The sequence below is a fragment of the Panthera leo genome, chromosome E2 (genome assembly GCF_018350215.1).
Source record: "Panthera leo isolate Ple1 chromosome E2, P.leo_Ple1_pat1.1, whole genome shotgun sequence".
Taxonomy (NCBI): domain Eukaryota; kingdom Metazoa; phylum Chordata; class Mammalia; order Carnivora; family Felidae; genus Panthera; species Panthera leo.
This window is the reverse complement of record NC_056693.1, coordinates 31,474-285,300: the sequence shown is the minus strand read 5'-3', so window position 1 is coordinate 285,300 and position 253,827 is coordinate 31,474. Positions and strand designations below refer to the sequence as shown.

The 253,827-nt window shown below is 50.7% G+C and overlaps 14 protein-coding genes and 2 long non-coding RNA genes across 62 annotated transcripts in view; 8 read left to right on the top strand and 8 right to left on the bottom strand.

The window, feature by feature from the left end:
• Positions 1-1,715: 1,715 nt before the first annotated feature.
• A1BG (alpha-1-B glycoprotein) lies at positions 1,716-29,908 on the bottom strand. Of its 7 annotated transcripts, XM_042918060.1 has the most exons (15): positions 28,041-29,524; positions 26,821-27,199; positions 17,020-17,175; positions 15,428-15,549; positions 14,018-14,117; positions 12,533-13,561; positions 7,058-7,324; positions 5,737-5,891; positions 5,613-5,651; positions 5,243-5,521; positions 4,547-4,819; positions 3,963-4,259; positions 3,015-3,311; positions 2,260-2,547; positions 1,716-1,885 (listed from the first exon to the last, which is right to left on the bottom strand). In XM_042918060.1, exons 7-15 carry the CDS (start codon positions 7,135-7,137, stop codon positions 1,878-1,880), a joined length of 1,716 nt encoding a protein of 571 aa, XP_042773994.1. In that variant the 5' UTR covers positions 7,138-7,324; positions 12,533-13,561; positions 14,018-14,117; positions 15,428-15,549; positions 17,020-17,175; positions 26,821-27,199; positions 28,041-29,524; the 3' UTR covers positions 1,716-1,877. The 7 variants fall into 7 exon arrangements, with proteins under 7 accessions (XP_042773994.1, XP_042773993.1, XP_042773995.1 ...); XM_042918059.1 differs by lacking the exons at positions 26,821-27,199; positions 28,041-29,524 and adding an exon at positions 29,798-29,897; XM_042918061.1 differs by lacking the exons at positions 17,020-17,175; positions 26,821-27,199; positions 28,041-29,524 and adding an exon at positions 29,798-29,866.
• Positions 29,909-33,754: 3,846 nt separating this feature from the next.
• RPS5 (ribosomal protein S5) lies at positions 33,755-39,150 on the top strand. Its single transcript, XM_042918089.1, has 6 exons — positions 33,755-33,857; positions 34,633-34,741; positions 36,962-37,171; positions 37,332-37,460; positions 38,851-38,949; positions 39,031-39,150. The coding sequence occupies exons 2-6, from the start codon at positions 34,634-34,636 to the stop codon at positions 39,097-39,099; spliced, it is 615 nt and encodes a 204-aa protein (XP_042774023.1). The 5' UTR covers positions 33,755-33,857; position 34,633; the 3' UTR covers positions 39,100-39,150.
• Positions 39,151-40,692: 1,542 nt separating this feature from the next.
• On the top strand, positions 40,693-41,691 carry RNF225 (ring finger protein 225). The gene has a single exon (XM_042918080.1). The coding sequence runs from the start codon at positions 40,693-40,695 to the stop codon at positions 41,689-41,691; it is 999 nt and encodes a 332-aa protein (XP_042774014.1).
• A 20,916-nt stretch (positions 41,692-62,607) lies between these two features.
• Positions 62,608-87,713, top strand: ZNF584 (zinc finger protein 584). Of its 5 annotated transcripts, XR_006197027.1 has the most exons (8): positions 62,608-63,026; positions 63,922-64,048; positions 68,858-68,980; positions 69,591-71,151; positions 74,022-74,138; positions 76,635-76,775; positions 83,934-83,969; positions 87,093-87,713. XR_006197027.1 is itself a non-coding variant. In XM_042918077.1 (4 exons), exons 1-4 carry the CDS (start codon positions 63,009-63,011, stop codon positions 70,595-70,597), a joined length of 1,275 nt encoding a protein of 424 aa, XP_042774011.1. In that variant the 5' UTR covers positions 62,608-63,008; the 3' UTR covers positions 70,598-71,623. The 5 variants fall into 5 exon arrangements, 1 of the variants encoding a protein (XP_042774011.1); XR_006197025.1 differs by lacking the exon at positions 74,022-74,138; XR_006197028.1 differs by lacking the exons at positions 63,922-64,048; positions 74,022-74,138.
• A 1,298-nt stretch (positions 87,714-89,011) lies between these two features.
• On the bottom strand, positions 89,012-117,963 carry ZNF132 (zinc finger protein 132). 3 transcript variants are annotated; one of them, XM_042918043.1, is made up of 5 exons: positions 117,866-117,963; positions 115,885-116,004; positions 115,157-115,334; positions 92,952-93,120; positions 89,012-91,593 (listed from the first exon to the last, which is right to left on the bottom strand). In XM_042918043.1, the coding sequence occupies exons 3-5, from the start codon at positions 115,229-115,231 to the stop codon at positions 89,663-89,665; spliced, it is 2,175 nt and encodes a 724-aa protein (XP_042773977.1). In that variant the 5' UTR covers positions 115,232-115,334; positions 115,885-116,004; positions 117,866-117,963; the 3' UTR covers positions 89,012-89,662. The 3 variants fall into 3 exon arrangements, with proteins under 3 accessions (XP_042773977.1, XP_042773975.1, XP_042773976.1); XM_042918041.1 differs by lacking the exons at positions 115,157-115,334; positions 115,885-116,004; positions 117,866-117,963 and adding exons at positions 94,997-95,133; positions 95,675-96,213; XM_042918042.1 differs by lacking the exons at positions 115,157-115,334; positions 115,885-116,004; positions 117,866-117,963 and adding an exon at positions 95,675-96,213.
• Positions 117,964-118,067: 104 nt separating this feature from the next.
• Positions 118,068-129,331, top strand: LOC122207847. Its single transcript, XR_006197042.1, has 3 exons — positions 118,068-118,821; positions 123,862-124,048; positions 128,786-129,331. It is a non-coding gene; the product is annotated as an uncharacterized LOC122207847 (long non-coding RNA).
• An 850-nt stretch (positions 129,332-130,181) lies between these two features.
• On the top strand, positions 130,182-134,296 carry LOC122207831 (zinc finger protein 324A-like). 2 transcript variants are annotated; one of them, XM_042918067.1, is made up of 5 exons: positions 130,182-130,385; positions 130,503-130,663; positions 131,879-132,005; positions 132,334-132,450; positions 132,858-134,296. In XM_042918067.1, the coding sequence occupies exons 3-5, from the start codon at positions 131,885-131,887 to the stop codon at positions 134,294-134,296; spliced, it is 1,677 nt and encodes a 558-aa protein (XP_042774001.1). In that variant the 5' UTR covers positions 130,182-130,385; positions 130,503-130,663; positions 131,879-131,884. The 2 variants fall into 2 exon arrangements, with proteins under 2 accessions (XP_042774001.1, XP_042774000.1); XM_042918066.1 differs by lacking the exon at positions 130,503-130,663.
• A 4,017-nt stretch (positions 134,297-138,313) lies between these two features.
• LOC122208784 (zinc finger protein 27-like) lies at positions 138,314-162,486 on the top strand. The gene is made up of 10 exons (XM_042920222.1): positions 138,314-138,387; positions 139,714-140,094; positions 140,171-140,372; positions 140,686-140,780; positions 142,366-142,450; positions 142,677-143,425; positions 156,193-156,282; positions 157,777-157,906; positions 158,235-158,351; positions 158,759-162,486. The coding sequence occupies exons 1-10, from the start codon at positions 138,349-138,351 to the stop codon at positions 160,195-160,197; spliced, it is 3,327 nt and encodes a 1,108-aa protein (XP_042776156.1). The 5' UTR covers positions 138,314-138,348; the 3' UTR covers positions 160,198-162,486.
• A 2,375-nt stretch (positions 162,487-164,861) lies between these two features.
• SLC27A5 (solute carrier family 27 member 5) lies at positions 164,862-171,789 on the bottom strand. Its single transcript, XM_042918090.1, has 10 exons — positions 171,111-171,789; positions 170,607-170,816; positions 170,085-170,243; positions 168,105-168,229; positions 167,097-167,291; positions 166,927-167,017; positions 165,992-166,190; positions 165,646-165,743; positions 165,318-165,448; positions 164,862-165,229 (listed from the first exon to the last, which is right to left on the bottom strand). Exons 1-10 carry the CDS (start codon positions 171,787-171,789, stop codon positions 165,053-165,055), a joined length of 2,064 nt encoding a protein of 687 aa, XP_042774024.1. The 3' UTR covers positions 164,862-165,052.
• A 1,060-nt stretch (positions 171,790-172,849) lies between these two features.
• On the bottom strand, positions 172,850-179,552 carry ZBTB45 (zinc finger and BTB domain containing 45). 2 transcript variants are annotated; one of them, XM_042920195.1, is made up of 3 exons: positions 179,159-179,552; positions 175,730-177,011; positions 172,850-173,887 (listed from the first exon to the last, which is right to left on the bottom strand). In XM_042920195.1, exons 2-3 carry the CDS (start codon positions 177,009-177,011, stop codon positions 173,631-173,633), a joined length of 1,539 nt encoding a protein of 512 aa, XP_042776129.1. In that variant the 5' UTR covers positions 179,159-179,552; the 3' UTR covers positions 172,850-173,630. The 2 variants fall into 2 exon arrangements, with proteins under 2 accessions (XP_042776129.1, XP_042776128.1); XM_042920194.1 differs by lacking the exon at positions 179,159-179,552 and adding an exon at positions 178,996-179,100.
• A 6,883-nt stretch (positions 179,553-186,435) lies between these two features.
• LOC122208306 lies at positions 186,436-194,374 on the bottom strand. The gene is made up of 5 exons (XR_006197192.1): positions 193,956-194,374; positions 188,678-188,830; positions 188,361-188,555; positions 187,432-187,574; positions 186,436-186,704 (listed from the first exon to the last, which is right to left on the bottom strand). It is a non-coding gene; the product is annotated as an uncharacterized LOC122208306 (long non-coding RNA).
• A 513-nt stretch (positions 194,375-194,887) lies between these two features.
• On the top strand, positions 194,888-200,981 carry TRIM28 (tripartite motif containing 28). The gene is made up of 17 exons (XM_042920629.1): positions 194,888-195,239; positions 195,577-195,689; positions 195,886-196,018; positions 197,737-197,872; positions 197,950-198,066; positions 198,150-198,264; positions 198,418-198,564; positions 198,669-198,783; positions 198,864-198,970; positions 199,066-199,102; positions 199,179-199,224; positions 199,299-199,551; positions 199,631-199,950; positions 200,035-200,158; positions 200,242-200,328; positions 200,406-200,543; positions 200,634-200,981. Exons 1-17 carry the CDS (start codon positions 194,903-194,905, stop codon positions 200,808-200,810), a joined length of 2,502 nt encoding a protein of 833 aa, XP_042776563.1. The 5' UTR covers positions 194,888-194,902; the 3' UTR covers positions 200,811-200,981.
• Positions 200,982-201,651: 670 nt separating this feature from the next.
• CHMP2A (charged multivesicular body protein 2A) lies at positions 201,652-204,783 on the bottom strand. Of its 5 annotated transcripts, none has more exons than XM_042920631.1 (6): positions 204,640-204,783; positions 203,635-203,844; positions 202,386-202,565; positions 202,168-202,298; positions 202,015-202,076; positions 201,652-201,926 (listed from the first exon to the last, which is right to left on the bottom strand). In XM_042920631.1, exons 2-6 carry the CDS (start codon positions 203,800-203,802, stop codon positions 201,667-201,669), a joined length of 801 nt encoding a protein of 266 aa, XP_042776565.1. In that variant the 5' UTR covers positions 203,803-203,844; positions 204,640-204,783; the 3' UTR covers positions 201,652-201,666. The 5 variants fall into 5 exon arrangements, with proteins under 5 accessions (XP_042776565.1, XP_042776564.1, XP_042776566.1 ...); XM_042920630.1 differs by having other exon boundaries at positions 203,635-203,848; positions 204,640-204,782; XM_042920632.1 differs by lacking the exon at positions 204,640-204,783 and adding an exon at positions 204,505-204,630 and having other exon boundaries at positions 203,635-203,848.
• A 645-nt stretch (positions 204,784-205,428) lies between these two features.
• On the bottom strand, positions 205,429-208,030 carry UBE2M (ubiquitin conjugating enzyme E2 M). The gene is made up of 6 exons (XM_042920636.1): positions 207,845-208,030; positions 206,688-206,782; positions 206,515-206,553; positions 206,300-206,403; positions 206,042-206,105; positions 205,429-205,945 (listed from the first exon to the last, which is right to left on the bottom strand). Exons 1-6 carry the CDS (start codon positions 207,951-207,953, stop codon positions 205,805-205,807), a joined length of 552 nt encoding a protein of 183 aa, XP_042776570.1. The 5' UTR covers positions 207,954-208,030; the 3' UTR covers positions 205,429-205,804.
• Positions 208,031-212,718: 4,688 nt separating this feature from the next.
• Positions 212,719-222,382, bottom strand: MZF1 (myeloid zinc finger 1). Of its 7 annotated transcripts, XM_042920599.1 has the most exons (7): positions 221,895-222,363; positions 221,363-221,545; positions 220,142-220,578; positions 219,514-219,697; positions 218,735-218,805; positions 218,494-218,614; positions 212,719-214,365 (listed from the first exon to the last, which is right to left on the bottom strand). In XM_042920599.1, the coding sequence occupies exons 1-7, from the start codon at positions 221,980-221,982 to the stop codon at positions 212,933-212,935; spliced, it is 2,517 nt and encodes an 838-aa protein (XP_042776533.1). In that variant the 5' UTR covers positions 221,983-222,363; the 3' UTR covers positions 212,719-212,932. The 7 variants fall into 7 exon arrangements, with proteins under 7 accessions (XP_042776533.1, XP_042776539.1, XP_042776538.1 ...); XM_042920605.1 differs by lacking the exon at positions 221,363-221,545 and having other exon boundaries at positions 219,499-219,697; positions 222,292-222,382; XM_042920604.1 differs by lacking the exon at positions 221,363-221,545 and having other exon boundaries at positions 219,499-219,697; positions 222,226-222,362.
• A 71-nt stretch (positions 222,383-222,453) lies between these two features.
• Positions 222,454-253,827, top strand: part of LOC122209048 (tigger transposable element-derived protein 1-like) — a 35,662-nt gene continuing 4,288 nt past the window's right edge. For 5 of the 23 annotated variants that reach the window (XM_042920614.1, XM_042920612.1, XM_042920611.1 and 2 more), the window contains exons 1-9: positions 222,454-222,729; positions 223,633-223,645; positions 223,741-223,791; positions 226,377-228,282; positions 229,122-229,527; positions 233,134-233,408; positions 236,486-236,565; positions 239,698-239,812; positions 246,685-246,830. In XM_042920614.1, coding sequence (XP_042776548.1) covers positions 223,641-223,645; positions 223,741-223,791; positions 226,377-228,282; positions 229,122-229,253 — 2,094 coding nt within the window. In that variant the 5' untranslated portion in view covers positions 222,454-222,729; positions 223,633-223,640 and the 3' untranslated portion in view covers positions 229,254-229,527; positions 233,134-233,408; positions 236,486-236,565; positions 239,698-239,812; positions 246,685-246,830. Of the gene's footprint in view, positions 222,730-223,545; positions 223,646-223,740; positions 224,163-224,182; positions 224,422-225,852; positions 225,933-226,376; positions 228,386-229,121; positions 229,528-233,133; positions 233,409-236,485; positions 236,566-238,098; positions 238,139-239,697; positions 239,813-243,103; positions 243,736-245,271; positions 245,467-246,684; positions 246,831-253,827 lie in introns of those variants that run through there. The other 18 variants (XM_042920620.1, XM_042920622.1, XM_042920624.1 and 15 more) reach the window with 18 other exon arrangements.

Sequence of the window (253,827 nt, the reverse complement as noted above, 5' to 3'; positions counted from 1 at the left end):
GAACAAATAGACAGAAAATCAGGAATTGAAAAGAGGAATTGAACACCACCAACCAACTGGATGTAACTGATGAAGTTGCCAATATTTAAATATTGCCAATTTTTTTTTTTAGATATATGTTTATTTTTGAGAGAGAATTAGCACAGGGGAGGAGCAGAGAGAGAGGGGGAGAGATGATCCAAAGCGGGCTCTGTGCTGATAGCAGAGAGCCTGGTGTGGGACTCGAGCTCCCAAACTGTGAAATCATGACCTGAGCCGAAGTCAGCCACTTAACTGACTGAGCCATCCAGGTGCCCCTATTGCCAATTATTTTATGCACAAAGTAGTTTCCTATTATTTAAACTGTTTTTAAGCCCAATAATAAGCTGTTACTGTTTACCCCCAAGAAATCAATGATCTATGTTTCCATTTGAAGGAAGTAAAAAAGAACAAATTTAATTCAGAAGTAGGTAGAAGGAGGGACGCCTGGGTCGCTCAGTAAGTTGAGCATCCGACAACTTTGGATCCTCTGTCCCCACCCCACCCCACCCCCGCCCCTCCCCCTCATGCTCTCACTCCCTTTCAAAAATAAACATTAAGGGGCGCCTGGGTGGCTCAGTCGGTTGGGCGGCCGACTTCAGCTCAGGTCACGATCTCACGGTCCGTGAGTTCGAGCCCCGCGTCGGGCTCTGGGCTGATGGCTCGGAGCCTGGAGCCTGCTTCCGATTCTGTGTCTCCCTCTCTCTCTGCTCCTCCCCCGTTCATGCTCTGTCTCTCTCGGTCTCAAAAATAAATAAAAAAAAACAAAAAAACAAAAAAACAAAACATTAAAAAAAAGAAGAAGTAAATAGAAATAAGGGAATAATAATGATACAAGTAGAGATCCCCAAAGCATAAAAGAAGCCATAGAAAAAAATGAACAAGTCCAAAAACTAATTAGTTCTTTGAAAAGATTAATACACTCGATAACCCCCTAGCTAGAGTGACAGGGAGAAAAGGCGGGGTGCGGGGGGACAATATCAGGCATGAAAGAGGTCACATCACTACAGACCCTGCAGGCATTAAAAGAATTCATGAATATTGTGAACAACGCTGGACCAGTAAATCAGACCACTTAGATGAGATAGGCAAATTCCTTTAACACAATTTATCAAGTATTAGTTGATAATGTTAATACACACCTACTGGTATGCCAGGACCTTGAGGCCAAGCTCTAGAGAGGGGCTGGGCAATAAAATGGTCCAGGGGTGTATTGCGTCCAGCAAAGGGCCTTAGATCCGAGGGGATGTTGGGAGAGCACGGAGAGGAGTCCCACCCCTCCAACAGTTTCAAGCTCTAATGCGAGAGACCTAGCCTGTGGCTGGGGACAGAGTCCGGCACCACCACCTGGTGGCCACTCAGCGCAGAAGACAAAACTACTAAACGCAATCTCTAGCAGCTTTCCAGTGTGGGGACCGATTCTGTCAAGGTGGGGTTGAGTATATCTGGAGCCTCAAGCTACCTACCCAGACCTGCTGGGGACAGGCAGAGGTGCCTGGGAAGTAGGAAGCACCTTGATGGAAGAAAGCAAAAAGTGATCTTGAAAAATATGGACCCAGTGGCCAATCTTTGGCTCCTTTATCCTCAGGATCCAACCCAGAGCCCTTCCACCTTTAGGACACAAGATCCCAGCCCATTTCCCTCAGCCCTGGAAGTCCAGCCCCCTGTACCAGGACTACATCAGCCAAGGACACCTGTTAAAGTCTCTCTTCACATTTATTGATTCCCAGGAGGAATGAGGGACAGTCCTCCAGCACCCCCGGGGTGAGTCCAGCCTCCAGCTGCAGCATGAGGGATCAGTGCCAGAAGGGAGAAAATACTTGCCAAGGATACCATTAACAGCCTGAGTCTGCAGTGGATCAACTTCCTAGACAGATTTGACAAAAGAGAAATGGTAGGGGAGGGAAGCGTCATGTGTCCTCCTCCCCAGTGAAATCAGGGCCGACTTCACCGAGGCCTCGCAGGAAGGAAGTAGCTAGGTCAACCGCCAGCCAAGACCTCTCCCACACCTAGGCCTCCCTCCAGGTGCTCAAGCTGACCAAACCACTCTGCTTCGGGCCTTAGCTTGTGTTGTTTCCCTGCCTGGAACTTCCCTCACAACCAGAGCAGAGGAGGGACACTAACTAATGTCCTCGGAGGAGGTGAAGGGAAGGGGCAGTCCTGACGCAGGGCACATTCTGGGCAAAGGCCAGCAGGAGGAAGCCAGCTCACAGAACCCACAGAACCAGAGGAAAACTTCACCTGCCACCTGGAGCTCCACCGGCTCGCTGAACTCCGACACCAAGACTTCGGGCCACAACCTGCGGTACCGGCAGCTGTAGTTGCCCACGTGCTGCGGCCCCACGTAGGTCAGCACAAGGTCGGCCGAGCGGTGGGCGGTCCGGGTCTGGGTCGAAGCCTCCTTCTCACCGGCCCGCAGCAGCTCGAATGTGACGTCCGGCACCCGGCCTTCGCAGCGCAGGACGGCGTCGCGGCCCGGAGTCACCGCCCCGCGCCACAGGGGCCGGAGCTGGGGCCTGGGAGGGGGCCCTGGAGCAGCAGCCGGGCCAGTCGGGTGAGGCCCGCCCCTCAGGCAGCACCCCACCCCTCCCAGCATTCCCGCCCCCGCTACACCCGGGCCTCCAGGCTGCCGCCCTGCTCTCACACACCTGTCTCCCCTCTCCCAGCCCCGGGCACACGCGGCTCCTCCTACTGTCTGCCGCGTCCCCCCTTCCCCAGCACTTCGCAAGTCTCCTGGACTCGGGCCTGATCTGGGGCTTCCCGGGGTACCCCAGCATTTGGCACTCGGGACCTCAGGACAGGGGAGGAGGAGGAAGAACGGGCCCCGGAAGAAGAGGGCCGCGAGCACCGGGAGTGAGGCAGAGGCGAGGCGGCCGGGGCCCCTCCGCCGCCGGAGTTCCGGCAGGACGGGGCAGGACGGGGCCGTGCGGGCAGGACGCGGCCCCGGAGCGCTTCCCCGCCGAGCCCAGCTCTGCCCCCGGGCCCGGGCCGCTCACCCTCCACGCGCAGCTCCAAGGGCGCGCTGGGCGCCGAGCCCGCGAAGGGCGGCTCGGTGTCCACGTAGACGCAGCTGTAGTTGGCCGAGTCCACGGCCGAGACGTCGCGCAGCTCGAAGTGGGCCTCGGTGCCCGCGGGGCTCAGGACTCGGTGCACCCGGCGCTGGCCGGCGTCCTCGCGCACCAGGGCGAAGCGCAGGCCGGGCCGGGGCGCGCGGCACCGCAGCTGCAGGGACGCGCCGGGCGCCGGCCGCGGAGTCGCGGGTTCGGCCGAGAGCTCCGGCGCGGGGAGCGTCTCTGAGGGGAGGACACGGGCTGACCCGGGCGCCGAGGGGACGTGTCGGGCCTCTCGCCTGCAGGAGGCGGCCCGGCCCCTCCGCTCGCTCCCGGGAGGCCCGCAGGCGCCACCCTCCGCTTACACCGCATCGCCCTCCAGACCTCCCCGGGACTCTCGCGCGCACTCCTACACTGTTCCTCACTCATTTACTGTCCATAAAGATAGACGTGGGCAAGGGGAGCCCAGGGCGCTGGGTCGGAGGAGCACGCGTGCTCCCCCGCAGGCCTGAACCCTCTCTCGGGGTCGACGCTCTGGGTCCGGGTCCTCCGCAGGCCCTGCGGCCCCCGCCTGGCCGCCTTCAACAAACAGGCCCCCGGCGTCCCGTCCCCCTCCCCCCCGGAGCTGGGAGGCGGGAGGGGACCCCGGGCAGGCGGCGCCTGCGTGACCTGTGCCGGACTTGCGTGTTGACCCAGCTATTCTTCGTGGGGCCCTGGGGTAGACGAGCTCATTGTCCCATTCTCAGTTGGCGAAACTGAGGCTGGGCGGATTGGGCTCTCCAGTACCGGGGGACCCTTCCCCGGGTCTCTCCTCCCGCTCTCCGTCCCCGGAGAGGGGCGCTGTCGCCCTCCCAGCCTCAGGTGCACGGTTCAGCCCACGGCCGCCAGGCTTACCGTCGCTCAGCAGCAGCTCGGCGGGCGCACTGTCCAAGGACCAGGTTTGCTGGCCACGCAGCTGATAGCGGCAGGTGTAGAGACCGCCGTCGCCCAGAGCCACCGCGTTCAGGTGAAAGAAGACGCGGTCTGGGCTGGTGGAGCTCATGGGTACTTGCAGCACCTCCTCGCCCCGCCTCAGCTGGAAGTGCACGCCGCTTAGGGGCGCCACGCAGACCAAGGTCTTGCGGGCACCCGGGTGCAGGACGGCGGCCGCAGACTCTCCCTGGAGACTCAGCGTGGGCGGCAACGGTGCGCCTGCAAGGTCGCGAGGTCGCTGGGACAGCGTCGGCTGGGACCTCGGACCTCTGCCCTCCCGGTGGCCGCCCCGACACCACTCTTCCTTGGGGCCCGTCCCCAGGCCCTGCACCGCCCGGCAGTGTCAGTGTTCGGCCCCGGGGATGATCCACCCAACCTTGGGCCCACTGTTTCCCAGACCCAGTCCTGGGCAAGGGTATTCAGGGTTAGGGGTCAAGAAAAACAAAGCTCTGTCCTCCAGGAGCCTCCTACCCCAGGAAGTCCTCTGGGATGGTCCACACACTCACCCAGCTCTTCGACTGTCACAGTAGCACTGGGCTCAGAGGGTGCACCTGCTGCATGGGTGCGGTAGCTGCAGCTGTAGTTGCCAGGCCGACGGACTGGGAAGGTGGCCTCCACGCCTGTAGGGGCCTCAAACACCTCCAAAAACTGGTCATCGCCTTCCAGCCTCAGCAGGAAGGTGACACCCCGAAATCCCCCACGGCACAGCAGTTTTGTCTCCAGGCCAGGTGTGATCCAGGACACAGGCTCCGTTGAGAGCACAGGCGGGGGCAGGGTCTCTGCAGGTGGAGCAGGGTCAACCGGTGGTTCTGCATGACTTGGGAGACATGGGTGGCCCAGCCAGACCCAGCCCTCCACACTCACGTGAGTGGAGCCGGGGAAATGGAAGGCATTGATGGAGGAAAGAGAGGCAGCGGCAGGAGGAGACAGGGGTATGAAACAAGAAATAGGTTACAGGAAATGTGCCAGGCTTGTCCCAAGTGCTTTCTGAGGACTCATTTATTCCTCACAACCTTCTGGGGTCAGTATGAACATCATCCTCATTTTACAGATGAGGAAACAGGGTCAGAGGTGTCAGATGACTTGCCAACCCTCCCCCCCTGCCAGAAAAGCGGGACCAGGAGAGTGAGGAGTGGAGGGATGAGGCCTCTCTAGCAGCCTTCTCCCCATTGCCTCATGGCCCCATAAAAGCCTCCGCTCACCTGCCCCAGTCACCTCCAGGAGATTGCTCAGCTGGGTCCATCCGCTGCTCAAGCCAGAGCGGCAGCGGTACAGGCCCTGGGTGTCACTTGTCACTGGTCCGAGGGGGAACTGGTGCTCCATAGCAGGTACACCAAGGTGCACAAGTTCCTGGGTTACCCCATCCTTGAACAGCTCAAAAGCCATGGTCTCCAGACAGGCATGGCAAGTCAGTGTCACATTGGCCCAGGGTTCCAGCAGCGATTCAACCTCTGCCCACAGGTCTGGCTGGGTCTGGAATGCTGCACAGTGGATTGGGGTGAGTGCTGGGTCCCAGGACAGAGGCTCACCTCTGCCTGTGCCCGCCATCCCCAGGACCCGACCCAGACTCACCTACTGCGGCCTCCGTCGTCGCTGGGCTCAGCAAGAGACCTGCAGAGACCGAAACTGTGAGGCCCCTATTCCTATCGCTCCTGCTCCCTCCCGCCCCAAGGGACCCTGTCCCCAGCAACCTCACCCCAGAGCATGAGGAAGGCCCAGAGAGTGGACATGATGGCCAGCCTTGCTCCAGCCGGTGAATGCCTGGGGTGATAAAGCCCAAGCAAGGGGGCGGTGGCAGCAAGGGACACTGACCCTATTGTTTGTCCTTCCCAGAGGAGTGGGGTGGGGGGCCTGCATGGGGTGGAGACAAAGGGCAAAAGTCCAGAGCCTTGGGAGCCTCATCAATAAGGATAATCAATAATTATACATAATTAATAAACTAATAAATAATAAAAGTGGTAACTAAATATATATAATAAAAAACATATAATTAAAAAAAAACCCTCCCTGGGTTCCATAAGATTAAAGTCATATGGCCTGGGCCTCGCACATATGAAAAACATTAGATAAAGTCTGTAATTTTCTGGAATGTCCTCCATCATGACGATTTGTAGCTGTTTACGTAAAAGACATAAAAATGCGCACCAATGTTCCTTCCTGGAGCACGCTCTTCTTTGTGAAGACTATGTACCCTGGGCACCAACTTGGGCTGCATAAAATTCTTTTCCTTTCTCTTGAAAAAAAATTTTAGGGGGTGCCTGGGTGGCTCGGTCAGTTAAGCATCCAACTTCTGCTTGGGTCATGATCTCTGGGCAGAGGGCTCAGAGCCTGGAGCCTGCTTTGGATTCTGTGTCTCCCTCTGTCTCTGCACCTCCGCTGCTCACACTCTGTGTGTCTCTCTCTCAGAAATAAAATAAACATTAAAAAAAGTTTTAATTTGTTCATTTTGCATCAACCTAACAAAAAAATGTAAATGAATAAATAAATAAAATGAAAAATAAAATAAATAATAGAATGGAATAATAAAATTACTAATAATTAAAATGATTAAGGTGAAAATAATGAAATGATTTATAATAAAACAATAAGTGATAAAATAAAACTAAATAATAAAAACGGAGGTACCTATTGTTGTTCTCAGTGTTTTGCGTGCTCAGACTTAGGCAGTATTGGGATAACTATCACTCCTGTGTTCGATGTGAAGGAAAGGAGGCCAGGCAGGGTCCTGTCCTCCTGCTGACTTCCTGTCTGCACAGTCTCTCATCTCTGAACAGCTGAGGAGTGCAGGGTTCCTTCTCTCTGCAGGGATGCTGAGCTCTGCCCTTCAGGGCCCAGCCTAGCCCCCTCCCCATCATATTCCACCCCAGGTGTGAGGGTGAGGGTCCACATGGGGTTTGCCTGTCTCTGGGTTGTTGTTGTGTTTTTTTTGGAGAGAGAGAGATGGCACAAGTGAGGGGCAGAGAGAGAGAGACAGAGACAGAGACAGAGAGAGAGAGAGAGAGAGAAGCTGGGCTCACCTGAAGCGGGGCCTGTGTTTACTCGAAGCGGGCTCAAGCTCACCAGAGGCTGGGTTCGAACTCAAGAACTGTGAGATCATGACCTGAGGCGAAGTCAGATGCTTAGCCAACTGAGTCACCAAGGCGCCCCTGTGTCTGGATATTCTACAATGGAGGTTATGTGGTCTTCCTGGAGGTGCGTCCTGGCTCTTTCCAGGAGCTGTTAGTTGGTTCTCCTTTGTTGATTAATTCTGTGCTGTGTGATCCATCATGGATTTGGAGTCCGATCTGCAACAAGGACCTTGGGTTCAGATCGGTGCTTCTGCCCACCTCCCGACTCCAAACCTGTGCTCGGGTTGTGGACGGTTGTCTGAGCTGCCTGTGGTCACTTGTGTGGCTGTAGCCCACTGTCCAGAGGCCAGGCCTCCCCCTCTTTCCGTGGCCTCCCCTTCTCCCTGGGCAAAGCCTGATGGGATAGAGTGGGAGGAGTAAGAACATGGTGTTCTCACACTGGACCTCTGAGGAAGTCCTGCCATCCCTGGAGACCTAGTCTGCACCCTGGGTGTCCAGCCCCAGCTCTCTCCCTAGGTTGAGGGCCCACGGAAGCCTCCTAGGTCTCACATCACACCTGACCTGGCTTCCTCTGCCCTTGTTCATTCCATAAGCATTTGTTGAGCATCTCCTGTGTGCCAGACACAAAAAAGACAGTGGGAAAACATCGACCCACGCCCTGCCTGCGTGGAGCCCAGCCGGTCAGGGAGATGGAGAATGCAGAGGGTGGGTGCTGGGAAAAACATAAACCCTGAGGATGTGGTGGAATGTGGGGTGCAGAGGAGCCATGTGACATTGGAAGGTCAGGGAAGGCTTCCTGGGGAGCAGAGATCTGAACAAGGCCAGCAGGTTGAGTCCTGCGGGTAACTCCTGGGGGAGGAGTATTCTGGGCAGGGGGAAGAGCCAGTGTAAAGGCTGTGAGGCAGGATGAGCCATGAGGAGGCTGGGTGGTAGGGGTGGATAGGCAAAGGGCAGAGGGCTGGTGGGAGAGCTCAGAGCCCTTATGGAGACCAGCCATGCTGGGCTGTGGGAAAGAAGTTTAAAAATTCTCTATGCCTATACCAAGGGGTTAACAAAGCATAGGGCTTCCTCAGGGCGAAAGCACCCAAGGCTAGTCACTAAGTAGAACAAAGCATAGAGCTGAAAGCCCCCCCCCCCCCCCCCCCCCCCCCCCCCCCCCGCAACAGGACAAAAGTGTCCCAAGTGTCTGAGAACGGCTAATGATAATACAGGTCTTAAGGGAGTCTTGAGGAACTTATTATTCTCAGGATAGCATGCTCCATTTATCTTAGTCCTTAGAAAAGTTAGATAAACAGATGCGGTGCCTGCAGGAAACGGCCATCTGCTTGGTGCTGGGATGTTGACTCGTCTTTACCCTAACCTCTAATGCCTCATACCTTCGAAACCCTTTTCCTCTCATATGAGTTAATGATTACTGTTTTGTTTCTTTCTGCACATCTGCCACATATGTAAGCCCTCTGATCCTAATAAATATGGAGAAGGGACCTTTACTTAGGGCTCTTGTCTCCTCATAGACATTAGTCTCTCTCGTATTCATTTCTGCCTCCCCTCTCTTGCTGGACAAGGGAGAACTCCAGACTCATAGTCCGCGACACTGGGCCTGATGGGCAATGCAGGGTCTTTGGCTTCTGCTGAGTAGGAAGGGGAGCAGGGAGACTCTCCATGTCTGGTTTCCCTTCCACGTTTGCTGAGCATCCCCTGAACGCTCGCTGCCCCGGCTCCAAGCCCAGGCTTAGAAGGCTGCATGTTCCAGCTGGAGCAGGTGGGGGAGGCATTCCATGCAGAGGGGCCAAGGGTCATTCCACTGAGAGCCAAGGCCAATAGGTGTTACCAGGCCTCTGGCACCCAGACGAGGGCCTGTGGCCAGGTAGAGCAGCAGAGCAGAAACCACCAAACACTGCCTTTAGTCCATTTGCCACAGGGCTGCACAAAGGCAGGCAGGAGCATGATCAGGTCAAGGATCTGTAGAAATGAAGCTGGCAGCCTGCGACAGGGGATACTGCGAATTTCTTCTGTCAGTCCTAATACCACTTTGCTACACCTGCCTAGGAGGTCTCCATTCTGTGCAACCACCCCTTACTGTCCCCCTAGACCTCCAACTCAAGTCTAGCATGCTCTAGGTGGACAAGTGTAAAATCTGATGCCGCTTATACTTTAAAAGAATTGCAAGGCTTTGCTCATGTAATTGGCATAAACCTGGGTAATGAACACGGGAACAGCATCTAAGAGTATCTGACCAAGGAGGATGGGATACATCACTGGACCAGATCAAATTTACCTATACGGGCCAATTTGCAAAGACTGGATTTGAGGTGTTAGACTGAGTAGCTTGAGGGAGATTTTATTTGGTAGGTTGACTGAGACCTGGACTCACAGTGGCCTAAATTCAGCGAGGTTCAATAGCCAGAACTCCCCTGGTATAATGTAGAGGAAGGAATCCAAAGGCTTGGGGGTATAGGAATGTGGAAAGAGGTTTATCGTGTGCAATATGGTATATGCACGCACACACACACGCACACACACACACACACTCAGAGTAAAGAGGAGGACACCCTTGTTTTAAGACATTGAGAAACAGATTACTTAGGAGGCTACCTGCATCCCTGAAAAGTGGCAGTGCCCTCTAGGCTACTACGGCATTGGGAGATGCTGCCGTCAGGTCTGATTTCAATGGGGATGAAAGACCAGCTTAACAGAGCTCAAGTGACAGGGCCCACCAGAGATGTGCACAGTACCCATCACTGGCAGCAGTGATGAGGCGGTAATCAGGATGTTTTAACCCCCAGAGGGGTTGCTTCTGCAGGGAAAGGTTTAGGATGACTTCAGGGGCTTAAAGAGTCTCACCTTCATGAATATTGACCTTGCAAGTGCTTTTTCTCTACCAGGACGCAAGGACCACGAGACTTACCGCATTTTCGCGGGACAACAGCACACCTTCACGGCTTGCCTCAGGAATGTTCACTCAACTTTCTTATTGTCTGTCACAATCTCTGTCGAGATCTTGATCATCCCAACTTCCCACAGAACATCACACCCGTACGCCATTGCCACTATATGGATGACAGTGGCTGACTGGACCTAATAAACATGAAGCAGCAGATCAATTAGACCAATAAGTGAGTTAAATGCACGCCAGGGTCTCACCTCCTCTGGCAAGTGCCTAGGGATCTGGAGCGTGTTAGGATAGATCCTTCTAAGAGACGGGCAACTGACGTCAGTTGCTGCAACATACACCGACCACCTCTAAAAATGAGGAATAAGGGAGGCCTCTGAATTTGGACACAACGTATACACCTCACTGTGCTGCCCCAATCTGTTTACAACTGCAGTTTTGTGTGGAGCCCCCGCGGCAGGTCCCGGATACGAAGCAGGCTGCTCTGCCACTTGGGCCCTATTACCCAGAAGATCCAATGGTGCCAATGGACAGTTTCGACGTGTCAGGCAAATAAGGATGCTATGTCGAGCCTCTGGCAGCCCAAACAGAATACAATGCTGGTTTCAAAGAGGTCTCTCCTGCACACCGTCAAAGTTCCAGCAATAACTATGCTCCAGCCTTCTCAGAGACGCGCCCCCCCCCCCGCCCAGCCCCAGGCCGCCAGGAGCCCATCCCTTCTCTTTTGCACCACCAGCCCTAGAGGTGGTAGCTGCTCTACAGTTATGAATCTCTGGGTTCTTTCAGCCTCACAGAGCTAGATAAACAATTCCCTCAAGATACCTAGGGAGGGTGCTTTCTTTGCCTGCCTCCTCCCCGAGACAGCCCTCTCTGCCCCACATCTCACCCATCACACGGGCCAGATGCACATCCCCACCCCGTCGCAGCGAGATATTAGTGGGCAGGCTGGAGTTCCCTGCGCCAGCTCTCTCCCATCACCCGGGGCTGGCATGAAGCCTCCCAACTCGGCAATCAGGTTGCAGGTGGAGGAGTCCCTGCAAAGTGCCGGGTATGGCACCGTGGTGCTCAGCAACCCTTGTGACTAGATGCTGCTACTCTGGCAGACGGCCGAGTAGGATCCTCGTCAGCTGGGAGTCCTCGGGCCAGTCTGGGTCCTCCCTGGGGCTCCACTCTGGAGACATGAGAAGGAATTTTCCAAACTAGGAAGGTAGCCCCACACACTCCCTCTCCCTGCTTCTCTCATGAGCCTATGTTGGAGTCTGCTATTCCAGCCAAGGAGACCCAGGAGCAGGAGGAAGTACAGCGCATCCAGGGGCAGCCAAGGTCAGAAAGAGGCGTCCAAAATGGTGGTGGAGGTGGCAAGACTGACAAGCACTGACTCCAGGGGAGACCCCAGTGCACACAGCCGTTCAGATCAGGGTGATTCTGGCATGGGGAGACGAGGCGGTGGTAGCTAGGCCAGAGAAGGGTGTTCGTCGTGGCTGGAAACAGTGAACGCTCCCCGTGCTTTGTGGGTGGTCTGCTCTGACCCCCCCCCCCTCCACCCCACCCCACCAGTCTCCCACTGAGCCCTGCTCTGCCCTAGCACCCCACAGTGACCAGGCTGGCTTCTTCTCCCATTTCCTTTCCCTTCCCTTCCCAGCGGCCTTCCTGCTCACCACCACTCCACCCCTCCCCCAGCTGGTTTTCCCTCGCTCTAGCTTCCAGAATCTGGTCAGTTGTGCCAGGAAATGGGTCTGAGACCTGCTCACTCAATGAAGGCAGGGCGTGGGGGCTGTGCCACCACCCCCGGGTGTGTGGGCCTGATACTGGGTCCATAACCAGCCAGAAGTGTTTCAAGCTGCTCAGGTTTATCTTTTTTTTTTTTTTTTTTTTTTTTTTTTAATTTTTTTTTTTTTTCAACGTTTTTTATTTATTTTTGGGACAGAGAGAGACAGAGCATGAACGGGGGAGGGGCAGAGAGAGAGGGAGACACAGAATCAGAAACAGGCTCCAGGCTCCGAGCCATCAGCCCAGAGCCTGACGCGGGGCTCGAACTCACGGACCGCGAGATCGTGACCTGGCTGAAGTCGGACGCTTAACCGACTGCGCCACCCAGGTGCCCCCAGGTTTATCTTTTTAAACTGGACTCCTAGCTTTAACCATGGAGAGAACAGGAGCAAGGGGTAGGGGTGGGAGGGAAGCAGCTGAGAGCGGACGGCGGCAGGACCACCCCCACTCTTCCCCTTAGGTCTCCTGATGCTCACCAGGGGCCCCAGAGCAAGGCCTCTGACCTTCTGGCCCCGGCCCGTGGGCCCTCGGCTTAAGAGAAAAAATTCTGTGCAACCTCGGATCCAGCTGAGGGGAGGGGAGGCAGGGAAGGGGGCGCGTCTAACCCTTGCTCCTGGGCAGCCAACTGGGCCCTGGGTCTCAGTCCCACAGGGTTCTGAGACAAGACCACCACGCCTGTGGGAGCCTCCGATTCTCACCGGCCTCTACACAGATACACCCCTCCCGGCATCAAAATCCACCGCCTGCACCTGGTGAATTACCTCCCTGCCACCCGTGTGCAGCCAGGGGGGTCACCAGTGAAACTGCCATTGTCATCGTAGGGGCTGTTTCCACGGCCTGGCGCTCTGCCTGCATCGTCGCCATCCCTGTGCTGCAGCACACCGAGCCCACGACGGTGGGGCACGCGGATGGCGATTTTACACACACTGTCCACGGATGGCAGCATCGGGTGCCTCGCGCCCGGCCGAGTTGACTCAGACTCACAGTCCGGCAGGGGCATCCCAGAGTCAGGGTGTGGAGCCACCCGCGTGCCGCTCCCGGTGCTCGTTGAGGTTGGAGCGGTGGCCGAAGGACCTGCTGCACACACGGCACGTGTAAGGCCACTCACCTGTCTGCCTGCACCTGTGCTCGGCCAGGCTGCACCGGGTGCACTCAAAGGGCCTCTTGCCAATGTGTGCGCTGGTGCTGCCACAGGCCGGCCACGTGCAGGAAGGCCTTGACCCAGTCGGGACAGGCGTGCAGCTGCGCGCAGCTGCGCGACCCCACGTATCTTCAGGTGCTCGGCCAGGTTGAAGTTCCGGCTGAAGGCCTTGCCCCAGGCCGGGCAGGTGTGGGGCCGCGCGCCTGTGTGCGTGCTGGTGCTCCAGGAAGTTGGAGTTCCAGTTGAAGGCTCTGTGGCAGACCGGGTATTCACAGGGCCTCCCGCCCGTGTGCACTCGCTGGTGCTGCAGCAGGTAGGAACTCTAGCTGAATGTCTTGTCGCACTTACTGCACCGCAGGCAGGCTCCCTGTGGAGAGGCAAGGGGCCGGGCACCAGGCCCTCTTGGATGCTTCTGGGCCTGCCCCCGTCCCTCCTACAGTCTGCAGGCTCCAGCTTCCCTCTGGGGGCCCCCTGGTCCTTTGCCTCCACCGGAGCTTGTCTGGGGTCTTCCCAGGCCCTCAGGCCTCCAGATGCAGCCCCCTCAGAGTGGCCTGGAGTGTCAGTCTTCAGCACAATCCAGGGAATGTCACCTTTTCCTGGAGCCACCTGCTGGGCCACTGTGCTGGCGACTCCACCTTGCCTCGGTAGTCTGAAACAGGAGGAAGAGAAAGCAAATGCCTAAGAGCCCAAAGCACCCTGGGGAATGGGGCAGAGGGGCGTAGCAGATCTCAGGAACGATGTGATTGTGACAGATCTAGAGTGGGGGCAAAGCTTGGGGCTGGCTGGATCCAGCATGGCCATCACCCCCACCTTTCTTGAGCTGGTGCCCCTGGCCCCTCTTCAGTCTGGAACAGGAAAACAGGGGCCGCAGATGCTGCAACTCTCCCCATAGAGGCAGCATCCAAGGCCAACTCTTGGAGTCAAGCTGTTGCCCTGTTGAGTTCTGGCAGCCCTGGCTATGATGGGAGCATGCCAGGAGACCACTGTGCCTGCCTAGATGGTGTCACATCCCACATGTCCCCACACCTACCCGGGCAGCAGGATGCCGGGAGGGGAGGCTGTGGGAGCCAGAATGGTGGAAAGGTTCAAAATCCACCTGTCTCACCTGTACTTGGTCTCCAACTCTGCACAAGGTAGCTCCAGGGCCTGGCTCCCATCCCCTTGTTCCACACTGGGGTCACTAAGCACCAGAGAAGTGAGGACACCTGTTTTTGAGGATAAAGATGGACCTGGTCACCTGTAGAAACACTAGAAGTGAACTACCCTCATTCCAGGAGGCTTAAGGTGACTACCTGACCCAAACCCTGGCTGTGTCTGTCTTCCTTGCCCACCTCATCTCTGCCCCGACACCTCAGCAGTCCCCTCCACCCGATAGGCAGCCTGGCCAGGCATGGAGGAACCCCAGTGGCTGCCAGGCACTGTTAGACCACATCAGGCTCCTGTCTCAGCCCAACCAGACTGGTCCAGCTACCTAAACCTAGGACTTGGGGTGGCTGTGCAGCCAGATCCCTGGGGGAGAAATGCCAAGGGCAGGAGGCTTCATTGGCCCTGAGGCCACACTTGCATCTTTGGCTGCTCCTTCCTGCAGTGATGCATCCACAGCAAACAAAGCCCATCCACACCCGCCCCTGACCACCCTTACTGTCCTTTACAGAGTCCATAGCCCAGCTGGTGCCCTCATTCTGCATGCACTGGAATTGTCAATGATCCCAGGGGCTCCAATTCACCCACTCCAGAGTGAGGCAAACCCCAGGGGCACCTGTCATCCCCAGGCCACTAGCAAGGTGGCCCCAGGGTCAGCTGTCAGGATGAGGTAGGAGCGAGTGCATGGATAGGTGCTGTACCGGGAACTAGGGCTTGGAGAGGGGAACCTCCTGCTCATATTGCTCCTCTGGCTTGGGGACCAGCACCTCTTGGGGACTGGGGGCCGGGACCTGGGGACAGGAAAGCAGGCAGGCCAGGCAGATCCAGAGAAAACAAGGGGCACGTATTGGTACGCTCCATCTTTCTTGGCGTCCCCCGTGTCCCCACATTCTGAGGACACAGTGCTGAGAACAATCACATGTGTGATCTTGAGGGCATCCATCTTACTCTGGGGTCTGAGCAAAGACCAAGCTCTCACCATCATTCTCCCACAGTGCCCCAACCCTACCAGCCCCAACGGGGGACCATAAGCCAGGTTCAGAAGGAAGCAGACCCAGCCCCCACCCAGCCTGCCCTCACCTGGAGTCTTGTCCTGGCCAGCTCCTGCTGCAGCCCCTCCACCAGGGCAAAAGCCTCCCCGGGGCTGCATGGCTGCTGCCCCCCGAACGTGGGCCTGGATCTCAGGCGGCAGCACGCCCAGAAACTGCTCCAGTACCAAGAGCTCCAGCATCTGCTCCTCGGAGCATGCCTCTGGCTAAAACCACTGACAGCACAGCTCTGAGCTGGGCCAGTGCCTCATGAAGCCCCTCTTCCTCCTTGTAGCAGAACCCCAGAAGCACCTGCCATAGATTTCAGAGCTGGGCTCACCCACCATTGGGGCTGGTGTGCTCTGAAGGACCCCGGGGGCCAGGGCTGATGCCTTGTTCTTCTGGGCAGCCATCATACCCTTTCCCAGACAGGGTAGCCACAGGGCCCAGGGCGCTTCCTCTGGACCTGGAGACACAAAGGTGAGCCTGTGAGCACAGCCAGGCCGTGAAGGCCCCTCCCCAGGACCCTCTGACAGTAACTCTGGGTGCTTGTGCCTGTCAGTAAGACAGGAAGTGAGTGTCCCTGCCTCTGTGTCCAAGTGTTTGAAGGATATACCGAGGTGCCCAGTCTGTGGTCTTCTGTACCATCCCCTCCTCTCCCTGCTTTTCTCAGGGCCCTCTGCCCTGGCTTCCTCAACTCCTTGGCTCCATTGATCCCCCACACAGCATGCCAAAGGCTGCAAACTGGATAGCCAGTCTTGCTTGACTGCTCCCTTGCAAAATGTTTTGTAAAAATTTAAATTGGTTACCAATGAATGTTAAAAAGTAATCAGATACTGATGGGAATGTCAACTGGTGTGGCCTGGCCGGGGGGGGGGGGGGGGGGGGGGGGGGGGGGGGGGGGGGGGGGGACGGACACTCTGGCAGTTCCTCAAATGGTTAAACCCAGAGTTCCACGTGACTCAGCAATTCTACTAGTAGGGTATCAATGCAAGAGAAATGAAAGTGTGGGGCGCCTGGGTGGCTCAGTCAGTTGAGCGTCTGACTTCGGTTCAAGTCATGATCTCGCGGTCTGTGAGTTTGAGCCCCACGTCGGGCTCTGTGCTGACAGCTCAGAGCCTGGAGCCTTCTTCAGATTCTGTGTCTCCCTCTCTTTCTGACCCTCCCCTGTTCATGCTCTGTCTCTCTCTCTGTCAACAATAAATAAACATTAAAAAGAAAAAAAAAATTTTTTTTAAAGAGAAATGAAAGTGTGTCCAGGCAGCTTTTTTATTTTTTGTATTTTTTTTCAACGTTTTTTATTTATTTTTTTTGGGACAGAGAGAGACAGAGCATGAACGGGGGAGGGTCAGAGAGAGAGGGAGACACAGAATCAGAAACAGGCTCCAGGCTCCGAGCCATCAGCCCGGAGCCTGACGCGGGGCTCGAACTCACGGACCGCGAGATCGTGACCTGGCTGAAGTCGGACGCTTAACCGACTGTGCCACCCAGGCGCCCCCAGGCAGCTTTTTTAAACACACACACACAAAGAGCTACATGACCCACCTTGGGGCATCCTTTTTCCATTTTTTTCCTCCTTAATCTTGTGTGTGTTTTCAATTTTTTTAAAAAACAGAGATCTGTAGCAGTGCTGTGCGTGAGGAAACTGTTGCTAAGGAGAATTTGAGCTTTCCCCCATTTCTTTTCCTGTCTCTTTTCCTCTTTCTTTCTCCTGGTCAAGGTTTTAAATGTAACCAAGAAGCAGAGAAGCAAAAAAAAAAAAAAAAAAAAAAGTATCCATGCAAAAGCTTGCACATGAATGTCATAGCTGTAGTACAGATAATACAGTAATACAGATAATATATAATATATATAATTACTATAGCAGCCAAAAAATGATAACAGGCCAATGTCCATCAACTGATGAAGGGATAAACAAAACGTGGCAGATACTTACAATCAAACATCATTCTGCCGTAAAAAGGAATGAAATATGGTTACATCCTATAGGATACATGAACCTTGAAAACACTATGCTAGGTGAGAGAATCCAGACACAAAAGACTTCACACTGAATGGTTCTATTTATCTGAAATGTCCAGGATAGGCAAATCTGTAAGAAACAGAAAGTAGATTAGTGACTGCCAGGAACTGGGAAGGAAGGAATGGATAATTTGATTAATTGGGTATGAAATTTCTTTTAGGGTGATAAAAATGTCCTGGAATTAGATCATGGTGACGATTGCACAAAAATGTGAATATACTAAAAAACAACAACTGTACGTATTAAAAGTGTTAATTTTTTTAGAAAGTCATCAGCCAAAGGGCACCTGTGTGGCTCATTTGGTTGAGCATCCAACTCTTGATTTTGGCTCAGGTCATGATCTCACAGTTTGTGGGATCAAGGCCTGTGTCAGGCTCTGTGCTGGCAGCATGGAGCTTGTTTGGGATTCTCTCTCTCCCTCTCTCTCTGTCCCTCCCCCCCTGCTCATGCTCTCTCTCTCTCTCTCTCTCTCAAAAATAAGTAAACTTTCAAAAAAAAGACTTTCCAAAAAAAAAGTCATCAGCCAATTTCAAAAGGTTGTTACATGATTTCATGTATATAACATTCTTGAAATGACATAATTGTAGAAATAGAAAACAGAAAGCCAAGCCTTAAGGAGGGGATGGAGGCAGGAGAGAAGTAGGTGTGGCTATAAGGGCAACTTAAAGAATCAGGTGATGGAAATATTCCTTATCCTTACTATCTATTTGATATGGTTATCATACTGTACTGTAGTTTTGCAAAAAGGTACCATTGGACAAAACTGGGTAAAAGCTACATAAGATCTCTGTATTATTTCTTACAGATGGGAATTTATAATTATGTCAAAAAACTTTTTTTTAATCATCAGAATTTAAAAAAAAAAAAAAAAAAAAAAGTCCGTTTTTGTTTCTTGAAGGACCAGAAGACCTGGCCTCAGGAGTCCCATGTTTCTGAGGATAGAGTCTGGCAGGGATATCCCTCCAGGCAGGACTTATGCTTCAGAGCCGCCCAGCCCTCCGTCCCCTCTAACCGGGCCTAACCGCCTGGGAGTCTGCCCATCTTGGGATAGTATCCAAATCCCTGAAGGTCGTCCCGATTGCCTTCACTGCTCCAGCCTCCCACCATCCTCATACTCACCTTGCGTGCTCTTTCTCCGCCTGAAAGCCTTTTCCTCCACTTTTCCCCCAGAATGCCTAATCACCATGGTCTGTGGCCACCTCCCCAGTAAGGTCCCGTCTCCCACGCCAATGGGCTCTCATCCGACGGGTCACAAGTGACTATTTGTGTCTACTCCCAACCCCCAATGCCGGGCTCTCACCTACTGGGGACTGGGTGAAAAAATACAAAGTGGGAGAAGGGGAGGGACACTGAGCAGGAGACGTCCAAAGGGGGTTTTGGTCTCAGGAAGCGCTGGGCTTGGATCACACCGGGCAAGTGAGAGTGGAGGTTGGATGCCGGCGTGCAGAAGGCACATGCAAAGGCTCGGAAGCGGGAACCAGGAGCGCCGGGAGGAGGTCTGAACGAATGAATGAATGAATGAATGAACGGAGTTAGGAATGTTGGCGGGCCTAGGGAACGAGAGCAGGAGTAACGAATGAAAGGGTGAATAGACGGACAAATGCATCAGGAGATGCCGGACCCCGCAGTTTAGCGCACGAGAGGCGAGAGGCGGAACCAGAAAGCGGGGGCGGGGGATGAAAAACAAGTGAGTGAACGAACGGGCAGGGGGAAGGGATGCTACACAAATAAATGACCTACGTGGCTCACGGAAGAGCGAGCAGAGCCCACCGACTCTCGGGCGACCGCACTTCCGTCCCGACCCCACTTGGCCGAGCCACTTCCGGGCTGCTCTGGGCGGCGTGGAGACCTTACTCTCAGTGGTCCCAGAGCGCGCCTGCGAGGCCAGGCGGTGGGAGCCGGGGGCGCGGGTCCGATAACACGTCCGAGCTGGGATCGTTCTTTTCTGTGTAAAAGTCTCTCAGTTGCCCCCACTCTCAATTTGGGTTTGGGCAAGTGTGAATGCATGACTCAGGCAGACAGCATCCAATTCCCCTCGGCCCTCGGGATTGACTCAGGATCCGCAGACGACCTACTTGGACCTGTGGGTTTCACGGGGCAGGGATTCTTTCTGAACTATTAGGGCTTGTATTTCCTGTGGAACTTTAAACCCTGAATACCTGTCAGCAGGTACAGGTGCAGCCTTCGTGTCTCCATGAAGGGAGAACCTGTCAAGAGAATGGAGCCCACACAGAGAAGCAGAAATGAAGGACAGTGTATTAGTTTCCTGTGGCTGCTATAACATATTACCACAAACCTGATGGCTTAAAATACCGGAAATGTATTCTTTCATAGTTCTGGGTGCCTGAAGTCTGAAATCAGTATCATTGAGCTGAAATTGGAGTGGCAGGAAGGCTACCCTCTTTCTGGAGGTTCTAGGGGAGAATTCATATCCTTGCCTTTTCAACATTTAAACTGCATTCCTAGTATTCCTTGCTTATGGTCCCTTCTTCCACCCTCAAAAAACTGGTTGTAACACCTTATTAAGAAACAAAATCTCTGACACATGTTCATTTTATACTTGCATGAGAGTCACAATTTTAGTTCTTTTTTTCTTAAGTAGGCTCCATGCCCAACTTAGGGCTTAAATTCATGACCCCAAGATCAAGAGTCACGCGCTCTACTGACTGAGCCAGCCAGGAGCTCTATGATTTTAGTTTTTTCAAAAGATGTATTCACTAACAGCACATAACAGTGACTACACTAACAAACAATCCCGGGATCTCAGTGGCTCAACACAATACAGACTTCCTTTTTGCTCGTGTCACAGTCTCAAGTGGGTCAAGTGACCTTCCTAGAAGATTGTCCTTGATTTAGGTACCCAAGCTCCTTCTATCCTGGGTCTCTGCTGTTCTTTGTGTCCTTCTCAGGATTTTCTGCTGAATCTCCTCTGTCCAGCTGACTGATGAAACAAGTGAAAAAGATGATGTAGGCCATTTTAAGTTATCCATCACTCCTGTCCACATTCCATTAGCCAGAACTCATTCACGTGGCTCTGGGTAACTTCAGGGAGCCTGAAAAACATAGGTTTGTGGATGCAGGAAGAGAAAAGGGGATTGTTGGGTATTTTAGTCCATCTGTACCATAGGACACACAATGTCTCCCAGGAAGTCCCTGGTTTTGACTGGACTCAAAGGCTACCGTACTCCTAGCCATCCCAGCAGCCATTCAACTCCTTGCTCATATGGACTTTCTGATGCTTGATGAAGTTGGACTACCAGCAAAAGCTTTTCCTTATGCTTCTCACTTAGATGGTATAGTAACCAGCATTCAAGAGGACTGCCAACAATCCTCACCTCCTGATAGTCACACCTTTGTTGGTATGGTTTTCTCCTACATCGAATCAGGGATGGTCTGTGTCACCGGTAGAATATGGCATAAGTGACAGTGTGTGGCTTGGACTCTTGAATCGCTTGCTCTGGGGGGCGAGGGGAGTCAACTCCCATGTCATGAGGACACTCAAGCAGCTCTACGGAGAAGCCCTTTAGACAGGAACCACTTGCCAACCATATAAGTGAGCCATCTTGGTAGTGGACCCTTGAAGCCATCATGCTTCAGAGGACTACAGCCTCATGAGAGACCCTGTCATGTGATTCATTCTGGCCAATGAGCGGTGAGAAGAAGTACCCTGCAGCTGTTGGGCTACACTTTCAATTAAGAGGTGTGAGGCCCCGAGAATTCCTTTTCTATCTTTCATATTAGTGTCCAGCTATGTTGGAGATAGTGGCTGTTCCGTTGTCAGGGACCCTGATGAGTGACAGTGAATGTAATGAGTAGTGCCCTAGCCAACCTGTGAAGCATGGTTTGGGCAGGAGTTAGTTTTAGTGTTTTCAGTCAGTAAGGCAGTAAGCTGTGTCACGGAAGTGGAACTGAGCCCACCTGGTCACATTCCTAGGTTCTCCCCAAAAAGAATTCTCTTGTGTTGAGGCTCGATGGGAAATTTTATTGCATATATCATACCAATGGGTTTTTCTTTGGTTTGAATGTTTTCAGATCAAAACCTGTTGATGGTTACAGGTCATTCATGGCATTGTGACCAGTGGTAGAGTTTACCTCCTTCATAAATCCTCTTATGTCTACCAAGGATTGATTTTTCAATAATAGAATGTCTCTCCAGAATACATGTTCTAGGTTTCTGTAAAAGATTGAGTTGTCTTTGGGTATACCCACAAAACGGGTATGGTAAATGTAAATGCAAACAGCTGAATGGAGGGGCCCTGTTCACTCCAGCAACAACCAACACCAGGAAGGCCTGATGTCCGCTATGACTATTTCCAAATGCCACTGTGGCTGTTAGTTTCCCATTGCTGCTATAACAAATCACCACAAATTTAGTGGCTAAAACAATGCAAATTTATTATCTCACATAAAGCAAGGTTTCAGCAGCGTTGCTTCCTTCTGGAAGCTCAAAGGCAGGATCTGTTTGCTTGCCTTTTCTAGATTCTAGATCCCACCTACTTTCCTTGTCTTGTGGCCCTGTCTTCCATCTTCAGAGCCAGCAGTGAAACATCAGACTCTGCCCCTCCTGCCTCTTCTTATACAAAGATGTTGTGATTACATTGGGCCCATCATAAATAAGCCAGGATAATCTCCCGCATCAAGATCCATTATCACACCTTATAGTCCCTTTTGTTGTGTGAAATAACATATTCATAGGTTCTAGGGACTAGGACACATACATCTTTTGAGGAAGGTGGGGTGCATTATTCTCCCTACAACAGTGGCTTTTTCTGAGCTCTTCATATGGTTTACTGGGAAAACACAGTATGTGCATCAAGATGCCATTCAGATTAAACAAAACTATGAAAGTTTAGCCTGGAATCTAATACACATGCAGCTCAGAACAGTCCCATCTGGGTAGGGGCTCACTTGGCGGGCCATAACTAAAATATGCAGAGCAGGGGGAGTGAATCTGATGTGCAGCAAACATACATGGAAGGGTCAGAGAAGGCCCACCTGATGGGTGGGAATATGGAAAGGAGGAAGAAGAGGACTTGCATGTTGATTAGGTTACTGATCAATGACAGTCACTAAGAGAGGATTGACCTGTTAAAGAGTTCATGGTAGGGGTACCTTGGTGGCTCAGTTGGTTAAACCTCCGACTTTATCTCAGGTCATGATTTCCTGGTTCACAAGTCTGAGACCTGCATCAGGCTCTGTGCCGACAGCTCGGGGCCTGGAGCCTGCTTCAGATTCTGTGTCTCCTTCTCTCTCTGCCCCTCTCCCACTTACGTTCTGTCTCTCTCTCACAAAAATAAACTTGAAAAAACTTTTTATTAAAAAAAAAAGAGTCCATGGTAAGAATGAGAATTCTTCCTAAGTTCTTGCTACCTCCAGAACAAATATGGACTTGCCCAGCACAGCCTCTGGAGTTTGAGTATGTAAGTGCACTAAATCAACACTTCACTGAGCACAAAAGCTCGGGCTCTTGTTCTTTCATTCTGTTCCCTTTTCTGTGGAAGGCAGATAGATATTCCTTTATCAAAAGTTCCAGAAATCTGAGTCTATTTGATGAAACTGTTTTCACCAACTCTTCCTTGACCGACTGTTGCTTTTCTGTCGTTTTTGCAAATTTCTAAAAAGCAGGTGCCCAGGGGCACCAGTGACCTGAAATAAGTTGGCTTGGAACTAAAAAGAATCTAGCTAACTAAAAAGAACTAAAAGGAAGCATTTAACCAAATCTCTCTACACATTTTCAGCCAAGGACACTTCAGAGTAACCAGATGTGGTTCTTTTCAGGATGCTGCTCCCGACAGTCTCTGGTGGATTATTTTGCCCTTGGACATCACAACCACAAAGGGAAAGATTTGTTGACAGTCAGTGATCTGGAGGAAAATGTTTTGGAGTGAAAATTATGTACATAAAAGGTGAAAATACAGAGTTTGACACGTTCCACAGATCTTGAGGGGTCATAGAAGCAGCTGGGCCATCAATGGAGCATGGGAAGTGGAAGGGCCCACATTAAGGGTGGTTTGTACGGTCACATGTTCAGCAAGTCAATGGTCTGGGGCATTCTCCAAAGAAACAAAGATGGCAATAAGGACAGTCCTCACTCGGGTCACATGTGGTAACTGCCAAACCTCCTGTAGCCTCCAGGCCTGTGTGACACCGGCCTTAGACCCAGGACAGATGAGGCTACCTTTCTCCATCTGAATCTCAAAGCCACTTAGCATCTGGGTTGACTAAGGTTTCATGGGGCCACATTCAGGCCCATAAGGATATTGATCCTTGCTGGTTCCCTCTCCCATGGGTGGCACTGATCAGGGCTAATACCTTGGAAATCCAACACCTTCCCCATTGTGGCAACTACCACTTTGTGCCTTGGTTTCTCCAACTGGCAATTTAACCACCTGGAGATTGAGACCCAACCAGAGGTGCTCAGAGCCCCAAAATGAGGGACTTCAAGCAAGTTTGAGGACATCTGGGTGCCACTGGGCAAGCATGTTGTCCCCCAGTGCCAGACTGTCCATGGGGCCCTAACAGAGTGATCTGTCACCATGGGAGCCAGTGGGAGGCTGAGAGAGAAACATCTCTTTCCCAAGCACCTATGGATTTGAGTCCACAGATATTCTTTCCAGGTGGGAAGTGGCTGCTATCCCACCCTGTTACTGGGTTTCTGCCTGTCTGCAGCTCTCCAAGAACAGCAGTTGTGGGTTCCTTCTGCCCTCCAGTGCTGACCATCCCAACAACAGATGGATATGAATCTAACCTGCAACAGACACCATGCCCAGGGCTGATGGAGCCAGGCTCAGTGGCCATGACTCCTGCAGGGTCCTGATGGCCTGCCTGGGGAAGGTCAAGGGAGGAGCTTTCTCTAGAATGAGCGGCTTGCTGTGCAAATAAAATAGACACATTGGGGGTCCAGGTTTCAAAAAGTATCACTTGTACACTGGGATTGACAAAACTGTTGGGTTGTGTGGACCCAGTGTGGGTGGACTGATCAGCCTCTTCCAGCTAACTCACCACACTCAGACTTTGTCCTAATGAGGACAGATAGGCAGAAAGAGCTGGAAGAAAAAAAGGCAATTGCACAATGTACTCCCACACAGCTGGTGGGAATGGAAAACGATGGAGCTAGCTACTGTAGAAAACAGCCTGGCAATTCCCCAAAAGGTTAAACATGGAGTTAGCACATGACACAGCAATCCCACTCCTAAATATTTATCCAAGAGAAGTGAAAACCACTATCCAAGCAAAAATTTGTACACAAATGTTCACTACAGCATTTTTTATATAATAGCCCAAAGCTAGTAATAACTCAAATGTCCATCACCTGAAGAATGGATAAACAAGATGTGGTCTGTTCATACAAGGAAGTATTACTCAGCAATAAAATGGAATGAAATACTAATACGTGATTGGACCTCAGAAAACAGTAAGCTCAGTGAAAGAAGCCAGACACAAAAAGACCACACTGCACAATTCCATTTATGTGAAAAATCCAGAATAGGCAAATCCAGAGACAAAGACTGTATTGGTAATTGCCAGGGGCTGAGGGAAGGAAGTATGGGGGGTAACTGCTTAATGAGTATGCAATTTCATTTTGGGGTGCTGGAAATGTTCAGGAATTAGACAATGGTGATTGTTGCACAACATAGCAAATATATTAAAAACTAAAAATTATACTAAAAACCAAAGTGAATTGTACACTTCAAAATGGTTCATTTATATTATATGAACTGTACTTCAAAAACAAAACAAAACAACAGAATATACCCGAGCATAAATATTCCTGCAGTTGGTGTGCCCAGGTGTCTGCCTGGGTGAGTCCATTCTGCAGCATCCAGGATGTCGTCTGAGCTCGGGCCACAGGCACAGTAATGCATGGGACAGAGGTACGTGTTTGTGTGTTTTAAACAATGCTTTTGTAATGAGAAAAGCAAGGTCTTCAAAAGTGTTAGGTAAAAATGAAATATACGGACTTCAAGCTGTATTACAAAGCTGTAGTCATCAAGACAGTATGGTACTGGCACAAAAACAGACACTCAGATCAATGGAACAGAATAGAGAACCCAGAAATGGACCCACAAACGGATGGCCAACTAATCTTTGACAAAGCAGGAAAGAATATCCAATGGAGTAAGACAGTCTCTTCAGCAAATGGTGCTGGGAAAACCGGACAGCGACATGCAGAAGAATGAACATGGACCACTTTCTTACACCATACAGACAAATAAACTCAAAATGGGTGAAAGACCTAAACATAAGACAGGAAGCCATCAAAATCCTAGAGAAGAAAACAGACAACAACCTTTGTGACCTTGGCCACAGGAACTTCTTACTCAACACGTCTCCAGGGGCAAGGGAAACAAAAGCAAAAATGAATTATTGGGACCTCATCAAAATAAAAAGCTTCTGCACAATGAACGAAAAACAGCAAAACGAAAAGGCAACCAACAGAATGGGAGAAGATATTTGCAAATGACATATCAGATAAAGGGTTAGTATCCAAAATCTATAAAGAACTTATCAAACTCAACACCCAAAAAACAAATAAACTAGTGAAGAAATGGGCAAAAGACATGAATGGACACTTCTCCAAAGAAGACCCCCAGATGGCCAACCGACACATGAAAAAATGCTCAACATCACTCATCATCAGGGAAACACAAATCAAAACCACAAAGAGATACCATCTTACACCTGTCAGAATGGCTAGCATTAACAACTTAGGCAACAACAGATGTTGGCGAGGATGCGGAGAAAGAGGATCTCTTTGCATTGTTGGTGGCAATGCAAGCTGGTGCAGCCACTCTGGAAAACAGTATGGAGGTCCCTCAGGAAATTGAAAATAGAACTCCCCTACGACCCAGCAATTGCACTACTATGTATTTATCCAATATATAGATGTGCTGTTTCAAAGGGGCACGTGCACCCCAATGTTTATAGCAGCAATATCAACAATAGCCAAAGTATGGAAAGAGACCAAATGTCCATCGACTGATGAATGGATAAAGATGTGGTATACATATGCAATGGAGTATTATTTGGCAATCAAAAAGCATGAAATTTTGCCATTTGCAACTACGTGGATTAGTCAGTCAGAGAAAGACAAATATCATATGACTTCACTCATATGAGGACTTTAAGACACAAGACAGATGAACATAAGGGAAGGAAAGCAAAAATAATACAAGAACAGGGAGGGAGACATAACATAAGAGACTCTTAAATATGGAGAACAGAGGGTTACTGGAGAGGTTGTGGGAGGGGAGGTGGGCTAAATGGGTAAGGGGCATTAAGAAATCTACTCCTGGGGCGCCTGGGTGGCGCAGTCGGTTAAGCGTCCGACTTCAGCCAGGTCACGATCTTGCGGTCCGTGAGTTCGAGCCCCGCGTCGGGCTCTGGGCTGACGGCTCGGAGCCTGGAGCCTGTTTCCGATTCTGTGTCTCCCTCTCTCTCTGCCCCTCCCCCATTCATGCTCTGTCTCTCTCTGTCCCAAAAATAAATAAAAAACTTTGAAAAAAAAAAAAATTAAAAAAAAAAAAAAAAAAAAAAAAAAAGAAATCTACTCCTGAAATCATTGCTGCACTATATGCTAAGTAACTTGAATGTAAATTTTAAAATTAAATGGTAAAAAACATATATACAGGATGCATGGTTAAATTTGAAGATAGATAGATAGACAGATAGATAGATAGATAGATAGATAGATAAAATAAAAACTTCTCCCACCTGGCCACGCTGACTGCACACCAAGCAGTTTTCACATCAGAAGCTGAACCTCTGCATTCTCCCCAGGCCCATACTTTTCTTCAGCCAAGGGTCTCTTAATCCACTCATTTCAAGAAAACTCTTGATGGGAAGCTAGACACATCTGCTGTACATGATGGGCCACAAGCTGGAGCACGGGGTGATGCTTTATGGTGTCTCAAGCCCCCGGGCACTGCCAGTACTGATTTACAGGTGGGAAGCTGTGACTTGGCAAGGGCACAGGGTGTGCCCCGCTCTGTCTGACCATGGAGCCGTGTCCTCCACACTCAGTTTAGCCACTGGCTCCCACTGCCATGCACAGCATTCAGCTTCTGCCTCTCACAGGCATGGGCTTCGCCCTCTGGTGGGTGAATGCCAGTCACAGAGAGCTGTGAAAAGCAGGCCCATCCCACCCACCTCCCCAGCGTCCTCTGCACCCCCTCAGCCTCTGCCTCTAGGCACCAAAACTTCTGCAGAGTTCCCTGGTCAGACTCCCAAAGATCAGGCTGACCTTGCAGGGGGCCAACTACAGAATTGTGGGGGAAGCCATAAGCACGGATGTGGGGACTATCACTCTTCTCTTCCTCATACAGCTGTCACTCCAGAGCGAACTCTGGCCCCTCACAGAGAGGAGAGGGGCCCCACAGTGAGCGCCATGCAGCAGGAGGGAAGGCACTCAGGTTTCTGTGTATCATCCCTGGGGAGGAACCAGGGCTTCCACAAATGTACATCCTGGAAGCCTCTTAGCCAGGATCCAGGTCTCTCTGACAGGACACCAGGTCACTGCATTCCAGGTATGAAGGACAGTGAGTGGGACCTGGGTGCCTGCCATGCCTCCGCCCCAGGGCTTCCAGTAAATGCTTCCCTACAGGGTCATGGCTGCTGGCCTCATACCCTGGTTTGCACAATAGCTGGCGGCCAGAGCAGGTCCCCAGGCCAGCATTCTACATGACCTCCTGGAACCTTAGGGACCCAGAGGCCAAGGACCCACCAGGGTTGAAGAACACATCTGGGACAGCCTGGCCAACTGGAGACAGCCAATCACCAAGGAATCAGTGGACAGGCCACGGGATGGGTGGTCTGGAGTGTCAGGTCACTCAGGACTGGACAGATGCCACCGAAGAAAGCTGTACTGGACTGAATGGTCCCCCCACCCCCAAAAGATACATCCATACCCTAACCCCCAGAACCTGTGAAAGTACCTTAGCTGGGAAAGGAGTTTTGCACATGTAGTTAAGGATCTTGAGATGAGATCATCCTGAACTCCCTGGGTGGGTCCTAAATCCAAAAATAAGAATCCTTATAAGAGAGAGACAGAGAGAAGAGAAGGCCAAGATTGAGTGTTGGCGCCATGACCCAAGTTACAAATGGACCCACCAGGTGCCAGGACAGTTGCATGGGATGGTTTCCACCTCAGAGCCTTAAGAGTGGAGCCCTGCTGACATCTTTATTTCAGACTTCTGGCCTCCAAAACTGAGAATAAATTTCTCTTGTTTTAAGCCACCTAATTGGTAATAATTTATTATAACAGCCACAGAATATTAATATGGAGACTGGTCCAGCACCCTTCATAGGATGAGTGGGTTATGTGGGGGAGCTCTCCTGATCCGTGCTGATGGAGAGGATCAGGTAAGACTGGGTGGTCCCAGGAAAAAGGAGCAGCTCCCACCTAGCAGGAAGGCACCCCAAACTTACAGGATGTGGGGACCAAGGGCCAACCATTAGCCATGTACCCAGGGCATCTCCAGAACTGTCCCCAGACACCCTGCTCCCATAGGTATCTTCCTCTGTTCATCTACGGTGACAGAAACCTGCCTCCCAGCACTAGACAGCAGATGGAAGCTGCAGACCAGGGAAGAGTCTCCCTGCCTCTCTTGCCCTGCTCCCAGTCTACACCTTTAAACTGCCCTACTTGTCCCTGGATGACCTTCCTTCCAGTCACGGACCTGAGGGCTCCTGGGAGCCTGTCCCCAACCCTGCACTGCAGCTGTCCCAGTGACCTCTCATCTGCCCTGGATGAGCATGCCCGGCACCCTGAGTGCTCACCCAGTCTTTCTACGGGTTTCCGGGGCTGCTGGTGGATGGGACCAGGGCACAAAGCAGCCACCTTGGGGCAAACAGGGGGCTGAGAGATGAACGTGTCCCAGGCTGAGCCCTGAAGAACATGACAACAGCACACCGGAAAAAGGTTAGTGGGGCTGACCTTACTCAGAGCTTGGGCACAGCCCACTGAGGCTGATAACCATCTGCCCTATTCTACACTGTACACGCAGTGCATGACCCCATAGGGCAGGAGTGCCCCGAGTGCGGGCAAAACTCCGTTCTGTGCCTGTCCTCCCCACGGTGCCTCCATCTTCCTGGCCCTGGCCCTGGAGGACACGGAAGTTTCAGCACTCTCAGGCCATCTACCGTGTCTGGGTCGGTGGGTGCGGCGGAGCCAACCGGGGGATCCTTACAGGGCTTGAATGAACAGGAGGAAAATCAAATTAGTGAGGTGAAGAATAACAAACGCGGGGTAGCGCCACACTTAACTGGGACTGAAGGAGGAAGAGGAGCCGCTGTGTCTGGGGACAAGTAAAGGGAAACGGCAAGCGCAAAGGACGGGAGGCGGGACTGGAGGCAGTCGGGAGGCCGCGTCGGCCAAGCGGAGGATATGGGCTTGATTTTGAGAGTCGCGACGACGGGTCCTGGGCCGGGTGCCTCTCACGTGGGCCTCAGTCTCCACACTCAAGATTGGGCACGCGGGAGCCAGAACTAGGGCCGCCCCGCCGCCGGAACTGAAGGCCGCACCTGCAGTGGCCAGCCCGGACCCTGGGCTAGCGGACCGGAAACGCGCGGCCTCTGCCGGGAGCCCTACGCGCCAGGGTGTGGAGGGAACAGGGGGCGGCGGCCGCGCTGAGCGCCCGGAGGAGCCCGCCTCGCAAGCTGGGGTCGCGGGTACGCGCCGAACGCCACATACCAGCTGGGGGGCGGCCCGCACGGGTGCCCTGGTCCCCGCCTCGCACGCAGCACGAAGCCTTCTTCCCTCTTCCTATGGGCCGTCGCGGCACTGAGGGCCCGGTGCCTCCGCCGGAGAGCCGGAGCCCTCGCGAGGGCTGTAGGGAAACGTAGTCCCGCCGCCCCGGCTGTCCAACCCCAGGACTCCCGGCTGTCATGGCAACCGCGGCCATCCACACCCAGTAGGCGAGGCGTGAACTTGCGTGGTCGCCCGGGAAACGGCGGCCCAGACAAACGAGCAGTGCCGCCTGTCCGAGCCAAGCGGGTGTTTGATAGCCCTTGCTTCGAGTCAGACTTCTGGGAGTTCGGGCCCCAGAAACGATCTGCCATTTGCAGCCTCGCTAGGGGAACAAGAGTTGGAGGTGGGAGACACGTGGGTAGCTCTGAAAAGCCTGGGTGAGCGGGCTATTCTCTAGACCAATGAAATCGCTGGAACCTCTGGGTTGGGGCTCGAGCATGTGTGTCAAAACTCCACAGTTGATTCTAATATGTGCCCCATTTGAGAACCCCCCCAGCTCCAAAGGTGACGCTAACCCTGCTTGCTCAGGATGGGCTGGTGAGGCCTCCCCAGCCATTTATGTCACCCTCATCTTCTGCTCATTATCTCGTGGCTCCTGCCTCACATAAACACATCTAATTTTGTTGAGCTGATTCACCTCATGTATGGCATCCAGCAACCCATCCTGACTGCCCCAAGTTTCTGCTCATGCTGTGTGTGTGTGTGTGTGTGTCTCAGGAGGCACTGGGCTTATCCCACTCCCTTTCTTGATGCTCTGGGTATCTGGACATTGAATGCTCTGACTCAGGGTCTTCTGTCTCCCTGTCCGGGGACAAAGTCAGGGCTCGGTATGGAGTCCTGTGTGGAACCTACCATGCTGAAGGATGATGGATGGAGCAGTCGCTGAGGAGCACTTGGAGGGCCGCTGCCCATGTGCCTACCCAGGTACACACGAAGGACTTGCCCACAGTTGCCGCACACGAAGGAGTGCAACTGCTGGCTATGTGGGTGCCCCAGTGAGTGAGCCGTTTCCACCAATGGCCGAAGGCCCCGTGCACTCCCTGGGGCCTCTCACTGCCGGGTCCTCTGGTGCTCGATGAGGATTACCAAAATTGGGACTTCTCGTGCCCATGGGTGCACTGTTGTTGAAGGAGCTTCAAGCTCTTGCAAAAAAGTTCTGCTCTGGCTCCACAGAAAGGGCCTCTCCTCAGAATGAATTATCCGGTTTCTGCCCACCACACAAAGGCCTTATTGCTGTTGAGGCAGGCATGAGTCTGCCTGCACTCAGGGGGTTGCAGCTCCAATTGAAGGTGGGTACTGGCATTGGGGGTGTGTCTAGATGGGGGCTAGCTACAGGGTCTGTGGAAGATCTGCATGCCCTCCCCGTTTTTATAGAACCCTGCTGCCTAAGTGCACTGCCCCACACCCCAGGGCTAATGCTGGGAGCAGCACCAGGAAAGCACCTCACGACATTCACTGGTCACATACACAGAGCTTCAGAAGTGAGAACCCTGGTCATGCAGGTTACTAGAGAGGAAGTGGGAGTCCCACATGAGGAACCCAACTCCCTCAAATTGTCAGTCACTGGACTGGGGCTTGTGCCAAAGTCACAGACCTGGGAGCCTGCATCCTAGGAAGGTTGTCTGGCCACCTACCACGCCCTTTACACAGGCCCCTTACCTGAGAGGGGATAGCACATCTCTGTCCTCTGCCAGGAGTCTTGGCTCCTCCACCTTGGGTCTCTCCTAAAGGCCCAAAGCAGCTCACTGGAGTCAGTCTCAGGGACTCTTGTGAATTTTAGCTATGCAAGGTGACCATCCCCCCCGCTATTTCCCACCCCATGGGGTTTTATGGCAAGACCTCCCTCCTGCTCTCCAATGCACAGCAGGCCACTCTTTCAAGTTCTATACAGACGTCCATTATCAAGTAACCACCAGCAGCCCAGGGCATAGGATCCAAACTGGCCTTGTCTGATTCTGTTCTCATTTCTATGCTGAAGGGGGAAACTGATGGGGTGCCTGGGTGGCGCAGTCGGTTAAGCATCCGACTTTAGCTCAGGTCACGATCTCGCGGTCCGTGAGTTCGAGCCCCACGTCGGGCCCTGGGCTGATGGCTCAGAGCCTGGAGCCTGCTTCCGATTCTGTGTCTCCCTCTCTCTCTGCCCCTCCCCCGTTCATGCTCTCTCTCTCAAAAATAAATAAACGTTAAAAAAAAAAAAATGAAGGGGGAAACTGAGGTTTAGGGGGTGGTGCCTTCTCACCTTCTGAGGAGAAAGGGGCAGGGTTGGGAGCCTCCCTCTGGATCCTGCTGAGTGCAAGGGTAACTGGTGCCTCTGCCTCTCAGCTTCCCTGCTTTCCCCAGCTAGCACCTCCCCAGAAACCCTAACCGCAGGACGAGGTAGGGCCCCTAAGGATCACAAAGTATTCTGCCAGGACCAGGTAGGAGTTCACTTATCCCCTCCTCATCCCCCACAGACCCCAGTGGTAGGCCCAAGGCTGCTGTTTGCACGCACCAGGACAGGGAAACGATAAGGGCCAGAGGCTGCAGGGGCTGGGGATACTGGTGCCCCCTTGCAGCCTGGGATCTAACCCCCTGCTTAGGCCACCTTCAGGGTATGTCCTTCTGAACAATGGCATGAACTGTGACTGACAACAGTCCAAGGAGGCCCAGAGTCTCTTGTCTAAAACACTCCCGAAATTGGGGTAGGGGCAGGGGCAGAGCCCTTACAATCGGTAAACAAACAGCTACTGAGCCCATACTATAAGCATGCTCACAGGGTGGTGGGCAAGTGGGTCACTGGAGATCTATCTATGCAGGACCCCTTCGGTCAAGTGGCTGGGCCCTTTGGGGTCTGGCTAGAAGGAACAACCCCTTGGAGGCAGAGACCTCATCAGGAGGTAAGGAGCTCCATGCTGCCCCATTATCCTCCCACCAGCCGGCTTGGGTGAGCAACCACAGTGTTCGCTGCCTCTGGCAAGCCAACCAAAACAAGTCCACGTCCCAGCTAGACTCCAGGGTCTAGGTTTAGGAGGCGACAAACAGGAGGGGGATGTGTAGGGCGGGCACAAGATCTTCGAGTTGGCCACATGGTCAAGGGTGGGGCACCCACTACCCGTGCCGACCCCCCTGCACCCGTCCATTGATCTCGCATCAACGCATGGCCGAGATGCATCAAACAGTGGGGTTTGACCCCCAGGCCACCTGCTGGACACAGCACCTGGTCCCACGTCCGGAGCTCCTCCCCTACCCTCAAGCTATGAAGAGGCGGCTGGAGCTTCAGGGGTCGAAGAGAGATGATGGGGGTACCCTGGCATGGGGTGAAGAGAGGTCAAACCGGAAAGGGTCCCCTCTGGGAGGCTCAGGCCCGCAGCAACCCCGGGCGTGCAAGCGTGGGGGAGGCCGACCTGGGAGAGGGGCTCGCGCATGCACGTGGGGGGGGGGGGCAGGACCAGCGGAGGGCAATCGTGACCACCAGGCTCACTCTTCCTTCCCGAGCCTACAGCGAGCGCGTGCCTGTGAAGCGACTGTAACCTGGACGAGGAGCGAGAGGGGTACCGAACCGGATGCCCTACTCAAAACCGGTGGCAGGTGGGGCGTGGAGCCCGCGGCGGAACACGGTGGAGAGCGCGAGCCTGACTTCCGCCGTCACTAGACATGGCGGCTTGGCCTCAGAGAATTCTCTGAGCTTGTGCAAGCCCCACCTCCCCCCCCCCATCCTCCCCCCTCCCCCGCCCCAAGAAGGAAAGTACTGAAGGTTAGAACAGCCGCCAGGCACGCTTATGGGGCCGCTTCTGCAAGTGCGCGTGCGCAAAGGATTTACGGCTTTCCTTTGCGCCTTCACATTCTTGTTCCGGATTGGCCCTTGAACAAACCGTGTCATTTTGCGCACGCATTGTCCCCGCTGACCCGGAAGTTTTCACCTTAGTTAAAAGCGTCGGCCCGCGACTCGCGGTCTCTTCCTGTCTGTGCCAGGGCAGCGCGTGGTGCACGCCGAGCGATTGAGACTCCCCGGCTGCGCCCCCAGGTGAGGCGGCCGCGGGGTTGGGGGTCCGAGGGACGATTCAGGATCTTTTGGGGAGTCTTCATCGATCCTCGAGGCCCGGGGCTTCCCTGGGGGGTGGGCTCTTTCCTTTCTCTGGAAAATGTGCTGAGAAAACGCGGAGGCGAAGGAAAGTTATTCTTTCTTTGGCGTTCCGCTACCTCCGTAGCTTTACCCTGCAGCAGGGCTCGGATATAGTGGTTTGGCCCCTGCAGGCATACTTTGAAATAGGACGTTGCTGTTATTTTTATATGCGTGATGCACTTTGTGGCATATACACGGTTTTCTCTTTAGTAGCAGCCCCTTGGTGCTTGCCAAATGCCCCGTTGGTGTCGGACACGAGCGGTAGCAGCCTTTGCTTTGATTTTGCACGGAATTCGTGTAGTGATCTTGATGACAGATAAACGGTTCTGTTTTATGGAAGAGGGAGCAGAGTCTAAATTAGTTTGACACTCCTAGCGTGGCAGAGCTCGTTAATGACGTGGCTGGGATTTGAACTTGAGCGGGTGCAATGTTACGGTATTTGGCATCTACTGTCTCGATACGGCCCGCGCAGCAGCTGTTGACCCAGGCCTGCCACCAGCTCTCCTTGGTGAGAGACAGCTGTTTCTTGCTGACAGCTAACTGGTTCTTCTAAGACTCAGAAAGATGGACCCGGATGTTTACAACCTTTCTTGGTTCCACATAACTTCCCAACTTACAGGTTGTGGGTTAGTCTCACAGTGGTGGGTGTGCTTGGGCTCTGACAGTCTGTTCCTAGGATGACGGAGTGGGAGACAGCTGCACCTGCAGTGGCGGAGACCCCTGACATCAAGCTCTTTGGGAAATGGAGCACCGATGATGTGCAGATCAATGACATTTCCTTGCAGGTGAGGGGGCCGTGTGGTGGTTGTGCTACCCAGTTGGGTTTTGGGGCACACACGGATTCTTTCAGGAGGGGTCCCTGGAAACTTGTAGCTGTAAAGTTGAAAACCTGACAGGTAAAGGAGGGCTCCCTGGACCATCACACCTACATGTCCATTTTTTCCTTGTGTTCTTTTCATCTGTACACAAGATGGTTCCTTTCTCAGAGGTCACATCACATCCCACCCCACAGGGGTTTTGTGTGGGTGTTTTGGGGTTTTTTTGTTGTTTGTTTTTGGATCATTATTTTGCATGTGAAAATCCAGTTGTCCCAACACTATTTGGTTTTTGTTTTTAGAGTTTTGTGCATTTTACTTAGCAAATTTAGGCTATAAGTTGTCTTAAGTTAAATCTTTCATACATAATAATAAGTTTGTCTGAATGCCACCATATGTTGAAAAGAATATTTCCCCTATTGAATGGTTTTAGTATCGTTGAAAATGAGTTGAGCCTAGCTATATGATATGGGTTTATTTTTGGACTCCGTTCTTTTCTGTTCTGTAAATCTATCCTTAAGCCAGTACCACACTGTCTTGATCACTGTAGTTTTGTAGTAGGTTTTGAAATCAGGAAATCGGTGGGAGTCCTCCCAGTTTGTCTTAACCCCTATATTGTTTTACGCTGGGCCTCATTAGGACTTTTGTGGGCCTTTCGTTAAAAAGAAATTATATTTTGTAATTTCATTGGTATAAAGGCAAATACGGTTTGAATTGTTTCTATTCCTTTTTCATTTTAAAAGAAACGAAAACATTTTTTGTTGTTCTATACATATCATGGGATCTAGGCACTGTGCCTCATGGAGGATTCGGTCCTGTTTTTCACCCCGGATAGTTTGTAGTTCTGTTTTCCTTCATTTCTTTGTTCTGCGAGGGCTAGATAGCAAATATTTTAGTCTTTGTGGGTCATATGTGGTAGATATGTGTTGCGAGTGTAAGTGATGGAATGATCTTTGGGTGTATTTCATAGCGGAACAATTGACAATAGTCGTCTTCACGTACATGTAATTCCTCTGATTCCAACACCCCTGAACATTTTGGTGTTTTCTAGACATTTTCGTTAGAAATGATAGATATGTATATAGGAGAGATTGACGAATAATTGTGTGTGTGTTTAGAGAGAGTGGGGAAGGTGGTAGAGAGGGGGAGACACAGAATCCAAAGCAGACTCCAGGCTCTGAGCTGTCAGCACAGAGCCCGACACGGGCTCCAACTGGTGAACCATGAGTTCGTGACCTGAGCTGACGTCGGACGCTTAACTGACTGAGCCACCCAGGTGCCCCAAATAATTGTTTTAAAACAGTAGTTCTCTGGAGTGATTTCCCCCCACCTCCTTTAGGGGACAGATGGCAATGTTGGCTTACATTTTTGGGTGTTGAAACTGAGAAGGGTGTTACTAGCATACTGGATGCTGCTAAACATCCTGCAGTGTGTGGGGCAGCCCTTACACAAAGAATGTTCTGATTTAAAATGCCTATGCTGCAAAGTTTGCGGAGCACTCTATTTAATGTTTACTTTTATATTTGGGAGAGACAGAGTGCAAGTGGGGCAGGGGCTGAGAGAGAGGGAGACACAGAATTCGAAGTGGTCTCCAGGCTCCAAGCTGTCAGCACAGAGCCCAGCATGGGGCTCAAACTCACGAACCATGAGATCATGACCTGAGCTGAAATCAGAAGCTTAACCGACCGAGTCACCCAGGCACCCCAAGGAGCACCTTAAAATGAGATCATGAGGGGCACCTGGATAGCTCAGTCGGTTAAGTGTCTGACTTTGGCTCAGGTCATGATCTCACAGTTTGTGAGTTCAAGCCCCGCGTTGGGCTCTATGCTGTCAGCTCAGAGCCTGGAGCCTGCTTCAGATTCTGTGTCTCCTTCTCTCTCTGCCCCTCCCCCACTTGTGCTCTGTCTCAAAAATTAATAAATGTAAAAAAAAATTTTTTTTTTTTTTAATGAGATCATGAGCTGTAATCTTGGTTTTCCATCTTCCTTCCTCCTATTATAAGGGAAACACTCTTTTTAGTGACTTGGTAAAGTTACTTTTTGGGGATTTATTGTTTTGTGGCACACGGGCCTCACAGTCAAGCCCCCACAGGTGGACGGGGGCTATCCAGAGGTGGTGCTCAGTCCTTCTGGTTCCTGGCCATCCTGCTCCTGACCATGATCCCTCCATCCTCTCTCCCTGCTGCCCTAGGATTACATTGCTGTGAAGGAGAAGTATGCCAAGTACCTGCCCCACAGTGCAGGACGCTACGCGGCCAAGCGCTTCCGCAAGGCACAGTGCCCCATTGTGGAGCGCCTCACCAACTCAATGATGATGCATGGCCGTAACAATGGCAAGAAGCTCATGACCGTGCGCATTGTTAAGCATGCCTTCGAGATCATCCATCTGCTCACTGGTGAGGTAGGGCTCTGAGGCCTGATGAGGCAGAGAGTGCCCTTAGTACACCATAAAGCCAACAGCTACCCCGTGGCAAGCATGCCGGGGTCTGCCAAGTTTTAGGAGTGAGGACACCGGGGAGGGACGTAGGTTGGGTGTCGGGTTCATGGCTGCCTTCTCTTAGAACCCCCTGCAGGTCTTGGTGAATGCGATTATTAACAGCGGTCCCCGGGAGGACTCAACCCGCATTGGACGAGCTGGAACAGTGAGGCGTCAGGCTGTCGACGTGTCCCCCCTGCGCCGTGTGAATCAGGTGGGCCTGGGGCTTTAGGCACATATGGATTGACGGGAACACCACTGGGCTCCGGTGTGGTTCTGCCTGGGGCAGATTGGCAAGTGGGAAGGTTTGTCCTGCCTGTGTGTTTTACTCAAAGTGGCCTTTCCTCCAGGAAGCCTTCCTGCATTTCCATCCCTCTGATGGCAGATTCTAGCTCTGGCCCCTTCCCTGAGCAACAGTTGCCTGAGGCACAGTTTCATTTGAGTATATTTTTACATACCATGTGTGGGTATATATTTTTTCACAGACCATTTGAGAATCAGTTGCAGGCATTGTAAACATTTTCCCCTTAACACTTCAGTGGATGTCTCCTAGGAACAAGGATATTCTGTCCCCACCATCAGCCTCAAGGAGTTTAACAGTGGTAGAATTATCTGATCATCCCATCACTGCAGCTGTCCCTAGCATACCTTACAGTTGTCTGTTTACTTTATTTTTTTAAATGTTTATTTTTTAATGTTCGTGTATTTAAATTTTTTTTAATGTTTATTTTAGAGCATGCACGAGTCAGCGGCGGGGGAGGGGTGGGGGGAGCAGGGGGCAGTACAGACAGAGGAGACAGAATCTGAAGCAGGCTCCAGGCTCTGAGCTGTCAGTACAGAGCCCTTTGTGGAGCTTTAACTCACAAGCTGAGGTAATGACCTGAGCCAAAGTCGGATGCCTGAGCCACCCAGGTGACCCTAATGTTTATTTTAGAGCTGGGGGGGGGGGGGGGGGGGAAGGGGCAGAGAGGGGTACAGAGCATTGAAAACTGGCTCTGTGCTGACATCAGAGAGCCTGATGCAGGGCTCTAATTCACAAACTGTGACAACGTAGCCTGAGCTGAAGTTGGACGCTTACCCAACTGAGCCACCCAGGTGCCTGTCTTAATGTTTCTTTGTTTTTATGAGAGTACATGCACGAGTGGGGGAGGAGCAGAGAAGGGGAGACAGGATCCCAAGCTGGGCTCTGCGCTGATAGCAGAAAGCCCATTGTGGGGTTTGTATTCATGAACTGTGAGCCGAAGTCAGATGCTTATCCAGCTGAGCCACCCAGGTGCCCCTATAGTAGCTGTCCATTTTTAATCGGAGGTCCAGGTCAAGAGCACACACTGCATGGCATTTCGCTGGGGTGGTGGGTTTCAAATCTCCTGTAATCAGGAGCTTTTGTGTCTACGCTTGTTTTTGTGGCCCTTGGTCTGATCCCAGATAGGCAGCATGCCACCTGGGCAGCCTGTGGGCTCCCGCTGTGTCTTGACTCAGTGGGCCAGTGGATGGCAACATGGTAACTGACATTTGTTGGGATCACAGAGTACTGGAGGACAGTGGTCCTATCTGCTTTGGGGGCACCCCTGCCCCCAGGCTTAACTGACCCCTGTGCTCCCTAGGCCATCTGGCTGCTGTGCACAGGTGCCCGTGAGGCCGCCTTCCGGAACATCAAGACCATTGCTGAGTGCCTAGCAGATGAGCTCATCAATGCAGCCAAGGTGAGTGAGGACACTGGGGTGGGGGTCAGTTCAAGAAAAGGCTCTTCCAACATTCCAAACTAACCATCTACTTCCTTGCAGGGCTCTTCCAATTCCTATGCTATCAAGAAGAAGGATGAGCTGGAACGTGTGGCCAAGTCCAACCGTTGATCTCCTGGCTATGGCTCCAATAAATCTGTCTGCTCTTGGGGCAGCCTCACCCACCTGTGCCAGTGTCTGTCCTTGTGTGGCTCCAGGAACTAGAGTGGGGATGGCAGTGTCCTGAGGAGCTTCTGGAATGTGTTTTGGTTCTTGGGGACCTGGGATCACCAGGGAAATATTCTGTCCAGGAAGCAGCACTGACTCAGGACCATGGCACCCCGGGGTGCAAGCCTGGCCACCTGGAGTGTTCCGTGGATGTTGGAAATGAGACGGGTGGGGTTGTCCTGGCAGAGATGTCACTGTAGTCTGGGGAGGGGCTTGGTGGTTGTCCATGATATCTGGGTGGCTGCCCACCATCCTGAGAGGCATGTTCCCTGGAAGGAGCTCCAGGGAGAGGAATCCAAGGCCACAACCGTTTCCAGCCCCCTGTCTGCTTGTTTGGGGCCAGCTCTGTCCAGTCCACTGTGGTGTCTGCCCACCTTCCACCCCAGGACTCCAGAGGTTCCTTGGTTCTGGCCAGGTTCCCCCAGGGGTTCCAGGCTGCCTCCCCAGTCATTTTGGGTGGTCAACACTGCAACCCAATCCTGGGCATCCTGTAGAGCCACTGCCACACTAGGCTTCTGATTGTACTGGGTGGCTGGGAAGTGGGTTCCTGAGGTGTTGAAGGCTTGGTTGCAGGGGTGTGGGGTGTTGCGGGGGGGGGATTATTGCCCACCCACGAGGCCAGACTCTCCCTGCCCTGTCAGTCTGCCATCCCTCACCTGCCGCCCCCAACATCCGGCCAAGGTCAGGCTTGGTGTTCATGCTGGAGGGACCTGTCTGGGGGGGCAGGGCAGGCGGTCAAACAGGTCTGGTGGGTACCTTGGGAACCTGGGATCTGGAGGGAGTGGTACCAAGGCAGCACCCTCCTGCAGGGAGGGGCACCTAGCATGCAGTTGCTGGTAGGCAGAGGACTGGGGTCAGAATTGGAAGGGACGTGCCAGCCAAAGGGAGGAGGCATCAACAGGTAGGAAGAGCCCAAAGGTCAGCTGGGGTCTGTCATTGTCTAGTTGAGACCCTCTGTCACCTGTTGGGCTTTCAACATTGCTCTGTCCTGCTGGGCTCCAATCCTGAAGTTTGGGTGTCCTCTTCCCTCATCTTCCTCTCCTGGAGTCTGGACTCCCCAGAGTCAGCTCTTTTGGTGGGTGGGGGCATCCCCTTCTTTGCTCCTCTTGGTGTTGGATCCTCCTCATTGCCTAGGGTCCTGCCTGGTGACTCAGGTCCTCTCTGCTATCCTCTCTGGGACCTTTTGAGTCTGTAACTCAGGATCTGGGCCCCCTGAGTCCATCCCAGTGTCTGTCCCTGTCCCCAATCCTCTGTCGTCTCATCTGTCCTGCCCCCCCCCCCCCCTTCCCTAGTCCTGATCTACTTCCTACTTCGGACACCCTTTTCCTCTGCTCCAACCCAGAGAGTCGCTAACTTTTCCCGTCCTCTCTGCTCCTTGGCTCTCGCAATCCCCCTTTCTCTGAATGCCCCCTGCTCTAGGTTGGGCCAGCCCCTGACCTTCGTTCTTACACGGCCTCCTTCCCTGGCTGACCGCCTCTCCCCTCAGGCCTCGTCCGGATGCCCTGCCCTCGGCCACCCTGGCTCCGCCGCCCCCGGGCCGCTCAAGGCTCAGGCCCCTGCTCCCCGGGCTCACTCTCTGTGCCACGCTCCCCGGGCAGGGGGGAGGGTGAAGACGACGAGGAGGAGGAAGAAGGGGACGGCAGCCCGGGCTCGGGCCCCATCCTGCCCCCCGCGTCTCCCGTGGAGTGCCTCATTTGCGTGTCCCCCTTCAACGGCGAGTTCAAGCTGCCCAAGCGCCTGGACTGTGGCCACGTCTTCTGCCTCGAGTGCCTGGCCCGCTTGTCCCTGGCCACGGCGGGCGGCGGGGACGCGGTGGCGTGCCCCGTGTGCCGAGCGCCCACGCGCCTGGCCCCGCGCCGCGGGCTGCCCGCTCTGCCCACGCAGCCTGGCCTGCTGCCCCGCGAGGCGCGCGCGCCGACCCCGCGCCGGGGCTCCGTGCGCTTCGACCGCCGCCGCGGCCTGCTCTACCTGCGGCCGCCGCCGCCCCCGCCCGGGCCGCGCAAGTCCCGCGCCGCCCGCCCGCCGCCGCCGCCGCCGCCGCTGCGCCTCGGCCGCCCCCTGTCCCGCCGCCTCTCTCTGAGCAGCCCGGCCTGGGCCTTCAACGCGGCCGTGGCGCTGGCCGTGCTGGTGGCCGCGGGCCTGGTGGTGTCGGGCGTCTACATCTTCTTCCTCATCCCGCACGCCGCCTCCTCCGGCCCCGCGCGGCCCCAGCTCGTGGCGCTCGCCCCCGCGCCTGGCTTCTCGTGGTTCCCGCCGCGGCCCGCGCCCGGGGCGCCCTGGACCCCCGCCTGGACGCCGCGCCCCACGGGCCGTGACCTGGACACTGCCCTGCCGGGGGCTGCGGAGGACGCGCCGCAGCCCGAAGGGGGCTCCGAGGACACGGCGGAGGGCGAGGGGACGCCGGCCAGGGCCCCGAGCCGCACGTGGAGGGCAGGGGCTGGGCCCGGCTGGGCCCCGCGGGGACGGGGCGCGAGGAGGGTGTGGGGGCCGCAGTAAACGCATCTGTGCTCCGGGTCCTATCTTCAGGCCTGGGGACCTCCGTGTCACTCTAGTGGGGCCCTGCCAGCACCCCTTGCCATGATTCTCCTGGAGGCCTTAGTAAGGTGCATCCCTTACCGATCGCCCACTTCTCCAGAAGGAGGCCTGGTGGGATCATTCCAGGCATCATCACCACAAAGCAGGGGCCCTCTCAAGGACTACCCCCTGCCTTCATTCCCCCAAGGGGCCCTCAGAGAGCACCCATGACCCCAATCCCTGTGGACATCCGGCAGCTGAGGCTTATAAAGATCCCCATCTTTATAAAGGTCCTGCTGGGAGCCACTCCTAAGCCTGGTCTCCATTAGGATCCAGTGGGAAGTACCCTTGATCCTCATCCCTCGTGGCAGTCCACCTGGAGAGCCCCTCTGACCAGTATGGTGCAGGTACCCTGCTAGGGACACCATCAGCCCTGATCACAGGGCTCGACTAAGTGTACCCCCAGTCATCAGACCGCTGGGGGAGCACCCTCAGCAAGCAGCTGGGGCTGAAGGCTCTGATTTACCCACCCTTCGGACTCACTGGAGGTTGCTGGGGCCCCCCATCTTTGGAGGCAAAGCTGCTGCTGCTGTTAGTCTCTGGCCATGGTCTGGCCCAGCCCATTGTAGTCCTCCCCCTCCCCCCTCCTCCCTCCCCCACCAATCCCTACTGAGGCTGTGGAGTTTTCCACTCTGCTGCATACAGGCTGGGTCTGGGTGGCATCCAGCTGTTTCCATGCTGGTCCTGTGTTGCCTCTCTGTAGACATAGCTGGGACTTGAGCTTGGAGGGGCAGCAGTGGCCTGGCCAGGATTTAGGAGGGACAGATAGACCCTGAGCCTCAAAGACTAGCTCCCACTTGGTCCTGAGTACCAATTTGCAATGGGAGCCTCCACAACTCCAATGGGTCATGGCTTCTGGGACCCTCCTGAAACGCTGTAGGGGCAGCTCTGGTCACCTAGCTTAAAGAGGCTAAGGTTGCCCTCTAGGTCAATGTCACATGATTTTGGGGGTGGGTGTTCCTGGATCTCCCTGGCCTGCTGGCAGGTATCCTGGCCCCCTTAGGTTCTAGAACCTCCATCACCCCCATCTGCACTCAGTTATTGCACCTCTTCCTCCAGGGCTCTATCAACCTTTTTTGGCATCCTTGCCATTCCCCTAGGTGAAGCTTCAGCTCTCCCTGTGGACGGCAGCCTGCAGGGTTCCTGTCCTCCTCCTCTCAGAAGCCTTCCCTGCTAATGTCACTGCAGGGTAGATGGCAGCCACCTGCTACACAAACTGAACACGGGCCTTCTGTTCCCCCCAGGTCCTGGAGCCCACATCCTGTCTCACTTTGCCCAGGGTTGGGGTTCTGTGTTTTGTGGGTGGGAATCCAGCATTTTCCAGAGAGCAAAATGACTGCTATGGGGCTGGAGGCTCCTGTTTGACTTGTTTACATCTGTGTCCTCAGTGCCTGGCATACAGAGGGGGGCCAAATTGTATTCTGGGGAGTGACAGCATTGCAGGTGACAAAGAGGCAGCCCAGAAATGCCTATGGGCACTCCAGGCCCAACTGTCTCCCAGTCACCCCGATCTAGGCATGTCGGCAGAGCTCCTTTTGATACAAGCTGCTCCTTCCAGGTGGAAAGCCAGAGGGGGAACATCAGGACATTGAAGGGAGTGTCTTCCCAGACCAGTTCTCGTTGCACACCCAGGTGTCAACGTCACCCACAGGGGCTGGGGGCAGTGTGCTGGGTCACTGGGCGATCATAGCCCAGCCCACTCAGGGAGGGAGGGGACTTGGTCAGGCAGGAACAGGTTGGTGGTCTGTATTAGTTTTCTCTGGCTGCTGCAACAAATTACCACCAACGGAGTTCCTTAGAACAACACACATTAAGTATCTTATAGTTCTGCAGGCCTGGAGTCTTGAAATCAATTTTGCCTCGATAAAATCAAGTGTCCTCAGGGCTAACTTCTCTGGAGGCTCCAAGAGAGAATGTCCTTAGCTTTTCCATCTTCTTGAGCTGCATTCCTTGGCTTCTTCCTCTATCTTCATATTTTATTTTATTTTATTTTATTTTTTAAGTAACTACATCTCACGTGGGGCTTAAAATCACAAACCCGAAATCAAGAGTCCTGCGCTCTACTGACTGAAACAGCATGCTCTATCTTCAAAGGCAACAGCCTAGCAGCTTCAGATCTCTCTCTGATCTGCCTCCCTCTTTCACTTATAAGGACACTGTGATTGCATTGAGCCCCCCCAGATAATCCCAATTTCCTCAGCTCAACATCCGCATCTGCAAAGTCCATTTTGCCATGTAAGGTAACAGATTCACAGACTCTGGGGATTAGGATGTGGCTATCTTTGGGGGACATTATTCAGCTTAGCATAGGGTCTCAGATATCCCTCTTCTCATTCCTTCCCTCCTCCACCCCAGGCTGGGAAAGTGGAGAGGGTCAGGAGTTGGATCCAGCTGGGGGTGTCAGAAAGGGGCCCTTAGCTGGTGGTGCACAGAAGAGGGAGAGACAATGCTGTCTGCTTGGAAGGAGACCTTAGAAATGTATCTTCAAAACAGCTGCCATCGAGGTAAAGGGACCTGGAACGGGAAGGTGGTGACTGAGGGCAGTGGGCAGGGCTGGCCCCTCCCCGCTGTCCTAACTAGCTTCCTCTTAGGGGCTAGGGAGAGTAAGAGAGTGCTTCTCCACTCTCACAAATGGAAACCTGAAGCCTCAGTCTTTCTTCCCTTTAAATGAGGCTGATGACAGATCCCAGGGGTCCTGACATTCCTGTCCACTAATTACCACCTTGATGCCTGCCCACCTGCTGCCCACAAACAAAAGGAGCTGCCCCAAACCACCCTGGGTGACTCCTCCCCATCCTTGCCTACCAGCCTATGTGGCCACCCAGAGCTGTGCTCTCCCAGCCCTCTCTCTGCCCACTGCATCCCTGCTGCATAACCACCCCTCGCCAGCCCCAGGCTTGCTCCTTCTTCTAGGTCCTGGTGCCTCTGACTACCCAGAGATGGGGCATCAACCTCAATGCCTTGCATGGTGCCAGAGATGCCAGACGTTTGTTCTTTTCTCTCTAAAATGGACAATAAACATTTTACTTGCAGGAAAATTTTGTTAATCGACAAGTATTTATTGAGCACCTGCTGTGTACCAAGGGGGGCGCCTGGGGACACCTCAGGAACAAAGAGGGCTCTCACATGCCAGATGACATCCATAAAGCTGAGCAGAGGGGCCATCATCTTGGCCACACTCCCTTCCTCGTCAAGCTCCTGGAGCCCCCAACTCCCCAAACCTTTCCCAGGTCGTCCCCCAGCTCTCCCTCCCATGCTCTCTGAAGGGCCCCCAGGTACTCCATTCTACAGGGATCCCGCCAGCCTCTTCTGATTGGAGTCAAGGAGGCTCCTGCTTACTCCAAACCCGACCCTGACCATCAGGCATCCTTTCGTGTTGAGACCAAGGGAACAAAGGCCTCAGAGGGCCCTCACTGGACCCTGAGAGCAGCAGCGTCCAGATGACATATGGGGAAACTGAGGCTGATGGGCTGGGCAGGACGTGGATTTGAACAAAGACTAGAGCTTTCTGCAAAACACTTTCTCCCCTCAACTCCACGCCCTGGCGGGGCAGCCTTGGTTTTTTCCCTTCCCTGGAGGTGCAGTGGAAGTTCTCTCTCAGTGCTTGGAGTCTTCTCTCCTTGCTAAGACGAGCAGCAGGCCAGGGGAGCTTGGGAGAGCTTCTAGCATTCCCGTCTGGGGGGCCACAGGAAGAGGGAGAGGTGAACAATAAACAAAAGACCCAGATACCTCAAACGCCTTAACGTAAGAAAAGGGGCAGATTTTGCGATCGCCTTTGTGGCGCTTCTGCTGTGTACCAGGCCCAGCGCTCTGGACACACAGGCCCATGCCCTCGCAGGGCTCACGCCAGACACAAGGTGGTGGACAGGGACTAAACTCGATTTGAACAGAGGTAATACAATTATGGAGAAATTTTAACACAGACAAATGTGAACGCGGGCAGATTAGATCACGAGGTTTCCAGTGGAGGTAAGTGCCAGAGGAAGACCCCAAATGTGCGCCGGGCAGGTGGACCTGCCTGACTCTGAGGCACTCTCACTAAAGCTAACCACGCATTCAGATCAGAGCTGGCAAGTGCTAAGATCCTCCCATCCCAGAAGGGAGACTGAGGCTGGGTCAGGGAGCATCTCCACTAGGAGCCCAACTTGGCGGCGCAATCCTGGACGTCTCCTCCAAGCTGCCACCCCCTCTGCGCTGGCAGTCTCTGCAGAGGCTTGGGGCCACAGTGGCCTGAGCGACCTGTGACCTGAGTTCTCCCTCCTTGGGGCATGGGGCATGGATGCTTCACTTTAATAGCCCGGGAAAACTTTGGGTATAGGGTATAGGACTTTTTCAAAGAAACTTCTAGAAATCTACTCTTTCCTTTTTAATTTTTTTAGAGAGAGGGAGAGAGAGTACATGTGAGCAGGGGAGAGGGTCAGAGAGAGAGAAAATGGGGATCTTAAGCAGGCTCCATGCTCAGTGTAGAGCCTGATGCGGGGCTTGATCCCGCGACCCTGGGATCATGACCCCGCGACCCTGGGATCATGACCTGGGCCGAAATCAAGACTGCCACTCAATAAACTGAGCCAGCCAGTCGCCCCAGCTCTGTAACTTCTTAATTAGGATCCAGCAAACTTTTTGTGCGAAGGGCCAGATCATAAATATTTTCGCCTTTGTGGGCTGTGCAGTTTCTAGCCACTCCTCTGTCACTGTAGCGTGAAAGGAGCCATAGACAATATGTAAATGCATGGCTACGACTGTGTTCTAATAAAACTCCATTACCACCTTATAGCACCCAGAGCGGCTAGTATCAGAAGACAAGAAATAACAAGTATTGGCAAGGATGTGAAGACAAAGGAGCCCTCGTGCACTGTTGATAGGAAGGTAAATTGGTGCATCCACTGTGGAAAACAGTATGGAGGTTCCTCCAAAAATTAAAAATAGAAGGGACACCTGGCTGGCTCAGTCGGTGGAGCATGCAACTCTTGATTTCAGGGTTGTGAGTTCAAGCCCTGTGCTGGCTGTAGAGATTACTTAAAAAATAAAAGTCTTTGGGGTGCCTGGGTGGCTCAGTCAGTTAAGCCTGTGACTCTTGATCTCAACTCAAGTTTTGATCTCAAGGTCATGAGTTCAAGACCCATGTTGGCCTCTGGACTAGGCCTGGAGCCTACTTAAAAATAATAATAATAAATAAATTTTTTAAATCTTAAAAAAATTAAAAATAGAGATACTGCACAATCCAGTAATTTACTGAGGAAAATGAAAACAATTTGAAAATATATGCATCCCTATGTTTTTTTGCAGCATTACTTACCAAAGCCAAGATATGAAAGCAACCCTAATGTCCATCAATAGATGCATGGATAAAAAAGATGTGGGGTAAATACGATGAAATATTACTCAGCCATAAAAAAAGAATGAGATCTTGCCATTTGCAAAAATATGGACGGACCTAGATGGTATTATGCTAAGTGAAATAAGTCAGAGAAAGACAAATACCATATGATTTCACTTGTATGTGGACTCTAAAAACAAAACAAATGAACAAACAAAAAAAGCAGAAATAAACCCGTAAATACAGAGAACAAACTAGTGGTTGCCATAGAGGAGAGGGGACACGGGATGAGCAAAATGGGTGAAGGGGAAGGGAGGTAGAGGCTTCCAGTTATGGAATTAATAAGTCATGGCAATAAAAGGTACAACATAGGAAATATGGTCAAGGGTACAGTAATAGCGTTGTATGGTGACAGACGGTGGCTACACTTGTGGTGAGCATAACGTAATATATAGACTTGCTGAATGGCTACGTTGTACATCTGAAACTAATGTAACATTGTGTGTCAACTATACTCAATAAAAACTCTTTATGGATGCTAAAATCTGAATTTAGTATAATTTTCATACGTTACAAAATGGTGTTCTTTTGATTTTTTTCAACCATAAAAAATGTAAAAACCATTCTTATCTTGGGGGTAGTACAAAAACAGGCAATGAGCTGCATTTGGACCACAAGCTATAGTCTGCTCTTGCCTGTCTTAAATTACTCATGACTCTCGATTTTGATATTCAGTGAACCACAGAAGACAGTGCCCTTCTTTGAGTGGCCGTGTGCACACGGTCTGAGGAGCATTCTTTCTCTCTGAACCAGGCTGGAGTATGGTTCTTCTGACCCAGCTGGCTCTTGTTGGTCCCTACTCCATGGGCTGCAGACTTGGTTTATCGTCACAGCTGGCCCCTCCCTTGCCAAGAGGCCAGCTCAGAGCTCATTGCTTCCATCAGTTCTGGACTCCATCCCAGGCTAAGTGAAGAGCTCTGTAGTGGGTGGCATAATGCCCCCCAAAGATATTCACGTTCTCATTCCTAGAATCTGTGAGTGTTAGATGGCAGAAGAAACTTTACAGATGTGATTAAGGATCTTAAAATGTGGAGATTACCCTAGATTATTTGTGTCGGGCTTCAATGCAATCACAAGTACCCTTCAAGAGGGAGACAGAGGAGTCAGAGAAAGAGATGTGACAACAAAGACAGAGGTCAGAGTAATGGGGCCACAAGCCAAGGAATGCAAGCAACCACCAGGAAGTGGAAGAGGCAAGGAACGGATTCTCCCCTAGAGGCTCTGGAGGGTGTATGGCCCTGGTGACACCTTGATTTTGCACTTCTAGCCTCCACGACTGTCAGACAATAAATTTCTGTTGTGTTAAGCCACCCAGCTTATGGAATTTTGTTATAGCAGGCCTAGAAAATGAATACATCCATATTTCCACTTTCAACCTCTTGCCACTTCTGCTCTGTCCCTTCCTGCCCCTGCCTCTGCCCTATCTCTCCCTCCTCCACCTCTCATTCCTCTCACCACTCCCTCTAGTGTTTTCCAGTTTTGGTCTTCACTTAGTATATTATGAGATATGTTCATATCCTTAAACTGTTCTCAAATACTGGATACTCAGTTTCAACTGGATTTTCCTGTGCTTGAACACACCCTTCTGCACAACATTTACAAATTTCTAACAGGGCTGTGCTGCAAACCATTTATAGAGGTGTATATTGGAGAATCTGCCTTTTCTCCATGTTCTGTACTTCATTCTTGTGTCCTTGTCCCTCGTGAGGCCTCCTACATTCTCTGATCTTGCGCATCAGCCTCTTAACCTGATTTGAACCTCCTCAGTGGAGTTATTCTTAGTGTTAGACACACATTTATGATGGAACTGCCCCATTCAACCAAAGTCACCATGGACTTTGTCAGCATTTCTTCACTGTCGGCTTGTTGGCATTGAGTGGAGGACGAGGAGGCAACTTTCAAGCAGGGTGTTTTTATAAAAGAAGAGTCACAAATCTTCAAGGTTGGTCCTGCTACCCAGAAGATCCACCTCTGTGACATATGTAATCCAGTATTGAAGATAATTTTACACCTAGCTGAGCACCAAGGGGCAATCCTTGGATAGGAACCATATGTATGTAGGGATGTGGGAGAAGGTTCTAGTTCAGTGCAAAACTTTCCCAGCTCCCATCCTTCAATAATAATAATAATAGGAATGTCTGAGTTGCTCAGTCAGTTAAGTGTCCAACTCTTGATTTCAGCTCAGGTCATGATATCATGATTTGTGCCCTCCATCAGGCTCTGTGCTGACAGTGGGAAACCTGCTTGGGATTCTCTCTCTGCCCCTCCACTGCTCACCCACACTCTCTCTCAAAATAAATAAACTTAAAAAAATAACAATATTAATAACTATGACAGTAATGTAGTAACACTCATTGAGAGTTTACTAAATTCCAAGCACCACGGTTTGCCTGTCATGTTTTTTTTTTTTTTTTTTTTTTTTAAAGCTCAAATAGCCCCACAGGTAAGTCCTAGAGATGGTGAAGAGGCTAATGATAAAAGACTCCAGAGCTGGACACTCTGTGCCCTTAGACAAATAATGTGATCTTTTTGTGTCTCAGTTTCCTTCATGCCAAAACAGGGGTGAAAATAGCACAAGCTTCCCTGGTGTTTGAAAGGCTCAAAGTTATATAAAGACTAGATACATAAATAAAAGACAGTGCCCAGCAGAACTCAGCATGTGTAGTGATTACTATTGTATCTGTGTTACAGATGAGGACACCAGGGCTCACAGAGGTTCATCTACTTGACCAAGGTGACCCCTGCCCCAGTATAATTATGCTTGGAGTAGGGATGTGAACTTGGGGTTACAGGACTGCCTTGTATGCAGAGGAAGACTTTACTATTCTTATTTCATGGCCAATTTAGTAACTAATAGATTTATCAAACAATTAGCATGTTTAAACATTAAACAATCAACATTCCTAAATAACTACCAGTGGGACGAGTGAAAAATAAAAACTTAGGGATTTAAAAACAGTCGTATCCATGTTTAAATATTGTGTCCCACTCATAGGTACTCAAGTGAAACGAAAACTATATTCACAGACCAGTATACAAATATTCATAGCAATTTTATACTTTTTTTTAAATGGAAGCAACTCCAATATCCATTACTAGGATGAGTAAATACAATGTGGTACATCCATAAAATGGAATCCCATTAACCAATCAGAAGCAAAAACTTAGGGGCGCCTGGGTGGCTCAGCTGGTTAAACTGGACTTTTTTTTTTTTTTTTTTTTTTTTTTGAGAGACAGAGACAGCGTGAGCGGAGGAGGGGCAGAGAGAGAAGGAAAGAGAGAATCCCAAGCAGGCTCCGAGCTGCCAGTGCCGAGCCCGACACAGGGCTCGAACTGAGGAATCGTGAAATCATGACCTGAGCGGAAACCGAGTGGGACGCTTAACCAACCGAGCCACCAAGGTGCCCCTAAACTGGACTCTTGATATCAGCTCAGGTCTTGATCTCATGGTCCTGAGTTCAAGCCCCATGTTAGGCTCTGCACTGGGCATGGAGCCTACTCAAAGGGGAAAAAAAAAAAAAAAAAGAAGCAAAAAATTAATGACATATATGCAACACCATGGAGGAAAAAGTCTTAAAAGTATGAAGATAAGTGAAAGCTAGGAAAGAATGATCTTTAAGATTCCATGTATTATTTTTTTTCAAGATTTTATTTTTAAGTGATCTCTATACCCAAGATCCAGTGGGACTGGAAGTCACAACCCGTATATCGAGTTACGTGCTCTACCTACTAAGCCAGCCAGGCACCCCTGTAAGATTCCATTTATACAAATTCTAGAAAATACAGAATTATATTTTTCCACATTGGCTCTACTCATAAGGTGAGAGTTTTCTGAGCCCAAAGAAGAAAACATATGTGGGGCATTTTTTACTTAAGTCTTTCCCCAGTGGTTGCGCATGTAAAATTCTCTGATATGAACTTGCTCCAGTAGACTTCAGAGGTGGGAGATATGACCAAGGCCCTGCGAAACTCCTTATGCACACAAGATTTTGCTCCGTGATCTCTCCAGTAGTAAAAGAGAGTTGCTTCTTCTCCAAGGACTTGCCATAAGCCACGCACTGAGAGGGCGAGTTTTCCGCGTCCACTCTCGGGATGTTCTGCACAGGGATTGTTGAGGCCTTAGCTGCCCGATAAGGGCACATACTGAGCAGTAGGAAGGCCCAGGCGGTGCACCACCTGCATCTCTGCCTACATCCAACTGTCAGCCTTCCTCCCCACACCTCCTTTTCCTCTTGCAGAGGTTCCCCAGGCATTAGTCCTTAGCTGCTCCACGCCACGGGGAACGACTCGGGGGCGGCCGCGGGCACGTGCCGGCTTCTGCTGTGGCCGCGGAGGACGCCCCCTCTCTGAGCGGCTGCACAGCCCCCGGGCGGTCCCACTATGGCTGGGGACGCCGGGGATCGAGGAGGCGGGACATTCGTCGCAGTGAAGGCGCGTTCATGGCGTGGTGGGACACCCCTCACCCCCACCCCTACACTCTCGTGCTGTCCCTGTTCCTGATTCCGCCCTTTCAGGGAGCCTTACAGACGCCGTCCCGTTGCTGCTACCCGATGCCTAAGCCAGAGGCTGTCGGAAGTGGAACTCTAGACAAACAACCGTCGGAGGCGGGTGGCGGAAGTCCCGCCCCAGAAGCCCTCCCCGAAACGCCCTCTCCCGGGTCTTCATTGGTCAGGGCCGAGAAGTCGTCGCAGTGTCTTCTGGGTAGCATAGTTCGCGCGGCGGGGCTCTGCGCTCCCGGCTGGCTGAGTCCTGTGGGTGCTCTACAGGCTGGGTGAGGGCAGCGTCCGTTGTCGTATCTTTGCCGAGCCGTGAGCCTCCAGTATTGGCTCCGTCTCCCTGAGACTCGTTGTCCCGACTATGGGATGGGCTGCCTGTCACGGAGATATCCGCCCAGGCCGCGCGCTCTCCCGAGCCTCCTCACCCTGTCCTCGTCCCCGCTGCCCCGGCTAGCGGCACCCAGGGCCCTGTAGGCATTTTACGCAGGAAGGGGTGAGGATTGAGGCCCAGACTGCCACGGTCAGCCTGAGGTCATCCATCCTTTGGCAGGGCTGGGGTCGGGTCTGCCGACCCGCGGGACCCACCGGGGTATCCGCCTTTCGGTGTGCAGCTCCGCCCCCAGGGTCCCGAGGCGTTGGCGGTGATGACAGGCCGGCTCAGATGAGTTGAGGGTGCTCCCTTGGCCCTCGCTAACTCAGACCCCGATATCTGGGATGTTGGTATCCTGAGACTTTTCCTCCTCGCCGCATTTGCCTCTCTGCCCTTAATTACTTGGGCTTTGGGAGTCCCATCTGGCCCATAATTCAGCGGTTATGCAGGAGAGTTCCCATTTCTGTCAGTCAGTAGGATGTGATATAGAAAGTGTTAAAGACACAGAGACCAGCAAATCCTTGGCAGTGAGGATGAGCTGGGAATGTTAAGAGAACCACAGGCCCCACTTAGGTCTTTTGAGAACAGTGAGCAGGGGCAGGAGTCAGGCGGAGAATGGACCTAGACCTCTGTTCTGAGGATGCTGGGCGCCATGGGAGATTTAGAACAGAGGAGGAAGATGATCTGACTCAGGTGTGGGAGGCTCTCTCTGGCTAGAGGGGAGAACAGACTGTACTTGAAGAAGGCCCATGAAGAGGCTGCTGGTGACAGGTGGCTGCACCAGGGTGGTGGCAGTGGAGATGGCAGATATGCTTGTACTCTGGATCTGTTATTTGAGTAGGACCAGCCCAACTGCCTGATGTGAGGCAGTGAAAGACACTGAGCTATCAAGGGTTAGCCTAGGTGTTTGGACTCAGTGGTTTGATGGGTGGAAGATAAATCAACAGATGTGGAAGTTGATGTCTAGAGCAGTTTCCAGGGACAAGACCTGGAGTGTGGTTTTGGAGATTTTAAGCATGATATATCCAAGTACTCTTGAATGGGGGTGTTGTGTAGGCTCCCGGATACACAACTCTGGAATTCTGCAGGATCAGGGCTGGGAACATCCAAAGGGTGGGGCTAGAGAGTGGAACTAGGAACAATGTGGGATTGGTGAAGGAATGTAAAGAATACCCCTACAGGTTGGAGAAGGGGAGGCTGAGAACCAAGGACCAGATGTCCTGACTATGCAGTTGGAAGGTGATGGTAGGTGTCATGAAGACACTGTGAAGGCTGGGCCAATGTTAGCAGGGGAATAAAGAGGGGGAGTGTCAGGGGGCCAAGGCACCTGAGAGGCAAGTGGACCCGGGGTGGAGCCTGTGGCATGGCGGTGATGGATGTAGGTGGTAAGTGGGCCCAGGATTGGGCTGATTCTGTGGGATCTCTAGGCTTTTATGTCTGCCCCCTTTGGGGCCCGAGGCTTTTCATTCAGGGTTGCAGAGGCACTCAGTGGCAGATGGGGGTCACCTGGGAGACAGGTAGGGTCCCAGGCCCGGTGGGCTGGACTCTGAATGTGCCTTAGGAGGGGAGAGGAGGGTCACGGCAAGTGAAAGGACAGCTTGTGCAAAGGCAGAGTTGAAGGAATTCCGGGATCTCAGAGATCCAGTTGTACTTCTGAGTGGCTGAATATTGAAGCTAGGAGCAGGGCCTGGTGGGGAGTCTTTAATGCAGGGGTGGGGGATTCCTGTGGCACTGGGCCATTGGAGGTGCAGGCGCAGACAGGCCTGAGCCAGGATAGGATTGTGGTTTCTATGCCACAGACTCTCAGGACGCCACATGGAGAGTGGCCTGTGGGGAGGCCAGGGAGTTGCCAATGGGGTGAGCTGGTGAGGTTGTGCTAGGGGTGTGGAATTATGAGCATGCCAAGTATGTTATGTGCCTGATAGGGGGGAGGGCAGACTGAAGGGCCTTGGGAGCGAGTATCTCGACCTAAGGGAGAATGGCGCGTGTGGGTTTGGTTGCATCTGAGAGGTGTGATCTGAAGGACACAGAGGGAATGGGCTGGGAGGAGAAAGGGTGAGGCCTGTGTGGCTGGACCAGAACATAGATGGCATCCGTCCTGTTGTTGCTGTGGGCTGGATACAGAGTCCAATAGTAACATGAGGAGAACAGCATCAATGGTGTTGCGACCTTGGTATTCTCTCTGAGGTAGAGTTCTGGGGAAAGGGGGAGCGTCAGGATGTGTTTGGGGGTGGTGGTTTGGGCCTCTGGGGAAATAGGATGTCAGTGAGAGATGTATTACCCTTCCATGTCAAAGGCCTGGCTGGGTGTGTCCCTTTGTCCATATTTTGGTTGTTTTTTCTGCCTAGTCATCAACGCCTAGGATCAGTTGAACCCACCACTGCAGGGTATGGTGACATGTGAGGATGTGGCCCTGTATTTCTCCCAGAAGAAGTGAAGGCTCCTTAATGTAACCCCATGTAATCACCATGACGTGATGTTGAACTTTGAACTCGTCGGCTCACCGGGTAAGTCCCTTACGCCCTCCTGAAGTACATGATCACCCTCTGCCTTTTCCCATGGGAAGTTCTGTCTATCCCAAAGCTGGACCAGAGGGCTGCTTCTTTCCCAGGTTCCCTATGGTGGGTGCTGTGGGTGCTGTGACTGGGCCAGGTGTACTTTCCCTGCATTTCTTTGAGCAGCCCTATGAGTAGCCCCAACAGGTATTACCTGAAGGCTTCATAGGGTAGAGTTTGGGGGGGGCCAGCTCTTTCACAGGTATCCAACTGATCCCACCAATCTCAGCCTGTCTCCAGCTTGTTGATGTGTGTGCAGCACATGCGTGAGAGCTTAGTTGCACCTCTAAACTTAATAGCAGAAATTACAGGAAAGCCTTCAGATATAGCTCCAACCTCATTCAGTACTGAGAAATTCATCACCCCAAAATGACTTGTAAATGCAGTGAATGTAGAAAACCTTTACCCCAAAGCCCCAAATTTGTTCTACATGTAAGTTTTCCTACCACAGAATATCCTCTTTAGCCCAACCAGTGTGGGAAAGCCTTTAGCTACAGCTCCAACCTTACTCCACACCAGAAAGTTCACGCTGAGGGCCTTAGAAGTACAATGAAAGTGGGAAAGCCTTTAGCCATGGCTATCACCTTGTTCGGCCTCACACCAAAGAGAAGTCTTTGCGAGGGAGCCACCGCCAAAGGTTCAACCTTGTGTAATAGTTTTCTATTGCTGTGTAAGAAATCACAATTACCAAAACATCCATGTATTAGTTCACAGTTCTGAGGTCAGAGTTCTAGCACGACATGGCTAAGTTTTCTGCTCCTACTAGGGTGAAGGTGCTGGCTAGGCTGAGTTCTTCTCTGGAGGTTCTGGAGAAAAAAATCCATTCGGTCTCATGAATTACAACAGAAAAATCTTGGGGCCTTAGAATTCTGCCCACCATGCTTTTTAAAAAGGGCAAAAGATTGGGACACCTCCACAGACAGCCAATAAACACAAGAAAATATGCTTGGGCACCTGGGTCGCTCAGTCATTACGCATCTGACTTCAGCTGAGGTCATGATCTCACGATTTCTGAGTTCAGTTCCCACATCAGTTGAGCTTGTATGCCTCTAATGGTGAGCTTTGCTTCCCTCTGTCTCTGTCTCTGTCTCTCTGTCTGCCCCTCCTAGGATTCTTTCTCTCTCTGCCCCCTCACTCACTTGTGCTCTCAAATTAAAAAAAGAAAATAAAAAAAGAAAAGATGCTAAACATCGTATGCCATTAGGGAATTGCAAATTAAAACAAGAGCATTACATATGTATTAGAATGGCTAAAATCCAAAATACTGACAGCAGGAGGAACCAGAACTCTCATTCAATGGTACAGTCACTTTGGTAGAGTTTGACAGTTTATTGCAAAGTTAAATATAGTCCTAGCATATGATCCAAGCAATCACCCTCCTAGGTATATACCCAAATGTGCTGAAAACTTAAGTCCACACAAAAACAAGCACATGGTTTATAGCAAGTTTATTTGTAATTTCTCAGAACTGAAATCAACTCAGATGTCTTTCAATAGGTAAATGGATAAAGAAACTATGGTGCACCCATACAATGGGATATTATTCAGCAATAAAAAAAAAACTGAGCTATCAAGTTTTATCAAGCTTAAGACATGGAGGAATCTTAAATGCATATTGCTAAGCGAAACAGTCTGAAAAAGGCATACTGCATAATTCCAACTTTATGGCATTCTGGGAAAGGCAAAACATAGAGACAGTAAAGTAGTGGTTGACAGGGACTTGGAGGAGGGAGGGAGGGAGGGAGGGAGGAACAGATGGATCACAGGGGATTTTTCATGCAGCACAACTATTCTGTATGGTACCGGAATGACTGACACATGCGACATTATGTACTCGTCAAGAGTCAAGACCCATATTATGTACAACACAAAGGATAAACTCTAATGTAAACTGTAGACTTTAGTTAATAACGTGTCAACATGGGTTCATCAATTATAACAAACATGCCACACTAAAGATGTTAACAGTCGGGGAAACTGTGCAGGGATACCAGGAATATGGGAAGTCTGTACTATCATCTCAATTTTCCATAAATGTAAAACTGCTCTAAAAATAATGCATATTAATAAAAACTAGAGTAATATTGGAAAACATCAGAAATTTTAAAAATGAGCCAGGGACGCCTGGGTGGCTCAGTCACTTGAGTGTCCGACTGCAGCTCAGGTCATGATCTCACGGTTCGTGAGTTCAAGCCCTGCATGAGGCTCACTGCTGTCAGCACAGAGCCCTCTTTGGATTATCTGTACCCCTCCCCTGCTCACGCTCTCTCAAAAAAGAATAAACATTACAAAGGAAAAATGAGCCAGACTAGAGACAAAGGGAAAATCATATGATTTTCACTTGTAGTTCATAGTAGCCTACTTGGAACACAGCTGACCAGTGTGAAGCATTGTCTACTCAAATTTAAAACAGTTCTCCCAATGACAGGCCCAAGGAGACTCATACAATGAACTTAAGAGCTGCACTGTTTTGAGGGGAAACTGCCTAACAACAGGCACTACTGGAAATGATTAGGGTATCTCCATTAAAAAATGTTGGCACCAAACATGACTGTATTTATAATCAGCAAGTATACTTCTAAACATTCTTGGACAATCAGAACACATCATGCGCTTGTTAAAGAGTAGACAGAGTCCCAGCTGGTGCCTTGGATGTTTTCACTCTCTCTTCCCTGCTCCTGATGAGCAGGGTCTTGGGGTTATCTCCTTGTCCATGTCAACCAACCCAGTAAGTACTAAAGCTGAAAGTATGTGACCCCAGACAATGATCTGAATCCACATGAAAAAACAAAAAAGCACCAGTAATTATGTAAGTATAAGTAGAAATGCATATTTCTTAACTTATTGTAAAAGTAACTATACAAAACCATATATATACACACACACACACACACACACAACTATATATCTATCTATATCTATATCTATATTAGTTGTACTGTTTGGCCTATAACAAATAGAAATATACTTTCCATTAGCAACACAATGGAGGTGAGTGGGACACTATTGGCTTAAGGAAATGGCTCCAGTGAGTATCTCAAATTCAACACATGGGCGTATTTATTTGTCCAACCTCATCAAATTTTGCACTTGAAAGGAGTGCATTTTGTTGTACATAAGCTACACATTAATCAGGTTGACTTAAAAAAAATTCCAGTTAGAAAATGGGCAAAAACTTAAGATATTTCACTAAAGCAGATATATTATCCATATATCCATATATTACCCATATCCATATATCCATATATATCCATATGTGCAAATACATGCATGGAAAGATGTTCAATAGTAATTACTAGTGGGAACGTAAAATAGTACAGCTACTCTGGAAACAATTTGGCAGTTTAGTATACACTTACTGTACAACTCTACAATTGAATTCTTGGGTTTATCACCTCCCTGACACAAACAATGACAACTCATGTCCACACAAAAATGAAAACATGTTCAGAGAGAACCGAATACAAATGTTAGTGGCAGTGTTATTTGTAGTAATAATAATAATAATAATAATAATAATAATAGTAATAATGCAGACAGCCCAGATGTCCCTCAATAGGTCAATAGCTAAACAAACTGTGGTATAGCCACACTATTCAGCAATTAAAAAGGAACAAGCTACTGACACACACAACTTGGATGGATCTCAAGTGCATTATGATGAATGGTGAAAGCCCAAAGTATATCCCATCCATACTATAGGATTCCATTTACGTGACATTCGTGATGTGGCACAAATATAGTGATGGGGGACAGATCAATGGTCGTCAGGATTGGGAGAAGGTGTGACCTAAGGGTTAGTTAGAAGAGCTTCCTTGTGAAATGGAACAGCTCTGTAGTGGATGGTGGTGGTGGTAGTAATATGAATTTAAACATATGATGATATTTCATAGAACTACATAAAGAGTATATGTGAAAATTGCTGTCATCTGAATAAGGTCTGTGGTTGAGTTAAAAGTACTGTATTAATACTATTTTCCTGGCTTTGACAATGTACTATGGTTACGTACATTGAGGGAAGCTGGACGAAGGGTACATGGGATCGGTTTTGAAACATCTTTCAAAGTACTTCAAAATAAAAAGTATTTAAAAAATTCCTTGAATGTATATGTCCAATTGAGTGTGGAAACACACAAAAAAAGCACTATGAAATAAGAGTACATATCTATTAGAATGGCTAGTGTAAGGTAAACATACATACTACTGTGCTTACAAAAGGGTCAGGCAAACAGTCCTTGTGGCGTACATGAGGAAGCTCACTGGGATTAATATTGCTGTAAGGCCCTCACAGACACTGCTGGGCTTTATATGGGAGGTTGAATAGGGGGTCAGAGCCACTTCTCCACAGGGTCACTGGTCTCATCTGTCAATCCATAAAGTACACTGACCCCTCAACCTAGCAGGAAGACTTATATGGAATGTTTGTACTTTGATAAGGGAGCACATCACAAAATACAGGCAGGACTCTTGCCCAAGAGATGTGTTCTTACATGCTACATCATTCCCAACTGGAGACATGCAAGAATAATTCCCCCTAGACTATGCAGAGAGAAGGGTCTACACTGTTTCAAATTCAATGTATAAAATGTGATTCTGTATCTCATACTTTCAAATCCACACACTTCAAACTTGCATCATATGTAACCACCATGTCCTGCTAGATGCAAAATGGTACACATAGGCAAGGGGGTCAGAACTTAGGGAGTCAGGCTGAGCTGATTTGTACCTGGGCTCCCATGTGACTGTGGGTACAATGCCTCACCACTGTGTCCATTTCCTTATGTATAGAATGGGGAAATTAGGGGCGCCTGGGTGGCTCAGTCGGTTGAGCTTCTGGCTTCGGCTCAGGTCATGATCTCACGGTCTGTGAGTTCGAGCCCTGCGTCGGGCTCTGTGCTGACAGCTCGGAGCCTGGAGCCTGCTTCGGATTCTGTGTGTCCCTCTCTCTCTGACCCTCCCCCATTCATGCTCTGTCTCTCTCTGTCTCAAAAATAAATAAACATTAAAAAATAAATAAATAAAATAAAATGGGGAAATTACAATCAGCCCATGGTGGGTGAGAATACCGACATTGAATGCCAGCAATGGAAGCTCAGAATCACTGCTCAGTCTCTGTATGGCTGTGTGGACACTCCCACCTTCAGTCACACTCCACAACCTTTCACAACTGGTTGGCAGGAAGTATCTCCCAACTGCTAACAGCCTCCCATGCTACACTGTGATCTGGATATTTCCAGGTGTCCACCTGCTGCGGCAACCCAAATTGCACCCTCCTCTTGCCATCCTTCAGGAAGCCAGTCCTAAGTAGATGCCCTACATTTAGGGGTGCCTGGGTGGCTCAGTCAGTTAAGCGTCCGACTCTTGATTTTGGCTCAGGTCATGAACTTGTGGTTTCAAGATTGAGTCCCATGTCGGGCTCCACACTGATTCTCTCTCTCTCTCCCTCTCTCCCTTTGTCCCTCTCCCCTGCTTGTGCTGTCTCCCCCCCCCCCCCCAAAAAAAAAAAAAGATGTCCTACATTTAGGGTCACCCTGCCACCTTCCCAGTAAGACTCCATTATCTCATTACCTGTCCTTGTGGTCCCTAAAGAAGCACTAAACCTTTAATCTGAAAAGTAAAACTACTGAGGTCCAAGAAGTCAACCTCAGGAAGTAACACAAATAAAAACCATAATGAGCTGTGAATGCAAGCCCAAGAAAGATGAGTAAAGAGAGGAAACTTCAGTCCGAGAACACTTGGGTTCAAATTGTAGTGCTGTCGCCTACCAGTTGTGACCAAGCAAGCATGAGCCTCTGCCCACACCCAAGACAGGGAAGCCTGGCTCACTGAGGAATGGACTTTCTAGAACTACTGAAGAATGTGTATCTGCCCAAGACATGTTGAAGATGGCCAATGTTTTCAGCAGAAAGAAGGGAGAGGGGAGGTGAGACATGGAAGACAGAGAGGTGAGGGACAGCCAGGATAGAGGAGTCAGGGAAGTAGATGAGAGGGTAGACTGTCCATTAAGTCAGGAAGATAGAAAAGTCACAAGGGTAGTGGCCATGGCACTTGGACACCAGAGGTACAGCTCAGGCTCCAGGCACAAGAATAGTCTAACCCCAGAGACACTCCCACTCCCCAGCTTGCAATCTCGATGGATGAGCCTCTTCAGGACCTCTCATGCATCCTTGGTTTCAAGTCTACCTGGTCCATCAGTGCTCTTGACAGTACTCTAATCAGGTGACCTCATGGAGTGGAAAGGTGATAATCATGCAGGGAATACATACTGCTAGGCTCAGAGTCCAGCCTAGGCTAGAACAATCCACCCAATGACAGTAGTCTGTGGCCACTAACCACAGGCATGTACCATGTGGTGAGGGCAGTCCCACCTGTGCCTGCGCTCTTGGAGAGAATACAAAGGTGTAACTGAGGAACAGGGTTGCGAGGACTATCTGAAGATATCTGATCAACTCAGGACCTGTTAATAAGAGGTAAACATTGCACAGCCAGGGGGCTGGAGTCAGGATTGTAAAGAGGATGAAAAAACACTAGGGGGTCAGGGAGGCACCAAGACCTGAGATGGCATGGACCAGACGCCAGGTGTGAGAATAGCCCACCTCGGGCAGTCACCAGGGCAGGTCTCCTCATCAATTCCATTGGGATAACCACAGGGAATGTAGAAACCACCAGAGCTATGTGAGCTGATGAGGTTTGTGAGAATCCACCCCAAGAGGACCAAACCACCCCTCAACAGACCATAACCCGTGAGGATCGTCTGTATATGAACAATACTGAAAATCCACAAACTGAATGTTCAGGGAAGGTCTCCAAGGCAGAGCCCAGTGGCCCCACAGGCAATCACCATGTCAGTGCATGAAATGTTGGGCATCTTAGAGAAAGTGACTGAGCTGGACATGACCTGCTGCAAAGAGTTAGACTTCTGACCCGATTTCAGCCACTCATGGCCCCTTGATAGAATGTGTGTGTGTGTGTGTGGGGGGGGGGGGTTGTTCACAGCAGTCAGGGAGAGAAGGAAACATAGCCTGGGGGCCGCAGCTACAGGACCACCAGAAACTTGCAAGGCGAACACGGCAAGAGCAAAGAAAACAGAGTTCTAGGTGTGGGAGTAAGGAAGCCAGTGGCCCCACCCAGAGGTCACCAGTGCAAAGTTCTCAAGCATCACCCTGGGGTAGGTTGCTCTGGGACTCGTCTAAGTGTTCCATTCTTCCTAGGAGACTCGGCACCACATCCTCTAGGATGAGTGCATCTGAATCCACTGCACGACATCCAGGAGCCGGGTCCATCTCCTGCTGGCCTCGCATCTTGATGTGCCCAGGACCTTTCTCCCTGACATCCTCAACAACGCGCTCACCCTCCTCCACAAGGCCCCCTACCTGACTATGGCCTTACACGGGGCAGGCTACCAGCCTACTGTCCCCTGAGCATGTTCCAGACCCATCCCCGGTACCCCAGACCTGCCTGAGTCCAGTGGCCCAGGCACCACCAGACTCAACACTTGTACAGTCCAACTGCGGATCTTCTCCAACACTTCCTCCTCCTGCCAAGGCTCCCTGGCCGCTGGTCCCCAGCTCCTCACTGAACTCAGGCTGGAGAGGCTTTTCTGAGCTCCGTCTCCTGCTCCGTGAAGCAGACACCGCGTCCGGGGCGATGACTCCTGGGCGGCGGCGGGCGCGGATGGGCTTTGACGGAGGTGAGACCCGAAGGTGACGCCTCTTTACCGCCAAAAACACTTGCCGAGCTTAAGCCGCGTACAGAGCGCGCAGCCTCCTCTCAGGCCCTCTATATTCCAGTTTCCACCGTTCGGAGGAGCCTCCCAAATTCCCGCCTCCGCGCAGTTACGCAGTCCGTCTGCCGGACGTGGTTCCGAAGGAGGGCGACGCCGGAAGTCCCACCTCCACGGAACGCGGAAAAGCTCCTCTCTGGGGCCGTCATTGGCTACGTCGGTACGAACGGACAGCAGCGCCCTCCCCTGTCGCCTTGGCAACGAGCAAGCGGCACCGCGAGGGGAGCTGGGAAATGAGGCCCTAAAGTGACGCTGGAGCTAAGTTAATGAAGGCGTCTGGAGGCGGTCGGACTTCCGGCGTTGCTCTAGCTGTGCTCTTCTTGCAGCTGTGGGTGGAGACCAGCACTTGGAGAGCCGCGTTGCCGAGAAGAGGGTCGGGGACCCTCGTCGCGCCTGTGCGCGCGCCGTGACCCTCGGAAATAACCCCATTTTTCTAAGACTCGGTGTCGCCCACTGCGGAACGGGTGCCGGAGGGTCAGGGCCTCCCGCGGGCGGTTCCCTGGTCTTTGAGCACATTTTACACGGAGGAGACCTAGCTTCGAAGGTTCCGCGGTCGGCCGGAGGTTCCTGCGCCCAAGGCGGGGTGGTAGGTACGGATTTGAGCTGAGTAGACCGGAATTCGGCGCCTATCGCAGCCAAGCTCCGTCCACAGCTTCCGATGGCCGAGGAGGCGCTGGTAAGTGGAAGGTGCCAGAGGCTCTGACAGCCCTGATCCCCACCCAGTGGGTCGGGTTCTGAATGAGCTCAGGAGAAGCGGGGAAGGCTGTGCAGGTGAAGGGGCAGCCTGGTCAAAGGCAGAGGTGGTCTTGGAGATCCATGTGTGGTCTGGTCGGCTGAGAGTTGAAGCGAGGGACAGGCCTGGGTAGGGAGGTCTTCAGTGCAGAGTGCGGAGGCGGAGATGCCCTTAACACTGAGCCATGGAGGAGTGGGGCTGGACTGAGTGAGGATGGTATTGTGATTGCTGTCAGTGGTGTTACCGGAGACACTGTGTGCAGGATGGGCATGTAAGGGAAGTCCAGCGAGTTGCCAATGGGCTGAACGGGTGAGATTGTGTTGGGGTGTGGAGCTCTATCAAGTTGTGGTACAAAGAGTTCTGTGCATGTCAGACACCGGGGGCAAACTGAAGGGTCTGGGACCTAAGACAGAAGGGTGAGCCTAGGTTTGCTTGTCTCTGGGAGGCGATCTCTGGGACTTAGAGGGAATTGGCTAGCAGGAGATAGGGTGAGACCTGTGTGTCTGGCTGGGGACATAGATAGCATCTATCTGGTCACCAGCCTGTTGTTGCTGTGGGCAGGATGCAGAGTCCAATAGTAACATGAGGAGAGAGGCACCAATGGAATTGGGGGCCCTGGCAATCCTCTGAGGTAAGAGTCTTAGGAGGAGGGAGGTAGAGGGTATGTGTCGAGTGGGAGTAGGGGTTTGGGGCTCAAAGGGAAAGTTGATGTCAGTGAGAGATGAGGCAGGACCTTGGGACACTGATCAAGGGCCTAGATGTGTTCCTCTGTCTGTGTTTTGGTTGGCTTGTCTGCCCACTATTGACCCCTAAGGCTCAGTTCAATCCATCATTACAGGGGCTGGTGACCTTTGAGGATGTGGCTGTGTATTTCTCCCGGGAGGAGTGGGGGCTCCTTAATCTGACTCAGAGGAGCCTTTACCGTGATGTGATGCTAGAGAACTTTGCACTTATTGGCTCGCTGGGTAAGTCTCTCACACTCTTTCCTAACAGACCGCCTCTGCCTTTTACCCTTAGGAAGCTGTGTTCATCCTAAAACCCCACCACAGAGGCTGCTTCCTTCCCAGGTTCCCTGTGGTTGGTGCTGTGAGTACTGGCAATGGGCTGTGTGTTCTTCCCCTGCCTCTCTCTGAGCAGCCTTGTTAGCAGCCTCAATAGCTGTTGCCCCACGGCCTCCTGTAGTAGGGCTTGGGGTTCAGAAGTTTACAGTTTGCCCAACAAATCCCACTCGGCCCTGACTGTCTCTGTGACTCTGCTGAAGTCATGGCCTCTCTGTGCTCTGGGTTTTGCCTTCTTTCTCCAAAAGAAAATTTATAGGGTCCTCCTTGGTCCAAGCTTGAGCCATGAATTCGAATCAGTAGCTCAGTTGGGGGAGTGTTGCCACTTAATATCTTTCAATTCAGAACATGAAATGTCCTTCCATTTATTTAGTCGTCTTTAACTTTTTTCAACAGTGTTTTGTAGCTTTCAGCATATAAGACTAAAGTTATTCCTAGGTATTTTATTCCTTCTGATGATATTTTAAGTGGAATTGTTTTCTTAACTTCATCCTAGGTTGTTCAGTGCTAGTGTATAGAAATATAGATTTTTGTATAGTGATTTTGTGTCTTGTGGCCTTACTAAACCCATTTATTAGTTCTAATAGTTTTGTTTGTTTTTTTTTTTTTTTAGTGAACTCCTTGATATTTTCCATATATGTGGTGTGATGTCATCTGCAAATAGAGATATCTTTACTTCTTCCTTTGCTTAACTGACCTGGCTAGAACCTCAAGTACTTTATTGAATAGAATTAGTGAGAGTAGATATCCTTGTCTCATTCTCAATTTTATGGGAAAAGCATTTAGTCTTTCACTAATAATCACTGTGGGTTTTTTGCAGCTCACCTTTTCAGGCGAGGAATTTCTCTTCTTTTCTCAGTTTGCCGAGTGCATTTATCATGAAAGGTCATTAGATTTTGTCTAGTACTTTCCCATGAGTATGGAAATGATCATGTGCAGGGGCCTGGGAGGCTCAGTCGGTTAAGTGTCGGAGTCTTGGTTTTGGTTCAGGTCATGGTCTCACAGTTCATGAGATCAAGACCCGAGTTGGGCTCTGTGCTGTGTGTGGAGCCTGCTTGGGATTCTCTGTCTCTCTCTCTCTTTCTGTCTGTCTGTCTGTCTGTCTGTCTCTGCCCCTCCCCTGCTTGCATGTGTTTTTTTTCTCTCTCTCAAAATAAAAAAATAAATAAACATTAAAAAGAAAAGAGATGATTGTGTGATTTTTATTGTCTATTCTGTTAACACAGAGTATTGCAGTAATTGATTTTCATAGTTCAACCTTGTGTTACTAGGACGTTTTTCACTCTGTCGTAGTTTATAATCCTTTTATGTATTTCTGGATTGGCTTTGCTAGTATTTTGTTGAAGAGTTTTGCATCTTTATTTGTAAGAGATACCAGTGTGTAGTTTTCTCATAATGTCTTTTGTTTTTTTTTTTAATTGAGTATGAGGGTAACTTTGGCCTCAATGGATGAGTTGGGAAATGTTCCCTTTTCTACTGTTTTCTGGAAGAGTGTGTCAAGTATTGGTGGAAATTTTTATTTCAGTGTTAATATTCATCAGTGAAGCCCTCTGGGCTGACTTTTTTTCTTACCCCCATGGGGGAAGTTTTGTTGTTGTTTAAATATAATCAGACTTTCTGTTTCTTCTTGAGTCAGTTTTGGTAGTTTGTGTCTTTTTTAGGAATTTGTCTGTTTTATCTAAGTTATCTAATTTGTCGGCATACAGTACAGTTGTTCATAGTATTTTCTTAAAACCCTTTCTAGGGGTGGGGCACCTGGGTGGCTCAGTTGGTTAAGTGTCTGACTTTGGCTCAGGTCATGATCTCACGGTTTGTGGTTTCGAGCCCCGCGTGGGGCTCTGTGCTGACAGCTCGGAGCTTGAAGCCTGCTTCAGATTCTGTGTCTCCTTCTCTCTCTGCTCCTCCCCCACTTGTACTCCATCTCTATCAAAAATAAATAAATGTAAAAAAAAAAACAAAAAAAACAAAACCTTTCTAGGGATGCCTGGGTGGCTCAGTCAGTTAAGTGTCTGACTTCGGCTCAGGTCATGATCTCATGGTTCGTGAATTCAAGTCCCATATCAGGCTCTATGCTGAGAGCTCAGAGCCTGGAGCCTGCTTCAGGTTCTGTGTCTCCTCTCTCTGCCCTTCCCCATTCACACTCTGTCTCTCTTTCAAAAATAAGTAAACGTTAAAAAAATTTTTTTTTTAACTTTCTATTTTGTAATTTTGTTAGTGATGTCCCCCTTTTCATTTTTCTTTTTAATAATTTGATTCTTTTATTTTTTTCTTGTCAGTCTAGGTAGCAGTTTTTCAATTTTGCTAATCTTTTCAAAGATCCCAATTTTGGTTTCACTGATTCTCTCTTTCTAATCTCTATTTCATTTATCTCTGTTCTTTACCATTTCCTTTCTTATGTTAGCTTTGAGTTTAGTTGTTTTTCTTTTTCCTGTTCTTTGAGGACTAAAGTTAGGCTATTGGTTTGAGATCTTTTAATTTTTTTAAATTATTTTAAAAATGTTTATTTAGGGGCGCCTGGGTGGCTCAGTCGGTTACGTGTCCGACTTCAGCTCAGGTCATGATCTCGCAGTCCGTGAGTTCGAGCCCCTCATTTGGCTCTGTGCTGACAGCTCAGAGCCTGGAGCCTGTTTCGGATTCTGTGTCTCCCTCTCTCTCTGACCCTCCCCCATTCGTGCTGTGTCTCTCTCTGTCTCAAAAAATAAATAAATAAACATTAAAAATTTTTTTAAAAAAATGTTTATTTATTTATTTTTGAGAGAGAGAGGCAGAGGGAGAGAGGGAGCCCAAGCAGGCTCCACACTGTGAGCCAGGATCCCGACAAGGGGTCAGACTCACGAACCATGAGATCATGACTTGAGCTGAAATCGAGAGTCATATGCTTAACTGACTGAGCCACCCAGGTGCCCCTGAGCTCTTTTTAAATATGGGTGCTGTGACATAAAAAGAAATATATATTTTGTCTTTGTTCCCACTTCCTAGCACTGCTCCTAAAACTGTTGGAATCTCTGAAATGATGAGTATCTTTTGTGTGCTAATGGGATGGCTGGTGGCTGGGAGCCCCTAGATAGCTTCAGGATAGGGGGTAGCCACCAGAAAGACTAGGGCACCATTGGAAGGTTAAAAATTGAGCTGCCCCACCCCCTATCCTCCCAGTCCCCTAACCCTACCCTCCAGGGAGATTAGAGGGGCTGGAGACTGAACCAATCACCAGTGGCCCATGCTTTAATTAATTATACATCATAATGAAATTTCCATAGAAACTCCTAAACAATAGGCTTCAGAGAGCTTCTGGGTTATTGGGAAAAGTGGCACCACCAGAGGGCGTGAATGCCTCTAACCCTCTACTTCGTCAACCTCCACCCCCATCTCTACCCTGGCATACTTTGCCCTTTGCATCTCATCCATTGGGCTGTTTCTGAGTTCTATATTTTATAATAAACTGGTATAGTAAGTAAACTCTTTTCCTGAGTTCTGTGAGCCATTATAGCAAACTATTGAACCTGAGAAGGGATCAATAATTGTGGGAATCCCTGATTTATAGCCACTTGGTCAGAAGTGTGGGAGGTCTGGGACTTTCAACTGATGTCTGAAGTAGCAGAAGTCCTGTGGGACTGAGCCCTTAATCTGTGGGATCTGACGCTGACTCTGGGTAGTTAATATGAGAATTGAATGGAATCCTTGGACACCAGCTTGATGTCTGAGATTTGGAGAAGTGGTGTGGAACACCTGCCCTGTACCTACCCACTTTTGGTGTCAGATTGTTAGAAGTGAAACAGCACAGAGGTGTGTATAGCTCTAATTTCCTATTTTCTAAGGACTGCTATGTCCCATTACTTTGGGCATGTTGTATTCTCATTTTCATTCATTTCAGAGTGCTCTGTAGTTGTCTTTTGGTCATTTAGGAGTGTTGTATTTAAATTCCATAAATTTGTGAGTTTCCCAAATTTCTTTCTGTTGTTGATTTCTATTTTAATTCCTTTGTGGTCAGAGATCATACTTTGTGTGATTTCAGTCCTCAAAAGTCTATTTCCCATCAAGTGGTCTGTTCTGGAGAATGTTCCATGTGCATGTGAACATGTGAGAATATGCATTCTGCTGCTGTATTGTGGCATGCTCTATAGATGTCTGTTAGGTCTAGTTGATTTTTAGTGTTGTTCAAGTGCTGTATACTTATTTGTTTTCTTCCTAGTGATTCTGTCCATTATTGAAAGTTCTCCAACTATTATCGTTTGTCTATTTTTTACTTAAGTTATGTCAGTTTTACTTCATGGGAGGCTCTATTAAAAGATTATGGTAAAACACAACATGGGGTCTACTGCTTAACACATGTTTAATTGTGCAGAAGATGTTTTTTTCTTTTCTTTTTTTTAAAAATGTTTTTGATCCTTATTTATTTTTGAGAGAGGGAGAGAGAGACAGAGCATGAGAAGGGAAGGGGCAGAGAGAGAGGGAGACACAGAATCCAAAGCAGGCTCCAGGCTCTGAGCTGTCAGCACAGAGCCTGACGTGGGGCTAGAACTCAGGAACCGTGAGATCATGACCTGAGCTGAAGTCAGATGCTTAACCAACTGAGCCACCCAGGTGCCCCGAGGATGTTGTTTTTCTAATACTCTGTTTCCTTCATGGTTGCCATGGTGACATGAGCTTCCTTTGGTGGGGGATGGAGTGGGTAAGCCTTGGCTTGGGTTGGCCTCTTACTGCCGTTCTCCCTCCCAGGATTTGCATCTTCAAGGTGCCATGTGGTTGCCCAGCTGGAGAGTGAAGAAGAGTTCTGGGTTCCCAGCATGGTGGACCTGACTCTGGTCAGCAGAGTTGAGGCCAGGAGGGGTCCTGGTCTTGGTGAGTAGGGCTGAGACATGTCTTGGTTTCAGTGATGGGCTCACAGCATGCTGCTCATCTGTGTGCTTTGGCTTTTTGGTACTGAGGCCAGTGACCACACACTATTCCCACCTTTCCTCTCCCTTGTGGACACAGTATGTGATTTCTGTCCCTACCATGACTCTCAGGACCTAGATGACCCCCCTCCCTGTTCTCCACGCCAGTGTAGAGCTACTAGTGACTTGAGATGTGTACACATCCTTAAATAATACTTCAAGACCAGCTACTCTGTTACAGCTGCCTTTTCACCTGTGCAGACACATCCTCTTCACAGTGCCCACTGTCACCAGCAGTGGAGGCCCTACTTGAAACACATTGCAAGGAGTGACCTGGTGGCCTCACCTCTTCCCCTGGCACTGCTCCCATCTTTGTGTTCTCATCCCTGCTGAGGTCTTTCCTACTCTGTGATCTGGCAGAGCCCTGTTCTACTGGGCCAGCCGTTCCTCACCCAGACTTCTAGCAACCTCCTGGCAATTCTGTGGACTGCTTTCTGGTATGTCTGATGTGTGTTTGTGATGTAGGTACCTCCTGTCTCTAATCCAGCTCTCGGTAACTGGCTTTTATGTTTCAGGTTGTCCATGTAGCCTGAAGGATGGGGAAACCCCTACAGAGCAGATGAAGAGTTACAGAGTCTACCTGTCAGAGAAGCCCTCTCTGCTTGGGGAGTCTGGGAAGGACGTGCCTACCACCTTAGGTCTTCTCCGGCACCAGGCCACCCACGGCAAGGGGAAGCCACACAGGAGCACCGAGCATGGAGAAGCCTTCCAACCCAGCTGCAGTAGCCAACAGCAGCAGGCAGTCCACGCCACACAGAAGGCCTTCAAGTGCAGTGACTGCGGGAAAGCCTTCCCAAAGGCCTTTGCGCTCCTTGACCACCTGGTAACCCACCCCAAAGAGAGACCCTTTAGATGTCCAAAAGGTGGAAATGCCCCCAAGGAGAAATCCACCCATGTTAATTACCAAAAAATTCACACTGGAGAAACATCCCATGTGTGTACTGAGTGCGGAAAGGCCTTTAGTTATCCCTCTAAACTGAGGAAGCACCAGAAGGTTCACACGGGCATAAAACCTTTCAAGTGTGATGAATGTGGCAAAACCTTCAACCGCAAAGATGCACTCGTTCTGCACCAGAGAATTCACACTGGAGAAAGGCCTTATGAGTGCAGCGAATGTGGGAAAGCCTTCAGCGTTCTGTCTACTCTCATTCGGCACCGGAAAGTTCACATTGGAGAAAGGCCCTATGAGTGCAGGGAATGTGGGAAGTTCTTTAAATACAACCATAGCTTCCTTCTTCATCAGAGAGTTCACACTGGAGAAAGGCCTTATGAGTGCAAGCAATGTGGGAAAACTTACGTGACCCGCTCTGGCCTGTATCAGCACTGGAAAGTTCACACTGGAGAACGGCCCTATGAGTGCAGCCTGTGTGGGAAGACCTTCACCACCAGGTCCTACCGCAATCGGCACCAGCAGTTCCACACTGAAGAGAGGTCCTATGAGTGTACAGAATGTGGGAAAGCCTTCAAACATAGTTCTACCCTTCTTCAGCACAAGAAAGTCCACACTGGAGAAAGGCCATAAGAAGACAGGGGATGTTGGAAAGCCTGTAGCTAGGGCTGGCACCTTGTTCAACATGAAAAACCTCACTCAGAAAGGAGAGGAGAGTAGCCATTTGAAAGCTAAACCTGGCACACCCCAACACGTGCGCTGGGGTGGCAGGTGTGTGGGAAGTTTTCAGGAGCTAGGTTGCACTTGGACCTGCCTAGGCTGTTGGCAGTGTTAAGTTGCTGCCAGTTTCCATGATACAAACCATCTCAGCTCCACCACCTGGCAGGTGCCCAGGGTGTGCATCAGGCACCGCAACGTGCTCTGGAACAGCAAGACCTCCATGGTCGCCACTCTTTAAAGGAGAGAATCATGAGTGGTGGAGTCCGTGATGGGCCTCATTTGCTCCCTCCAACTGGTTCAGGTGTGCCTGCGACCAAGCTCTGGTCAAGAGTAGCTGAGCTGTGTCTACTGGGGGCTTCCAGAGAAGGTCAATCCTTTCCATGGACATCGTTTACACTACGCATGGTACCCGTCATGGATTTATCCGACCCTGGAACTGACTGTCTCACACTTCCCTGGAATGTATGGTAATAAAAGCTTTATTGTTTAAGCCATCTTTAATATTGGGGGTTCTGATCACTGTGTGTGAAGAGATTGAGAACAAAACTGGGCTCACGAATAGAAGGACTGGCTTCTGTGGTAAGGGGTCTTTGACTTTTGTTGCCTTACTGGGGATAGCAGGATGTTCAATCATGGCCATCACTCTGGTCCTGAGAGAAGGAAGATCCTGTTGTCCTGGGATGTGGCCAATGTTCCTAGTGTCTCTGCATACTGTGGCCTTCATTGTCTTTGCTGCCAGTGTGCCAGGGCACAGAGGAAAGAAGTGGTCGAACCAACATATGGACCCGTATCCTCTGGTTTGTGGGGTCTTTTGATTTAAAAAATTTTGGAAACTAATTTCCCAAAGGTCAATAAAATGTCAGTTCAGCAAAACTTGTATGTTGGTTGTAGCTGTGTCCCTGTTCCAAAAGTTATGCTTCCTGTCAAGAAGAGAATGTTAGTTTGAAGCACGTTGGAGAGAGAATGGTGACCCTAGGCTTAAGGGGCTTTGAGCCACAGTGCTCAGCCTACCATGTGTTGGGGTTGGAAATGACTGCTGCCTCCTATAACTGGAGTGATGCTTCTCCCCCACCCCTGATGGCAGGAGGGCTGGGGGTAGAAACAGGGTAGAAGCCCAGGCAGGCTTATAGTCAGGGGACTTTTTGGCCAGTCTGCTCAGTTTCTTCCCAACACTGTGAAGTATATGCCCACCTCCAGGCCTACTCAGGCCCTACTCCCTGCGTATAGTAATTGTTTGCCTGCAGCATGGTGGGGGTGGGGGTGGGGGTTGGTCTGTGTTGTAGGAGAGTTAAAGTCCAGCTGAGCCAAGTAGGGCTCAGTTCTTGGGGTAGGGTAGACATCAGTCATTAGAGTTCAATCCTTTGTACCTTGTATGGGTGGCCTTGGTTAGATCAGATGGCCCTGAGCACATGGGTGAAGGGTCCTCTGAACCAGCTTTCTGGTCTCCCATTGGGGTTGCTTGTATAGCAGCCAACCTGCTGGGGAGGGGGTGAAGGGTAATGTTTTCCAGGTGATGCTGGAACATCTGAGACAAATGGTTCCTGGTGGCTCTGACCCTTTGATTTGCCCAGGGTATCAGTTTGGGTATCAGCTCAAATCTCACCTGGAAAGCCAGTGCCAGCAGCCCATCCTTGCAGCTTCTGTCTTGGCTGCCCTGAGACTGCCCTCTCCCGCAGCCAGGGGTAGCTCTCCTCTGGAGTCCACCCAGCAGTTCTGTGCCCCTGGGCATTTTTATATGTGCCCTCAGCCTATCAGGAATGCCTCCCCAGCCTCTCTACCTCTTTCAAGAATACCCCTTCCACAGTTAAACCAAGATAGTATTTCTTCTTGAGACCCCTCACTTCCTCATTTGGAGTGACCTTCTTCCTCTTTCTCTGCCCTCTCTGTGCTTTGATGTCTGGCCGGACACAAACCCAGTGCTACCCCTAAGTTTGTCCTCACGATTACATCTGCTGCACGTTTGAAATTGAGGGATACATTTGGGTTTGTTAAAGACTTAGCAACATAGAAGTCTTCACTGAGATTGGGACTAGTGTGTTTCTTGATTTTTAAGTTCATCTACAGAGGCATAGTACTTCTTTTCTCACTGTGCTATGTGACGTGTTTGGTCCCCGGTCAGCAGGGCAGGTGTCTGTTTATTTTCTCACAGTCAACAAGACAGTTTGGTGATAGGAGTAAATGTGTGTGTCTCCATAGTAATTAAGCAGGAGAGCAAGGTTGAAATTCTGAATATTCTCAGTTTGATACCTTGTCTTAAAAGACTCTGTGAACTGGTTCATGAGAACAGACACCATCTTGCTCTGCAGATGCCCATAAGGGGAACCTCCTTCATCTCTTGGTGAATGTCTCAGTCTGTTCAGTTGCTATAAGAAAATACCAGAGACTGGGCGGCTTAAGCAAGAGAAATTTATTTCTCCCAGTGCTAGGGACTGGGAAGTCCCGGACCCAGGTGTGGGCCAATTTGATTCTTTGATGAGAGCTCTTCTGGCTTGTAGATGGCCATCTTTTTGCTGTGTCCTTACATAGTAGAGAAAAAGAAAGTTCTGGTGTCTCTATGCTTCTTATAAGGATGCTGATTCTGTAATGGAGGACCCACCCTCATCTAAATCTAATTACCTCCCAAAGGCCCTATCTCCGCACCATCAGATAGTAGTTTAGGACTTCAACACATAATTTTGGAAGACACATTCAGTTCATAACAAGTCTCCTTAATATTGGTGATTTTCATTTTTTAAGCCAAGCTCTGGAACTTAATCATTTAGCACCTCAAGCCCTAAGCAGACCAATATAGCTAATTTACTGGGAGAAATGGAGAAGAGCCTAAAGAAAAGTTGGCTTTTAACAGTGAACAAGTAAGTATGTCCAGTAATTACTTGTTCGTTCACTCATTCAAGTTTTTACTGAGTATATGCATCAGGCCTGGTCATCAGAGCATATTCAACCCAAAGCTATAATGATGGGGGTCAAGGGTGGTCATGTGACCTGAGGTGCATCAATGAGAGGCATTCAAAGGACTTGCAAGGAATTGTGAGGAAAGGGGAACCCTCTTGTGGACCCTGGAGTTCATGCACCAGGATTTGGGAGTTGGGGCTGCCAGCAGCAACTTCTCCTCTTTAAAGAGATGCATGCCTGAAAACTAAGCCAAAAGAGGCAGCTGAGTGGAGATAAGAGACAAGCCCTTTTGATCTCACTGAGCCCTGCATCCAGTTGTGCCTAAAGCTGTCCTGTGAGCTTGATGAATGAATCGATAATTTTATTTTGGCAAAACCACTTATATTTGGGTTTAAGTGCCCTGGAAGGAAAAGAGTTCTGCCTAACATGTAGTCCTTCCCTGCAGTGGTTCCCCCCACTACTCCTGCCAAGGACATCACAGGGCAGAGCCTCCTGGGGTACAGTACCCACGGACAGATCAAAGCCATGTCGGACATGAGGCTCAGATTCCACCAACCTGAAGGTATATCAAGTGTTCACTTGCCTTCTCTGAGTTGCCCTTCCCCGCTCCAGAAGCTCCCGGCAGCATGGCACCTGCACAAAGAAACTGGCCCCCTCCACCAGTATCACCACATGCAGCCCAGGCCTCCCTCAGAGCAGCATGTCCATCTGTGGTTCCCATTTGGTTTAGAACAAACCAAACTCATCCCAGCTTACAGGGCCTGCATGACCTGGTTTCCATGCCCTCCTCCTCCAGCATGGGTTAGGGTCTTCTCCTCGCTCTCAAATGCACCATCTCAGTCCTGCCTGAGGCCTCTGCCCTGAAGTTGCCTCTGTCCAGAATCCTCTTCCCCTGGAGTCACCTCCTCAGAAGTAGTGGTTGTAGCTTTCTGTCACCTCCCTATTTCATTTCCTTCGAACCCCAACCATTCTCTGCTATGGCCCTGTTCTCTGATCTGTTTGCACATTAAATCTCTGTATTGCACATCATATTGAGATAAAATGTGTCTGCCGCAGGGCCTGACACACAGTAGGACCCCAGGAAATGGAATTTTTGTTGAGCTAGTATTTGGCTGCCCTGCAGGACTGTGCTGGGCTCAGACCACAGCCCCATCATCACAGCTGACTCTGGGGAGGGAGAGAGAAGGACACCATAGAAAAAGGTAGTAAATCCTTCTTTCTGCACTCAAGTAAGTTACCTGAGTCTGCTTACATATTTATCTCATGCTATGTGAATTGCTACTGTATGCTGAGACTGAACTTGCCCATCAGGGAAGAAACACATAAGGGAATGGAGCTGACATTTTAGTAGGGGGATATAGACTGAAGTCCCCCACCCCAAATTCACAGATTAAAAACTAATGCCCAGTGTGGTATATTTGGAGGTGGGGCCTTTGGGAGGTGCTTAGGTCCTGAGAGTGGAGCCCTCATGAATTATATTAGTGCCCTCAGAAAAGAGATCCCCTGAGAACACCTTCCTTCCTTCCTGGAGTCTCACCAGACACTGAATCTCCTGCCACCCTGATCTTGGACTTCCCAGCTCCTAGTAATGCAAGAAACAAGTTTCTGTTGTTTGTAAGCTACCTGGTCTATGGTGGACTGAGACATGGGGAGACAGATATCCCTCAAGAAACCATACAACTGGCAACTATGACAGGGGCTATGAAAGGACATCCTTTAGGGTATCAACTGAGCCCCCTCTTGGTTCTCTGCATTTCAGGACCTCTGGGTTTGTCATCATGTCTGTCTACTGGGAACTCAAGTGACTCTGCAATTGGCCTTTACCTTCTAGTGAAAGGAAGTTATCATGGCTTTTAGTCATCATGGCAGTTTCTTTTGTGTGGCTGTGATTTTGTTTTTATTTATTTATTTGTTTATTTTATTTTTTTAATGTTTATTTGTTTTTGAGAGACAGAGACAGAGAGAGAGAGAGACAGAGTGCGAGTGGGGAGGGGAAGAAAGAGAGGGAGACACAGAATCTGAAGCAGGCTCCAGGCTCTGAGCTGTCAGCAGAGTCCAACGCGAGGCTTGAACCCACGAACTGTGAGATCATGACCTGAGCCAAAGTCCGGTGCTTAACTGTCTGAGCCACCCAGGCTCCCCTGTGACTTTGTTTTTAATCTAATATTTAATGATTCTACTTTTTTGCAGTCCACAGAGCTTATTCAAATTCCACCAGTTTATATATGCACACAGATACGTGTGTGTGGTTCTATACAGTTCTATCACGTGTAACTTCATGTAACATCACCTCAATCAAGATATGGAACTGCTGAAATACCACGACAACTTCCCTCATTCTACTCCTTTATAACAACCCCCTCATGTTTAACCCCCAGCAGCCACTAATCTGCTCACCTCTGTAGCTTTCTCATTTTTAAAAAATGTTTATTTATTTATTTGGGGGTGGGGTAGGGACAAAGAGGGGGGGAAGCAAGAATCCTGAGCACGCTTCATGCTGCCAGTGCAGCCCGATGCAAGATTCGAACCCACGAACCGTGGGTTAGATCATGACCTACGCTGAAATCAAGAGTCAGATGCTTAACTGACTGAGCCACCCAGGCACCCCTGGAATTTTCTCATTTTAAGAAAAATGACTTAGATGAGGTCCAATTTGTCATTTTTTCCTTTTATGAATTGTGCTTTTAAGGTCAAGTCTAAGAACGTTTCACTTGATCCTAAGTCCCCCAAATTTTATCCTTAAAATGTTATAGTTTTGTTTTATATTTAAATCTATGATTCCTTTTGAGTGAGTTTTTTTACGAGGTGTGAAATTTAGGTAAGGTTTAATTTTTGTTTATTTACTTATATTTTACCTGTGGGCGTCCATTTGCTCCATTACCATTTATTTGTTAAAAGGCATATTCTTCCTCCATTTAAGTTCTTTTGCATCTTTGTCAAAAATCAGTTGGGCCTTTATGTGTGGGTTCATTTGGTTCTTTGTTTTGTTCCACTAATCTATATATCTATCACTCTGTCAGGACTAATGATTAATTTTAATATTTCCATTTCCCCGTAGTTTGCACTGGGCGGACCTGGAGTCTGAGACCTAGAAGAGCAACTGGATTTGCTGTAGTGTAATGTCACCCTTCATGGATGCCACCACATTCAGAGGTTCATCCCCATCTCCTCTCCACGCAGCAAAGTAAAATTCCCAGAGGTAACTGCAGATCCAGCCCCCTGGTTGCCCATTTCCCACAGGACCTGACCCTTCCTGTCCGGGGGCCCATCTCTGACGAGGGATGGCCCGAGGACTTCCATCAGAGATTTATCTTTTTTATGGACATTGTTGACCCTACATAGGACATTTGTCATGGATTTGTCCAGCCTTCAACTTACTCATCCCTGGTACATATCACCTTATACTGCTCTAGATTATATGATAACTTAGGTCTTTTTTTTTAAATATAATTTTCTGTCAAGTTGGCAAACATACAGTGTATACAGTATGCTCTTAGTTTTGGGGGTAGATTCCGTGATTCATTGCTTACAACACTCAGTGCTCATCCCAACAAGTGCTCTCCTCAATGCCCATCACCCATTTTCCCTTCCTCCCCCCGCCTTCCCCATCAACCCTCAGTTTGTTCTCTGTATTTAAGAGTCTCTTATGGTTTGCCTCCTTCTCTGTTTGAAACTATTTTTTCCCCTTCCCTTTCCCTATGGTCTTCTGTTAAGTTTCTCAAGTTCCATATATGAGTGGAAACATATATCTATCTTTCTCTGAGTGACATTTCACTTAGCATAATACACTCCATTTCCATCCACGTTGTTGCAAATGGCAGGATTTCATTCTTTCTCATTGCCAAGTAGCATTCTGTTGTATGTGAACCACATCTTCTTTATCCATTCATCAGTTGATGGACATTTAGGCTCTTCCCATAATTTGGCTATTGTTGAAAGTGTTGCTATAAACATAGGGGTACATGTGCCCCTATGAATCAGCACTCCTGTATTCTTTGGATAAATTCCTAGTTGTGCTATTGCTGGGTCTTAGGATAGTTCTATTTTTTTAAATTTTTTAATTAATGTTTTTATTTTTGAGAGAGAGAGAAAGAGAGAGCACGAGTGGGGGAAGGGCAGAGAGAGAGGGACACACAGAATCTGAAGCAGGCTCCAGGCTCTGAGCTGTCAGCACAGAACCCGACGTGGGGCTCGAACTCATGAACCGGGAGATCATGACCTGGGCCGAAGTCGGATGCTTAACTGACTGAGCCACCCAGACGCCCTGCGTAGTTCTATTTTTAGTTTTTTGAGGAACCTCCCCACTGTTTTCCAGAGTGGCTGCACCAGTTTGCATTCCCACCAACAGTGCAAGAGGGTTCCCATTTCTCCACATCCTCACCAACATCTGTTGTTTCCTGAGTTGTTAATTTTAGCCACTCTGACCGGCATGAGGTGGTATCTCAGTGTGGTTTTGATTTGTATTTCCCTGATGCTGAGTGATGTTGAGCATCTTTTTAAGTGTCTGTCGGCCATCTGGATGTCTTCTTTGGAAAAATGTCTATTCATGTCTTCTGCCCATTTCTTCACTGGATTATTTGTTTTCAGATGTTGAGTTTGGTAAGTTCTTTATAGATTTTGGATACTAAGCCTTTATCTGATATGTCATCTGCAAATATCTTTTCCCATCCTGTCGGTTGCCTTTTAATTTTGTTGAATGTTTCCTTTGCAGTGCAGAAGCTTTTTATCTTGAGGTCCCAATAACTTCATTTTTGCTTTCATTTCCCTTGCCTTTGGAGATGTGTTGAGCAGGAAATTGCTGCAGCTGAGGTCAAAGAGGTTGTTGCCTGTTTTCTCCTCTAGGGTTTTGATGGTTTCCGCCTCATATTTAGGTCATCCATTTTGAGTTTATTTTTGTGTATTTTTATGTTAATTTTGTGTGTGTATTTTGTGTACCCTTAGTCAAGGGTAAAACTGCAAGCATTTATACCCATGGTCAGTATTCCTTTGGGGTAACTCATGACTTTTGAATATTATGGAAACAACAATATATCCCTACTTCCAATGGGGATAAAATTAAAAATGACTCCTATGTCCAAATTTTATTAGATGCAATACCTTTGCCAGCTGCTCTGGATATTATTAAGCTTTCCAGGCATTCCAGACTCAACTCCCTGGAGGCCAAAAGAAAGCGCCTCACTGATATTTCCACCAAAAATGCTGCTTGCGAGGAGGCCAGTAGCCAAACCTCTGTCTTGGTCCAAAGAGATGTTATCCCAAGTGATAATTTGGGTGGTGAGGAATGATCAGAGACACCCAAAGGAAAAACAGTATTGAAAATCTAATAATTGTTGGTTCAATAGTAATAGAGAACTTTGGTTTGGAGCAAATAACAATCCAGCTCTACCAGAAATTCTAAAATTCTCCCTACTTACAACTGTACATGCATCAAACCATAGGTTTACTGAGAAAATGACAACATTCATGAACCAATTTTGGTTGGGAAATATTAATAAGGTCTCACAAAGTACCTACCTCACTCATCCCATCTGTCCAAAGTATAATCCAGGGAAACCTGTTAAAAAAATGGATTTCATACAGCTTCCCCATCTTGTGGATATAAATATATTTTAATCATGGTTTGTATGTTTTCTCACTGGATCAAAGCTTTCCCTTGTAGACAGGTCAGTCATTCTACCATGGCTAAAATTGTTTCAGAAGAGATTATCCCTACCTGGGAAAATCCCTCTCCAACTCTCTAGTGCGAGGGGAACCCATTTCACTGGACAGGTGCTTTGACAAGTCTGCACTGTTTAGCTGGTTTTACGAAACTTTCATTAGCATGCCATCTTCAATCCTCAGGGTTGACTGAATGCACTAACAGCATGGTTAAGACTCAATTGGTAGGGAGTCTGAGTGGCTCAGTCGGTTAAACCTCTGACTTGATTTCAGCTCAGGTCATGATCTCACGATTTGTGGGTTGAGCCCCATGTTGAGCTCAGTGCTGACAATGCTCTCTCTCAAAATGAATAAATATGCTTTAAAAAAGGGTCAATTGGCAAAATTTACAGAGGTCTTCCAAATATTTTGGCTGAAAGCATAGCTGTTAGTCCTTCTAAACCTCAGATCCACCCCTTTGGGAACACAGACTCACCCTTTGAGATAGTCACAGGATGGCCAATGCATTTGGCTATGCCTCCTTTGATCCACAGTTGATAAAAGAACAAAGGACATATACTTCAATATTGTAAAAGCCTAGTTGGTTCTATTAAAAGTAACCATGCTTCGGTAGAGCCATCTTTTCACAGTGTGCTCCTGGGAGACGATGACCTTAAGCATCACACCTTACAACCAGGAAAAGACTGCTCCAGAAGACTCTACTGCCTCACTGGAAAGGCCCTTATAAGGAACTTCACACCAAGTCTTGTGCCACCAAACTCCAGGCAATAGACTCTTGGATTTACATGATGGAGCTAAAGAAATAACCAAACCCGACTGGACCTGCACACCACCTATTAATCTGAAAGTAAAGATTTCCCAAAGTGAAGCAGACAACATCTGATGAGACGACTTTCCCAAGATGTTTGGATCTTGCGTGCATTTTTTCTCACTGTTGCTTCTTGTCTCTCTTTTACGGGAAGAAAGGACCCCTGTCTGCATTTTCCAAGCCCTCACGAAAGGGGAAACCTCTTCTTTTGACTATGGCCTTTTGGAAACAGCCTCATTGTGATCCTGTGACAAATTAATTTTTCTCTTGCTTTTTCTGAAGGGTTAGAAGCTTCAGAATTCACAAAAATTTATATTTAATATATATATATATTAAAAATATATACACACACATATATGTGTATACACACACACACACACACACACACACACACACACACACACACACATATATATATATTTTAAGTTTAGTTTTTTATTTTGAGGGGGCAAGGGGCAGAGAGAGAGGGAGACAGAATCCCAAGCAGGCCCTGAGCTGGCAGCATAGAGCCTGATGTGGGGCTTGGACTCATGAGCTGTAAGATCATGACCTGAAGTCTGAAGTCAGATCCTTAACTGACTGAGCCACCCAGGCGTCCCTTCACAAAATCTTTCTTTAATATGAACTATTAACCGATATTCAGAGATTCTTACTGAAATTCATGGTTTCTGAATTTAAAATTTATAGGCTGTATTATCAATAACATATTTGGTTCCACACGGTTCTTTTAAGATAATGATACTGTTTTAAAACATCTTTGAAACTTTGCTGTTTTGCAAAAAGTTGATCAACTATTGCTTCATGTTTATACTTGCACTGTGTCTTCCCAAATTCACTTGGTTAGTTCTTTCAATGTGCTCCTGCAGTATTCACTCTTCTGTTTTCATGGCCTCTCTTAATTGGAGACTTCCAGGAGGATACACACTCCAGGTATGCCTCCATAGTGAGAGCTTTACTCCCCTGAGTCAGAAAGAGTGCCAATAAATATTTCAATTGGCTACTTTCAGACCTAAGGTCCTGGTTTAGAACTATCATACAATTTGGAATTATCACGTTACTTCCTCTGTTTTGTAAACTTAATAATTTTAAGTTTTGTATATCATTGCTGGTCAAACTTTTGTAAGAATGACGTACCCAATAAAGAGACGATCTCCAATATTTATGATCTTGGTAAATTTATATTATAGATGGGAAGTGTCTGGAAGTTCTCCCTCCTAACCTTCCATGTTAACTCAAATGTGGCCTTAAGTGGTTTCCAACTGGTTTCCACTTTCCCTCCAACTTAGGACATGACAACCAGGAAAGGTCCTTTTTCTGGCACTGAGTGACAAAACCACTAAAATCTGATCCTTGATCTGTGATGCTTTTAAGGAAAGATCTTGATCAAAAGGGGTAAATATGAACATTTATAAAGGAAACCTTATAAAATGGACTTGGGAGGTAGGAAGAGGACGCTCATGCCCTACCACTGGTCATCAATGGCAGACCCAACAGGAAGAAACCAGTAGTTCATCATTCCAGCAGAAGAAAGGAGGATTTCCTTCCTGACATTGGCAAAAGCCCAGCCTAAGAAAGACATGACAGTCACAATCCAGTCAATGAGAAAAAAACACAACAAAACAATCCAGCCAATGAGAAGACACTACACCTTTGAGCTCCCAGTTTACCCCAATGGAATTTTGGTTTACAACAGCCCCTCCTAACTTCTCCTTTCTTACATAACAAAGCCTCCTTTCCTTTGATCTCCAGAATTGGATAAAGTTTTGTCACAGCTTGCTCTAATCAATCGTAATTGTCTGCTATTACTGAATAAATCCATTTTTGCTGGTACTCTGCATTATAGGTAATATCATGAAACAGTTTTGCAGAAGTCCACTTTTTATTACAGCTACCTCCTTAGTTGTAGCAGAGCATCAAAAGTTCTGTAATGGTCTCTTATTTATATGGGTTCCTATAGAGGTCCATAAGTAGAGCATTTTCCAAATCATACTGAAGTCATGCCTCAAAGCATACATACTATCAGTATTACTATTTTTTCTCTGGTTATTTGTCTACTGGCAGGTGTGGATGAGGGCAATTAATTCATCAATGTGAACTGAATTTCTGGGAAAGACTTTTTTTTTTAATGTTTATTTATTTTTGAGACAGAGAGCATGAGTGGGGGGGGGGGGGCAGAGAGAGAGGGAGACACAGAATCTGAAACAGGCTCCAGGCTCTGAGCTGTCAGCACAGAGCCTGATGCGGGGCTCGAGCCCACGACCCGTGAGATCATGACGTGAGCCGAAGTCGGACGCTTAACTGACTGAGCCACCCAGGCGCCCCAAGACTTATTTTCTAAAAATGAATGATCTGTGATAGCCTTCTGGGCAAACTTCGGCTTCTGTTTTAAGTATGAACAATCAAGAAAAAAATAAATGAGGTTATACAAAAGAGTCTAAAAAGTTCTGAGGGCACCTGGGTGACTCAGTCGGTTAAGTGTCTGACTCCTGATTTCATCTCAGGTTGTGATGTCACAGTTTGGTTTGTGAGTTCCAGCCCCACATGGGGCTGGGTGCTGATGGTGCTGATGGTGTGGAGCCTGCTTGGGATTCTCTCTCTCTCTCTCTCTCTCTCTCTCTCTGCCTTTCCCCCACTTGTGTGCACTCTCTCTCTCAAAGTAAATAATTAAACTTTAAAAAGGCAGATCGCGGGGGGGCGGTGCCTAATGGCTCAGTCGGTTGAGCGTCAGTCCGACTTCAGCTCAGGTCATGATCTCATGGTTCATCCCACATGGGGCTCGCTGCTGTCATCACAGAGCCTGCTTGAGATTCTCTGTCTCCTCTTCTCTCTGCCCTTCTGCTCGTGCTCTCTCTCTCAAAAGTAAACATTAAAAAAAAAAAAAAAATTCAAGGCGCCTGGGTGGCTCAGTGGGTTAAACATCCAATTTCGGCTCAGGTCATGATCTCGCGGTTTGTGAGTTCCAGCCCCGCATCCAGGCTCTGTGCTGTCAGCTAGGAGTGTAGAGCCTGCTTCGGATCTGTGTCTCCCTCTCTCTCTGCCCCTCCCCACTTGTGCTCTGTCTCTCTCTATCAAAAAATTAAAAATGTAAAAAAAAAAAAAAAAAAAAAAAAGTTGTGTACAAGATGTCAACCAACAAAAATTCACTGAAAATTTAAGAAAATAAGCATATCTTGGGCAATGAGAATTCCAATTTGGGAGACACAGACTCAGATATAAACTTGAATTGGATCCTAAAGAAGACAAAGAAGGGGTAGAGTTATACAGGCAAAAAGCTAGGTAGGAGTGTAGTAAATGTTCAGTTCCTCTAGGCAAAACAGGGATTTAAATTAGGTTAACTGAGATCGGTAGAGTTAATATGCAAATGAGGGATTGAAACTTATTAAATCACATTGGCTTTTTTTGAAGTGAAGAATGTGGATGATTCAGGTGTCATGGTGAGGAGGAAATTAAGTCCAGGCTGAGAGCTTGCAGCTGACTAAAAAAAAAAAAATTGTTTAAGTTCATGGTTTCCCCAGTGAGGATGTGCATAAGTTTCTCCTCCCTTATGCCTGATCCTGTTTAATTTAATTTAATCAATTAATTATGTGATGTATTTTGGCAGCTTGAACCTTTATTTTTAGTATTTTTTTAAAAGCATAATTATAGAGAGGTGGGTTGGGATGGGCTAGATGGGCGATGGGCATTAAAGAGGGCACTTGTTGGGATGAGCACTGGGTGTTATGTGTAACTGAGGAATCACTAAATTCTACTCCTTAAACCATTATTACACTGTTAACTAACTTGGATTTAAATAAATTAAAAATAATTAATTGATTTTAGAAAAGCATAACTAGAAACTTTCAATACGTAAATAATCCTAGCAAACCATTTAAAAGTGTTGTTGTTCCACAGGAATTTCACATCAGGTCCACCAGGACATCCAGCTCTGTGAGTAACTCCCCACCCACATCCCGCCACCACCTGACTCTGTTTTAAAAAGAGACCTTTTAGCCAGTCTTGTTTGCTCCATTTTGAAATCTCCTTTTACAAAGATGTAGTTAATGTTCTAACAGAGGTCCAAATAGTGGAGAGGTTTCTCCCCTTCAAGTTGGGGAAGAAAGTTGCTGGATTCAAGCTGCTATAGTGAGAAAAGTGATACATAAAAGGTTAAGACACCATGGGTACCCCAATATATCACTATGTTCTTTAATTCTTCTCATAACACTTACTAGAAATTGTCTGCTTTCAGCAAGATCATTTGTTTTTTAAAAATTTTAAAAATGTTTTTATTTATTTTTGAGACAGAGAGAGACAGAGCATTAGCAGGGGAGGGGCAGAGAAAGAGGGAGACACAGAATCCGAAACAGGCTCCAGGCCTGTGCTGTCCGCACAGAACCCGACGCAGGGCTCAAACTCATGGACCGTGAGATCATGACCTGAGCGGAAGCCAGACGCTTAACCGACTGAGCCACCCAGGCGCCCTTCAGCAAAATCATTTATATTTAGAATCCTGGCAGCCAAATATCTGTGAAGGCTGTTTTCTATATTTTGTGCTAAAAGTTGAGTCTTTTTCTTGTAAATTGATAAATCATTGAAACATTTTACTTTTATAATAAAATTAAGAAGGTGGCATCTTCATTTTGTCAATTTTAACTTTTTCTTTTATCTGCAATTTGGTAGATAAAAGTGCTTTCAAATTATTAAATGTGGAGGATGCCAGACAAAAGTAATTTGTGCTATTATCCTTCCCTTCATAAAATGAAGGAGCAGCCATCCCTAGGTGGCTCAGTCGGTTAAGTGTCTGACTTCAGCTCAGGTCATGATCTCACAGCCTGTAAGTTCGAGCCCCGCATTGGGCCTGGAGCCTGCTTCGGATTCTGTGTCTCCCTCTCTCTCTTCCCCTTCTCTGCTCACACTCTGTCTCTGAAAAATAAATAATAAACATTAATATTCTTGGTTTGTTTTGTTTTGTTTTTGAGAGAGGGCAGGCGCGAGAGTGAGAGCAGGGGAGGGGCAGAGAGAGGGGGGAGAGAAGGATCCAAAGTGAGCTCTGCACTGACAGCAGAGATCCCGATGCGGGGCTCAAACTCATGAACCCTGATATGACCTGAACCAAAGTCAGATGCTCAACCGACTCAGCTACCCAGGCACGCCTGTGTTAATATTCACCACTGTCACCAACTGGTTTTATTCTATAAAACTGACACTGTGTCCTGTGACCCTGAAGACTTAGCACTTCATATACTGGTCATAAAGAATCACTTTCCTTCCATAGATGTTATGGACTGAATGTCTGCATGTCCCCGAACTTCATATGTTTAAGCCCTAATCCCAGTGATGGTATCTAGACAAGAGGGCTCTGGGACATAATTAGGTTTATTTATTTATTTTTTAATGTTTTTTTATTTATTTTAATTAAAATTTTTTTTTAATGTTTATATATATGTGAAGGAGAGACAGAGATGAAGTGTGAGTGAGGAGGGGCAGAGAAAGAGGGAGACACAGAATCCAAAGCAGGCTCCAGGCTCCAAGCTGTCAGCACAGAGCCTGATGCAGGGCTTGAACCCACAAACCGTGAGATCATGACCTGAGCTAAAGTTGGATGCCCAACCGACTGAGCCACCCAGGCACCCCCATAATGTTTATTTATTTTTGAGAGAGAGAGAGAGAGAGAGAGAGAGAAACAGACAGAGCTCGAGTGGGGGAGGGGCAGAGAGAGAGAAGGAGACACAGAATCCAAAGCAGGCTTCAGGCTCTGAGCTGTCAGCATAGAGCCCAATGTGGGGCTTGAACCCACGAACCATGAGATCATGACCTAAGCCCATGACCTGAGCTGAAGTTGGGCCCTTAAGCCACTGAGCCACCCAGGTGCCCCTGGGACATAATTAGTTTTAGATGAGTTCATGAGGGTGGTGCTCCATAATGGGATTGGTGCCTTTGTGAGAAGAGGAAGAAAGGTCACACTCTCCTCTCTCTCTACCATGTGAGGACACAGCAAGAAAGCAAGCCACAGAGAGGGTCATCACCGGAACCCAAACATGCTGGCACTCTGATCTCTTCCAGCCTCCAGAACTATAAGAAAATAAGTATCTGTTATTTAAACCACTCAGTCTATGGTATTTTGTTATTGCAGCCCAAGCTAAGTCATGTGACCTTTAAAATGATAAGAACACCTTGTTTAGCACTAGTCTTCAAGATCAATGATTTCAGAAAGACAAATATACCCTTGAGGTTTGAAACATTTGCACCTGTGGGTACAACCATGTAAGAAAACATAAGGATAGCAGAGGGCTGGCATCAGGCCAAAGGTTCAGGCATCAGAGAAGAGAGAAGCTAACACCAAATTGGAGGAGGAAAAGTACAGCAGACTTAGAGGAGAGGAAAAGTTGGGAGAGATTGAGAAGACTGTAGAGGGTGTCCCTCATGGGGAGGTCACAGGGCAAAGGTCCAAATGCAGGGAACTACTACTGGACAGAGCTCAGAGAAGAGCTATCACTAGTGAGGGCAGAATGTGCAGTGTTGGTGGATTGACAATGGACTGAAAGCACTGTAACTGCTAGGTCCCATACAGGCTGGTATCCAGAACAGCTATAAGGTTAGGGCCATGAGGCCTTTGCCTGGAGTGTTCTGGCATCGCTGGCAAAAATCTTCCTTCTCCAACAGACTGGCTGCTGTGTACTGAGCCCCAGTAGGAGACCAGGCCGTTCTAAGGAAGATTCTTCACCCACAGAAGAATTCTTCACCCGTGAATTGGGGGCCATTTATGAAATCTAACCATGGCCATCCACACAGTGTACAAAGGATTGAGATGACCAGTGTCTATCCTACCCCATTTGCTTGGAAGGCTTGATCCTCTTGTGGCTCAGTTGGCCTTTAACTCTGATCTCACATGAGTTCTCCATGTTGATTAAAGATAATTCTTACATCCAGGAAGGAAGGTCTGAGCAGAGTGGGATTCTCCCAAACATCTCTGCTGGAGAGTACTTGAGCAGCCCTACTGCAAATTTTGATGACTGCAAGCCTGTCTTGGGTTCTGCCTCTGATGTGGCTATCATTCCTTGTTTCCTTTAGGCTTTTAGGAAAAGTCACCGCGAAGAGGAGGCAGCAACAATGCCTTCTCATCCACCAAGCAGTATGGATGTATACTGCATGCTGAAGCCTCTCATGTCAGAAAACTCCAGGTCTTTCTCCCCCCAGGTCTCATGGAAGGACACAGGGAAACGTATATAGCCCACATAAAGTTTTGTCAAACTGCTTTTGTACCAAAATGTTTTTTCAAATGGTTTCTAACATAAAACCAAAAGCCACATAAAAATCTGCATATCTGGCTCTTCTTGGAAAGCCAAGACATCTAAGAAACCCATATTAATTCAACCATGTTGTCTCCCCATCCCTTAAAAAGGACAGACTTCCTTGGTGGCTACCCGAAATGGGGTAATGAAGGCCATGACTATGCAATCCTCTAGAAACTCTGGTTATTCACATAAACCACTCTCCAGACCATGAGCTCTATCCTCTCAATGTCAGAGTTCTTGTGTGGTGACAGCCACGAGGTGAACAGCTCAGGAAGGATATAGGAATTCATAAAACACTTATTTGGATTTGCATTATGGGTGCTACACAAGTCTGCGGATCTTAAGAAGTTCTGCACCCTTGGGGCACCTGGGTGGCTTGGTTGGTTAAGCACCCAACTTTGGCTCAGGTCATGATCTCATGGTTTGTGGGTTTGAGCCTCTTGTCGGGCTCTGTGCTGACAGCTTGGAGCTTGGAGCTTGTTTCAGATTCTGCGGCTCCCTCTCTGCCTCTCCCTGGCTCGTGCTGTCTCTCTCAAAAATGAATAAACATTAAAAGAAGAAGAGGAGGAGGAGGGGGAGGGGATAAGAAGAAGAAGAAGAAGAAGAAGGAAGAAGAGGAAGAAGAGGAAGAGGAGGAAGAAGAAGGAAGAAGGAAGAGGAGGAAGAAGAAGGAAGAGGAAGAAGAAGGAAGAGGAGGAAGAAGAAGGAAGAGGAGGAAGAAGAGGAAGAGGAGGAAGAGGAAGAGGAGGAAGAAGAAGGAAGAGGAGGAAGAAGGAAGAGGAGGAATAAGAACGAAGAGGAGGAAGAAGAAGGAAGAGAAGGAAGAAGAAGGAAGAGGAGGAAGAGGAGGAAGAAGAAGGAAGAGGAGGAAGAAGGAGGAAGAAGGAGGAAGAAGGAAGAAGAGGAAGAGGAGGAAGAAGGAAGAGGAGGAAGAAGGAAGAGGAAGAAGAGGAGGAGAAGGAGAAGAGGAAGAGGAGGAAGAGGAGGAGGAAAATGAGGAAGAGGAGGAAGAGGAGGAGGAAGAGGAAGAAGAGGAGGAGGAGGAGGAGGAGGAGGAGGAGGAGGAGGAGGAGGAGGAGGTGGTAGTAGTAGTTCTGCACTCTTATCTCACTTGGCCAGTCACCTGGAATTTTCTGATGTACCTTTAGAACAGCCAAGTTCCCCCTAGTTTACTAGTCTTCTTCTCCACAGTCAGTGTTTCTGTACTAATGATGGCTTCCCAAATGGCCCCTGTGGGTCTCAGATTAAGTTATACTTGCCTCACCTGCAGAGCCACAGTTAATGGAGAACCGTGGTTACTCCTTATCCCCAGTGGCATGGGCCTATAGTTTCCTAGTCTCCCCAACTCCCTATTACTTCACACCCAGTGTTTCTCTATCCACTAGGTGGATACAGTATCCACTAGGCCTCTACTGGCCTCCCAGGGTCATATCTCCTTATTAGGAACCAGAAGACAGCTTCTCCTCACATGCGGGAACCCAGAGTTCTCTCTGTGAACTAGGGACCTGCCCTCTAATCCAAGAGACCATTCTAATGTTGCAGACTAACATCCTCCTTCTTCAGGGTGAGCTCTGGGCCTTCAGGTATCTCTGAAACACAGGCCACTATGTTTACTTTAAGAGCCCTTCAGTTTTTCCCAGTCCTTCAAATGCAATGCGAAGTGGGCCACAAAAGATCATAGAGCAATTCCCTATGTTCCTTTTATACCCTGAGGTAGATGTTGTCGGGTGCTCTGTATCAGCCTTCCCCCACTCCACCTGCTTCTTTTTTCAACCTACCCCACCCCAACCCCCAAGATTAAGCTGGGTTGATCAATGAGGTCTTTATTATCATGCTGGATAGAGAAGACCAGGGTAAATGGTTCCAGGGAAGGGTAATGTGTGGGCTCAGTGGACACATCATTGGGATTACATGCAGACATGACAACATCCATGAGGAATGTGCGTCTTCCTGAGAAGCCCAAACTGGACATCCCTCAAGGCCCCTCAACCAGCCTGGGGTCAGTTCATTTCCTAACCCTCTCAGAGGCAGTGGGAATGAAGCCATTCCAATGGGCCCAGGATAAGTCTGTTTTCCTCCAGGAAAGTGGAAAGGAGGCACAGGGAGCTGTTTTTTCCATGCATATGTAGATGACTGTTGCAAATATTTGGATCCAGGCAGGTTCAAAAGGGATTTGTGCTCCATAGGGGAGAGAGCTCAGCTCTGGGCTGCTGAGAAAGGCCAGGGTAGCTTTTGAAGGCTTCTCCAAATTAGTGGTACATGTAGGCAACTTCTCTGTGGGTATTCTGCTCCAAGTCTGACTTGGCTGAAAATCTTCTCAGAAAGACCATTTCCATAAGACTCCACTCAGGTATGAATCCTTTTATGCTGAGCAAGATTGCAAAGACGGCTAAAAATTTTTCCACAGTGGCCACACTCATAAGTCCTTTCTCTGGTATGTACTATCTGGTGTCGAACAAGTGTGGATCGTTCACTAAAGGCCTTCCCACATTGGCTGCACTCATAGGGCCTTTCCCGTGTGTGAACTCTCTGGTGACGAACCAGGTGAGAATTATTGCTGAAGGCTCTCCCGCACTCACTGCACTCATAAGGCCTTTCTCCAGTGTGAACTCTCCAGTGATAAATAAGGCTGGACTTTCGGCTAAAGAACTTCCCACATTCGCTGCACTGATAAGGCCTTTCTCCAGTGTGAACTTTCTGATGTTTAATGAGAATGGAGTTCTGGCTAAAGAATTTCCCACATTCACTGCACTCATAAGGCCTTTCTCTTGTGTGAACTCTCCAGTGCTCAATGAGACTGGAACTGTGAGCAAAGGCTTTCCCACATTCACTGCACTCATAAGGCCTTTCGCCGGTGTGAATTCTCCAGTGCTGAATCAGGCTGGAGCTGCGACTGAAGGCCTTTCTACATTCACTGCATTCATAAGGCCTTTGCCCGGTATGTACTTTCTGGTGCTGAATGAGAGTGGAGCTATTGCTGAAGGCTTTTCCACATTCGCTGCACTCAAAAGGCCGTTCTCCAGTGTGAACTTTCTGATGTCGAAGGAGGTGGGAGCTCTGGCTGAAGTCTCTTCCACATTCACTGCACTCAAAAGGCCGTTCTCCAGTGTGAACTTTCTGGTGCTGAGCAAGGTTGGAGTTATTATTAAAAGCTCTTCCACACTCGCTGCACTCATAAGGCCTTTCTCCAGTGTGAACTCTCCAGTGTTGAATGAGAGCAGAGCTACGGCTGAAGGCTTTACCACATTGATTGCACTCATATGGTCTTACTTGGGTGTGAACTTTCTGGTGCCGAAGGAAATTAGAGCTTTGGCTGAAGGCTCTTCCACATTTGCTGCACTCAAAAGGCCTTTCTCCAGTGTGAACTTTCTCATGTCGAGTGAGGTGTGACCTGTTATTAAAGACTTTCCCACATTCACTGCACTCATAAGGTCTTTCTCCTGTATGAATTCGCTGGTGATGAACAAGTGTGAGTTTGTGGCTGAAGGTTTTCCCACAATCATTGCACTTATAATGTTTTACTCCAGTGTGAAATTTCTGGTGCTTCCTCAGTTTAGAAGGGTGACTGAAGGTCTTCTCACACTCTTTACATACATGACATGTCTCTTCATTATGACATTTTTGGTGATTAACAAGGGTTGATTTCTCCTCTAAGGAATTTTCAACTGTTGGACATCTAAACAGTGTCTCTTCAGAATGAATTCTCAGGTGGTTGAGGAGGGTGGAGCTCTTCTGAAAGACTTTTCCACAGTTGCTGCACTTGAAGAGCTCCTGGGTGGAACGGACTTCTAAGAGCTGCTCAAGATTAGAACTGTGTGAAAAGGCCTTCCTGCACTCTGTGCTTCTATATGGCTTCCCACTGCTCTCAATGGCTGGATGCTGGAAGAGGTCATGGCTGTCCAAGGCATCCTCACCATCTTCCCCACAAGTGAAAGGCTTCTCTGACAGAAGGACTATAGAGTGTTCCACAAATGAGTCCCTGTCCTTGTCCCATCTGAAGGGCTTTTCTCTACTGTGCTCCTCCTGGTGCTGGTGAAGGTTCACACTGAACCAAAACTCTCTTCCACATGCTCCACATGTATAGAGGGTATTCTCAGGATATGTTCTTTGATGTTCATCCAGGTGCAAAATGTCTTTCAAGAATGGGCCACACATATCACAGGTGTCAGCCTTCTGGGTGGAAGGATTTGCAGTGGGGATCCTGACCTGTAACATCCCTTGTATAGAAGCATTCTTCTTGGAATGGGTCCCCTCATCTTCCACTCCATGCCAACAACCTAAAAGCAGAGAAATTTCTGGTAACCTGAGTGCTCCACTTGGTGGAAAGGGTGATTTCATTAGAAATGTGTGGCTGGACATATACAGCAATGGGTCCAAGGGATGGTGACAGGTCAAGGGGGCCAGAAGAAGAGTGAAGGGCCCACTGTGTAGGACAGGGATAGCCAAGCTACAGAATAAAGGAGGCCTTACTAGAGGAAATGACAAAGGACTTGAATAGACATTTCTTAAAAGGAGATATGTATATATACATACACATAAACAAATGGCCAACAAGCACATGAAAAGTTGCTCAACATTAGTTATTAGAGAAATGCAAACCAAAACTACAGTGAGATACCATTTCACACCAACTAGGCTATCTATAAGAAAACAGACAATAGCAAGTGTTGATAAGGAAGTAGAAAAATTGGAACACTCATACACTGCAGTGGGAATATAAAATGGTACCGCCAATTTGGAAAACACCTTGGCAATTCCACTATGTATCTACCCAAGAGAAATGAAAACATACTTACGTAAAAACTTGTACATGAATGTTCATAGCAACATTTTTCATAACAGCCAAAAAAGTGGAAACAAGACAAATCCTCATCAACTGATGAATGAATAAACAAACCATTGTATATCTACACAATGGAATATTATTTGGCCATAAAAAGGAATGAAGTACTGGTAAATGCTACAACGTGGATTAACCTTACAAACACTACACTAACTGAAAGCCACTCACAGAGAAACATATACTGTGTGACTCCATTTATATGAAATGTTTAAATAAGCAAATCTATATAGTCATAAAGTATATTAGCAGTGGCCTAAGGCTGAGGAAGAAGAGATGAGGGAAGATGGGGAATGACTGTTAATGGGTACAATGTCTCTTTAGGTGATAAAAATGTTAGATTATGGTGATATTTATACAACTGTGCAAATACCTAAAAACCACTGAATTATACATTCTGAAGTATGAATTTTATGGTATAGCTCAACAAAGTTTTAAAAAACAAGTCCCATGGGGGAAGGGACAGATTCTGGGCATGGCCCCATAGTGGGTCACCGAGCCAGAAACTGGTCTAGCTTAGTGGGATCCATCGGGCACACCATATGTCCCTGATCCCCAACCTCTGTTCCCACAAGGCCCCTGGGCAACAGCTATTAGGACTATTTATGAGGCTGCTCAGAGAAATACAAGGAGAATGCACACAGCCCAGTCCTAGCATCCACAGCATCTGTAACAGGAAACCTGGGAAGAACCAGTGCCAATGGTCCAACTTTGGGATGAACAGAAAACTCTATGGGAAGAAGGTAAAAGGGAAGAAGCTGGTCACCATGCTGGGGCAGGGCAGAAAGGCCTTACCAAGTGAGGTCATGAGCTGAAAGTTCTCCAGCATAACATTGTGGTACAGGTCCCTCTGGCCTGCATCAAGAAGCCCCCACTCCTCCTTGGAAAAGTACACAGCCACATCTTCAAAGGTCACTGGGCTTTGCAATGATGAAACAGCTAAGCTAGAAGGCCAACAGATGGGCTGAAAAGCAAACAAAAAGTCAAATGGACACATCCAGTTCCTTGACCTATGACTCAGAGTTCTGCTACATCTACCACTGGCATCTTCTCTTCTTTGACTCCCTCAGTCCATCCTTCCCTCACCCACCCACAGCTCCTCCTCCTCCTCAGGCCCCCACCTCAGAGGAGATAAGAGGCCCTGGCACCACAGATGTCCCTTTATCCTTGTAGTCTCACTAGTTACTGTAGCCAGGCCAATCCAATCCAATCCAATCCAATCTAGAGGAACAAAAAGCTGATACAGATGCTGTCTGTGCTCTGTGCCAGCCAGGAACCCACTCTTCACACTAAACAAGCTCCTCTGTGTTCCCTAGATCACACCTCCCAAGTATAAGAAAATTTGGACTCTCTTTCCTCCCTTAAGCCTCTAGTGCCAAGGCCCTGGGCCCATTGGTTCACATTCCCTTACCTTGTACATGTCACTCTTTGGACACCCACTCCCCAGCCCCCACCCTCCCTTCCTGTCCACACCACAGGCATATCCCTAGTTCCTATATCCCACTAACGCACATGGCATACCCAACATAAAATGGGCAACCAGGATCCAATACTCAGCCTGGCTTGCCCCACATCTCCAAAAATCGCCACTGCCAGAGACAATCATCACTTCTGGTTAATGCCTCCCCACTTTGCCTTGTTGCTTCAGCCTTCAGCTCCCCAGAACCATGAATAGATCTTAAACACCCCTGCCCTCTTCCACCTCCACCCTCTACATGCTTTCCCTTCAGCAGTCATAGCTGTTTTCACAGATAGACAAATCCCAGACCCTAGGCTTGGGGACTCTTAGTTTAGACTGACCCTTTCTGCCCCTGATTACTCCTCCACCCTGAAAAAAACCCCAGACCCCAAGGAGGATGGCCACAAAAACCTGGTGAGCTGTAGAGAGGTAAACCAGTCTCATCTCAGACCCCACTGTCATCTTACCTCTGTTACTTTCATGCTTCATTTTTTTCATCCCAGGTCTAGTCTCTAGGTAGAGGCTCGGTCACCATTTTGGTCAACCCCCAGCCACACATAATGTCGACACACAAGTCTCCCTTGGATGTCTCCAGCCTGGACCTGGCATAAAGCATACTTGGCACTTCCATCTGGCAGTCTACAGGACACCTCAAATACAACACGGCTAAAGCCTAGCTCTTCATCTTCCCTCTGAAATCTACCCCTCACGCCAACTTCCACGCCTGCCAAACCTGTCTGGGTCAACCCTGATATCTCATTGCCTCACAGCAGGAAATCTAGTCCACCCTACTTAAAAGGGAGATTCATGGGGCGCCTGGGTGGCTCGGTCGGTTAAGCGGCCGACTTCGGCTCAGGTCACGATCTCGCGGTCCGTGAGTTCGAGCCCCGTGTCGGGCTCTGTGCTGACGGCTCAGAGCCTGGAGCCTGTTTCAGATTCTGTGCCCCCCTCTCTCTGACCCTCCCCTGTCCATGCTCTGTCTCTCCCTCTCTCAAAAATAAATAAAACGTTAAAAAGATTTTTTAAAAAAAGGGAGATTCAGGAGCCAACAATTTCTCCTACTTCTACCTTTGGTCCAGCCACCAAAGCACACACTTGAACTGTTGCAGTCACTCAATGGAAGACTCAGTGGTCTTCCTGCCTCCAACTTCACCTCCAGAGAGAACTCTGTTCTCTCCTGGCCATCCAGAGGGAGCCTATTAAGATCCGAATCAGATCGCCTCCCTCCTCTGCTCTAAACTTTCTGGGATTCACCATGCTCAGAAGAGAGACCCAGCTCCTCAGCCTGCCCTTCCAGGCCGATACCTGTCCCCATGCTTTCTATGTTCACCAGATGAAATGCAGACCTTCGGTTCCTTGAACACTTCCACCTTATACTCACCTTCAAGAAATTTGCACATGCTGGTCCCTGTGCCTGGGATACCCTTCCAGACCTTATCCCATAGGATTCCAGAAATATGAACGTTGGGGGGGAAGTCATCAAGAGGATGTGACTGCCAGTTGACCCATGACCTGGACCTGGGCAATGGGAGGCTTGTCATCACCTCCTGTCCTTGGAATGTGTATTCTTCCCCACTCCCAGAAACTCCCCCAGGGACATAGCCTTGAGATTGTCATCTGACACTGAAACCATCTGGATGGTATACTTGACTGAACCAAGTTAAAGTCTCCATATAAACTTTTAAGATTTGTTGGCCTGGTGTGGAGATCTACTCTTGTGGCTGCCCAAGGCAAGCTTCCTATGTACCTGTCCTTGCTTATTAAATCTGCACCAACCAGTCTGGAGTGAGGTGCCTCTTTCTTCACTCTCTCACTACCCTCCACCTCTGGGGTTGGTTTCAGATTACACCAGGGCAGCTCCTGAGGAGGTTGCTAACTTACAGTGAACCCATCCATATAACGTCCAGCCTGGTTTCAGGATGCTAGGAAGAGTGACCCTGGGCTCCAGACTCAAGTGTAGGCGAAGAGTCCAGGACACCATCATTCTCTTGTACAGGGGCTCCAGGATCGGGAGGGCAGGGATACCAGCGGGCGAGGAACTGGGGCACCCTCCACTCACCTGCCCGGGGTCCATCAGCGAGGTTGCTGGCCTGGTCAGAGTCTGTGGAGTGGGCGGGGCCGTGCAAGGCAGCGACAGTGACAAGCCCTGCGGGGTCATCCAAAACCCTACGCCCCCACTGCCCGGGGTGACCGCGTGCTGACGGTCGCACTCAGGGTTTTAGTAAGTCTTCCCCGTATAAAATGCACCCAAGGACCTGGGAGCTGTCTCCGGGGACCGTGGGGCTAAGGCGGAGTACATTACCTCCGTTCTACATCTGGGGAAACCAAGGCTCAGGAAGGAGGAACCATGAGCCGAGGGGTAAAAGTGCATGCAGTGGTGCGGTGACAGTCCCGGGACTTCCCTATGCCCATCTCTGGTCCCAGCAGCCGACTGCCAACCAGCCCACCAACTGCGCGGCGAAGATTGCAATGGCGACGACGGAAGTCCCGCCCCGTCCTCTGCTGCTAGCGCAGAAACGCCCAGACTCTGAGCGGGCAAATGCTCTAGGCCCGCCGCTGGCTACCACGCTAGTTCCTACAACCAGTAGCTGTGCCTCCGGGTCGTTGCCTGGATGATCAGGACACACACACACACACACACACACACACACACACACACACACACACACACACACACACACACACACGCAAGCGGACACACACGCACGTGTCGCGTCACTGCTCACGCGTCGCGAACTACATTCCCCAGAAAGCCTCTCATCAAGCGTCTTCTCAGAGCTTCCCAGGGAGAACCTGGGCGAGGGGCGTTTCCGAGGCCGCGATCTGGGCTCTGGCCAATGATAGCCTAGGGGAGAGGCGTTTCCGGAACCGCCGCGTCAGCGCGTGGTGGCTTCTGGTTTTCGGTTGTTTCTTTGGCAGCTTGCGGTTTTATCGGTATTGGAGGAGGAACCAAGTTGCCTGGCTGTGGACGGTGCCGGGAGGCTCACCGGGCCTGCGGGAACGGGTGCAGGGAAGATTCGAGAGTCGGGGAGATTCCGTCTCCGTGCCCTGTGCACCCCTTGACCCCAGAGAATGTCCTGACTACCCAAGCCCAGATATCCTTGGCTGTAGGGGGGCGACCGCGCGGGGATGTCTGCAAGGACCTCCTTCGGAGCCTGCCCGGGAGTCGTCGCCCTTGGCGTTGTGTCTGCTTTACGGAGCGGGGGACGGAGGCTCAAAGCCAAGCGTTCCGAGGTCATGACCAGCTTGTGGCTGGACTACCGGCGCGATGAGTGAGCCGATCGACTGGTCACGGCTGAAGGATTCTTCCACCCGACCTGACTCGGGGTCCCAGTGTCCTGAGTCCCCGACTGAGCTACAGGCCTCGATGTTCTGGATGATGGAGCGTTCGCAGGTGGGGAGTCTTCATCCCAGAATTCGGTATGTTAAGATGTAGAGGGTACAGACAGAGGGATCTGCATGTGCAAAGATTCGGAGGTGAGACTGACCTGAGAACATTCAGGAAAATTCTCATTCTTCCACTCCATGAAGAGAGGAGTCCTGCCTCTGTTCATTGGCTGAATGTGCTGGGAGTCATAGAAATTTTTGAATAGAAGCGGGATATCCATTGTCTGGATTTAGGATTTTGAAAGTATCCCAATGAATACCAAGTAAACATACTGAGTGAACACACCGGTGGGAGAGGGGTTGTGGCCAGGGGTTGTGAGGACGCTGCTGCAATATTCTTCCAGACAGTTGTGATGATGGCCTGTCCAGGGTAGAAGTAGGAGAGGTGAGAGAAGTGATCAGATTTCGGTTAGATTTTCAAGATGAAGTTAATGGGATTTCCTGCTACGTGTGACGAGTGAACGTAAGTGGTGGATAAAAGACCATCCCGAGTGTTTAGGAAGAATGAGATATTGTACATGGAGACGGGAGTTTGGCAAGAGGAGGATATTTGGGGGAGGATTAGCAGTTGGATTTTGTAGATGTGGACTTCTAAGTGGAAGTGACTACGTGCCATGGACACATAGGGAGTTTTGGTTTGGCCTCCGATCTCCAGGTTGCAGTTCACTGGTGGCCTGGACCAAGGAAGGGCCTGAGAATGGCATTTTGGAAGGAGAGTCTGAGGTTGTGGTTGCAGATAAGTGGCCCTGAGGTGAGCGTGGGGTGTCCAGGATGAGGACCAGTGGCCAGGCGGAGGAGATGGGTGCAGAAAAGGAGAAGCACTGTCCAAAGACCAATGGATCTGGGGAGAGGGCACATCCAGGAGGAGGGCCCACCCTTTCAGATATGAGAGGGTAAGCAGGCATGTCAGGGGACAAGGTTGGGAGACATAAAGGGAGGTGGCCGCAGGACAGAGACTGGGGTCCCAGGTCCCATGCCCAGTGCTTGGGTTGCATCCATCTGCTCCCTGGCCTGCTATAGCAAGGCCCAGTGACTTTTAAGAAGGTCATATACTGCTTTCAGAAAAAGTGGGGCTCCTTGATGAGACACAGTAGGGCTACTACCATGACATGGTGCTGTCCTCACCAGGTTAGGCCACTGTGTTCCCCATGGGATATGCGGCTGGTCCTGGTGCTGGCCCATGTCTTGATACATCTTCTCCCAGACCGCTGTGTAAACAACTCCAGTATCTTTTAGGTCAAGGGTCAAAAGTATCACAACTTGCATAGCAGATCACATCCAGCTTGGTTATTATCTGGCCAAGTGACCCAGTCGAGGTGTGTTGCTTTTCTTTCTCCTCTGTCACACTTCCTCATTCCAGCAGGTTTTCTGCCGGCTGCCCCTTGTCAGCCCCTGTGATGGCACATGGACACAGACATGATCACTGATTGTGGGGACAATGCACCTTTCCCCTGAGATCTTTCCTGGTCGTTCATTTTGTGAGGTTCAGTTCTCCAGATGCATAAGTGATCCTTATCCACCTCAGTCTGTCATGGGTGAATCATGACAGACCTGGGGCTGGCCTCTCACAAGCCACTTGACCCCCCATAAGAATGACTGCCTGCACTACCATCAATGTGGTCACCCAAGGTGAACATGGCCAGGAGACCTGGACAGGGCAGCTTGAATCAGTCCATAACCAGAGAGGCCCATGGAGGACCAGTCCTGGTCAGTGCAAGACTGGTAGGGGAGGGCCTGTGGCAGCGGGCTTGTCTCTCACCTGGTACCTGGCCTGTGCCCTCTCTTACCCTGGTGCCAAAGTGAGCAGCCATGCCTCTTTTCTGTCATTCTGGGACTTCATTCTACTTTCCCTTGACTCATATTTCCTGGCTGATCCCTCTGTATCCTTTTCCTCTCGGCCTTTCGCCTTCTCCCCTTTTATGGTCAGATGCTCCACCATTGGCCTCCCCTTAACATGTTCTGACCTGATACGTATCCTTAAGTAGTTCTTGAAAGGGTGCCTGGGTAGCTCAGTCAGTTGAATGTCCAACTGTTGATTTCAGCCCAGGTCATGATCCCAGGGTCATGGGATCAAGCCCCCATCTGGGTCCATGCTGAGTGTGGAGCCTGCTTGAGATATTCTCTCTCTCTCTCTCAAAAAATTTTTTAAGGAAAAAGAAAATTTATTTCTTCATGGGACTGCTTGCTTCCTCTAAGGAAGGTGGATATAATGTCAGTGGCTGGACCACCCTCACTGCTTGGCACCTGCCTGTCACCAGACACTGAGGCCCTTTTGCAGAACTCACAGAGAACTGACACTGAAGAGACACCCAGTAAACACATGGTATATGGAGAGGTGTTCAATCAATAAAAAATACCAGAATGGGGGGCGCCTGGGTGGCTCAGTCGATGGAGCGGCCGACTACAGCTCAGGTCATGATCTCACGGTTCATGGGTTCAAGCCCCTATGTCAGGCTCTGTGCTGACAGCTCAGAACCTGGAGCCTGCTTCAGATTCTGTGTCTCCCTCTTTTTCTGCCCCGCTCCTACTCGCACTCTGTCTCTCTCTCAAAAATAAGTAAAACATTAAAAAAAAATTTTTTTGGGGGCGCCTGGGTGGCGCAGTCGGTTAAGCGTCCGACTTCAGCCAGGTCACGATCTCGCGGTCCGTGAGTTCGAGCCCCGCGTCAGGCTCTGGGCTGATGGCTCGGAGCCTGGAGCCTGTTTCAGATTCTATGTCTCCCTCTCTCTCTGCCCCTCCCCCGTTCATGCTCTGTCTCTCTCTGTCCCAAAAATAAATAAAAAAATTAAAAAAAAAAAAAAATTTTTTTTAATTTTCAGAATGGGAAAAAAAATCCCAAGTACATTGGGAAGATGGGAAGGCCTTCACCTTTGTCTCCATTCTGAGAAAGCAGAAGTACATTCATGTCTTCAAATGTCATGATTTTTGTAATGTGAGAAAGCCTCCAGCCAGAGCTCTATTCCTTTTGAGAATGAGAATGTTTGCCCCTTAGAAAACACTCATTAAGGCAGGGAGTGTGGCCCAGCCTTGAGCAAACTTTTGCATTTCCCCTTGCACCAAAGGAGTCAAGTGCCGAGAATGTGGGCATCTGCATTCAGAGCTCCATTCCTGTTAGCACCAAAAGATTCATGCCAGAGAACAGTTGTACAAATGCAGTAACCACCTGAAAGCTCTCAGGAAAATTGAACCTCTTTCACACAGTCCCCACTGGAGAAAGGCATAATGAGTGCGGCTGGTGTTGGATAGCCTCCTTGCCCAGATTTAATCAAGTTTTGCAGCAGCAGGTTACTGCATTGTGAGTGTAGTGAGTAGGAGAGCAAAGCAGCTCCTGCTGGGTCCTGCATAGAAATATTCACACTGGAGAAAGCTCCTGTGTGTACAGCTGGTATGGGAGACTCAGCCACAGCTCCTGCCCACCAACCAGCACAAAACCTTCACTAGTGAAAAGCCATTTTAGGAGCAGTGAATTTAGTAAAGTCTTCAGCTGCCCCCGCCCCCCCCCCTTTTTTTTTTAACATTTTCTTTTAAATGATGTTTTAAAAACTTCATTCAATATAAAAGAATTAACACTTGAAAAATACCGTATACAAATAGCCTTCAGCCACAAGTTGTACCTTGTATAGAAGTTATTTTTTTTTTTAATTTTTTAACACTTATTCATTTCTGAGAGGGGGGAGGGGCAGAGAAAGAGGGAGACAGAGGATCCAAAGCAGACTCTGCGCTGTGAGCACAGAGCCTGATGTGGGGCTCGAACCCACAACCATGAGATCATGACCTGAGCTGAAATCAAGAGTCGGCTGTTCAACCGACTGATCCACCTGGCGCCCCAGAACTTCTACCTGCAGAGATAACTCCACGAATGCCCTGTAGGGGCCCCTATAGGGGCCATACTGTACTTTGTGACCAGCTGTCACACCGCTGGGTGCTATGGAAAATGTCCTTCTGTGTTTGATGGTCATCTATTACTCAGTGTAAGCAGCCCCTGTTCCCTGCTTGCCCTCCTCTGGAGGGATGGTGGTGGCCCTGCACCCACTGAAGTGATGTCCTACTGCTCACCCATGACTGAGTTTGGCATGGACACGACTCTTGCTCTGAGCAAGGGGCCTGATAAGATAGTTTCTGGAGGGCTTCTAGGGAAGTTTTCCCATTGTTTATGGACCTTGTGAAATCTGCCTTTGACATCCATGATGTCTTCATTGAGTTTCTCCAGGTACTCATAACATAGTTTATGTGCGTTGCTATCATTACCCAGCTCTGGTACCATGACTTCAGACTGCTCTGCACCATTTGATACTTAATACATCACCAATTAATTACCTTTGATATTGGAGTCCTGTTTATCGGGAGTGAATTGGAAACAGAACAGAGTTCTCAGACTGGTTATCAGGTTCCCTCTAGCACCTGACAGGGCACAACAGTAAGGCATGGAGCATTTCTGACCAGATGTGACCCAATTTGCATTTCTACCCCATGTTCTCTGACAAAGAATGAAAGCCTCTGTGTTCTGAAGCTTCTCACTGGAGTTCGCCTGGAAAAGCCAGTCAACAGTCTGGAAGAAGCAAGATAATGGTCTGTGTTTTAGGAAATGTCTCTTCCACCCAGCAGTGGTGAAAGGAAGCACTCCGAAGGCCAGACCCCGGTAATATATCATCCACTTGTGTTTGTACAAGGATGAATTGAGTACTGTAAATGGGTAAAGAATACTGAGTGTGAGGAAATAAGGTGTGGGGAGCCTGGTGAACTGTTTTGATGTCTGGGCCTTTGCAGGATTGAGGTGTGCAGGTGTTGGGGCGCCTGAGTGGCTCAGTCAGTTAAGTGTCTGACTTTGGCTCAGGTCATGATATTGTGGTTTGTGGGTTTGAGCCCTGTGTCAGGCCTGTCCTGACAGCTCAGAGCCTGGAGCCTGCTTCAGATTCTGTGTCTCCTTTCTCTCTCTGCCCCTCCCCTGCTCATGCTCTGTCTCTCTCTCAAAAATTGATGAACATTAAAAAAAAAAAAAAGTGTGCAGGTGTAGATCTGTATATCTTCCACAGCTGTAGTCAACATATTTTTTATGCATTCCTGTCATCTCTTAGTGGGCTAGATACTTTTGGTCATCACCATGTGGTCAGGAACTCCAGGACTGTGAGAAAGAACAGCCCATAGCCTTTTTGTTAAATGGCTTTATTGAAGTATAATTTACATATTATAGAATACATCCATTATAATTGCATAATTAATGATTTTTAGTAAAATTATAGAGTTGTACAACCATTATTATCTCACCCCATTCCCATTGCCTCAAAATGTGCGGTTGGACAATTTTTTTTTTTTAAGTTTATTTAATTTGAGAGAGGGAGAGAGAGAGCATGAGCCGAGGAAGAGCAGAGAGAGAGAGTATCCCAAGCAGGCTCCATGCTGTCAGCATAGAACCCCATGTGGGGCTTGAACTCACAAATCCACGAGATCATGACTTGAGCCAAAATCAAGAGTAGGACACCTAACCAAGTGAGCCACGTAGGTGCCCCTGGACACTTATATAGCCAAAACCACTCCCATCCTCAGCCCCTGGCAACCACTAATCCATGTTATATCTCTATACTTTTGCCTTTCCTGATATTTGGTATCAATGGAATCATATAATATATATCCCTTTGTGTGTCATTTCTATCACTTAGCATAATGTTGTTGAGGGTTTTGTTTTTTGGTTTTTTGTTGTTTTTTGTTTGTTTTTGCTTTTTAAACTTTATTCTGGGGGTGCCTAACTGGCTTAGTCTGTTCTTGAGGTTTATTCATGTTATGTTATATATCAGTATTTTATTCCATTTTATTGCTGAATAATATTCCCTTGTATGGATATACCACATTTTATTGTCATTAATTGATAGACAACAGTTCTTGGCCGTTACAAATAATGCTGCTAGGCATATTTGCTTACAAGTCTTTCTGTAGATGTATGTTTTCATGTTGCTTGGGTAGATTCTGTAGGGGCTGAGGGCAGGCTGCCCCAAGATGGGCCTCTTCAGCATAAAGATTATTTTGAGTTAGGGGCGCCTGGGTAGCTCAGTCACTTAAGTGTCCAACTTTTTATTTCTGCTTGGGTTGTGATCTCATAGTTGGGGAATTCAACTCCCACATCGGGTTCTGCACTGGCAGCGCAGGGCCTGCTTGGGATTGTCTCTCTGCTTCTCTCTCTCTCTCTCTCTCTCTCTCAAAATAAATAATTTTTTTTTAAGTAATCAAAACCCAGCAGATGCAGGAAAAGCTCTCTCTGCCTTTCCCACAACTGTCTAATTTACATTGGAAGGAGAACCTGTAATAGGAAGAGAGCTATTAACAGACACTTCCCTTTGCCTAAGGAATTTATCTGCCTCATAGAGCAAACTTGTGTTTCTAAACATCTTTCACCTTCTTGCTAAAAGCTTTCTCCTTTTCATATCCTCAGACCTCTGCCCCTCTCCTCAGCTCATGTGAGCTTCATGTGCCCCATTGTCTTTGGAATTTCATGTCTGTGGATTCCCTGTATATGCACTCATTAAATATTATTTTCTCCTGTTAATCTGTCTCATGTCCATTTGGTTCTAAGTCCATTTAGAAGGATTATAGAGCAGAGGAAGGTCTTTCTGCCTGACAGTTTCTAGGAGTGGAACTGCTGAGTGAAGTTCACGTTTAACTCTTTACTGCCAAATTTTTCCAAAGCGTCTCTACTATTTTATATTCCCACCAGCACTGTAGAACCGTTCCATTTTCTCCACCTCCCTGCCAATACTTGGTGTTGCCATACTAGCGTGAAGTGGTATCTCAATGGATTTTTTTAAATTGTGGTAAAATATACACAAAACTTCTATTTTTTAAGTGTTATTTATTTTGAGAGTGAGAGAAAGTGTGAGTGGGGGAGGGGCAGAGAGAGGAGAGAATCTCAAGCAGATTCTGCACTATCAGTGTGGAGCCCAATTCGGGGCTCAAACCCACAAATCTCGAGATCATGACCTGAGCTGAAGTTGGACACTTAACTGAGCCACCCAGGTGCCCCTAAAACTTCTATTTTTAGGTGTATAGTTCAATGACATTAAGTAAACACACAGTTCTACAACTATCACTCCTAAACATCTCTACAACTTTTTCATTATTATAAACTGAAACTCTGTGCCCATCAAATAATAGTCTCAAGGGGATTTTAATGTATATTCTCCTAATGAATAATGATGTCAGGCATCTTTTCTTGTGCTTATTAACTGTTTATCTTCTTTGATAAAATGTCTACTCAAATCTTTTTGCTCATTTTTACTTGGGTTGTCTTTTTTTTTTTTTTTTTTTCATTTTTTTTTGATGGTTTATTCATTTTTCAGAGACAGAGAGACAGAGCATGAGCAGGGGAGGGGCAGAGAGAGAGGGAGACACAGAATCTGAAACAGGCTCCAGGCTCTGAGCTGTCAGCACAGAGCCCGACCTGGGGCCCAGACTCACGGACGACAAGATCATGACCTGAGCTGAAGTTGGACTCTTAACCAACTGAGCCACCCAGGTGCCCCTACTTGGGTTGTCTTCTTATTGAGTTGTTCAAATTCTTTATATATTCTGTATTAAGACTCCATATATATGTACAGGTGTTTCATCTCGGCCTGTAGCTTGTTTTAATTTTTTTTTAATGTTTATTTATTTTTGAGAGGGAGAGAAAGAGCATGAGCAGGGGAGGGACAGAGAGAGGGAGACACAGAATCCAGAGCAGGCTCCAGGCTCTGAGCCATCAGCACAGAGCCTGACATGGGGCTCGAACTCATGAACTGCAAGATCATGACCTGAGCCAAAGTCAGACACTTAACCAACTGAGCCACCTAGGTGCCCCTTGTTTTAATTTTCATAATGACATCTTTTGAAGAGCAATATTTTATTTTTTATTTATTTTTTAAATGTAAACTCTATGCCCAACATGGGGCTTGAAGTCACAACCCTGACATCAAGAATAGCATACTCTACTGACTGAGCCAGCCAGGTGCCCCTTGAAAAGCAATATTTTACATTGTGATGAAGTCTAATTTGTTAGTTTCTCCTTTTATGTTTTGTCTTCTGGTTCATATCTAAAAAATTATTTGCCTAACTCAGTCAAAATTTTTCTCCTATTAGCTTTATAGTTTTAGCTCTTACATTTCCATTTATGGTCCATTCTATGATAACTTTTTTAATATTTATTTTGAGAGAGAGAGAGAAAAAAAACTCAAGTGGGGGAGGAGCAGAGAGAGAGGAAGAGAGAGAATCCCAAGAAGGCTCCATGCTGTCAGCATGGAGCCCTACATGGGGCTTGATCCCACACCTGTGAGATCATGACCTGAGTTGAAATCAAAAGACAGACACTTAACTGAGCAACCCAGGCACCCCTCATATGTCTTCTTTAGTGAAGTGAGTGTTCAAGTCACTGACCATTTTTTTAAAAATTAGGTTGTCTTTTGTAAGTGTTCCTCATAGGTTCTAGATTCACATCCCTTGTTAGGATTTGTTTTGCAGATAGTTCTTCCAGTCTATGGATTGCATTTTCATTTTGTTGAAATGACTATTGAGAAGCAAAAGTTTGGGCGCCTGGATGGCTCAGTTGGTTTAAGCTTCTGACTTTGGCTCAGGTCATGATCTCACGGTCGTGGGTTTGAGCCCCATGTTGGGCTCTGTGCTGACAGCTTGGAGCCTGGAGCCTGCTTCAGATTCTGTGTCTCCCTGTCTCTGCCCCTCCCCTACTCTCATTCTGTGTTTCTCTCTCAAAAATAAACATTTTAAAAAAAGAAAAGCAAAAGTTAAAAATTTTTATTAAGTCCAACTGATTTATCTTTTTCTTCTCATGCTTTTTGTAAGGAATACACTAAATCTGAGGGCTGACCAAAACCTTTTAATACAAGGACCTTTGCCTATAGTTCTCGGGCATTCACTTTCGAATGTCCCCTTTCTGTAAAGAGACCTTTCCTATGATTCTTCCTTTCTGATCTTATCCTCTAATAAACTTTTGCCTGCTACTAAAGAAAAGAAAAGAAATCCACCAAATCCAAGATCACTATGCTTTCTTCTAGATTTTTTATTGTTATGAGTTTTATGCTTACATCTATGATCAATTTTGAGTTAACTTTTGCATATGACTTGAGGTAAGCTTACAGGTTTGTTGTTGTTACATATGGCAATTCAGTTGTTCTAGCACTATTGGTTGAAAAGATTACCTTTTTCCTATTGAATTGTCTTGGTCTGTTTTGGTACATGGAACCCTAAAATCCACTTGGTATCTGGTTTCAGGCACTGAGTGGACCTGGGGGCTCAAATGATGTCAGAAGGGCTGCTTCTGACCATCTCTCAATACTTCCTTCTTCTGTGGCTGGTTCAAAGGACAGCCTTCCTGTAGAGTTAAGATGAACATTAGTAGCCCAGTTCATAAGTGCTCAGAGCCATGAGGGCTTTGTTTTAGATGTTCCGGCACATGCACGTGCATGCACACACACAGCTCCACAGACACAGACACGCATACGCATACACACACACACACACACACACACACACACACACACACAGTAGGCCAGCTGCCTTGCACAGAGCCCTGATGGGGAGAGCAAAAGTCAGATTCAGATTGGGACTACTTCACCAAATCAAGGACTCTTTGCCAAAAGACTTCGTTTTACAAGACACACACCTAGGTGACCATTCAGGAAAAGGGATTGAGTTCTGATGACAAATGTCTGTCCTATGTTGCTTGCAGGTGTGGGCTCCACATGGCTCAGCTGAACATTAACTCTAATCCCAAGGAGCCCTTCCATGTTGGCAGAAGGCAGTTGTTACACCCAGGAGGGAGAGCCTGAGCAGACCAAGGATCCCTGGGTACTTCATCACGATGGGGAGACTTTGAGCTCCACGTAAATTGGTCCTCTGGGGAGATCAAACTCTCAGAACCAACAGGCCTTTGTTTGCTATGTTCTGGCACCACCAGGGAAATATTAAGGTTCCAATAAGTTGGCTGATCTACAGAGAGCCGTGGTGAGGAGACTAGAAGGCAGGTAAAAGACTTCATTCATGCATTGGGAGCACTGTTATGAGGTCTGTCTAACCATAGCTAAAACATGGGTTCAAGGAGTTGAGCTCTTGATGACCCACGATCCCTTTGCTTGGAAGCCTGAGGCCTCAAGGTTCAAATGGGCTTTAGTTCTAACCCCAAGCCCCCATGTTAATAGAAAGCAATTATTGGGGCACCTGGGTGACTCAGTCGGTTGTGTCTGACTCTCGATTTGGGCTCAGGTCATGATCTCTGCAGTTTGTGAGACTGAGCCCCACATTTGGCTGTGCGCTGACAGCACAGAGCCTGCTTGGGATTCTCTCCCACTCTCTCTGCCCCTCCCCTGCTTGCATATGCTCTGTCTCTCAAAATAAATAAAATAAAACTTAAACAAGAAAACATAAGGCAATTATTATACCCAGAAGGTCCAGGAGTGCCATACCTTGGGATGTGGGGAGCACTTAGGCAGACCTGCCACATGCCTGGGACCCTGCCATCCCTCATATGGTCAGCTTCAGGGAACTGGAGGATCCTAAGTGGAGTGGCAACAGCAGTACCGTTGCCCCTGCCACATGTTCTCAGGTAAACACTGCACCAAAAGCCTTCATGTCTTGGGGTCCTGGGGCTCCAGACAGCTTGGTTCGTTTATTTTCTGATACTTGAAAGTATTGAACCAGGAGATATGCAGCCCATATATATCGGTTGCATATATACCTGTAAGTTTTGTAAAGCAGCTTTCAACATTTATGAAATCAAAAGGCTTCACATAAACATATGGTTCCCTCACTCCTCTTGGAAAACCAGAAAATGGGGGCAAGCATATATTGATTCCATTATCTCTGACTCCTGTACCCGGGGACAGCCCTGCTTCAGTGGCAGCAAAAAATAGCAGATGATGAAGATCATGGACACTACACTCACCTGGAATATTGGCTGGGCTACAAAAGTCCTGAACTACAAGATCTCCCTTTTCTCAGGCCCAGGGTTCCTACCTGTGCAGTAAGGGCCTTGAAGTGACCAGTGCAGGAAGGCTACAGGAATCCACACCACCATTTGCTCAGGTAGTGAGCAACATACACTGTTATGTCCTTTGTTCTAGAGGATAAGATGAGAATATGCAGGACTTCCTAAGACCTGCAGAGCAGAGTCTCTCCTATGGCCAAAGTCACTGTCAACAAACTTGGCAGACAATTCAAATCAGGTTTTTTTCAGTTGCTTTTTGTTTGTTTGTTTTCAAAGAGCTGTTGTTTCTTCATCTTTTGTGGTATAAATTCCACCATGGCTGATTGAACTTAACTAAATGTTGAGTTGAACACAACCAGTTCTTGTGAGTGGGTGTGATGTAGCCCAGGCATAGTACCAGCCATTATCTCCTCTGTTTGTCAGTGTCCCTGACCTCCAAACCAGTGTTTCTGTGCCCACTGAAACAGGTTCTACCTGCCTCCTGAAGATCTTACGTGCAGTGATACCTACCTACAGATTTTGGACATCAGGGGCCTTACTCCTGGACAGTAGCCCCTCAATTCTACTGGAGAATGTGGGACATTCCCAGGAACAAGGTACCCAACCCCTGCTGCCCAGGAAGTACTGGCGAATGTCCAAAGCTCTGGGTCTTACAGGTTGTCCTGGCATCCAGGACACAAGATTTGACCCAGAGACTTTCAGCCTGTCCCGGAAGCCCTTGGGCCTAGACTGCAATCTATTCCTTGCCATCCCACTGTTCAAGTTGAGGCCTCCCAAAAGACCTTCTCCTTTTTTATCCTGTTAGAGCCCAGTTCGTTCTCCATTTCCCACACACACAATGGATGGAGTCCCAGTATTAAAGATGGCTTCAATAGTAAGGCCTTTATTACCACACACTCTGGAGGCAGGCAGTTGCAGGGTTGGGTGATTTGGATACTGGACAATTGCATTGCGGGCACCATCTGTAGACTCAACAATAGCCACAATAAAAGGGAAACTTCTTCTGCAAGTCCTCACACTCCAGGTCAGATCCTCCTGGGGAGAACAAGGTCAGGACTGTGCCTGAACTACTAGAGACAGGGCAGAGATGGAAAATGAGGCCACCCCCAGATAGCTTCCATCACTCATGTCTCCCTCCGGGGAATGAGAGAGCACAAGATCAGCCTTCCCTGAGTACGTTGACATGATAGTTACACGCTGTGGGAAGATCTGCTGGCTGGCAGAAGTGAGATGGCATCTGGCAGTGACGTAATCTGGCAAAGCACCTGGACAGGTTAGAAAGTGTGGTGAAGCTCCTGAAAGCTTCCATGTATCTGGCAATCTCCTGGTAGGGGTATTAGGATATTCAAGGTTCAATTTTCGGCTTATGGCTTCTTTACAAAGGTTCCTTTCACAGAAGCTTTCTTAGGAGTGAATCCTTTTGAGGTGAGCAAGGTGAAAGCCCCAGCTAGTTAGTGGTTTTCCACATTTGCCACACTCCTAAGTGTTTTCTTTGGTGTGACCTTTCTGGTACTGAGTGAGGCTAGCGCTCTGGCTGAAGGCTTTCCTATGTCCACTGCACTCCAAAGGCTCTTTTCCAATATGACCCTTCTGGTGTTTAGAGAGGTTTGAGCTGTAGCGGAAAGCTTTTTCCGAGTTTGTTACACTCATAAGGCTTTTCTCCAGTGTGAACTCTCTGGTGCTGACTGAGGATGGAGCTTTCACTGAAAGCTTTCCCACACTGACTGCACTCATAAGGCCTTTTTCCAGTGTGAACTTTCTGGTGTTTAACAAGGTTAGAGCTATAGCTGAAGGCTTTTCCACATTCACTACACTTATAAGGCCTTTCTCTAGTGTGAACCTTCTCGTGCTGAATGAAGGCAGAGCTTTGACTGAAGGCTTTCCCACATTCCGAACACTCATAAGGCTTTTCTCCAGTGTGAATTCGCTGGTGTGGAACAAGGTTGGAGGGGCAACTGAAGGCTTTCCCACATTGGTTGCATTTATAAGGTCTTTCTCCAGTATGACTCCTTTGGTGCAGAATAAGTTTGGAGGTTTGCCGGAAAGCTTTTCCACATTCACTGCACTCAAAAGGCGTTTCTGTGTTGTGAACTTTCTGGTGCCGAACAAGATGAGAGCTGTTAACGAAGGCTTTCCCACATTCTTTGCACTCACAAGGCCTTTCCCCGTGTGTATTTTCTCGTGCTCAACAAAATCGGCAACGCAGCTAAAGACTCGCCGGCACTGTCTACACTCCTAAGGTCTTTCTGTGTTGTGAACTTTCTGGTGCCGAAAAACATGGAAGCTGCGAGTGAAGGCCTTCCCGCGGTAGCCACATCCATAAGGCCGTTCTCCAGTGTGAACTCTCTGGTGCCGAACAAGCGAGTGTTTCCGGTGAAGGCTTTCCCACATTCACTGCAACTGTGATGCATTTTTCCAGTATGAACTTTCTGATGTGTCCTCAGTTTTAAAAGCTGGCCGAAGGCCTTCCCACATTCCTTACACACATGGGATGTTTCTCCATTGTGGTTTTTTTTGTGATGAACAAAGGTTGAGTCCTCTTTAAGGGCATTTCTTGTTGGCCATCTGAAGGGTCTTTCTTTGGAGTGAGTTATCAGGTGGTCAAGGAGCATAAAGGCCTTCAGAAAGGCTCCCCCACAGTTGCTGCACTTGAAGGGCTTCTGTGTGGCATGGACTGCCTGCTGCTGCTGGCAACTGGTGCTGGGTTAGAAGGCCTCCTTGCGTGCGGGGCTCCTGTTCAGCTTCCCCGTGGTGTGAGTGGTCTGATGCTGGAGGAGGTCCTGCCTGCATGTGAAGAGTTTTTCTTCACTGTGCTCCTTCTGGTGCTGGTGAGAGTTTGTACTGAGCCAGAAGCCTCTCCCACATGTCTCACATTTGTATGGCTTCTGCCTAGGGTGTATTGCCTGATGCTTAGCCAGGTATAATACGCCTTTCAAGACCAGGCCACACATGTCACAAGTGGGTGGAAGGCCACACATGTCGTTCTGGGTGGAAGGACCTGCCTTAGGGGTTCTGAACTGAAACACTCCTACAGAAACACACTGTTCAAGAGGGGCTTTTTCATTCCATACCAACAACCTGAAAGCAGAGAAATGCTGGTGAAGTGTATGTAGGCTTTGTTGGGAGGGGGCAGCCCCTTTACAGATGTGGATCTGACAAACTCAGGAATGAGTCTGTAGGATCAAGTCAGGATGAGGTCGAGCTTGTGGTTCAGGACTGGGCCCAGGAGGGCCACCGAAGGTGAACACTCAACACATGAGAACACAGGGGTGGGGTTCAGGCTGGGAGGAGGGGCAGAGACCGCAACTCCTCAGCTTTCATCAGGACCCAATACAGACAGGCTCCAGATCTCTAGGAAAAGGGGACAGAGTGGTGAGCATAAGCCCAGGAAAATCCAGCTGCAACCAGGCATCTGCTGCTTAAAGTCTTTATGAGGATATGTGCACATCTCATAATACATTGACTGTGGGCTAATGTGGGACACCCCCGTAAAGGGGGGAGTGGAGGGGAATAAGGAAGACACAGAGCAGATCAGTGGACTCATCCACCACCCAGGGCCCAGGGCCAAAGTAGAAATGGCAAGACTGTGGTGTCTAAAATGAAGAAGGAAGGTGGAATAAGGTGGGGCTACCGGCTCCGGCAACAAACGCTAGTGGATACAGGGCAGGTGCCGAGTATACCCCAATGTAACCTTTGCTCTAGCTCCCACCCACTAGAGCCAGACCCCGTCCCGGCCTCTCTTGCAGTGTATGGAGATATGTCCACCCTGTCAGGCTCCCAGGGTTCTTTGCCCTGTTCCAGGTGAGCAACCACATAGGACTTGGAAGTTGCAAGTCCTGGGAAAAAGATAAGGTCGGTAAGTAGCTGGCCCAGCTAAGAGCAGCCCACCCTGAGAACGACCAAAGGGAGATCATGTCATCTCTGCAACTGGGAAGAAAACTCAATGTTACAAAATAAGTCTCTCAGGAGCATCTCACAGTGGTTCCCATGAGTAATAACCATGTCAACTGTCTATAGGCCATGACATGGCCAGGCTTCCGGAAATGTCTGATATTAAAAAAAAGGGAAGGGGTGCCTGGGTGGCTCAGTCAGTTAAGCGTCCGACTTTGGCTCAGGTCACGATCTCACGGTCCGTGAGTTTGGCCCCGCGTCGGGCTCTGTGCTGACAGCTCAGAGCCTGGAGCCCGTTTCAGATTCTGTGTCTCCCTCTCTCTCTGCCCCTCCCCCGTTCATGCTCTGTCTCTCTCTGTCTCAAAAATAAATAAACGTTAAAAAAATTTTTTTAAAATTAAATAAATAAAATAAAATAAAATAAAAATTTTTTAAAAAGGGAAGAGGGGGTGCCTGGGCGGCTCAGTTGGTTGAGTGTCTGACTCTTGATTTTGGCTCAGGTCATTATCTCTCAGTTTGTGAGATCAAGTCCCATGTCAGGCTGTACACTGACAGTGCGGAGCCTTCTTGGGATTCCGTCTCCCTCTCTCTCTGCCCCTCCCTTGAACGCACACTCTCTCTCTCTTTCAAAAATAAATAAATAAACTTAAAAAAATAAAAAGAGGGAAGAACCTGGGCACAGAAGTGCCACTGATCTGGACAAACTCGGGCAGCCAGCCAGACCCTCAGTCCTGAGCCTTTCTCCAGAAAGCTTCAGAAGCAGATATTGGGGCTCCTCAGGGAAAGGAGTAGGCTGTGCTCGTGACCCAGCTCCTCACACACAGCAGATAGTCCAGAGGAAGAAGCAATACCCATGCTCAGCTGTGGGAAGACAGAGATGCTCCTGTCAGAAGGGGAAGGACAGAACCTAGAACAGGAAACTAGGAGGATGGGAGGGCCTTACCCAGTGAGGCCACAAGCACCAAGTTCTCAAGCGTTACATCGCACTACAGATGTCTCTGAGCTTCATCAAGGATCTCCCACTCCTCCCAGGAGAAGTACATGGCCACATCCTCAAAGGTCCCCCAGCCCTGCCATGATGAGGAGGACAGCTAAGTCAACCAGACCAAAGGGCAGCAGAAAAACTAACAACAAAAACAAATACACAGACGAACCCATATAGGCCTAGGCCTGTGACCCCACATGCTGCCACCTTTCTGGTGTTTAGTCTCTGACCCCCAAATCACTCCTGCCAACACACTCCTAGGTCATCCTTCTCCCTAAGCTCCGATGCCATGGCTGCCACTGTCTCCTTGTATCCCACTGATTACGGTGTCCTCCTTCACACAGTAGGCAGGCAGATAAGTTGCCACAAGCTCTGGGCCTAGTATGTGGGGCCCCACTGCCTCCTACTAGGCAATTCCCCTGGGTTCCCAGATCCTGCCTCCCAGAACAACCAAACGGGCTCATCTCCCATAGGTCCCCGCTACCAGGACTCCCAGTCCGTGAACTCATACCCCCTCTGCATGTACACATCCATCTTTGTATCCCACATCTCCAGACCCCACCACCATCCCATGAGCCATCCATCCTCTCCGCCACACTACAGATTACTCTGCGAATGGTGTCCAGAATGTGCCTAACTTGGTAAAGTCAACCAGGATCACATCCCGAGCCAGACTTCCAAAGTTCCAACTTCCGGAGGTAGCACCCAGCCTTTCCTTCAGTTTCTACCTTTAACTCTCAGCTACCCAGAGTGGGCCACACAGATCTCTGGGACCTCCGAGTCTCTGCCTTTCTCCATGCTGTCCTCTCACCAACCACAGTGTTCCTCTCTCCTCCTAATGCGCATTCAAAGCCCAGCTCCACCACCCCCCACCCTAGGCCTGAACCATCCCCAGCTGACTGCCACTGAGCTAATCTGCCATCCTGAATGAAACCCTCAGGTCCCAAAGAGGGTGGCCAGGAAGGTTGGTGAGCCCACAGAGAAGTGAATAAACATCAGCCCTGGTCCCACTATCATGCTACTTGCATCTCCAGTATGCCTCAGCCTCTGTCCCAGGGACCTCGGTCACTATTTGGACCCTCCTCTCCCACACACACCTTCCCTCATGGCTGTTCCTCCCTTCATCCGACTTCGTGACCTCCACCAACCCTGCCCAGGTACCCAGGCCAGCCACCCAGTCCTCAGCTGCCCCAGTAGGACATCCTTCACCATAAGCTAAAGATGCCCCCTCCCAAACCTGAAACAGCTCCACCTTAGTTCACAGGCTGACTGTTGACTGGATGTCTCCAAGCTGAATTCCTCGGCATAACTTAGACCTGCATGTCCAGCTGCCCTTTCAGTACCTCCACCTGGAAGTCTGCAAGGCGTTGCCAGGGTCAAAATCTGCCTCTTGATCTTCCCTGAAACCTGCTCCGCCCAGCAACCTCCCCATCTCAGTCGATGCCCTTCAATTCCATCTTCTCACAGCTGAGGCCAAAATCCATGGCGATATCCCTGGATATCCACATCATAAAGTCCGGCTGACTTGAAAGATCCAAATCCAGCCACTTCTCCCAACTCCAGTCACCACTCAAGCCAAGACACCATCACTCACCTGATCCGGCAAAGGTGCATCCTTATGGGCCTCCCTTTCTGCCTCCTCACCTTCACTCCCTACCCCACGTCTGTTTTTCACTCTGCAGCCAAAGGGAGCCTATGAACACCTGGGTCCTATCACCTTCCTCCTCTACTCCAAACCTTCCATGACTCACACCACCCTCGGCTTACAGACCAAGCTGCTCAGGCTACCGTGTCAGGCCTGACTCTTGTCCACCAGACACGAAGGAAACCTTTCACATCCTGGTCCCTAACCCTGAGACAGCTTTCCACACCTTGTCCCATTGGATTCCAGAATTATGAAACTTTCCACATAACCCCTGGCCAGGACTCAGGACCTCGGGCTTGGGGTAATCCTAGGGTCCTAGCAGCAAAGGAAGAAAGGCGAAGGCGGAGGAGAAGAGTCCAGAAGACTCCCCTCTATCGTGGGCCCGTACTATGCGGATGCCGGTCCGGGTCCGCCAGCGCCGCCGCTGCCGCCATTGGACCCGGGCAGGCCCTGAGAGGTTGGCCGATCCCCACACCTCCACTGGGCCAGGTGCCCGCCCGCCGCCCGTCGCAATCGGAGCCTCAGAGGGGACGAAACGCGGCAGCCGATCCCATCTTCCTTACTGTCTTCCACGCTGGGTCCCGAGGAGGCGCCTGGAAAGCAGCCCCCGCCCAGAGCTCAGGTCCCCGAGGGCGCTTTATAACGACCTGTCAAGAGCAAAATGAACGCCCACCACGGAGGCGCCGGAAGTCCCGTGAGCCGCAGGAAGTCGCTCTTCTTCTGTGATTGGCCCATAGCTCGCCGCCATTCCCCTTGGCCTTCTGGTTAGTGTAGTTTCAGCCTCGCATTGGCCTGGAGTGGGGCGCGGACAAATTCTCCGTGGGCAACGCCCAAGTGGCAGTGGAGGGGCACTGGGAAATGGAATCCGAGATTAAGAATGGTAATGGTGTGTCATAGCTTCCTCTTAAAGAGGTCATTCTCGATTTCCTCCCTCAGAGATGTCCCGCCCGTGACCTGCATTCTGAACATGGAGGGACCAGCACTGTGAAGGGGCCCCTGGGAACACCTCTTCCGCATTTTCTGAGGATGTAAAATGAAGATAATACCTCCTTCATGGAGAGTTTTAGTAACATTAAATGTGTCTTTAATTCAGTGGTCCCCAGATCATTAGCATCAGCATCACTGGGGAACTTGCTAGAAATGCAAGTTCTTGTCCCTTCTCCAACCCCTCATCAGAAATTCTGGGACAAGCCTAAACATTCTGTGCTTTGACAATCCCTCTTGGGTATCCTCACCCAGAATAAGCTCTAACTCAAAATCCAGTGGTGAAAGTTGGAAAATACTACAACTTTCCTCAGAGAAGTGACATGAAAAGTGCTTAGCACAGGGCCAGGTACATGGTGCTGTGACACTTAGTAAAGGGAAACCTCACTAAAATGGAGTGCAAGGGAAAGCTCTCACTTGGTATCACTGCAAGTCAAGAATTGCCGACAGAAGAATCTTCAACAGGAAAGAATCATCAATTCCAGGCCCCAACAAGTAAAGATGTACATTGGATCTCCTAGTAGAAATCAACTGCCCCTGCAACTCAACCAATGAGAAACTGTCATCACCCTGAATTCTTTTCTCCCATGGACTTTCTTTCAAAACAGCCCCTCCCACCTTCCTCCTTCCTCTTATAAAATAACATTCCTCTCCTTTGTTAGACTTGCCTAAGGTTTTGCTGTAGCTTGCATGTTCAGAATTGCAATTCTCTGCTAATCCCAAATAAACCCATTTTTGCTGGCAAAGTAGCTGTTTTATTTATTTATTTTTAAGTAACTTTTGTTTTTAAGATTGACGCTACTAAATAAATGAGAGCTATTGTTGTTATTGTTCTTATCATCATCATCATCATCATCATCATCATCATCAACATCATCATAATCATCATCCCAAGGCTTTCATAGCACTGCCAGGGGAAGGCAAATTGGAGATGCTTCTCAAGAGAATCGTTGTTGACATCTGTCAAAATATAAAATGCACTCTTCCTTGATTTAGCAAATAGCCATATAGGCAATGTTCAAAAAAATTTTAAGTATGTTCATGTATTGTGGTAGGCAGAATATACTGACCCCAAAGATGTACAGGTCTTAATTTCCAGAACATGTAAATATGTTATATTACATGGCAAAGGGGAACTTAAATGGTATATGGAATTAAGATTAATAATCAGCTGACCTTTGGGACACCTGGGTGGCTCAGTTGGTTTAATGTCCAACTCTTGATCTCGGTTCAGGTCATGTTCTCACTGTTCCTGGGATTCAGCCTGGCATCCGGCTCTGCTCTGTGCTGACAGTGTGATGCCTGCTTGAAATTCTCTCTCTTTCCCTTTCTCCCTGCCCCTCCCCTACTTATGCTCTGACCTTGAGATATGGAGATTATTCTGTATTATCTGAGGTGAGGGAGGGGTGGGCGGACAATATAATAACAAAGGTCTTTAAAAGTGGAATAGAGAGGCAGTAGAGATTGAGAGAGTCAAGAGTGCTGCAATGTGAGAAAGATTCAAGTTGCCACTGCTGGCTTTGAAGGTGGAAAGAGCCACGAACCCACACATGCTCCTCTGAGCCTGGAATAGGCAAAGGAACAGCCACCAACCCATCACCCTTGAACACTTCCAGCCAGACCTTTCTCAAGAAAACCAGATCTCTGAGTCTTGCCCACATCACCTCTCCACTCAGATATCTTCCAGGCAACTCAGACACAATCCCAACTCCTGCTTTTCCTCTGGAATCTGCTCCTCTTTCCCCTTTCCCATTTCTATGGAGGGCAGTTCCATTCTTTCAACTGCTCAGTCTAAAAGCCTGGAGTCCTTCTGGACCTCTCATCTCTTTCTCACCACTCTTTGATCCATCAGCAAATACAGCTGTCTCTGCCTGCAGAAGAGACTCAAAATCTGACTACTTCTCCCACATCTTTTGCGACCACCACCCTAGTCCAGGCTGCCGCCTGGACTACCATCGCTGGCCTCCTTGGTTGCAGTTGCCTTCTTCCTGTGTCCCCAACCACCTCCACCTTCATCTGGCACCCTATCACTTCTCCACGTGGAAGCTAAAGTTATACTTGCCAATTTAGATCAGGTCCCTCTTCTATTCACACATCTTCTCAGTTCCCAGGTCCCTCAGGATAAAGGCCTAGTATGAGCCCTTCTCCCCTTGGAGCTTTCTGGTAGAAGTAAAGGTCTTGAAGTTTCCCCAATGCCCTCCTCTCTGGGTCGCCTCCAAGCCTTTGCACATGCAGGTATCTCTGCTTGGAACAGCTTCCATGCTTCACTCCATGCGCACACTCTACTGTCCCAACCCGGGGGGATAAAAATGACCCCAGGCCGGACATCCTCAGTTTCGCGACTTGGACACTGGGGCTTGAGTCTGGCCAGGCGAAAGCTTAAGAAACTTTCACCTACCCGTGCAGAGTCCACCAGCGCTGCCTCGGACGGGGACCCGGACGGGGACCCGGCGCAACGGACCCAATGTGGTCTCGGCGTCAGGCCCTCTGACAACACCGCTGACGAGCCTCAAACGCGTTGCCGCTTGGTCGTTGTCATGGTGACACGACAAGGCGGGGGGGGGGGGGGGCGGGGGCGGACTGCGGTCCCCGCGGAAGTAGGATTTGCGATGTGAACTACACTCCCCAGAAGGCGCTGGCGCCGTGCGGGGCGTACCCGAGTGCACCGCTCTGGGCAAGGGCGGGACATCCGACGTCGCCCTGAGGTTTTTCTTTGGCTGGTTGTGCGCCTGTGCGAAAAAAGGCCTCGATCCCTGGTTTGAGGACGCGTTTAGGAGACTCTAGGGCGCCACCGTCCAGGGTCTGGGGTGCTCCAAGTGGGGAAGGTGTGGGGCTCCTTTTTGCGCCTTTGCGCCTACGGGCGATGCCTGCGAGCGATCGTCCCCGCCTCCTCGGGCCTCGGCGTTGACGGAAATAGAATGGGCGGCCCTGTGGGGCGTCCGCCGGGACCGCCGCAAGAGCCCTCAAGACCTTCCCAGTAAGGGCCTTGAGCGTGTTTCCACCATAATGCGCGGGAGACCGAGGTTCCGAGGGCCTGCCCGCAGCCCAGGGTCCTCCAGCCGTAACGGGGGACTGAGGGCGGAGGAGGTGCTGTTCCAGCGGGCCACTCCCAGCGGGTGCGCGCGCGCTCTCTTCCTCCCCGGCCCCCCACGGGTTGGCATGGGACCAGCGCCGCTACCGATGTCTTTGGCGAGTGAAGGGTCCGCCTTGCCGAAGCCGGGCAGTCCTACCCCCAAGTTCCTGGAGCCCCAGCGTTAGCGGATGAGTGTACCTTGGGATTCCTGCCGCTTTCATTTCCTTGTCTGGGATGATGGGAGTCACTTTCATTTTGTGCCTTCGTGCTCCAGATTACTGGTCAGTATGCTGGCCAAAAGGGGGGTGGGGTGGGGCCTGAAAGGGTTTTTCACGCGTGGGGACAGAGATGTGCGGAGACTTGTTTGTAAGGGTGAGCCAAGCCATCGGGAACCGCAAATCCTTCTTAAATCTTGTGAGAAAAGAGCCTCATAGGACAATTTAGGCTTCAATTTAGGCCTTCTTTAGGGAGACTAATTGCTGGCCCTTTATTCTTACTCTGCTGTTAACTGGTTTCTTTGGCTAGTGTGTGAACAGACTAAGGGGCCAGGGCAAAAGCAGGGAGGCCAGGGAGGAGCCTTCATCCACAGTCCAGGCATGTAATGATGCCCTAGGCCAGAGTGGCAGCCTTAGGTGACACTTAGGAGGTGCCAGTCCTGAGGTGGACAAATTGTGGGAGCATGTGATGGGGAAGGGCCCAGGGAAGTTCTGCACACTGCTGAGGCTCCAGAGTGAGACTGCGGGCCTTGTAGGTTTGCTAGTATAGAATGATGGTTCAATCTACTGCAAGTGCAGGGGCCAGGATGCGTTATCTACAGTGACAGTGCAGCTAGAGTGGGTCTTGAAGGACTGTCTTGTGGTGGAGCAGGAAGGACACACCTGGTAAAGGATTAAGACAAAGGCAGAGGTGTAAGAGGGCCAGAAGTGTTTGGGAATCCAGGTGTTTGTAGCTGAGAGATGGAGCAGAGGACAGCGACAGGCGGGAAGGCTTTGAACAAAGGGCCAAGGGCAGCCCCTAGGTCTAGGTGCCACTGGAGATTTTGTTGCAAGATGAGGTTGAAATTGGATCCCGGCTGTTATTTCCAGGGTCACTAGCTGCCATGAGCCGAGTGGCCTGGGGAGCCTTGAGAGAGAGGGCGGATCCAAGGGCATAACCCTTGGGTAGAAGAGGACCTAAAGGTGTAAGAAAGGAGCGGTCGCAACTGATGAGTCTGTCTAGGGGAGGCAGAACATTGGGGGAGGAGAGCTTGGTGCCGGGGTCCTAGGGGGGAGGTTGAACCTGGGGCTTATTGTGGTCGTAAGTTACATTGCGGTGAATGCCCAGGGAACCATCTGGAAATACAACACGAACAGATTGGGTGGTGTCTATCTGCCCTCCTGCTTCATGATGCAGTGGCTCCAAAGCAGTGGCCAGTTGGTGTTGGGAGAAGGAGAAGGCGCTGATGTTGGCAGACTAGTGTCCCCTCAGAAATGGAGGCCTGGGGAGGAGGGTAAGCTGAAGGTAGTTAGTATGTCTGGGAGGTGTTATAGGGGAGAGGTTGCCAGGGAGAGGGCAAGATGCCCTGGGTTTTAGGCCCAGGGCTTGAAGATGTCCACTCATTGCCCTGCAGGATCATCTCTCTTCCTCACTGCAAGGCCTGGTGACCTTCAAGGGTGTGGCCATGTACCTCTCTTGGGAGGAGTGGAGGCTCTTCACAGGCCCAGAGAATCCTGTACTGGGACATGATATTGGGTGACGTCACACCCATGGCCTTACCAAGTAAAGCTCCTGCCTTTCTTTATGTGTTCTTTTTCAGAATTGTTGGCACCCAGGTTGGGCTGTGGGCACTTGCTTGTGCTCTCCCTGAGCCACTCCACCTTTGCTGACCCAGGCTTGTGGTGGCCTGGGGAGAAGAGTCAAAGTTCTCTCCATCTTTCCAATAAGCCCTTTGGGTTTGGCTCCATGACAAGGTCTCTCTGTGTGCCATGGATTCACTGTCGTTCTCTAGCAGATACTTCCTTAAAACTGCCAGTGCCAGTCTCTAAGGGTCCTGTCATTGTTTACAAGGGCTACTGAGTTATTCCTGAAAAACCCTCCTGAAAATTTCATTTTTTTCTTTTTTTATGTTTTTTTTTTATTTTAATGTTCATTTATTTTGAGAGAGAGAGAGAGAGAGAGAGAGAGGCAGAGAGAGAGGGAGACACAGAGTCCAAAGGAGGCTCCTGGCTCTGAGCTGTCAGCACAGAGCCTGATGTGGGACCAAACACACAAACTGTGAGTGAAATCATGACCTGAGCCAAAGTCGGCCACTCAACCAACTGAGCCACCCAGGCGCCCCGTGTTTGTTTATTTTTGAGAGAGAGAGAGAGAGAGAGAGAGAGAGAGAGAGCAGGGGAGGGGCAAAGAGAGAGAATGGGACAGAAGATCCAAAGCAGGCTCCGCGCTGATAGCAAGAGAGCCCGATGCAGGGCTTGAACTCACGAACCATGAGATCATGACCTGAGCTGAAGTCGACACTTAACTGACTGAGCCACCCAGGCACCCTGTTTCTTTTTCTTTTTTACGTTTATTTTGGGAAAGAGCGTGAGCGGGGAAGGGGCAGAAAGAGAGGGAGAGAGAATCCCAAGCAGGCTCTGTGTTGTCAGGGCGGAGCCTAACGTGGGGCTCAATCCCACAAACCATAAGATCATGACCTAAGCCAAAATCAAGAGTCAGACACTTAACTGACTGAGCCACCCAGGCAGCCCTCAAAGTTTCATTTTGTGACATCTCTTCTTCCTTCCTCCTTACTAATGATAAAGACGAAGCAAGCTCCTTGACTTCCACAGAAAGTTCACACAAAGGGCAGGCCCCTTACCTGCCTTGTCCTCCATAGGACTTGTGGCTACTGCATCCCACGGGGGCATTTTTGCCAGAGCATGGCAGGGAGTCCTGGGTATGTAGCTGAAAAGGTGCAATTCTGGCCATTGTCAGAGAGTCCTGGAAGATGCTGGGACTTGATGAGTATAATTCGGATATGGGCTGAGGCCTAGTCTACGTTGGATTGTTCCTGGCTGTGGTCTTATACCACATCACTACCCTGTGCCAAAGTTAATGTCCCAACCTCAGTCCAACTTTACACCTTTCTGAACATTCTGCCCTCGTGCCTTCTCTTCCTGATGTCTAGTCCCTATCTCCCTGACCTCAAGTTCCATCTTGTAACTACTCTCCCTATGGGTCCTCCTGTGTTAGCTTCTATTTAGCTATTAGGAGATGTTTATGTATTGGTAAGTAATCCTGGGAAGCCTAATGCTAAGAGATGGCTGAATGTTACATCATGTGTGGGCTCTTTCTGCATAGCATTGACCTCTGCAAACATCCCTATTGCACTGAGTTTGCAGACAGTGAGCAGCAGATCCTGCCAGCCACAATGAGTCTGTGACCCTGATGAGATACTTTGCATTGGTCTGGCCAGACCCTATACCAAAAGGATTGGCCCTTTCTCCCCTGATCCTGGCCCCCTTAGTTTCTTATGAACCCAGGGAATCAATTGTTAGCTTAAGAATTATAAGCCCCACTTACTGGGGTGCCTGGGTAGCTCAGTTGGTTAAGCATTCATTTTGGCTCAGGTCATGATCTCACAGTTCATGAGTTTGAGCCCTGCATCGGGCTCTGCACTGTCAGTGCGGAGCCTGCTTGGATTTCTCTCTCTCTGTCCCTCCCCTGTTCTCTCTCTCTCAAAATACTTTCAAAAAGAAAGAAAGAGAGAGAGAGAGGAAAAGAAAGAAAGAGAAAAGAGCTTTAGACACCACTTAATGATGGGTCCATCCCCACGCATCTACTATGACATATAGAAAAGGGCATTTCCCAGGGCACTTGGGTGGCTCAGTGGGTTAAGCATCCAACTATTGATTTCATCCCAGGTCACGATCTTATGGTTTCTAAGTTTGAGCTCCACACTGTCAGTGCCGAGCCTGCTTGGGATTCTGTCTCTCTCCCTCTCTCTGTGTCCCTCCCCTGCTTGCTTGCTCACTCTCTCAAAATAAATAAATAAACTTTTTTTTCTTTTTTACGTGTATTTATTTTTGAGAGACAGAGAGATAGAGCTTGAGGGGGAAGGGGCAGAGAGAGAGAAAGGGAAAGAGAGAGACAGAGAGACAGAATCCAAAGCAGGCTCCAGGCTCCAAACTGTCGGCACAAAGCCTGATGCGGGGCTCAAACCCACGAACCGTGAGATCATGCCCTGAGCCAAAGTCAGACACTTAACTGACTGAGCCACCTAGGTGCCCCAATAAATAAATAAAACTTTTAGAAAATTTTTAAAAAAGGGGCATTTCCCTATTTTCAGGTAGTTCACGTGAAAAGGAAGATAAGGAGGCACTGTTGGAATCTGATGCTTCCAGAAAAATCACATCGCAGGGCTGGACTTCCAGCGCTGGTCCTTCTACTCACAAGGTCCACCCCTATAACACCGGGTTATAGTCTTCAAAGACTGTCCATAGAGAAACATGGGAACAGATCCTGGACAGAAACTGCACATATGTGGGGCATACAGGAAATAATTCTGGTTCCACTTAAACCTTCAACTGAAACAGTTGACTTTAATATGGAGAGAAACTTCTCCCCTGTGATGAGCACATACTGCAGAGAAGCTGTGCAGCCATGACCTAAGAGCCTGGAGAGCCATGACCTAACACCCATCCACCCACAGCAATAGGAAGCCGTGTGGGAACACCAAGCTCAGGGAGGCCTTCCCACCCAGCCCCATTATTGAGCAGTTCCCAAAGTTCACAGCAGGGAAGCCCTTCAAGTGCAGCAACTGGGGGCAGCCTTTGCGAGGAGCTCCACCTTCCTTAGCCACCTGACTCACCCTGAAGAGAGACTATGTAGATGTCCAACAAATACAAATGTCTGCAAAGAGAAATCAACCCTTGTTGATCACCAAAAATTCACCCAAAAAAATTCAGAGAAACATCCTATGTAAGGAGAGTAGGAAGGCCTTCAGGCACACATGTAAACTGAAAAAAAGGTCAGAAAATTCACTCTGGGGAAAGACCTTACAAGTGCATGGAATATGGAAAAACTTTCCACCAAAGTTATACTCTAAATCAGCACCAGAAGGTTCACACTGGTGAAAGGCCCTATGAGTGTAACTAATACGGGAAATCCTTTGGCCACAGGTCTAACCTTATGAAGTACCAGAAGGTTCATACTGGAGAAAGGCCCTATGAGTACAGCCATTGTGGGAGAGCCTTTAGTGAAACCCGAGCCTTTGTTTGGCACCAGATTGTTCACACCAAAGAAAGGGTGTGATTTGGTGTGGGCACTTGGGCTAATCCCTCTCCCTATTCTTACATGCCCAGGCTGGACACCTGAGATATCGTCAGCAGTACCAGATTCCTCATCACCACCAACTCCAGCAGTCAGCTGCCCTCAGAGATGGAAGAGAGGGCAGGAGCAAGTGAGGTTCTGGTCCCCGCAGCACTCAAGAATGGAACCATGGGAACTAGCATGCAGTGAGGATACTGGTGGCTACCTTCTGGCTCCCAGGTATGGAGGGCTGTAACACTGTTAGGGATGTGGCCCAAGACAAGGTGTGATGTTTTCCACAAGTCACAGAGGTCTCCAACATTAATGCAAGGCTGCCTGGGCCAGAAGCTGTATGTTGATACTCCGACAACCGTGAACTGGTTCTTTTTTTTTTTTTTTTTTTTAATTTTTTAATATATGAAATTTACTGTCAAATTGGTTTCCATACAACACCCAGTGCTCATCCCAAAAGGTGCCCTCCTCAATACCCATCACCCACCCTGCCCTCCCTCCCACCCTGCCCTCCCTCCCACCCCCCATCAACCCTCAGTTTGTTCTCAGTTTTTAACAGTCTCTTATGCTTTGGCTCTCTCCCACTCTAGCCTCTTTTTTTTTTTTTTTTTTTTCCTTCCCCTCCCCCATGGGTTTCTGTTATGTTTCTCAGGATCCACATAAGAGTGAAACCATATAGTATCTGTCTTTCTCTGTATGGCTTATTTCACTTAGCATCACACTCTCCAGTTCCATCCATGTTGCTACAAAAGGCCATATTTCATTTTTTCTCATTGCCACGTAGTATTCCATTGTGTATATAAACCACAATTTCTTTATCCATTCATCAGTTGATGGACATTTAGGCTCTTTCCATAATTTGGCTATTGTTGAGAGTGCCGCTATAAACATTGGGGTACAGGTGCCCCTATGCATCAGTACTCCTGTATCCCTTGGGTAAATTCCTAGCAGTGCTATTGCTGGGTCATAGGGTAGGTCTATTTTTAATTTTCTGAGGAACCTCCACACTGCTTTCCAGAGCGGCTGCACCAATTTGCATTCCCACCAACAGTGCAAGAGGGTTCCTGTTTCTCCACATCCTCTCCAGCATCTATAGTCTCCTGATTTCTTCATTTTGGCCACTCTGACTGCCGTGAACTGGTTCTTAATCCACTTAGTGCATTCTTAGTCCACTACTTTAGATGTGAGGAAAATGTACATCATAGACAGGGGGCATCAGGGCCCAAGTTCACATGGGTTATAATCAGAGGAACCTGAGCAAATGCAGGCCAGCCTGACCTATCTTGGGCCTAAGCTTTGACTCTTCTTCTTCCATGTTGCATTTTGCATCCAGCTAGACATGTGCATCTATTTTATGCAAGTTTGAAGCATGTGGGTTTGGAAACCAGATACAGAAGAATGACTAACATCTCATTTGATGCTGCCAATTTGAATCAGTGTCAATGTTTCTCTTCACATAGTTGGGAGGGAATAAGTCTTGCATCTCCCTAGTTGTGGATGGTGAGGCCTGTAAGACTGCACCCCATGGTTAGAGGCTTGCCTGTATTTCACAAAAGACCCCCCTGGACAGTTTGATTGTATACAAGTGTGCTTGTCAAAGTGTAAGGGTACACTGCTTGGGGTGCATTAAATTCAACACAACCCAAGGAAATGTTGAAGAACTTTTATTTACTTGTTAATTAACAAGTAAGGAACCAAGGAGATAGCTCTCAAAACACTGACTCCCAGTGGAGTTAGTACAGGAAGCAATTATTAAGTGTTTTAGGGGATGGAGACAGGGAGCTTGCATATACATTAAGGAACTTATTCATATCCTATTACTTAGCCACTTTGGTTCACTTTGTATCTTGGTTTGCTGTCTTGATGGGGTCAAATTACTCCATTGGGTTTGTGTCTTTTTATACACTGGACACTCCAGAATGTCTTCCCACTCTCCTTTTCTCTCCTGATTCCAGCCCCTTGCTGTGCCCACCTTCTGGGCCTCATATCTTACCCTTTGCCTTTATCCCCTCATCTCTTTCTCTCAACTCCTCCAACAACAGTCTCCCCTTACTGTGTCCTGACTTGGTCAAGCGTGTTTAAAATGTCTTATTAACATGTTATTGGATGACAGCCACTTGTGCATTCCAAGGGATTGTGGTCCAGGCATAACTAGCGCCAAGACCTGCCACCCAACATGGTGCTCCCCTGTCACCAGAGGCCATGTCTGTACCAAATCCCCCAAACAGGTAACTGAACAGGAGACCTACCTACCATGTCTCTTTGTATTCACACCTGCTCAGAGACCCCAAGTCCGAACTGTCCAGGCCTGCAGTGAACCTAATCCCTGTCCCCTTGGCAGTGACCCCATGGATTACATCCTGGGTGTGTCCAATATGCACTCAGTGAACTTGTATTTCTCTGATCTTCAGTTGTTAGTGATATGGAGAAAAAAAGGCAAAAGAAATGTAGATTAAGTTAAATTTCCTTACAGCTTACAGCCCATTGACAAATACTCGAGACAGAAAGAGTATGACATTCGTCCAGGAACTCCCAATTGTCTTAGCATTAATACCTTGCAAGAGAAAAAGAAAACAAAAAACCAGCAACAACAATCTTAGCTTGACATAAGCTAGGCTTCCAGGATCCTATAAATCTTCCTTAACCTATGAAAACAACTTTGTAAACTTCCGTTATCTCTACCCCCTCAACTTAAAAGTATAAGCCAATCACTTCACACAATCCTGGGACAGCTCTATCTGCCCAAAGGTCCTGTCCCTGTGCTTTAAGAAAACCACATGTTTTGCACTGACAATGTCTGAAGAATTCTTTCTTGACTATGTGCTCCAGAACCCCACATCAAATCATATCAATTAGCATGGAGCAGAGAAAAAGGAGGTGTCCTATGACCTGAAAGATAACCCTTGTGAAATATACACAGAACCATTTCCCTACAAAAACATATACTACAGGAGTAAAGACTGCAAGAGCAATTTCCATTTGGGGTAAGGACAGTGCTTCCATTCCAGGTCCCACTAGTCTTCTTCTCTCACCTAAGTGAGAGAGGTCATAGTCAACAGGGGCCAGGGCTACAAGGAAATATATTGAATATGCTGTAGCCAGGGAAGGCAATTGAGGTCAAGAGAAAGAAAGAAAAGAAAACAAAAGAAGAAAGAAAGAAAGAAAGAAAGAAAGAGAAAGAAAGAAAAGAAGAAAGAAAGAAGGAAGGGAAGAAAACTATAGGAATGGAGATATACTCCTGAGGCGCAGTCCCACTAAAGACCGAGTATTCATTGGAAGATTTAGTATGCTCCTCTCCCCTGTCACCCATACACCACATCAGTGGAGTTCCAGTGTAACAACAGTGCACTATAACTAAAACAGATGCAAGACACAGACTCTCTCCAAAGAATACTTACCAGAGTACAAAGTCTAGAGAAGAGACAACAACTAGGGCACTAGAGGAATTTGAAGGCTCCAGCACCCCCTGCTACAGCAAACATTAAACACAGCCCTCCTCCTATCCATATTACCATAAATCCTCATACAAACCTCCTGTCGCCTTAGTTCCTCTTAACAAACATGTGTCTGGTGTTCAACAACAAATGACAAGGCATGTCAAAAGGCAAGAAAAAAGGCAGCCCGAAGACACACAAAGCAGTCATCAGAATGACACTCAGATATGAACAGATGTTGGAATTATCAGACGGGCGTAAAATAGCAATGATTAAGATGTTAAGGGCTCTAGATGAAAAAATTGACAAAATACAGGAATAGATGGATAATGTGAGCAAAGAGATGGAAACTCTTAAGAAAAGATCAAAAGTTAGGGCTAGAAATAAAAAACACTGTAATAGAAACAAAGAGTGCCTTCAATGAGCTCATCAATAGGCTCAACCCAGCCAAGGAAAGAATCAGTGCTCTACACAATTCAGCCCAATGCGAGTGTTTACTACTATCTGTTTTGCTTTTACTGATATGGGAACAGGAGCTCACAGATGTCCAACCAAGTGGTTAGGGTCCAAGCACCTGCCACAGACAACACCCCCCATAACCCCCCATCTCCCGTGCCATCTTGTTCAGGGTAGAATGGGAGCCAGGTATATGTATTGGAGCTATTTTGTGTACAGAGGAAGATTTGTTGCTGCTATTCATTTCCAATTCATTAAATTATGAATTTATCGAACAATGAGCATTTCTCTCAATATTAGGCATCAAGATCCCTGTAGTCTAACTAATTCCACATTATAGGGATGATTTTATATTATTTTATTTTATCTTTTCAAGATTTTATTTGTCAGTAACCTCTACACCCAACATGGGGCTCAAATTCACAACCCTGAGATCCAAAGTTGCAAGCTCTAGTGACTGAGTCGGCCAGGTGCCCCCATACGGATACTTTTTAAATAAGAAATTAAATGTCTCCAAACATTCAAAGAGTGCTTGAAATGTTAATGCCTCTAAGCTTTGGATAAAGTCACGAATTTAATACTTACATTTTCTTAAATTCTTTCAAAGTGAGCAACATTTACACACAAATATTCCAAAATTGTTGTGGTCTCTTGCATTGTGATTATCTGGAGAGCACATTTCTTTATCTCATGTGAATTTACATCAATTCTCACCTAAATACTTAGACACAAGTGTGAAATGAAAGCACATAAACAGGTTTTGGTGGTTAAGAATCTGCCTTTGGTTTAGCTGCACCTTTACATCAGCTGCTGCCTTTCTATTCATGGGAGTAATCAGATATGAACTGTGTGACCTCACTTGTAGTATAATGTGACTCATTAATATTGCTAGATGTGTCCTATTTAAATCTCTATGACCGTGCTCTCTTGCATTACAACGATTTACAAATAGTGTTAATTCTAAGGACAGTTGTTGCTGACATAGATGCATATATATAAGGACGGAGGAAGGGAGGAAGGAAGGCGGCAAGAATGAACGAACTCTACAGATTAATTCCGTATTTCCTTATAACAGCTCTACGATGGGTAACGTCATTGTACCATTTATGTACGAAGATGAAGGACCCTGACAACAAAACCTAAAACAAACCCTCACACTAGAGCAACAAAGAGGAAAGCTCTCGTTCTCCAGCAGTCGTGGGCGTGTACTGAGACTGCCCTTCCTTTTGTTTTCACGTGTGGCAGAAACTCAGGTTGGTCCCCAGGAGACAGGACCAAGGAATCAATATCCTGATGTGCCAGCCACACCTAGACGACCCAAAGACAGGCAAGTCTGGGAAAGTACATTTTGCGCGGTCCAGTTTAGCAAGGAAAACAGATGGTTTAGCAAAGTGTCAGAAAACAATTCAGACTCCAGAAAAATTTAGCCTAGGGGCTTGCAAACCTGATGTTAACCCCTTTACAAAACACGGAGAGGTCAATCCAGGGCACAGGCCTCCAGAGGTAGAGCCAGGCTCTGTGCCAAAGCACCGTCCCTCCTATCTCGCCCCTTTCATCAGGCTATGTCCTTTTATTTGTTTATTTATTTATTTATTCATTAAGAAACTTTTTTTAATGTTTATTTATTTTTGAGAGGGATATATATATATATTTTGAGAATATATATGTTTATATATTTTGAGAGGGAGAGAATGAGCACGGGAGGGCAGAAAGAGAGGGAGATTCAGAATCTGAAGCCGACTCCAGGGTCTGAGCTGTCAGCAAGGAGCCGGACGAGGGACCAAACTCACAAACCCCAGTATCATGACTTGAGCCTAAGTCGGCTGCTCAACCAACTGAGCCACCCAGGGGCCCCTATCAGGCTTTGTCTTTTTTTTTTTTTTTTTTTTTTTCCCTTCACGCTTTGTCTTTAAAGCCCGGTGCCGGGGTCGCCTCCTGGGACCTCAGCAATTTCCGCTTCTGCGCGTCCCGCGTTAAGTCTAGTCCGCCGCGTGGGCGAGTGTCTAGAGCCCAGGACCCCGAGTGAAGGACGCCGAGCCGGGCGATCTCACACCTCACTCCCTGAGATCCACGGAAGTTGGGGAGCGCCTGCGGGACTCCATTTCCCAGCGCGCCGCGCGGGGAGCCTAGACGTTGCCGCAGATATCAAGCAGGGCTCCGCCCACGTGGGACGGGAACTGCGCTTCCCAGAAGCCGCCGCGCGTGCGTCCGCAGCGTGCACTGGGCCTATGAGGACTTTCGGGGGCTGGACTTCCGGCGTCCCGGACTGTCACTTTGCTACCGGGCGTTGGGCCACACCGGTATTGGTGAACTGGAGCGCCGCGAGCCTCCAGGCCGGTTTCTTAGAAGGTTTGGAGACCCGAGGCGAGGGCTGGGAGGAAGACTCGAGCGGTGGACCGTCTCGCGCACGCCCTGATTGCGGGCGACGGTCGCGCCCCGAGCCTAGGCTTCTCCGTGAGGAGCCTGGGCCGCTCCGCGGGGCTGTGGGGCGGCGCCCCGAGTCACGTGCTGTCCGACCCCGGGGCGGCGGGGGAGGCGGCGCCCTGAGCGACCCTGCCTTAGACGGCCCGGGAGGCTGAGACCAGGAGCCGGCGAGTCCGTGTTGTCCGTCTCTTTCTGCGAGTCCCCAAGTACAGGTTCTGATGGCGACCGCGGCGCTGACACACCGGGCCCAGGTGAGTAGAGGAAGCGTAAGGCTCCCATCCGCCCGGATCCCTCCTCGAAGGACCCGATTCTCGACGCAGGGAGAGACTTTACCTGCACGTTTTGTCTCCCCTCTCGGTTCGTCCTAGGCCCCGGCGTTCAGGCCAGTGGAGCGTGCACGTGTGAGATCCCCACTTCTGGCAGCCAAGGGAGTGAGGTGTAGAAGGAAGTTCCAAGCAGAGGGTCCCGCACGTGCAAAAGCTGGGAGGGGAGACTGAACCTAGGTGCTTCCGGAGCTGAGCTTCCTGACGTGAGCACGGGAGAGAAATGGCAGGCTTGAGTTGCATCGGGGGCCATGGGATGATTCTAACAGAGCCTGGATATGCTTTAAGTTAGAGATTTTAAAGTAACCCACCGTTTGCTTGGCGGAGAAATGACGCAGAGGGGGTGGCTGTGTGCAGGGAGCAGGCAGCACGACAGTCCAGGTGGACAAAGACGGCACCCGCTGCACACGGGGCCAGTGGAGATGGGAAAGTGGCTGGATTCTGGAACGATCTGATGTCTCAGGTGCGGCGTGTGAGCGAGTGCCCCGAGTGGAGCACAGTCCCAAGTGTTTAAGCCTGAGCACCCAGAAGAATGGAGTTGCTGTAGACAGAAACAGGAATTTGAAGGCAAAACAGGTTTCAGAGTAAAATCAGGGAGTCTGTGATGTCCCAGAGTGGAGGTATCATGTGGACCTGGAATTGTAGGTGTCCAAGGACAGAGTCCTGGTATTCGGAACCAAGGCGGGGCCTGGGAATCAGACTTAGGAGGAGGGAATATCGTAGATTCAGCCAGGGATGGGTAGTGCTCCAGGGAGATGCAAAGAGGCTGGTGGCCCCTGGGGCTCCCAGGGGAGGTCTGGCAAGTGGCTGAAGGGAGGGTTTTGGCCAAGGAAATGGGGGGCGAGGAGCACATGGCTATAGAGGGAGAGGGGAACTGGCTTCCTGTGTGGCGACCAGACTCTTGGGGCCAGTCCTATAGTGACTGGAGGGGATTAGCCGGTCCTTCAGGCTGAAGGAGCAGCCTTGGAATGTCAGGCAGGTTCAGCAGAGGCGGGCATCCTTACGGGGATGGGCATGTCTTGTGGGTCCACAGCTAGGACTTGTACAATTGCTAATTACAAGAACAGGTAAGGGCGTGGCACGTCTGGAGAGGGTCAACTTGTGCAAAGACTGGAGCACGAGTAGACACCTGGGCCTGCCTTTGGAGTAGCAGCCATCTGAAGGCCATAGGCTTGCTCTGGCTGCCTTGTATAGAGTGGCTAGTAGGGAGTCTGAGAAGACCTGTATGCCCTAGACAGGTAGGGTGGAGGGGAGGGGAGGGAAGTTTCATCTGCAGAGTTGCAGAGCCCTGGGGTGGGGCAGGGGGGGAAGGTGAGCATCTGAGGGACACTAGTTGGGGTAGCCATTGGGACAGGGAGGCGGGTCCTGGGTCCCACAGCCAGAGCTTAGATGTGTCTACCTTCCCCTGCCCACTCTTGTAGGGCCTGATGGCCTTTGAGGATGTGGCCGTGTACTTCTCCCAGGAGGAGTGGGAGCTCCTGGACGCAGCCCAGAGGGCCTTGTACTGCCACGTGATGTTAGAGAACTTCGCGCTTGTGTCCTCGCTGGGTAAGGCCCTGGGTTTTCCGTGGGAAGCTCAGTCGTTGCCAGCACTAACCCCTTCTCTCCTGTTGGCCTGTGAGCAGCCTCACACCAATTGGCTGAGTGTCCCTGTGCCACTGTGGCGCCTTTGTCTAGGCTCGGCCCCTTTCATCTGGTGCCGCCAACACGGTTCTCCTCACGGGGACCGTTGAACTTTTCCTGTGAGTCCTGCCCTGCAGTGAGGCATCAGATGACACCATCTATGTCCCACAAAGCCTCTCACTCCTGCCATGTCTTGGGCAGTAGGTTGTCCTGAGCTGGGCCTGGCCCCTCACTTGCTTGTGTTTTCTCACAGGACTCTCTGCCTCACGACCCCGGGTGGTCCTGCAGCTGGAGCGTGGCGAGGAGCCCTGGGTTCTCAGCGGGACAGTTGTGACACCAGCCAGGAATGCTCAGAGAAAGCCCAGCCCTGGTGAGTGGGGGCTCAGAGGGTGTGAGCTTGGGGCTAACCAATGGCCAGGCTTCTGTCCCCCGTTTCCCTGCTTTCCTGGACACTTTCATCTCCTGCTTCCGGCCTGACTCCCTCCTGTTTTCCTACCATCAGCCTCTCCTGGCGGCTCTGGCCTTGGCTTGCCATTCAAGGGGTAGCTCCCAGGGTACCCCTTTCCAGGCACTGGGGCACAGCCTCTATCTACCAGGTCTCTCCTGCTCCTGCCCTCATAGAGTTCACCATGCTAGGGAAGAGGCTTGGGGAAATAGGGTTTGTGAGTAAAGCCTATAGGATTTGGTAGCCTCCAGCAAAGGCCTGCCCACTAGGCCCGTCCTGATCACCCCCTCTTGGCCAGGATGACCCAGGATATACCATTTCTATGCCTTCAGGTCCCTGTCATCTGGCATATGACAAGGTTGTTCCTGAAGCAGCTTTGCCAGTGACCTTCCAGAATGGCACCCTTCCAGCACCTACCTTCACAGGCACCTGCGAACGTGGGAAAAGCTCAGTGGGTTGGCAGGGCACCTCCCTCTCTCAGGAGAAAAAGTCCACAGGCGTGTCGGTAATCTATTGGGAAAGGCTCCTGCTGGGTCCTGGCAGCGGGGAAGCCAATGTCAGTCTGCGGTTAACCTCTCCACTGAGGACTCCTGAGGATAGCCCGCCTAGGGAGAAAGCCCTCATGAACCGCCCCATGCCAGACAAGCAGCCGAGGCCATGTGGGGCCCAGAAGCCATTTGGGCAGGATGGCCCTGGAAGAGGCTGCCCCAAAATTCCAGAATTTGAGACTGGTCTCACCTCTGGGGAAAGAGAAAAGGGTGGAACTAGCCTCAAGCCTCATGGACTCCCTGCTAGCCAAGAGCCCCCTACCTGGGATCAGCTGGGCAAGGCCCTCCACACAGGCCCCAGCTTCCTCTCCGGGGAGAAGCCCTTCGAATGCAGAGCGTGCACCAAAGTGTTTCTGAAGAGCTCTGACCTGCTCAAGCACCTGCGCACCCACACTGGAGAGCGGCCATACGAATGCTCTCAGTGTGGCAAGGCCTTCAGCCAGACATCACACCTGACGCAGCACCAGCGCATCCACAGCGGTGAGACACCCTACGCGTGTCCGGCCTGTGGCAAGGCCTTCAGGCATAGCTCCTCGCTGGTGCGGCACCAGCGCATACACACCGCTGAGAAGTCCTTCCGCTGCAGCGAGTGCGGCAAGGCCTTCAGCCACGGCTCCAACCTCAGCCAGCACCGCAAGATCCACGCAGGCGGGCGGCCCTACGCATGTGCTCAGTGTGGCCGCCGTTTCTGCCGCAACTCACACCTGATCCAGCACGAGCGCACGCACACGGGTGAGAAGCCTTACACCTGTGCCCTTTGTGGTGCCGCCTTCAGCCAGGGTTCCTCCCTCTTCAAGCACCAGCGCGTGCACACGGGTGAGAAGCCCTTCGCCTGCACACAGTGTGGCCGCGCCTTCAGCCACAGCTCTAACCTCACGCAGCACCAGCTGCTGCACACTGGGGAGCGGCCCTTCCGCTGCGGGGACTGTGGCAAGGCTTTCGCCAAGGGCGCAGTGTTGCTCAGCCACCGACGCATCCACACGGGTGAGAAGCCCTTTGTGTGCGCACACTGTGGCCGTGCCTTCCGCGAGCGCCCGGCCCTCTTCCACCACCAGAGGATCCACACGGGAGAGAAGCCCGTGCGGCGACCTCGGCGTGGGGCAGGCCTGTGCCCCCAGGCCAGGCCTTCTTCAGGGGCACCATCAGAGGGCACGCTGGGCAGAGTAGCTGGGCCCACTCCCACCTCAGGCCCACCGGCAGTTTCGAACCCTGCTGACGCCTGAGCTCACGGCTCTAGTCTCTCCCAGGCTGTGGGAAAATGCCCTTGTTCCCTGCACATTCTGGAGAAGCCCTGTGCGTGCCCTGTGGTGCCGTCTGCACATGGTGACGATATTTGCCATTTCAGCACCAGCTCACTGCAACTCTAAGAGATCTGACTACAGAAGGATCAGGGGGATGGACGTGGAGGCTGGGACTTTGGTGGGCAGAGACTGGGCAGTCAGAGTGCCGCTTCATGCCTGTTATGACCGTGAGCACTCAGGTGAGGAGGGGAATGCTGGAATGTTGGGGAGGCAGTCCTAGAAATTTCTGACGCCCGCGCACATACTGGCCAACAGGCTGACCCTCAGGATATTCTCTCAAGACCTCAGTTCATCAGAGGCTTCTGGGAGCAGGCCCAGTGGATAGTAAGTCAGGTTGGGGTCTGGTGTTGGCCTTGGGCTCTGAGCCTCGGTTTCCACCTCTGGGGAAAAGAAAGGAAGAGAGAGGGAGAGAGATTCAGGCTACAGAGGGTATTTGCAGCACCTTGACAAGCAGGATCTCGATAAGGGCCAACATGTGCCAACTGCCAGCCCTGTGAGATGGCTACTATGGCTGGTATCCCCACTTCTCAGTTGAGGAAACTGAGGCAGAGAGTGGGAGTGTGCCGCTGCACAGAGCAGAGCCCAGGACTTAAATCCAGGTCACGGGCCCAGCTCATCTCTCTGCCCCCACGCTCTGGCACTCGTGCTCTAGTCTGCCAGTGTGAAGGCTGGGCGATGCCAGGCCTGGCTTCCTGCACATGGCAGTCCCACAGGACGTGGAGGAAGTAGAGGCGGAGGTCCCTGGGGTGGGAGGAGGGAGACAAACATCAGTGTGTTCCTTCAGGTTTCACCCGAGCCTCAGCCCTGGCCATGCCCTGTTGTTACCAAAGTCACCGTTACAGGGGTGTTTATATCCCCACTGCCCTGGTGAGAGGTGACCACGATAACAGGTTGGAGGAGACCAGATGGGACTACTTGTTTCTGCAGGGTCAGTGGGCAAGTGCCCACCTGTGCTCTTCCCTCAGTTGGAAAGAGGATTTGCTGTTACCTAAGGCCATGTGTGTGTGATGCCCTCCCATCATGGGACACCTCCACGTGGCTGGGACACGTGGTGGACTGGGGCCCAGGTTTCTCCCTGTGGCCCTCAGCAGAGCAGGCCCTGTCTTGACCTCAGGCCTCACCCCTAGGGATGTTAGTGGTCTCTTTTCTTGGGAACAAAAAAGAAAAGACCAAAAATTATAAGTTGGAGTGGATGTACATTGTGTAAATCCCTGCACAGCACTGTGGAAATCCACAACCTCAGTCTCTCCTCCCAGCCTCCAGGTCATGGTTCAGACAGCTTTAACAACACAGTCTAGAGAGGCTTCCTGATAAAAATTTCTTTGTCAAACATGTGAGGTGTAACAGTCTGATGCCTGTTTCATCCTAGGACATTGTAGTCATGCCTTCTGTGTGTTGTCATTGAGCTGTAGGGTTGGCTTTGTTCCACATCTTTGAGAGGCCAAAGGCTACATATGTAGCCTGTCTGAGATCCACTGAGGGGCTGGAATACCTGTGCCCCTTGGCAGCCAGAATGGGTGTGCCCCAGCCAGGAGGGTAGATAGCATGGGGCTGCCCCAAGCAGGAATTCTATCTGATATGAGTCTTTGTGAGTCTGGTTGGGGAATCTGAGGCAGGGTTCACCAGTGGTGGCCAGAAAGATTGACTCCAGCCTGGTGGGTCTCTTGTCCCTCCACCTCCACGATTGGCAGCCATCTGCCATGTACAATGAACACAGACCTTTCACCCTCCCATTCTCGCACCCTGCCATCAGGGCCAGACCTGTCATTTGCTTTTGGAATCTCACTTCTTGCAAGGAGAGGAGTCCTGCTGGACCCACTCCCAAAGATCCTTGGGTCCAGGTCCTCTGTGCCAGGCCTTGTGGTATCCTACAGGCCCCTGAGCCACTGTCCACCCCTCCTGGACTCCTTCTTTCTCCTCTGCTTTGGTACACACTTTTGCGTCACCCCCATCTTACTTTCCCCCAGAGTGGCTTCCATGAGGGTCCCTAGGTCACAGCCTCGGTTTGCCCAGATGTGCAATGCAGACAATCCCCACTCTGATAGCTCTTCTCAGGAACCCATGGTATTCAGGAGCAAGGGCATCTGTCAAACATCTAGTGGGTACTCAGCAAGTCATATCCAACCTTTTCTGCATCTTGGACTGAAGCTCCTGGAGTTCTGACCCCTTGAGCTGGGCCTGATGCCCTATCCCATTTCCTCACCAGTCTCCTCCCCACTTAACCATTCTTTTCACCTGTGCGTTTGGCCCCTGCTATCCCTCACTTCCTCCACCGTCCTCAAATCCACCCCTCCTAGTACTGAGGTCTGGTCAGTGCCCTCCACCCAGGTCCTTTAGGAGCAGCAACCATGATTACCTGCTTTCCCCCTTGTCTTGGCCTTTACATTTATCTCCCCCAAACATCTGTGGTCATGTTGGACCTTGGCCTGTCAGGCTAATCCTTCTGCTCTTTATCCCGAACAGACTGAGTGTAAAAGTGTCCTTGAGCTCTCTGGGTCAAGATGATGAATTGAACACATACATTTCACTTGGTTCAGAAACCCACTGAAGGTACAGAGATGAGAGTGTTTAAAAACATAAACCCACAAGTATAAGGATGGTGGAAGAGGTCAACAGCAATGGCATTCTGAAACTAGAAGTGGATGTGGGATCTATCTCTGATTTAGAGAAAGCTAAATACTGATTTGGTACTGGGGGAAATGGACAGAGGTCCCCTAAGGCCTATACTGCAGAACTCCAGAAGGCTTGAAAACCAGCAGCCCCCTGGGAGAGGAGTCCTAAAACAGGACTAGAAAGAGAGCTACTGAAGCTGTTAGAACACCAGTTCTTCCCCGTAGAGTGGTTGGTGGAAGAGTCGTTTCTGGGGAATCCACACAGAGAAACGATCTAAGTCCCCACAAAACAGCCCAGTCTGATAACATTACTTAGAAGAGTTGACAAGTCCCAGCCATGCACATGGTCAGAGCTTCCAATTGGTGTGTAAGACCAATGCTGTTTATTGAGTGCTTGTAGCCAGGGATTACTAGGTATCACAAGAAATCAAAACACGCATATGCAAATTAGGATTGAATAAGTCACTGTTCAACTACTTGATTCCTGGAGGCAAAATACCCCTTTCCACAGTGATTTTAACAAACTAACTTTGTCTACTGAGATTTAAATTTTTTTTCAACGTTTTTTATTTATTTTTGGGACAGAGAGAGACAGAGCATGAACGGGGGAGGGGCAGAGAGAGAGGGAGACACAGAATCGGAAACAGGCTCCAGGCTCCAAGCCATCAGCCCAGAGCCTGACGCGGGGCTCGAACTCACGGACCGCGAGATCGTGACCTGGCTGAAGTCGGACGCTCAACCGACTGCGCCATCCAGGCGCCCCTGTCTACTGAGATTTAAACTAAAGAGCACTCTTACTAGCTTTGGTACCCAAAGTAAAAAGTTAGCGTCCCATAACTGGATGGAAACCATCCCTCACTTTGCAGTACTGGCATCTGAAGACACGTCTGAGACTCTGAGGGTATATAAATCATGGGACAGCTTCTTGATGTGTAAATGAGTGTTCCCTGTTCCTTGTTCCCGCATGTCCCCAGCAGAGGTCGAATGGAGGACCCCATCAGGGGACTCACTGGAGTCATGCTCGAGAGGTGGCAGAGGTCGACAGATCAGGCTGTCTTAATGGGTCGGAGTCGGCTTCCTTCAGGGACCGCCGGGAGGCGAGTCTCTGCCAAACCATACTACCCAGGCCATCACTTCCGGCCTCCCAGGAGGACAGGGTGACGCTCTGGCCGTTGCCTTGGAAACGGATGGTGGCGGGCTGGTGTCCTCTAGCGGTTACCAAGAGGATTGCTCCGCGACAAGAACGAAGCCACAAGAGGGGGCTGGGGAGGGGCGGAGGTGGGGGTGCTAGCTCTGAATGGCCATAAGGTCACGCTCCTCCCCCCACCTCACTTGCCAATAGGAGCCGGGTCCGCTGTGCACATGCGCAGGATCCTAACGTACCCTCCATCACGGCTGTTGGTGAGTCTAGGGCTCGGATGCAAAGGAAGAGTGGTAGCTAGTGACGGGAGGGAGCCCCCAAACACTGCGATTCTTCAGATTCCTCTAAGAGGAACAGCTCTCAGTTCTGAGAGGCCTTTGGAAATGAGCATTCTCTGGCGGGGGCCGCGCCCGTCCTTGCTTGCTGGGTCTCACGGGAAACGTAGTCCGAAGGCGGGGGGGTGGGGGGGGTGGGGTGGGGTGGGGGGGCAGTACTTGCCGAGCAGGCATGTGATTGGCCAGGGCGGAGTCGCCATGGCAACGCGCGGCGGGGCGGGAGTGGCGGGGGCTCTTACCGGAAGTGGCCTCCCGGCCAGGACACAACGGCTGAGGTGAGCGCGGGCCTGGCCGGATTGGGCGCGGCTTTTTCCAACCCCTGGGGACCCGGCCGCTAGATGCTGTCTGCACTCCAGAGTGCCCGCCTACCTCCCGACCTGCCCGTCGCGCCCCACCTCCGAGCCTAGGCCTAGGCCTTTCCGCCCACAACAGGTTCCCCGTCCTTGGGCAGAACGTCTTCTCTCCTATCCTTTTTGGAAGATAGATTCCGGGGGGTCAGGCCTTGGTGTAGCTGGTCTGACAGGCCGCCCAGGTGGGCGTGTTTCATTTAGAACCTCTTGAGGGCCGGGACACGGTGTCCGCTCACGACTCCACGCAACTGCAACTCGTGGTTTTGTTTTGTTTTGCTTTTCACGTGCTTAGTGCAGGCGGCGTGAGTCATTCACATTTCTCTGTGGTTAGCGAGCACGGTGTCTCAGAGTCCACCCCCCGCCTAGATCCATGGCGCAGACGTGCCTCAAGGTGCCCACTTAAGTCAACATGTCCTGATGTCCTGGAGATCGTGGGGACATACATTCCACCATAACCTAGCATGGCTCTTCCCACCTTCATTTCTCCTGCTCACCAGGGGTTAAGGCCCTACCAGGACCCTCCCTGGCTGCTTGTCCCTTGGCCTCCTGCCTGACTGACCACTCCCCTTCCTCCTGTGCTGGTCACTTTCCCTGGCTCCTGAGTCAGACCCTGGAAGCCCGTGATGATGATTCATTTATCTACCTCTTAACCATCATCTCCTGCAGTTTCCTGGAAATGCCATTGGACAACTTGCCTCCAAGCATTCATCCACAAGGCTTTCTTCTGCATTCAGTTCCTTTCAGCAGCCAGCTCCCGTGACCCTTCCCTCCATGAAGTTTTCCTAGCCTCATGCTTCCCTGTGGCAAGAGTCCTCTCTGAACCAGCCCCCTGGGCTGGGCCTGTCTGCCTTACCCTAGCCATGGCCTCTTGGCCCCCACCCTGACCCCTCCTTTCCTGCAGGTCTCTTTTGTTGGCTACAAGAAGACACCCAGTACAACAATGCCATCCCCACTGGGCCCCCCACGCCTGCCCTCTGTGGACCCTGTGGCCACTCTGGAGGAGCCCGAGGCAGCACGCCTGCGTTTCCGGGGATTCTGCTACCAGGAGGTGGCAGGTCCCCGTGAGGCCCTGGCGCGGCTGCGAGAACTGTGCCGCCAGTGGCTGCGGCCGGAGGCATGCTCCAAGGAGCAGATGCTGGAGCTGCTGGTGCTGGAGCAGTTCCTGGGCACGCTGCCCCCTGAGATCCAGGCCTGGGTGCGGGGCCAGCGGCCAGGCAGCCCTGAGGAGGCTGTAGCCCTGGTCGAGGGCCTACAGCATAACCCTGGGCAGCTGCTGGGCTGGGTGAGTGTGGCCAGCATTGACTTCTCGGAGGGACAGAGCAAGACTAGAGCCTCTGTGACTTGCCTCTCCCCCTCAGATCACAGCCCATGTCCTGAAGCAAGTGGTGCTCCCAGCGGCACAGAAGATAGAGGAGTCCTTGGGGAGACCCCAGCCTTCAGGGACAGTGGAACTTCTCAGGGCAACCTCTGGGGAGGAGCCACAGGACACCCAGATGGAGGGGTCTCCCCAGCTCAGCTGCAGTGTGAAGGAGGAGCCTGATGCTGATGAGCAGGAGATGGGTGAGAGTGGGAGCCACATTAGGTCCAGGGGATTCCTGGACGATATGTGGACATCGCTAGCTAGGGTAGGGGATTCTAGGAGGGGTTGTGCTGGGGCTGGGGGTTTCCTAGGGGGAATGTGAATGTCCTCGATGGGACTCAGGAGGGACTGCAGACTTCAGAGATGGGTCCCCAGGAGGCAGGAGGAAAGGACTGGCTGGCACTGACACACAGAGTAGCCTCCTGCCTGCTGGCAGAGGAAGGCCAAAGCTGCAGCACCAACACCAGCTCACCTGCCCTGGCCCGCCTGATCCTCGCCTGCCTCATTTCCTAGCACCTTCCAGCCCCCCACATCCATCCCAGTCCCGCGAGGGGTACCCAGGACACCGGGAACCAGCCGCCACCTCCTTCCACCCACCCAGGATTCAGGTGAGCAGCCCCAGGTGGGAGGTACAGGCCCCCAGTGGGAGGAGCATGTCCTTGGTGGACACTCTATTCTGTCAGTTTTTCAGGCTTCTTGGCCAGCAGCTTTTGTGCTCTTTGCTGCCCAGAAGTGGAGTTGCTGTCAGGGTCCCTCCTGTGGGTCCTGGGAGACAGGGACAGGCTGGTGGTCTCTGAAATTGGAAAGGATTTGAACCTCGGGCCATGGAATCTGGTTTAGAGTGACTGAAATTCGTAGGGGTTGGCTTCCTCACTTACAGGGAAATGGTGATTTTGACGTTTCCAGCAGTCTTAAGCTGGCCCCTGGAGATTTGAACCCTCATATGCAGGTGGTGAGGGGTCAAGATGACGAACCCTGGCAGGAAAGCCTGAGCTTCACACAGCAGTCTGGCCTCCCCTGCACACCTGAGATCAGAATGGAGATACCTAGGAAATAACCTGCAGCCACCTCTTTCCTGGGGCTTTTCTAAAAGGCCAAGCAGCCCTGGGCTGTGGCCAGCTGGGCACAGAAACTCCACTGAGGCCCCTGCTACCTGGAATGCTTGGTTCCTGAGTGTGGACAGCAGGGGTCCTGTCCTCTCCTAGCAACTTTGCTCCTAAGCCATTCCATTGGGGACTGTCCCCAAGGGAAGAGCTAGTTGAGATGTGATTCAAGGCTAAAAAGTCCCTCCAGGCCCTCCACAGCCTGATGGTACAGTGGGAAACAATTGGGTGGGAAGGCCACTCCCTCCAAAGCCTCTTGACTTCCGGTAGCATTCCAGCAGTGGCTGCCACCTTCTGTCCCTGGAGCTGCAGTGGCTTGTCTGTCAGGCTTGTTTCCCACCCCAGCAAAGCCCCAGATGATGGGATTTGGGGAGGCAAGGAGAGCAGACCTGGGAACAGAGAGTGCATCACCTGGTAAAGCCCACAAGGGTCCAGCTTCAACTACCAGAGTTCACCCTCTGGCAACAGGCAGGAGCCAGCCCACCACCTGTCCCACATACGTCATCTGAGCCTGAGATGCTTGGCTGCACCTCCTAATGTGAGTCCTCCTGCCCTCGACCTCTCCACAGCCAGGTCGACACATCTAGGAATGCTGACAGCCCTCAGCAGCTCCCCCAGGGAGGATCTCTGTTACTTTTGTAACCAGAGGCTTGGTGAGAGGTGGCTGGGTCCTCTTGGGTCCCCAGGCCTTTTGGTCTCAGTGCATCACACACTGTTCAAGGCAAGAGGGTGAGGCCAGCCACATCCGTCCCCACCTAGGCTTCCCCCAAAACCCATCCGGGGGTCCTCAGCTTCAAGGTGTCTGACTAGAATATGGCGTGGGGCTTCTGAGGGGGACAAGTGCTAGCAGCATCCCCACCCCACCCCCCAGTGAGCTGAAGGACAACTCCTCTCTGCCTTATTTCCCAACCTTCATACACCTTTCTCAGCTTCTTCCTTAAGAAGCAAAAGAGCCTTAGGTAACCTGGCCGCTTCCCCAGGTAACTAGTAAGGTTATGGCCAGGGAACATGGGTAGGGTAGGGCACTGCAGAGCAGGGAAGAGGATGGGGGGTGGACAGGCACCAAGGGTGATGGGCTGCATCCTGGCAGGAGGAGTGGGGGCTACTGGACCGGTCACAGAAGGAACTGTACTGGGACGCGATGCTGGAGAAGTATGGCACGGTGGTCTCCCTGGGTGAGGACCAGCCACAGCCCCTCCTTTGGTGCCTGTGTACCACCTTGGCTATAGGGCTCCCTGCCCGACCCTTTCCTGTGCACGCTTCCCAGCTTTTACTCATGTTTGCCCTCCTTACCTAGGGGCACCCTGTCATTTGCCAGGATCCCCACCCCTGCCCCTAATGTATGAGAACCCCTCACCGGCCCCCATGCCAGGACTGCTACCTGACTGTCCCTCACCCCAGCAGGGTTACCGGCCCCCTTGCCAGAGGCACGGGTTGAGTCGGAGCCAGGGGTACTGCGCTCGGGGACAGAGGGTCAAAGAAGCCTCCACCCGGGTGAGTGCTTCTCCATGCAATCTGAACCGCCTGTTGCCTGGTGGAGTGGGAGCTTGTCTGCCCCCACACACCTGGTGGGAGGGGATGGGAATGTCAAGGACGCTGGGCTACCTGGGACTGCCAACTCTCCTTCCCCAGGAGATGAGAGTGAGAGTCACTGTGAGGGTCCACCCCGCTGCCCAGAGGCCCAGCCACCCCAGGGCCCCAGGCCTGTCACCTGGGAGGGCCCATCTGGGGCCTCCGTCTCCACCAGGGCTACACCGGGAGCAGGGCTGGAGGCCGGTGCCCCGCGGAGGAAGCCTTACACCTGTGAGCTGTGCGGCCGAGGCTTTGATTGGAAATCGGTGTTTGTCATCCACCACCGGACGCATGCGGATGGGCAGGCCACGCGGGCCCCGGTGCTGGCTGTTGGGGGTGCTCAGAAGCTGCCACCAGGTTCCCGGGAGCCGGGCACACCACGCCACCTTCGGCGTGCACTCCCAGGCCCCCGGAGCTATGGGTGTGAGGAATGTGGGCGCAGCTTCAGCTGGAAGTCTCAATTGGTCATCCACCGCAAGAGCCACGCAGGCCAGCGGCGCCACTTCTGTGGCGACTGTGGCCGCAGCTTCGACTGGAAGTCCCAGCTGGTCATCCACAGGAAGAGCCACCGGCCGGAGGCCCCATGAGTGGCTCCAGAAGGCAGCCTCGTCTTGGGAGCCTTGCAGCCTCCAGATCCTGGACACAGTTCCTGGCAATCTGGTTCCAGCCTTCCTCGGGCTGCTTGGTCTCTGTGTGAGACATGTGGAGGCAACAGAGGACATTGGTGAATCAGAGTTCCCAGGAGAGTCCCCTGACCCCAGTTCAGTCTCCCCAAAACAGCCACCTGGGTGTAAGTGAAAGAAGCCACTGCTCCCTCAATAGCCTAGCGAGGCCTGGGCTGCAATAAACTGCCTAAGCTGAGTGACTTCCAAGCTCCGAGGTGCCCAGCTGTGACCTGATGCAGATGGACAGGTTAAGGACTCTCCTTACCCCTGGGACCTTGTTGGCCCCAGGTGGCTGCTCAAAAACTGCCCTTTCTACCCCTTCTGAAGCTGCTGGGCCTGATGTCTTGGCGTAGACGGTCCAGAAAGCTCAGGAAAGCATGCCTTGCTTTGTTTGCAGACAGATGGAAAACTCATGGCCCTCTACATTTTAGATTTGTAACAAATTGCATTTTTATAATGGGAAGTTTCTACATAAGAATCCTGATCTCTGCTTTCTTGCTGGCCATAATATCAGCAATGGCACTTCTCCTGCCTGGCAGCTGGAGCCACAGAGCAGGCCGTACCCACCAGAAGGGCCAGCAGTCCTGGTGTCCTGCCCCACCTTGTTCCTGAGCCACCCACATCACTCCCTGGCCTCCTTGTCCTTGTCCTTTGAGCCCTTGAGTCCCAGGTTGAGTGGACACTAAGGGGACCTCCTTTGCAAGTATGGATGGACAAGGAGGGTGGTCTCTGAGAAAAGGGTCCACAGATGTCCCATAGGCCATGTGATTTAAAAGTAGTTGGTGTTCACTTAGAAAAATTTGAAATCTAAAAGAGGGCAAAGATTATGAAAATGACCCCTCATTCCACTGTCCGATAGCAGTGCTTATTCCAGGTGTTTGCAGGAGTGTTTTTGTTAGTGTTTATTTATACTGAGAGAGAGCAAGTGAGCGGGGGAGGAGCAGAGAGAGGGAGAGAGCAGATCCCAAGCAGGCTCTGCACTGTCCACACAGAGCCTGATTTGGGGCTCGAACTCAGGAACTGTGAAATCATGACCTGAGCCAAAATCAAGAGTCTGATGCTCAAGTGACTGAGTCACCTGGGCACTCCAAGGGTGTTTGATAAAGCTTCTTGTGGAGATACTGTGTATGTCATGCTTTTCTCACTCCCTCATTTCCCTGTTATTAAAAACATGTTTTTTAATGCGTGGGTGAAAATTCCCCGTCTGTCCAGCACTATCATTTCTACCAAGCCCAGATATTTCATTTTCTGCCTCATGGTGTCCAATATTGTGATGCACACTCCTGAGCATACTCTTTGGATGCAACTCTGGTTATTTTCTTTTGTTTGTTTGTTTGTTGTTGTTGTTTTCTCTTTGTTTTGTTTTTGTTTTTGTTTTTAAGTATGCCCAATGTGGAGCTTGAACTAATGACCCTGAGATTAAGAGTTATGCAGTCTAGCAACTGAGACAGCCAGGCGCCCCAATTCTGGTTATTTCCTTAGAGTAAATCTCTCAAAGTGGGATTGTTGAGTTTTAGGAAACATGGGATTTTTGTTTCATTTTGTTTTTCCCTTGAAACAACACTGGATTCCTTGCCCCAATTCCAAGTCCTCTCCTCCCCCCACAACACCAAGAAGTTCTCCAACAAAAAATATTTTTTAACTCAAAATCAATAAGAAAATGACTAAAAACCTATTATAAATGTGGATAAAAGCTGTGAATCAGTAATTCACATCAGAAAAAAACTTGATTGGACCAACAAACCAGAAAAGACATACATGCTCAGAAGTAATCAGAGAAATACCAGTGCTGAGAAGGCAGGGCCTGGCCTGCTGTGTTTACATAACCTGCTCCTGGCATTATGCTTGGTATTCTGGTATTCGTAGCATGGCCAATGTGAATAATTAAGATACAAATCTTAAATAATATGATGGGTTTCTCAGTCTTCAAAATAGCAAATAAGAACCCTGACAATAACAAATATTGGTGAGGAAGCTCAGAACTGGAACCTGTAAATATGATGAGCTATCACTCTTGTCATTGGGTTAAGTTGACCTTAAAATATGGAAATGATCCCAGTAGGTGTGGCCTAATCACATGAACCCTTTTAAAGCATGGAGTTTTCTCTGGCTGGTGGCAGAAAAGAGAGTCCAAAAGAGTTGAAGCATGAGAAGAATTTGATATGCATTGCTGGCTTTGAAGATAGGGGAACAACATTGTGGCCTCTAGAAGGTAAGAACAACCCCTGGCTAAACAGCCAGCAAAGAAACAGAGACCTCAGTCCTACAACCATAAGGAACTGCAGTCTGCCAACAGCCTGAATGAGTTTGGAAGCACATAATTCCCAGGTCCTCCAGATAAAAGCCTAGCCCAGGCAACATCTTGATTTCAGCTTTGTGATACTCTGAGCAGAGAACCCAGCCACTATCTCCCAGACTTCTGACTTATAGAACTGTGAGCTAATGAATGGATGTTGTTTTAAGCCACCAAGTTTGTGGCAATTTGTTAAACAGCATAGAAAACTAATACAATAATGTATCATTAATGGGTTTAGTACTGTTCATAGCCAAAGGTAGAAAACGGGCCTGTATCCAGTGATGAATGGAGTGTGGAGTGAAATGGTGATAGTGTTTTTCAATAAAATTTTTAAGAATAAGAAATGAAGCACGTAATGATTTTGGAAAACTTTGGCAGTATCTACTACAACTAAATACATGTGTACTCTGACTCAGCAATTCCACTCCTGGGTATGCACCCAACAGAAATGAATGCTTATGAGCACCAAAACACGTGTACAAAAACATTTAGAGGAACTATATATAAAAGTAAAAGATCAGAAAACAGCCCCAAGCCCACTGCAGTTATCAATTTATTGCCTCTCAGCTCCATGTTCTTACCTGCTCTGCAGTAGTGGGCTGGACCCTGTAGGCATTTCTCCTTTGCAGAAAGCACATTGTTAAGCTTTGTCAGCAGAAGGCACTGGAGGAGAACCACAAGAGTGTCTGTTTCTCTTCCTGCAACTGCACAACAGCCGTGGTACATGTGGAAGACTGCCCAAAGTAGGCATTCTTTGGGCAAGCTCCAAGCCTTGTCCTGACCTAGTAACCACCTCACCACGGCCCTCCTGATGTGGATACCATGCACCCCAAGGTGCCCTGCTAGCAGGACATTCCCAATGCCTCTCCCAACAGATAACATCATGCTGTAGGCCTCATAGCTGTAGTGGCATCTTAATTCCCTCTGCATGCCTGCCTGTAGCCTTGGCCTACCGCCACACCAAGGTGGTGATTCCTGCTTGGCTTGGGCAACCCAGAGAATTTCTCTGCCACCCAGTGCGCTCCAAACACACCTCTCCCAACAAAGTCTGAACCCCAACCCCCAACCTTGAGGACAGAGCTCCCACCTTGAAAGTTTATTCTTACCTTTGGCACTCTCTCTCTCTCTCAACCCTAGAATTTTTAGAGTTATCCCTGTTAGAGTTAATAACTTTTTTTAAGTTTACTGATTTATTTTGGTGGGGAAAGGGGCAGAGAGAGAGGGAGAGAGAATCCCAAGTAGGCTCTGCGTTGCCAGCGCATAGCCCAACACGGGGCTTGAACCCACAAAGGAGGAGATCATGACCTGAGCCGAGATCAAGAGTCAGATGCTTAACTGACTGAGCCACCCGGATGCCCCTAATTATTTATTTTGGTGGGGAAAGGGGCAGAGAGAGAGGGAGAGAGAATCCCAAGTAGGCTCTGCGTTGCCAGCGCATAGCCCAACACGGGGCTTGAACCCACAAAGGAGGAGATCATGACCTGAGCCGAGATCAAGAGTCAGATGCTTAACTGACTGAGCCACCCGGATGTCCCTAATTAATAACTTTTTATATCAAATTTACCCTGTTCAAATTACCATTTGAAAATTTCTTCTGCCTCCTGAATGGACACTCACTGATATACCCACCAATAGCAGTGTGGATAACTACACTGGATATCCATGCAGTGAAATACTATGCAGACAGCAATGACCAAAAACAAGTGATTGCTACATGCAACACTGTTGAATCTCATGCATGAATGGAAGGGAGGGACAGAGCTTGGCCTCACCCAGCAGTGCAGAGTTCTAAAGCCTCTCCAGCTTCACCTCCCAGTACAGGGTCCTCTGTGCAACCCCCTGGCCCCCCCACTCCTTGGTGAAGGCCATGACCATGTCCTCAAAAGTCACAGGTCCCTGGGACTGGGACACATCTGTCCAGCCAGACCTAGGCCATCTCCTCTCCATCCTTGCTTTGAGCAGATTCAGGGGAGGGGGCAGAACAGGCAGGATTCCATAGTGCCCAGAGATGAGAGGGACCCCGGCCCAAACCGAGAGGCACTGGAAGAGTGGACACACATTCCCAGGGAACTCCATCCCACCCACAAGACTGCTCTTCATCCCTTGCACCTTTGGTCTATCCCTGCCTTGGGGACATGCTCTTCCTTCCCCTCCACTTTTGCCAGCCCTTATACCACAGTCACATTATGTTCAGCTCCTGATTCCCCAGGCCAACTGCCCCTCCAGTCCCACCCAGAAGTCCCTAGACAGCCTAGACTTTATTGGCTCAATGCTACCTACCCCTCCAGCCACTTCCTATCTCAGTGGTAACTCTATCCCTCTAGTTGCTCAGAGCTGAAACAAAGGGGGCCCCCATAATCTTCATCTGGGGTCCACGATCTGATCACCCTTCACTCTCCCACTGCTGCCATCCTTGTTTCCCATATCATGGCACTAGTGCCTTAACTGAATTGGCTTCTCTCTCACCACATCCTCTCCTCCATGTTCTTTTTGCCCCACAACAGCTAAAGGGGTCCTGCTAAAGCTTTAGTCAGTACTCCAGATATATACAACAAGGAATTGAAAATAGGTACTCAAAACGAGTACATGTACAAGATTATTCATACTTGGGGCACCTGGGTGGCTTAGTCGGTTGAGCCCCACATTGGGCTCTGTACTGGGCATGGAGTCTGTTTAAGATTCTCTCTCTCCCTCTGCCCCAACTCTCTGTTCACATTCACTCTTTCTCTCAAAAAATAAAGGTAAAAAAATTTAAATGTATTAAAAGAATGTTCATCCAAAACAAAACAAAACAAAACAAAAAAAAGTTCATACTCAAAATAGCCAAAGGTGGAAACAACCCAAATGTCCATCAACAGAGAAATGGATGAATAAATTGTGGGATAAACATATAGTGGAATAGCGAATAGCATTCAGCAAAAACAAGGAATGAAGGACTGACAGATGTTACACCAGGGCAGATGGCACTCCAGTACTATCTACATGCTAGGCCTGCTCTGAGCACTATACTCAACACCCCTCCACCCTTCCCTATACCAGAAGCACAACTATCCCCTTGACACAGCCCAAGAAAGGTCAGGTCTCCTGTGTGAGGGCAGTGGGCTAGGTACACACTATGCCCTATACCAGTGGACCCATCCCCTTCTCCTTGGAGCATCAGCTTTGTTTGTGACATACTTTTCTTTCAAAAGATCCATACATTAATTATAAAGCAAACTTCACATCATACAATAAACAAATAAACACTCTTCCAGTCACTTTAAAATAGAGAACTTCTAAATTAACAGATGTTCATCCACATAATCCTGTTTTACCACCTAAACCACACCTGGGAAGTCTCACCCACCCGTGCCCATCACCAACTCCAACGCCCCTCAAGTAAGCACCATCTTTTGGAGAATCAAAGGCTTTTCTGGGGTCTGCACAGGCCACAGTCTCTTCCCACACTGGCAGATGCCTATGGGTGGACCCGTCTCCTAATGAGCCATGGGTACTCAACGAGGCAGTTCACTTTTACAGGAGACTTGTGTTTTCCCATGGTCTCAGAAATACTAAGGGTATCTGAACAAGTGTCTGCCCACGAGTATGTGCTCCACCCACTTCCCATTCTGTGAAGGCCCCACCCATCCTGTCCTGACTCTGCAATGGGCTGTCTGGACCATGTCTGCCTTTCCTACTCCCCAGCACTAAACACACCCTGGAGACCTCGTCTCCTACCACATCTGCTGTCCCTTCAGATCTGGCCTCTCAAGCCATGAATAGTCCCCCCATTCTTCCCCAAAGATCCCCCCACCCTATACCCTTCCCAGAATGTTCTGCCTAGCCTACCCTTCCCAGAAGTCCCACCCACCTCACCATTCCCAGAAGAACTTCCCACCCTACCTTTTCCAAAGGTTTTCCCCTGCACCACACCATTCTCAGAAGTTTCTCCCTGTGGGCCTCCTGTCACCCAACCTCTCACAGCAGAGACCTGGCCACAACTCCAATCCATGTGGCTCTGCCTGGCCTTCCTTGGATGGGTGGCATGTCAGGAAACACAGGAGACCCAAACTCAGTGAGGTCTCACTCCAGGGCAGCCGGCAACCATGTCCACATCTCCTCAGAAACCCTTCCCCAGGGACAAGCAGTCTAGAGAAAAGAGCCAAAGAAGAAGGAGGGAGACAAACATGAGATGCCTCTAGTTATCAATATTGTTTGTCACCACGGCTCATTTACTGAGAGAGAAAATCTCATCTTGAATCATTAAACCTGAAAGCACAGGCCCAAAGAGGGAAGGGGGTGGAAGTGGAGCCCAAAGAGGGAAGGAGGTGGAGTGAATAGTAAGGGAAAGATGGGACAAGAAGACCCTGTGGACTTGGTAGTCTTTAAGAAACTTCACCACCTAAGTCATCACTATAGCCTCTGACTGTATTTGGAAAGCTCACATGCTTATGTGCCAGGCATGATTTATTCCCTAGGCCAGGATCTGTTGTTCCTGAGATTCATGGCCCAACTACAAGGGCGTCTACCACCCAGACAGGGATCCCTGCCACAGCAGCCACCCTATAAGAACAGAACAAAAGCATGGTGCCTCTACTACCTTTCACTTAAGCAGCGGGGTTTTTGTTGGGGGATGGAAGGAAGAAGTGGGGAAGAGTTCTGACACATGACCAGTGCTACTCTAGTCTGAATGTTTGTGTCTCCACCAAATTCATATTGAAGGCTAATCCCCAATGTGTTGGTATTTGGTGATGGGCCTTTGGGAGGTGATTAGGTTATGAGGGCAGAGCTCCCATGAGTGAAATTGTGCTCTCATAAAAGAGACCCGAGAAAGTTCCTTTTCCTCTTGTGCCAGTGGAAAGATGGCCCTCTGTGAGCCAGGAAGCAGGCTCTCACCAGACAATGAATATGATAGTGCCTTGATCTTGGACCTTGCAGCCTCAAGAACTGTTAGAAATAAATTTCTGTTGTTTATAAGCCATTGAGTTGGTGGCATTCTGTTACACCAGCCCAAACAGACTAAGAAAACTACCTAAGCATATTTTGAAATAAAAGTAAGGATGGGGCGCCTGGGTGTCTCAGTTGGTTATGAGTCCAACTCTGATTTTGGTTCAGGTCATGATCTCATGGTTCATGAGACTGAACCCTAATCAGGCTCCTCCCTCTGAGCACGGAGCCTGCTTGGGATTCTTTCCACCCTCTCTCTCTGCCCCTCCCCGCTCACTCTCTCTGTCTTTCTCAAAATAAAAAAAATAAACTTTAAAAAAAGGTAAGGAGAGGAGCACCTGGGTGGCTCATTCTGTTGAGCATCCTACTCTTGTTTTCAGCTTGGGTCATAATCCCATGGCTCATGTGATCGAGCCCCACATCGGCTCCGTGTTGACAGTGTGGAGCGTGCTGGGGATTCTCTCTCTGCCACTCCCTCGCTCAGGCCCTCTCTCTCTCTGTCTCTCTCTCTCTCAAAATAAATAAATAAATTTTAATTAGAAAAACTTTAGGGGTGCCTGGGTGGCTCAGTTGGTTAACCCACTCTGGGTTTCAGCTCAGGTCATGATCTCACAGTTCATAGGATCGAACCCCGCATCAAGCTCTGTGGTGGCAGGACAGACCCTGCTTGGGATTCTCTGTCTCCCTCTCTCTCTCTGCCCCTCCCCCACTCACACTTTTTATTGCTCTCCAAATAAATAAATAAACTTTAAACAATTTAAAAAATATTTTTTTAAGTAAGGAGAAAATTCCTTATCAGATGTTAAAACTTATTACTAAGCCATGCTAATTAGAGTGGTGTGGAACAAAAAAACCCAGAAACATCAATTGAATAAAGTAAGAATAAAATATGTGTGATTAGGGTGGGGGAGAAAAAAATATGTGTATGATCTGGGCACCTGGCTAGTACAGTCAGTGGAGCTAGCAACTCTTGATCTCGGGGTCTTGAGTTTGAGTCCCACATTGGGTGCAGAGTTTACTTTAAAAAACAAAAGAAAAAGAAAAAAAAATGTGTGTGATCTATCAAATAAATATTAATTCATTGTGTTTCTAGTCTGGGGCGGGAATAAGAAAAGTAGATAATTATGTTTTAAACCTTGCAAATATAATAGCAAAAAGAGTGAATGCCCCAAGCTGTCTGGGCTTTGGGGAGCAGGGATTTGTATAAGGTGCTGATGAATCTGTAAGTCTGCACATCCATAGTGAGATCATGACCTGAGCCAAAATTAACAGTCAGACACTTACCGGGCTGAGACACCCAGGTGGCCCATACATATTCTATTATACATATCCTATTACTTAGACACTTTGGTTCAATTGTGTCTATGTGTGCTGTCTTGATGGGGGCAAGTTACCTGATTAGGGCTTGTTGTGTCTTTTTATACACTGGACACTCCAGATTGTCTTCCCACTCTCCTTTTCTCTCCTGATTCCAGCCCCATGCTGTGCCCACCTTCTGAGGCTCATATCTCACCCTTTCCCCTCACTCCCTGATCTCTTTATCTCAGGTCTTCCAACACCAGTCTCCCCTTAGTGTGTCCTGACTTGGTCAAGCATCTTTGAAATGTCTTATTAACATGCTATTGGATGACAGCCATTTGTGCATTCCAAGGGGTTAGGGTCCAGGTATAACTAGCACAAAGACCTACCACCCAGCATGGTGCTCCCCTGTGACCAGAGGCTAAGGCTGTACCAAATACCCCAAACATATAAGTGAGCAAGAGAATTACCATATCACTTTGTAGTCACACCTGTTGAGGGGCCCCAAGTCTGGGCTGTCCAGGCCTGCAGTGAACCTAATTCCTGGCCACTTGACAGTGACCCCATGGACTCTATACTGGGTATGTCCAATATGCACTCAGTGAACTGGCATTTCCTGTTTTTAAGTTGTTAGCATGAAGCAGAGGAAGAGGAGGTGTCATCTGAACAGAGAGATAACCCTTGTTATACTTCCATACACTACAGGAATAAAGACTGGAGCCATTTCCATTTGGGGAAAGACAGTGCTCCCATTCCAGGTCCCACTAGCCTTCTCTCACCTAAGTGAGAGAGGTCATAGTCAACAGGGGCCAGGGCTACAAGGAAATACATTGAGAAATGCCAGGGAAGGCAGTTGGGGTCAAGAAAAAGAAGAAAGAAAGGAAGAAAAGAAAGAAAGAAAGAAAGAAAAGAAAGAGAAGAAAGAAAGAAAAGAAGAAAGAAAGAAGGGAAGAAAACTATAGGAGTGGAGATATACTCCTGAGGCGCAGTCCCACTAAAGACCGAGTATTCATTGGAAGATTTAGTATGCTCCTCTCCCCTGTCACCCATACACCACATCAGTGGAGTTCCAGTGTAACAACAGTGCACTATAACTAAAACAGATGCAAGACACAGACTCTCTCCAAAGAAGAATACTGACCAGAGCACAAAGTCTAGAGAAGAGACAACAACTAGGGCACTAGAGGAATTTGAAGGCTCCAGCATCCCCTGCTAAAGCAAACATTAAACACAGCCCTCCTCCTATCCATATTACCATAAATCCTCATACAAACCTCCTGTCGCCTTAGTTCCTCTTAACAAACATGTGTCTGGTGTTCAACAACAAATGACAAGGCATGTCAAAAGGCAAGAAAAAAGGCAGCCTGAAGACACACAAAGCAGTCATCAGAATGACACTCAGATATGAACAGATGTTGGAATTATCAGACGGGCGTAAAATAGCAATGATTAAGATGTTAAGGGCTCTAGATGAAAAAATTGACAAAATACAGGAATAGATGGATAATGTGAGCAAAGAGATGGAAACTCTTAAGAAAAGATCAAAAGTTAGGGCTAGAAATAAAAAACACTGTAATAGAAACAAAGAGTGCCTTCAATGAGCTCATCAATAGGCTCAACCCAGCCAAGGAAAGAATCAGTGCTCTACACAATTCAGCCCAATGCGAGTGTTTACTACTATCTGTTTTGCTTTTACTGATATGGGAACAGGAGCTCACAGATGTCCAACCAAGTGGTTAGGGTCCAAGCACCTGCCACAGACAACACCCCCCATAACCCCCCATCTCCCGTGCCATCTTGTTCAGGGTAGAATGGGAGCCAGGTATATGTATTGGAGCTATTTTGTGTACAGAGGAAGATTTGTTGCTGCTATTCATTTCCAATTCATTAAATTATGAATTTATCGAACAATGAGCATTTCTCTCAATATTAGGCATCAAGATCCCTGTAGTCTAACTAATTCCACATTATAGGGATGATTTTATATTATTTTATTTTATCTTTTCAAGATTTTATTTGTCAGTAACCTCTACACCCAACATGGGGCTCAAATTCACAACCCTGAGATCCAAAGTTGCAAGCTCTAGTGACTGAGTCGGCCAGGTGCCCCCATACGGATACTTTTTAAATAAGAAATTAAATGTCTCCAAACATTCAAAGAGTGCTTGAAATGTTAATGCCTCTAAGCTTTGGATAAAGTCACGAATTTAATACTTACATTTTCTTAAATTCTTTCAAAGTGAGCAACATTTACACACAAATATTCCAAAATTGTTGTGGTCTCTTGCATTGTGATTATCTGGAGAGCACATTTCTTTATCTCATGTGAATTTACATCAATTCTCACCTAAATACTTAGACACAAGTGTGAAATGAAAGCACATAAACAGGTTTTGGTGGTTAAGAATCTGCCTTTGGTTTAGCTGCACCTTTACATCAGCTGCTGCCTTTCTATTCATGGGAGTAATCAGATATGAACTGTGTGACCTCACTTGTAGTATAATGTGACTCATTAATATTGCTAGATGTGTCCTATTTAAATCTCTATGACCGTGCTCTCTTGCATTACAACGATTTACAAATAGTGTTAATTCTAAGGACAGTTGTTGCTGACATAGATGCATATATATAAGGACGGAGGAAGGGAGGAAGGAAGGCGGCAAGAATGAACGAACTCTACAGATTAATTCCGTATTTCCTTATAACAGCTCTACGATGGGTAACGTCATTGTACCATTTATGTACGAAGATGAAGGACCCTGACAACAAAACCTAAAACAAACCCTCACACTAGAGCAACAAAGAGGAAAGCTCTCGTTCTCCAGCAGTCGTGGGCGTGTACTGAGACTGCCCTTCCTTTTGTTTTCACGTGTGGCAGAAACTCAGGTTGGTCCCCAGGAGACAGGACCAAGGAATCAATATCCTGATGTGCCAGCCACACCTAGACGACCCAAAGACAGGCAAGTCTGGGAAAGTACATTTTGCGCGGTCCAGTTTAGCAAGGAAAACAGATGGTTTAGCAAAGTGTCAGAAAACAATTCAGACTCCAGAAAAATTTAGCCTAGGGGCTTGCAAACCTGATGTTAACCCCTTTACAAAACACGGAGAGGTCAATCCAGGGCACAGGCCTCCAGAGGTAGAGCCAGGCTCTGTGCCAAAGCACCGTCCCTCCTAACTCGCCCCTCTCATCAGGCTATGTCCTTTTATTTATTTGTTTGTTTATTTATTCATTAAAGATTTTTTTTTTTTTACTGTTTATTTATTTTTGAGAGAGAGGGAGAGAACTAGCAGGGGAGGGCAGAGAAAGAGGGAGATTCAGAATCTGAAGCCGACTCCAGGGTCTGAGCTGTCAGCAAGGAACTCACAAACCCCGGTATCATGACTTGAGCCTAAGTCGGCTGCTCAACCAACTGAGCCACCCAGGGGCCCCTATCAGGCTTTGTCTTTTTTTTTTTTTTTTTTTTTCCCTTCACGCTTTGTCTTTAAAGCCCGGTGCCGGGGTCGCCTCCTGGGACCTCAGCAATTTCCGCTTCTGCGCGTCCCGCGTTAAGTCTAGTCCGCCGCGTGGGCGAGTGTCTAGAGCCCAGGACCCCGAGTGAAGGACGCCGAGCCGGGCGATCTCACACCTCACTCCCTGGGATCCACGGAAGTTGGGGAGCGCCTGCGGGACTCCATTTCCCAGCGCGCCGCGCGGGGATGCCTAGACGTTGCCGCAGATATCAAGCAGGGCTCCGCCCACGCGGGACGGGAACTGCGCTTCCCAGAAGCCGCCGCGCGTGCGTCCGCAGCGTGCACTGGGCCTATGAGGACTTTCGGGGGCTGGACTTCCGGCGTCCCGGACTGTCACTTTGCTACCGGGCGTTGGGCCACACCGGTATTGGTGAACTGGAGCGCCGCGAGCCTCCAGGCCGGTTTCTTAGAAGGTTTGGAGACCCGAGGCGAGGGCTGGGAGGAAGACTCGAGCGGTGGACCGTCTCGCGCACGCCCTGATTGCGGGCGACGGTCGCGCCCCGAGCCTAGGCTTCTCCGTGAGGAGCCTGGGCCGCTCCGCGGGGCTGTGGGGCGGCGCCCCGAGTCACGTGCTGTCCGACCCCGGGGCGGCGGGGGAGGCGGCGCCCTGAGCGACCCTGCCTTAGACGGCCCGGGAGGCTGAGACCAGGAGCCGGCGAGTCCGTGTTGTCCGTCTCTTTCTGCGAGTCCCCAAGTACAGGTTCTGATGGCGACCGCGGCGCTGACACACCGGGCCCAGGTGAGTAGAGGAAGCGTAAGGCTCCCATCCGCCCGGATCCCTCCTCGAAGGACCCGATTCTCGACGCAGGGAGAGACTTTACCTGCACGTTTTGTCTCCCCTCTCGGTTCGTCCTAGGCCCCGGCGTTCAGGCCAGTGGAGCGTGCACGTGTGAGATCCCCACTTCTGGCAGCCAAGGGAGTGAGGTGTAGAAGGAAGTTCCAAGCAGAGGGTCCCGCACGTGCAAAGGCTGGGAGGGGAGACTGAGCCTAGGTGCTTCCGGAGCTGAGCTTCCTGACGTGAGCACGGGAGAGAAATGGCAGGCTTGAGTTGCATCGGGGGCCATGGGATGATTCTAACAGAGCCTGGATATGCTTTAAGTTAGAGATTTTAAAGTAACCCACCGTTTGCTTGGCGGAGAAATGACGCAGAGGGGGTGGCTGTGTGCAGGGAGCAGGCAGCACGACAGTCCAGGTGGACAAAGACGGCACCCGCTGCACACGGGGCCAGTGGAGATGGGAAAGTGGCTGGATTCTGGAACGATCTGATGTCTCAGGTGCGGCGTGTGAGCGAGTGCCCCGAGTGGAGCACAGTCCCAAGTGTTTAAGCCTGAGCACCCAGAAGAATGGAGTTGCTGTAGACAGAAACAGGAATTTGAAGGCAAAACAGGTTTCAGAGTAAAATCAGGGAGTCTGTGATGTCCCAGAGTGGAGGTATCATGTGGACCTGGAATTGTAGGTGTCCAAGGACAGAGTCCTGGTATTCGGAACCAAGGCGGGGCCTGGGAATCAGACTTAGGAGGAGGGAATATCGTAGATTCAGCCAGGGATGGGTAGTGCTCCAGGGAGATGCAAAGAGGCTGGTGGCCCCTGGGGCTCCCAGGGGAGGTCTGGCAAGTGGCTGAAGGGAGGGTTTTGGCCAAGGAAATGGGGGGCGAGGAGCACATGGCTATAGAGGGAGAGGGGAACTGGCTTCCTGTGTGGCGACCAGACTCTTGGGGCCAGTCCTATAGTGACTGGAGGGGATTAGCCGGTCCTTCAGGCTGAAGGAGCAGCCTTGGAATGTCAGGCAGGTTCAGCAGAGGCGGGCATCCTTACGGGGATGGGCATGTCTTGTGGGTCCACAGCTAGGACTTGTACAATTGCTAATTACAAGAACAGGTAAGGGCGTGGCACGTCTGGAGAGGGTCAACTTGTGCAAAGACTGGAGCACGAGTAGACACCTGGGCCTGCCTTTGGAGTAGCAGCCATCTGAAGGCCATAGGCTTGCTCTGGCTGCCTTGTATAGAGTGGCTAGTAGGGAGTCTGAGAAGACCTGTATGCCCTAGACAGGTAGGGTGGAGGGGAGGGGAGGGAAGTTTCATCTGCAGAGTTGCAGAGCCCTGGGGTGGGGCAGGGGGGGAAGGTGAGCATCTGAGGGACACTAGTTGGGGTAGCCATTGGGACAGGGAGGCGGGTCCTGGGTCCCACAGCCAGAGCTTAGATTGTGTCTACCTTCCCCTGCCCACTCTTGTAGGGCCTGATGGCCTTTGAGGATGTGGCCGTGTACTTCTCCCAGGAGGAGTGGGAGCTCCTGGACGCAGCCCACGTGATGTTAGAGAACTGCCACGTGATGTTAGAGAACTTCGCGCTTGTGTCCTCGCTGGGTAAGGCCCTGGGTTTTCCGTGGGAAGCTCAGTCGTTGCCAGCACTAACCCCTTCTCTCCTGTTGGCCTGTGAGCAGCCTCACACCAATTGGCTGAGTGTCCCTGTGCCACTGTGGCGCCTGTGTCTAGGCTCGGCCCCTTTCATCTGGTGCCGCCAACACGGTTCTCCTCACGGGGACCGTTGAACTTTTCCTGTGAGTCCTGCCCTGCAGTGAGGCATCAGATGACACCATCTATGTCCCACAAAGCCCCTCACTCCTGCCATGTCTTGGGCAGTAGGTTGTCCTGAGCTGGGCCTGGCCCCTCACTTGCTTGTGTTTTCTCACAGGACTCTCTGCCTCACGACCCCGGGTGGTCCTGCAGCTGGAGCGTGGCGAGGAGCCCTGGGTTCTCAGCGGGACAGTTGTGACACCAGCCAGGAATGCTCAGAGAAAGCCCAGCCCTGGTGAGTGGGGGCTCAGAGGGTGTGAGCTTGGGGCTAACCAATGGCCAGGCTTCTGTCCCCCGTTTCCCTGCTTTCCTGGACACTTTCATCTCCTGCTTCCGGCCTGACTCCCTCCTGTTTTCCTACCATCAGCCTCTCCTGGCGGCTCTGGCCTTGGCTTGCCATTCAAGGGGTAGCTCCCAGGGTACCCCTTTCCAGGCACTGGGGCACAGCCTCTATCTACCAGGTCTCTCCTGCTCCTGCCCTCATAGAGTTCACCATGCTAGGGAAGAGGCTTGGGGAAATAGGGTTTGTGAGTAAAGCCTATAGGATTTGGTAGCCTCCAGCAAAGGCCTGCCCACTAGGCCCGTCCTGATCACCCCCTCTTGGCCAGGATGACCCAGGATATACCATTTCTATGCCTTCAGGTCCCTGTCATCTGGCATATGACAAGGTTGTTCCTGAAGCAGCTTTGCCAGTGACCTTCCAGAATGGCACCCTTCCAGCACCTACCTTCACAGGCACCTGCGAACGTGGGAAAAGCTCAGTGGGTTGGCAGGGCACCTCCCTCTCTCAGGAGAAAAAGTCCACAGGCGTGTCGGTAATCTATTGGGAAAGGCTCCTGCTGGGTCCTGGCAGCGGGGAAGCCAATGTCAGTCTGCGGTTAACCTCTCCACTGAGGACTCCTGAGGATAGCCCGCCTAGGGAGAAAGCCCTCATGAACCGCCCCATGCCAGACAAGCAGCCGAGGCCATGTGGGGCCCAGAAGCCATTTGGGCAGGATGGCCCTGGAAGAGGCTGCCCCAAAATTCCAGAATTTGAGACTGGTCTCACCTCTGGGGAAAGAGAAAAGGGTGGAACTAGCCTCAAGCCTCATGGACTCCCTGCTAGCCAAGAGCCCCCTACCTGGGATCAGCTGGGCAAGGCCCTCCACACAGGCCCCAGCTTCCTCTCCGGGGAGAAGCCCTTCGAATGCAGAGCGTGCACCAAAGTGTTTCTGAAGAGCTCTGACCTGCTCAAGCACCTGCGCACCCACACTGGAGAGCGGCCATACGAATGCTCTCAGTGTGGCAAGGCCTTCAGCCAGACATCACACCTGACGCAGCACCAGCGCATCCACAGCGGTGAGACACCCTACGCGTGTCCGGCCTGTGGCAAGGCCTTCAGGCATAGCTCCTCGCTGGTGCGGCACCAGCGCATACACACCGCTGAGAAGTCCTTCCGCTGCAGCGAGTGCGGCAAGGCCTTCAGCCACGGCTCCAACCTCAGCCAGCACCGCAAGATCCACGCAGGCGGGCGGCCCTACGCATGTGCTCAGTGTGGCCGCCGTTTCTGCCGCAACTCGCACCTGATCCAGCACAAGCGCACGCACACGGGTGAGAAGCCTTACACCTGTGCCCTTTGTGGTGCCGCCTTCAGCCAGGGTTCCTCCCTCTTCAAGCACCAGCGCGTGCACACGGGTGAGAAGCCCTTCGCCTGCACACAGTGTGGCCGCGCCTTCAGCCACAGCTCTAACCTCACGCAGCACCAGCTGCTGCACACTGGGGAGCGGCCCTTCCGCTGCGGGGACTGTGGCAAGGCTTTCGCCAAGGGCGCAGTGTTGCTCAGCCACCGACGCATCCACACGGGTGAGAAGCCCTTTGTGTGCGCACACTGTGGCCGTGCCTTCCGCGAGCGCCCGGCCCTCTTCCACCACCAGAGGATCCACACGGGAGAGAAGCCCGTGCGGCGACCTCGGCGTGGGGCAGGCCTGTGCCCCCAGGCCAGGCCTTCTTCAGGGGCACCATCAGAGGGCACGCTGGGCAGAGTAGCTGGGCCCACTCCCACCTCAGGCCCACCGGCAGTTTCGAACCCTGCTGACGCCTGAGCTCACGGCTCTAGTCTCTCCCAGGCTGTGGGAAAATGCCCTTGTTCCCTGCACATTCTGGAGAAGCCCTGTGCGTGCCCTGTGGTGCCGTCTGCACATGGTGACGATATTTGCCATTTCAGCACCAGCTCACTGCAACTCTAAGAGATCTGACTACAGAAGGATCAGGGGGATGGACGTGGAGGCTGGGACTTTGGTGGGCAGAGACTGGGCAGTCAGAGTGCCGCTTCATGCCTGTTATGACCGTGAGCACTCAGGTGAGGAGGGGAATGCTGGAATGTTGGGGAGGCAGTCCTAGAAATTTCTGACGCCCGCGCACATACTGGCCAACAGGCTGACCCTCAGGATATTCTCTCAAGACCTCAGTTCATCAGAGGCTTCTGGGAGCAGGCCCAGTGGATAGTAAGTCAGGTTGGGGTCTGGTGTTGGCCTTGGGCTCTGAGCCTCGGTTTCCACCTCTGGGGAAAAGAAAGGAAGAGAGAGGGAGAGAGATTCAGGCTACAGAGGGTATTTGCAGCACCTTGACAAGCAGGATCTCGATAAGGGCCAACATGTGCCAACTGCCAGCCCTGTGAGATGGCTACTATGGCTGGTATCCCCACTTCTCAGTTGAGGAAACTGAGGCAGAGAGTGGGAGTGTGCCGCTGCACAGAGCAGAGCCCAGGACTTAAATCCAGGTCACGGGCCCAGCTCATCTCTCTGCCCCCACGCTCTGGCACTCGTGCTCTAGTCTGCCAGTGTGAAGGCTGGGCGATGCCAGGCCTGGCTTCCTGCACATGGCAGTCCCACAGGACGTGGAGGAAGTAGAGGCGGAGGTCCCTGGGGTGGGAGGAGGGAGACAAACATCAGTGTGTTCCTTCAGGTTTCACCCGAGCCTCAGCCCTGGCCATGCCCTGTTGTTACCAAAGTCACCGTTACAGGGGTGTTTATATCCCCACTGCCCTGGTGAGAGGTGACCACGATAACAGGTTGGAGGAGACCAGATGGGACTACTTGTTTCTGCAGGGTCAGTGGGCAAGTGCCCACCTGTGCTCTTCCCTCAGTTGGAAAGAGGATTTGCTGTTACCTAAGGCCATGTGTGTGTGATGCCCTCCCATCATGGGACACCTCCACGTGGCTGGGACACGTGGTGGACTGGGGCCCAGGTTTCTCCCTGTGGCCCTCAGCAGAGCAGGCCCTGTCTTGACCTCAGGCCTCACCCCTAGGGATGTTAGTGGTCTCTTTTCTTGGGAACAAAAAAGAAAAGACCAAAAATTATAAGTTGGAGTGGATGTACATTGTGTAAATCCCTGCACAGCACTGTGGAAATCCACAACCTCAGTCTCTCCTCCCAGCCTCTAGTCATGGTTCAGAAGGGTTTAACAATAACATCTTTTTTTTTTTTTTTTTTTTTTAAGTTTATTTATTTAGGTGATCTCTACACCCAACATGGGGCTTTAAGTCACCACCCCAAGATCACGAGCCAGTCAGGTGCACCTAACAACACAATTTAAGAATGATCATCACAGAACTTTGAAGCTTTGGCTTCAATTCATGTCCTTTTGAGAGTCCAAAGGGTAGAGATGAAGTTTGTCTATTTTCCAGTGAGATGCTAGGACGTATCTTCTTGGCAACCCGAGGTGTCGGGGGTAGTGGGGGAGTGTTCTAGGAGACTTGGGCAAGGTGGACATTGTGAGGCTGCCGCAAGTCTCAGCTCTGCCAGGAGAGGAGTCTGTGGATCCAGGCTTGGGAATCTGAGGCAAGGTGGTTCTGTAGTCCCATCACCTGCGAGGTTTGGCAGCCATCTGCCACACAGAGTGAGCACAGACACGACATTTCCCTCACTCCTCACCTGCCAACAGTTTCAGACCCATCTTCTGCTTCTGGAGCGTCACAAGTCCTACAAGGAGGGGAGATAGGGTGGCAGGGAGAGCTGTCTTGCAGCATCTGGCTCTCCGAGATCCTTGGAGTGCAAGTCCACTGAAGTGAGCCTCCTGGTACCCTGTAGGCTTCTGAGGAACTGCCCACCTCTGCTGTACTCATCCTCTCTTCTCTAGTGCACACTCTGGTCTTATCCCCTCCACACCTTCCCCCAGATTCACCACTACGAGGGAGCCTTGATTAGGTCACAGACTCAGTCTGCACAGCTGTGAAATGCAGACACAGCCCCCAATCTAACTGATAGAGAGCTTTCTGGGGAAAGGAGCAAAGGCATGTGTCAGACACCTAGTGGGTATTCAGCAAGTCATATACAATCTTTTCTGCATCTTTTTTTTTAAGATTAAAAAGTTTACTTTTGAGGAGAGGGAGACAGGATTGGAAGCTGGCTCTGTGCTGACAGCAGTGAACCCGATGCAGGGCTTGAAGTCACAAACCATGAGTTCGTGACCTGAGCCGAAGTCAAATGCTCAACCACCTGAGCAATGTAGGTAGCCCCAAGCTTTTCTGCATCTTGAACTGAAGTTCCTGGAGCTGTTTCCAACCTAATCCCTCCTGATCCCTTGAGCTCAGCCTGTTCCCTGCCCATCTCCCCACTAGTCTCCTTCCCACCTGTGTGGTTGGCTCCTGCTATCACTCATTTACTCCACCTTCCTCAAATCCACGCCTCCCAATGCCCATGTCTGGTCAGTGGATCCTATGGAAACAACTATGATCACCTGCCTTCCCCCACGTCTTGGCCCTTACATTGCCCTCTTCCAAACTAATGTGTTCATGTTGGGTCCTATGCTGCCAGGCTGACCCCTCTGCTCTTAACCTAGAGCTGGCTGTGGCTTCCCTGGCTTTCTGGTGCAAGATGGATAAAACCAACACATCTTACTTGGTTCAGAAACCCAATGAATCCACAGGGAGGAGAGTCTTCAGAACATAAACCTACAAATAGGAGGATGGAGTAAGAGGTGTCAGGAAATGGCATTCTGAAGCTAGAATCAGATGGGCATGGGTGAGCTTTCACTGATTTAGTGAAAGCCACATACACAGTTGGCACCGGGGGGAAGTGGAGGGTGGTCCCTTCGGGCTTATGCTGCAGAACTCCAGAGGACTTGAAGACAGCAGCTCAAGCCCTGAGCCCACTTGGACTATATACATCATAGAGTTCTTCATGACCACTAGACTATAACAGCTCCCACAATGACCCAGGTGTCACTTGCAGTATCTGACCTCTCAGGGCCTATGTCATCTCAGTCTTGACACGCACATGTGCCCCAGCCTACAACACCCATAACGGTCAGGTGTGATTCCTGCCATGGAGAGGGCACAGACCACTTCACTGAGGATTAATATGTGCTATTCCTCTTTTCCAGGTCTACAGGTCTTAACATCACTGGGCAGCACCTAAAGCCCCTGACATGGGTGGAATGTACTAACCAGAGGTCCAGTGCCCTCAAATTCCTATCTGCATTTATCCTAATTCCAAAGAAGCCCTTCCAGTTCTTCAGACAGTGAGGACTACACTTCCCCTAGGCTTTGCCACTCATGACAACATCTCTTTCCCTTGGCCTACAGTTCACAGTTCCCATAATGATCAAGTAACATTTAAAGTCCCCAACACAGCATGCACTACTCTTTTCTGAAACTAGCAAAAGCGTGTACCTGCCTACAGTGCCCAGAGGGCTCTTCTGGCCCCTAAGACACTGGATTTCGTTTACCAGAGGGCTCTGGACCTGTTCCACATCCTTTTTGCAGGTGCATTCTAACATGGATGCTCTTTTTCCAGTTATTTGCTCACATTTCTTGGCTTAGCCCAATGTCCTTGTCATACTGCCATGATAGCACATCTTACATCCTACAGACCATACACTTATCTGCTTTGCCTGAGGCTAGCCTCATCTCTCAACCCTGGAATGGCTTCAAGGCTGCTGAATCCTATCATACTTCTGGCCTTGCCCAGACAGGGCCATTCCTTGAGGCTTGTCAAGATCCTTGGTAGGGAAGCAGGGGGAACCCTGAAGTAAGGTCTCTGGAGGACAGTAGGCCCTGAATTCCTCGCTTGTATCTCCACCCACTGTTGGGGAGGAAGAATTTCCTCTGCCCTTCAAGGTCTCTCTGGCTTGTCTAAGAATCAAATTGACAAGAGATATGTTAACAGGAGAAAAATCTAATTTGGTATATATACACTGTGCACACAGCCATAAAATTCCAAAGACAGGCAAAAGGAGGCATATATCATACTAAACAGAGAAAGGTGTAGGGGTCCATGACTGCAATAGGAAGAAATGCAATTTAAAGGAAAATGAAAGGGGCGCCTGGGTGGCTTAGTTGGTTGAGCGTCTGACTCTTGATTTTGGCTCAGGTCACAATTCCAGAGTTCTTGATCAAGTGCTGCATTGGGCTCTGCACTGAGAGTGGAGCCTGCTTGAGATTCTCCTGCCCCTCTCCCTGCTCTCTCTCTCAAAAAAAAAAATTTAAAAGGAAGATGAAAAAGTAAATATTTGGGGGGTGGGCATTCGGAAACAGGACACAAGAATTCGATTAAAGAGGCCTTCCTAGGTTCCTCCCTGTCATAACGTAGTTATCTGTGGTGATAGCTCTCTTAGAGCAGATCCTCTATCAAATCCTTTTAGACAGTTGTGGGAGAGATAAAGAACTGAATCTGCCGGGTTTTTATTGCTTTTATCATAAAATCATCTTTATGCCAAAATGGCCCATCTTAGGGCTGCCTGCCCTTAGCCCTACACACGCAGACATGTGTGTACACATCCAAGTTTATTCTCACTCCACTACTGGGCCCACAGTCATCTTACTCTCTTCAACTGGGGTTATGGCCAGGCTGCGATTCATGATAACCCTCAGCAGATTTGTGGTGGAGAGGATCCTGCCAATATGAGTGGTAGTCTGCATTGGGCACTGCCACTTCAAATGTGGACAGGCCAGATGGTCAGAGTCTCCAGGTTCCATTGCACACGGCCTGGTACGTGTCCGGTGTCAGGGGCTGGAAAGTCTTAGCCTGGTTGTCCAACACGAACAAGGGGTCAGCAATGACGCCTACATTGAAGCCCTCACGCACCAACCGGGACTTCACCAGTTTGAACGTGCTTGTGATCTCCAGGGCGTCCTGCAGGGACAGTAAGCATAATCCCTATTGTGAGTCCCTGGCCAAGACCTCCCCCCCCCCCCCCCCACTTCCACCACCCTGAGCTCACCTGGATACGGATGAAATGGGGTGCAGCATAGGCAGGGAGCCAAGTGCGGACATGTTGGTACATCCTCTGACCATCGAAGGTCTGGCCTGGGGCCAGCCGCACAGCAGCCATCCCCACCTTGCCCTCACAACCTGAGAAGCACAACAGTCATTCTCCACTCACCCACCTCACAGTGCTCATGGCTGACCCTCTTCCTTGGCCCATCTCTTCTCACTGGCTGTGCCCCTGCAGCTCCCCCACCTTTAAAATCTGGATAACACCCACAGACAAAATCCAGATAAAATCTGGATAAAGCTCTTGGAGGTTTAATGAGTCGAATCCTCCACACCTGGTACAGAGACGCCGTAGACGTTCACCTCCTGCAGGAAGTCCACAAGGGATAAAACGCTCTCCACCTCCCGCGTAGATACGTTCTCACCTTTCCATCTGTGGGGTTGAAGCCAATGCTTGTGACCACAACCCTGGCAAACAGGATGCCCCGCCTCTTGCCCACCAAGCCCCTCCTCCAACGAGATCTGATTGCCGGCTCTGCTCAACTCTGGCCCCTTCAGGATCGGGAAGCCCCCCCCCCCCACCACCCCCCGGAATCCGGAAATCCCGCCTCTTCGCCCTGGCTCCCTCAAAGAATCGGGGAACCCGGGCCATCCGCCCTCCCAGTTCCCTGGGGACCCGACCGGAAGGTGTCCCCCAGGCGGTCCCGAAAGTAAAGGAAGCCTTCTCGGTCCATGGCCAGCACGTCTCCGGTGTTGAAGTAAACGTCGCCCCTGCGCCGCACATTCCGCACCAACTTCCGTTCCGACAGCTCTTGTGGCCCGCGGTAGCCCAGGAAAGGGTGGTGGCCCACTATCTGGGTTACCAGGAGCCCCGCCTCCCCTGGGGGTAGAAGCAGGAATTAGGGCATTAACAATGGTGAAGAACCTCAGGAGCCCACTAGCCCCCAGCCAGGAGGTTTCCAACCATGATGGACTCCATCATCGAGATCCTGCCAGAGAAGAGACAGAAAGAGACCTGGAGTTACAGAGGGAGGGAGAGACAGAAGGAGGCATTGGGATGCCTAGAAAAAGGATAACAAGCAGGGCACCTGGCTGGCTCGGTCAGTAGAACATGTGATTCTTGATCTCGGTGGTTAGTTCCAGCCCCATGTTGGATACATGAAATGAGATTACATGAAATAAGATGAGATGAAATATAAAATCTTAAAAAAGAAAAAGGATAACAAGGGTTAGAGGAAGGACAGAGACAAATGGTGCTGGGAAAAAAGAGATATAGCCAGGACTGTGTAAGACCCCCAAGAGAGAAGACCCTAGGAGAAGATATTGACAAGAGATTGATGCCTGGGAAGACATGACTTCCACCGAGAGCTCAAGAGAACAACTCAAATAGACACCCAGAGACCCAGCAGAAAAAGAGATTGAGGCAGGGTAGCTGGGCAGAACTGAGAGACAGAGGGTCCCAGGCAGTAGTCAGACAGGCCAAGGACAGGTTCTGGGTGAGGCAGTAGACACCACCACTAAGCACTGAACTCAAGGCTTTGGGCAACTTGTTCCAGCCAAGAAGCAGATGATCCCCGTCCTTCCCACACCCAGGGAAGGCTTCCTGACCCTCGTACCTAGTCCCACAGGGATGCAGAATCCCTGACTGTCTCTGACAGGCTCCTCAGCCTCCGTGTCAAATTGTACAAGCTCAAAGGGGGACAGCATCTGAGTGGGGGATGGAGAAGGGTCAGCGGAGGTCCTGTGAGCTCAGCTTCAGTCAGGGCCACCGTCCCACCCAACCCACTCGAAGCAAGCAGCTCATCTTGCCCAGGGCCCCACAGCGGCCTGGATAGTTGATGAAGCCAATGTTGCCTTCCGTGGAGCCATAGGTTTCCAAGATCCGAATGGGGCCAAAGCGCTGCTGAAAGGACTCCCACACATCTGCTCGGAGTCCATTGCCCACTGCCAAGCGGACTGTATGTGTCCGGTCCTCTGGTCGCTGCAGGAACATCCCAAGAAGAATGAAGAGGAAGTGACCTCAAGTGTGCCCAGGAACCCTTACCTACAAAGGCTATCTTTCCATCTTTCCATCTTTACCTGGGAGGTGATTGGAGGGTCTATACCTAGGGCATCTACCAAGGGTTCTTACTTGGAGTCTGTACTTGGAGGGTTACCTGCAGAGGTTACCTGGGGGGAAGTTACCTAGAAGCCTTACCTGGAGAGATACCTAGGGCTGACTGCAGGGCTAATCCAGGTCCTCACCTAGAGGAAATATCTGGGATTTTATATAGGGGTAGTACCTGGAACTTTTACCTGGGGGAAGTTATCTGGAGGGGTTACTTAGGGGCCTTTCTTAGAGGTAAATTGGGGAGTGACTTGAAACTTCACCTTGGGGAAGGTGATACCTGGGGGCCTTATGTGGAGCATTTTACCTGGGATCCATGCCTCATTGCTGTATAAGTTCACATCTGGTGAGTTTACCCTGAGCCACCCCCTGTTCTAGGCTCTTTATATATGTTTTATTCTCACAAACATTCCCTCTGAATTATTTTCCCCATTTTCCAAATGAGGACCCTGAGGCTGCTGAGAGAGGTGAAGTCACCTGCCCAAGGTAGCACTGCTGATCATCAAAGGAGCCACGATTGGAAACTTTGTGTGAGATTCATCATCTGTGGCTGTTACCTGGGGAGTTTTACCTAAGGGACCTTGCTTGACTCCTGTATGTGAATCTACCTGAAACCTTTACCTGGTATGACATCTGGGATTTCATACCCTAGGTGTTCACCATGGAGCCCTAATCTTAGCACCTCACCTGTGGAGTGTTACACAGGTACCGCAGGACCTCGCCTACATACAGGATCACAGTCACACCATGCTGCCGACAGTCATCCCAGAAGCAGGAAGCAGAGAACTTGGGGGCCAGGACACAGGTTGCTCCTGAGAGGGGAGAGAAGAAAGGGTTTCAGGTCATGCTTCCGTGCCACTGTGATAAGCTGCTCTGATCATATGACCGTGACCCTCTGAAGCACAGGTTTTGGAGCCGATCTGTGTGTCCCTGGTGGAGCCAGGACTACCTGCATGAGACGAGCATAGATGGGCATGGGTTCGAATCCTATCTTCAGAATGTGTACCAAGCTCAATGCTTGGTACAAAGTGAGCACTGCTAAGTAAGGGCTATGGATATTAACCATTAATGATTATTAGAAATGTTTTATGAATGTCATAAAGGTCTTCAAGAACTGGTAAAACCCGGGGGAATGTTGATAGGGAGTTTTCCAAATAAAGCTCCCCAGTATATAAATCATAAGGTTGTACACCTGAAACTAGTGTAACATTGTGCCAACTATCAATCAATCAATCTCCCCTATTTATCTTAGCCTCTCTAAGGTAGGATAATAGTTATGGGCTGCCCTCAATGTGATGTATTAGGAAGTACAATGCACCCCACCAAGGTTCTTGCCAACAATAATTGAACTGAATCTAATAATTGAACTGAATCTAATATCTCTAGAGGGAATTTCCAGGGGAGGGGCACCTAGGTGGCTCAGTTGGTTAATAGTCCAACTCTTCATTTTGAATCAGGTCATGATCCCCCATTTTGTGAGTTCGAGCCCCACGTCAGGCTCTGTGCTGGCTGTGTGGAGCCTGCTTGGGAGTCTCTCTCCCTCTCTCTGCCCCTGCCCACTCCTGTTGTCTCTATAAATAAATAAATAAATAAATAAATAAATAAATAAATAAAAACTTTAAAATCTGCAGGGTAAAGAGGAGCAAAGAACAAACAAGTACTGTGAGGGGACTTTAACTGTAAAAAGACAATTAGACAATTGGGAAGATTTGAACATGACCTGTGCATCAGATGATATTAAAGTTACTGTTAATTTTGTCAGGTGTGATATCACTATGGTGACAGGTTGTTTTTTTTTTTAAGCTTTATGTATTATTTTTGAGAGACAGAAAGAGATAGAGTGCGAGCAGGGGAGGGGCAGAGAGAGAGGAAGACACAGAATCTGAGGCAGGCTCCAGGCTCTGAGCTGTCAGCACTGAGTCCAATGCGGGGCTTGAACCCATGAACCATGAGATAATGACCTGAGCCAAAGTCAGACGCTTAACCAACTAAGCCACCCAGCCACCTCTATGGTGACAGTTTTTGTCATTATATATTAGAGACACATACTGATATACTTATAAACAAAAAGATACAGTGGCTAAAATTTGTTCTAAAATAATCCAGAAATGAAGAGGGGAATTATATATGAAATAAAACTAGTAACATGTTAACAATTGTCAAGGGTGGATGAGGATATGTGGGATATCATCAAACTATTTTCTCTACTTTTGCTTACTGTGTATATTTGAAAGCAAAATGCTGATGGTGGCCGAAGCTGGGTGGTTGGGTACATGAGGATCATGTAGAAATATCTAGAAATTTGTATATGTTTCAAAATTTTTATAAAAAATTGAAAAGAAAATATTGGAGAGGTCCCAGTCTGAATTGCTAATCAGGTGTCCAGGATGATAGCCCAGTGGAATTCTTGGTGAATACCTACCCTTCACTGACTATCCCAGCATTCATACCACCTCATTACCTTCGGACCACAGCAAAGCCATTAGGGATTGTCTAAGTGACCAAGTTTCTGTCCAAGTAGCCCTGGGGCCTGCTATTGTGTGTCCCTTGTCAAAGGTGAGAACCTTGGTGCTGGGTAACCTGTGGGGACTTGTCACCCTGAAAGCCCACTCTGATATTGAGTCTGGAGGTCCCATGGATTGGAGAGGTCTTCAGAAAAGGTCTTACCAAGCTCCAGGCAGCCAAGAATTCCAAGGATAAGCCCCATCACATGGTACAGAGGCAAGACTGTGTAGACCACGTCATCAGCTGTGACCCCACCCAGGGACAGCATCTTGCACATCTGTAGCAGCCGTTCCTGTGTGACAATGGCCGGCTTTGGGAGTCCTGGCGAATGGAGTGGGAAGGGTGGGTGGTGAAAGGACAGTACAAGAGGGACCAGCATACAGGAGTGGGTCTCTGTGGTCAGGTCTGCAGTGAGAGGCTTGAGGCTCTTAGAAGATGGTCAAGTATGGGGATTTGAGGGTGGGCTCAGGGAAGAAAAATTCCAAATTTAGTGGCTGTTTACCGGGCAGAAGCAGGATTCTGGCGCTGACCATTCAATTCACACTGGGGATCAGAGTTCAGGCCAGGTGTCACAATCAAAGGGCAGGATGGGTTTCAGAGGTCAAGTTTGAGGCACATGTCAACTTGGGGTCAGAGCAGCATAAGGGTTCAGAGGTCAGGGCTAGAGTTGCTGGGCACCCTCACCAGTGGTCCCTGAGGTGTAGATAAACAGGGCAGGGCTTTTTGATGTGATCCGAGCACGTAGGTCAGCGGGCACAGGGTCGATGGGTGCAACGTCAAGAGCAGCCCCCAGAGCCCCCACTCCTGGGGTTGGGGAGGAGTGGCTGAGGTAGAAGCATCGGATGTTCTCTGCCTGTAGCTTGGGAAGGACCTCTTCCAGATTCTCCTGGAGGTCTGCAGGGAAAAGAAATTGGGGAAAGGCCCATATCTGACATCAAGAGGGGAGACCCAAGACCCAAAGATAGGGGAGAAGAGTCTACTGCAAGCAATACAGAAAGCAGCCCCCAGAGAAGAACTTTTGCATTCTTATGTAAAGAGCCCCATAATTAGTATTTGTTGGCAAAAAGGATCAAAACAGACGTGGTGAAGAAAAAAGTCAGCCCCCACCAGGATCACTGAATAGCAGTTCTCCAAGTCTGTCCCCTGCTCCATCCCCCTCTGTCCTCTACTAGCCTCTGAGGTCCTCACCTGGGTCCACCACCAGCAACCGAGCCCCAGAGCTCAGTACGGAGTGTAGCAGGGGTGCCCCCCGGGCATGTGGATTAATCCAGGCGATGGGGCAGCCCAACTTGGCCAGCCCCAGCCACAAACCTAGGGCCGGAATGGTCTGGGAGGCCAGCACTAGGAGGGCGGCAGGCTCCCCAGCAAGCAAGCCTGTGAGGCTGCCCAGCTCGGCCTTCAGGGCCCACACTGCCTGGCATGCTCTCTCATCCAGCTCCCTGAAGGTGACCGAGCGGCCCCCCGGACCCTTCCACACCAAGGGCGCCCGGTTGGGCTGTGCTTGTGCTCGCCGCTCAAAGGTATCCACAAAGGTGTTGGGCGGCTGGCGGCTCATGCGCGCCTTGATGTTCAGCCCCAGGTGGAGGATCCCGAAGATGTAGGCCAAGTCTGCAGGCAGCCAGCGCAGCCCTGGGGGTGGCCGTGCAGGTAACACAGCCAGCATGAGTGCCGCGGCCACCAGACTCAGCCAGTGGGGCATCCAGGGGTAGAGCCAGGGCCGCGCCAGCATGGCCAGGCCAAGCAGCACACAGAAGATAGAGTCCCCCAGGAGCCAGCGCAGTGCCAGGGCCACCGCAGCAGGCCATGCGGACTGTCCCAGGCCCAGCAGCAGCAACAGTAAAAAGGCCAGTCGCAGCCAGACGCCCATCGCACCCGCTCCGTTCTCAGAGAAGCTTCCACAGAATGGTAACTTCTGCCAGGGGCTGCCTGGCTTTGATCTCTGACCCTTCAGCCCCACCCCCTAGCGGTAGCCCAGGAGCTGTTGACTGCTATGCTCCTGCCCTCTGGACTCTACCCCCAGCCATTTTGGACCTGTTTGTTTCACTGTGCCTACCTCCTACCAGGTACATGGCAGGCACCGAGTAAATACCTGAATGAACAAATCCAGTGCCTGAATGCAAACCCAGTTCTGATGTCCCCATCCCCACCCATGGGCTGGGCCCTATGACACTGTGCTTCACCCCCCTGGCATGGATGGGGACTGTCTTCGGGGTTCAGGAGGCTGAACTCCCCCTCCCCCGGGGAACATGGGCAGGGCAGTTTATGAATGGTTGGACAGAAAAGCCTTAACCCTTCACCTTCGGGAGGCAGTCACAGAGGGGGAGCTCAGAAAGGCGTTGCCATTGACCCAGGAGCCTACAGGTCAGGGCGGAGCACCACCCTCCAGCTCAATCCCCTCTCCACCTGCTTCAAATCCTTAAGACAGGTGCCGCCAATGCTCTGGAGTAAGAAGAGTGACCGCTTTCTTGGCTGGCAGCTGAACTGATGCGGGGTCTTGTGACACTGCTTCACTACTGGGTATCAGTATCTTCAGCTGCCCAGTGGGCAGCCCAACGGTCCTGGCTGCTGCTCCCACCTCCTGCCTGGCACTTCAGAAGTTAATGGCCGAGGCAGGTATCCTGGGGCTCAGATCCCCACATGGTAGCCTAACCCCAAAGACTCCCTGGACCCCCTCAAAAGTAAGGTGCTCAACCATCGTGCCCATCAGAATGGGGGAGGGGGAAGACTCAAATCCAAAGGACCTTGAGATTCCGGAGGTGGGGGGTGGTGAGATCTAGGGGGAAGGGCCTCAATTCTGCATCTTGGACAGCAGCAGCTGGGATTCTGAGGGTTTCCCACATGTGGCCTCTCTCTCCCAGACCCATCTCAGGCCTGGCCTACACCTCTCCCCACAGGGCAAGGGCCCTAGAAGAGTCAAGCACCAGTCATGTGTGCATCCCACACCCTCCCTGAAATGGCCAAGCCTACCGTCCTGTCTCTGCCCAGAGAGCCCAGTAGGTGGCAGCAGTGTTGCCCAGAGCCGGGGGCACTGAGTCCTGACTGCCACAGCCAGTGTGTGAGGGACAGAAACGCACCCATCCGGGAGCTCAGAGCTTCCGGGTTTCGGACCCATGGCCCACAGTACTTTATTAGAGAGCAGGAGTCCCGAGGCCCGACCCCAGTCCATGATGGGTCCACTGAGCCCCCTTAGACACCAGATTGAGGGAGGGGTAGTTCGGGGTGGGGAGCCAGGGTTCTTACCCAGCTTGACACTGGGGCAGAGAGGAGCAGCTCCAGAACCCACACTCACGCAAGGAGTCAGAGCCACAAATCTTGGGCCTGGCCCAAGGGTCTGAGCGCCCAGTTTAGGCTGGAGATGATCCAGTTCTCAGGGATGGTCGGGTCTCTGACCAACCCCATCCCCAGCCTGCCACTATCAGGAGGGTCCGAGTACGAAGGAGTACAGTAGTAAGGCAGGCTGAACCCCTGGTCAGGTCTGGAAAGAAGGGTGGTAGCAGAGGGAGGGCCTGTGCTCTGGGGAAAACGTGGTTTGGTAGTGGGAACGTGGTCAAGGCGTCTAGGCAGGTGTGAAGCGGCTCGGCAGGGGTGTTACCGGTTCCGCAGTGGTCGTGGCCTAGTTCCACAGGAGGTCGCGGACCTGCAGGGGTTGGCCTACAGCGCGGGAGCGTGGTCAATCCCGCGGCAGGCGAAGCCGGGCCCAGGCCTGGATCAAGGTGCAGGGTGCGCGGCCAGGTGGCGCTCCAGCAGCGCGCGGTGTGAGAAGACCTTGCCGCAGGCGGGGCACGGCGCGCGCTCGGGCCGATGCGTGCGCATGTGCACGTTGAGTGAGCTCTTCTGCGTGAAGCGCTTGGCGCAGACAGCGCACTGGAAGGCGCGCACGCCTGTGTGCGTGACCATATGCTTCAGCAGGTAGTCGCGCAGCGAGAAAGATCGCCAGCACACGGCGCATTGGTGGGGCTTCTCCCCTGTGGGCGACAGGGCATGCCGCGCACGTATGTCATCTGGGAAGGAGCCCCGGGGAGCCTTTGACGGGCAGGGACTCCCCTCTCCTCCCAAACTGCCCATCAACCCTGAATCCCCCTGCCCTTAAGGGACACCCCTTCCACTCCCGGAACATTCCTCACTCCTGGACCTTCCGGCCCAACAGGGAACCCCTCCCCCACCCGGCCATGACCCAGTATGTTTCCCCACTCAGCGGGGATGCCGCTTTCCCGGACCCTTACCGTAATACCAGGATACCACCGTCAGGGGCCCTCAACTCTAACAGGTATCCTCCCAACAGGGAATCCTGCCGGTCTGGGACATCGTTGCCCGACAGGACTTGACCGCTGAGGTCTCCCCCACCTCCAGGAACCTCCCTTCCCCTAACTCCTGCCATGCCCATGGAGCATTCTGTACTTTGATCGCTGGCCACCATTCTGGTAACAGTCCGGCAAGGCCCAGCACACTTACACTGTGAGGGACGCGGGCATACCTGCCTGGTTCCTGCTGGAAGCCCTGTTGCCCAGAAAACCCTTGTCTGCTGGCAGCTATAATGTACCTGGGGTGCCAGAGTAGGCTGCCCCCTTTACCCTGATCAGAGAAGGCGGAGGCTGGCTGTATTGGCCCCTAGATTCATCAGGTGTTAAGAAAAAACAAAAACAAAAACAAAAAAACCCCACCTATCTCAGCGGCAGAGGGCTGCAGGGCAGTGCCTGGGCAGGGAGTTCCCCCAGACCAGGCCTTGCACCTGGCTAAGGCCACATGAAGCTGGCAAATCTTGGCTGGTACTACCTTGGGGCCCCTGACAGCTCTCCACAGGCTACATCTATATCCTCTCTCCTTCAACCCCAAGACAGCCAGGTAGGGATTTAAAACTAAATCACATCTCACTCACTTCCCACTTCAGATCACTGATGCCTTCTCCAACATTCACAGTGAAATCCCAAGTTCCTGGCCCTGCAGAACTCCCCACTCCACTCCTACAGGTGTTCCAGCCAAACCTTTGCTTTTCCTAACAACATCCAGTTTGGCCCTGCAAGCAGTCTTTGACATTCCATACCCCTGTCCTCTACCTGAGCCTCTAGGGAGCACCCTGGACACCCTGTGACACATCCAGGACCTGCCAGCCACCACCTCAGCCCCTAGCTCCATAATCTCCAGTGCACCATCTAGCACACTCTCTACCTCTCCCTGAGCCAGTAAAGAGCCACCTCCCAGACACCCCAAGGGTTTAGGGGTACTCTCAGTGGTCTTCGAGGAGCTCCCCTTTCCTCCCTCTGCAGCTGTGGGGTCCCCACACTGCAGCCCCATCTCCCTCCAGCCGCGATCAGGCCACCTCTCTGCCAGCTCCGAAGGCTAGGCCAGCAAACCCACTCTCCCCTCACATCCAGTGCCAGTCACAGGACCCACTGACAGCCAGGGAGACCAAGGAGACTCCTCTACCTGGCCACATATTCCTGCCAAGGCTCCATCCCTCCTGCCCATCCCAAGCTTCATCGTGGTGACTAAAAGCTCCACTGCCAGCTTTCCAAAAGCTCTGGGCAAGTTCCTGCTCCTTAACCTAGCCTGAGGATTCTCCCTGCACCAATAAATTGAAATAGGGGTTGGGCAGGAGAACCTGCTTCTCCATGTGGATGGGGTTCCCCCCCCCCCCCCCCCCCCCGCCGCCACACATCGCACCTGGGGCTCAATTTCCAGGTTCCACCGGGGTCAAGAAAAAGCAACATAACTACATGAGTGCCTCCACCCCACTTGCCTAGTGCCCAATCACCCCTCAGGCTTGAATCTCCAATGACCAAAGGGCTCAGAGACCCATCCTGGCTCACCCGAGTGGATGAACATGTGCTTGGTGTAGTTCTTCCGCGAGCTGAACGTCTTTCGGCAGTGACTGCACTCATAGGCAGGCGGCTCGGAACCCGGGGCTCTGGCAGGGGTGGCCGAGGGGGCCACAGCGGGAGCGGTGGGCGGGGCTGGGGCCTCCCCCGGAGGAGCAGGAGCGCTAGGGGCCGCATCTGGCTGGAGTGTGGGATAGAAGGCGGAAGGGAGCGCAGGAGTAGGCCCCGAGGGTGCGGGAGGAGGTTGCGCAGGTGGCCCAGGAGCGCCCAGATGAAAGGGGAAAAGTGAGACAGGTGGCCCCTGGGTCTTCACGCCTGGGGCTCGGGATCCAGACAGGACACAATCAGGCGGGGCCGGCGTCTCGGCGGGACAGGCTTCCGCCGCGGTGCCATCCTCATCTTGCCAAGCGGAGACGTAGCTCTCGGGGAACACATCCTCGGCCGCCGAAGCGCCCCGAAGAAAGTCCCTGCCGGCGCCGCCATAGTCCGAAAGGCCGGCGGGTGCGGGCGGCTCCTCGCACGCGCTGTCAGGGGCGGCGGTGAGGAAGCCGGCAGCGCAGTCTGGGAAGGAAGGGGGCGCTTGGCCCTCTCCTGGGCCGCCGCTTTCGCCGTCCTCGCCGTCGGTTTCATCATCGGTGTCCTCCTCGCCGTCACCGCCGTCGTCTGTGGCCGCGGGAAGGGAGGGGTCGACTTCCGACCCCTCCGCCTTGGTGGGCGCAGTGGGCGCCGGCAGCTGCAAGCGCGCCGGCTGGCGCTGCTTGCGGCTATGCGCGGCGCCGGGGTGGCCCGGAGGGCGCGCGGCCAGCAAGTGGCGCAGGCGGTGGCGTAGCTGCGCAGGTGCAAGAGGTGGGGGCACGGGCGTGGGCAGGGGCGCGGGCGCGCCGGGGACCGGGGCTCGGGCGCGGGCGATGATCTGGGTGCACTCGTCTATGACCGTCTGGATGCGCAGCACCGACGCGGCCGTGAGCACCTGCAGCGCTTCGCCTTGTGCCACTACAAGCGAGCCGCTGTAGAGGAACTCGACGAGCTGGCGCACCGTTTGCGCCGGCACCACTGGCGGCACGCGGATCTCGGAGTGGCCGAGCAGCAGCTTGTCCTGGAAGAAGGGCGAGCCGGCAGCCAACACGCAGCGATGGGCACGCAGCGAAGCCTCACGGATCCGCACAGTCACGTCGCAGAAATGACCACCCAGCCGCTGCCCGTTGAGGGTCTCGAGCAGCGAGCGGGAGAAGTTCTGCAGGTGTATGTGGTGCACCGCCTCTGCTGCAGCCATCTGCACCGGATTGGGGGGGGGGGAAGGTCAGCCAGGGCCCCCCCCCCCTTCCCCGCCTCATTGTCCCTGCCCCTTGAGCCCTTATTGCGGGACAAGGCCCATGGGCGCACCATAGTCCCAGCCCTTCCCAAAAGGCCCCTCGAGCCCTATTCCCATATAGAGGACTACCCCCAACTCCCACCCCCAGACTCCAGGACCTCTGCAGCTCCACCTAGGAAACTCCCCGCACACCCCTGGGAGAAGGTTGGGAATACCAAATATCTGGCTCCCTCCCAGTCTTGCTGACTGCCCAGCGGAGGGTCCAGAGCTCAGCTTCCCCTATATGGTTCACACCCCCCTCGCCCTAACTCCAGTATCCATAAACCTTCCCCATGTCCCCCTTCCAGGGACCAGCTCTGTGGAGAAGAGGGCAGGGATGCCCATCCCGAACTGGCTGTCACACCTTATCCACTCCGCATCAGGGCTGGCTGTGATTCCTCCCACTCTCAGCTTCTTTTTGATCTCCCTTTACTACATCATCCAAGCTTGGAGCATTCAAGACCCTGTGGAGACCAAAGTCTGTTGCCTCGGAATTGGGTTATGTTAACTAGTGTATGCAGAGGTCTTCGCAGGGGCGGGATGGCACGACCTGCCTCCTGGGCTAAGCGTTTCAGGGTGTGCGTGGTCACAAAGGGTTGAGAGTAGGTTGGGCACAGCCTGGCGGGCATTCCACAGAAGAAAAATACAAGGTCTCTGGCAGACCCCAACGCAGCAGGTAGGGAGGTGCCCCCTGCAGCCTGGTGCATCTTGGAATCTTGATATAGCCTGGAGGGCACAAGGTGTGGGTGTGGTGTAGAGAGGGGGCTTGTGTGGACTTTGAAGGGTGTGTGGTTGGGAAGGGAAAGGTGGAATAGCAGCGGCCTCCAGATGAGCATGTCTGAGCAACCCGGATGATTCTTGTCAAAACTTTAGCTTCCTAATCCCAGCACTGCCCACGCTCAGACACCAGAAAGGGGAGGGGATACCGCTCCCCAGGGGACTCTGGGAATCTGAGAAGCTCTGATACTTCACCCGTCATCACTCATCAAGTAGGCACCATGCTCACTAGGCTGTTTCCCCTCTACCAAACAAAGATGGGTTTGGCTCATCCCGTACTCAAGCCACACACAACTCCAGTCTAGGGGAGGACAGTCGGGACACAGGTCACACCCTGACACTCACTCTCACTCCACCAGCCTAGCTCAGGCGGGGTCACAGAGCCCTGGAGTGTGGCTTCTCTTAACCTTCCTGGTCTAATGGGGTCTCAGACTCACCCCCTCTGGCTCCTCTTACCCAAACCACCTTTCCTCTTCTGGGTCCAGACCCCTCCCTTTCTTGCATGTTCTATATCTTACCCTCAGATCACTTCGCACACCTCCACTGCCCCGGTACCATTGGTGGAGGCTGATGGGAGTCATTTCCTTGTGTTACCCGCCCCCCCCCCCCCCCCGGTCTATTCCCCCACGCGACAGCCAGAGGGAGCCTGTTCAGACCTGACAGATCGGGACCCTCCTCTGCTCAGAGCCCTCCATGGTGATGAATTAATTCTTGGCAATTCGTCAAAAAAGCCAAGTCTTTGCACATATCGTTATCTATGCCACAGCACTTTTCCCCGTCTTTATTCACCCACCGTCTAAAGACCTTCAAATCTGTGTCTGGGCGACTGGGGCAGAAACCTGCGCATCAACCCATACGACTTGAAGCCTGCCTTTTCCGACCCACCTCCACCCTGCTCCCGGTCTGTGATCTCTCAGTCCAGACGCAGCAGGGTCTTCTTGGCGCCTCAGAACAAAGGCCCACCCTCCCGGGTATGGCGCCGCATTCTCGCTGCCACGCCTTTGCCCACGCCATGCGCTTTGCTCCAAGCACTCTTTCCCATACTCTGCTCCATTGCTCGCTCCCTACCCTAACCCCAAAGCCCCCTCTCTGATCCGCTCGGGCTGCCCCCGCTCCAGACCCGGCCAACCTGTATTTCCCGCCTCCGCGCGCTAGCCAGAGCCATGCCCCCATCCTGCAGCGCCCCCTCACGTCCACAGCGTGCACTCCAAACCTAGCGCCGGCGCCCTCCCTTGGGCACGCCCCGGCCTGCCCGCCGGCCCTGCAGCAAGGGGATGCCCGCCCGACCCCACCTCCGGCTCCTTCTCAGGCACCAGGCCGGGACTTGGCCTTCTCCCGCTCACCACCGCCAAGGCCACACTTTCAGGCTGCGACGCCGGCGGAACCGAAGTCCGCAGCCGCTGTGGCGCAGGGAAGCGCTAGGTCGGAGCACGTTTCCGGTGTTTCTATGGCGATCAGCCGCCGCTTCAGGCCGGTAGGTGTTGAACTTCCTGCTCTCGACCGAGTCGCAACTAAAGTCGCCGAGGCTCGGGCTGCGGGGCAGCAAGGAATGTCTCGGCCAGGACACGCTTCCGGCGTCGCCCTAGGGACTGGGATGCGCCGGGGCCTGCGCTGTCAATCTGCGGGCCACGCCCTCGTGCGCTCCCGGCTGTGTAGAGCTGCTGCAAGGCGACAAAGGCTGGGAAGGCGGTCTGAAGCCCTAGATGGGTCTCGTCTGGTTTAGACTCCATTGCGACCCCAGGTGGCGGCCTTCTCCCCAGAGCAAGAGTGGAGGCAGGAGTAGGGCTCACCCCTGGTCCATCGGACTCCAGCCCTTGCGTGGACTGCAGAAGAGATATTCCTGCAGCCGAACTCCACACCCGCCGGTAGCTACGAGTGGAATGAGGGAGCAGACACCACCCCAGGCCCTGGCTCCCATCTTCCACCCCTTCCGCCCCTCAAGCCTGTGTCCCAGGTAGAAGGTGGAGGCAACCTGTCTCTATGACCCCTACCTCCTCACACACACACCAGGCCCACCCGCCCCAGGGCGAGTAATGAACGAACGAATGAATGGATGTTGAACTGAATGCCTTCTGCACTCAGCGCTCTGGGACACACCTCAGAATAAAAGGAAAGTGGGGGTGAGATGGATAGTACATCTGCCAAGACTGTGGTGTCCAGCCAGACTCCAAAGATCAGAAGTCACTTTAGGGGACAGAATATGTGGGAAGAGTTGTGTGGAAACAGACTTGGTCTGCAAAGACCCTGAGATGGGGCTAGCTACCCAGGACACCTGTGAACCAGGCTGGATGGTGAGGCTGGAGTGGTGGGCTGGCCTAGCCTTATGCTTTGTTCCTGGGGTCTAGAGGCAAGGCAGGAGGACGTAAAGGTCAGAAGATTTCCCTGAGACCTCAGTGGACCCCATGCCTTATGCAGCAGGTGTGGGGTCCAGCATGGGGGGAGGGGTGCTGACTTAGCCTCCAGTATGGGGACAAGATCAGAGGACCTGCCTCCCACCTTGGTCAGCTGCTGGGCAACTGTATTGGGCACATCTATAGATGTGTTGAAGTTAGAAGGATTCCAGGGGCTTTGAAGCTGGAGGGGGGCATGTGACAAGAAATATAGGGGGAAGTTCTAGAATCTGAGAAGAGGACCACATGACAGCTAGCAAAAAAAAAAAAAAAAAAAAAAAAAAAAAATAGGGGCCCCAGTCTACAACTGCATGGAATTGCAATCTGCTAACTACTTGAATGAACTGGGAAGCTGATTTTTCCCTAGAGCTTCTGAATAAGAGCCCAGCCCCGCCCCAAACTTGATTGCAGCGTTTGTGAGACCTGGATCAGAGGCCACTGCCTGGGTGTCTAACCTGCAGAACAGTAAGCTAATAGATGGGTGTCGTTTTAAGTTACTGAATTTGTGGTAATTGTTAAGTAACAATAGAAAATGAATACAGCTGCCAGAGACTTAGGGCCTGCACACAGTAAGTGTCTGATAATGCCACTGTTTTCCTATCTGATGAATCCTTTCCCCTTGCCTCTCTCTCTTGCTGAATGCTTCATTTCTGCCTCACCAGCATTTATCATCCAGCTTGGTGGTCTCATTACTCCATCCTACAAGCAGAGGCACTTGGGGGTGAGAGAGGGAAACAAACATCCAGACACATGGCTGGAACAGAATCAGGCCAGTAGAGAAGCATGTATGAGGTCTCTGAGGAGGGAGGGTGGCTTCCCTAGGGTGAGGCAAGTGGGAGTTGCTATGGAGATGGCGGATGTTGAGAGTGGAGTGGGGGAGGGCCAAAGTCCCATCTGCAGGTTTGAAGGACTGAGGGGAGGGTAGTGGATCTAGTGGGGCAGCAAAACAGGAGGCTTAAAAGACAGCAATGGCTGCTCAGACCTCAGTGGGAAGGCCAGAAGGGGACAGATACAGAGTAGGAAGGAGAGGACATGGGTGGCTTCAGAGAAGGTCTTAGTGTTGAGGGTGAGATGGAGTAACTGGCCCAGTAGGAGGCAGAAGGGAGAAACACAAACCCTGACCCTGCTCAGGCAGCAAGGGAGGTGGGAGCTGCAGCCTCCAGTGACACAAGCCTCAAGAAGACATCTATTTTGCTTTCCTCTCCAAAGACCTTGTCTCAGTAGTTGTGCATGCAATTGGAGGAATAAATAGTATATCAAAGGACACAGGTTTAATAAGCCAAGGAGGGGTCAATGTGACCTGCAAATATTGAAAATCCTAAGCCAGGTCCTAGAGTCTTGGAACCAGTAGGTGATGAGAAGAGGCAGGTGACACTGGCTGACAGACCATCAAGGGAAGAACCTGTAAGGTTGCAATGGTCACAGACACATGAAAGGAGAAGATATTAAGCTCCTAATTGACTGGGCCTCATCAGCTGCCCGGGGGAGGCAGGACCTGCCCCTCACCCCCTACCACACCCTTACCACCACACACACAGCTTAGGTCAGAAGGCTCAGTCTCTACTCCCAGCTCAGAGTTCCCAACCTCCCTCCACCCTCCATTACTACTAGGCCAGCTTCTCACACAGGGCCTCCTTCTGTGGCAGCCACTGCCCCCAGGTAAAGCCCAGTGCTCAGTGCTAGCGGGGCTGGATAGTGCCAGATGTGAGATGCAGGCCCCAAGATTCACCTGAATTCACACACTTCTATCTGTCAGGAGCTTCCCCTTGCCAGGGGTCAGACATAAAGCTCGTCTCTGGAAAAATGCTTCCCAGTACAAGGCAGATAGGGTAGAGATTGAGGGACGTCCCAGGCAAGGCCAGTACCAGCAGTGGGGGATTTAGCTCTCCTGACAGGACTGAGAGGAAATGAGGAGCCTTTTGGGATGGGGGAAGGGCAGTGGCAGGATCCCATTTCTAAACCAATAAGGTCTTGGAAGTTGCAGCTTGGATGAGGGCTGGCAGGAAACCCGGACCCAGGCCTTGGTGGAGTGTATAAAGGTGATGGGAGCAATGGGTCAGATGAGGCAAGGTGCCTATAGGACTCACCAAAAAGAAACATCCGGACAAGGATCAAGGACCGTTGAGGAGGGGGTGGAGGTGGAGATGGGGGTGAGGAATATTTGCAACATAGAAAAAGTTTAATTTGCTTTCATATGTAAAAAAACAAGAACATCCTACTAGTCTGTGGACCAAAGCCTGAGGAAATCACGTAGGAAGTAGGAGACCTAAACTAAATAATCATAATAACCCAACTACCATTGTCACTTCTGGGTCCCTTAACCGGGTCCTGTACTGGGCCTTTGAATTAATTTTGAAAATTAAAAACAAACAAAACAAAACAAAACAACAAACAAAACAAAAACCAAGAAACGCAGAGTACAATATAGCGTTTACAGTACAACATAGCGTATACAATATAGCGCTCCTACACTGGAGTACTCACATCCCCAAATTAGCAATGTTCTTGTTTTGTGCCTTTTGTTTTTTGTTTTTGTTGTTTTTTGTTTTTTGTTTTTTTGGTCTTATTTTTAATAAACACACACACAAGAAAACAAAAGTTAAAATTTTATTTTCTTTTTTTTTAAGTAAAGCCTTTAGGCAAAGAAGAAAGCCCCTCGAGGTGGCACACCTGGGTACTTCTGTCCCTTAAAGGCCTCTTGTTTTACTCCAAGTTAAAAAATTTTTTAAATGTTTATTTGTATTTGAGAGAGACAGACAGATAGACAGACAGACGTTAGCATAGGAGGGGCAGAGAGAGATGGAGACAGAATCCGAAGCAGGTTCCATGCGCTGAGCTGTCAGCACAGCTGATGTGAACTCACTCACCAGCCCTGAGATCATGACCTGATCATAAAGATTAACTGACTGAGCCATGAGGTACCCCTACCCCCAGTTTAAAGGATCCACTGAATCCAGATTAATATGTTGGTTTTTTTTTTTACGTGTAACAATTTTTTAAAAAAAAAATTTTAACGTTTATTTATTTTTGAGACAGAGAGAGACAGAGCGTGGACAGGGGAGGGGCAGAGAGAAAGGGAGACACAGGATCCGAACCAGGCCCCAGGCTCTGAGCTGTCAGCACAGAGCCCAACGGGGGAGGGGGGAGGCTCCAACTCATAGACTGTGAGATCATGACCCGAGCGAGCTGAAGTTGGATGCTTAACCGACTGAGCCACCCAGGCACCCCAAGTTTACTTATTTTTTTAATGAGCCTTAAACTCACCACCCCTAGACCAAGAGTTGCATGCTCTTCTGATCGAGCCAGCCACGTGTCCCTAAAATTCAATCATTTTTAGTAAATTTACCATGTGTGTAATCCTTAGCATCCTCCTGTTTTAAAACATTTCTATCATCCCCAATGAGATACCTCCACCCATTTGCTGTGATTCCCTATTGCCTGTCCCAGGCAACCACTAATCTAATGTCACCATAGATTAGCCTGTGCTGGACATTTCACATCAATGAAATCACACAATACGAGGTTTGGGTCACTTTGCTTTAGGCTTCTGTGCCACCTAGATGTTGTTAAATTTGTTTAGTTGGATTTTTTGTTGTGCCCTTGGCTTTGGTCTAAAAAGCATTTCCCTGTCACGGTAGGCAACTGAGGCAGAAAAGTCTCTAGCCCTGCTTCTTTCAGCTGCCCTCCTGCTGGACCCATGCCCTCCTTCATGACTTGGTCTATTCTCCATGCTACCCTCTTTGTGCTTGAGACACTGTATCTATCCTTCTCTTTTAACGTCAGGATGCATCTTTTAAAAACGAGGGTGGTTTCCTAGTTGCCTGTCTTTGGAAGCTTCCTCATTCCTTAGCATGCTTGGTCCCCATCCCCAAGTCACCAACTATTCACAAATGAGCTTTGACAGGTGATTTGTCTCTGCCAGGAACCCATTCAGAACTGCTCAGGTTCCTTGCTCCCTGTTGGTCTAGAAGCTCCCTCACCCTTTTAAAATTAAGGTGAAATTCACATAACACAAAATTAACCATTTTAAAGTGAACAATTCAATGGATTTTAGTATAGTTACATGTTATGTAACCAGCATCTCTATCAAGTTCCAAAACATTTTGCTCAATCCAAAATAAAAACTGGTTTTGGAGCCTGGGTGGTTCAGTCAGTTAAGCATTTGGCTCTTGGTTTCAGCTCAGGTAATGATCTCATGGTTTGTGGGTTTGAGCCCCGCATCAGGCTTTGTGCTGACAGCATGAAGTCTGTTTGAGATTCTCTCTCCCCTCTCTCTCTGCCCCTGCCCTGCTCTCTCTCTCAAAATAAATAAATAAACTTAAAAAAATAAATAAAAACTTGTACCCATTGGAAGTAACTCCTCATTTTCCCCTTCCTCAGCTCTTGGCAATGACTAATCTACTTCCTGTCTCCTTAAGTTTGCATATTCTGGATATTTCGTATAAATGGAATCGTATAATATGTGATCTTTCATGTCTGATTTCTTTTAATTGGTGTGATCTTTTCAAGGTTCATCTATGTTGTAGTACGTATCAATTCATTTCTTTTTATGGCTGAATTAGACTCCATTGTATGGAAATACATCTATTTATCCATTTTTCCAGCCGTCGTTTGATGGACATTGAGTTGTTTATACCTTTGGCTATGTAGTGCTGCTATAAATTCCTGTACAAGGATTTGTTTGAACATGTTTTCAATTTGGGGAGGTATGTATATACCTGTAAGTTAATTGCTGGATCATATGGTAAATCTATGTTTAACTGTTTGAGGCATAGCCAAACTTTTTTTTTATAGGTAGTGCACCATTTTACATTCCCACCAGCAATAAAGGAGTATTCCAAGTCCTCCATATCCCTTCCATCACTTGCTATTGTCCTTTTTTAAAAACAATTTTTTTTTCCATTAATTTTGAGAGACAGAGAGAGAGCACAAGTTGGGGAAGGGCAGAGAGAGAAGGAGGCAGAGAATCCAAAGCAGGCTCCAGCCTCTGAGCTGTCAGCACAGAGCCCGATGCGGGGCTTGAACTCACAAACCATGAAATCTTGACCTGAGCCAAAGTCAGATGCTTACCCGACTGAGCCACCCAGGCACCCCTCTCTCTCTTTTTTTTTAAGTGGATGTGAACTGGTTCAATTTGCACTTCCCTTATGACGAATAATGTAGAATTTCTTTTCATGTTATTATTGTCCATGCCATTTGTATGAAAGTTGTATTAATGTATAGTTTAAACTATTTTTTAATAATTTTTTAATGTTTATTTATTTTTGACAGAGAGAAAGAGACAGAGCACCAGCAGGGGAGAGGCAGAGAGAGAGAGAGACAGAATCTGAAGCAGGCTCTAGGCTCTGAGCCGTTTGTCAGCACAGAGCCCGGACATGGGGCTCAAACTCACAAACCGTGAGATCATGACCCAAGCCAAAGTCAGATGCTTAACCGACTGAGCCACCCAGGCGCACCTAGTTTAAACTATTTTTTAATTAATTAATTAATTATTATTTTTTTTTTTTTTCAGTAATCTCTACACCCAATGTGGGGCTTGAACTCACAACCCTAAGATCAAGAGTTGGATGCTTTTCTGACTGAGCCAGCCAGATGCCCATAAAGTATAGTTTATATGCCATAAAATACACCCATTGCGGGTAGCCTTCAAAGCTTCTGAGCAAATTAATATTCATCATGGTGCAGCTATCACCACAATCCAGTTTAATTTATTTTTATTTAAAAAGTTTTTTAAAAAATGTTTTATCTTTATTTATTCTGAGAGAGAGAGTGTGTGTGCCTGCATGCACAAGCAGGGGAGGGGCACAGAGAGAGGGAGAGACAATCTCAAGCAGGCTCTGTGCTGCCAACACAGAGCTTGATGTAAGGCTTGATCCCATGAACAGTGAGATCATGACCTGAGCCAAAATCAAGAGTTCAATGCTTAACCAACTGAGCCACCCAGGTGCCCCACACCAAAGTTATTTATTTATTTATTTATTTATTTATTTATTTATTTATTTATTTATATTTAGTTGCTTATTTATTTATATAATTTATTTATTTTGAAAGAGAGAGAGCAGAAGAAGGGCAGAGAGAGAGGGAGAGAGAGAGAACCTCAAGCAGGCTCTGCACTGTCAGTATAGAGCCCGATGAGGGGCTCAAACCCACAAACTGTAAAATCATGAACCTACCTAAAACAAGAGCCAGACGCCCAACGAACTGAGCCACTCAAGCACTCCAAGTTTTTTCTTTTTAAGTAATCTGTACACCCACCGTGCAGCGTGAACTCAGAACCCTGAGATCAAGAGTCACATCGTCCACCAAATGAGCCAGCCAGGCACACCACCACCATCAGGTTTAGAACATTATCCTTCATCTTAAAACTTCCTTTGTACAGTCTGCATCCATTTCTGTTCCACCCTGGAAGCCATTGATCTGGTGTCTGGCTAGAGATTTACAGCTCCCTCTGTGAAAACAAATAGAGGACAGTGGACCTCAGTTTCTGGTAGGACATCTCTTGCTTCTGGATGGGCCCACTGGCTACTTCTCTCCCTTCTTCCAGCATTTCATAGATGAGAAACTAGATCTAGAGATTTGGGTTTCAGGCCAAACATTACTGGCTACAACCTGTCAGAGCATGTTGGATGGGTCCCATTGCATCTCATGAAGGATCTTAGTGTTTCTGACCCTAATGTGGGGGTAGTGACAGCCTGACTGTCTACTTCCACTCATGTGTCCCCTCCCAGATGATCATATTCATACCACACCCTCTAGTCACCTCATATCGTATACAATTGATAATCTTGACCTGCTCAGGAATCTCACAATGGGTTGGAAAATGATATTTTATGAATTCCAGAATTTAATTATCTAAGCAAGAACTGGGGCCACGTGTTACCATCAAATACAGTTCCCCTTGGAAAGGCAGGATCAGTGTTGATTTCCCAGAGCAAGGGGCCAGTCAAAAGTGATATCATATGGTGACAGATGGGCTTACTTTCCTGGCTCTTTCCTTTTTGAGAACACTTAAGGACTCATGTGTAGGGTGGATTCATTGTATGTCAGCCAAAGACCATCAGTATTTTTCTGATACTTGAGTTGTGACATCAGGTTTGGTTTCTGTGTCCTTTTAATATATTCCTGTTATTCTTTGGGTGTTTATTTTGTGGCATAACAAGATGTTGCAGGCTCACCTGGGACTTTCTCTGTTTAGTTTTGGAATCAATCATTTCTCCCAGGAGCCCTGGTTCCTTTCTGCAGGAAAAGGGATGAAATTCTGGGCTGTGGAAGTCTCCTGTCCTTTCCCTCCTTGCCCTGCTTGGGAGTCGCAGATTCCCTTGGGAAGGAAGCAGATGGAAAGGGTGAGGGCACCCTGAGACCAAAGTGCGTTGGACTCCTGCAGCCCGTGGGGCTATGGACAACTCCTATTCTCTGAAGATTGGTTTTCCCATCTGTGAAATGTGGACTGCAGTAGGCAGAAAAATGGTCCCTAAAAATATATACATCCTAATCCCTGCCCCCTTGAAGTGTTATATATTAAGAAAAGGAATCTTTGCAATTGTTGTGTTTTTTCCCCCAATTATTTCAAGATACTTTATTTTTATTTATTATTATTTATTATTAAAAATTTAATGTTTATTTTTGAGAGCGAGCAGAGAGAGAGGGAGACAGAGAATCCAAAGCAGGCTCCAGGCTCTGAGCTGTCAGCACAGAGCCTCATGTGGGGCTCAAACCCACAAACCGTGAGATCATGACCTGAGCCATAGTTGGACGCTTAACCGACTGAGTCACTCAGGTGCCCCCAAGATACTTCATTTTTAAAACAAGTCACAGCACTAAGCTTTCGGCCCATTCTGTTGACGCACAAGCTACAAACGTTTGCCCAGCAGCTGAGGGGAATTCTTTAGTGAAGTGAATAAAAATCCATATAAAACAAATATTCAAATAGTTTCCATAGGAACACAGATAAGTGACCCCTCTCCTAGTCTTCCGTATTGGTGCATCCGTGCCAACCCTACTCACAAAGACATTTCAAAACTAGTGCTAATTAAGTGAAACGGTCCCCCCAAATCCCATAATTCAAGCTAGACTCGAAGTTAACAGCTCCAGGAGCGGCACCCACACATTAAATCCAGGCAGCCGGGGGCGCTTCATCTGCTCTCTCCAGCGCAGGACACGGGCAGTGCGCTGACGTCCTGCTCCTCCACTTCGGGCGGAAGTCGTGGTTCTGGATCCGCTGCATCCGTTGCCATGGAATCTTTGCAATTGTAATTAAAGATCTTGAAATGGGGAGATTATCCTGAGGTATTCGGATGGGCTGTTAATGTAAAATCACACGCATCCTTATCAGAGTGAGGCAGAGGGAAATTTGACAATCCGTTTGCTCAAGCTACCATTACAAAGTACCATAGCTGGGTGGCTTAAACAACCCAAACTTACTTCTCACAGTTCTGGAGGCTGGGAAGTCCAAGATAAAGGTGCTGGCAAAGTAGATGTCATTCTTAGGCTTCTTCTCTTGGCTGGTAGGAGGCTGCTATATCACTGTGTACTCACAGAAGCTCTTCTTTGTCACCACAGCAAGCTCTCTAGTGTCTCATTTAAAAACATTAAAAAAAAATTTTTTTTAATAGGCTCCATTCCCAATATGGGTTGAACTTACAACCCTGAGATCAAGAGTTGCATGCTCTACCAACTGAGCTACCCAGTTAACCCTCATTTAAAATTGGGCGTGGGGGGCTCAGTCGGTTAAGCATCCGACTTCAGCTCAGGTCATGATCTCATGGTTAGTGAGTTCTAGCCCCATGTCAGGTTCTGTGCTGACAGCTCAGAGCCTGCTTCCGATTCTGTGTCTCCTTCTCTCTCTGCCCCTCCCCCACTTGTGCTCTGTCTGTCTCTCTCTCTCGAAAATAAATAAACATTAAAAAAAATTACTTGTGTCATTGGCATACAATATTATATTTGTTTCAGGTATACAACATAGTGATTCAACAATAATATACGTGATGAAATGCTCACCATGGGGTGCCTGGGTGGCTCAGTCCATTAAGTAAACTTCAGCTCAGGTCATGATCTCATGGTTTGTGAGTTTGAGCCCCACATTGGGCTCTGCGCAGATCCTCTGTCTCTCTCTCTCTCTCTGTCTCTCCCCTGCTGCACTCTCAAAAATAAATAAACCTTTTCTCTCCATATTATAAGCCTTTATCAAAAGATTAAAGAGTTCATAGAGACAGTGGATTAGTGGTTGCTAGAGTCTGATGGGAGAGGGAATGGGGAGTGAGTGCTGATGGATACAAGGTTTTCTTTTGAAGTGATGAACACATTTTAGAACTAGATAGAAGTAGTGATTGTACAACATCGTGAATGTATGAAATGCCATCGAATGTATACTTTAAAATAGCGAAAATGAGGGGCACCCGCGTGGCTCAGTCGGTTAAGCATCTGACTTGGGCTCAGGTCATGATCTCGCAGTCTGTGGGTTTGAGCCTGGCATCCGGCCCTGTGCTGTCAGCTGAGAGCCTGGAGCCTGCTTGGGATTCTGTGTCTCCCTCTCTGCCCCTCCCCCGATTACACTCTGTCTGTCTCTCTCTCAAAAGTGAATAAGCATTAAAAAAAAAAGAAGCTAAAATGATAAATTTGATGTTATGTGAATTGTAACTCAATTAAAAAAAAAAGATTAAAAAGTAAGATAGCCCAGGGGTGACTGACTGGCTCAGTCAGTAGAGCATGTGACTCTTGATGTTGGTGTCATGAGTTCAAGCCTCACATAGGGCATAGAGCCTACTTAAAATAAAAAAAACAAAAACAAACAGTAAACCCTAACCTCATCTTGTAGCTCACAAAACTGGCAGGGTCAAGACAGTCATCATCTTCATGCATTAATTTGTCCTTTTTTTTTTTTTTTTGTTCTTTTACACATTTACTGGGTGTCTACTGTGGGGCAGGCCCTGGGTTCAGCATGGTAGATGCAGCAGTTTGATTTGCTCTAGTTGAAATGTGAAGGGAAAGAAGGAATCAGTGAGAAAGAGGTGTGGAAGAATATTCTAGGCAGAAGAAACAGAACCTGCAAAGGCACTGAGATGGGAACAACAGGTTGGCTAGTGTGGCTGGGGTCAAGTGGTGAGGTTGGAGATCAGCAGGGACAGTCTAGGGTTCTCACCAAAAAATGATTAAAAAAAGTTTTTTTTAATGTTTATTTTTGAAGGAGAGAGAGAGACAGAGCATGAGTGGAGGAGGGGCAGAGAGAGGGAGACACAGAATCTGAAGCAGGTTTCAGGCTCTGAGCTGTCAGCACAGAGCCCGATGAGGGGTTTGAACCCATGAACCGTGAGATCTTGACCTGAGCCAAAGTCGGACACTTGACTGACTGAACTACACAGGTGTGCCCAAAAATGATTTTTATGTGTGTGGTAAAATACTGTGTGGGTAGGCCCATTTACATGTGAATTTTTTTTTATAAATACAGTATAGTACTGTAACTGTACTTTTTCTTGTTAAAAAATTTTTAAAAATATTTGTTCATTTTTGAGAGAGAGAGAGCACAAGCAGGGGAGGGGCAGAGAGAGAGAGAGAGGGAGACACAGAATCTGAGGCAGGCTCTAGGCTCTGAGCTGTCAGCACAGAGTCTGATGTGGGGTTAGAACCCACAGACTGAGATCATGTACTGAGCCGAAGTCGGATGCCCAATAGACTGAGCCACCCAGACTCCCCTTTAAGATTTTATTTTTAAGTAATTTCTACATCCAATGTGGGGCTTGAACTCACAATCCTAAGATAAAGAACAGCATGCTCTATGGACAGCCAGCCAGGTGTCCCAAGGTTCAATTGCATTTTATTTTATTATTCATTTATTTATTTAAAAAAAAGTTTATTTATTTTGTGAAAGAGAGAGAGCGTGAGTGCACAAGTGAGCAGGGGGAGGGACAGAGAGAGGAAAGAGAGAACCCTAAGCAGGCTCTGCGCTGTCAGTGTGGAGCCTGATGCGGGGCTTGATCCCACGACCATGGGCTGGTATCAAGAGTCGGACGCTCAACCAACAGAGCCATTCAGGTGCTGTATTTTATGTATACAATTGTATTTTAAAGTATACAATTCAGGGGCGCCCGGGTGACTCAGTCGGTTGAGCGTTGGACTCTTGATTTCAGCTCTGGACATGATCCCAGGATCGTGGTATCGAGCCCTGCGTCAGGCTCCGTGTTGGGTGTGAAGCCTGCTTAAGATTCTCTCTCTTTCCCTCTGCCCCTGTCCCCTGCTCACACTTTCACCTGTTCTGTTTCTTTCAAAAAAAGAAAAGAAAAGAAAAGAAAAGAAAAGAAAAGAAAAGAAAAGAAAAGAATTCCAGTGGCATTAAGTACATTCATGATGTTGCACAACTGTCACAATACCTAGTTCCCAGATGAAGTCTGTGAAGATGGAGACAGAGATTGGAATGATGCAGCCAGAAGACCTCCCCAGAAGTGGCTTTGGCAGTGACACCTGAAGTTTACAGGGCAAGCCAGGTGTAGGTGTGGAATTTGGGTAAGACAGAGAGTGGCTGTCTGCAAGTAGGTGCCCCAAATAAGCAGTGGGCAGGCCACGTCTGGCATGGGTGCAGTCTGAGTGACTCTTATGCATTGTTTTATCCCTTGAGCTCTGTCTGCAAGGCCAGAATATAGACAGTTTCCAGTGGTCCAGGACTGGGAAGTGTGAAATGCTATAAAGGGTGAACAAGCACAGAGGATGAGAGTATAAGGTGCCAGTGACTACTTGATCTGGCCTACTGAGGGGTACGGAGCCAAGATGTACCCATGTCATGCCATGTACTTCTGGACCTCTGAGCAAAGGTTCTGTCTTGGCCTGGGGTGTCCCCTGGTGCTTCTCTCAGTCTGTCTGAGCCTGGTTTCCCGTTGATTCCCCCTCCCCCAGTATGGTCCCAGCACTTACAGAAGACTTGGTTTATGCATTTGGACAATGGAGCTGGCAGTGGCCCAGTACCTGATATGGTGCTTATACTCTGATTGCGTGGCTGCCATGTATTGGGAAGGAAAGTACTAGGCCCAGGAGGAAGGAGGTACTGTTTAGAGAGAAAAGCAGGAATCACTGAAAGCACAGGGTCAGTTGCCATAGTCTATTGCAGGGCAATACCAGAGGACCCAATCTAAACCTATCCCTAGGCAGCTGTTCAGCAACCTCTTGGATCCCCCAGAAATCTCCTACCATTCCTGACCTCACTGATCTCTCAGTGCCTGGTCGGCCTCAGGACCTCTGCACTTGTTTCCGCCCAGAATTGTCCTTCCCACAGGTGTTTGGGGGTAGCGCTTAGGAAAGTCCACTCCTACACTCTTTACCATCACTTTCCTTTTTTCAATGTTTTTTATTTTGGGAAGAGAGAGAGCAATAGGGGGCTGGGGGCAGAGAGAGAGGGACACAGATCCAAAGGGGCTTTGTACTGACAGCAGAGAGCTCGGTGCAGGGCTCGAACTCACAAACCGTGAAATGATTACCTGAGCCAAAGTCAGACACACAACCAACTGAGTCACACAGGCGCTCCTACTATCACCTTTTTATTTTGACTGTCTGGCCCTGACACCCTGGTGTCTGCCCCAGAGGTTAGGGTAGGTATGAGTCACCCCCTCCCAGTGATTTTGGGGCACAGTGAGGAGTGGGGTTATGGAAAATGCTCAGCACGTATCACTATTCGCACCTCACCCAGCGTGCTAGCCAACTTTCCTTCCCTGTTATCTAAGTAAGCAAGAGTCTGAGGCAAAGGCCTTGGGTTAGCTGCATGGAGAGGGCGGGCCACTCAATCGTGGGGCGTGGCCCGGGGATACATCTAAGGGGGAGGGGCGGGGCCTGGATTTGGGGGCTGCGGCGAGGCTGGAACAAAGGCAGGCACAGAGACAAAGCCCCGCGGTCCCCCAACCCCCCCGGGAACAAAGGGTACACCCCTCCCGGTAGGGCCAGACTTGCCTGTACCGCCACCACGCGTGGGCGCCCGGTTCAGCCCGCAGCTTTTGCATTTGAACTCGGTGACGCCTAGTAGGGTCTTAGGGCCGGACTCACGGCCATCCGGCATGCTCTCTCCATCCTCTCAAAAGCTGAACCCCGCCCCCCCCCCCCCCAACCTCCTTTAGCCTCGTCCTGAAACTAGAGATCTCAGCACCAAGGAGCCCTGCAAAAGGGGTCAAGGGCCACCCCAGGGACCATCTCGGAGGCATCCATCCCTCGAGTTTTCTTCGTGCGTAATGTCCTCAGACAGGATCCCCTCCCAGACTCTGCTCCCACCTCAAACTGGATCAAACTGGAGCTCTCTGCCTCCGCCATAGGCCCAGCTTGGACAGGACTTCTTTCTCCCCAGGAGACCCTGCCTAGCTCCAGGATTCTCCACAGAATTTGCTTCCTCCTCAGGATCCACAGAAAGGCCGTGTTTCTCTCCAACAGGATTCCGCCCCCCCCCACCCCCGCCCCCAGGCCTTGTTCTCTCCATCTGATAGAATTCCCCCCAGACATTGTTTCCTCTCTCAGACAGGACTCCTCCACCCCTCCACCCCCACCTCCGCACAGATCCTGCTCCCAACTGAGGCAGGATTCCTTCCCCGATGAATCTTGCTTCCTCCCTTAGGTGGGATTCTCCCTAAACAGACTCTGTTTTCTTCTCAGACAGGATTCACCGTCACCCCGCCCCGACCGTGCTTCCTTCCTTAGAATTCTCCCACTATTCAGGTTCATTCAGTTCTCCCACCTGGAAAAGCATCCAAGTCAGCGCAGCGGCTGGCTAAAAGATGCGAAGGGGACGCTTGGGGGGTCAGGCGGGATTTCACAAGACTCGTTGCTCTGTAGCCCCTTGGAATCTATTTGCTTTAGGCAGGTTTCAGTGTCTGTCACGTTAAACAATAAAACAGTTAAAACGCAAAAGTCAGCCACTTGGCTCAGAAGGGGACTTCCTCCTGGCATGGGACCCACCGCCCCGCTCCCTGGACCCAATGTCTCCCTTCGCTTTTGGCCCCGCCTCTTTCCCCAACGCTTGTGGACGCAGCGACTGGAGACTTCTCCGGCCTGGCCTAAGGGGCGGGGATTGAGGTGGTGGCCTGGACTGCCAAATCTCCTGCGCAGTTTCGCGGCCAGGGGATAGAGCTGGAGGGGGAGCACCGTCTAGTTAAAGGTGCGCGCGCCCCGCCCGCGTACTCTGTTGCAGCGGTGATGTCAATCGCCCCGCCCCCGCCGCGCAGGCGGCGCCGGGATAGTGTAGGCGGAGGTAGGAAGACCCGGCTCAGGCGCGTGCGTACTCGCGGCCTCGCCTCAGGCGGCCGACCCGGGCCCCGCCCCCGGGCGCAAGGCACCCAGCGCGCTTGCGCGACGGCGTCGGCGCCAGTTATTTCTGTCCCGCCCCCCGGCCGCGGCTCTTTCTGCGAGCGGGCGCGCGGGCGAGCGGTTGTTCGCGTGGCGTGTGGCTCGGTTTCTGGGCGGCCTGTGAAGAGGAAGCGCGGTCTTCGTCGGCGGAAGGCTAGCGGGCGGCGGCCGGTCGGGCTTCGGCAGCGCCCCGCGCGCAGCGGGCAGTAGCCCAGGCGGCGCGTGGCGGCGCTCGGCCTCGCGGCGGCGGCGGCCCAGCCGTTGGTGGCGAGCGCGTTTGCGCCTGCGCGGCGGGCCCCGCGCCCCTCCTCCCCCCTGGGCGCCCCCGGCGGCGTGTGAATGGCGGCCTCGGCGGCGGCGGCCTCGGCCGCGGCGGCGGCGGCGGCGGCCTCGGCCAGCCCGGGTCCGGGCGAGGGTTCGGCGGGCGGCGAAAAGCGCGCCGCCGCCTCCTCGGCCGCGGCTGCGGCCTCGGCCTCGGCGTCGTCGCCCGCGGGGGGCGGTGGCGAGGCGCTGGAGCTCCTGGAGCATTGCGGTGTGTGCCGGGAGCGCCTGCGCCCCGAGAGGGAGCCGCGCCTGCTGCCCTGCCTGCACTCGGCCTGCAGTGCCTGCCTCGGGCCTCCGGCGCCCGCCGCCGCCAACAGCTCGGGGGATGGCGGTGCGGCGGGCGACGGCGCCGGTGAGTACGGTCCGACCGAAGTAGCCCATCCCCCACCGCATTCCCGACTCGGTGTGGGGATTGGGTTCTCAGCGTGGTGATGGCGGGGGATCATTTGGGTGAGAGGATAGGGACCTGGATAGTGCGTGTCGGAATTGGGTATGGGCATTGGAGTCTGGGCTGGGCGCTCACATGGGGTGTCTGCTTCTCAAGTTCGATGAAGGAAGGGTTTGGCCTCCTTCCTGAGGAGAGGATCCGGCCCTCCTTGGGATGGAGGTTGAGGCTCAGTGGGGCCATGGGGTTATAGCTTGGAGGTGAATTTGCAAGAGTCTCACAAAGGAATTTTTTTTTCCCCCAGTGGTTGACTGTCCTGTGTGCAAGCAGCAATGCTTCTCCAAAGACATTGTGGAGAATTATTTTATGCGTGACAGTGGCAGCAAGGCTGCCACAGACTCCCAGGATGCAAATCAGGTATGTCCTGCTCCAGCAAACCCTAGGAGCCCTGGGGACATGGTACTAGTTCCAGACTTTATTTTTCTCACACTGCAAGGCTCTAGGCAGACTGCATAGGCTAGGTAAAGACACTATTTCAGGTTGTATTACCTGGGGTGTATGTAAGGACCTATTTGGTGGTTCTGTCTCTGCTTACTTTGCCTTTGCCCAGCAGTGCTGCACTAGCTGTGAGGATAACGCCCCTGCCACCAGCTACTGTGTGGAGTGCTCTGAGCCGCTGTGTGAGACGTGTGTGGAGGCACACCAGCGGGTGAAGTACACCAAGGACCACACTGTGCGCTCCACTGGTATGCAAGGCAGAGGGGAAAAGCCTTGGTTACCTTACATCTGTTCTCAGCTGTTTGTGGTGCTGGTTACAGATGGCGGATGGGTCCCAAGGAGCTTTTTGGTTTTTTCTTCTCTTTTCTTTCTTTTTTTTTTAGGGGGTACGACCTGAAGGGTTTTAGGGCAGCAGTCAAAAATAGGGAGGCTGGGGCTCAGGTGTGCCAGTCTCTGCCTGCTGGTCCAGGTGGGAGGGAAAAGGCCACAGGCAGGGAGTGGGCAGAGTCCCGGACAGCGGGGGGTTGGAGGGGGGTGCTCTGTATGCCAGGGGGCCTTTTGCACTGAGGGTTCAAGGAAGCTCATCAGGGACCCACCCCCACTCCCTCCTCAGGGGAAAAGCTCCAGTGGGAGGGGCCAGCTTATTCCAACAAGGAAGCCCAGGGAGTTTGGAGAAAGGGTATGAGGCCTTTTGAAGAATTCACTGGCAACCTGGTTAAGTCTCTGTATGGGAACGTGAGGCCTCTGAGCCACAGTGTGTTGATAAACTGCAAGAACCTTCAAGACCATTATGGACGGAGAGTGAGTTTTAGAAATGTTTCATCTTCGGATCATACGCATTTTAAAGTTCAGCTAAAGTATTTGTAGGCTTTTCTGTAAATGTTGGTAGTGGCACATAAAAGGACTTTTTGAGTCTAGCCTGGTTTTTGGTTCAGAACTCACTATGTGTGGCCTTCTGGTAGTTACACTGTGACTTCTCAGTCACAGAGGATAGCATAGCATTGGCAAGAAGATAAGGATGGAGGTGGTGGCTGTGGGGCATGAGGAATCAGGAGCAAAGGACTCCTGGGTTTAGGCAGGGTGCAGGAGGGGGCAATATTGGAGGAACTGTGGTCTGTCTGGTTGATTTGTATCCCAGTGTTGTATGTCTTAGGCTGGAATAGTGTAGCCAAGATGTAATTGAGATTGGGCAGATGGTCTCAAGCAGCTTGCTGGTGGTGACAGGTTGGGAGTGGGGTAGCGGTGTATTGGCCTTTTTGTAGTATTACTTTAATCACCAAGATTCTTCTCAGAGAGAGGAGACTTGATCTCTCAGTGAGGGGTTTGGTCTGACATTTTCACTTTTTCTATCCTGACAAGGCTTTGTGAGGCCAGAACTGTCTGTAGGCCTATGGGTTGTAAAAGGTTTGTGGACTTCTTAATTACTAAAGAGATCAACCAAGACATGACTTCTGAGGAAGCTGTACCTGAACAGTGTCTCTAGTCCGTGATTTGCTTCTGTGTGTGTCAGCAAGCAAACATTCTGTGTGCTTGGATGCCATAGTAGCCATAATCTCTCCTCTGCTGGACAGAACCTGCTGTAAGTAGAGGAGAAATGGAGCCCAGTGGAGGTTTTCAAGGTGGAGGGGCTCTCCTGAGTGTCTACCCAGGGAAGGTTCTAGTAAAGGGAATAGCAGATGGGAGGTCTCTGTCAAAGTCTTTAGAGTTTGTTGTCAGTGTCAGAAGCTGGAAGGAGCAGGGGTAGTTCTCTGGGTCAGGGTTGGGGCAGAGAGTTTTGAGAGGAAGGATCTAGGCTTACAGGCCTGTGCTTTTTTCCTGGCCACTGATGCAGGGCCTTTGGGTTTTCCCAGCAGACAGCCTATGGTTGCAGGAGAGGTAGGAAGTGAGGCCTTAAGTTCTGTCTACCACTTGAGTTGGAGATAGCTAAAGGATGAGCTTCAGCCTCATGGTTTTTTCTGTTCCCCAGGGCCAGCCAAGTCCAGGGACGGTGAGCGCACAGTGTACTGCAATGTGCACAAGCACGAGCCCCTTGTGCTGTTCTGTGAGAGCTGTGACACCCTCACTTGTAGGGACTGCCAGCTCAACACCCACAAGGACCACCAGTGAGTACTGAAGCAGGATGGCTGGGTGCTGCCCGTTCCCATGTTCAGCACCCAGGCCCACTTCTGTTTGCCCTCAGATATCAGTTTCTGGAGGATGCAGTGAGGAACCAGCGCAAGCTCCTGGCCTCACTGGTAAAACGCCTTGGGGACAAGCATGCGACGCTGCAGAAGAACACCAAGGAGGTTCGCAGCTCGTAAGTGTGGAAGCCAGGGCCATAGTTGGGGGCAGTTCCTGCTGAGCACCTTCCTAACCTGGCTCACTCTGCTGCTCCCCCAGGATCCGCCAAGTGTCTGATGTACAGAAGCGTGTGCAGGTGGATGTTAAGATGGCCATTTTGCAGATCATGAAGGAACTGAACAAGCGGGGCCGTGTGCTGGTCAACGATGCCCAGGTATGCCCCGTTTGAGGGGGGAGGGTTTCTGGGTCCCATCTGCTGGCTGTCAACCCTATCTACAGTGGGAGGGTCTTGGGGACTAGCACTTTCTGCTGGCTGTTGATGCCATCATTGGTGTTTTCTTTCCTTGGTCTTCTCCTCTACCTGCAGAAGGTGACAGAGGGGCAGCAGGAGCGCCTGGAGCGACAACACTGGACCATGACCAAGATCCAGAAGCACCAGGAACATATCCTGCGCTTTGCCTCATGGGCTCTGGAGAGTGACAACAACACAGCTCTGCTGCTCTCCAAGAAGCTGGTGTGTGCTGGTGGACACCCAGGTGATGGCATCCAGGCAGGTGCCGCTCAGCACCGTGGAGCCTTTTTTATTGTCTGTATGTTCATGCACTGGCCCTTTTTCAGATCTATTTCCAGCTGCATCGGGCCCTCAAGATGATTGTGGATCCTGTGGAGCCACATGGCGAGATGAAGTTCCAGTGGGACCTCAATGCCTGGACCAAGAGTGCAGAGGCTTTCGGTGTGTCCCTTTCTTTTCTGTGCTACGTATTGCAATCATTTCAGACATTGTCTTCTTATGCTAATTTTTTCTTTATGCAGGCAAGATCGTGGCAGAGCGTCCTGGCACCAACTCAACAGGCCCTACGCCCATGGCCCCTCCTCGGGCTCCAGGGCCCTTGAGCAAGCAGGGTTCTGGCAGCAGCCAGGTGAGCAGGCGGTGGGGGGGACCCTGGCAGCGTAGGGTAGGGGCAACGGTCGTATGGGACACCTGCTCACTGAGGTCCACCTGCTTTGCCCACAGCCCATGGAGGTGCAGGAAGGCTATGGCTTTGGCTCAGGTGAGTGCCTTGTAGGTGGGAGAGCTCCAGTGCTTTAGGTCTATCCCCAACCTTCTTTTTTCTATTTTCTGAGCAGACGATCCTTACTCGAGTGCAGAGCCCCATGTGTCCGGTGTGAAGCGGTGAGTTTGGCTATCCTTTGGTGGAGCCAGATGGGGATAGGGATGGGTGTGCTAACACCAAGCCGCACCCACAGGTCCCGCTCAGGTGAGGGCGAGGTGAGTGGCCTCATGCGCAAGGTGCCACGGGTGAGCCTTGAGCGCCTGGACCTGGATCTCACGGCTGATAGCCAGCCACCAGTTTTCAAAGTCTTCCCAGGCAGCACCACTGAAGATTACAATCTCATTGTTATTGAGCGTGGTGCTGCAGCTGCTGCTGCTGGACAGCCTGGGACTGCTCCACCTGGGGCTCCTGGTGCCCCTCCACTGCCTGGCATGGCCATTGTCAAGGTGAGTCTGCCCCAAGTGACTGGCTGGGAAATGAACGCCCACATCAGCATCCTGCTGAACACCCCTTATCTCTTTGCAGGAGGAAGAGACAGAGGCGGCCATCGGAGCCCCACCTGCTGCCACTGAAGGCCCTGAGACCAAGCCTGTGCTGATGGCCCTGGCGGAGGGCCCCGGCGCTGAGGGCCCCCGCCTGGCCTCACCCAGTGGCAGCACTAGTTCAGGTCTAGAGGTGGTGGCTCCAGAGGGCACTTCAGCCCCAGCAGGTGGCCCCGGTGCCCTGGATGACAGTGCCACCATCTGCCGCGTCTGCCAGAAGCCAGGCGATCTGGTCATGTGCAACCAGTGCGAGTTCTGCTTCCACCTGGACTGCCACCTGCCTGCCCTGCAGGATGTGCCAGGGTGCGAAGCTTGTGTAGGGTCTGTGCCGGGTGGAGGGCTGGGCTGGCTGGCTTCTGTGCAGCCCCTCATTCTCCTTCCATCCAGGGAGGAGTGGAGTTGCTCTCTCTGCCATGTGCTACCTGATCTGAAAGAGGAAGATGGCAGCCTGAGTCTGGATGGTGGTGATAGCACTGGTGTGGTGGCCAAGCTCTCGCCAGCCAACCAGCAGGTGAGGGTGAGGGTCTGCTCCTTTAAGAGTTGCTCAGCAGCCTTACCCCTCTTTGGCTCTGATGTCACTTGTCCTGTTCATAGAAGTGTGAGCGTGTCCTGTTGGCCCTGTTTTGTCACGAGCCCTGCCGTCCCCTGCACCAGCTGGCTACTGACTCCACTTTCTCCCTGGTGAGTCCTGGGACTTCAGTGGGGGAGGAGGAGGTGGGGCTGCCTGGCCTCACTTTCAGCCTGGCCTCTGTCTACAGGATCAGCCTGGCGGCACCCTGGACTTAACCCTGATCCGTGCCCGTCTCCAGGAGAAGTTGTCACCTCCCTATAGCTCCCCCCAGGAGTTTGCCCAGGATGTGGGCCGCATGTTTAAGCAGTTCAACAAGCTGACAGAGGTGAGCTTGGGGAGAATGGGGCTGGTGGCAGGGGGAGGGTAGGTGGGAGGAGGGAGCTAGGACCCACCTACTGCAATATGCCTGGCTCAGGACAAGGCAGATGTGCAGTCCATCATCGGCCTGCAACGCTTCTTCGAGACTCGCATGAACGAGGCCTTTGGTGACACCAAGTTCTCAGCTGTGCTGGTGGAGCCCCCACCGCTGAGCCTGCCTGGTGCTGGCCTGAGTGCCCAGGAGCTATCCAGTGGTCCTGGTGATGGCCCCTGAGGCTGTGGCCTCTCAGGCCAACCCAACGTGGCTCTGTTCTCTGTCCTGTCAAATCCCCTCTCCCCCACGTCCCCCTCTGGTGGCCTGGCTCCTACTTCTTGGTGGCCCCATCCCCCAGTCCTTCACAATATGGTTTTTACTTATGTGGATTTAATAAAAACTTCACCAGTTCTTCAGGCCTCTTTTGGTGGGGGCCGTGGTCCTGGGGCCTTGTCTCAATTCCCTCACCATGCCCTGGTGGACAGAGTAGGTGTGGGGGCATTTGCCCTCAGCCACCTTGGTGTCCATGGGATAGGGAAGAGCATCTTTCTTGGGCCCTTCCCAATGGAGAGAGTGTTTCAGATTGGGGGAAGGGTCGCATGGTGAACATGCTGGAGGTTGTTGGGTGCCCTCTAGGTGGGGAGGTCCAGGCTGATGTGTGGGGCAGGGAGGGTGAAGCCCCAGATACATCCTGCATGGTGGCCATTCTTCCTGAGTGCTTCCTAGACTTGGGTATAACTATTTTTCATAATCAGATGGTACCATACTGAGCTGGGTGTTTGAGGATCCCTGACAGATGAGCCCAGACTTCCAGGGTATGTGGGAAGCCCACTGTCTTCAAGGTGATAGGCACTGGAGACCTTGGGAGGGGTGCTGAAGCAGGGCTCACAGCTGACCATCCGCTCCCAAACTGAACATCCCCAGACGCTTGACCTGTCAACCACTGCCACAAACAGGGAAGCAGTCCAGCCTTCTTTATCTCACACCCCACCTAATGTGGCACTTAGCCTTCTGCCATGCATGCCAACCACCCCTTTACCAAGCCTCTATGTGACCTCTGTCCCAAGGGACCCCAGCCTGGCCCACATCAGGCCAGTCACACAGGCCTAGGAATTAGTGTCCAATCCTTTATTACAGAAGAAGTACAGTAAAACTGCCGGGCGTCTACTGCCTGCCTCCCACCAGGGTGGTATAAGGTGGTCAGTCCCTCCGCAGATTCTTGAGCCGCTCCTCCAGGTCTGCGTCGGCATCTACTAGGGCTGAGGCTGCAGCTTCTGCTTTCTTCCCACTGGCAGCCACACTGAGTGAGCCTCCAGTAGAGGGGAGGTCTACAGAGTGGGGGGAATAGGACAGCTCCTGTAGAAAGGAATAATGCTGGGAGGGGAGGGGTCGGGCTGTGGCTGGACCGTTGGGTGGGACAGGGCCCAAGGTTTGGTGCACTCACTTGACAGCTCATCTGTCAGGCTCAATCCTAGCTCATCCAGGACCTGGGACACAACGGCGTCACTTGGGAAGAGAGAAGAATTTTATGAGGGCCAGGCCTGTATGAGGACCAGGCATCCATTCCCACCCTCCCCACACCTGGTAGTCCCCTAACCTCTCCTCTTCATCTTCCTCATCCCCCATGGCATCATCGATTGCATCATTCATCATCTCCTCCTTCATGTCCATGATCTCGGCCTGCCGCTCAAATTCCATCATGATCTTCTGGATTTGAGGCAACTTCAGCTGGAAGTGGGGTGTGGGGAGGGTGAGTCTGAGTCTGGTCCCTGACATTGGTTGGGGGAGGAGGGAAGGGGAATGGGAGAGGCGCACCTGTCTGTTCATGGTGCCCATGGCTTTGGTGACCCCCTTCATAGCTTGTGCCATTGAGTTGTTAGACTTCAGTGTCTGGATCTTCAGGGACACAGCCTGGATGTTGGCCCTCATCAACACAAATTTGCGCACATAACGCCGAGTGCGCACCAAGTCTTTTGCCATGATTCGCACGGCATCCTGAGGGAGTGGACAAAGGTGGCAGGGAGAGTGGGCTGAGGGAAGAGGCTCCAATTGCACCATTCCAATTGATGTTTTCAGCAATTTACATGTGGTTAAACTCAGTGGTCACTTCCCCCTCCCTCCTCCCAACCTCATTCTCCTGTCTCTTGGGTCACCACTCCATAGGCTCCTTTGTAGCTTACTTCTCTGACCCACAAACGCTGGAAGGAAGGCTGAGCTCACTGTATTCAGTCATCCTTTTCCCTCCATATCTAGAGTCACACTCCCTTGACTTAGGATGTCTATTCCTGGCTGATGAATTTGCCTCTCCCTCCACCTCACACAGGCTCATACCTCAAGCTCTTTATCCCACATCACACGTAAATCTATCCATAGCTCCTGACTTCCTTAAATCTCTTCCTTGCCTTGCTTATTCTGGGAATTGGCACCTCTTCAACCCAACTGCTCAGGTCCAAGCTCTATCACCTGTCATGGGCTCTGCTCCCTAGTGCTTCAGGCTATTTTATTTTTTTAACTTAGTTTTGAGGGGTGGGGGGCAGAGGATATGAAGCAGGCTCTGCACTGACAGCAGTGAACCCTACGCAGGGCTAGAACTCATAAACTGTGAGATCATGACCTGAGCCTAAGCTGGATGCTCAACCAACTAAGCCATCCAGGTGCCCCTCTGTCTCTTTTACTGAGCTCCAGGGCACAGTGTATTTCAGGCCACATCTCTTTGCATTAACCCCTCTGACTCCACTCCCACTGTGGCCCTTGATTTCAACTGGTCTGGCCTATCCTCTCTTCTGAGCTCACCTATCACTCACTCATGGAACATTTGCTTCATCTGTTTGATGCACTGGTTGCTTGGACTTTCACAGGCTCACTCTCTACTACTCAAGGTTTGTGGCCCTGATGTCACCTGGGAGGCAGTCTTTCTGGATCCCCAAAATAGGGAAGCTCTGCTTGCCCTTTGTTTCAAAGCACCTATCTATTGGGGTCCTGTCATACATGGTCTGTGGTTAGAGCAATGTCTGACCAAACAGCACCTAGTCCTGTGTCCCAGCCGTTGCCCAACTGAGCTCACCATCTGGCCCTGCTTGGCCATCTTCTTGATGTCTGCAATGATTTTCTTCTCCTGGGTCTCTAGCTTCTGTCGTTCACGGTCCAACTCTCGCATGGCACGGTTCAGGGCCCGCTGGTTCTGCCTCAGCAGTTCCTCTGGTGTCTTCCGGCGCCCAAACAACAGGTCCATGGTAGCAGGAGCCCACCAGTGGGCCTGTGCCAAGTGTGAAGCCTAGCTGCAAGGTGGTGGGAGAGCCCAGAAAAAAGGGCAAGAAGCAGAGCAGGGATCACAATGTGTATGGGGAGGGGTGATGGTTGGGTGTTTTGCAAAAAGGGAAGGGGTGAGTAGAGAGAGGAAGCGATAACAGAAGGCCAAAACGTAGTCTGGAACACCACAGTAGCCCCATGGATACAAGTGGGCCAGCAATATCTGAAAGTCCTCCACGATATACCCACCCCAGCCTTTCATCATAGTGCCCCCAAGGAGGTTCAAGGCTTCAGCCTCTCTCCAGATCATGGTGAGGACCTGGATTGGGACGCTGAGCGCCTAAGACAGGGCAATTGTGGGGAACCGACTGGGGATGGAAGGGTAAGTGGAGGGCCTGAGTGCCAATAACAAAGTGGATACAGGGAGTTCTGAAGCTGACAGCGTATGAATGGCATTTGGATTTGGAGGGTCCAAATGGAGAAGGAACCTGGGTGAGGAGAATATGGTTGTGGGGCGTGGGAGAAACCGGTACGCTAAGGACGTGATGGACGCTGGAGAGCTTTGTAGACCTAGGAGAGTTAGGGGTCCTTGGGGATCCCTGTACACCCAGAGAGGGAAGACGGGCGTTAGGGCGCCCCGTTCACTTAGGACAGAATCGGGGGGGGCGTGGGGAAGCCTGCACACCGAGAACAAGTTGGCCCGATGATGAAGCCAGGGTCCCGGGGAGGGGCAAGGCAGTAGACGCCCAGGTGGAGAGGCCCTCGTATGTCGTCGCCCACGCACCCACCCGGGACCCTCGGCACGGCAGGGGCCACTCACCGGAGCTGGGACGGGAATCCGCTTCCGCTTCCGGGTCACACTCTCCTCACTCGGATTCCAGGCGCGCCCACCAACGACAGCCCCTCGGTTCTTTCTGCCGTCGTCGCCGTTTCCGGAAAAGATGACCTGACGTAACACGTTCCGCCGGCACCCGGAACGATGGGCGGGGACAAGAGCGCGCGTGCGTACGTCTTCTGGAGGGGGCCGGCACCTAGGCGCATGCGCACCACCTTTCGTCTCTCTACGGCCTGCCTGAGGGTGTTCCATAGGTTCCAGCCGAGCCACGTCTGGGATCCCAGTTCCCGCCGGGTTGGTGCATCATCGGGCGCCTTCCGCCTGGCCACCCCAGAGGTCCCGCACCCCACCACTTCACCCACTAGAGGGCCCAGCTCATCCGACGGACCCTGACGTCTCCCTAATATTTCTGGACCTCAGGCACCTGGTAGCACCAGGGACAAGTTCTTAATAGGCCCAACCATGGCAGGAGGGGGCAGAGCTGGAGATGGCATGGACTTTCCTCTATGCTGGCTTACCAGCCAGGAAGCAAGTGGTTACTGGATCCTGCCCCTGGCTGGTCCCAGATTGGGATTCATTCCATCTAGCCTGAAGCTTGGGGTGTGGTCTCCCTACTACCCCCCTCCCCTAGGGCTGGTTCTAGGCACTGGATAGCCTACTGAGGGGTACCCTAGTGCCACCTGTGACCACACATCTTCCACCACGCTTACTGCGAGAGCCCTGGTGGACATCACCTCCCCCTCCCACCCCCAGAGAAGGAAGAGACGGAGGCCATGCAGTAACATTCCCCTTTAATAGCCTGGTGGGACCTCCAGTGGTGGAGGGGTGGGGTTCCCAAGCCCCAGCCACCCGGTCCCCTTGGCCACCCACCCCAGAGCCCAGAGTGGGGGGCTGGACAGCACCCAGCTGGGGGCTAGACAAGCCAATTCATTTCCCATCGCTGAGCGGGTCGGGGGGAGGCAGCGCCGACCTTAATCACATGGTGGTTAAAAAAAAAAATAACTAGGAGCGGGTGGCAAGGAGGGGAGGCAAGGCCAGGGCATGGGATTCCCCCACCAGCCACCCCATGCCCCCCACCTGTGGCCCCCAATAAATATTTGCAGGGGACGCCGGGGCTGGTGGCCCTGGCAGGGGTGGGCGTGCGCCAGCCCTATTTCAGGCAGCGCTCAAAGTAGGTGGAGCCGATATAGCCACCTCGCATGGAGCGCTGCACATTCTGCTCAAACAGCCGCCGGTTGTTCTGCAGGACCTCGGCGGCCTCCTTGTTCAGTGGGTCTTCAGGGTTGGGCTCCTGTGGCCGGTATGGGTGGGGGTCAACAGGCCCTAAGAGCAGAGAGGGCCAACCTCCACCCCCCCCCCCCCCCGCCTCACCCCCACCCCTACTCACCAAGAAGAGATACTGCAGGCCATAAATTATGGAGTTTATCGTAAGGACTGGTTTCCAGTCCTCTCTGTGGACAAAGAATCAGGGTCAGACACTGGTGAGTGGCCACCACAGAGCCTGCTGGGACTGAACAGGTCAGGCCCAGGAGAAAGCTAAGGGCAAGACTTGAAGAAAATGTGGAGATGAAGAGATAGAATACCACAGAGCACAGGAGAGAGGGAAAGGGCAGACATCTGTGCAGTCCAAAGTCAGGGCCCTCACCTGAGGATGTTGAGGCAGACGTTGCCCTCGAGGTCAATGTTGGGGTGATAGACCATTGTCTCACACTTCACCTTGGGGGGGTCATGTGGGTAACCCTGGCCCACCTGGCTCCAAAAAAGAGAGAGAAAATAGATAGGTGCCCCAGCAGTGCCTGGTTGGGTCCTCAGCTGTTGCCTCCTCAGCCAGGGGGCCATCCCTGCCCACCTGGGACTCACCTTAAAACTGAACACAAACTTCCCACTCTTGTAGAAACCCTGTGAAAAGAAAGAGGAAGGTGTTAGGGCACCATCCTGCAGGGCCTGGCGGGTAAACCAGGTCTCCCAACACAAGGTGCCCCCCCCCCCCCCCCCCCGGCCATGCCTGGGAGTCCAACTTAGTGTGCCCTTACCTCATCAGGACAAATAACCAGTTTGAAGTTGAGGAGATCGTCTGGATCTGAGAAACTGATGTCACACGTCTTGGGCAGGTTCAGCTCGTTTATGTCTGGGTTTGCACAGCAGAGAAAGGGAACAAAAAGAGGGAGAGATGAGGGCACTCAGAGCAGGTGTAGGTGCTAGATCCATGGCATACTTCAAACATGCATTTTCAACTGTGCTATGCAATAGTTCCTGGCCCAGGGTAAGATCCAATTCTTCTGAATTTATAGCCTTATGTCTCAGCACTTGAGAGCTGGGTACCCCCAACCCAGCTCCCAAATGCTCCCACTCCCATGTGGCCTCCAAGAGCCTCCAACTACCCTAAACCTCAGGATCCCTAAACATGACCTCCATTTTCTAGTGGACACTGTTGGTCCCCACCTATCCACCCAAACTCAAGGATGCTGCCCCCCATTGTCTCCTCACCAATCCTGTCCCCATGTCCCTCCTCTCTTCTGTTTGTCATCCCAAATTCAGGTACCCATCTAACCCTCAGACATATGCATTCCCATTGCTGTACCCCTCTAAGATTCCCACCGCCTACAGCACAACAGTCTAATTGCAACCTTACTCCCAACTCCAGTTCCTAGCACACACTCTCGCCCCTCCATGTGTCACCCCAAGCCCCAAAATAGCCGTGTGACCCCCAGACCCACAAATCCGTCCCCAAAACTTACTGTACCCCATCTGATTCTCAGATTCCTAATGATCCCAACATACTTCCCTAAATTTTCTCCCACTCCTATCCCCAATCCTTGGCCCCCCACTATCCAATCTCCTCTTTGTCACCCATATTCCTGCTGACCCCTATATTCTGGAGTCCCCCGCCTCCTACCCGCCCTCCATTGATGGACTCTCTGATTCTCGGTCCCTAATGCAAGATGCCTGGCTTTGGCTTTCTAAATATCCTAAATGTTCTACATTTGGACCCCTGTCTCTGACCCCTCCGGTGACTACATTACTTACCCCTAATGCCCCATCACACCAAACTAAGGCCCTAACCTCCAACCCCCACTTCTGTGGCCACATCTCTGACCCCCAATGACTGCATAATTCCACTCCCGAAACCTTTAACATCCCCCCCCAGGCGCTGACCTCCGACCCCCACCCCCATCCCCCGAACCCCTACCCTTCTGGATCCGCAGCTGCGCAGCCGACGCCTTCTTGCTGCTGCCCTTGGTGCCGCCCGCCGACTCCTCCTCCTTCTTCTGCTGCTTCAGCGAGAACAGCTTGATCATCCTGCCGCCGCCGCCGCTGCCGCCGCTGCGGGGCCCGGGACCCCGGCCACCCGGCCCCCTGCCGCCACCCGCGCCGCCTCCGCCACTCGAACCCGCCGCCGCGGCCTCCTCCGCTGCTGCTGCCGCCGCCGCCCGCCCGGCCTGCCGCGCCGCTCCGCGCCCACCGCGCGGCCCGCGTCGGCTCCCGTAGTCCGGCTCCGGCCTGGCCCAGCGCCTCGGACTCGCTCGGCGGCGCTCGGGCCGACTCGGCTGTTCTCGGGCCCGCTAGGCCCCGCCCCCACCCGGCCGCTCCCTCCTCCCCCTCGTCCGCTTAGGTCCCCTCAGGCCCAGCAGCGGCCGTGCCGCCTGTCCGTTCACTCGTTACCACCGCGAGGGGGTGCGGCTCGAGGGGAAGGAGGAGGCGGCGGCCGCGGTGGCGGCGGCCGCGTACTGAGGGAGGCTCGGCTTCCGCGGCAGCAGCGGCTTCGGCGCGGAGGTCCGCAACGGCCTCGGGCGCCCCACCGCTTCGGATATTTCCGTCGCTCGCCGACTTCGGCTTTTCTCGCCCGGCCTGCGCTGTGCGCCTGCGCAGCCGCCGCCACCCCGCGTTGCTCAGCGATAGGTCTTGGTATTCGGACTCTTTCGGCTAAGCTCGGTCATTTCCGGGGACGCTCGTGGGTCCAGGCATGGGCGGTGCCGCCGCCATCTTTAAGTGGGGCAGGTTCAGGTCGCTTCGCTCGTAGTCCACCCGTGCAGACGGCTGAGTGGGTAGGTCACATGAGGTCCTTGCCCCTGGAGGTCACAGAGGCAGGGTGACCAGGGCGGGTCGGAGCCACGGCGAGGCCATAGGCGTTGCCCAAGGAGTGCGGGGTCGAGTACCCTCGATGTCCCACCGCAAACGCAACACGCTCGCGGAGATCCTGGCTGAGGTAAACTAGCAAATAAAACGTGTATTGCGCTAGAGAGTGGTAAGCACTTTGGGAGTTCACATAGGTGGACACTTAGATGGGAATGTGGGGCAGGGGTGTTCTCAGAGCGGGTCCCGAGTTCCAGTGGGGACGCTTTGCGATCTTCAGCTCTCGGTATGGTCAGCCTCCACTCCAATCACAGCTCAGCGTTTCTCTGAGGGCGGGAGAAAGCGGCGCGGGGCGGTTCTGCGACTTCCGGTTGTCACCACGGAAACCGTCAGGCGGGTGAGCTGCGCGGCGAGCGTTGGATCGGGTTTGGGGCAGGGCAGATGGGTGCATCCGGAGCTCTGCAGCTTGGTCCTTTTGCGACCGAGTGCGGCTCCCGCTGTACGTCCCCTTGCGTCTCTAAGGCGACCTACCGTCATCGCCTGGGGCTTTGTGGAAGAGGTCTTGGCGGTCCAGTTGGGCCGGCGCTGGGGTTGGATAGGGGTGTTTACGGGTTCCTCTCAGCCGTCGACCCCGGAGCCAGGCCCGCAGTCCTGACTTAAGTGGAGTCGCCCTGACGCCATCTCATCCCCAGCGCCTCCTCAGACCCGACCTGGCGTCCACTTCAGCCATCCTCACCTCAGGGAGTCGCCTCCACCTCTTCGGATCTTGGGCTGGCGTCCATCTTGGCCCCAGCCTCCTTAGAGGCCCTGCTCTGTGGGTTCTCTGGTACCATTGACGTCCTCGGGCTCCATGGACAGATCCCAGTCGTGTCTTTGCAACTGCTTCCTCTTAGGCCCTTCCATTCTCAATGTCACCCTCCCAGACACCCCTTTCATTCCTCTGGTTGTGCCCTTATGCCAGCCTCACAGTCTCAGCATCCTTTCTTAATTTCTTTGTGCGTTGCGTGCTGGAGAGGTGCCAGGGTGAGGAAGGGGACTCAGGAGCATCAAACAGTTCAAATTGGGGGCTGACATTGCAACCATCCCAGCGTTCTCAGGCTTCAGACATGGCTGGTCTCAGGACTCATATGGCCCCTCCAGACTCACTCTTCCTCTATCCCTTTCTCTCTGTTCTTCTCAGCCATTCTGCTCTCCCGATTTATCGTACAGGCTATCTCCAGCTGAAGGTTGATGACCATTCTTTTTGCAGCCAGTCTCAGGGGTGTTGCCTATTGGTCACACTAAACCATGTGTCCATCCTCAGGCCAGTTTCTGAGGCCCATCAGCTGAAGGCCCATCTGAGGATGGGGTACGGTTCCCTGGAGAGGTGGCGCTGCACTAGCCAAAGCTAGACTCATGTGGTCTGTGACCTTATGGCTTCCTAACCATCCAGTGGGGAAGACTGAACCATGAAACAAAATGCTGGGTAAAGGGGGTCATGGGACCTGGACCAGGAAGGAGGGGATGGCTGTGCTGAGGCCGGGGATTGGGTTGGAAGTGGTGCAGCTGTGTTTCCCTTGTTATTCTCATGGCCACACAGTGACAGAGGGGCACAGGTGGTTTGGGTGGTGAGGGTGCCTGTATCCTCTGGGCCTGGCATTTGGAGGGATTGGGCAGCACATGGCAGGTGAAGAGTGAGAGTGGAAGTGCACTTGGGGTATTGGCACAGCTTCTGGGAGCTGTAACTGGGAAGATAGGATTGGTTTTGGTGGAAAGGAAGCGCAGGAGCGGGCAAGGAAGGGAGGCTGAGTATTGTGGGCCTCCAGGCTGGTGTTGGGATCAGAGGAGTGGTTCTCTCCAATGGAGAGAATTGGACAGGTTTAGGAGGCTTGGGGTTGGGATTAAGAATAAATGGATGCATGCAGCATAGGGAGACTGTGCTTGGGAGTAAACAGTATAGGCTCAGGTACAGATGATCCAGGGACAGGCTGGTTGGGCACTGTTGTAGCTTCCCCAGATGCCAGTGCCTTAGGGGTTCCTCTCCTGGCTTCCCCCTGTGGCTCTGGCTGAGTGAGGCCAAGTGGTCATCCTGTCTAAGCCCTCCGCTCTGCTGACAGTATGGCAGCCGTTGGGTTCACAGTCCGCAGCCTGGCTTGCAGAGGTGTCCCCAGCCAACTGTAGAAATAGCCTTTTGTGGGGCGGGGGGTGTTGGGGCTCTCACATCAACTTTCATGTTTGTTTCTTAGAGGACTGGTTCAGCATGGACTTCTCATGACTTTGGGCATGGGGCCTTGGCCTGATGTCTGCATGCTTTTCGTGTGTGTTGTAATTTTTCTTGTGTGGAATTTCAAGTTGTTAAGTAGTCATGTGTGCAGATTCCTCATCATGCTCTTCTTAAACCAAGATGATCAAAACATGAGAGCAGCCTTTCTTCTCTTTGTTTCTGATTATAAAATTCACACAGGCTTTGAAAAAAATCCATGTCACAGGATTTATGAAGTTGTGGCAGTACCCCTCACCCTCAGAGCACTAGGCATCTCAGTGTTTGTGTGCCTTCCTTAATCTGACTCCCAGCCTCCGCCTAGGGACCAGTGACTGCCCTCCTCCCCTCTGATTTATATATCCCAGATTAGAGTCCTTAGAGTTCCTTTTATAGTTGGAGAGGACAATGAGTGTTGGCATAGGGCCCAGGGGACTCCCCCCACCCCCAACTGTGTCACATGGGGGTGTCCCTACATGGGGACCTGTTGACTCTGCCAGATGTAGATTCCACAGTGGCCCTAGTCCTGGTTGGGGCTAGGCCAGGGGGAGATGGGGAGAGGGGCAGAGTAGGATAGGGAAGGGAGCAGGAAACACACCTTCTCTGGGATGGCTATTGGAAGCCTCTCGCCCAGGTGGCTTGTCTTTCCCTGATTTCAGGACTCCAGTCTTGTGGCAGCAGAGGCAAGTCCAGGTGTATTTCTGGAAGAAACTTGGACATGAGCCTCAAGAAGTTGTTCCTAGGGGTGCCTGCATGGCTCATTGGGTTAGGTGTCTGACTCTTGAGTTTGGCTCAGGTCATCTCCTGGTTCATGAGTTTGAAACCCTCAGAACGAGAGCAAGGTGACGCCTGCCCAGAGTGGGGTTTAAGTCCCAAGCCAGATCGTGATGCATGAATATTCTTTATTTGGCACTACTTTTCATTCTGTTTTTGGCGCCCAGTATACCTACCGTTTGGGGGGCAGGGGTGCTAGGTCAAGGGCCTACAATCAGATGGAGGGGGCAGATAACTAGGGCAAGAGAAAAAGTAGAGGGTTCCAGAGATGCCAGCCCACAATCTGCAGGCCATTGAACCCGTAATGGCAGCAACTGTATTTTCATGTAAGCTGCTGCTGGCTGTGTTTCCTATGGCTTGCCACTGAACACATTCCTCATAGAGACCATCCAGTGTGGGGGAGCCTTTGGGGGTTGTGCACCTGGCCAGGGTTGGTGGAGACTGTGGCCCATGGAATGTGAATGATTACTAGAGGGCTGGGGAACTGGCCTGGGGCCAGTTGACTTCAATTTCCAGACTGGCTGGGGTTCTATCCTAAAGGGAACCTAACCTGAGCACCTGCTGGTAGTTAACATGCATGAAAGAATCTAGATTTCTAGATAAAACCTTCCAGCTTTTATGCCTAAGAAATGGCTTCCTTGGTTTAAAGTTTTACAAACATATCCCTAGCTCTGGCCTGCCGGACACGAGTTTGCTACTTCTGTTGCACCTGATGATCTTGGCTGGCTGGGGAAAACTGGGCCAGTCCTCACTTGGTAGTTGACCCGACCCAAGGTTGTTCAGGTTGAAGGCATCACAGACAAATAGTACAGTAGGCATGGTACAAGGCAGCACCCACAAGATGCTGTTAGGAGTCACCTCTGCAGGGGGCCATGGCTCTCACAGAGACTGCGTGGTTGCAAAAGTAGTAGATGGGTGGGGTGGATGGAGGGACCCGCCCAACTACTGGGGAGGCATTGAGTGGGTGGATACCAGACCCAGGTTCTGTCTGTTGTTTATTGAGCACCTACTGGGGATCCAGGTCCTGGGTGGACCTGCCCGTACCTAAGCTTGATCACAGCCCTCACAACAACCCTGTGAGGTGAGTGTTCTGCGTGGGCGTGCGTGCGTGCACACACACACACACACACTCTTCCCCCCAACAAAAGGCCAAAAGAGAGGGACGTAGAGGAAGGGTACCGTGAGCGCTGGTTACTCGGCACTGTGGATGCGCTGGTGCTGGATAAGCTTAGTGCTCTGGTGGAAGCGGCGGCCACAGTCCTGGCAGGCAAAGGGCTTCTCGCGCCGGTGGGTACGCAGGTGCTGTGTGAGCGTGGGCCTCTGGCGGAACGCCTTGCCGCACTCCGGGCACACGTAGGGCCGCTCGCCTGTGTGGATGCGCCGGTGTTGTGTGAGATTGGCGTGCTGCCGGAAGCTCTGGCCGCAATCAGGACAGGCAAAGGGCCGCTCACCCGTGTGGATACGCTGGTGCTCGGTGAGCCGGGAAACCTGCGTGAAGCCCAGGCCGCACTCACTACAGTGGTAGGGTTTCTCCCCAGTGTGCGTCCGCTGGTGGCGCGTGAGCTTCAGACGCTGGCTGAAGCGTTGGCCACACTCGGGGCAGGCAAAGGGTTTCTCGCCTGTGTGCACGCGCAGGTGCTGTGTGAGCGTGGGCCGCTGGCGGAACGCCTTGCCACACTCGGCGCAGGCGAAAGGCCGCTCGCCGGTGTGGATACGACGGTGTTGTGTAAGGTTGGAACGTTGTCGGAAGCTCTGGCCGCACTCGGCGCAGGCGAAGGGCCGCTCACCACTGTGTACTCGCCGGTGCTGCAGCAGCACTGAGCGGCGACCGAAGCGCTCACCACACTCCACGCAGCCAAAGGATTTGTCACCTGTGTGCACTGCCTGGTGTTCTAGTAGTACAGCGCGCCGCGCGAAGCTCTCGCGACACTCGCTGCAGGGGAAAGGCCCTGGGGGCTCAGGCGCACCGGGAGGTGCAGCGGGTGCAGCGCCAGGGCCGGGGGGGTCGCCGTGGATGCGCTGGTGCTGCAACAGGTTGGAGCGCTGTCGGAAGCTCTGGCCGCACTCCGCACAGTGGAAAGGCTGCTCGCCTGTGTGCACACGCCGGTGCTCCTCCAGGCGGGTGCTGCGCACGAAGCCCTGGCCGCAGTCGCTGCACACAAATGGCCGCTCCTCAGTGTGTGTGAGTTGATGGCGCAGAAGGTGCGAACTTCGGCTGAAGCTCCGGCCACACTCGTTGCACACGAATGGCCGCTCTCCCGTGTGTATTTTCTGGTGCCTCAGTAGGTTACTGCGTTGGCTGAACACCTTCCCGCACACGTCACAGTGGCCACCTCTCCCTGCCCCGGGGTCCGTGCTGGGCCGGCCCCGGCCCCGGCCCCTGGGAGCACGCCAGCGGGCTGTGCCTAGCATAGGGCTCATAAGCTGGCAGGAACCCTCATTCGTGGGGTTCTGCTCACCTCCTGGGCCACTGGGGAGCAGGAGCGCACGTGAGAAGCCACCTTCATGGGAGGGTGACCGGAGTTGGTCCGTGAGGCCCACCATGCGGAGGTCCCAGGGGATATGGAAGTGGGGGCTCACAGTGCCTGGGCCAGCAGAGACACTTTCCATCTGGAGTGCAAACCCTGCATTGCACAAGGGGATCCAGTCATGCATGCCAAGAGAACTGTTCCCGACCCACTCCAGCCGGTGGGAAAGAGTGTGAACTAGAGGTGCCTGAAACTAGCCAGTGAGGCAGACAGAGGTAACAAGGGCACGGCAAGGACTCTTATCTGTGTTTCCCAAAGGAGGTGACAAGGGCACAGAACCTTGCATGAGGAGGAGGATTCAGAAGTTGGGGACATGCTTTCTAGGCCTGGCTTAAGTTTGCAAAAATCATCTTTCTGGAAGGGCTCTAGGGCAAAAATGGGTCAGGTGGCCCTTGCACTAGGTGGTGATGGTTTCCACAAATACACAGAAGTGGGTGGGTCTGAGGGAGGTTGGAAGTGGAGCCAACAGGAAGGTAACTTGGAGGGGAGTGGGCCAGGCCGCACGACTTTGGTCTGATGTGCCTTGCCTGAGATGTGCATGGGGCACCTGAGGGGCAGAGACTACATGCAGCTGTGGAGTTCAGGAGTTGGGGCTCAGTCTGCAGGGAAATGTGACCATGGCAGCTGTGGCATATGCATGGCACACAGAGCCCCGGCCCTGTGTGTGATCAAGTAAGAGTGGGTGTCTATGGAAAGAAGTAGCAGGTCCTAGCCACGCTGTGAGCACTCTAGCATTAGATGCTGTGTGAGGAAGGAGGTGTAAGCAAATGCAACTGAGAAGCAGGGACTAGAAAAAGAGGAAGGCTGCAAGGAGACTAAGAGAATAGCAAGGACTTCAGTGGGTGACAGAAAATCCAGCAAGTTGTCAAAGAAAAGTCATAAATTACACTGTGTCAAAGGAAATCGTTCATGCACAGCATTGATAACCTTAGAGCCAAAAAATGAATGACAGATTCTCCAGAAGCAAAAGGGTAATTAAGCTTCTAAGTAAAGAGCTCCAGTTAATCAACAAAACCAATGACCTGACAAAACACGGGCAAAGGAGGTGAACAGGAAAGGAAATGTAACTAATACTAAATCCCATAATATATGCTCAATTCACTCCTAAGAAAACTGAATATTAGAGTTGTAGTCATCTATCATTCTCACACCCTCCCTGGAGGGACCCAAGTGTTTGCATGCCTTGCTAGTAAGCGAAATGGGAAGCCAGTGTGGCAAAATACATTAAAATAGCAAATTTCTCACACTCTGATCAGCAATTTCACTTTTATGCACTTCAACAGTTGTGTTCCCCACTGTTCAAAATGACCTATATATGAGATTTTTCAGTTCACCACTGGAAATCCACACAAAGGAATGTAAGTAGGAGCTGCGATGGATAAACAAGTGTGTCCACAGTGAGCCACAGGGGGGCTTTACGCAGCTGTCCAGAGAGGAGGGCACCTGCTGCTGTGTGCTGAAGTGGGAAGATGCAGGAAAAATGTCAGGTGTGAAACATGGTGATTAGGCATTCACATGTATTTTAAAGAGAAACAAGTATGTATCTGAATCTGTGTTTGCTTTTTTATGCACAAAATCTTTTTGGAAGAACACACAAGAAGATGGTAGTGCTGGCTGTTGAGGGACAAGAGTGTATAACACAGGCAGGGGAGGGGCATTCCAGTGTACACTCCCTTGTGCCTTTTGAATTTTCTAACATGGGAATATATTAGCTATTTAAAATACTACAATGAAGGGGCGCCTGGGTGGCTCAGTCGGTTGAGCGTCCGACTTCGGCTCAGGTCATGATCTCGCGGTCCGTGAGTTCGAGCCCCACGTCAGGCTCTGTGCTGACTGCTCAGAGCCTGGAGCCTGTTTCAGATTCTGTGTCTCCCTCTCTCTCTGACCCTCCCCCGTTCATGCTCTGTCTCTCTCTGTCTCAAAAATAAATAAACGTTAAAAAAAATAAATAAATAAATAAAAAAAAATACTACGATGAAAACACTGGCTGCACAGGAGCAGCCAGGAGTCCTGAATGGAGACCAAGGTAGCTGAAGGAATCAGTTATTTGAAGATGCGAACTCTGGTTGTCCACAGAGAGAGTGTGGATACAGAGAAGGAACCTGCCAAAGTGTCTGAGGTGGTGGTGCCAGTGTGGATGGAGAAAGCTGAAAGACTGTGGGGTTCTGAACTGAGAGAGAAGCAGGTCCAAGTTAGAGGTGGTGGTCAAACAAAGTACGAGGCCCAGCCTGGCCAGCCAGTTTAAGACTAAAACAGCAGATTAGGGATGTGCCAGATCCTACTCTCTCAGCTCCAACATGCAGAAATGACAACAGAACCTGAGAAAATATTTAAAAATGTTTTGGACAGCTCCAAAGGAAAGAAAGGACAGTTGGTGGGGCTTAGGAATCCAGAGCCTGCACAGTGAGCTCTGAAGCCCCTGTGACTTTAGTCCCCAGGTCTAAAGCCAGGCTCTGTCACAAAGCTGGGGGTTGAGGACATGGGCTGGGTTAGCTCAGTCCACCCACATACCTGACCAGGAATAAGGTGCTTGCTTTTGGCTGGGCTCCAGAAGTATCGTCACTGAATGTCCTGGGGCCCAGATGGTACTTCCACTTCAAGGTTATGAGTCTTCTCACCTAGCATGATGCTTAGGGCAGGGACAAATGAAGCTCCTACAGCTATGAAGGGCAGACTGTCAACAGTACAACCAGCTGGAGAATTCACACTTGAGGAAACTAAACTAGCTAAACAGCCTGGAAAGGACACTAAAGTATGTCTAAATCCTCAAAGGAGGAATCACCATCCATGAAACAAGGACATTATGGAAAAAGGATGAATTAGGATCCTTATTGACAAAAAACATAGCAAATGGAGACTTACAAGTAATAAAGGTATCTATTTTAACTTTGTTCTATCCTGAAATAACAGTAAAAACCACACCAAAATTTTTTGGTTTTTAACGCATCAGATCCACAAAGGTGAGAGGAAAGGAAACAAACCCCGTAACATTTTCTATTTCAGAAAGCTAAGGGGCAAATACTAATTGTGTAGCAGATTGGAGAAAGTGCATATTAAACTAGTAGTAAAGAAAGTGGAAAAACAAACAACAACAATAAAACCAACCCCAAAAAACCCAAACCCTGTTTGACCCCAAAGAAGACTTGAAAAGTTCAGGAGCTGGAGGTAGCAGGTAGCTCTGGCCATGGAGGTGAAGAGGCAGGGCCACCAAGCAGGATGGGGAGGCTGTTCAGCAGCAGCTGGGTTGGACTGCTGCAAGGAACAGAACTGGGATGTCTGCACAGAATTCTGAGCAAATAGTGGGCACTGCTGTAGCTCTGATTCCTGGATCTCTTCCCCCATCCTGGCAAAAGGCTGGGTTGAGGGTAGGAGACCATACTGAGGAAGCAATATAACCAAGAACCAGGTAACAGGCATACCAGAAACAAGGGAACAAAACAATGGAGAGAAAAAAAAACCGAGAGAAACTATTCGAGGTAGTTTCCCACAATTGAGTGATATGGATTTCAAGTTGAAAGGGCTCACCAATGATGATGAAAAAGCTTTGAAACTAAATAAAAAGAATTCCTCAAGCAGCCAAACTAGCCTAATATAGAATGTTAGATCAGTGCGTTTTAGAGATGTAGCATGTCAAAACTTTTTATCTCCCATACCATAGTTTGCAGAAAGGTCCCCCAGAACAAGGGAGTAAACCAAGAAAAAGAAGGGGTCCAGGAAACAAGAAAGAAGATGCAGGGAGACTGGATGATGGCAGACCAAGAGTGGTAAAGCTGAGGTGGACAGCAGAAGGCCTTTAGTCTCCTGCTCTGTCCTGCCCGATCCTCAACCCGTGTCAAGGTCCCTCCTGCCCACTGTCTACTAACCTACTATCCTTGCCAGATCCAGACCCTCCCTCCCCGACTATCCAGACAGTGGGATGCAAACCCAGAATCCATCCAGGATGGGAGGGCTGGGAAAGGACGGGGGTGTGGGGAATACAGGCCCTGCTCTAAGGAGGTTTTACTATGGTGGGGAGCAGTAGCTGGAGGGAACAGGTTGGCTGAGGGCTCGACTTATGAGGACAGGAGATGCTGAAAGTTACATGCTGCAAGGGATGGTCCACGGAATGGAGAAGTTTGGAGATGCTGGAATGAGAGGGCCACCTGAGCAGGGCCAGGACTGGGATGGGTTGATGTGCCGCTACCATGCAGAGGGCCTTGCCCCACCATGTTCCATCTCACTCACCTGGAGGAAAGATGCCCCCAGCTTCCTCCTGCCACAGGGCCCCAGGATGCTCCCTCCACGAAGGTCCCTCAAGCCCAGTCTCGCTGTGGGGAGAGGCCTGGTCCAGCACTATCTCACAATCCTGAAACCATAGTGGTCACTGTTCGTCTGTGCCCAGCTAGGTCCAGGGAGGGACCTATCTGACCCCCACCCACTGAGGCTCCCCAGACAGGGTGGGGAGCATGGTCTGTATGGGGCTCACCTGGGCCTCTTTAGGCAGGAGAGTGGAAGTGGCTTCCTGGGGATTGGCTAGAGGCCCAGAATCCAGAAGCTCTGTAGAGGAAGGTTGGGGTCAGGTGGCCCATGGGTGTCCCCACCCCACTGCCCTCCTCAGTGGTATGCCAAATGCTGGAATCCAAGTTTGGAGCTGGACATGGCTGGGCATCTCTAAGGGCTCAGCCTGGGGGTGGAGTAAAGCAAAGCCCCCTTGAAGACCACAGGAGAAGTTACAGCAGGATGAGACAAGCTCAGGTCTGTGCTCTGTACCCTTGCATGAGTCCTGGGTAGGATGGCCAGTGAGGGTGGAGAGAAGCACTGCACTAGGGTCCACACAGGAATGATGGATGGTGTGGGAAGCCAACTTTGGCATCTGCCTGGAAGGAGTAAAATGGGGAGGGGTATGCCTTCCAGCACCCTGGGGTCCTCCCTCAGTCACACCAACCCATATTCAAGCCTGCTGCCTGCTCTCCAGAGAATTGCTATTGTCTCCTAATGGATCTCCTTGGGGAGTGAATCCCACGTGCCTCACACACAGAACCCCAATAGCTTACTACTCCATGCTAGGGGAGAGCAGAGAAACATAGTTGTAACAGTCAGACTTGGCATGTGAGGAGTAGTGATGGCCACTAGCTAGGCAGGTTGTGGGGGCTACTAGGGCATATGAACAGTTCCATCCAGCAGGGGACCTTTAGGCTGTTGAGGCCCGGCCCCTCTGGTCCACCCAATCAGGCCTTGGGCCATGCATACCTTGTGTGCCCTCACCTGGGTCCTCTGTAACCATGGGCTCCTCTTTCACCTGAAGGCCCAGCGGTGACTCGTGTGTGGCTTCAGATGGTGTCCCGGGTCCACGTTCTGGGGTCCGTGGCTTGGTTTGAAGGAGGGGCTGGAAGTTGGAGGGTTCCATCTTCTCTGATAGCACTTCCTGACCCTGTACTTGGACTGTGACCTGGAGAGGTGCCCCCAAACATCAAGGGCCCAGGCAGAGAGTTGGGTTTTGCACAAGCAGGGGGGTTTATGGGCAACCACCCCATCACAGGACTCCAGGGGTCCTGACCTACTCTGTTCTCCAAGGACCCACTTCCCTCCAGGACTGAGCCAGGAGTGAAGGGACCACCCGCAGTTGCTCTCCTGCTGCAGGCACCCAGGAATGCCCAGTGGTCTCCCTCTCTCCCCACCGTGCATCCCTTCCCATGTCCATGACTCCAGGTGATGTAGGGATAGACCAATGAGGCTGGCCCTGGAAACGCGTCTATGCTCACACAAGGTCTGCTGCAAGTGACCACTTCTAAACCACAAGGAATAGGTGTCTGGCTGAGCATGGCACTCCCCAGGGTGGGGCAGAGCTGGATACTGTTCCAGCCTGGACCCTGGCTCAGGGCCACAGACTCACCCATCTTCGGGGTCCTCCTGGCTCCTGGCGAAGCCCCTCGACCAGGGCGGCTGCTTCTTCAGGGCTGCCTGGCCGCTGTCCCTCCACGCGGGCCTGGATCTCAGGGGGCAGTGCACCCAGGAACCGCTCTAGGACCAGGAGCTCCAGCATCTGCTCTTTGGAGTGAACCTCTGGCTGCAGCCACTGGCGGCATAGCTCCCGGAGCTGGGCCAGGGCCTCTTGGGGACCCACTGCCTCTTCATAGTGGAAGTGTCGAAAACGCTGGCGTGCAGTCTCTGGGCCCGGATCCCACAGGGCAGCGTCACCCTCCTCATCTGAGTCCTCCAGCTTCACCATGACAGGTCGCTCATCTTCCAAGGATGTGTGACCTGGGGAGCCTAGTGCTGCAGGCCTCATTGGAAAGACTGGGCTGGGGGCTCCAAGGACAGTGTCTTCCCCTGGGGGAGGAATAGGATGAGGCTGCTGGGAGGAGGACAAACAGCAGCAAATGCTTACTAAGCACCTACTGTATGCTGTGGTGTTCCATATTCAGACCTGCACCGAGTGGAAGGCAGATAAGAAAACGGGCACAGAGAGATGGTCACAAGCCAGGCACCTGAGTCTCTGGTCTCTAGCTGGGACCTAGTCTCTGGTATTCCCTGCTCCAAACACAAGGTGCTTCTTAGGAATAGAAGGCACCTCCTCTCCTCTAAATCCTGTCCTTCTATGTGCACCACCTCATCCTTGCCCTGTGGCTGTCAGGTAAATGACATTTACAACATCCACTACCCTCCCCCCCCCCCCCCCATTCAGCCTCCAACACCAGTCCATCACTGCACCACCCACACTCCCATCTAGTCTCTCAGACCATTCCCTTCTCAACTTGTTTCTACAGAGCAGCCTCCCTCCACCTCTACCCTCCCCCCCCCCCCCCCCCCCCCCGCCGTCCCCGGGGCAAAGTCAACTGTGTGGCCAAGCCTCCAGGCAGCATCCCCCCCCCCGCCCCCATTCAGCCCCATTCTGAACCAGCCGAACTCATTATCACGCTACGTAATGCCCCATCATCTCTTCAGTTTCCTGATTTAGGCAGGGTTAGGAGGTGATGGGGGAGCTCCAGGGGGCCCACAAAGGCCCCAAGACCACTGGACCGGGTGCCTGCAAGCAAGGTTGGAGATTCTGATCTGGCCTATTTGCTACATAACCTTGGCAAGTTTCTGTGAACCTCAGTTTCCCCATCCTTACCGATCCCCTGTAAGTGGGGGCGCTCCCCCCTCCCTGCCATTGCTGCTCCTTTTGCAGCTGGTGTTAATGTGCAGGCTTTGTGAAGAAATCTGAGTTTATTACGTGAGTAAGAATCGATTTCCAGGGTCGCCTGATCCCGTGAGTCAAATTCCGTTCCTGAAGGTTCCAGGTCAACCCGAAACCCTGGGAAAAGGCTGGACCATTTTTAAGCCGGCCAGCCCCTGCGAAGGTTTCTGCACTACATTTACCAGAAATCTTGGAGGGCAACTTCCACTTGGGAGAGCGCCCTCTTCCCACTCCCAGGGTTGGTCTAGTGCCGCCAGGGCAACCGGGAAGGGGGGGCGGGGCTCCGAGAGCTTGTCGCTGTGGCATTTCAGTGATAGATGAGCGTCGCCGACAGCACCGGGCTCACCGAGAGGGAGTGCTTAGGTCCCTGTTCCGCACTCCCGCAGGGTAGCCGCAATCCAAGAGTTAGCGGTCGCCGCCCGGGTCCCCGCCCAAGCCTTCCTCTTTGAGAGGTCCCCGCCCTCACCTCCACGCTCAGCGGGCCGCTCCGCGCTCCTAAGCATGCGCAATCGCCGACTTCCCCCTCCCCGGACGTCCCAGAATGCTCCACGCATTCAGCCCGAGTGCCACCTGGCTCTTCCCCCACCCTCGCCTCGTTTTCCACCCTCCTCCCCTGTCCCCCGGTGTAGCATTCGCAACGATCAGATCACACGCCCGGCCGCCTCTTCCGCGCTCCCCGCCTCAGATCCAGGCGTCCATGCCCCGTCGACGTGCGTAAGCTTCTCTGGGGGCTTCGAACAGCAGCACCGCCTTCCCAACCGCGCATGCCCCCCACCACGTTTTCCTCAATTCTTTACGGGTGTTCCTGGGATTAGCAGGGTTCTGCACCAATCACCGTCCTCGCTAGGGCGCCGGCAACCGACGTCTCCATGGCAACCTTCTGCCTCGAAAGGGGCACCTCCTTCATCGCCCGCCGGGACGGCAGATTCGGAGAGGCTTGGCCGCGTGCTTTCTGGGAAGTGTAGTTGGCTGAGACCTCCGTGCGCGTACGCGCAGCCAGACGACGTCCCATTGTGTACGTGGCGGGCCCGGGCGTTTCCATGGTAACCGGATGGGCTGACTAGTAGGTCTCCAGCTCAACCCAGGGGAGCCGCTGGCCGTCTGAGAGGCGATGGGGGACGTGGGATAAGGGCTTGGGGAGCGGGCCGGAGCAGAGAAGCCGAGCGAGACAGTAAGGAAAGACAGACGCGAAGACTTCCGGGCAGGGAGAGACCCAAAGCCTATGAGGGTCCACTCGGGGGCAGAGAGATTCAAGGAGAGACCGTGAAAGTAATTGAACAGATACAGAGACCGAGACACGGGTAGGAAAGAAAGTCAACGGGGAGGTATTTCTCCTTTCAGAGACCTAGAGAATGTGATAAGAAGCCAGAGGATCAGAGAGTCAGGGCTAGGTAGACAGGAGTGTCCGTAAAGTTAGCAAGAGGGAGGGAGATCAAGAAGGGGTGGATATGAAAGGTGAGACAAAGTGGGAGAGTGAGATAGATTCACAAAGACAAGAAGTGCAGATATTGAGATTCAAGAGACAGATAAGGAATACAGACATACAGAGGCAAGAGGAGAGGAAGGGACAGAAATTAGAGATGGATTGAGAGTTTTCAAAGACCTAGAGAAGGGTGACAGACGGCAAGTAGAGACAGTTGGAGGGAGACTTGTTAGGGAAACTTATCCAAAAATTGACAATAGGACAAAACAGGATGACTGGGGACCCTCTCTGCGTTTCCTAGCATTGTCTACCAAGCCCACTTCAGCTTATCTGATTCCCTATAAGTAACTCTTCAGAGGCCAGATTGCAAATGCTTGGCGTTAAGAGTTGTATCAACCTTACCACACTGAGACACCCAGGCCTGCTCGCTTGTAGGGCACCAATTCGACTTTGGGCTTTTATTTCAGTGTTCCTTATTTCTTTCTTTTCTATTAAAGAATTTTCTTTTTTAATGTTTATTTTTGAGAGACAGAGTGAGACAGCGCCAGCTGGGGAGGGGCAGAGACAGGAGACACAGAATCCAAAGCAGGCTCCAGGCTCTGAGCAAGCGTTCAGCACAGAGCCAGACGCCGGCCTTGAACCCACAAAGTGAGATCATGACCTGAGCTGAAGTCAGACACGTAACCGACTGAGCCACCCAGTCACCCCTCAGTGTCCTTTATTTCTTTCACCCTTTCTGTTCTTTCTCATCTTCCCGGAACCACCTATGTCATCCTGCTAGTTCCCTCCATGAGGTAAATAACTGTTTGCCATGTACTCCTTGAGTTTATTTTTAACTTAAAAAAAAAAAAAAAAGGATTTGACAGTCTGAGCGGAATTAATTCTCCAGGATGGGGAACAAACTGGGAGAAAGAGGTGACAAAGCTAGGAATGGAAGGAGGTAAGGAGGATAATGGAAAGAAAGCAGGCGGCGGGAAAAATTCGAGAGAAATTAAACAGAAAGCAAGTCAGCTTTGGGTAGAGACAGCCAACGGCGCCCCCGCCTGGGCTCTGCGCGCAGCATCCTCGTCGTCGAACTACATTTCCCGGCTGGCCTGCGAGCGCGGGGCGCAGGGCCTAGAGCGCCGTCGGGGACTGGCCCCGCGCGGACTAGTCCAATCTCGATAGTCGCAGGCAATCTTCTGCCTCCGCCGACAACTTGGAGGCTGAGCTCGGCCGCCCCTGGGAAGAGGCGCTGTAAGGCAGGAGATGGGGAAGAGCCGCAGCCCCAGCCGCCCAGCTGAAGCAGCCGGCCCGCGTCGCGGTCCGGAGGTGAGGGCAGTCAGCCGCGCGGGGGCCCGGGCTCCGGTGGCGGGGGCTTCGGCACCGTTTCTCTCGGTCCGAAACGGCGAGAAGGAAGAGAGGCCGCTGCGCGCGCAGGCCGGGACGAGCGCGAATGGGCCAATCGAAGATTCCGGCGGTCCCGAGGCTTTGTGGGAAATGTAGTCTCAAGGGGACGAGCCCTTGGCTCCGCCGAGACATTGGGCAGCGAGCCTCCACCGGCGGCGGGTTTGGAGGCTTTCTCACGAGGGTGGGTGGGAGGGAGGCAGGGAGGGAATGAATGAATGAGCGTGTGGGTGAATTAATTTAAAATTGTGGGTGAGCAGAGGAAGGCATGGATGTTGAAAGAACAATGGCGCAGCGCGTGAGTGGTTCAGTAAGCAAGAGGAGCCTTTCTCATGTCCACCTACATTTCCCTGCCTCCCAGGCATGGGGGACCTGTGGCATGTGCCACCTTATTTTAAGCCATGTGTAGTCCATGGATCCTTGAAGGTATCGATACCATAGCCATGGCAGAAACAAACCTGCCAGTCATTAGTCCCTTGTATTTCGCACGCACTACACACACACACACACACACACACACACACACACACACACACATATACATACATATACACATACACACACATATATATGTGTGTGTGTGTGTGTGTATATACTCTTTGATCCAGTGCTACTTCCACATGATTCAAAATGCAAAACGGACAAGGTGAAAAGCATGCTTTCCACCGCTGTACTTAATTTAATAATTTCATCAGCTAGCGACTACTGGATTCACTATTCTTGGGTCTGAGGACACAAGGGAGAGCTCAGCCAACACAGCTCCTGCCTTCAGGCAGCGTGTAGGTGGAGAGGGCCTCTTTGATTAGGTTACATTTGAGCAGAGATCTGTAGGAGAGGGAACAAGCCATGCAGATAACGGAAGTGCCCAGGCCCTGCATGGGCTGAAGGAAACAGGAGCAAAGGCCCTGAGTCAGGAGCACCCTTAGTCTGCCCCAAGGATGTGGGCAGGAGTGAGCAAAATAAAAGAAGAGGCTCTAAGACACTTGAAGAATCTGGTGAGGATTGTGGCTTTTACTCAGAGCTGGGAGGGCTTGAACAGAGGGGAGATAGGATCTTAGTTCTTACTGGATCTTTGTGGCTGCCGTGTGGAGAACCACCATCCTCTTCTATTCTCAGGTGCTCCATAGTTTGTGGCATAAATTAGGTTGGTTCTCTTCTGTGTTAATTTCCTATGATTGCTGTAACATATTACTGAAAAATGAGTGGTTTAAAACAACACAGATGTATTATCTTAGAGTCTTGGAGGTCAGAAATCTGAAATGTTTCTCAGTGGGCTAAAATCAAGGTATCAGCAGGGCTGGTTCCTTTTTTTTTTTGTTTTTGTTTTTGTTTAATGTTTATTTATTTTTGAGAGAGAGACAGAGCATGAGCAGAGGAGGAGCGGAGAGAGAGGGAGACACAGAATCTGAAACAGGCTCCAGGCTTTGAGCTGTCAGCACAGAGCCTGACACGGGGCTCCAACTCACAAACTGTGAGATCATGACCTGAGCTGAAGCTGGATGCTCAACCGACTGAGCCACTCAGGCGCCCCTTGTTCCTTCTGTATCCTCTATGCTTCAGTGGTTGCATTGCCTTTTTCTGAGTGAAATCTTTTGCCTTCTCTGATTACATTTAGGGCCCATTCGGATAACCCAGGATAATCTTCCCATCTCAAGATTATTAACTTAATTATACCCACAATGTCCCTTTTTCCAGGTAAGGTAATTTATTCATAGGGATTAGGATGTGAATGTCTTTAGGAACCATTATTCAGCAACCCACACTGATGTTTGAAGCATGAAAAGGGTGAGAAGCATGGAAGTGGGTACCTCATTTGCTCATTAGTGTCTGGGAGGTGGGCCAGGGTTTCTAGACTATCTTGTGGTTGCAAGAGGTTTGCTAGGGGAAGAGAGCAGAGTCTCCTAGCAGACATCTCTTGATCTCATAAGCTAAAACTAAGTGACATGCTCCTTTAGATGCAAAGGATACTTGGAAGTGAGTGTGCAGTGTTTTTAGCAGTAGGGAAAGAAGGGACTGGGCATGCCTCTGAGGCAGTGGTCAGCAGAGCTGGGTGCTCTGTGTCAGAGCACGGAAAGGCCAGCTGATGGTTGGGACTTCCATATGCTTACACATTAATGCCCATGTGTCCTTGTCTTACAGGCAGAAGCAGGTGTGGCAGGAGAGGCCAAGAGGCTGCCCTTGTGGGCACGCTGGTAGCTACTGTGGAAACTGGCAGTGCGGAGAGGCTTCATCAAGGTGTGTGGCTCAGGGAGGCGGAATGAAGACAACTTCCCGCCTGCAGGTGTCGGGGAAGGCACCCCTTGGTGGGATTGGCCTCCGCCACAGTGCCAAGCGGGACCGAAAGTCCATCACCCTGCATATGAAGTTAGAGGTGCTTCGGAGGTTTGAGGAAGGTGAGAAGTTGACTCAGATTGCCCGGGCCTTGGGGCTGGCCACCTCTACCGTCGCCTCAATCCGTGTCAACAAGGACAAGATCCGGGCCAATTCCCAGGCAGCCACACCTGTCAGTGCCACGCAGCTGACCCGCTGCCGGGGTGTGGTGATGGGCCATATGGAACGCTTGCTGAGCCTATGGATTGAGGAGCAAAAGCGGCAGAACCTGCCCATCAGCACACTGCTCATCCAGGACAAGGCACGACGGCTCTTTGTGCAGCTGCAGCATGAGCAGGGCAGTGGCACTCAGGCTGAGACCTTCGGGGCCAGTAACGGCTGGTTTGCCCGATTCAAGGCTCGCAACAATGTGCTTTTGACAGATGAGCCAGCTGTGGCTGACACCCAGGCTGCTGCCCACTATCCCCCAGTGCTGCGCACCATTCTGGAGGAGGGCTGTTACTCACCACACCAAGTTTTCAACGTGGATGAGACAGGCCTGTTCTGGAAGCGGCTGCCAGAGCGCATGTTGCTGGCACTGGAGGGGGCAGCCGGGCCTGGCCTCAAGGCCTCTAAGGACCACTTGACCCTGCTGCTTGGTGGCAACGCAGCTGGTGACTTTAAACTGAAGCCTCTGCTAGTGTACCCCTCGGAGAATCCACGTGCCCTCAAGGGCTGCTCCAAGGCCAGCCTTCCTGTGGTCTGGCGCTCCAACCGCAATGACTGGCTGACACCCAGCATCTTCCAGGAGTGGTTTACTGGCTGCTTCTGTCCTGCTGTAGAGAGCTACTGTGCCAGCCATGGCCTCCCACACCGTGCCCTATTGCTCCTGGATGGTGCACCCTGCCACCCTGCTCACCTGGGTGGCCTCTCAGCCCACGTGAGGGTTGAGTTCCTGCCTAAGAACACATCGGCCCTGATCCAGCCCATGAACCAGGGTGTCATTGCCACATTCAAGGCCTATTACCTGCGCCGCACGCTCAGCCAGCTGGTCCAGGAGACGACTGGTGAAGACCGACCCTCTGTGCAGGAGTTCTGGCGCAGCTATACTGTCGTGACTGCTGTGGACAATATAGCTGAAGCCTGGGCAGAGCTGCAGCCTGCCACCATGAACAGCGCCTGGAGGAAGCTCTGGCCTGAGTGTGTCCCTGCTGGCACCCCTGAGCCTGACACTGTGCCTCAGCTCCGCCGCAGCATTGTGGCACTAGCTCGGCATGTGGGCCTTGGAGATGCAGCTGAGGCTGATGTTGCCAGCCTGCTGCAGGCCCATGGGGAGCCCCCACCCCACAGCATCCCCCAGGATGCAAAGGATGGGGCCATGAGTGGTTCTGGGCTGCCCTGGGAGACAGGGAATGGCCTGGTCTCTAGAAAACAAGAGCCAGATTTCACAGAGGCTGTGGTGGGTGCAGGCACTGAGGAAGCTGGTGTGGGTGCTCTGAGCCCTGAGCATCTCGCCCAGGCTCTGTCTCACTTTGCTGCTGGTTTACAGGTCCTCATAGAGAATGATCCAAACCGGGAGCGCAGCCTGCGGGTCTCCCGGGGTGTCCACTGTGCCCTTGCTCGCCTCCGGGAGCTACACCGGGAAAGGAGGCGACAGTCTCGGGCAGCTGCATCCTCAGGAGGCCCTGTGGTGGTGGCAGCAAGGGAGTTGGCAGGAAGCCTGCCATTGCCCCAAGTGGGTCCCATAGAGGGTGGGCAAGTGGCTAAGGGCACAGGTCCTGAAGGTCAGACCTCTGGCTGTCCTATATGATTTGGGGCTTGGACTTGACCTCACATGAGTTCTGTCTAATGGTGTTTTGTTTCTGGAGGCCAGATACTGCTCCTTCTTCCCCATGGTTCTCATATCTCATGCTCTGTGGTCTTTGTATAGTGACCCATGACTCTAGGCTTGGGGAACAGAACGGTGGTGTCTTCTGATTGGCAGATGAGATGCAAGGCCCAGGAGTGCTCACCCATGACAGAGATACACCCTGTAGTATGGTAGTTGCCCTGCACAGTCTGCCAGGGTGGTTTTCCTTGTGGTGAGGGGCCAGAACTGAGACCAGCCTCTTCCATTTTCCAAACCTGACCTCTCCCTGCACCATTGTTACCCTTCCTAGCCAACTTTAGATGAGGGTTTCCTGCTCTTGGCATGTCCTTTCTCACTTTCCATGCCACCCTTACCTCTTCTGGCTTCCACAGCCTCTGTCGTCTCAGTGCCAGAGCACTTTGGCTCACTGTGACTGTTGATAGCAGGGATCACTTGCTTGGTTTGGAAATGTTTTCTTCTCTGAATTTCTGTGGCATGGTGTCTTGGTTTCCCTCCAGCCTCTGAGCTTTTTGTGATTCTGACAGTCTCCTGGTTCTGGTGCTCTTTGGAAAATACCATCCACTCCTAAGAGCTCAGTGGTCACCTCAGAGTTAGCTCCCAGTGCATTGGTTATAGCCTAGCCTCTCAGATGTTAGACCCAAAGCTCTAATTCTGATGGACACTGCCCCACCTCCTGACAGTCTTGTTGTCTCCCTTCATTCCAGTTTGTTTTCCTGTCCCCCCAAACTGTAATCACAGGCATCATGGGGTGTCCACCTGATTGCCGAAACACCACTTGGGCCAGCAAACCACAGTCAGTCAGCAAGGGAAGGTGTTCTTGTGCTCTAGCTGGATGAGCCACAGGTGGTGGGACAGGGATGTCTGGGCTCCTGGACTCCTTTCAACACAGGTATCTGCATATGTCTGCACACATGCGCACGCACACGCGCGCACACACGCACACGCACACGCACACACACACACACACACACACACGTGCCAAAAAATAAAGATGGGAGAAAGGATTCTTGCTACCTCTGTCTCAGCTAACATTGCATTGATGGGCTTGCTGTGAACTCATCACATGGGTCAGGACCAGTGGCTTGAAGGATCAGCCTTACTGGAAGAAAGGTGAGATGAGGCCCCTTGCTTGCTTTCCTGGGGAGAATGGTAAGGGGGATGAGAAGGAGAAGGGAAGCTTTTCTTAGGATTCTGGTGGCAGACTGGATTGGTTGCACAATGTATGAGCACTTATAATGTGCTAGGTGTGGATTCCAGGGTGAGTGAGACTGACTTCAGGAGCTGCCAGTCCAGAGGTTGTTACATTCTATGTGACAAGGCTATGACAGGTCACTCAGGAGGGACCCCACCAAGCTGGGGACATGGACATGATAGGGTAGGCTTTCTGGGGAAGTGGTGTCTCAGTCTTCATCTTCAGGGACCTTGTTGACAATCAGGAAACCCGTCATTTCAAAATGCCATGTTACAGAAGGGCTTGACAGACACAGCCCAATGTGGTAGGGTGGTTTGTAAGGGCCTAAGGAATGGGAGGAAGGAATATCCTCCATGGAGGCTGAATGCGGTGCAGCAGCTGAAGGAGGCAGGTGACCAGGCAGGAGTCGTTGAGGCCAAAGCCCAGTGGGTGGAAGGTGTAGTCGCATGAGCAGCCACTGGAGACCTTGCAGACATTGCATAGCGGAGACTAGGCATGCGTGTGCCCGTCTGGCTCCAGGGCTCGTTTGTTCAGAGCCGGGGACAGCGCCTGGCCCTCAACAAATGACTGGAGAGCCCTGGATTCGTTCAACCAGCAACCTTCAGCAGGTCCCTGAACATTTCCGGGGGGCCCTGGTGGTGCGACAGGGAAGCCCCGTGTCTCCTGTGAAATGCACTGGCTGCAACTCTACAGGTTGGATCTCTGACGCGTTGGGGACTACGTTTCCTAGAGAACCTAGCCGACAGAGGCGGCCTCCTACGCCTTTCAACTCCGGCAGCGGGCCGTTGCCATAGACCTGCAGGAGCAACCGACACCCGTGTCCCTCACCTCTTGGCCTGCTTGCGTGGGTTGTCGAGTAGAGTTGGGGGGTGTCGGGGGGATACAAGGCGCCGGAAGCAGTCAGTAGAGGGCCCGGAAGCTCCCGGTTCTTGTCCCCAGGGTGGTTGGTCATTGTTCAAGCGCGGTGGGACTGGTCCGTGTGGCTGCTTGGGGCGGTGAGTCCTGGCGCAATCCGGCCAGGAGTGTCGGAAAGGCCTGAGGTAGGGTGCGCAGCCGGTGGAGGACAGCAGGGGAGGTGGTGCAGAGAAGCACCACCCGTTTCCCTGGGAGCCCAGCTAGTCCTCCGGGAGAGGTGGCTCAGGGGCCCCTTGGCTCTAGAGTCTTGTGTGAGCGGGTCCTGGCCCGGAAGTGGTTCCGGGCTGAGGTCAGCTCTCGCCACCCTTCGCGGTTCCATCAGCCGGTTGGCGCTGTTATCCTACACGAGCCAATTTTCTGGGCTTCCCTCCTTCCTTTTTAGATTCACACCCAACCTACACCCTCAAAACTTCTCACTTCTTCTGGGGAGTCTCTGGATTTCCTCAGTCCAGACCTGAGTTCCTTTTTGCTCCCACTACTTGTGCGTTCATCCGTGAGAGTGATGGGGAGGGGTGCTCCCCGCACATGGCGATTAAAATCCAGACCCTTATACTGCCAAACTCTCTGTAGGATCGCCCTGACCACATGGCTCTTGCCTGTGCTGATCCTGCTGGCCAGAATGTTCTCTAGCCACCGCCTCTGGGCACCTGGTGGTTAGGTGGGTGTGCCGGGGGTGGGGGGGTGGGTGGGGCGGGGTGGTGGTGGTGGTGGTGGATGGAGGTTCCCCAGTTTGGGAACCTTGACCAACCCATATAACAACATGTGCTGGCACTGAAATTATGTGTTAAAGTTGCAGTGGTAACAAATGGTCGTTGCCAAAAAAATTGAGACGGTGTGTAGAGATTTATGAAAAAAAGTGGACTCCTCCTCCAGTTACTTTCCCCAGATTTGCTTGCTGGGAGTTTGTTTTTCAGGACCCGTTTCTGAACATTTATTATAACAGTAGCTTCTGCATACATGCACACACACATACACCTCAGAATTTTGTTGCTTTAAAATATGTCAACATTAGTGGGATCACATTGTGTGAGGACCGCCACAGATTAGTTTCTTGTTGAACATTGTAGAGTGGACATCTCTACTTGACATTTGTTGATCTTGGCTAATTGGTATGAGCTGAGCCTCTTGGGCTCTGTAGGAGTCTGCCATGGGGGAAAGGAAGGCCTTCCAGCGTAGGTGTCAGCTGTTGCTATCCCTGCACCTGACCCATGCTGGCTGCCCTGCAATTGTTTTTAGTTTCCATCTTTCTCTTCCAGTCTGTCCTCTATGATGAAGTTTTGGGGTGATGGCGGTGGGGGGGGGGAGGGTTCGTGGGGTCAGAGCCAATGACCAAGAAAGGATTCTTGAAGATATCTGGTGCAAAAAGATGATTTTATTAAAGCATGGGGACAGGACCTATGGGCAGGAAGAGGTACACTGAGGTTGTGACAGGTAACTCATTATATACCCTCAGGTTGGGAGGGGGTCAGGGATAGAGTATGTCTTTAAGGAATTTTGGAAACAAGGTTTCCAGGACCTTGAGGGGCTAGCTGTTGCTAGGGAAACACCATTTATCACCGTTTAATAAAGCCTCAGTGATGAGACTCTTTAGATGCATATCGGGGAACCATAAGCTTGGAGTATGATTGCCAGCATATATCTTGAAGCAGTTGAAATAAAGGAAGTTGACTTACAGGATCCTTGAGGTTGGGATAATGTGAAGCCAAGGTTCTCTTTTGCTCCCAGCAAAGTGTCATCCTTGAGGTAGCTGAACTCCTAGAGGGAGGTCACTCTGCCGGTCTCAAGGACCTGTCAATGGGCTATAGGCAGTAAGGGAATTTAATTTTTCATTTGCCTTGGTTTCCCACATCACCATGGCAAGCACTTAAGCCCCTTTCCTTTGTTCTTGGGTAGCCAGGAGTGTCCGAGGAATATTACACATATTCCACCTGGGGGCAGGGGGCAGTATGCCAGCCTGTATTTTGCCCTTAGCTTGCCCTATGCGTCCCCATCACCCTACATCACTCTTCCTAGTGTCTGGAAGATTGTATCCTTCACTTGCTCTGACCCTCCCTGGGCACAGACCCTCTGCTAGTTCCCACCAGCACTTCTGTTTGGCTGTTGGTGGAGTTCTCTCAGTTCACTGAGATATGGCATATCCATGCCCTCTATCTCCAGGAACAACTCTCGTACCTTTACCTAGCCTGATATGAGCTACTGTAAACTCCCCCTGCAGGGGTGGGTTCACTCTCCTCTTGACCAGATTCCCAGTGCCAGGTGTTCTCTTGAAGGCACAGATGGGGAAGTTCAGGCTGGAGATATCCCCTACCAGGTTGCCAGCTAGCCAGACTTAGGGACAGTTTCTGCAAGAGGAAGTGACCTCGAGGGTATGGGTGGCTGGAAGGGCGTGCATGGTCTGTGGCCCTGATTGGGTGGGCATTTGTCCCAGGAAGACAGTGTGTGGCCTGAGTGAGTGCAGGTGAGACCAGCTTCCCAAGGTCTTGCCATGGCAGTAGGCCCAGCACCCCTCAGTCAAAAGAGCTTGTGGTCATCAAGAGGGAGGATGATGAGGCCACCTCATGGGATCCCGAACCTCTCTCTAACCCTCAGCCCTCCACTCTGCTGTCCAGGCTTTGTAGGGACCCCTGACAGTGCTTCTGCAGCTTCTGCTATGAAGAGGCAGCAGGGCCCTGAGAGGCCCTGGCCAGGCTATGAGATCTTTGCTGCTGGTGAATGAGGCCTGAGTCACACTCCAAGGAGCAAATGATGGAGCTGTTAGTGCTGGAGCAGTTCTTGGGTGTGTTGCCACCTGACACCCAGGTTTGGGTGGAGTCCCAGTGCCCTGAGAGTGCTGAGGAGGCTGTGGTGCTGGTGGAGAGCCTTGCTCAGATGATGCAGGAAACTGGTGAGCCACAGGGGCCCAGGGGCCTGGTTGGGAGGCCCAGGGGCTGGGGGAGTGCAGAAGGGGACACAACCTACCACCCTGACCCAGTGTTCTTATCACTGGGAAGAAGACTCAAAAGCTGCAACATGTTTGGAGCATTTTGTAGCCTGTGAGCCTCCCAGAGATGTGAGCTTGACATTGGCATGACATTTCACCCTCTCAGGGTGCACCAGGCCTCCTTTCTCTTCCTTCTTTCCTTACTCAAAATGTCACTGGATGCATGCCATGTTCCAGGCATCTAAGTCAATCAAGGAAGGAAACAAGCAAGGTTTCTGCCCTATTGGAACTTGGTCTGTTTAGAGAGTTGGATAGTGAGACCACCAGTCATAATTAGGGTATCCTGTTTTCTCTGGAGGGGGTGGGGCACGCGGAGGTGAACAGAGATTGGCCTCGCCAGGGATGGCTTTGCAGTTCATGCCATGTGACATCTTCACTTTGGGCAACATGTGTCTGTATGCCTGTGGGGAGGGGATAATCACGAAACCGGCTGGAGAGATGGTTGGATAGGATGCCATCATTCATCCTGGCATTTGTTCACTCATTTGCTCACAGATACCTGTGCAGTGTCTTTTGTCTTCTTGGTCCTCCATATCAAGAGGTAGAAAACCTAGTGATGAAAAACAAAAACAGGTTTACTAAGTTATAATTTGCATACAAAAAAAGTATACAGTCCCTGGGTTTGGTATATTTGCAAGATTATATAACCATTACCATTGCCTCATACCATAGTTTAAACATCTCAGAGAAACTGTGCCCATGAGGAGTCACTCCCCATTTTACTCCTAATGCCTTGGCAAACACTAATATTTGTGTCTCTATGGGTTTGCTTACTCTGGACATTTCATTAAAGGGAATCATATGATAGGTGGCTTTTTATGACTTGCCTCGTTCATTGAGTGTAATGTTTTCAGTGTACATTTATGTTGTGGCATGTAATTATCTCAGTTTTATGGTTAAATAATATCTACTATGAGTATATCACATCTTGTTTATTCATTTATCTATTAATGGACATTTGGGATGTTTGTGCCTTTTGGCTATTATGTATAATGATGCTGTGAATGTATGTGTATGTGTTTTTATGTGGACAAATGTTTTCATTGCTCTTGGTTATATACCTGGGGGTGGAATGACTGGTGAGGCTGTTTGACCTTTTGAGGAATGCTAACATACCACTCGTTTTAACAGAGAGGATTTTAATGCAAATAATTTAACAGGTATTGAAGGAAGAGAAAAGTATAGAAAAAAGGTGTCATGGCTGTAGGGACTGCAGGGAATAGTACCCTCCTACAGATGTAGGCACAAAGGGAAGAGATTGGAATTGAGACAACTAGAAACTGAAAAGAGGGCCAGTGCTGGGTGGTGCTGGGCTCTTTGAAGGGGACATGATGAAGCTAGTTCTGTACATGCTGGAAAGGCTGCAAACTGGATTCACTTACTGTTAAGGAAAACCTTGATAACGCAGGTTTTCACCTAGGCATGAATGTGAGGTGCAGGCGAGACATTTTGGATGAATGTGTCTGTAGTTTTTGTGGGGTGTTTGCTTGTGGTACTGTGCTCTTTTCTAAGCCTGTTGCTGGTGTTTTGAGGCGGGCTGTCTCCTGACTGTTTGCCTCCTCGTTAGAGGTCTCTTAGTTCCAGTTCCAAGCTTCTCACTGAATAGATGCTTAGGTGATACACACTATAAAAAGAGATTTTGCAGGGCACCTGGCTGGCTCAGTCAGAAGAGCATGTGACTCTTGATCTTGGGGTCATGAGTTTGAGCCCCACACTGGGTGTAGAGATTACTAAAAAAAAACTTAAAAAGAAGAAAGATTTTGCATTATCACATTGTGGATGTTGGAATAGCAGCCTACTAGTAGGTCACTAAATGGACTCAGGCCTGGTACTCATGTGGATCTTGTGGGATGTGCATGGTTACATCCATTCATCCTTGAAATAACACAGTTTCAAGTTTGCCATAGTTCACATTTACATGAAGACTCCTGCCTTTGCTCCATGCCCTTACCTGGTCTCGGCCTACTGCTGGCCCCTCCAATGCCCCCACGTGAGAGAGGGTAGGGGGGCTGGCCCTTGCTTTCTCTGGGTGGCCTTGGAGATGATTGTTGTGATGCTGTCAGGGATTCCAGAAGCCAAATGTCTCAAACTATTTCCTTGGCTGTCAATGTCAAGGTATGTGATTGGGTCCCTAAGACCACTTTTAGTCTTAATGATATGCTGGAAGGAGTCTCAGAATTCAACAAGGCTGTTATACTCGTGATTATAGTTTATTATAGCGAAAAGATACATATTAAACTCAGCAATGGAAAAAGGTGCATAGTCTGGGAGATAGTGGGCATAAGTTTCCACATGACCTTTCCCAGGGTAGTCACGTGGACAATGCTTAATTCTCACAGCAATGATATGTGACAGTGTAGCAGCCAGGGATGCTTACCCGAGTTGTGGCATCCAGGGTTTTTACTGAGGGTCAGTTACATAGGTATGGAGTATACTAACCATAGTTACTCAGTCTCAACTCCTCCCAGAGGTCAGGTTGGTACAATGTGGACCAGGGTCACCACTGTAAGTCACATTGTTAGCATGAACTATCTGGTTTGGCCTAAGTCCTTAGGTAAACAGAGATACCTTTAAGAGGCAGAATATTCCAAGGGCTTAAGAGGTTACCTTTCAGGAGCAGGTCAAGGGCCAAACTTTTGGAATGTGCAAGGTTTGGACAACCCAGGCCTGCTGAGTCAACCCTTTCCTGAACATCTGGCTGCAGCCAAAGGAAGGCTCTCATGACTGTTTCCTTGGTGTTTCAGTGATTTGGGTTTCAGGGGCCTTGGATGTACTCTTAAGGTATGTATGTGTATGTGGACCAAAGGAGGAGGTGCATGTTGGCCAGGGCAGGGTGTTCTGTGTGATTTGGATGGCAGTCCTTGTTCTCATTCAGCTCAGAGTCCCGGGCCAGCATCTGGGTACATGTTAACTGCCTGGGTGCCTGACCTCTGTGTCCTTAGGGTGGGGCTGAGGGCACTAACACTTTCCTCTCCCCTCAGTGCTGGCCCAGTCTCATCCCGAGGACCAGTGGTCTGGAGACCTGGCAGAGTCAGCCAAACTCTTCACAGATGGAGCTCAGGTGAGCTGTGAAGCTGTGAGTCTTTCAAAGTCAAAGATGCCACATCTTGCTGACCACTCCCCACCCCCACAACCTTCCCTTACCCCAGACCATGGAGGGTCACTTCAGCAGCTGTGCTCAGCCTCCCCCCACCTCCCCTCACCCCCAGGCTTGGCCCTGGAGCCTGCCCTGCAGCCTCCTTCAGCTTCTGGTTGTGAGTGTGGAGTCTCCCCAGGCTTATACTGTCTGAATAGTGGAGTAGGTGCTTGTCTTGAAGTCTCAGGTCCCCAGTGCCCAAACCCAAAGACACAGGAGTAAGTCTGGGACCAGATGAGGTTGCCTGGTCTCTGCTGCTTTTGGGTATGGCTAAACATTGCCATCAGGAAAGCCCGAATCTAGGTTTTTATTGTTGGCACCAGTTCATAATTTATTTTTTATTTATTTTATTTTATTTTTTTATTTTTTAAAATTTACATCCAAATGAGTTAGCATATAGTGCAACAATGATTTCAGGAGTGGATTCCTTAGTGCCCCTTACCCATTTAGCCCATCCTCCCTCCCAGAATCCCTCCTGTAACCCTCAGTTTGTTCTCCATATTTATGAATCTCTTCTGTTTTGTCCCCCTCCCTGTTTTTATATTATTTTTGTTTCCCTGCCCTTATGTTCATCTGTTTTGCCTCTTAAAGTCCTCATATGAGTGAAGTCATGTGATTTTTGTCTTTCTCTGACTAATTTCACTTAGCATAATACCCTCCAGTTCCATCCACGTAGTTGCAAATGGCAAGATTTCATTCTTTTTGATTGCTGAGTAATACTTCATTGTGTGTGTGTATATATATATATATACACATATATATATACACACATATATATACATATATACACACATATATACATATATATACATATATAATACATATATATACATATATATACATATATACATATGTGCACATATATACATATATAATATATATACATATATATATATATATATATACATGTACACCACATCTTCTTTATCCATTCATCCATCGATGGACATTTGGACTCTTTCCATACTTTGGCTATTATTGATAGTGCTGCTATAAACATGGGGGTGCATGTGTCCCTTCGAAACAGCACACCTGTATCCCGTGGATAAATGCCTAGTAGTGCAATTGCTGGGTCGTAGGGTAGTTCTATTTTTAGTTTTTTGAGGAACTTCCATACTGTTTTCCAGAGTGGCCGCACCAGCTTGCATTCCCACATAATTTATTTATTTATTTTTATTTTTTTATTAAAAAAAATTTTTCAAAGCATTTTATTTATTTTTGAGACAGGGAGAGATAGAGCATGAACAGGGGAGGGTCAGAGAGAGAGGGAGACACAGAATCTGAAACAGGCTCCAGGCTCTGAGCTGTCAGCACAGAGCCCGACGCAGGACTTGAACTCACAGACCGCGAGATCATGACCTGAGCCGAAGTCGGCCGCTTAACCGACTGAGCCACCCAGGTGCCCCACATAATTTATTTTTTATTAAAAATTTTTTGTTTGAATATTTTATTTTCAAGTTATCTCTACCCCCCACATGGGGCTCGAACTCACCACCCTGAGATCAAGAGTTGCATGCTCCTCCCACTGAGCCAGCCATGTGCCCCACCAGTTTCCGGTTTAAAACAGCATTAGAGACTGTTAAAAACTGAGAACAAACTAAGGGTTGATGGGGGGTGGGAGGGAGGGCAGGGTGGGTGATGGGTATTGAGGAGGGCACCTTTTGGGATGAGCACTGGGTGTTGTATGGAAACCAATTTGACAGTAAATTTCATATATTCAAAAATAAAAAAAAATAAAAAAATAAATAAAAAAAAATAAACCACAAAAAAAAAAAAATAAAAAAAAAATAAAACAGCATTCGGTAGGTCCAGAGGACATATCTTTGGGCAGGACTGACTGCATCGGCCTGTAATGGGGGTTGAGATTCTTCTCCTGTGTCTGGGGTGCCTTGGCTGTGCCTCCTAGGTTGGCTTTGATCTTGGCTTTGCTTCTCTTGGGTCCCCACCCTAGCAGGCTTCTCCTCTCCATTTCTCTGTCCACCACTTGTCTTTGCCTGACTTCCCCAAAGTGAGTTTTCTCTTATTAATTTAGTCATAGTTTTTGTTGCAAAGAGATAGAAGGCAATACGCTGATTGTTATCAGTTTATCCTCCCATTATGTTTTAAATCTAACAATGTAACATATATGCATTATAAAGTAATTCAAATCTTAACAAAATATATAAAGGTCAAGCCTCACACCTGATCTGCCTCTTTGGAGATGGCCACTGTTAACCTTTGTGTGTCCTTCCTCCCTTGTTTTAAAATTTTTTTTTTAACGTTTATTTATTTTTGAGACAGAGAGAGACACAGCATGAACGGGGGAGGGGCAGAGAGAGAGGGAGACACAGAATCTGAAACAGGCTCCAGGCTCTGAGCCATCAGCCCAGAGCCCGATGCGGGGCTCGAACTCACGGACTGCGAGATCGTGACCTGAGCCGAAGTCGGACGCTTAACCGACTGAGCCACCCAGGCACCCCAATTCCTCCCTTGTTTTAAATACACATATGCAGCATACACACACACGTGTGTGTGTGTGTGTGTGTGTGTGTGTGTGTGTGTGTGTGTGTGTGTAGGTATATAGACACTTCTAAAGAAAGCCCCATTAATGCTCTGCACCTGCTTTTTCACTCCATCTCCCGTTGGGGACCCTTCCAGTGTCAGAAGCAGCTTGACCCTTCCCTTTTAGTGGCTTTTTAGGAGTCATTTATCTTGTCCACCCCAGGACACACACACCTGTCCTAGCTGCCACTCCTCTTTGCCTCCTCTGCCCTTATGGCTTTTCAGCACATGGATGTCCTTGGATCCCCTGCTTTGGTGCTGAGCACTGTGGAGGGCTGTTTCACCTTCAGTCCTCATGGTAGCCCTGCATGGTTGTCTCTTTTGGGCAGGAAAGGAAGCTGAGGTGTTTTGTGACAAATAGCTGGCCTTCCATTCCTTGGTCAGGCTTGCCTTGAAGTGGAGGGACCTTTTGGTCCTTGGGCATTGTACAGTCTCCCAAGGGATGGCTCTGCCCCATGAGATAGGGACCAAAGCTTGCTTCTGTGTCACAGGGTACTTGTGTGTTTGTGGTCCTAGCAGTAACCCAGGGGCTTCTCCAGGAGGAGAGAGGGTGTTGCTCACAGACATGGACTGAGCCCACATGGGAAGGAGAGCAGATCAGCCAAGGAGCATGCCCAGGGTCTCCTGCCAGGTGAGTGGGCCACACCCTGGCCCTCCCCACCCCTGACTGTCATTCCTGGAGCTTCCTGAGAGACTGCAAAACCTGAGAACTCCTACAGTTGCCCTGTCCACATGTACCCAAGCTGGGCTCAAGAGACTTTCTGTGAGTCACTGACATGCTGGTTGCTCTTGGGCATAGCCAGGATGCTTCACTGTGAAACTCCAGTCACAAGTCAGTAGTGCAAAGCTCAACTGTGAGAGATGCTGTTCCTGAAAGAAACTGGTCGGCCTTGTTGTGGAAGGCTACTAGGGAAATGAGTTTCCCTACTGCCTCTAGGCCCCTTGCCTGATTCCACAGTAGCCTGTCTGGGTCATTTTACCATGCCCATGTATAGTTGACCCTTAAATAGAATGGGCTTGAACTGCCTGAGTCCACTTATACGTGGGTTTTATTTTATAAATAGAGTATACTTCAGTAAATGTATTTTCTTTGTGTTTTTTTTTTGAATTTTTTTTTAACGTTTATTTATTTTTGAGACAGAGAGAGACAGAGCATGAATGGGGGAGGGTCAGAGAGAGGGAGACACAGAATCTGAAACAGGCTCTGGGCTCTGAGCTGTCAGCACAGGGGCCCGATGCGGGGCTCGAACTCACAGACCGCGAGATCGTGACCTGAGCCGAAGTCGGTGCTCAACTGACTGAGCCACCCAGGCGCCCCTGTGTTTTTAATAACATTTTTTTCTAGCTTTATTGTAAGAATACAGTGTCTAATACATATACCAAATACGTGTTAATTGACTGCTTATGCTGTTGGTAAAACTTCCAGTCAACAGTAGTTAATTAGTGATCACGTTTTTGGGGAGTCAGAAGTTATAAGTGGATTTTCAACTGCTTGGAGGGGGGTTGGTGCCCCAACCCTTGGTTGTTGTTCAAAGATTAGCTATTCCCTCTAGCAAAGCAAAACAACAACAGAACAAAAACCATGCATTTTGATATCCTTAATTACGTTGTTCACGGTCTCTGCAAGCTCAGAGCCATGAAATGTGTTTATTCTAGCAGGACAGCTTTTTGTTTTCCTCCTTGGATGCCTGGAAGCTCAGAGTTCAGTTTTATGTACAGTTGTTGTAAATTTTTGTACCCTGCTACAATGTGCTGAGTGCCCCCCACCACTCCCCCATTACTTTCTGATTTCTGTGTTTGGTCTGACATCAGTGTGTTATGTATTGTATCACACTGGATCCTTCAGGAGGTGGGTTGAAGTGGGTGATTTGGAACAGTGTGCCCATTGGGAGGCATTGTTGTAAAGTGGTAATGGGTTTTCAGAAGCTTGCTCCATTACTGAGGGTAAGTTAATTTAGTCTATGGGACCAGAGTTCATCCATTGCTCTGTGGCCAAATGAAAGAGATTTATCAATGGTCTTTAGCAGGTTTTATCCAAACTTGTCTGCACTTTCCACGAGTAAAATTTTCTTCCCATTTTACAGAGGGTCAGGGCCAGGGTGGCAGTGGCACTGAAATCAGCAGTCACAGGGTGGGAACACACTTATTCTTTAGCTGTGTCTGGAGAGAGTGATGCAGACAGAGCCTCCTCTACCATTTCTGGGCTGAAGATCTCTTTGAAGAGACCACCCAGCACAAGCCAGTGCCCATGCACCAAGTGGGACCACAAGGCTATCAACCTGCAGGATAAGCTTGAGGTGTTGTGGCTCTTTGAAGCCGGAGAGAAGCTCAGCAGAATCAGGAATGTGCTGGGGCTCTCCACCTCCACCATGGCTACCATTCGTGACAACAAGGAGAAGATCCGAGCCAGTTCCCAGGTGGCCACACTGCAGGCGGCCACCAAATTGACGCACAGCTGCAGCCTGGTGATGGAGAATATGGAGTGGAAGCTAAGCATGTGGATCAATGACCAGGATGAGGTCAATGTGCCCATCAACATCATGCTTCATCCAGGAGAAGGCTTGCAGCCTGTTCGAGGACCTCAAGTGGGAGCAGGGCGTGGGTGCCCAATTGGAGACCTTCGGGGCAGTTGTGGGTGGTTTGCGTGTTTTAAGGCATGCCAAAGCCTGCATGCCTTGGGGTGGGTGGTGAGGCTGGGGGCTGCGAGGCCATGGGCACAACTGCTGCATCTGTGTGCAGATACCCTGCCCTGCTTCAGAGAGTGATCCAGGAGGGTGGCTACACACCATGGTAGGTGTTCAACGTGGATGAGACTGGGCTTTTCTGGAAGCGACTGCCTGACAGGACGTTCCTTTCCCTGGAGGAGAAATCAGCCCCTGGGTGCAAAGCTGCCTGAGATATCCTGACGCTGCTACTCAGTGGCAGTGCGGCTGGCGATCTCATTGAAGTTGCTGCTGGTGTATCCCTCAGAGAACTCTCACACCCTCAAGGGCTTCTCCAAGCCCAACCTGCCTGTGGTGTGGTGTTCACACAAGAAGGCCTGGGTGACCATGAGCATCTTCCAGGAGTGGTGTGTGCACTTCTTCTGCCCAGTTGTGGAGAGGTTCTGTGCCCATCACTGCTTGTCTTGGACAGTGTCCCTGGCCACCCTGGGAACCTGGACAACCTCTCCGACCATGTGTGTGTGGAGTACTTGCCCAAGAACACGACGGCCCTCATCCAGCCCAAGAACCAGGGCATTGTTGCCACCTTCAAGGCCTGCTGCTTATGGAGGGTCTTCTGCCTGTTGGCGTTGAGGGTGGGAGGCAGGGACCAGCAGTCTGTGGTCTTTGACTTCTGGTGAGTATACAGCATCCTTGATGCTGTCTACAACATCTCTGACTTCTGGGAGGAGGTCCCACCAGCGACGCTGAGTAGGGGGTGGAGAAAGCTGTGGCCTCAGTGCGTCAAGCGGGAGGCCAGAAGGCTGCATGTGGAAACTCTGCTACAGATCCGGCAGGACGTCCTGGCACTGACACATGTTGCAGGTTTCAGAGAGGTGGCAGAGGCAGATGTGGTTGAGTTGCTTTAGAGCCCTGGGGCAGACCTGTCCAACGAGGAACTGATTAGCAATTGGATGCTAATTGTCACCCTGTCCTGTTCTCTGAAATGATGCTGTGCCCCATCTGATTGGTTGGGGAGAGAGAGGAGAGACTGGTGGGTGAGCTAGAGAGGTAGAATACTCACCAGATCTCCAAGCCCCCAGCAAGGGGCATCCTCATGGCTGCAGGTGTCCCTTGGCCAGAACTGGATGCTAATTCTTCCTTTCTTCTTGTCTCCTCCCCTGGTCTCTCTGCCTTGCACTCCTCTCTTTACCGGTTTCCATTTGATACCTGCCATGCCCTTTTGACTTTCTTCTCCCTGTGGACACGGCTCATTCCAGACAGTGGTGGCATTTGGAGAAAAGGCCGTGGATCCCACAAGGGAATGCTGGGGGCCACCCATTGCTCTGCAGACGGTGACCTTTGGGGATGTGACCTGTTTGGGTAAGGATGCAGATTTTGGGGAGTGGGTTGGCCTTATTGCTGGACATATAGGCCCTCAGGTGAGTGGTCTGTCTCCAGCTATGGGTTCCTGCTGCAGAAGGTCTTTACTCAAGACTACCTTCTTTCCACAGGAGTAGGGAGATGGAGGGCTGCTCTAGAGGACTGGTTATTGTTTAAATTTGGCCTGAAGGTTTTGCTGTCAAGCCTAGATGCCCACACATCTACCATCTGCCTTCTGTACACACCTGTGCACACCTGGCGGGCATATGTCCAGACTCCAGCTCATATTACATACATGAAATGAGTACTACCTGCTGGCTGGACCTATCACACCTGAGCAGGAAATTCTTCTATCCCAAAACTTGGGCCATCTTGGACACCCAGAGCTCTGGCTTCTCCTGGGAGTGGCTACTGTGGGTGTATCTTGAGATCCCAGGGTTGCCGGTCAGCTACTCCCATTTGGGTGTCTGCACCACTCAATGTAGAATCAGAGTCAGATGAACAACAACAACAACAACAACAACAACAACAACAACAAAAATCAGAGTCAGATGAAAGATTGATTTTATTTTTATTTTATTTTTATTTATTTATTTTTTAATTTTTTTAACATTTATTTATTTTTTGGGACAGAGAGAGACAGAGCATGAACAGGGGAGGGTCAGAGAGAGGGAGACACAGAATCGGAAACAGGCTCCAGGCTCCGAGCTGTCAGCACAGAGCCCGACGCGGGGCTTGAACTCACGGACCGCGAGATCATGACCTGAGCCGAAGTCGGCCACTCAACCGACTGAGCCACCCAGGCGCCCCGAAAGATTGATTTTAAACACCATTTTTGGATATGTTAATCAGATAAGGGAAGAGTCACTTGCTGTTAGTTTGCCATGGGGTGTGGGGCATGTGGCCCATTTCCATTTAGGAGTCCAAGCCTGCTGGTCAGTGAGTGCCCAACTGCCCCGGCAGGGAGACCTGGCTTAGCGTTTTTGGTAAACTGTGCCTGCATTACTTTCCACCTGGTATTGCTCCCCACTGTTATCACAGCTCCCAACTGCATCCAGGGAGGATCTTGGGTGTGATGCCAAACAGTTTTATCATTGTTTTGACCTTTTGCTGTCTAAAAAGAGAGAAGACAATTCCATGTATTTCACAAGTGACAAGTACAGTGAGATCATTGAACAAGTGAAACATACCAAACTACAAAAGAGGAAGTCTACCCTCTTGCTCCACTGCCTGAAGTGATTTGTTATCTGTATTGGGAACAAGGAAATGCCAGTTATCCCCCTGTCAGAGGCAACATGAGCTTTTGCTACTGTATTAAAAACAAGAACATGTATGCACATGTATTGCTACTGTATTAAAAACAAGAACATGTAGCACATGAGGCCCATGTTAGCATTGGGCACGGAGGGAAGCCTAGGATGCTGGCAGAGCTAAAGAGATATAAGAATGTGACACGGGAAGCCATACTCCTATACTTGAAGCTATATGCAAATCCTGTCAGCAGGAGTTGCATCCTCTGAAGAAAGGTATGTTGAAGACTGATGTTTGTGGAGACCAGGAGCCAGTGCCAGGTGGACCTTATTGACATGCAGTCGCAGGCCAACGGACAATTCAAATTCATCATGGTCTACCAGGGACACACAACCAAATTTGTCCAGTTGAGGCCTCTGACCAGCAGTAGTGGTGCGGACGTGGCCAGATGTCTGCCAGACATCTTCTGCATCTATGGGGCCCCTGCTGTTCTCCAGTCTGGGAATGGAAGATACTTTGCAAATGAGGTGAATGGTGTATTTAAAGGCACACGGAGTGGCTTAACAATCATGACCAGAAAGCACTATCTGAGCCAGAGCCCAGGCAGCCTAGAGAAGGGCCACCAACACATGGAGAGCATGCTTGTGCCTGGTTCACACAGAGGGGACCAGCACTTGGATCCTGGGGCTGCACTTTGTCCAAGTGATGAAGAACAGAATGTTTTTTGTTGTTTTGTTTTATTTTTCATTTTTAAAGATTTTATTTTAAGTAATGTGTATACCCAATGTGTGGCTCGAACCCACAACCCCGAGATCAAGAGTCGCACGTTCCACTGACTAAGCCATCAGGTGGCCCAAAGAACAGATTGTTTAACTGGAGCATCTGGGGCTCACCTTATGAGGTGATATTTGTTTGTGACATCAAAGTAGATCTATCAGTGTCCTCACTGTCCAGTGGAGCACTCGGCAGGCTGGAGACAGAAGAGGATCTGGAAGAGCTGCTGCAGAGTGTAAGAATAGATACTCAGGGTCTGAGAATGAACACGGTGGCCTCACTGTCTCCTTGCTGGAGGTGCCAAGAGTGGTGTATGCCCTCTGGGCTGTGGGGAAGCCCATGTACGTGAACCCTGCATGACACATGTGTACGTGTCTGTGGCAAAGACTCTGGGTTTTGAGAATGTGGAGACTCAGGCGTCCAGGAGAGCCTTGTTGCTTCCCTCAAGACTCCCATTTAAGAAAGTGAAGTTGGACTCTGTCAAAGCACTTTCTGGTCCTGGTATTGGCGACACTGGCAGAATTTCCATCCTGGATTTAGACAGGGAAGGCTGAGCTCAGAAACGTCCTGTGTGTGATCCTTTCCATCAAAGATGGGCAGTTTTATTGATTAGGCAACAAACTAGGAACGATTGGGCAGTTTTTCATGAGGAGACAGTTCACGATGTTTTCAGAGGCTTCGGTTTCCATCAAGGAGGTCTCACCTGAGGAATGGTCCCTGAGGGAACTCTCAAGGGTCCTGTCTGTCACTGGCAGGCAGGGACACAGGCAGTGTGTATGTAAAAGTCAAGTGTGGGACCAACAAATGTCCCTGCAGAGCCTCCCAGTTTCCTCTGTTCCTCCAAGTGTCATCTCAGTTTCTGCTGTAATTAATGACCAGATGCTGATGAAGTTCTCTGCAGCCCTCCTCTCTGTGAATCAGAAACTTCTGACATGAGGAAACTGGAACCTGAGCCTCTGCCTCACTTTGTTTGCATTGTTGTACTGATCACCAGATGGGCTTTATCTGTGGTCAGGGGTTGGTTGACTTCAGCGTAAATGTGTTCAATAAAGAACTGTTTTTATTTGACTGTGTATATTAGGTTCTGTCTAGAGTTTGCTTCATCAGGACATATCTGTGGGTTAGAGCTAGTAGGGACAGGAGGAGAGTGGCCATAGCCAGTATCTGGGAGGAGATACATGGGTAATAGGACCAGGCAAGGGATGAATATGGTGTTGGGACAGGGAGGAGAGGCTCAACTCCTAGCTTCAGTGAGGAGGATCCTGTCCCTGGAATGTGGCATCCAGCTAGAGATGGAGCATGGCTTTCCCGGGAGGAGACTCATGGCTAGAGGTACAATGAATAGGGCAGGTGGCTCATGGAAAGGGTGAGCAGATCTTGGCTCCAGGGATCCCTGGACTTGGCTTTTGCTATGAGCTCCCACTCCCCCAGTCTCCTTTCTTCTTTCCTTCAGATATCCAGCCAGAAGAGAGAACTCTGTGGAACTTGTGAGCCTATAGGAAGGTAGTGTGGGCCTCAGAGGAGGACCTGAAGATAGAGGAAGTTCCCATAAAGTCCATCAAAGTGAGGATCTCCATCTTCAGCCAGATCTGGAGGCAAGTGAGTAGGTGCCTGCCCAACCCTTCTTTCAGGTGCTCATGTTGGGCTCTTGGACCATGCCATGAATCAGCAGGCATCCTTGCCTAGAGGAATGCAGGGAAACATCAATGTTTTAGGGAGTGCAGGTATTCTGGAGGCATGGAAAGGCATCTACCACAGAAGGCTTCCTGCAAGAGGGTGAGTGAGGCAGTGAGTTGAAAATGGGTACAGGAGAAGACGTGAAGAGAGAAATTTCCCACATTCATTGCATTAGAAAAACTTCCTTCTGGTACCAACTATGTTCTTGAATAAAGAATGTTTTCTGATGAGGGACTTTCCCACATTTATTAGGATCTTTTTGAGCATGAATTATGTCATGTTTCAAAAGGAGAATGGTTCCCTGGCTAAAGGCTTTTCCATGTTTACTGCATATACATGGTTTCTTTCCATTTTGAGTTCTGCAGTGTCCAAAAAAAAAAAAAAAAAAAAAAAGGGGGGGGGTGGGTGGGGGCTGAGCAGGCACTTCATTTGTTGCCACATTTACTGTATTCCCAAAATTTCTTCCCTGAGCTGGCTGGGCATCCCATGTCAGAAATCTCTTTCCTGTAGGTATGGTAGTCTTATCTACACAGGAGTGACTCTGTATGCTGGCAGCCTTTCTGTCTGTCACTAATATCCAAGAGGTATTTGTCACTTGACCCAGATCTCTGTCCTTGTTTGCCTTCTGCACCGCCCCCCCCCCCGCCCCCCCTCACCCTGACACTCTCAGGCCTCATTCACCTAGATATCTGGGAGATAGTTCTTGCTGAGTAAGGATGAGTTCTTACCCTAAGTGTCCTCTTTGTGAAGCCTCCAATCTGGGAGATACAAACCATTAAAAAGTCTCTTGAGTACTGTGCTGGGAATTAATATGGCAATCATGAGATTGGGGTAATAAATCAGAACTTAATGCCTGCTGATGTTCATTATTATGTTATTAAAATCCACACTTAGAATAGTTTATATTAGTTAAATGCTTTCTATGGGCTAGACACATTTTCTAGCACATAATGTGTAATTAATTCACACCACTACCTTCAGAGGTAGGTCACACCATTATCTCCCTCCTATAGATGATGATATTGATGTAATTGCCAAAGGTTATATCACTGATAAAGTACAAACAAAAGCAGACTGGATGCACAGATGTTGCTTTAAAGTACTTCATTTCACAGAGAAAACCCAGAAATAACCCAAATGTCCAATGGTTGTAACATTATATTTCATAGAAATGTTGAAAATAATGTGGCCTAATTAGATGCCCACTTTTATGTTAGGTTAAAGTAACAGACTACAGACCACAGGGACGCTTGGGTGGCTCAGTTGGTAAAGCATCCGACTTTGGCTCATGATCTCGTGGTCTGTGGATTCATGCCCCGCATTGGGCTCTGTGCTGACAGCTCAGAGCCTGGAGCCTGCTTTGGATTCTGTGTCTCCCTCTCTCCCTGCCCCTCCCCTGCTCATTCTCTCTCTCTCTCTCTCTCTCTCTCTCTCTCAAATAAATATTAAAAAAATTAAAGTGGCAGACCACAAATTACTTATATGTACAATTTTGTTTTTATTTTTGTTTAAAGTTTATTATTTAGAGAGAGAGTGAGAGCAGGGGGAGGGGCAGAGAAGGATGGAGAGAGAGAATCCCAAGCAGGTACCACACTGTCAGACCAGAGCCTGAAGCAGGGCTCGATGTCACGAACTGTGAAATCATGACCGAAGCTGAAATCAAGAGTTGGATGCTTAACCGACTGAGCCACCCCGATGCTCCTGTAGGTACACTTTTAAAAGTCCTTTATAAAAATGACAATAGCTCAACTTCTGGGGAAGATGGTGGAGTAGGAGGATTCTAAGCTCACCTCATCCCATGGATGCAACAGCTAACACCCACATCAGTGTAAATAACCCAGAAAATGACCCAAATACTGGCAGAACAGGCTCTCCACAGCTAAGTGTAGAGAAGAGGCCACACTGAAGAGGGTAAGAGGGGTGGAGATGTGGTTGGGAGCCAAACTGACCTGTGAGACTGTCTGCAGGAGGAAGAGACACTGTGGGCAGGCACAGAGAAGGGAGAGAAACTGACCCTCACAATAGTCGCCCTAGGCTTGGGAACCCACACAGGAGAGTTGAATTCCCATAACGTTTGGCTTTGAAAACCAGAGGGTCCTAATTTCGTGAGTTCTTACAATCAGTTGGGCTTAACATCTGGGACTTTAAAAAACAGTGGTTTTGGCTCTAGGAAAGGTGGAGGGTGAGAGGAAACTGAGTACTTGCCCTTAAAGAGAGAGCGCAACAAACAGTTCCACTGAGATACAGCATAGAAACAGCAGTTTGAAAAATGCCTAGTTTATTAGGGAGGGAGGTTTGCTTACCAATCACAGAGATATGCTGGAGGGGCCGAGATCTTTGGGAGACTTCAACAACAAAAGAACTGTCAAGCACCATTTCCTTCCCCTGCCCCCCAGCCTAGATACATGGACACCTGAGGGAACCAGCAGAGCATGAACCCTCTCCACCTAGCTTGTCAACAGTGTGCCCTATCCCCTATGCTCTTCTGTGGATCCACCCCCTCTATCTCAGCCTAGGCAGTTTTCTCGGATAGCTGCAGGTCCCCTCCCGCAGCAGCACTGTGCGGACTTTGCTGGCACTGTGCACCCCACCTCCATGCAGACCTGTCCCCTCCAGCCTGATGGCAGGAATTTTCAAAAGTGTCTCCAGAAGACAGGCATAGACCTTGCTAATACTGTGCACCCCACCCCCATGTTCTACTGTGGACCTGCCCTCATCAGGAGTCCATTCAAAGCAGTGCCACAAGCCTGGCAGTGTGCAAATGGCCCCGACAGGAGCCACCACCACTCCAAAGTGACTTCTGAACTGGGGAGAGGGGAAGATAACCACACAGACTAGTCAGATTGCAGCCCCAGCAGTGGGCTGGGGGCAGACATCTGACCTGACAGTAGGCAATGTCCCCTTCTCAGGGAACAGGACAGATAGCATGCCCTGCAGTTTTGTGCTACTGCAGCTCTAGCAAGTGCCTGGTCTGACTCAAGTCTAGCCTAAGGTAGCTCCAGACTGGCTCACTAACAACATAGAGACCAAACCCTGCCCACAACAGGCAAAGGGAGCCCTTGCAGATGACCAGACTGAAGGAAAAAGTGGCTCAGCCACAACAGTAGGACACATGCAACACATAGATACCCCTGAAGCACCAGGTTCTGGTGAACAGGGATAATTGCACTGCAGAGCCCCACAGGACCTCTTCTTCATAAGGCCAATACTTTTTTTTTTTTAAATTTTTTTTCAACGTTTTTTATTTATTTTTGGGACAGAGAGAGACAGAGCATGAACGGGGGAGGGGCAGAGAGAGAGGGAGACACAGAATCGGAAACAGGCTCCAGGCTCTGAGCCATCAGCCCAGAGCCTGACGCGGGGCTCGAACTCACGGACCGCGAGATCGTGACCTGGCTGAAGTCGGACGCTTAACCGACTGCGCCACCCAGGCGCCCCTTGGCCAATACTTTTAAGAGCAGGGCACATGCCTAACTTTCCTAACCCATAGAAACAGACACAGAGAGTTAGTAAAAATGAGGAGACAGAGGAATATGTCTCAAATAAAAGAACAGGACAAAATCCCAGCAGAAGAGCTAGGTGAAATGGAGATAAGTAATATGCCCAATAGAGAAATTAAAGTAATGCTCATAAAGATGGACGCCTGGGTGGCTCAGTTGGTTGAATGGCCGACTTTGGCTCAGGTCATGATCTTGCAGTTCGTGGGTTTGAGCCCTGCATCGGGCTCTGTGGTGATAGCTCAGAGCCAGGAGCCTACTTCGGATTCTGTGTCTCCCTCTCTCTCACTGCCCCTCCCCTGCTCACGCTGTCTCTCTCTCTCTCTCTCAAAAATAAACATTAAAAAAAAAAAGTAATGGCCATGAAGATACTGGACTGGAGAAGAGAGTAGAGGACCTCAATGAGACCCTCAACAAAGAGATAGAAAAAAAGAACCAATCAGAGATGAAGAGCTCAATAACTGAAATTAAAAATATACTAGAGGGAATAAATAGTAGACTAGAGGAAGCAGAAGAATGGATCAGCAACCTGGAGGGCAGAGTAGTGGAAAGTAATCAAGCTGAACAGGAGAGAGAAAAAAGAATAATGAAGAATGAAAATGGATTAAGGGAACTCAGTGACACCATCAAGCATCATAACATTCACATTATAGGGATCCCAGAAGAAGAGATAAAAGAGGGCAGAAAATATATTTGAAGAAATAATAGCTGAAAACTTCCTGAATCTGGGGAAGGAAACAGAAATCCAGATCCAAGACATACAGAGGGCCTCCAACAAAATCAACCCAAGGAGGTCCACATCAAGACACATAGTATTAAAATGGCAAAAAATGATAAAGAGAGAATTCTAAAGGCAGCAAGAGAAAAGAAAACAGTTATCTGCAAGGGAAATCAATAAGGCTATCAGCTGATTTTTCAGCAGAAACTTTGCAGGCCAGAAGGAAGTGGCATGATGTATTCAAGATGCTGAAGAATCCCCGTCCCCCCCCCCCCCGCCGCCCCCCCCCCCACTACCCTGCAACCAAGAGTACTCTATCCAGCAAGGTTATCAGTTAAGTGTCTGACTTCTCGCCATTCCCGAGTTCAAGGCTTATGTTGGGCTCTGTGCTGACAGTTCAGAGCCTGGAGCCTGCTTCAGATTCTGCGTCTTCCTTTCTCTCTGCCTCTCCTCTGCTCATTCTCTCTCAAATATGAATAAATTTGAAAATTAAAAAAAATGTAATCAATATGCCAAAGTGGCACATTTGGGGTGACCTACCCTTGGCCCCTACACCATCCTGTGACACTCCCACATCCTAAATAACTTTATTTTAGAGGATTATGATTTACTCTTTTGGATGTAAAAATGCTTGGGTTTTGACAAATGCATAGTGGCAGGTATAAATCACTCAAATACCATGGAATACTTCAAACCCCTACCACTTGATCCTTTTATCATCTCTAGTTTTGCCTTTTCCAGAATCCCCTATGAATGGGATCACATAGTATGTAGCCTTTTCAGACAGGAGTCCTTCACTTAGAAGGATACAGGTAAGGTTCATCCATGTCTTTGTATGGGGTGATGGTTCATTTGCTTTTATTGCTGAATAGACTAACAGGAGAAAAACAAACAGAAGTTAACTTGCATATGTCCTGTATATGGCAGATACGCAGGAAAACGGAGTAACTCCCCGATGTGGCCCAGTCCTCACCCTAAATGCTATCTTCAGCTAAAGACCAAAAGATTTTGGGTGGTGGGAAGGCAAGTTTAGTGTTGTTGTCAGGCAAGCATAGTAAATGAGGGTATGGTTGTTATGAGGATTTAAGTGTGTGTCTTCTCTTTTGGTAAGAGTTTCTTGAGATTTAGTCGTTCTTCTGTTCTAAAAGGGCGACACCCTTATTGTAGCAGGATTCTCACAGGGAGTCATGACACTGAGGCTTTTCTTTCCAGGAAGCACTTTATTCCTGCTGGCACCGTTCAGTTGGGTTTGTACCGGAAGAACTGAGCCCCGAACACCACGTGGCCCCCCTGTACACCACCCACCTGCATGCATCCACCCCCATGCATACATCCACCTGGCCCCCTGCATGTACCCACCTGCACCCTGCATGCACCCACCTGCCCCTCTACACACACCCACCTGCCCCCTGCCCCACTGCACGCACTCATCTGCCTTCACTCCACCTGCATGTACCCACTCACCCACCTGCCCCCCTGAGCACATCCACCCCTCTTTCTGTACATCTGCACACAGATATTTGCCCCCCTGCCCCCCTGCACAGTTGTGTGCCCAGTACCACCCAGCATACACCCACCTGCCCCACTGCCTCCCTTCACACATTCACCAGCCCCTGTGCCTGCACCAACCTGCCAACATACATGCACCCACCTGACCCCCAGCCCTTCTCCATGCACCCGTGTGCCCCCTGCATGTATCCATTCACCCCGATGCCCCCTTCCTGTACCCATCTTCCCCCCTGCACCCACTCACCCACCTTCACTCCCCCTGCATGCACCCACCTGCCCTCTTACATGCACCCAACCACTTTCACCTCCCTGTGCACACCCACATGGTCCCCACATGCACCCACCTACCTCTCTCATGCACAGCCCTACCTCACTGCCCCTCTCTCCACACCCACATGTCCCTGCATGCACCTCTGCCTCCCTGAACCCACCCATCTGTTGCCCCACATGCTCCCTCCCACTCCCTGCATGCACCCACCTGCCCCTGCCTCCTTGAACACATCCACTGGCCCCCCTGCACGTACTCACTTTTCCCCTTCACGCACACACCTGCCCCCCTGCGCGCACCCATCCATCTTCAGTTCCCCTGCATGCAGCCAGGGGCCTCTGTCTTACATTTTCCTAACATAAGCCAGGATTCATTTTCAGCTCCTGGGATATAGTCTCTGAGATGTTGGTCTCTTGTCTTCCTGGTGTCATCACTGAAATGAATTACTTTCTTGTGTCATTTCCACTCACATCTCTGCCTTTGGATTCTGTCGGCATCAAGTGCCCCCACCCGGTCTGTTGGTGACCCTGGATTGGAGACCTTACACCCCCTTACCCCTGTCACAGGACACTGCAAATTGCAAGGAAGAGATGAGGCCGAGCCCTCCTGGGGAGACCCGGTGCACTGGCAGGGAAGGACCCCGGGGCACCACCTCCCAGGAAGGAAGAACGGGTGTCTAGGCCTACAGCAGGTGCAGCTGAGCCACTGACACCCTGAGAGGCTGCACAACAAGACTGGAGCCAGGGAAGCTCTAATCCAACTTGGAACATGAAGAGGAGAATTTCCCTCAGGATCTTTCTGGATTCAGATCCTACATTGCTGGAGGTTTACCTCAGAAGAAAGCCCAAGAATGGAACTTCTGATTTGTTGTCCTGTAATGCCCTCCCTGGAGGGAAGGTCTGCATGAGTGACAAGATGGTTCTTCCA

What these genes read in the sequence shown, in the direction of transcription:
- A1BG (XM_042918062.1), bottom strand. Translation starts at nt 7,137, where the DNA reads ATGATCTCACAGTTCTTGAGTTCGAACCCAGCCTCTGGTGAGCTTGAG. An exon ending in AAACACAGGCCCCGCTTCAG is followed by an intron (nt 5,892 to 7,057) that starts GTGAGCCCAGCT and finishes CACCCCATGCAG; the next exon opens with GCCCCCCACCCCACTCCTCT. An exon ending in GGCCTTCCTCATGCTCTGGG is followed by an intron (nt 5,652 to 5,736) that starts GTGAGGTTGCTG and finishes CGGTCTCTGCAG; the next exon opens with GTCTCTTGCTGAGCCCAGCG.
- RPS5 (XM_042918089.1), top strand. Translation starts at nt 34,634, where the DNA reads ATGACGGAGTGGGAGACAGCTGCACCTGCAGTGGCGGAGACCCCTGAC. An exon ending in TCAATGACATTTCCTTGCAG is followed by an intron (nt 34,742 to 36,961) that starts GTGAGGGGGCCG and finishes CTGCTGCCCTAG; the next exon opens with GATTACATTGCTGTGAAGGA. An exon ending in AGCTCATCAATGCAGCCAAG is followed by an intron (nt 38,950 to 39,030) that starts GTGAGTGAGGAC and finishes ACTTCCTTGCAG; the next exon opens with GGCTCTTCCAATTCCTATGC.
- RNF225 (XM_042918080.1), top strand. Translation starts at nt 40,693, where the DNA reads ATGCCCTGCCCTCGGCCACCCTGGCTCCGCCGCCCCCGGGCCGCTCAA.
- ZNF584 (XM_042918077.1), top strand. An exon ending in TGCACTTATTGGCTCGCTGG is followed by an intron (nt 64,049 to 68,857) that starts GTAAGTCTCTCA and finishes TCTCCCTCCCAG; the next exon opens with GATTTGCATCTTCAAGGTGC. An exon ending in CAGGAGGGGTCCTGGTCTTG is followed by an intron (nt 68,981 to 69,590) that starts GTGAGTAGGGCT and finishes TTTATGTTTCAG; the next exon opens with GTTGTCCATGTAGCCTGAAG.
- ZNF132 (XM_042918041.1), bottom strand. Translation starts at nt 95,095, where the DNA reads ATGACTTCCCCCCCAACGTTCATATTTCTGGAATCCTATGGGATAAGG. An exon ending in CATGTGCAAATTTCTTGAAG is followed by an intron (nt 93,121 to 94,996) that starts GTGAGTATAAGG and finishes TTTGCTTTTCAG; the next exon opens with CCCATCTGTTGGCCTTCTAG. An exon ending in TCAGCTCATGACCTCACTTG is followed by an intron (nt 91,594 to 92,951) that starts GTAAGGCCTTTC and finishes CTCTGCTTTTAG; the next exon opens with GTTGTTGGCATGGAGTGGAA.
- LOC122207831 (XM_042918066.1), top strand. Translation starts at nt 130,353, where the DNA reads ATGGCGACCGCGGCGCTGACACACCGGGCCCAG. An exon ending in CGCTGACACACCGGGCCCAG is followed by an intron (nt 130,386 to 131,878) that starts GTGAGTAGAGGA and finishes CCACTCTTGTAG; the next exon opens with GGCCTGATGGCCTTTGAGGA. An exon ending in TCAGAGAAAGCCCAGCCCTG is followed by an intron (nt 132,451 to 132,857) that starts GTGAGTGGGGGC and finishes CTATGCCTTCAG; the next exon opens with GTCCCTGTCATCTGGCATAT.
- LOC122208784 (XM_042920222.1), top strand. Translation starts at nt 138,349, where the DNA reads ATGCGCAGGATCCTAACGTACCCTCCATCACGGCTGTTG. An exon ending in ACCCTCCATCACGGCTGTTG is followed by an intron (nt 138,388 to 139,713) that starts GTGAGTCTAGGG and finishes CCTTTCCTGCAG; the next exon opens with GTCTCTTTTGTTGGCTACAA. An exon ending in TCCACCCACCCAGGATTCAG is followed by an intron (nt 140,781 to 142,365) that starts GTGAGCAGCCCC and finishes GCATCCTGGCAG; the next exon opens with GAGGAGTGGGGGCTACTGGA.
- SLC27A5 (XM_042918090.1), bottom strand. Translation starts at nt 171,789, where the DNA reads ATGGGCGTCTGGCTGCGACTGGCCTTTTTACTGTTGCTGCTGCTGGGC. An exon ending in CTGCATCCCTGTGGGACTAG is followed by an intron (nt 166,191 to 166,926) that starts GTACGAGGGTCA and finishes TTCTACCCCCAG; the next exon opens with GGGAGGCGGGGCTCCTGGTA. An exon ending in CTACGGCGTCTCTGTACCAG is followed by an intron (nt 165,449 to 165,645) that starts GTGTGGAGGATT and finishes TGTGCTTCTCAG; the next exon opens with GTTGTGAGGGCAAGGTGGGG.
- ZBTB45 (XM_042920194.1), bottom strand. Translation starts at nt 179,031, where the DNA reads ATGGCTCTGGCTAGCGCGCGGAGGCGGGAAATACAG. An exon ending in CGCGGAGGCGGGAAATACAG is followed by an intron (nt 177,012 to 178,995) that starts GTTGGCCGGGTC and finishes AATCCGGTGCAG; the next exon opens with ATGGCTGCAGCAGAGGCGGT. An exon ending in GCACATGTTCATCCACTCGG is followed by an intron (nt 173,888 to 175,729) that starts GTGAGCCAGGAT and finishes TGTCGCCCACAG; the next exon opens with GGGAGAAGCCCCACCAATGC.
- TRIM28 (XM_042920629.1), top strand. Translation starts at nt 194,903, where the DNA reads ATGGCGGCCTCGGCGGCGGCGGCCTCGGCCGCGGCGGCGGCGGCGGCG. An exon ending in ACTCCCAGGATGCAAATCAG is followed by an intron (nt 195,690 to 195,885) that starts GTATGTCCTGCT and finishes TTTGCCCAGCAG; the next exon opens with TGCTGCACTAGCTGTGAGGA. An exon ending in CCACACTGTGCGCTCCACTG is followed by an intron (nt 196,019 to 197,736) that starts GTATGCAAGGCA and finishes TCTGTTCCCCAG; the next exon opens with GGCCAGCCAAGTCCAGGGAC.
- CHMP2A (XM_042920631.1), bottom strand. Translation starts at nt 203,802, where the DNA reads ATGGACCTGTTGTTTGGGCGCCGGAAGACACCAGAGGAACTGCTGAGG. An exon ending in TGGCCAAGCAGGGCCAGATG is followed by an intron (nt 202,566 to 203,634) that starts GTGAGCTCAGTT and finishes CCACTCCCTCAG; the next exon opens with GATGCCGTGCGAATCATGGC. An exon ending in CCTGACAGATGAGCTGTCAA is followed by an intron (nt 201,927 to 202,014) that starts GTGAGTGCACCA and finishes TCCTTTCTACAG; the next exon opens with GAGCTGTCCTATTCCCCCCA.
- UBE2M (XM_042920636.1), bottom strand. Translation starts at nt 207,953, where the DNA reads ATGATCAAGCTGTTCTCGCTGAAGCAGCAGAAGAAGGAGGAGGAGTCG. An exon ending in AGTTTGTGTTCAGTTTTAAG is followed by an intron (nt 206,404 to 206,514) that starts GTGAGTCCCAGG and finishes TTTTGGAGCCAG; the next exon opens with GTGGGCCAGGGTTACCCACA. An exon ending in GTCTGCCTCAACATCCTCAG is followed by an intron (nt 206,106 to 206,299) that starts GTGAGGGCCCTG and finishes CTTTGTCCACAG; the next exon opens with AGAGGACTGGAAACCAGTCC.
- MZF1 (XM_042920599.1), bottom strand. Translation starts at nt 221,982, where the DNA reads ATGCGTGGAGCATTCTGGGACGTCCGGGGAGGGGGAAGTCGGCGATTG. An exon ending in GCGGCCCGCTGAGCGTGGAG is followed by an intron (nt 221,546 to 221,894) that starts GTGAGGGCGGGG and finishes GCCTTTTCCCAG; the next exon opens with GGTTTCGGGTTGACCTGGAA. An exon ending in CAGGAGGACCCCGAAGATGG is followed by an intron (nt 219,698 to 220,141) that starts GTGAGTCTGTGG and finishes GCACCTCTCCAG; the next exon opens with GTCACAGTCCAAGTACAGGG.